This window comes from Microchirus variegatus, assembly GCF_963457635.1.
Source record: "Microchirus variegatus genome assembly, chromosome: 10".
Taxonomy (NCBI): domain Eukaryota; kingdom Metazoa; phylum Chordata; class Actinopteri; order Pleuronectiformes; family Soleidae; genus Microchirus; species Microchirus variegatus.
This window is the reverse complement of record NC_139811.1, coordinates 3,340,610-3,608,413: the sequence shown is the minus strand read 5'-3', so window position 1 is coordinate 3,608,413 and position 267,804 is coordinate 3,340,610. Positions and strand designations below refer to the sequence as shown.

Here is a 267,804-nt window from a genome sequence, read left to right as displayed (position 1 = left end):
TCATCATTAGATACACCTATATACCCACATATATATAAATAAATAGATTTGCATGGGTCTCTAGGCTCCTAAACTGTAGATTTTTGACATATAATGTATATTTAATATTAATATCAAAGTACGGCAAAAGCATTGGCTTTTATTCATGCATTTTTATTGTTTTTTTTTAATACATATGTAGACTATAGATAATTTGCCTTTGTCTGGTGCAATGTATGCGTGGATTATCTGCCTATAGCTCTTTGAAGTCCTTTGCAGCCTCTGATAAGCAGGGATGACACACACACACACACACACACACACCTGAACACAAAGTCCACTCTATATTTCAAAAGCCCTACTAGGGACAAGTGTTGTGAATTAGCTTTAGCTAAAAACACTATGATGCATGCATCAGATGACTGTTCAAAATTGTCTATGTTTTTGTATCTGTCCCTATCTAAATAAACCTTAATAATAATAATATTGTGGATAAATATGCTGTATTAACCTTTACCACACAGAGAAAAAAATACCGTATGTATATCTTTGTGAGGACCAACAACAACAGCATGAACCAACACACACACATACAGTAGCTTAGCATGTAGCACTGTACTGTATACTACAATCCAAGTGAAGAGATGACACTGTAGTGTCAGACTGTTTTGACTGGATTTCCAATGTTAGCGTTTAGCATTTATTTACCTGTATATAATCCGATTACAGGGCACCGGGCGGATCCCTGAGAAAAGGTCGACCATGTGATCGTCTGGCATCTCACGTGTGTGTGAACGGTAGTATAGACCGCACCATGTTTGTTACTGAAGACACTACTTCCTGTTGCCAGGAGGTGGCGCAATAACTTGCGTTTGCAGGTTATCATCGTGGACCAATTAGCCGGGGATTGAAGATGGAAAAAACCCCAACATACTTTAGGCCACTAGCATTGTTTGCTGTGGTAACAAAGTATCAAAGGAATGGGGCGAATATCGTGCTGTGTGGCTAGTGGGAACACGAAATGTGTAAATGGTTTCTTTTTCCACTCTTAAACTCATCGGATCGCCCTAAAACGTGGTAATGTCAATGCTAATGTTCATGTTAGCTAGGTGCAATACACTAGGAGCCTTTAGCATCTAAAGAGCCTGATATTTTCCTTGGTAAACATGGTGGAGGAACAAATCCAGAGCCAAAAAGAGAAAGGTGGATCCAAACACGGGGGGATTAAGTGAGATTAATCCACTTCTCCTCTGCTGCTGCCTCTATAATCTACTGTATGCAGTGTTTGGATTTACACCGTGATATTTTTGGGGGAGTTTGTGGCTCAGTACGGGCTCAACAAGACGCCAAGAATGGACTGCAGGCGTTTGCAGATCGTATAAGAGACTGTTGTGTGTGGTGTTGGTCTGACTGTACCATTTTACTCTGGTACCCTAAGGGAGGGGTGCTAAAGAATGGAACAGTTTGGGCCACTTATTTTGATACTATCCCTAATGGTAATGCAAAAAAAACAAAACATACTGTACTGTACGGTGGCCCTGAGGTGCAAAACACAAACGCAAAACACAACACAAATCAAAGACCCAAATCACAAAACACAAAACGCAAATCAAAAAACACAAACGCAAATCAAAAACACAACGCAAATCAAAAACACAAACGCAAATCAAAAAACGCAAAAACATTAACTCAAAATGGAAACGCAAATCACACAACACAAACACAAAAGCATAAAACATTAACTCACATCGCAAACACAAAAGTGAGTTAATGTTTTCGTGTTTTATGCTTTTGTGTTGTGTGATTTGTGTTTGCGTTGTGAGTTAATGTTTTGTGCTTTTGTGTTTGTGTTGTGAGTTAATGTTTTGTGCTTTTGTGTTTGTGTTGTGAGTTAATGTTTTGTGCTTTTGTGTTTGTGCTGTGAGTTAATGTTTTCGTGTTTTATGCTTTTGCGTTTCCGTTTTGAGTTAATGTTTTTGTGTTTTTTGATTTGCGTTTGTGTTTTTGATTTGTGTCTGTGTTTTGCGTTTGCGTTTTGCACCTCAGGGCCACCGTAGTACTGTACCCTCACTCAAAGATTATTAAAGGTTATTTATTTTAGGAATCTCATTGTACAGAAAGTGAAAGTAGGACTCCCCTATCATTTGAACCATGACTTTATGTTTAAGCTCTTCATGTCTTTGGAAGGTTCTTGGTTCCACAAAAGTCATACCTGCGTCTGAATGCTGTCGGTCTTCATTGCTGACTGCGTAAACAAGCAGACATGTGGGCTGTTTTTCAGGTTTCTCTGCCTTCAGTGAAAACCTCCAGGTCAAAGATATTCTGACGAGGAAACTGCAGCAAATACGATTCTCCAAATTCCAAACATTTCACAGACTCGTGGACTCCTGCACTGATGCTGAAGTGACTTTTACTGCTGATTTTGACCACTTTCAGTTTCACAGAGAGAGTAAAGTGTGTGTGTGTGTGTGTGTGTGTGGTGGTCGTCCTGCTGCTGCTGATGGACGTCAGCCGTGTGGATCTGTGTGCAGTCACATCACATTCCTGCAGCACAACCTCTTCACTCCTGAAACCTGACAGTGCAAGCGAGCCACACCTCATACTTGTATTTCCATCCAGCCAAGTGTGTGTGTGTGTGTGTGTGTGCATACTTAATACCTGCCTGTGTGAACCTGTTTGGCCAGATGTAGACATTTTTTTCAAACACTGTAGCCTTCTCAATACAATGATGCCTGTGTGTGTGTGTGAGTATAATGTCACCAGTAGAGGGCGCTGTGGAGCATATTATGAACCTGTGATGGAAGCCCTCCACCTCAGCAACTTGCATTATTGAGTTATTTCGTGTGTGGTTATCAAAGCTGAACATGTACTTGCACTATTATTTATTCATTTTCATCAGAAATGGTTGAACCGATCATATGAACCAGGAAGAGTCTTGGTCCTACTCCAGACAGATATTACCTGATTGTCCAGAGGAGGGCGCTACATCACCAGCTGACTGCACTCAGGCTCAGGACCATGGAAGCTCATCTACAGAAGAGGTTCTCCACCAAGAAACCCATTCAAGATGAGTTAAATAGTATATTTCTGGTGACTTCCTCGTGGATTTCCCTTGGACTTATTTGATGATAAATTGATCAATTACAAATTGTGTATTCAGTGGGTGTAAAAGAAGAGAAGAAAAGGGATAGGACGAGACGGAGAAGACACAGAAGAAGAAGATCAGGGTTTGACAGAACTTTCCCAACTACATTTTTCCTTTTCCATACATTTCATTTGTTTAGAAGCTCCGTACAATCATTTACAGGAGGATCTGTCGTGTTTTCTTTTCCCTCCATATAATTATTGTTAGATTAAAAAGCAGACTGCCTCCAGCTGTGCTTGTGCTAGCTTGTTTTGTTCTGAATTTGAAAATAACTTTGATGGCTGAAGGGATAAGGAGTCTGCTTCACTATAATAATAATAATAATAATTAAAGCTGCGAGCAGCGATGGGCGGGTCCTCGTTTCCGCCGGCGCGACCGCCAGGCCAAAAGCCACCAGCAGGCCGGGTAAGTCCTGGACTCTGCGCAGACATGTTCAGGACGGATCCCTGGTCTCACATGTCAAGTTTGGAGCTGATCGGTCAATGTACGGCGAAGTTACAGGGCACTTCCGGTTTCGGGTGACCCACTTCCTGTGTACAGATCATAGTTTGCAGACACCTATCAAGTTTCGAGGCAATCGGTCGATATACGGGTGAGTTACAGGGCACTTCCGGTTTCGGGTGACCCACTTCCTGTGTGCAGGTCATAGTTTGGAGACACCTATCAAGTTTTGAGGCAATCGGTCGATATACGGGTGAGTTACAGGAACTTCCGGTTTCAGGTGACCCACTTCCTGTGTACAGGTCATAGTTTGCAGACACCTATCAAGTTTCGAGGGAATCGGATGATATACGGGTGAATTACAGGGCACTTCCGGTTTCGGGTGACCCACTTCCTGTGTGCAGGTCATAGTTTGGAGACACCTATCAAGTTTCGAGGCAATCGGTCGATATACGGGTGAGTTACAGGGCACTTCCGGTTTCGGGTGACCCACTTCCTGTGTGCAGGTCATAGTTTGGAGACACCTATCAAGTTTTGAGGCAATCGGTCGATATACGGGTGAGTTACAGGAACTTCCGGTTTCAGGTGACCCACTTCCTGTGTACAGGTCATAGTTTGCAGACACCTATCAAGTTTCGAGGGAATCGGTTGATATACGGGTGAGTTACAGGGCACTTCCGGTTTCGGGTGACCCACTTCCTGTGTGCAGGTCATAGTTTGCAGACACCTATCAAGTTTCGAGGGAATCGGTTGATATACGGGTGAGTTACAGGGCACTTCCGGTTTCGGGTGACCCACTTCCTGTGTGCAGGTCATAGTTTGGAGACACCTATCAAGTTTTGAGGCAATCGGTCGATATACGGGTGAGTTACAGGAACTTCCGGTTTCAGGTGACCCACTTCCTGTGTACAGGTCATAGTTTGCAGACACCTATCAAGTTTCGAGGGAATCGGTTGATATACGGGTGAGTTACAGGGCACTTCCGGTTTCGGGTGACCCACTTCCTGTGTGCAGGTCATAGTTTGGAGACACCTATCAAGTTTCGAGGCAATTGGTCGATATACGGGTGAGTTACAGGGCACTTCCGGTTTCGGGTGACCCACTTTCTGTTTACAGGTCATAGTTTGCAGACACCTATCAAGTTTCGAGGCAATCGGTCGATATACGGGTGAGTTACAGGGCACTTCCGGTTTCGGATGACCCACTTCCTGTGTACAGGTCATAGTTTGCAGACACCTATCAAGTTTCGAGGCAATCGGTCGATATACGGGTGAGTTACAGGGCACTTCCGGTTTCGGGTGACCCACTTCCTGTGTGCAGGTCATAGTTTGCAGACACCTATCAAGTTTCGAGGCAATCGGTCGATATACGGTTGAGTTACAGGGCACTTCCGGTTTCGGGTGACCCACTTCCTGTGTGCAGGTCATAGTTTGCAGACACCTATCAAGTTTCGAGGCAATTTGTCATTATACGGGTGAGTGACAGGGCACTTCCGGTTTCGGGTGACCCACTTCCTGTGTGCAGGTCATAGTTTGCATACACCTATTGTAATAATATTATTCTAGTGATGCAGCCCTAACTCTAACCCGGTGGAATTATTATTTTATTTTATTTTTTTAAATATATATATATATATATTTATTCTGAAAAGTAAACCGGATGTTTCTTACTACTTCCTCCCCCGCTCATGCGGTGTCTTGAGAGTCACGGTCAGTGCGTATGTGTGGCACCTGTCCATTGCTCAGGACCAGGTAAACTCTGATTGGTCTGTAATTGCCGCATTTTGGGCGGTTCCCTGAATTCTTCAGAAAAAAATAAAATAAAAAAAGTGTCGCTCTGTGTATTTGTCTGTGACACCTGTCCATTGGTCAGGACCAGTGGTCTGTTTTTCCAGGTGAGCTCTGATTGGTCTGTGAATGCCGCATGTGGGGCAGGCAGTTCCCCCATGTCGGGGGCGGTTCCCCTAATCGTCAGACTGGCAGCTAATCTGGTGAGTGAAATACTTGTCTCTCTGTGCTCTGTGTATATGTCTGCTCGTTAACATGTATAAATAACTGCAGCTCAACTTTTTCATTATTAAACCATGTCCTTTTAATGTTAATTTGAATGTGATCATGTCAGAAAGTTGTTTTGTCGATATTAAACTAGTGTTTGTAGGCTGTTCGTGTTGCTCCTTAGCTCGTTAGCTTAGCTAGTTAGCTTAGCTCGTTAGCGTTAGCATGTGCTCCATGGCCTCTTGGTGCACTTGGTTTTTCAGGGAAGTTTTTTAGAGGAAAATATTTTACTGTGCACGGATGTGTAGATTGGTATATTTTTTATTCTTTTTGACGCAGTGTGGAAGCATTTTTCATGTGTTTGCGTTGCTTGGAGCTGTGTGTCTGTGTGCAGTGCGTGTGTGTCTATTTTTAGACTGTGTGTAAAGCGCGTCATCGGTACGCTGCTCGTTTCTTCGTCACTTTTAAACAATTATGGTTATTATATATTATATTAAACATTGTGTTAACGTGGCCGTTTTGTCTGAGAAGGCTTGAATAATGTGGGGAGATTGTGTCTTTTCGCTGTAAGGTGTGTTTTCTGGGATTATAATCCAAGTTTATCTTAAATTTGTTGTTTATTGAAGGAGGTCTGGTTCTTTTTTGTAAGGATTAATTTAAAGCCATGCTGTTGCTCGTTGGGCTGTGTGTGTGTGCGTGTCTGACGTTGTTAATGTCCTTGGTATGAAGCGGAACTGTTTAGAGAAAGTTATTTTACTGTACAGAACATGTGTAAATTGGTATATTTTTCATTCCTGTCTGTGACTGATATATTATATTATACGTAATGTTAACGTCGCCGATTTTTCTGAAAAGCTTCCAATAATGTGTTTTTACACGCTGAGGCCTGGGCTATATTTAGACTGAGACCGTGTGTCTCTCTGTGCTGCTCTGTGTATTTATCTGCTCATTAACATGTTTGAACAACTGCAGCTCAACCTTTTCATTATCAAACCATGTTATTTTACTGTTAATTTGAATGTGCTCATGTCAGAAAGTTGTTTCGTCGATATGAAACGTGTGTTTGTACGCTGTTCGTGTTGCTCCTTAGCCTTAGCTCCTTAGCTTGTTTCTCCATGGCCTCGTGGTGCACTATGTTTTTCAGTTTGTGTATCCATGGCCTCGTGGTGCACTATGTTTTTCAGTTTGTGTATCCATGGCCTCGTGGTGCACTTGGTTTTTCAGTTTGTGTATCCATGGCCTCGTGGTGCACTTGGTTTTTCAGTTTGTGTATCCATGGCCTCGTGGTGCACTTGGTTTTTCAGTTTGTGTATCCATGGCCTCGTGGTGCACTATGTTTTTCAGTTTGTGTATCCATGGCCTCGTGGTGCACTATGTTTTTCAGTTTGTGTATCCATGGCCTCGTGGTGCACTATGTTTTTCAGTTTGTGTATCCATGGCCTCGTGGTGCACTATGTTTTTCAGTTTGTGTATCCATGGCCTCGTGGTGCACTTGGTTTTTCAGTTTGTGTATCCATGGCCTCGTGGTGCACTTGGTTTTTCAGTTTGTGTATCCATGGCCTCGTGGTGCACTATGTTTTTAATTTCTGTGACGCAGTGTGGAAGCATTTTTCATGTGTTTGCATTGCTTGGAGCTCTGTGTGTGTGTGCGTCATTATCAAACCATGTTGTTTTACTGTTAATTTGAATGTGCTCATGTCAGAAAGTTGTTTCGTCGATAGTAAACGTGTGTTTGTACGCTGTTCGTGTTGCTCCTTAGCCTTAGCTCCTTAGCCCGTTAGCGTTAGCATGTGTCTCCATGGCCTCGTGGTGCACTTGGTTATTTCAGAGAAGCTTTTTAGAGGAAAATATTTTTACTGTGCACGGATGTGCAGATCTGTATATTTTTCATTCCTGTGACAGTGGGGAAGCATTTTTCATATGTTTGCGTTGCTTGGAGCTGTGTGTGTGTGTGTGTGTGAGAATTATTTCATCTGGAAATGTTTGCTTTGAGAAACATGTCTGTGCTGTTGTACATTGACCAAACAAGGTTTTTTTTGTAAGTATTAATTTAAAGGTATGAGTGAGTTTTTATGGTTTCTGTCCTCCATGCTGAGGGCCGGGCTATTTTTAGACTGTGTGTGTGTGAAGCGCGTGTCCATCGGTAGCTGCTCGTTTCTTCGTCACTTTTAAACAATTATGGTTATTATATATTATATTAAACGGTATGTTGACGTGGCCGTTTTATCTCAGAAGGTTCGAATAATGTGGGGAGATTGTGTCTTTTCACTGTAAGGCGTGTTTTCCGGGATTATAATCAAAGTTTGTCTTAAATGTGTTGTTCATAGAAGGAGGTCTGGTTCTTTTTTGTAAGGATTAATATAAAGCCATGATGTAGCTCGTTGAGCGTTAGGCCGTGCGTGTTTGGTGTTTGACGTTGTTAATGTCCTTGGTATGAAGCGGAACTGTATAGAGAATGTTATTTTACTGTACAGAAAATGTGTAAATTGGTATATTTTCATTCCTGTCTGTGACTGATTTTACAGGCTTCCCGTGTGTGTGTGTGTCTTGTGTGGTTAATTGTTAAAGAAAGTTGTTTAACTGTATAGAAATGTGTAAAGTGGTATATGCCTGTGTGTGTGTGTGAGGCTTAAATGTGTTGTTTTTTGAAGGAGAACTTCTGGTCTGGTACTTTTTGCTTAATGCGAAATATGTCTTGACTGTTCTATATTGACCAATCAAAAGTGTGTGGTTTTTTTTGTATTTTTTGTGAGGATTAATTTAAAGGCACACGCAAGTTTTTACGCTTTCGATCCTCATCTGAAGCCCGTGCTATGTTTAGACTGTGAGACTGTGTATACACTTTTGCGCTCTCTATTTCTCTGCTTGTTAAAACTTTTAAACAATTATGGCTATTATGTATTATATTATACGTGGCCGTTTTTTCTGAAAAGCTTCCAATTTGTTTTCACGCGCTTATGCCTGGGCTATATTTAGACTGAGACTGAGTGTCTCTCTGTGCTGCTCTGTGTATTTATCTGCTCATTAACATGTTTGAACAACTGTAGGTCAACTTTTTCATTATTAAACCATGCTGTTTTACTGTTAATTTGAATGTGCTCATGTCAGAAAGTTGTTCTGTCGATATTAAATGTGTTTGTACGCTGTTCGTGTTGCTCCTTAGCCTTAGCTTGTTAGCGTTAGCATGTGTGTCCATGGTCTCGTGGTGAACTTGGTTATTTCAGAGAAACTTTTTAGAGGAAAATATTTTACTTTGCACGGATGTGTAGATTTGTATATTTTTCATTCCTTTTGACGCAGTGTGGAAGCATTTTTCATCTGTTAGCGTTGCTTGGAGCTGTGTGTGTGTGTGTATGCGTGTGCGCGTTTGTGTGTGTGCGCTTGCGTTTGTGTGTGCGCGTGTGTGAGAATTATTTTATCTGGAAATGTTTGCTTTGAGAAACATGTCTGTGCTGTTGTACATTGACCAAACATGTTTTTTTTGTAAGGATTAATTTAAAGCTATGAGTGAGTTTTTATGGTTTCTGTCCTCCATGCTGAGGCCCCGGCTATTTTTAGACTGTGTGTGTGTGTGTGAAGCGCGTGTCATCGGTACGCTGCTCGTTTCTTCGTCACTTTTAAACAATTATGGTTATTATATATTATATTAAACGGTATGTTGACTTGGCTGTTTTATCTGAGAAGGTTCGAAAAATTTGGGGAGATTGTGTCTTATCACTGTAAGGCGTGTTTTCCAGGATTATAATCCAAGTTTATCTTAAATTTGTTGTTCATAGAAGGTCTGGTTCTTTTTTAGGCCGTGTGTGTGTGTGCGCTTGCGTTTGTGTGTGTGTGTGCGAATTATTTCATCTGGAAATGTTTGCTTTGAGAAACATGGCTGTGCTGTTGTACATTGACCAAACAAGGTTTTTTTGTAAGGATTAATTTAAAGCTATGAGTGAGTTTTTATGGTTTCTGTCCTCCATGCTGAGGGCCGGGCTATTTTTAGACTGTGTGTGTGTGAAGCGCGTGTCATCGGTACGCTGCTCGTTTCTTCGTCACTTTTAAACAATTATGGTTATTATATATTATATTAAACGGTATGTTGACGTGGCCGTTTTATCTGAGAAGGCTTGAATAATGTGGGGAGATTGTGTCTTTTCACTGTAAGGTGTGTTTTCCGGGATTATAATCCAAGTTTATCTTAAATGTGTTGTTCATAGAAGGAGGTCTGGTTCTTTTTTGTAAGGATTCATTTAAAGCCATGATGTAGCTCGTTGGACTGTGTGTGTGTGCGTGTTTGACGTTGTTAATGTCCTTGGTATGAAGCGGAACTGTTTAGAGAAAGTTATTTTACTGTACAGAAAATGTGTAAATTGGTATATTTTTCATTCCTGTCTGTGACTGATTTTGCAGGCTTCCCGTGTGTGAGTGTCTTGTGTGGTTTATTGTTGAAGAAAGTTGTTTAACTGTATAGAAATGTGTAGAGTGGTATATGCCTGTGTGTGTGTGAGAGGCTTAAATGTGTTGTTTATTGAAGGAGATCTGCTGGTCTGGTACTTTTTGCTTAATGCGAAATATGTCTTGACTGTTGTATATTGACCAAACAAAAGTGTGTGTTTTTTTGTATTTTTTGTGAGGATTAATTTAAAGGCACAAGCGAGTTTTTACGCTTTCGATCCTCATCTGAAGCCCGCGCTATGTTTAGACTGTGAGACTGTGTATACACTTTTGCGCTCTCTATTTCTCTGCTTGTTAAAACTTTTAAACAATTATGGCTATTATATATTATATTATACGTTATGTTAACGTGGCCGTTTTATCTGAGAAGGTTGGAATAATGTGGGGAGATGGTGTATTTTCACTGTAAAGCGTGTTTTATAATGGGGGATTATAATCCAAGTTTATCTGAAATTTGTTGTTCATAGAAGGAAATCTGGTAGTCTGGTTCTTTTTTGTAAGAATAATTGATATATTTTTCGTTCCTGAGATATGCGTGTCTGTGACTGATTTTGCAGGCTTCCGATGAAGTAATTTTACTGTACAGAAATGTAAAGTGCAGTGTAAAGTGGTATATTTCTGTGTGAGTGAGAGAGCGAGAGGCTTCCATGGGTTATTCACCTGCTTATTCAGCCTATAAGCAGGTGAATAACTCACCCTGCTTATTTTACTGTACAGAAAATGTGTAAATGGATATATTTTTCATTCCTGTGATATGCCTGTCTGTGAGTGATTTCGCAGGTTTCCCGTGTGTGTGTTATATGGTTAATTTTTAAAGAAAGCTATTTTACCGTACAGAATGTGTAAAGTGGTATATTTCTGTCTGTCTCTTTTTGTGTGTGTGTGAGAGAGATTGCACACACACGGTCTAAGCTACAGCTCATGAAGCACCTGCTCACTACTTTAGGAAATTATAAAAAAAAACAGAAAATTACAAAAGTGGAAATAGGTGTTTTTTGTGGAAAGTCCTGTTGAACCACTGTTACAAGCTGTAAAGTATTATATCTTTATTTTGTCTGTTTTTAAATGACGTGTTGATTGTATAATTGGTGGAGACCTTTTTTACGATGTGAAATTGAGTAAATGGCTAGAAACCTATAAGAAGAATTAAGGCCGTGTCATTACCTGTGACAGTGTGATGTGTCATCTTTCTGCTCTTTGTAAATGTTTGCTGTATCCACAACATAATCTTTCCTGCTTTTCCCTCTGTCTCTTTTTTTCATATGTTTGAAGACTTTCGGATTGCACCAGTTTACCGTTGGATCTTTTGGTTGGCTTGAGCTTCTGGCGAGAGACTGCATCAGAGACATCGATCATCTTCATCACCTTCATCACCTCACAGTGTTTGTTGAGCTTTTCTATTCTTACATTTTATTCATCAGTTAAGCAGTTAGATTAGTCCGTTTGTATTAGATTAGATTAGATTTGTTTAGTTTAGTCTAGTCTATTGTTTCCTTGGCTGCTTTTTTTTTCTTTTTTTTCCAGGATGCCGCGGAAGGGGAAGCGCTCCCAGGCCCAGAAGCTGCGCTGGACCAAACTGGACCCGGACGGACTCCAGGAAGGGACGCCACCAGCCAGGCCCGCGGCTCTTTTGGATGATGCACCTTCCCGTGCCTGTAAGTAACCTATTTCTGTGGAGGGTGTATGTGTGTGTTTGTGTGTTTTGCATTATTGTCTTTATATAAATAATGTTTACTAGTTGAACATCCCTTTTTTTTCCTCTTCCCCGTTTCTAAATAGGTCACGGGACTGGTCATCGTAGGCGAGTGCAACCATGGGCAGTTTCAGAGTTCACTGGGCTGCAACACAAAATGGTTGTACCAGCCGAGTCACCAAACAAAAAGGTATGTCTTTCTGTATGGTTTATGCTCAGAGCTCTTTATTCTATGAATTATTTGTGACACTTGTTCTAAAAACATTTCTTCTCATGTTGCAGTTTGTGTTGGTCATTGGTGACTCCCATCTACGAGGCTTCGTAGATGGATTCTCCAAAAAGGTTGAAGGAAAGTACTCCTTTGGCTTCATGTCAACACCGGGGGCCACTGCAGCGCAGTTGAGGACTGAGGTCAGGAACGTTGAACTGGATCGGATCCCTGACTTGGTCTGTCTTTTGGCTCCTGGCAACAACTTGACAGCCAAAAACACCACCATCACCCGATCAGGGGAAGACTTCAACAAGCTTCTGACTACTATCCGTAGTCGCTGGCCTCAGGTGAATTTCTTGTGTTTTAAAATGTACTTTTTTTTTTTTAAAGCGATATTTCTTTCATTTCAATGGCTATGATGTCTTGTACTGACTGACTTCTTATTTTCACAGCTGTCTGTCTTGGAGTTTGTTCCGAGACGGAACGTTGGGGTTGGCATGCAAGTACTCCTGACTCAGGAGTATCATCGTGTGGCAGCAAAAATGGGTATGTACACATGGATAGAATTTGAAGAGCAGATACCTGTCGAATGTCGTTGTTGGCAAACCTGATAAAATTAATCAGTCCTTCCTCAAATGCTGAAAGTTGCATTAATTGTTTGATCGATGAATGTTTGTTGGTTTGTTTGAAGGTGTCCCGTACTGGTCCGCCTTTGAGCACTTCGAGTTTTTTAAGACTTGGCTGTGGTGCAGAGACGATGTAAGTAGAATGTTGAGGCAAAGGGCACATGTAATGTTTAATATCAAGTTTGACCAGTTCTTGGACATAAATGAACTTTAAATGCACATTCTTGCAGGTGCACCTCAGTGAGAAGCAAGGGATGGACATCCTGGCGCAGCTGTTGTGGGGTGTTGCAATGAATCATTTTGAACCGCCAAATGCAGCTCCACTGCAACAGGTTTCGTCTCCACCACCATCCTCTCCGAGACGCTTTTCTCCAAAGCTGGTGGTGACCGGAGAAGCAACTGTCCCGCGCACAACCAACCCCTTTGCGTGGACAGTTGTTGAACCACACAGGAAGGTAATGGTTTCACACACTGTAACTTGATGACCCTGAAGCTGTGTAGAGTTTTGCCATTTTGACAAGGAAAGCAACCACACATTTACATTTTACATGTGTCTTTTACAGGGACAGCCAGCCGTGTCACAGGCTCGTCCCATTCCACTGAATCCTGTGGTCTTCTCCAGCGATGTCTTGGATGTGTTGGATCAGTTTGTTCCATCACAGCTCGACATCGCTGTCAGCCCGCCTACTCCAAAGGTACTGTACAGTTAAGACTTTGTGTGTCTTAACAGTTATTTAGGAAGTCATAGTTGTATTCATTGTTGTATAGAATTTATTCCTTCCCTATGCAATCTAAAATTTCCAATATTGTCCAAATGCATCACTGTTGTAAGTTGAAGGTAGACTTAAAGGTTTTGTCTCTGTTGTTGTTGTGTCTGCAGAAAACCCCAAGCAAGAGGACGCGAAGCAAGGTTTTTACATTAGATTACATTTCTTTACTTTTTTTTTCTTGCCTGTTTAAATTAGCTTACAGTTATCTGTTTGTTTAATATCAACTGAGTATATTGTGTCACTAAATGCCTTTTGATTTGTTGCGTTTGTAGGTGACTCGGACAGCTGCACCGACCAGAGTGACCAGAGCAACGGCAGCGTCGTGCTCACACTCACTTGTTGAGCAAGTATGTTCCTTCTGACAGTTTAGTCATTTAAAACACTTGCAGCATACTCGACACATTTTCCTTTGAACAAAACATAACGTATTAAAACAAAACACTAGGTGGTGAGCTTCATTTTACTGATATCTAACATCATGTGTTAACAGCAGCCTGGAAAACCGTCACCCACCAGGAGCACCAGGACTTTTGGACCCAGCCCCACACAGTCTCCACCTGCAAAGGTACGTTTTCCCACCTCCTGCTTATCAAGATCACTGTGTCACTTCAAGATTATTTAAACTTGCTGCTGTGTACTATCAGATGGTGAAAATTCAGAGGTCGGCGAAATCCACCATGATGCAGGACGATGCACCGATGGTACGTTTCCAGCACGCTCGCACACACACAATCACACACGTGTGCATTCACAAATCCCCTTTTCTTTTACGGAGAAATGAAAGTGCCAAAATTACAACAAGAAAAGCAATATTAAATAATTGCTTGAATGTGTCAATCATTCATCATTCAAATTGGAATGAAAAACAAAATTGTGTATATATGTGTACATACATTGTACTGTGTATATCACATACTGGGTAATCTGTTGTTTGTGGCCTTGTTTTGTTGTCTGTGCTTTTTCAGAAAATGTAATAAAAATATATATATATATATGTGTGTGAAGAACACCATGAAACATGCATTGCACCATGAAATGACGATAAGAATTATAATGTAATGATCTGTGAAGCAGTGTAGCCCACAAAATGTTATCTGTGCTCTAGTTCCGGCAAGCAAATACAGATGTGTGGTTTCTGTTTTTGGCCACAAGGTGGAGTATCTGCTATGGTCATGTATATTATAGTAATTAATGAAATGCATACATGTGTTGTTCATTATTTAAAACACACCATTAAGTGATTTCTTCTGTGTCTTTAATTCATAAAAGTTACAATTAAATGCATAAATGTGTCATTATCACAGCACAGTTGTAACACTGTAGCAGAATTGGATACAAATCCTCTTGCGGATGTTTTACAAGTCTGTGGTGGCCAGTGCTATTGTGTTTGCTCTTGTGTGCTGGGGCAGCAGACTGAGAGTAGCAGGTGCCAACAGACTCGACTGCTCAGAAAGGCCAGTGACGTTGTGGGGGTGAACCTGGACAGCAGTGTCAGACAGGAGGATGCTGTCGATGGTGCGGGCGATACTGCAGTATGGCTCTGGCTCTCACTCTCTCCACAATGATCTGGTCAAACAGAGGAGCACCTTCAGCCAGAGACCTAATTGCTCGTAAATGCGCCACTGAGCACCACAGGAAGTCATTCCTGCCTGTGTCCATTAACCTGTACAACTCCTCCCTCTGATCAGTCTGATCAGACTCTTTATACAAAATAAACGATAACTCGTTCTCATTTCACTTCTTTTTAACACCAACTTTAACTGTATATTGTGTATGTTTCCTGATTGTCCACTTTATTGTATTATTGAATTGTATATTTTATTTGATTTTATTGTATTGCCCATTTGACTGTTTTATTTCTATCTGTATATTTAGGTCTCGTTTCCTCATGCTGTATTTCTTACCTACTTTGCGTGGAGTGTGGAACAAATTATCATATCATATATTAATAAAGAATTCAGATCAATTGAAATGTAATGCATAAATGTGCCATTAAGTAAATACACCACTAAGGTATTACTTAAGTATGTTTTACAGTTGTTTATTTTTTTGTATATGTAATCCACTTTGTTGCAGTGTTATTTTTAATTGGAAAATTTTGTGTGTGCCTACGTGGGTGTGAACAATGTGCAGTGTTTGTTGCTATGACCTCAAACTTTGTATTCCTTATTCAACATGTACGTTTTAAAGGTGTCGAAGGGAATTAAGTGTGGAAAAACATACACCTCATACAAGCTTCTTGATTTGTTTTTTTGTTTTTCCAAGGTGGACCTGGAGGAGGAGTGGCCATTACCAACCAGGGCTATGGTGGTAAGGAAATTATGTTTTAAAACGTAATTTCATAGTGTTTTTGTTTTTGTAAATATCAGGTTAGAACTTGATATATTTTGCTGATAAATATATTATTATATCAGTCATTTCTGTCCATGATTAAGTTATTTGCTAAATACATATTTCTCTATTTATTTAGAGGGCAATAATTAAGAACGAAGACTGCAGAATTTTTTTAAAACTTTTTTTGTTTTTCTGTCATTAGAAGGTGGTGGAGCGACGCAGGAGAGCCTCCCGCAGGCAGAAGGTTTGTCATTTTATTGTCGACGTCCAACATTAGAGTTATTTAAAATTACTTGTCTTGAGTAGAAGAGCATTTTATTAGTACTAAGGTAAAGACATGGGTCTTTTTATATATATATATATATATATTATTAAAAACACTGCTTTTCAATTGTTTTTTCCTAGGTGGAGGCAGCACCGCGTGTGGACGAGGTGTCTGTGGAGCCATTTCCTGCCATGGATGGGGTGGAGGAGGAGAGTCATCACGCACCTAGATCCAGCAAAGGTGATGTTACTCTTTCTTACCCTTCCGTAGCGGTCGAGGATGTAGACGTACTTGAGGCCAGTACGTCTCTCGGGGTTCCGGTTGAGGCTCAGGTTGACCATGATGGTGCAACTGAGCCAGAGGATCTCGGTCCTCCCAGGGTGGATGGTCGTACGGTGCGAGGATCATTTCATCAGGGGGACGGTTCGCTATTTAAATATGCTGGAGTCCAGTGTATGGCTGTGGCTTTAATAAGCCTCGCCAAACACACAGACGACAGTGTGTTTTCCTGGCAAACCCAAGATGTGGACACTGTTATCCTTTTAGGTGACGAGTTGTACACATCATTGCGAGAAGGCAACGTGATCACTGAGGGGTTCGAGATTTTGTGTGTTTCAGAGCTGCCCAAACAGTCGGTGATTGATGGCCACCTCTGTTACTTTGAGTATCCTGAAGTGGTCAGTGGAGCTTTAGGTGCTGTGGATGTGTCCCTGATCGAGGGTGGTCATTGTCACACTCTCGAAAAGGGACTGGAAAAGGTGTTTGCTACGTATCACACATGTCTTCTGACGGTGTGTGGCGGTACGTATGCAATTATTTGTCAGAATGGCCACTTTGCGTTTGTCGATTCCCATTCGCGTGATGCTGGTGGAATGCCTGATATTTCTGGTTATGGACAAGGCGTTGTGTCATATTTCAGCAGTGTCAAAGGTGTTCAGGATCACATCTGTGCTTTGGCTGCAGCCCTAGGGGGAAGCAGCAGTGCATTTGAGATCGCCAGTGTTACGGTCAGTCACACAGCCCCAGTCAGAAGCAGTGATAGGTGTGTCACTGTGGATGATTCAGATGTTGAATGTGTTGGTGATGTGAATCCTAGGCAGCTGGAGTTCAACCCAATTGGCAAAGACCTTGCTCAGGCTGTATGTAGACAGCTGAATGTGGGGTATGTGAAACCCTTTCCACCAGTGTCTACATCAGTTGGTACATTGGGAAGTCCATGTAGTACTGAGAGCATTGTGGCTGATGGGAACTGTTTCTTCAGAGCAGTGTCCCAAGCTGTGAGTGGTTCACAGAAGAGCCACAAGAAGATCCGAAATGCTGCTGTGAAGCAGCTGCAATCGGCTTCGGAAGAATACAAGAAAATCTTAAGAGATGAGTATTCTTCAGTCTCTCAGTACGTTGAAGCCAGTAGGATGCACTATGTTGGAAGCTGGGCTACTGAGGTTGAGATTCAAGCCACGGCAGATTGTTTAGGTGTGAATATCTTCACATATTGTGATGGCCGGTGGCTTGAATATACTTGCAGTGGTTGCAGTTCTACAGAGGGCATCTACTTGGACAATAAAGGCGGCAATCATTATGACCTTGTTGTTTGTGTTTGTGTGCCTCAGCAGGATGGTTGCTATGGGCTCTGCAAAGACAATGTGTCTTTTTCTGAGGTGTACAACCTCAGACAGAGTACCAAAACATTTTCATGTCAGGTGGAGACAGAAAGTGTAGAAAATATTAGACTCTGCATTACAAAGCACATGAGCAGGAAATATATCACTGAAAAGACAAGCCAATATCATGAAAATGTTTTACATAGGATGACGGCAACTGACACGATTAAAAGGAAATATCGGGGAAATGAATATTACAGGCAGACTGCTAAATCCATGAGTCGACACAAATATAATGTAGATGAAAAGCACAGGCAGAATGTAAAATCCCTGAGCAAACTCAAATACTGTAAAGATGTAAAGCACAGGCAGAATGTAAAATCCCTGAGCATACTAAAATACTCAAAAGATGTAAAGCACAGGCAGAATCTAAAAGCCATTAGTAAACAAAAGTATCATGGGGATCCTGACCATAAGAGAAATGTTGCTGCACGTACCAAGTGTAGGATGCAACAAATTAAAGACAAATTGGAGCAATTTGATGTCGTACAGCAAAATTTTTCGGAAAAAGTCGAAAGCGGTCCAGAGTTTGCGTGTTGTTCCTGTCGTAGATCATTTTTTAAACATCAGGTTCGGGTTTGTTCCATAGATGACTACAGAGAGAGTAAAAAATCTGCTGCTATTGCTGAAAAATGCATAACAGAAGATTTTTTACATCGCTGTAGTGATGAGTGTGTGATGCCGTGTCAGTGGGTGGATACAGCTAGAGGGAAGATTTGGATTTGTTTCACATGTCATCGTAAGGTTAAGAGGGGTGACATGCCACCTGAATGTGCAATAAATAGGTTAGAGCTTCATCCTGTTCCACCCGTGTTGGCGTGTTTAAATAGTTTAGAGCAGCACTTGATTGCATTGCATATTCCCTTTATGAAAATGTTGGCGTTGCCAAAGGGCGGGCAAAACGGAGTACACGGTCCTGTTACGTGTGTTCCAGCCAACATTGTTCAGACTAGCAATGTGCTGCCCCGTTCCACTATGGAAGGGTCTTTGCTACCTGTAAAGCTCAAACGTAAGCTAACTTACAAAGGGCATTACAGGTATCAGTATGTTGATACGATGCGCATTAGAGAAGCCTTGCGCTACTTAAAACAGGCTAATGTGCATTATAAAGACATTGAGTTCAATGAGGAGTGGCTCAATGAGTTACAGAGACAACCAGATGAAGAGACTGTGGAAGTAGATGGTGATGCCAGAGTAGGGTCTGGTGAAGCATCTGCAGATGTTCAAGATCAACTTTCGCATGATGAACAGCAGGACTGTATGTTACAGGACACTTGTTCCATGGTTGTTGATGCCAGAGTAGGGTCTGGTGAAGCATCTGCAGATGTTCAAGATCAGCTTTTGTGTGATGGACAGCAGGACTGTGTGCTACAGGACATCCCTGTTGATGTTGGAGAGGAATCCTTGGATCGCTATTTCGATGATGTGCTGAGCCAGGAGGAAAGAGGAGGTGACACAGTGGATGGTGGTGAAGCAGATGCTGAGGATGAGCTCTTACATGATCGCCAGCGGCACTGTATGTTCCAGGACACCTGTCTCCTGCCTGTTGATGTGGGACAGGAAGTCTTGGATCACTACATCGACGACATACTGAATCTGGCTCCAGGAGAAGGGAACAATCCTGTGAGAATGCTGTCGGATCTCGCAAATGAAGCCAAATGCTACCCAGTGTTGTTTCCCCTCGGACGTAACACCTATCATGAGACTAGGCCATATCGTTTGACAATGTCACGATATCTCAATAACAGGATTCTACATGCTGATGGCAGGTTTGCGCAGAATGTAGAATACATCTTTTTTGGCCAGTATATGTCGGAGATCCAGCAGGTTGTATCCAGTGTGTCGATTGCCTTGCGAAAAGGGAAAGGAGGCGGTGCGACACAAAGGGTGAGCAAAAGCTTGTTGAAAGATCCAGAATCTTTGAAGAAACTTTTGCAGTTTGACGAAGGGTATCGTTTTCTGAAGCCGATCAGAGGTACCCCGGCTTTTTGGCAAGGAGTACAGCGCGACTTGATTGCTTGTGTTCGTCAGCTGGGTATTCCGACGTGGTTCTGCTCGTTTTCTTCTGCTGATCTACGGTGGACTAATCTTCTGAAAACTATTTTGAAGCAGGAAGGGAGAACTCAGACATTGGAAAGTTTGGAGTGGGCAGACAGATGTGACCTGCTCCGACGTAATCCTGTCACTGCAGCCAGGATGTTTGATTTCCGCTGGCACGTTTTTCTGAACGAGGTTCTCAAGTCTCCATCGCATCCAATCGGTAAAATTATCGACTTCTTTTACCGAGTGGAATTTCAGCAGCGAGGTTCGCCTCACGTTCATTGCTTGTTTTGGATCGAAAATGCCCCCAAGATTGACGAAAACACAGACGAAGAGGTAGTTCAATTCATCGACAGGTATGTAACTTGTGAACTGCCTTCACGAGACGAAGGGTTACTGGACATCGTGACATCTGTGCAGCAGCATTCAAAGAGGCATTCCAAAACTTGCAAGAAGAAGAAAACGGTTTGTCGGTTCAACTTTCCCAGACCGGTCTCCTCACGGACATTTGTATGCCGCAACGCCGACGATGAGGCAAACAAAAACGCGTGCCATTGTAAGGATGTTGATGTCGACACAAATGAGGTAAGATGCACCTGTGGGAAACGGGGTGAGGACAAGCCTCAGAGGATGCCTAGGGAGATTGCCTGTGAAATTTTGACGGCTATCAAGACGGCGGTGTCAAATGAGGACCTTACCTTTGATAGCACAGAACATTTGTTAGAATCTTTGGGTATCAGTCAAGCCCTTTTTGAGGCTGCATACAAACGCTGTGCCAAGAAAACGCACATTGTGTTGAAAAGGCAGCCTCAATCAGTTTGGATTAATCAGTATAGTCAGCCACTGCTAAAATGCTGGAATGCAAATTTGGACATCCAGTATGTGGTCGACGCATATGCCTGCATTGTGTACATCATTTCTTACATTTCCAAGGCAGAGCGGGAGATGGGATTGTTGTTGGCCAACGCGCAGAAAGAGGCTGCGAAAGGTAACGTTTGTGCGAAAGAAGCGCTGAAAAAGTTAGGCAGTGTTTATCTTCACAACAGAGATGTGTGTGCTCAGGAAGCAGTTTATAGACTGACAAACATGCATCTCAGGGAAAACTCTAGGAATGTCGTGTTTGTTCCGACAGGGGAAAATGTTGTGAAAATGAGCCTGCCTATAAGTCGGTTGAAGGAAAAGGCAACTGCAAATGAACTTACCACGTCAAACATGTGGATGACTAGTTTGGTTGAGCGCTACAAGAATCGTCCAAACGACAGCACATTTAACGACATGTGCATAGCAACGTTTGCTTCAGAATATCGGATTCTGAGCAAAAATCAAAAATCAAAGAACCCAATTAGATTGACCAACAATTGCGGTTTTATCGCTAAAAGGACACGAACACAACCGGCAGTTGTTCGTTACATGCGCGTTTCTGAGACCAAAAATCCTGAATTATTTCACAGGACTATTTTGCAGTTGTTTTTGCCCTATCGTCTCGACGTACAGTTGAAGCCTTCAGCTTTCGATTCCTTTCAGCAGTTTTACGAGGATGGTCACGTCGGGTTGAGTGATGGGTCGTTGCAGTCTGTCAAATCAGTGGTTGACCAAAACAGAGGCAGCTTTGAAAAGATCGACTCGGCAGTATTGACAAATATTCAGGAAAACGTAGACCTCGGCGATGAATTCGAAGATGCCTGGGCGCAATTGTGCCCAGAGCAAGAGATCGAGCGAGCTGAGACCAATGAGGAACGGATGGAGAGCAGACGGGATGTGGAAGAAAACGAAACGGAAAACATACCAGATTTGGCGGTCACTACTGAGCAGGTTGCACATTTGGAAAAGAAATCCAACATCCTGTGCAGAAGTGACGGATTGGCTTTGATTAGGTCTTTGAATGAAACCCAGCTGTCTGTTTTCTATCAGATTCGTCAATGGTGTTTGGCCAAGATCAACGGGCAAAACCCTGATCCGTTCCATTTGTTTGTCACAGGTGGTGCCGGGACAGGGAAGAGTCACTTGATCAAGGCCATTCAGTACGAGGCAACAAGGTTATTGTCGCAAGTGTGTCGTCAACCAGACAACATTTGTGTCTTGTTAACTGCTCCCACTGGGATCGCAGCATTCAATTTGCATGCGTCTACTATTCACACCACTTTTAGCATCGGAAAGGATGTGAGCTTGCCGTACACCCCTTTGGGTGAAGAGAAGCTCAATGCTTTGCGTGCTAAATATATTGATTTGCAATTAGTGATAATTGATGAAATATCAATGGTGGACCATAACCTCTTGTCTTATATTCACGGCAGATTGAGACAGATTAAACAGACCGGTGACTATTCCCCATTTGCGAATGTCAGCGTGATTGCCGTGGGAGATTTTTTCCAGCTGCCTCCGGTCAGAGGTAAACCCCTGTACGTTGACAGTGGTCCCGTAAACTTGTGGTCGAGCTTCACGGTTGTAGAACTCACTGAGATAGTGCGACAGAAGGACGGTGAGTTTGCACAGTTGTTGAACAGAGTTAGAACTCGTTCAAAGGGCGTCCCCATGCTGCAGAGTGACGTTGACGTGTTGAAAAACTGTGAAACCGGTGAAGTCAGCCCAGCTTTACACATTTACCCGACAAATTTGCAAGTAAATGGGCACAACATTCAGCAGCTAAAGGAGACCTGTCCCGATTATGTGGAGATAGCTGCTCAAGATTATGTCAACAGTAAAAAAACAGGAAAGCTTGAGCTGAAGGGGCGCCATCATATCAAAACGTCTCACACCTGTTTGGCTGAGACGTTGTTGCTCGGCAAGGATGCGCGGGTAATGTTGATTAAGAACATTGACGTGATGGATGGTCTTGTTAATGGAGTTTGTGGCACTGTAACAGAGATAGTTACATCGGAGACTAGTCGCTTTCCTCTTAAAATCTATGTGAAGTTTGATGAAGCGCATGTAGGTGTCCAGAGGAGGAAGCAGTCACCAAATCTTCCCATAGATTTGATTGGTTCCACAGCCATCGAACCAGAAGAGGAAAGGGCTACGAAACAGGGCGGAATGAGGCGGCAGTTTCCCCTTAAGCTGGCATGGGCTGTTACAGTGCACAAAGTTCAGGGGCTTACTGTTGACGACGCTGTGGTTTGTCTTAAGAAGGTCTTTTCAGCTGGGCAAGCCTACGTCGCATTAAGTCGTGTTCGAACTTTGTCAGGATTGATAATTGAAGATTTTAAAGAGAAGGCGATATATTGCAGGGACAACATTAAGGGTGCAATTGACAATATGCCCAAGTTCGTCATAGAAAGTTTGACTGAACCTTTATTCGAAGACAACGTATTCGTCACACACAGATTCACTGTGTTCTTGATGAATGTCCAAAACTTAACCCTTCACCTTGCAGATTTGGCGAAATGTACACAGCATTTGCAGCTTAACTGTATTGCTGTTACAGAGACATGGCTACCAGCTGGTCCACCAGCCCAAAACGTAAACATAGATGGCTATACATTCCATAGTTGTCCTCGCAGTTTATCCTACTCGAGCAACAATCAGGCCTTAATTGCTTTGCAAGGACAACAACATGGCGGAGTTGGCATGTACATTTCAAACAGTGTGGCATACGAAAGACTCCGAATGCCTGATTTAAATTTAGAATGTTTAATCTTTAAATTTACTAGTTATCAGATATTGGTAGCCGTGATTTACAGACCACCTTCATATCCCATGTCTTTGTTTAAAGAACATTTTGGCAAATTAATCGATTGGCTGGATACACAGTGCCAAACTGTCGCAATCATGGGGGATTTCAACGATGACATTTTGAAATCATCATCAATCTGCAAGTTTGTAACCGACCGAGGCTATGTTCAGGGCGTCTCGGGACCAACCACAGAGAGAGGCACTTTAATTGATCATGTCTATTTAAAGTCCTCACAGTATCTTGTTGGGTCTGTTGTTTGTCCCACTTACTTTAGTGATCATGAGGGGATTTTGTGTGCGTTGATGTCTGTTGATGGTTTTGATGAGGAAGAGGACTTGTAGATATGTGTTTGTCCTCATGGTTTGTTAGTGTTCTTGTTTGTGTGTAAATAAGGTCGTTTGGATTCACATCACTGTGCATTGTTACTCATTGCAGAGTCTAATAGACTTGTAATGCAGTGGGGCTTTTTTTAGGTGTGCTGGCTGTGTTTGGTTGTCTTTTTTTAGTATTGTGGCTGTGTTTGGTAGATTTTTTTTTAGTGTTGTGGCCGTGTTTGGTTGGTTTTTTTTTTAGTCTTGTGGCTGTGTTAGGTTGTGTTTTTTTTACTGTTGTGGCTGTGTTAGGTTGTTTTGTAGTGTTGTGGCTGTTAGGTTGTGTTTTTTCAGGGTTGAGGATGTGTTTGGTTGTGTTTTTGTAGTGTTGTGGCTGTGTTTGGTTGTTTTGTAGTGTTGTGGCTGTTAGGTTGTGTTTTTTCAGTGTTGAGGATGTGTTTGGTTGTGTTTTTGTAGTGTTTGGCTGTTTGGTTGTGTTTTTGTAGTGTTGTGGCTGTGTTAGGTTGTGTTTTTCTTTTGCTGTTTGTCCCTGTTCCTGTCCTGTTTCTCACAAGTCTTACAGGTACATCTGACCAGTCATGAGGTGGAACAGGTCCAGGGAAGCTCCATTAGGTGAGTCAAACAGTGTAAGTTGTTGTATGTGTTGTTGTTGTTGTGTGGATAGGTTTCTTTTTCCTGCCTTAACAGCAGAACATTTTTTCTATGACATAATAGCATTTTATGCAATTATGTCATAATATGCTGTTGTTAAGGCAGGTTTTGCTTTTCCTTCTGTGTAGTGTCAAAAAGCAAAAGGCACTGGTGTTGGACTCCTGGTTTACCAGGACAGGGTTCAATTCCCTGCGGTGCCCTGCTGATTGATTTTACATGAAAGCCATAGCAATTTGGTCATAGTTTTGTGTGAGTACTTGTTTTGTGGATAGGCTTCTATTGATTCACCTCAGTGTTTATTCTGAATATCTGCTGAGACTAATACACTTGTAATGTAGCAGGTTTTTTTTAGGTGTTATGGCTGTATTTGTTTTTGGTCTTTGTTGGTGTTTTGTCCCTGTTCCTGTCTGATTTCTCACAGGTCCTGTACATCTGATCATTCAATGCTGAGGCATTCCAGGGGCCTCATATAAAAGAGTGTGCAGCTTACATACTGAAAGAGGGCGTGCTCACAAAATGTTAAAAGTACGTACGCAAAGACATTCTCAGATTTATAAAACCTTGAGTATGCCGAGTCCTGCGCACCTTCTCTTTATACATCCCATCAAAAGTGAAACTGAGTAGAGGTGAATGAGTAACACACCACGCCCTCGTTCCACCCACACATTGATATACAAATGACTCTAAAACGCCCTCTCTGACGCCTTCTTCCTGAAGAAGGAATGCACCAGCAAAGGAGGAAACTAAAAGAAAAGGAAGGAACGTGTGTGATGAATGCATCAATGTATCAATTTTAATAGAAAAAAAAAATATATATTTTGTTTGTTTGTGTGTTTTGGAATTAGAGATAAACACAAAGTAACTAAATGTCAGGGTCACAGCAGCTGCTCTCATATTAATGTTGATGCTTTAAAAACTGGCTGTGCATTGATAGTTGATCGTGTGGGTGTTGTTTTTCTGATGTAACATGTTTGTTGAGACATGACTTATCCATGGGATCTGAATTTACAGATCATTTCAACATTCTATAAATGTGTCAGTGTCACACGTCATCATCCTGTTACACACATTACACACAGAATAAGCAGACAGCTCACCGAGTTACTCCATGTAACTTTCATTACTGTCACTGATTGTGTTGTGGAAGCTGGGGAGGGAGGAAGAGGGAGGAAGGAGATGCCAGTGTGCTGATGTCTCAGGTGTGCCTGTGTCTCCAGCAGCTGAAGAGCGCACATCTGCATCACCTGTGTCTTCTGATGAAAGGTGCAGAGTGGTGGCGGAAGAACTTTTTTGCAGTTATTTCGTTATCGTATGGATTAAGATGGGTGTTGTGGCAAAAGTTGTTGCAAGGTTTTTGATGAAGAAATAAAGTTCCAACAAAAGTTGATTGCTGAAGCATTGGTTTATTTCTTTGCAAAGAGAGAGTCAACAGGAGACAACAGCTCGGAAGCAAGTCCAAGATGGCTCTGAGAACATGAGAAAGTTTGTATAGTTTAAAGTTGGTGTGTGTGGTGCTCTAAGTGTTGTCTGTGCAGCTGGTGACCTTGGTTAACAGGATGTGAATCAGGTTTGTGTGGGTGTAATACAGCCTGCTAGATGTTTGGGTTAAGGGTGTAAATGTGTTAGGGAGGGAAGTTCCAGTGTGTTTAAGTCAAAATGTGTAATGTTGTGAAGAGCATGACAATGGGATAAGGAATTTTATTTTTAATTTGATAAAAAATTGTATGTAGGTGATTTATAGGTTACTTCCGGTTTCAGGTGACCTACTTCCTGTGTGCAGGTTATGTCTTGCAGACATGTTAAGGACAGGTCCCTGGACTCACATATCAAGTTTCAGGTCTCTACGTTAAAGTATGAAGACAATGTGATGTTCTAAAGTGGGCTGCGTTCTGTTTTCGACCGTTTCCCCATTCATGTGTATGTGAAACTCGTTAACAGTTTTAGCTGATTTTTGTCGCTACAGTTACTCGAAACGCTTAGAAAAGTCATAACCGGCTCTTCCCGATCAAATCGCACGTTTTGATATAGGATGTGTGGGGGTTTTCTCAAAACTGTGGGAGGAGTTGAGCATCAAAGTTTTTGGTGGAGAAGTACATTTACATAGAGAGAATGATTGACAAGCCCCCCCTCCCCCTCCCTCTCCTCCTTCTCTTACACACGCACACACACACACACACCTGTCGTTAACTGTTGAAAACCCAGAAGAAACAGGGAAACTAGCACCTTTTAAACTTGTCATAATTCATGAACGATAGATGATAGAGCTAAAATTTTCGGTTCGTGAGCGTCACAAGACGTTCAGCTGCGCCCACGTCGAAATTCGTGAGAAACGGGTGAGAATTGACCGAGTAACGACAGTTTTAAAATATTTGTCGTCGAGAAATTTCCAAACTCCAAATCACAGTTTTTAACATGGGCGTGGATGAGAGCGCTGACCAGAACTCTCTGCGCAATTAGGTGATTTGAAGAAAAACCGCAAGTCGTATGAAAATAAAAACAACACATAGGGGTAGACAACAACCATAGCAACGTTTTGATGTAAAAAATGTTTGTTTAAGTTGGAAATTGTGGGCAGGAGAGAAGTTTGTTTGGATATTTTTGTTAATACTTTTCTTACAGTGAGACCAGAGCACGCCCACTCAATTTCAGAGCTCAGAAAAAGGGCAAAACGTAAATTGCGATTGTGGAAAAATCGTGATATGTATGGAAACGTCGACTTAGATGGTAAAAGTCCCAAGTGTTGTGACCCGTTGAAAATTTCAATGACGTTTCTACGTCAAAGTATGACGACACTGCGAGGCTCCAAAGAGGGGTTGGTTTATCTCATTTTCCCATTCGTGTGTATGTGAAACTGAAAAGGCCAAATTTTTGTTGTTTTTTGCGATTTGTGTCGCCATGGTAACTCGAAACTCTTAGAAAAGTCATAGCCAGCATTTCACGAAGAAACCGCACGTTCTGATATAAGATATGTGAGGGTTTTCTCAAAACTGTAGGAGGAGATACATTTCAAAGTTTTGCGCCGGAGAAGAACGCATCCAAGTTGGCCGACATAGCTTTTGCGAGAAATTCGCGTTCGTGGACATGTTGGGGGACGTTGTCCCGTGTCACCTGTGAAGTTTCATGCCGATCGGGCAATGTATGGCAAAGTTATAGCGTGTTTCGTGTTTGGCGGCGAGCCCTCGAAATGCGCCAAAGTTCTGATGGCTGCCGTTTGCGCGCCCTTTCAAATCTGGGGAATATTCTCCAAAGGTTTGATCGTGGAAGGGTCTAGTACAGTTTGACGCGTTTTTCATCTTCCTAGGATAAACGGCCTCAGAGCGGCAAGCTCAGATACGAAACTTGCGAAAAGCCCAGGAAAACGCCAAATCCAAGATGGCGGACTTCCTGTTGAGTTGAGGTCATGGTGTCAAGAGGAATTTTTGTCCGTCTCGGGCCGGGCAATATATCCACTGATTTTCAAGTACTTCGGTGCAACTAAACTTTTTCCACCTCCATAGGGACCTGACCTGTGGGGGCGCTACTGAGCCATTTTGCCATGGTTTGTCACGAGTCCATTATCATATATAAGTTTTCGCCAGTTCTGATGTGCGTGCAAATTTTCGTTCGTTTTCACCCACGTTTAGGGGGTCAAATTCGCGTTCGAACACGGAAAATAATAATAATAAGAATTTGTACAATTTCAATAGGTTCCTCGTTCACGAGTGTAACGAGGACCCTAATAATAATGATGATAATTGCAGACATTAATCACAGCACACTGTTGTATTACAGATGTTCTCACAGCACAGGGAGGCTAATCATCACAGAAAATGACTGATGTTTCAAAGGATTTTGGGGGCAAAAGGGAAGTAAAAAGGGTCCATGATCCGTGTTTAATGAATTATTCTGCCACATAAGCAAAAATATTCATTATAATCCATTCATGTAGAGATTTAGACTGAGATTTGACTCAGTGTGTGATTATTTGGATTTATCCAAAACATGTCAATTTGCTGGATTATAGTCTGGCAGACAGGTTTTGAGAGCGCGACGTCGTGAATCTCGACTGGATTACCTGCTCTCCAGCTCCTACAATAGTCTGTGGACTCTGTCCCAGATCCACGAGACAGAGTCAGATCACTGACGCTGGGCCAGAGGCTCGTTAACCTCAGGGCTCTGCTCTGGGATTAATGTAAATGGAGACTTGGCACACACACACACACACACACACACACACACACACACACACACACACACACACACACACACACACACACACACACACACACACACACACACACACACACACACACACACGCACACACACACACACACACACACACACACACACTGATACAGTGGTACGGAAATTCAGAGATGCTACTATACCTATGATTTGACTTTCAAAGTAAATATTTTCAATATTTTTGAGTCAGTGAGTCATTAAACTGAGATAATGAGTCATTATTTTGAGTCATTGAGTCATTATTTTGAATCAGTGAGTCATTAAACTGAGATAATGCGTCATTATTTTGAGTCATTGAGTCATTATTTTGAATCAGTGAGTCATTAAACTGAGATAATAAGTCATTATTTTTAGTCAGTGAGCCATTAAACTGAGATAATACGATATTATTTTGAGTCAGTGAGTCATTAAACTGAGATGATGAGTCATTATTTTGAGTCAGTGAGTCATTAAACTGAGATAATTATTCATTATTTTGAGTCAGTGAGTCATTAAACTGAGATAATGAGTCATTAAACTGAGATAATGAGTCATTATTTTGAGTCATTCAGTCATTATTTTGAATCAGTGAGTCATTAAACTGAGATAATAAGTCATTATTTTTAGTCAGTGAGCCATTAAACTGAGATAATACGTCATTATTTTGAGTCAGTGAGTCATTAAACTGAGATGATGAGTCATTATTTTGAGTCAGTGAGTCATTAAACTGAGATAATTATTCATTATTTTGAGTTAGTGAGCCATTAAACTAGATAATGAGTCATTATTTTGAGTCAGTGAGTCATTAAACTGAGATAATAAGTCATTATTTTGAGTCCGTGAGTCATTAAACTGAGATAATGAGTCATTAAACTGAGATAATGAGTCATTATTTTGAGTCCGTGAGTCATTAAACTGAGATAATGAGTCATTAAACTGAGATAATGAGTCATTATTTTGAGTCAGTGATTCATTATTTTGAGTCAGTGAGTCATTATTTTGAGTCAGTGAGTCATTAAATTGAGATAATAAGTCATTATTTTGAGTCAGTGAGTCATTAAACTGAGATAATAAGTCATTATTTCGAGTCAGTGAGTCATTATTTTGAGTCAGTGAGTCATTATTTTGACTCAGTGTCATTATTTTGAGTCAGTGAGTCATTAAACTAGATAATAAGTCATTATTTTGAGTCAGTGATTCATTAAACTGAGATAATAAGTCATTATTTTGAGTCAGTGAGTCATTATTTTGACTCGGTGTCATTATTTTGAGTCAGTGAGTCATTAAATTGAGATAATAAGTCATTATTTTGAGTCAGTGAGTCATTAAACTGAGATAATAAGTCATTATTTCGAGTCAGTGAGTCATTATTTTGAGTCAGTGAGTCATTATTTTGACTCAGTGTCATTATTTTGAGTCAGTGAGTCATTAAACTAGATAATAAGTCATTATTTTGAGTCAGTGAGTCATTATTTTGAGTCAGTGATTCATTAAACTGAGATAATAAGTCATTATTTTGAGTCAGTGAGTCATTATTTTGACTCGGTGTCATTATTTTGAGTCAGTGAGTCATTATTTTGAGTCAGTGAGTCATTAAACTAGATAATAAGTCATTATTTTGAGTCAGTGAGTCATTAAACTGAGTTAATGAGTCATTATTTTGAGTCAGTGAGTCATTATTTTGAGTCAGTGAGTCATTAAACTGAGATAATGAGTCATTATTTTGAGTCAGTGAGTCATTATTTTGAGTCATTAAACTGAGATAATGAATCATTATTTTGAGTCAGTGAGCCATTAAACTGAGTTAATGAGTCATTATTTTGAGTCGCCAGCAAAAGCAGGAGACAAATCAGCAGTTACATACAAATGTTACATGATCTCAACCCAGTTTGCACACACACACACACACACACACACACACACACACACACACACACACACACACACACACACACACACACACACACACACACACACACACACACACACACACACACACACACACACATATAGTTTGCTAATATATGAGAGTTTCACACACACAGAAACAGTAAAGCTGATGTTGACCCTGCTGTGAACCTACAGCGTCTCTGATGGACTTCACACACAGTCAGAGCTGTGGTGCATGGAGACGTTGACATCTACAGATGCATGATGGTCCTTGAACATGGGCAAGACCCACATGTTCAAGGTCACACACACACACACACACACACACACACACACACACACCCCCACACACACACACACACACACAGTGTCCGTCACATTGATCTGAAGAGGAGGCATCAGTGCTGACACATCCACAGAGTCAGAGTCAGAGTCAGCGGAGGAAACAGCGGCTCACACAGTTTGAGGGACGGAGACACTCTGCTGTTCAGCAGCAGCAACAGCATCATCATCATCATCATCATCAGCAGCAGCAGCAGCAGCAGCAGCAGCAGCAGCAGCAGCAGCAGCTGGACAGACACCTGCAGACCATATCTGGAATAACATGTCTCTGCTGAAACAGCGAGGCAGAGAACTCGAGCGCTTCGACGGACTCTCGCTCATCTACTGGTGAGTGACGACGTGAACCTGCTTCAGGTTTTTGTTGATATATTCATGTTGATATTTCGCTGAATTTCAAAGTAAAAGTCCTTGTCTTTATATGAAAATGTTGTAACAGTTGTTTGTTATTGATTATATTCAGAGACGGTCACTTTTAGCCTCTCCTCTAACGAACTGGAGAACAACACAACTTTTGGTTTAAATTGTATTTATTTGAGTGTGTTGTGTGTTTTCTACAGTGAAGGGATTTACTGACAGGAAATGGTGGATTTATAACCTTTTTTTTTGATTGAGGGGGGGCCTCACCCCTCTCTCTTTCCCTGGTTGAGGGAGATTTCAATCCAAATTTCAACATGTTTTAAATAACGTGGATAAATGAAGTTTTAATACATTGACTAAAAATATCTTTAAAATGATAATTAGCTGTTACAGACACAATAGTGAGACATTATAACTGGTTATTGGTGAAGGTTAGGGATAAATAACGCTTTGTTTACGCTGTTTTTGATGAAGAGAAAGTTAATGCTGTGTGACATGAGGTCATCACATGGGCAGGGATTATTATTTGACAGTGACTCACTGAACCATTGTTTAATTTCATGAGGTGTTTCTTTTGTGTTATTGTTATTTTCAACAAAATATGGACAACTTTAAATCATAAATAGCCATTTAATAGGTTTGAAAAAGAAGCTTTAGATAGTCATAGTATCTATAATCAGTGAGCTGACTTTTTTCAAAAAAACCAAAAGTATCTTGGAATGACTTGAAATTCACCGTGATAATAGTCGGCATGGCCCTGAACAATGGTCAGTTGAAAATATTTGCATATCTCTTAAGGAATATTTTTAATGAATTTTTTAAAATTCAGGAAATGATCCATTTGCCCTGATGCACTTTGACAGTGAGCTGACTTTTTTGGCAAAAAACTAAAAGTTTCTCGGAATGACATGAAATTTACCATCATTATAGTCGGCATCACCCTGAACAAGGATCCGTTATAAATATTAGCAAATCTCCAAAGGAATAATTTTTAATGAATTTTTGAAAATCAGAAAATGATCCATTTGCCCTGATGCACATTGACAGTGAGCTGACTTTTTTCGAAAAAACAAAAAGTATCTCGGAATGACTTGAAATTTACCATCATAATAGTCGGCATCACCCTGAACAAGGAGCCGTTGAAAATATTTGCAAACCTCTTAAGGAGTATTTTTTACAAATTTTTGTAATTTATGAAATGATACATTTGCCCTGATGCACTTTGACATAGTGCTGACTTTCTTCAAAAAAACAAAAAGTATCTTGGAATGACTTGAAATTTACCATGATAATAGTCAGTATCCCCCTGAACAAGGATCCGTTGAAAATATTCGCATATCTCTTAAGAAATATTTTTAATGAATTTTTTAAAAATCAGGAAATGATCCACTTGCCCTGATGCACTTTGACAGTGAACTGACTTTTTTCAAAAAAACAAAAAGTATCTCTGAAGGACTTGTAATTTACCATCATAATAGTCGTTATCGCCCTGAACAAAGATGCGTTGAAAATATTTGCAAAGCTCTTAAGAAATAATTTTAGTGAATTTTTGACAATCAGGAAATGATCCATTTGCCCTGATGCACTTTGACAGTGAGCTGACTTTAAAAAAAAAAAAAAAAAAAAAAAAAAAGTATCTTGGAACGACTTGAAATTTACCATCATAATAGTCGGCATGGCCCTGAATAAGGATCCATTGAAAATATTCCTATTTCTCTTAAGAAATATTTTTAATGATTTTTTGAATATTCAGGAAATGATCCATTTGCCCTGATGCACTTTGACATAGTGCTGACTTTCTTCAAAAAAAGAAAAAGTATTTCGGAATGACTTGAAATTCACCGTAATAATAGTCGGTATCACCCTGAACAAGGATCCGTTGAAAATATTTGCATATCTCTTAAGGAATAATTTAAATGAATTTTTGTAATTTAGGAAATGATCCATTTCCTCTGATACACTTTGACAGTGAGCTGACTTTTTTTCAAAAAAACAAAAAGTATCTCGGAATGACTTGAAATTCACCATGATAATAGTCGGCATCGCCCTGAACAAGGATCAGTTGAAAATATATGCATATCTCTTAAGGAATAATTTTAATGAATTTTTGAATATCAAGAAATGATCCATTTGCCCTGATACACTGACTTTTTTCAAAAAAACAAAAAGTATCTCGGAATGACTTGAAATTTACCATCATAATAGTTGGTATCGCCCTGAACAAGGATCCGTTGAAAATATTCGCATATCTCTTAAGGAATAATTTTAATGAATTTTTGAAATTCAGGAAAAGATTCATTTGCCTTGATGCACTTTGAGAGTGAGCTGACTTTCTTCTCAAAAACAAAAAGTATCTTGGAATGACTTAAAATTTACCATCATGATGATGTTGTGACTGTCAGCCACGGCAGCCAACAAAATCGTGGCGCATGTGTATTTCAAATTACCGTAACTTCTCACTACTTCGTACAATTTTAATCTTTCGAACTGCCCCTGAAAGCACCCAGTCATTACCGTAATGCATGTAATAGCATCAGAAAGCCCCATTTCACAGCTTTCAGGTTCGAATGATTAAAATTGCACGAAGTAGCGAGGAGTTATGGTAATTTGAAATTTAAAAGGGTTAAACTTGATTCTAGCTGAATAAGTTATATTATTTAGTTCTTATTCAGAATATAGTGGTTTATAGTTTGTTTCTGATATGAATTTGGTTGGAAAAAGGGTGGTGAGGAAAAGGGAGATTGGAAGAACACACTCCATTTCTGCTTGTGTCGTCCATCCAGAGGGGGAGGAGTCAGTCAGCAAAATATAACAGGTGCTGAGTGGACACATGAGGTCAATTTAGATCTCTCAAAGGCCAGTTGGAAGGAGGCGGTTGCATGGTGCAGCAGCAGCAGAAGAAGAAGAAGAAGAACCTGAAGCCCTGAAGATCCTCTCATGATTCTCTCCTCACAAAAGTTACCAGAGCTCTGGGACTACTTTCTGATTTATGTGTCCGGAGCCCTGGAGTTTAACCCCGACAGCAAAGACGTGGACCTGGGACTCTTTCCTCTCAGGATGAACCCCAACATTAAGAGCAGGTAGGTGTCGGCGACACGGGGACGACAGAGATGCTGGGAGTCTGCTTTGGGAGAAAGTAAAACAGCTTCCTCAGGAAAAAAGTGGACGTGTGTTTTGTCAGATCGGACATAATAAGCACTGATTTGTTATAGTGAGTGAGTGAGTGATGTAAGTGCAATGGGTCGGATATCTTTGAATTCTGTTGAGCAAGGTTTTTTGGGAATAGGGATTGATGCTTTTTTTACACACCCTGTGTCACGAGGCACCAGTTATGCTAGTGTTTTTTGCTTGTGTAGTCAGTTTGTGTTAGTTGGTTTAGTCCAGGGCTATTCAACTAAAATTTCTAGAGGGCCAGCTTTTCGGAAGGTTGTCCAGCCAGTGCATGTACAGTAAATGGATACAAACAGATGCAAAATGTTTTCAATTATTTAGCACTTGTGTATTGAAATAGCTGCTAGTTTTGTGCTAAAAAGGTAAGTAACAAAACCAGCAACATTCAGGCGCAATACAATTAGTTTATAGTGCAAAAAGGTTACAGTTACAGTATCACCAACATCTGGGTACAACAGTCACAATTGGCTCTTACAAAATAAGAGGTAACAATATAAACAACATTAAAGGGATAGTTCGGAATTTTGGACATAAGACCTATTTTCCAACTCAGCCGGTGTGATGGAGACGTCTGGAGACGTTTTCAAGAAATTTCATTCAGTTCTTCTAGTTGCCGAGTTCACTGATGCTATGGCTAGCGCAAGTCAATGATACAAGTTAGCATGGCATTAGAAACACTCATACAGACTCCACAGTGCACCTGAGGCAAATCAATTGTAACGGCAGACTATGGATGTACATATCTGTGTTGATAGAATGTTTGAAATAAAACCAACCTTGCAATTTGAAGGATTTATGTCTCAGCAGCAGCAGCAGCGCGTCATACTTCCAGCAGCGGCGGACTGATTCCGCTGCCGGAAGTATAGTGCTGAGAAAGTAGTCCCTCAAAAATCCATGCGATGCAACGTTAGTTTTGTTTTTCAAATATCATTCTATCAACACAGATATGTACATCGATAGTCTGCCGTTACAATCGATTTGCCTCGGGTGCACTGTGGAGTCGGTATGAGTGTTTTTAATGCCATGCTAACTTGTATCATTGACTTGCGCTAGCCATAGCATCAGCGAACTCGGCAACTAGAAGAGCTGAATGAAATTTCTTGAAAACGTCTCCAGACGTCTCCATCACACCGGCTGAGTTGGAAAATAGGTCTTATGTCCAAAATTCCGAACTATCCCTTTAAGGTGCAATGGCCACAATAGGCTATTTTTGCAGAAATATAAGTAACAGTACCAATAATATTCAGGTACAATTACAACAGTTAGCCCATAGTATATATATAAAATATTCTGGTACATACATGGGCTGCGTCCAATTACAGCTGTACTAGTATTTGCTAAAAAGGGACGCAAAGTGTCAGAAAGTGTCAGAAATAGGCGAAGCTATGGGTTTATTGGCTTTTTAATAATACATTTATTATTTATGGGTTAATGGGCCGCGGGCCGGTCCAAATTGCTTGAAGGGCCTGATCTGGTCCCCGGGCCTTAAGTTGAATAGCCCTGGTTTAGAGTCACGTTAAGTTCATGTCACCTTTTTGGTGCTGAGTTTGATTTTCACTTCCTCTTTTATTTTGGTAACGTTCATGTCTTCCTGTTACGCTGTCACCTCGTCGTCGTCGTCCTTGACACATCTCCCCTAACTCCCTGATGCACTTCACCTGGTGATCCTTCAGTTATCGCTCACACCTGCCCTTGATAGTGTCCCCCAGTCCCTTTCTGCCAACCAAGTCCAAACCATTCCGTACATACCAAACCGGACCGTACCATGACGGAAACGCAGCTGTAGAGAAACCAAATGCAGTAACACGTGAAAGTAACTAAGATAAAACGGCAAAAACAAGCTAATGCAGGAGGGAAAAACAACAGACAACCAAGAAATAGCATTCAAACAAGTAACAAGAAACAAAACGAACACAACAGAGAGTAAACACACACAAAGGAGGCGGGGCTTATCAGACACAGGTGAAACACATCAGGGTGGGATTAACTCCAAAGTAAAACAGGAAACAGGTCCAGGAACAGATGACTCAGATGACTCAGAAGACTCCAGCCTCGCGTGGACGACGTCGACAGGTAAACGGCTTTTTTTGTAACGTTTTACGATGCTGTTTGTGCGACAACAATGAACAAAGTCGTGTTAGAAGAAGAAGAAGCCAAAACATTAAAATGGAAGAGTGACAAACAACGTGTTAGCAGATAGCAGGAAATATGCGTTTTTAGAAATAAGAAACCCTATTTTTGCACAATGGCGCGTCTGCTTTTTCCAGGTAGAAAATCCCAAAAAAGCCTCAAGTCCAAGAACACATGCACATAAGATATCATAGATATAATATCTTATATTATCATTAAAACATGACTTTCTCAGACTGTAGAAAACAACGGTTCTGACTTTGGGAGTTCCTTAGTGGGTAAAAACAATGACTGTGCTGTTTCTCTATAGCTTTGAGTTATTAAAGGCCTTAAATAACTGCCGGGGTTTTTGCAGCTGACTGAACATTGGGAGGAAGACGAGGTCAAGGAGTGCTTCTATTTCAGGCTCTTAGGTGTTCAAGGCCAATGATTTCCAAGAGTCCAACATCTCCGTCTCAGGCCGAGGACGATCGCGCGTCCAGATGCAGAGCGCGGACGCCGTCGTGCACGACCACGAGCTGTGTCGACACATTCACTCCTTTTAATTTGAGGGAATTGATCCTGGAAAGTCCTTGAAAAGTCCTTGAATTCGACGTCAACCCTGCACTCAGAGGTTAATTGGTCAATCTAAACTGACTGTGGGTGTGAATGGTTCTTAGTCTCGATGTGACGTGTTTGAAACGTGTCATTTATCTGACCTCACACAGGTCAGTGTGTGTGTGTGTGTGTGTGTGTTCTTGTACTTGTGGCATACTGAGGACCAGTGAGGGGTTTTTAACCAACAAAGTGAGGTCTTTTTTACGAAGTGAGGACATTTTGGCCAGTCCTTACTTTGTTTTCATTCAAATCACTTCCTCAGCCTGTAAACGTGCTATACTGTTAAACTATTAACAGAGGTCCTCAATTTGGAACAAAAACACTTTTTGCTCTGGGGCTCCACCTGCAGACATTGTATGGTACTGCACCCAGTAGTTCTTTATAGATGTCATTCGTGAAGTAGATATTTGCAATTGTGTCGATTTATAAAGTGAAAATGCTGGTCCTCACTTTGTCAGCACCTTGACCCGGTCCTCAATATGCAGCAAGTACAAGAATGTGTGTGTGTGTGTGTACACCTACATTACCTCCAGATGGTCTCATTAACAGCTTAACTTCTGACACTGGAGTTAAAACTGCTCTTTGACACCTCGTCAGCTCCTCTGTGATCATGTGACTTGCGTCACCGTAGCGTCACACTAACTCTTAATAATGACTGTTTTGCAAAGTTAAAAAAAAGTTTAAAAACAAATGGAGAAGAGTGTGGAAAAGCACCAAAAGAGGTGCGATCCTAACCCTCCACAGCTCAAAGTTCCCGATCACATTTTGAAGTCCTTCGAAGCTCATGTTCTACTTCTTCCTCTTGCATAAGGAACATATAATGAAGCTAATTTAAGCATAAATATTAGCATGCTTTGTCTGAGTCTCTGTCAGCTCACTGCTGCTTGTACCCAGCGTCTCAGACAGCTGTGGCAGATGTGAGTGGATGCACTCTGACAGGTTATTTACTCGCCTCTCTTGAACTCTGGTGGAAACTCACATCACATCACTCACTCACAGTTTTTTGCTGTGACAGAGGAAAACAAGCGCGCTCTTGTTCGCTCGCTTAGACTCAGCATCTCTCACCGTTTATCTGGGACACTGCTGTGATTAACGTTCAACATTTGCATCGTCATAGTTTCTTTTGAGGTCAGTATTCAATGAAGCTAATTATACGACGCGGGACAAGGTTTTTTCTGCATGGAGTTAGCATGTTCTCCCCGTGTGTGCGTGGGTTTACTCTGGGTTCTCCAGCTTCTTCCCACAGTCCAAAAACATGCAATATGGGGATTCAGTAAATTGGACATGCAAGTGACACCCTCTGTCCTTAGACCCTCTGTCCTTAGACCCTTTGTCCTTAGATCCTCTGTCCTTAGACTCTTTGTCCTTAGACCTTCTGTCCTTAAACCCTCTGTCATTAGACCCTCTGTCCTTCGACCCTCTGTCCTTAGACCATCTTTATTTAGATCCTCTGTCCTTAGACCCTCTGTCCTTCGACCCTCTGTTCTTAGACCTTCTGTCCTTAGACACTCTGTCCTTAGACCCTCTGTCCTTAGACCATCTTTATTTAGACCCTCTGTCCTTAGACCATCTTTATTTAGACCCTCTGTCCTTAGACCATCTTTATTTAGACCTTCTGTCCTTAGACAGTCTGTCCTTAGACCCTTTGTCCTTAGACCCTCTGTCCTTAGACCTTCTGTCCCTAGACACTCTGTCCTTAGACCATCTTTATTTAGATCCTCTGTCCTTAGACCATCTTTATTTAGACCCTCTGTCCTTAGACCTTTTGTCCTTAGACCATCTTTATTTAGACCTTCTGTCCTTAGACACTCTGCCCTTCGACCCTTTGTCCTTAGACTTTCTGTCCCTAGACACTCTGCCCTTAGACCATCTTTATTTAGATCCTCTGTCCTTCGACCTTCTGTCCTTAGACCATCTTTATTTAGACCCTCTGTCCTTAGACCCTCTCTCCTTAGACCATCTTTATTTAGACCTTCTGTCCTTAGACACTCTGTCCTTAGACCCTCTGTTCTTAGACCTTCTGTCCTTAGACACTCTGTCCTTGGACCCTCTGTCTTTAGACCCTCACATTCAGTGAGGAAAAACTCCATAAAACCTTGTTCAAGGGGAAAATTGGGAGAAACCTCAGAAAGAGCCATGCACATAAACAAGTTCAGTCAATTACAAACAACATATTTACAAAGAGAGGAAATAATAAAATACAGAAATGTAAAATGTAGAAAATAACGGAAAGTATTTAGTATTAAGTATAGTAAGTATTAGCTAATCTCAGAGGGATATTAAGTAATAATATATAATATTCTAACTGTGATAATAATGATGTTATTTATTCTGGACTTCCGGACTTGGGTATAATCCTGTAGCTGCTGTGCACACCTGGAAACACACACAGTCTTAATCCTCTTATCCTGTGTCACAGTGGATTAGGATCACTGGTGAACTTTAATCTTAAGGTCTCTCCAGATTGTCAGTGTGGTTCAAGTCTGGGTTTTGGCCGAAGCCACAGAGTGACATCCGGAGTCAAGCTGCTTGTTTGGGTGCGTCTGGGCTGAGGAGTATTTGCGGTGTCTTTAACGGTGTCTTTAACGGTGTCTTTAACAGTGTCTCTGCCTGGACGTCACTCAGAGTTTTGGCTTTAGGCTTTTTCACTTCAACAGAGATGCAAACGAATAGCAAAGGAGTAAAAGTAAAATCAATTATAAGACCAGATAAAACGACATCATGGTAGTTAGATGAACTAGTTCTTAGTCAGATCATTTACTTGGTTCAGGAGCCTGGACATTTGGACTTGACTTGAGAATGTTTGTTGGACAGTTAAAAGAATTAAGGAAGATTCCGTTGGTTTCAGTCTTGTCTTATTTGAATACAGTCGGAAATAAAACTGTGACAACTAATCTCGATGTTCCCCACGAAAATCTGTGGGATATATTTCACCCTTTTTAGAACCCACATTTCTTGTTTGTCAATGTTGAGTCAGTGATTCCACACATTCGCTGTGATTGTTATTGAAAATATAAAGTTAATTGATGACCATTTAGTTTTGAATCTACACTAAAAAGCTTAAATGATAAAGTGAATGTTGTACTTAATAGATAGACATGCAGTACTCACTAGGGCTTCAATTAGTGAACGTATGGTCTGGTCTGGTATGGAATGGTAAAGTCCTTGGTCAGGCTTGAGTTCTGGACCGACAACAGACAACAAAGGAGGACACCCAGCAGCTCTTTCTCTCCTGCTCAGTTTGTGGCCGTTTGTCTCAAAGTATTTCCGCTCGAATCCGCTGAAGTTGAGAAGAGATATGATTTTGCGACGTCGTCAGTTGGAAGATTCTTACCAGTTACTCCTTACGGTTACTCACAGGAGGACAAACTTACCCATAACCCCACAGGAGCTAACATCTAGCAACATCTAGCTTGTGTGAACGACTGATGCAAATGGTTGTGGCACTAATTTATTCATCTTGTAGGAATGCTTTCGGCCAGTTGTTTCTTCTTTATTTTCCACAATGATAGATACCAACCATGGGAACATTTACCCCTGGGATAAAGGCAACATATCTGCATCTGTCTCAAGGTCCAATGTCCCTTTGGATGTCATGTATGTTGGCGGTGTTTCATGACAACGAGGGATGAATATGTTGATATGTGAGATGAGTTAAGTTATAACAGTTGTAAATCTCGTGGTACTGTGATCCTTTTTCATGGCAGTATTTAATGGAAATACCCAGATAACTATCTACCTCATATACAGGAAACTAGATTATAATTAATAACTTGAACTTCTTGAGGTTTGCTAGAGATCGAACCAAACGGTGGGACCACGATATCGTACCAGAGAGACTCTCTGAGACAGCTGGAGGAAACTGTTTTTTTTTTACGACGCATCCTCTGACCTGGCGTCGTCCAAGCTCCTGCTCCTGTTATTATGTTTGTGATCGTCTCTTACGTTTAACAGACTCGCTGACAATCAGCTCCACCACCCCCCCTCATCAGGTCAAAATCAATGATCACTAATGGGATTTCAATTCACCCCCATCGTCGACCGCTCTGGTCACTATTCCCCCGTGGTGATGCTCCATCGATTTTGCTGGAAATGACTTCATTGGGTTTGATTTTCTCTGGGCGTAAGATGTGGAATCTGAGGCAGAATGCTGACTGGTTTCCCCCTCGGGGGATCGAGCTTGTTGCTGATTTTTCTTCTTCTTCCCTCCGTCTCAGACGATTGATCGTTCCGTTCCTATAGCTGACTGTTCAGGTGCAATAGTGGTGTCAAAAGGACGATACGAGCTAGAGTGCGCTTGTTGCATTAAGCTGAGACTGACTCGATTGTTTTCATGCATTTGAGAACTAATTAGGCGACTGAGGAATTCCTAGCTCGTGCATTTCACTTTCCACATTCCATTCCATCGTTCCATCCAATTCCACCCATGGAGAACCAGGGGTGAATTCCAATTCCTTACTTAACCCTCAATCTCAAAAATGCGCGCTCCCTCTAGTGCATTGGTTCTCAAAGTGCGGCCCGGGGGCCAATGACGGCCCGCAGAAACATTTCTGGCGACCCACAATGAATTTACAGTTGATAGTTTTAATCCAGGAGCTACTAAACTTGTTAAATGTTTATTGGACATTACTGGATACAGAACAATAAGTGTAAACAAAAATACTGGGTATTTACCTGATTTCTATATGGTGCATTTTAGTGTGTTATTGGGTTATAAGCTGGTAATAAGCAGGTAGCTACAGCCCCCAATTACTAGCTATTTACCCAGTAAATATATGGTAACAGAAATGTGTTACTTGGTATTAACCTGTAATTAGAAGGTAAGAACAATGACCAAAATACTGGGTAATGCTTAAATTACATTATATTAGCGCTTATATTACTTAACACTAAACTGTAGAACTGCAATCTGGTCGGTTGGGTTCCTAAATTGGCCCTCAGGTAACTTTGAGAACCCCTGTTCGAGTGCAAGTGCCCGATTCTCAGAAAAATTCAGTTGATGGCCAAGTTTAAGGGCTGTATCGCCCTCAATATTGAGATTTTCCGAGACCACCCTTGGGAGCAAGGGCTACCCAGAATGCATTGGGTGTTTTGACATAACAAAGATGGCGCCAAAAGCAGCGAAACAAGAGATAATAGGGATATAAAAATGATGAAAACCATTGTATTATCTTAGTTTAGGCCCATATTATGGATTACTGACGTCATTGTTGGGTAACATTTATTTTTATTTTACGATCTTTTGTCAATAGTCGGCCGGTGCGGACAAGCGATGGTTTGCTATGGTTTACTTTTCAATAAGTCGTGGTGTGTGGTAACTGTCAGCTGAATATTTGTATGAGTATCATCTTATAACTAACTGGAGTCAACAGACTGGACGTTATTCTGCCCCCTACAGTCTGAAGACGTATCTGCATTTAAGGGGTGTCCCATTTCTAAGTGACAAAATAACCCTCAACACTTGGTTTTGAGGGCCAGTTAAGATTAAGGGTTGAGCTTGAGGGTTAAGATAGGAATTGGAATTGGGCCCAGGAGTCAGGGGCCAGACCACCAATGGAGGAACAGGGCCAACCAAACAGGAGATCGTCTGGAGGATAACAGGCTGACGGTTGCCAGAACCAGGAGTTCAGACCAAGTATCTAAGCCACTGAGGTTATTGAGCTTCTAATCCATAGCTTACCATTAACCTCCTTTTACGCTACTTTGTCGGGCAGTCGGTCTCTTTCACCTCTGGACCTCTGGAGGGTTTCTTAAAGTCTCCTTAAATGCAAATTAAGGATTGTACTGAACTGTAACGTTGTCATTTGGCCAAACCAAAGTGTTAGGACGACGAATTTAATGAGTCCTTGAAAGGAAAAGAAAAGAAAAGGCATTCAAGCTAAAGGATCCAAAAAAAGGTCAGACTTTTCAGGCACAGGACTTTATTCAACGCGTTTTTACATTTTACACCAAAAAAACAACGTAAACATCAGATTTATTAAAAGAAACGGAGGGAGAATTTGATATATTTCCTGAAATTATGTCGTCTTTTGGCCTAAAATAACTGCTAAAAGATGCTGAAAAATGTTTTCGGTTCTAGTAATCGCTAATGTTACCTCAAAAAAGTCCAAGTTTCGCCCTTAGCGACAGCTGAAAAGCAGCTGTGGTCTATCGTTGTGGACGCTCTGTGCACATTTGAGTCAAATGAATATTCGTTAGAATTAAACGACACACTTGTCGTATTGTTTTAAGAGTTGTGAAGGTGGAATCCTCCACAGTGAATTAGCTCTGGAGTTTCCTCAGGATGGACACACACTCTGTTGGGGTCTCTTCCACACACACACACACACACACACACACACACACACATGCATGCGTCTTTGCGTTCGACTGCAGGCCTGTTTGATTTCTCCGCGTGGATTGGATAATCCCATAATCTGATAATGACATGCTGTGCAGATTTGCTGATTAAACTTGTGAGGCGGATGGTTGTTGCCATGGCTGCCGGATAGAAGAAGAAGAAGAAGAGAGTCAATCTTGGTGTGTGTGTGTGTGTGTGTGTGTGTGTGTTTGACTCTTGATGTACACACACAATGATGATGTAACCATTTTACTGGTTAGCACAGAGCTTATGTTCAGTCACAGTCGTCACCTGGTGATGGTGAGGAAACCGCTGCTTTTCAGACTCACAATAAAAACGCTAATATATAATAAATAAATATAATAAATACAACCTCATTCTTCTTAAAAAATAGAAAAACAACAGTTCGTTATGTTCCATGTCGTCACTGTCCCTGTCATTAAGCGGGAATTAACTAATACAATATACAGTATAATGAATATTCAGCTAACGACTGTAAGCTTTATTCATTACCACAATTTGTTCTGTGACCACTTCCTGTTAACGCTAACAGTCGTGGAATGACAATTTAAAATAACATTTAAAAAAAAAACATGAATTTAATTTCATAAAGTTAACGAGTAAAAGGAAAAATATCCTAAAAAAAATGTTTTTTGTTTTTTTTTTAAAGAAAAATGACTTATTTTGAAAACCTAGCTAGAAAGGAAGTGGTGCTATGCAGAAAGGATCCTCACAGCTACTGAGTGTATTTCATATCATATTTCATATCTTATAAAACACTAAATGTAATGGGTCTTTATTTTATAAAAACAATTACAACATAATTTAACAAATAATAATAATAATAATAATTTTGTCATTAATTGTTTTTGACAGGAAGTTGTCAATAAATCTTAAATCTGTGTTTTTAACATTGTCATATTCATTTTAAGCACAGAAAACCAACGTTACTGTATAAGTGATAAATATGACGAGTTGCAACTTTTGTAAATTTTGAATTTTAACCTAATTTCAGTAAATAAAACAAAGTATAAATACTGTAAAACAGGTGTCACATTACTGAATATATATATATATATATATATATATATATATATATAGTATATCTATGCCAATGCACTTGAGTTTTACTCAATGAAAACACAACAAACTAACTGCTGTTAATGAGCGAAAATATCAAATCATATAATCCTAATGAACGTTGTTGTGCATGGTTACAGAACCGCAGCATAATCTGTGCTAATTGAGTAGCCCTCTTACATCGAGGCCTATATTTAGCGCATTGGTGGTGCCATTATGGATTTGTGGGTATTATCCTTTTGACCATAAGCTCATCATCTCTTCATCGATTGGCACTCTTCATATCTGCCGTGGGCAGCGGTCGCAGTGGTGGCGCAGCATGACAGGAAACACGGCGGGCCGTCGTCGACCATGAGGGTCAGACAGAGACCGAGCTTCTCCACTCACAGAGAGAGAGACATGTTCCACAGGTTGAAAATCCCTCTCGGTTGCGCCAGGTACGTCTTCAGCTGCTTTGTGCTCATCATGGATGTGTGTGTGTGTGTGTGTGTGTGTGTGTGTGTGTGTGTGTGTGTGTGTGTGTGTGTGTGTGTGTCAGGGACCGCGAGGCTACGCTGAGTCCTTTGTTTGCAGTGGTGTGACAGACTTTTGTGATGATTTTGAAATAAGAGTGTGAGTGAGTTTTCTGGGATCGGTGGAGTCGTCTCTGATGAGCTGAAGTTGGACGCATGCATAAAAAGGGAGCTCCTTATTGAGCAGCACAGCTTGCAAAGTAGCGATGGGATCGGCGGTTCATTTGAGTGTACTGAATCCGAAGAATCCGTTCGTTAAAATGATTCGTTCAAAAGATCCGTTCACCGAATCGTTCAGTGCTTAGCAGGAGCCCAGTGAGCCCTGCTAAGTGACTCACGTCCTCCCTGAGTGCAGTTCACGTTCACGCCATGGGTCATTGAGTGAGTGACAGTGCGAACGAGATTCACGTCCTCAGCCACAGTTCACCAGTTCTCTGTGTCAGTTCGTTCGTGAGATTCACGTCCTCGGCCACAGTTCACCAGCTCTCTGTGTGTCAGTTCGTTCGCGAGATTCACGTCCTCAGCCACAGTTCACCAGCTCTCTGTGTGTCAGTTTGTTCGCGAGATTCACGTCCTCAGCCACAGTTCACCAGCTCTCTGTGTGTCAGTTCGTTCGCGAGACTCACGTCCTCAGCCACAGTTCACCAGCTCTCTGTGTGACAGTTCGTTCGCGAGATTCACGTCCTCAGCCACAGTTCACCAGCTCTCTGTGTGTCAGTTCGTTCGCGAGATTCACGTTCTCAGCCACAGTTCACCAGCTCTCTGTGTGTCAGTTCGTTCACGAGATTTACATCCTCAGCCACAGTTCTCCAGCTCTCTGTGTGTCAGTTCGTTCGCGAGATTCACGTCCTCGGCCACAGTTCACCAGTTCTCTGTGTGTCAGTTTCGTTCGCGAGATTCACGTCCTCGGCCACAGTTCAACAGTTCTGTGTGTCAGTTTGTTCGCGAGATTCACGTCCACAGCCACAGTTCACCAGTTCTCTGTGTCAGTTCGTTCACGAGATTTACATCCTCAGCCACAGTTCTCCAGCTCTCTGTGTGTCAGTTCGTTCGCGAGATTCACGTCCTCGGCCACAGTTCTCCAGTTCTGTGTGTCAGTTGTTCGCGAGATTCACGTCCTCGGCCACAGTTCACCAGCTCTCTGTGTGTCAGTTCGTTCGCGAGATTCACGTCCTCGGCCACAGATCACCAGCTCTCTGTGTGTCAGTTCGTTCGCGAGATTCACGTCCTCAGCCACAGTTCTCCAGCTCTCTGTGTGTTCATTCACGAGATTCACATCCTCAGCCACAGTTCACCAGCTCTCTGTGTGTCAGTTTCGTTCGCGAGATTCACGTCCTCAGTCACAGTTCACCAGTTCTGTGTCAGTTCGTTCGCGAGATTCACGTCCTCAGCCACAGTTCTCCAGCTCTCTGTTTGTCAGTTTCGTTCGCGAGATTCACGTCCTCTGCCACAGTTCTCCAGCTCTCTGTGTGTCAGTTTCGTTCGCGAGATTCACTTCCTCGGCCACAGTTCTCCAGCTCTCTGTGTGTTCATTCGCGAGATTCACATCCTCAGCCACAGTTCACCAGCTCTCTGTGTGTCAGTTTCGTTTGCGAGATTCACGTCCACAGCCACAGTTCTCCAGCTCTCTGTGTGTCAGTTTCGTTCGCGAGATTCACGTCCTCAGCCACAGATCACCAGTTCTGTGTCAGTTCGTTAGCGAGATTCACGTCCTCAGCCACAGATCACCAGTTCTGTGTCAGTTCGTTAGCGAGATTCACGTCCTCAGCCACAGTTCACCAGTTCTGTGTGTCAGTTCGTTCGCGAGATTCATGTCCTCAGCCACAGTTCACCAGTTCTGAGTGTCAGTTCGTTGGCGAGATTCACGTCCTCATCCACAGTTCACCAGCTCTCTGTGTCATTTCGTTCGCGAGATTCACGTCCTCAGCCACAGTTCACCAGCTCTCTGTGTGTCAGTTCGTTCGCGAGATTCACGTCCTCAGCCACAGTTCACCAGTTCTGTGTGTCAGATCGTTCGCGAGATTCACGTCCACAGCCACAGTTCACCAGTTTTCTTTGTCAGTTCGTTCGCGAGATTCACATCCTCAGCCACAGTTCACCAGTTCTGTGTGTCAGTTTGTTCGCGAGATTCACGTCCTCAGCCACAGTTCTCCAGCTCTCTGTGTGTCAGTTCGTTCCCGAGATTCACGTCCTCAGCCACAGTTCACCAGTTCTCTGTCAGTTCGTTCGCGAGATTCACGTCCTCAGCCACAGTTCACCAGTTCTGTGTGTCAGTTGTTCGCGAGATTCACGTCCTCAGCCACAGTTCACCAGTTCTCTGTGTCAGTTCGTTCGCGAGATTCACGTCCTCAGCCACAGTTCACCAGTTCTGTGTGTCAGTTCGTTCGCGAGATTGACTTTTTTTAACAATATCATTTTGACAATTCCAATTACAAATGTATTCACTATAATAATAATAACTATGATGATGATCATTGCAACAGCTTTTAAAAGCAGAAGTCTTCACAGATACCTCATCATATACCTTATTTATTTAGATATCCTAATACGTGGCTACTTTTGTGATTTTGCTGCCTTCTAATATAATAGAAAACATAGATGTTAAGTGTTGAATCAAGCACAGTTTAGGACCCATAAAGTCTTGAAAGATTAAAAATAAACAAACAAAAACAAAAACAAATCTATTTTTGGTTTCTTCTCCTTCCCTTTTTTTTTTGGTGAACATTTCGTGAGACGCTTATGTAAGAGTTTGAATATGTTACTGAAGGTGGAGGCGCGAGGAAGGAGCGCGCGCGCGCAGGCTGTTGCTGCCTGTAGAGACAGACAGACAGACAGACAGACAGACAGAGCGTTAGACAGGCGGTCAGAGAGCATCATGTGGCTCAGAGGCTGAAGGCTGAGAGCTGGAGCAGCAGCAGCGGCGCAGCAGCGAGTCAACGACGGCACAGCAGCGGCGGCTCCATGCGTCAACATGCCGACGTTCTCAGTCATGTATAAAGGAGCAGTGATCATCAGCAGGTAAAGGAGTTTATATCAGTGTGTGTGTGTGTGTGTGTGTGTGTGTGTGTGTGTGTGTGTGTGTGTGTGTGTGTGTGTGTGTGTGTGCGTGAGTGCGTGCGTGAGAGAGAGAGAGCAGGTGTCAGTCAAGTGTAAAACAACAAACTCTCACGGTTCACGGTTCATAAAGGTGAAGTTTAGATGATGTGCGGTTTTGTTTATATGTGTGTGTGTGTTTGATTGATGTGTTGCTCGTGCAGCGCTCGCGCCTTAAGCTGGAAAACGCGGAGCTGCAGCTGACGGTGTGTGTGTGTGTGTGTGTGTGTGTGTGTGTGTGTGTGTGTGTGTGTGTGTGTTCTTGTACTTGTAGCATACTGAGGACCAGTGAGGGGGTTTTGAACAACAAAGTGAGGTCATTTTTACAAAGTGAGGACATTTTAGCCGGTCCTCACTTTGTTTTCACTAAAATCACATATTACTAGGTTGTAAACATGCTATTCACAATTTTTTTTAATTTTTTTTTAAAAATATTTTTCTATGATTTGGACCCCCAGAAAGCATCTCGCGACCCCCAATTCGCCAAAATCATTTTCGAAAAATATATATAAAAAAAAAAAAAAAAACTTTTTTTTTTCCTATGATTTCTGGGGGTCGCTAAATCATTTTGGAAAAATATATATATATATATAAAAAAATGTTTTAAAAAAAATATATTTTTCTATGATTTGGACCCCCAGAAAGCATCTTGCTACCCCAAAAAACGAGAAAACTACTTTTTTTCGCCGTTTTTGGTTCAAAACGATAAAAATCTGAAAAAAATCACTTCCGTTGTGGCTTTTGCATTTGTGTTGTGGATTTTGTATTTGTGTTGTGCCTTTTGTATTCGTGTTGTGGCTTTTGTATTTGTCCTGACACCTCTGGGCCACTGTACAAGAGTGTGTGTGTGTGTGTGTGTGTGTGTGCGTTCTTGTATTTCTATGGTTGTGTGTGTGTTCCATCCATATCTGTTGGTATTTATGACATTTTCCAGTCATATTAAAATGACTAAACTTGTGTTAGTGAGTGTGAGTGTGAGAGGTTGTTTGTCTCTGTGACCCTGTGATGATGGACTGATGTGCAGGATGTGACCCGTGACTCATGTGGAGGATAAAGAGGTAGACGATGAATGAATGAATGAACTTGTATTACACATGTTGCTGAACTTGTTCACTTCCAACCGATGTTGTTCTTGTTAAACAATATAAACTAGAAACAAACGTTAGACTCTCTCAAGAATGGGTGAACGTCACGTTGTAAATACCAACGTCTCGTGAACTTGTGCACTTTGACCTCTTCCTCTCCCTCTGCTGGTACAAAAACCTCACTTCAGTCCAGTTGTATCAAATCCTGGTGTGGTTTTGTTTGGCTCTGTGTGAACTCTAGGCACGAGCATTTCCAGCAAAAAAAAAATCTACTATTATTATTATTATTATTATTCCTCAAATATTCCATTTAGTTTCTTTCTTTTTTTTTAAGACTCCAGCGCTTTGGAGCTAGTGAGAATAATGCAGGGCTCACAGTGTGTTGATCAAAGAGTCAGAGACGTGTCTGTGTGCAAACAGTGAATTTCATCTTTACATGTGTATGTGTATATATATATATATATATTGTCTTAAATTGTGGCATTGGAGTTATTTAGGTGCTTTTAAGTTTTACTGTTATATGTTCTTTTAAAGGGGACATATTATGCAAAATCAACTTTTTAATCATTTAAATCCTGGTCCTCCTCAGTCTAAGTACAGCAGATAAAAACACGAGATGTTGACTTCCGCGCTCACTGTGACGTCACAATGCGCTAAATTCTTGGCTCCACAGTGCAGCACAGAGTTCTACACAAACTTCCAGCCTCAGAGGATTTATCTGTCCAGTGGATACATGTTATATATGACGGCAATGCGCCGGCTAGAGCCTGCAAATGATCACTTTTCCAAATGCTAACTGCCGTTAGCTCCCAGTAGCCTCTGTGGCTGACGTCATTTCCTGTCCCTTAAGTTCCGTTTTACTTTTTTTAAGGTGGACCGTTAAGGTGGACCTAAAGAGTTATTACTAAATAGAGCATTCTGAACAGGGCTGTTTTGGCAGAGTGATCAAACTGCTGTGGTGCTTCATCCTTATGGTATTTTGACCAAAGCATGTCACAGACATGTTCATTAAGACACCAGGGAACTAGGTTAACTTGGAGAAATAGGGTATAATATGATTCCTTTAAGACTTTAGCTGCTGTATGCTTTGTTTTCATGTGCAGAAATCTAAATCACAATAAAAGAACCTTGACCTTTGAACTCTCAATATATCATATTACTACGCAGAGATTTCTTTTATTTGGGAATATGAATTGCGGTTGAATAAAGTTAATATATTGTGTTATATTACAGTATTTATTATATAATATCATTATAATAGAATGGAATATTGACACTGAGACAAAAACCATGAGCCTGAACCACAGGTTACTCACTGTGCCTTCACATAATAACCTCATTCATAATCAGAAATAGATGTTATCGTCTGAGTTCCACGATCACACACACGTGCACAGCTGCAAACGACAGAGAAAAGTCACCGTATCCTCTCTTGTTCTTCATGTCTCCTTCTCTAACAGGACTCTGATGGGTCCGTACGGAGTGGACCGAGCGGTTCATTCCATGGAGTTTACAGACTGTGAGAATGGCCTGGGTGAGTCTCATACTGACATGCTGTCCTTCATCAGATGTAAGGAGATGTTAGTGCGTGCAGAGTCTGCCTCTGCTGGATGTTGTCACAGTCACCAATACTATTTCATTCACAAATGTGGAAAAAATAAAAGTGGAAAAAACACACAAATAATAAAAGATCACACCTTTAAATAAGAAAAAAACAGGGACAAAAACATGCATACATATAATACCAATACTAATTGTAATGTAGACATTGTAATAGTACAAAAAAACAACAAAAACAATTGTTATATTGTTTTATAATTAATGAATAAGCTGTGCAGATGCTCCATGTAAATGTGTAACTTCACAAACCCAGGAAGAAATGACGTTGAACGTAGCTGCTGATGGTAGAATCTTTAAAAAGTGTCATATTTAATCTTGAAATAACATAGTGTTCAGGACATACAATAACCTTCTCTTACTCACCTTTCCTTGTAAAGAATGTTATTCTGGATATAAATAAAATTATTATTTAGTTTTTTCCGGACATTTCCCGTAGCAGCTAACAAAATGCGTTCAAGGACGCTAGTAAATTAACTTCTGTGGGATCTACAGTGTGTTGAGCACATAGAGGAGCAGCTTCAAGATGCATTCAAGGAACCCCTTAAATGTCAAGATTTCTGCAAACACACAAAATGCAGTCACTGATTTGTTTTGTATCATTTTCATATCGTTTACATTTGTTTTCATTTTCATATGCACCTTAAGCCAAATTTTCTTATCTGCACTACTTACACATACTGCACTACTTTTATATATATTTAAATATATTTATACACAAAAAACGTATATTTATATACTGTTGTTTTCAAACTCATTGCTGCCTCTTATTTCCTTTAGCGATTGCCAAGCAACAATGTTTCGTTGCCAGTTTTTCACTGTTGTGTTCTCTGTGCAATGACAATAAAAGGAAGTCTAAGTCTAAGTCTAATTTTAATATATTACGCGTCGTCACGGTAACCGATCAACGTTTTATAATTAAGCAAATAATCACATGCTCCCTGTTTGCTAACACGATGCACAACTAGCCTCATTATCCTCCATTATCTACTGCAGCTGTGGAGCCTGATTTTAAACAACTGTCATTCGCCGACGTCCCGACTTTTAAAGGGATTTTCTCCGCAGAGTCGTCAGAGCGCAGGCGTCCTTGTTGAGTATCAGTGTTTTTGCCTGGGAGGAGGGAAGTGGGTCACGCAGCAAAGCCCTAACCCACTTAACACAGCTGTGTTGAGAACGTCGGCGCTGCTGTTGTTTACGCCTGCCCACGCGAGCACAAGCGGCTTTTGTGCATGAGTTTATTTGCGTTCAGAGTGAAAACAACATCATGCCACAAACTGTGCATTTAACGTCACATATACTAGTCTGTTTGATGTAGTGTTTTTTTATTTATTTTTAGTATGTTTGGAGTTTTCAACCTCTCAGTCATCACAGATATTGTATCAGGGATTTGACTTTGTGCCGATATCCGAGATGGCGATATATATAGAGAGAGATTAATGATATATATATTCTCTTCATACATTTTCTTCATTTTGCAAAATAATAAAAAATGCAAGCTGGAGAGGGTGCAAGCCTCATATTGTGTTTGAGTGCTGTAATTCCTTGATAAACACGGGTACCAGGACGGCAGCGATCACGTGATTATTCGATCATTAATCGATGACTAAATTTAAAGTTACTAATTAATAACTGTTTTGATACTAGATAAATAAAAATAAAAACTTCTAAAATGTGAATATTTTGTTTTGTTGCCGGCCGATGGCCACATGGTGGTGAGATCGCAACAAACGACGACGTTGAACGCAACGCACCAGACTACAAAGGAGGACATCCAGCAGCTCGCTCTGTGGCTGTTTGTGTCAACGAGACGTCAAACTTTGTACGAGAACAGATTTCCACGGCACATTTACACCGATTGCAAGGCGGTGACGTTTTTCTGTTGCATCCAATCGGCTGACTGTTGTGGGAGGAGCCAGTCTAGCTCCGCCCCCACCGTATATACCATACCATTTTACTCTAGTGCCATACATGTTCTTCATGGTGACGGTCATTCCTTCATCTCTTCAGAGAACCACACGACGGAAGAAGAAGAAGAAGCGAGAATGCCTCTGTGTTCTTGTTTATTATGCTATCTTCAATTAGCATCATGTAATCCTTGAGTACGAGCTAATGTGTGTGAGAGCAGAGGCACGTCGTCAGCTACTTACGCATTAGAAAGATGTTTTTCTTCTTATCTGACGGCAGTGGGTGGAGAACGAGAAGCCAGAGGAAGGACTGAGATGAAGAAGAACGTTAAAAAAAACAATTTTCCCTGCACATGATCATTAGCATTAGCACCCACCAGCCCCCTCACTCCACTCCAGACCCAATTAGTGTTAGTTCGGTAGATACGTACATCCCAGCTTCAGCCTAAAGCTAATCAAGGCCTCGTCGATAGAGTCAAATAAGACTTTCCTCTTTGGAACGAACAGTATCTGGAAAAAAACATCTCAGAGATGACATTTTGAACGGGAACAGATGACAAGACGAGGATATGGAGGCGCACACGCTCACTGAAAACTTCTGCTGCTTCTGGGCATGAAAAGTAAAATAGATTTTAGCCGCTTGATAAAAGAGCAGTAACCGAGTGTGAGAAGTTAACGTTTTTTAAACGGCAGATTACACACGGACTGTACAACATGTAGAACATTTATTAAAATGTTCTATGTTTCTATGCGTTTATAATTTATTTTAGATAATTCCTATCTTCTTCTTCTTCTTCTTTATATGAGACTGGTGAGACTGGCCCTAGCGCCCTCTATGGACGAGCCTCCACTGCAAAAGTTCATACCCTTTAAAATTCATGAGATTACACATTTTGACCTGGTCGTTTGTGAAAGATCGAAAAAGTGGCAAAAGTGTGACGTCAAATAATTATTGAGCACTTGAGACGATATCTTTTACTCGTAACTGTATTTTATTTGTTTGTACATTGTAACGCTGTAACTTTTGCTGCCTCTTGGCCAGGACTCCCTCGAAAAAGAGGTTTTTAATCTCAATGGGACTTTCCTGGTAAAAATAAAGGTTAAATAAAAAAAATAAAAATCAAGCAACGTCCTCTGCTCTGAGGCAAGAAACCTTAACTCTGTGAAAACCTGAATGAAAACTCGTTCACACAGTTATTTGCTGCTCCCAAATCAAATGTGTGCAGTTTAACGATGACATGTTGACCACCTGAGTGAATTTGAACTAGATAGATGTATAAAAATTGTTATTTAAATGTCGTTAAAGGCACCAGAGTGTAAGATGACTGCAGGTTGTTTACTCTCACACCTCCTCTTCCTCCTCCTCCTCCTCTTCCTCCTCCTCCTCCTCCTCCTGAGTGTCCAGGGAACTTGGACCTCTAATGCCAGAGCAGTGAGAGTTGATTCATGAATGAACACATTCATTCTTGCCCCTGGAGACAGAGAGTGTCTGCAGAGTCCACTCTTATGACCCCTCCCAATCCTCTCCTGTCAGCAATACACTGATAAAATGGCAGCTCCTGATGAATGACCTTCCCCTTCCCATTCCCTCTGACCACAATATTTAAAATCCCATCTGTTCCAGGTGATTAATATTCATCTATGGGCTCTTATTAGCATTTGCTCTATTTGGACTCAAACAGTGACTCAGGGTTAGGGTTTGGAGTTAGATGATAACAATACAGGTAAAATAAACTAGTGGCAGCATTAAGTGATGCCTTCAAAGTGGATTTGCAAACTTGTTTTAATAACGACCACAATTGGTAAATGTGCAAGAATACCAGGTAACAGCAACATGGATGCAGGGTGTTAAAGTCTGACCTATAATACAGTCATCTGTATAAAAACTTTAAATAAAACTCTACTCCTGACAGGAATTAAAGTGATCGGTGGAGTGAAGGAGCTGACTGGAGAGGAGTTTGGAGTCTACGTCAAACGGATTTTACCAGGTGGCCTTGCTTCAAGTGACGGTAAATACGATTTCTGTTCATACGAGTTCTCGATGAACTACACATTCCATTAAAAAGCTGTGATGTCAGTGATTCCCATTCGTCTGACCTCTGACCTCTAACAGGGCACCTGCTGCCAGGCGACCAGATCTTGGAGGTTAATGGGGAAAGTCTGGTCGGAGTGACAAGTGAAAGGTAATCTCTCAGTAATGTCATTAAATGTCCTTCTGTTTGTTTGAAGACGGCAGGTGGTGCCAACTTAGCGACTTTGTCCACGATAGCGACAAATCTAGCGACTTTTTCTGGCGATATTAGAGACTTTTGGAGACCGTGACGTTGGCACCATCTCGCTGAAGCTCAATTACAACCCCCCTCCTCACGTCTCGTAATCGTTTTATAGTTTTGTTTATTAAAAAGTATAGCTACTTTCCTTACTGAGGAGTTGCTGAGTTACGACAGCGTTTTCTTGTACGCGTCTCTTTGTTTTCGCAGGGCCGTGGACGTCTTGAGAGCGGCCTCTGCGACCAATCACATGCGACTTCTCATAGCCAGAGACGAGGAGGCAAAGTAAGTACTATTGGTGCGCTCCATTCGTGGTCGGGAACTCCGAGGTCGACGTGGGTTTATCTGTAACTTTGTCCTTGTGTTTGCAACTTCCTTGTGTGGTTGATCACCAGAGTATGTTCCCATTCAATTTAGGTAAGAATCTACCAACTTAACAGAGATTTGATCGAAGTAGGGTTAGGGTTACGGTAACCCTTAAAGGTGCCATATGTAAGAATGTGGCCAAAAACGGTTACTACATTCAAATTCAAGTCTTTTAAGTTTTGTTTTCTGATGTAACTGGCAACCCGTGGTTGCTCGGCAGCTGAGACTCTACTCGACTGCAATGACTGGTAGACGGCGGTAGGTGGCGCCACATGCCAAAACATGATTTCAAAACATAAACATGATTTGCAGTCTGCAAAACATATTTTTTTAATGCAAATATTTTGTCTGTACTGTTGTTGTTGGTGAGTTCAGTTTGTTATATGAACATTATTCCTGAGTCTCTGTGACATATAAGGAGGATTTTATGGCCAGTTGCTTTAGATTTATTACATAATGCACCTTTAAACCTTGGTGGAGGTCTGTACTCTCTGGGTACTCTTGTTTCTGTCTGATTTTGTTATTTATAGATTCATTTTGCATCATTATTATGCTTTTTGATCGTATGTGGACCCTTTGAGGTTCATATTTGGGCTGACAATAATATGCCAAGCAGGTCTGTCTGTGGTTTCCATGATGGACCCACCTGTGTTTGTCCACGTCAAGCTCATGCCCTCTTAGAGTTCACTTCCCAGGCTAATGAGTACTAAGTGGGTACTAAGTGGGCTTGGGCTTGAAGTGGACAAATGATGCAGTTCCCATATGGTTTCAGGAACACGCCCCCCCCCCCCCCACATGGGAAGTCCATGTGGAACCAAAGACAACCTTACGGGCCACATATAGGGGGCGTGGTCACTCCCAGCGCCGCAGACCTCACCTCATCTTCCCTCCAAATCCACTTCAGACGACTTGATCCTCAAGTGTGAGCTAATGACTACAAAGATGGTGGATTTGCGTTTGGGTAGAAATGAAATGAGCGCCGCGAAATAATGTGATGTATTGTGATGTGATGTGTGTCACGTTAAATCCTCTGAGAGGAAACGGTGAAACAGGCAGGATTTACTGCACCTTCAGCTGTTCAGAGAAAACAGAGCAAATGGTGAAAAGTCAGCCGTTGCAGCACGGCGAGCGCACACGATTGAACCAGGTGTTTACATTAATGATGGCGCGGGGACGTGTGCTGTCATGTATGGTGTGATTACAAGGTGATTATGTCTCTTATGTTGTCATGGATTCTTCCTGAGGGAAGTGAGGGGAGCTACCACCACCACCACTCCACCCTCACCTCCTACCCCGTCACCCCGTCGTTGTCTTTGTGTTGCATGCTAAAGGAGAGTCAGCAGACCGAGGGAGGAAGAGAGCTTAACCCAGGGCAGAGCTCCTGACAGGATGAGCCGCATGTGCTAATCTGTGCTCTGTGCTTAAACTACCCTGCAGCCCACAGCAGAGGAGGCAGGGGGCTGCAGAGGGGAGAGGAATTATGCTTATGTCTGTCTATAAATACAAGTCAAACTAGCTTAGCACAGATATTATGTATAATGAGATGGAACCAATGCACTCTGCTGGTGCATCACACCAAGGAATGCATCGAACTGTGCATTGAAAGAGAAACAACTCTTAAAACAATGCATGTTTTGTTTGTTTGTTAGGCTGTATATTTACTATCTAATGTAATTGTAGGCCGTATATTAAATAACTAATGCACATCTAGGCTGTATATTAACAATCTAATGCACTTCTAGTCTGGATATTAACAATCTAACGCACTTCTAGGTTATATATTTACTATCTAATGCACTTCTAGCCTGTATATTAACAATAGAATGCACTTCTAGGCAGTATATTTACTATCTAATGCACTTCTAGTCTGTATATTAACAATCTAATGCACTTCTAGGCTGTATATTAACAATCTAATGCACTTTTAGGCTGTATATTAACAATCTAATGCACTTCTAGGCAGTATATTTACTATCTAATGCACTTCTAGGCTGTATATTTACTATCTAATGCACTTGTAGTTTGTATATTAACAATCTAATGCACTTCTAGGCTGTATATTTACTATAAAATGCACTTGTAGGCTGTATATTAACAATCTAATGCACTTGTAGGCTGTATAAATACAAGTCAAACTAGCTCAGCACAGATATTATGTATAATGAGATGGAACCAATGCATCGACGTGTGCACTGAAAGAGAAACAACTCTTAAAACAACGCGTGTTTTGTTTGTTTGTTAACGCCTCGTTATCCTCACTGCTGATGCCTCTCTGTTAATGAAGCTGTTAAATTAGGGTAAAGACTTCCCGCAGAGCTCCCCCATTAACAACATTGGAGCAGTCCACTTTGCTCTAATGCTCTAATAATCTTCAGAACTGAAGAATCGAAACATCTTGAAGAGAAACTTCAAGTCCAGACTACTTTGGATAACGACGACCTGGATCCACACACACACACACACACACACACACACACACTGACCACCTGCTTATCTTGCAGTTCCGCTGTTGTCAGTAGAATTTCTGTGGGTTATGAAAGCGAGAGAGACGTATTTCATGCCGAGTCTTTCTCACAAACACAACAGAACAGAGAAGACGTTGTAGGCAGGACATGATCGTGTTTTGTCAGGCGAGTTAAAGCGAGTGGAGCTAATAGGACATGAATAATGCATCTCATATTCTTATATAAATGAAAAGAGACGCAGCAGAGGAGCAGACTCTGCAGCAGCAGCAGCAGCCTGATGATGAAAAGAATGTCTGACGTGTGTCAGATTATGAAGACTTCTTCGTTCTTGGGATTATTTTCATTTCTGCCTGTGCCGGTGCTGTCTCTGCTGGTGACTGGCTGGTTTTTTTTGTGCTCTCCGTGAACAACGTTCGTCCTGCCTCCATGTTTGAAAACACTCACATGGAGGGAAGGTCAAAGGTCAACTATGTGTTCAGTGTCAGGTCATGATAATGGACATTTTCCTCTTTTTTATGAGATTCAACTAAACAAAATATCAGTAAACATATTAATCACAGAGGAAGATGAAATAATTAGTTCAAGTCTCTATTTGAACTATTCTGTCTCTTTATGCTGTTGCTTGACTATTTCATGGGACATTTAACAATGTTTAATAGTTATCTCTTCGTGTTTTTTTGAAGGAGAGAATTTGCAGAGCTGCTGGAGAAATATGGATCCAATGGCAGCACAGGGTCAACACGAAACTCTCCCATCCAGCAAGGTAGGAACATCTCTGCCCCTGGTTGGACTTGTAGGCTGTATATTAATTATCTAATGCACTTCTAGGCTGTATATTTACTGTCTAATGCACTTCTAGGCTGTATATTAATTATCTAATGTCTTGTAGGCTGTATATTAATTATCTAATGCACTTCTAGGCTGTATATTAATTATCTAATACACTTTTAGGTGGTATATTTAATATTTAATGTACTTGTATACTGTATATTAATTATCTAAAGCACTTCTAGGCTGTATATTAAATATCTAAAGCATTTGTAGACTGTATATTTACTATCTAATGCACTTGTAGGCTGTATATTAACAATCGAATGCACTTTTAGGCTGTATATTAACAATCTAATGCACTTCTAGGCTGTATATTTACTATCTAATGTACTTGTACACTGTATATTAACAATCTAATGCACTTCTAGGCTGTATATTTACTATCTAATGCACTTCTAGGCTGTATATTTACTATCTAATGCACTTCTAGGCTGTATATTTACTATCTAATGCACTTGTACACTGTATATTAACAATCTAATGCACTTCTAGGCTGTATATTAACAATCTAATGCACTTCTAGGCTGTATATTAACTATCTAATGTACTTGTACACTGTATATTTACCATCTAATGCACTCGTAGGTTGTATATTAACTATATAAGTGTCATGTGCAGGCCCTCATGTGGAGGGTAAAGTGGTAGAAAATGAATGAATGAATGTTTAAAGGAAAAACAAGCAGCTGCTGCTGCTGCAGGTGACCTTGCTATATTTGATGGAGGCTTTAGTCTGCAGGGTAGCTGGAGTAAGTCAACCTTTAAAAATAGCTCATGACAGTGCACTTGTCCATCACACGAGTGCCAACAACATCTGGTTCAGTCAGAAGGAGGCAGCAGACAGCTGGTGCAGATTAGTCAACACTGGGTTTGAGCAGCACGTGAGGTCTGTGTGGTGGAGGCTGTTAGAGTTACATCAGGAACGCTGGAGACTTCACCATCTTTCCACGACTCCATGGCTAACGTCTGGCTCTGCCCTCTGCTTCAGTGGTTTCTGCCTCTGCAGGATGTTTAGAAGACAAGAACACAGTGGTTCAAATGAACTGATGTACTGTGATGTTCATTTTCCCTATTCTGAGATCTATACAGAGGCGATTCTAGAGTCTGTAGGGGCCCTAAGCAAAAATTCCCAGTGGGCCCTTCCTTCCAACCAGTGTTCATCACCATTATGTTATAAATAATCTGACACCAACGCAAAAATGTATGAGTTCAAAAAAATTTTTTTTCGAAATGAATGAAATAACATGGAAAAACCTTGTAATTAAAAAGTATGTGAAGATATAAATGTAAAGAACAATAAAATACTGTAAATAGCTTTTAAAAAACTATATAAACTTAGTCAAAAAATACATTACACTGTAAATAACCCACATTATATAACAATATAAATATATAGAACAATAAAATACTGTAAATAACTGAAAAAAAACATATATAAACTGAGTAAAAAAGATATGCATTACACTGTAAATAATCCTCTTCATTTTCCAACTTGCAGAACGATTACTTCACACAGGTTAAAGTGAGGTGGGGCCCCTTTAGGGAGGTTTCCTACTGAGATGTCATTGTTGTTTAAGGGGGACGGGGAGGCGGCTGCTCACTGCAGATTTCAGTAAAAACAGCCCTCGGGCTCCGAGTGTCGGGGGCCCCCTATCAACTCTGGGCCCCATGCAGTTGCCTGAACTTGCCTGTTCACAAGCTGCGCCTCTGGATCTATAGTCATTAGCCCTTACAATGTCAAGACAACTTAAACAATAGGTATGTTTTGTTGAGTTGGTTTAAATTGAACAATGTACACATCAGCAACAGTGTGAGAAAGTCAGAAACTATTTTCGTTGAAATATCAGTGGCAAAAAACAGAGTGAATTTTCAATTCAATATTCACTCTCAAAGTAGAACCTTTTCATCTCATTCTGGTGAAGAATCCGTGGCATCAGAGTTTACTGCAGCAGCAGCAGCAGCAGCAGCAGCAGCAGCAGCAGCAGGGATAACCTCGTCGCTATGAGACGGTCGTACCTTTGATAGTGAGAACACGAAAGATCAGATGTCACGGCAGTGGATTAAAGTCTGGAGGATATTGTGGTCAGCAGAGAGGGAATTATTCCGTGCTTAGAGTCGCACGTACTTAAGAAATGTTGTTGTTTTTCTGTGGAGAGTCTCAGTGACTTTGGGGCCATCTGTGGCTGCAGGGAAACTGTTTATGTACGTCTGAGATGAGCGGGGTTTAGCATTCGCTTTTCTTTCACCTGAAGAAGAGGAATTTTACCTTTATTTTAAAGGTGCCATATGTAAGAATGTGGCCAAAAACGGTTACTACATTCAAATTCAAAATACCGAGGTCTTTTAGATTTCGTTTTCTGACGTAACTGGCGACCACTGGTTGCTCGGCAGCTGAGACTCTACTGACTGCAATGATTGGTAGACGCCGGTAGGTGGCGCCACATGCCAAAACATGATTTCAAAACATAAACATGATTTGCAGTCTGCAAAATGTTTTTTTTTATGCAAATATTTTGTCTGTACTGTTGTTGTTGGTGAGTTCAGTTTGTTATATGAACATTATTCCTGAGTCTCTGTGACATATTAGGAGGATTTTACGGCCAGTTGCTTTAGATTTATTACATAATGCACCTTTAAAAACTTTTCCAATATTTGATGGTATTGTTTGTGAAGTATTTAAATATTCTAAACTCCAGCACATGAAAGTAATGCAGGGTTCAGGATTCGTGTTGAGCCAAACTAAGGAGATGCATTCAACGACCAGGGTAAATGATGAGCAATGACATGAGGAAAGAGATGTTCTTAGTCGTCCAGGTCGTGCTAGTGCTTAACACAAAGGCATCTGGACTTCTGTTAGCTCCTTGAAGATCATCCACCCTTGTGAGCAAGGGCTACCCAGAATGCATTGCGTGTTTTGACATAACAAAGATGGCGCCGAAAGCAGCCAAACGAGTACGCTACAAATGAAGTATTTTCTTTGTTAATAGAGATATAAAAATGATGAAAACCATTGTATTATCTTAGTTTAGGCCCATATTATGGATTACTGACGTCATTGTTGCGTAACATTTATTTTTTATTTTTACGATCTTTTGTCAATAGTCGGCCGGTGCGGACAAGCGATGGTTTGCTATGGTTTACTTTTCAATAAGTCGTGGTGTGTGGTAACTGTCAGCTGAATATTTGTATGAGTATCATCTTATAACTAACTGACAACCTAATAACTTGACTGACAAACGGATCGTAATAAATAATCCTGACGTAAATGTGTTCTTCTTCTTCTTCTTTTTTGGAGTTGACAGACTGGACGCAGCTTTCGCGTTATTCTGCCCCCTACAGTCTGAAGATGTATCTGCATTTAAGGGGTGTCCCATTTCTAAGTGACAAAATAACCCTCAACACTTGGTTTTGAGGGACAGTTAAGATTAAGGGTTGAGTTTGAGGGTTAAGATAGGAATTGGAATTGGCCCCAAATCCTTGGTGGCACCTCACCATCATGTGATGTTAAGGTCACATGAGCAAGGGTTTAAAAAATGGTTATATATGGTTATATGTATTTAGACTGTTGGAGGAAACCTGAGAACCCTAACCCCAGGTCTTTGTCTCTTTGCCTTGTGTGTGTTTTCTGCTAATCGTAAGGCGGTCGTTACCTGGAGAGCACCTCCTCTGGCTCGTCGTCTCGCTCTCAGAGTCCTCTGGCGTTGAGCCCGGCAGGCTCTCAGAACATGTACAACAACGGCGGCCCCATGCTGCGCTCGCTCAGGTGAGTCAGAGAGTCTGAACACAGTGACTGATAAAAAAACCTCCAGGCTGAGAGTTTGACGTGGTCGGTTGTCGTCGTGTGTTTTCAGTCACCCGGGTGAAGGAGTCATCCAGCTGCTCACAGTGGCGCGAACCAGCAGTTTCGGCATCACCATCGGAGGAGGCTCCAACAGACCTGACGGCCCTGCTGTCTTCATCCAGGAGGTTCTGTCTGGTGGAGACTGTCACAGGGTGAGAACTGAAGGCAGCTGCTGCTTCTTGGTTCGTCGTATTGTCTGGCTTTACATCTCTTTGTGTGTTTGTGCGTTTGTTTGTTTTTTCCATGATAAGTGTTTAAAGCTTCCATAGACTGGAGGTTCCAATTAACACTATTTTTGGTGTGTATCTGCGCCATTACCTCATTTATGAAGCCCTAAAGTTTGGAAACAAACAGTTCAGCCACTGTTGAGATCACTGGGTTTTATTACATCTCGGGCTCTGCAAGCACTCTGAAAAAGCCTGGAATCGTGACGTAAGGATCCTGTCTCCTGAACAGCAGATCCTCCTGCTCCGGGCACTAGTCCGGGCACATCCGGTTGCGTACATTGAACCGCAGAAGAAGAAGAATAACGTCCGTTGTGGAGGTGTTTCACGAGCGACGGTGTCTTCTTACTCTGGGTCAAAGGTCGTCAAAGGGACTGCGGCGGGGAGTCGTGAAGAAGCTATTTTTAAACACTGTTAAAATAATGTTTTGATAATGAGTAGCAGTGCATCCACCGTTCCAGAGGGGGGAGCTGTGCTTCTGAGAGCTGACGTGCTGATTACATCACTTCCATGTACCTGGCCAATCCACAAGACAGTTGGGAAGGCTCTACGCTGGCAACACAGTTCTGAGATTTCGGTCTGAAACAGCGCGGCTGACGAGAGCTTCAGTGAGGAGAGATTTTGTTCGGCTCGTTTACAGCAACTTTAAAAGAACAAGTTAATGTATGTAAGTAGACCTCCATAACTCTGATATATGTGCGATAGGACCACTCTATGGGAGCTTTAAGTTCTGATTGGAGGAACTACCTGAGATTCTAACTCAGGTATTTCAGGATAAACGTTACAATGAACAGTCTTCACTTACAGTATGGAAACAACAGAATGACTCGTGTTCAAGTGAACCTCCTGAGCTTTTACTGAGGACAAAACCCTAAGTGAGATGGATGCAGTGTTTGCAGCGAGCGACTGCTTCTGAGGAAGTGAAACGGACGAGGAGGAAATGAAGAAGAAGAGGGTGCATGTGCAGCTTTGGCCTCAGATACATACATACAGTATATACTGCTGAGCATGAGTTTCTGTGAGCTGGACGCACACTGACAGTTACCTTCACCCACATCGTCTCACACACGTGTGACGACCATGACCTGACAGACAGATGTTCCAGGGTGGGTTGAAAGGTTCATAAGGTTCATAAAAGTCCTCAGCAGCAGATGCATGTGTCCACTGCATGGACCGTCTGTTTGTCTTTGGCTATAATTGGTGGAACCAACACTCGTCCTGGGTTAGGAAGCATCCGAGAAAACCATCTGGATCTGCTTCAAAATGAATGTGCCGCGTTCTCCTGCGACCTGGTGTTTTGAAGACCGAAACCTTCGTCGTGCCAATTGGATGAAGTGTGCCAAGTTTGGTTAAAATCGGAACAAACGTGCAAATTGGACACGATTGGAAAAGTCCAACATTTTGCATTTAACGCAATTTTGGCCACTTTCTCTTTTCTCTTTCTACAGAGCCCTGGGCCTACGAACGGGAGTTTTTATGCACGTTAACGGCCTCAAAAATGAGCGCAATGTCTGAGAAAAATAAGAACAATAGGTTCCTCAGGCCCTGATAAGTGACAACACTATGCCAAGTCTCTATTTCCCCTGAAACAATCTAATGCACTTGTAGGCTGTATATTTACTATCTAATGCACTTGTAGGCTGTATATTTACTATCTAATGCAATTGTAGGCTGTATATTTACTATCTAATGCACTTCTAGGCTGTATATTTACTATCTAATGCACTTCTAGGCTGTATATTTACTATCTACTACACTTCTAGGCTGTATATTTAATATCTACTACACTTATAGGCTGTATATTTAATATCTAATGTACTTGTAGGCTGTATATTAATTATCTAATGCACTTCTAGGCTGTATATTAGATATTAATACACTTTTAGGTGGTATATTTAATATCTACTACACTTCTAGGCTGTATATTTACTGTCTAATGCACTTCTAGGCTGTATATTAAATATCTAATGCACTTCCAGGCTGTATATTTACTATCTACTACACTTCTAGGCTGTATATTTACTATCTACTACACTTCTAGGCTGTATATTTACTATCTACTACACTTGTGGGCTGTATATTTAATATCTAATGTACTTGAATGCTGTATATTAAATATCTAATGCACTTCTAGGCTGTATATTTACTGTCTAATGTAACATTTTGCATTTAACGCAAAACGTGAGTAAGCTCGACAAACTGATCTGACGACTTTTGTCCGACCATGACTCGACTTCTGGGGGCGCTACAGAGCCCTGGGCCTACGAATGGGAGTTTTTATGCACGTTAACGCCCTCAAAAATCAGCGCAATGTCTGAGAAAAATAAGAACAATAGGTTCCTCGGGTCACTGATAAGTGACAACGTTATGCCAAACAAGTCTCTATTTCCCCTGAAACACTGAGTATATTTGGGATTCCTCTGTTCTCTGTCGCCTTCTTGACTTCCTGAAGGAAATTAGCATGGAGTCAGTTTATTCGTAATCCTGTTGAATATATTTAGGAATTCACGGTGGATCAGAGAAAACAACACAGTGTGGAGCTTTGGTGTCAGCACTGCTGCTCTAAAGAGAGAGTCCCAGAATGTCACAACAGACCATAGTAATGCACCGAGTGTGAAGGTCAACTGTCAAGGTACAGGACTCTGCCCAGGGCATCAGCTGCTGCTGCTGCTGCTGCTGCTGCTGATGCTGCTGCTGCTGATGCTGCTGCTGCTGATGCTGCTGCTGCTGATGCTGCTGCACTCACACTAGCATGCACATGGACTTTGCAGGCAATACTCTCTATCTTGAATATAACTACAGGTTGACTTTTACTAAAGACATAAAGCAACCACCAATGCTCTCGAGGCACTTTTACATAGTAACGCAGAGACCTTAACGATATTATAGAAATAAGAGAAGCCCAACAGTTCACACAATCAGCAAGCACTTTGAGTAAGGAGAGAAGAAAAATAGCTTTTAACAGGAAGAAGAAATCGCTGTGCATCATCTGCCTAGGCCGGTTGTGGTGAAAGGAAAATAAATGGGGGAAAACGGGAAAGAAAGGAGGGATAGTTCTTTCAGGATAGTTCTGTCATGTTTTTACTCCCTCCTCATGTTTTTACCTCTTCCTCATGTTTTACCTCTTCCTTGTGTTTTTTACTCATGTTTTTACCTCTTCCTCATGTTTTTACCTCTTCCTCATGTTTTTACCTCTTCCTCATGTTTTTACCTCTTCCTCATTTTTTACCTCTTCCTCATGTTTTTACCTCTTCCTCATGTTTTACCTCTTCCTCATGTTTTTACCTCTTCCTCATTTTTTACCTCTTCCTCATGTTTTTACCCCCCCCCCCATGTTTTTACCTCTTCCTCGTGTTTTTTCCTCATGTTTTTACCCCCTCCTTACGTTTTTACCTCTTCATCATGTTTTTCCTCATGTTTTTAACTCTTCCTCATGTTTTACCTCATGTTTTTACCTCTTAATTGTGTTTTCTCCTCATGTTTTTTTCCTTCTTCCTCATGTTTTGTTTACCCCATCCCCGTTTTTACCTCTTCCTCATGTTTTTACCACTTCCTCATGTTTCTTTTTACCTCTTATTCATGTTTTTTTTACCCCATCCCCATGTTTTTACCTCTTCCTCACATTTGTACCTCTTCCTCATGTTTCTACCTCTTACTCATGTCTTTACCTCTTCCTCATGTTTTTACCCCTTCCTCATGTCTTTACCTCATCCCCGTGTTTTTGCCTCTTCCTCGTGTTTTTTACCTCTTCCTCTTCCTCGGGAAAGGGTTTTTCAGAAGCAAATGGTTCCAGGTAGAACCTCAGCCCTTGTAGAAGGACCCTTTTGGAACCCTTATTTCTAAGAGTGTAGGTCGAGATGCGACAAAAGTATATGTACGGTTACAAATACAACATTATATACCGTTATATTGGAATGTGAGTGAGGACTATTCTTTCATCTTTGCTGTCAAACATTTGGGTTTGACAGCAAAAGATATTTCAGTTTTTATTTCCAGATATAGATCTTGGGTGTTTTTATACATTTGTGAACATTACGGTCAATACTGGTATAAAGCAGCTGTTTCTTGTCTCCCTCTTTGTGTAGGACGGACGTCTGAGGCCTGGAGATCAGCTCATTGCCATCAACAAAGAGTCCTTGATAGGTGTGACCCACGAGGAGGCCAAGAGCATGCTGAACAAAGTCAAACTCAGGTGCTTTGCTGATCTGGTCCTGGAGAGTGAGCACAGTGGGATCATCCTGTTACTCATTTGTCTTTATGTGTTGCATACCGTATGTCATTCTCTCTGCAGCCAAGACAATTCGGTGGAGATAGCGTTCATTCCAGGGAAAGGACTTTTTCCCAGCAGCACGTCTCTCCACAACGGCGTCCAGCGAGCGGCGGCGAACAGCGGCTACAACTCTGGACGATTAAAAGTTCACATCAGATCACCCGAGGTGAGATCCAGTGCATTTGTTGTTTTGTGACGACGCAGCAGTGAATAAATACGCTCTATATCTCATTCACATCGTTTGTGTATCATGTGTGTACATATCAGATATTTATATATATATACGTGTGTGTTTTGTGTGTGTTTTGTGTGCAGATTTGTGCAGAGGAGCCGGCCCCAGTGTCCTCACTGTCTCCTGACATCTGCCCACCAGATATTCATATATCAGGTAGAACGCCTCACCACACACCTTCTCTGTCTCTCTCTCTGTTTTTGTTTTTTTTCCCCTGAATCATTTGATTAATGATGGCTTAAAGGTCCATTATGTAATACCTGAGCACAGATGCACAGACCAAACCAAACGCTCCTGATAAAACAAATGTGTATCTGCGTCATTACCTTGTTTATGAAGCCTTGAAGGTTCAAAACAAACAGTTCAGCCATTGCAGAACGATGTGTTTTATTCAGTGAGATCTCTGAAAAAACCCGGTCCGGTTACGTAAACAGCGGTTCTCCTTATCAGCTGATCCTCCTGCTCCGGGCACTTGTCCGGGCACATTCGGTTGCGTACATTGAACCGCAGAAGAAGAATAACGTCCTTTGTGGAGGTGTTTCACGAGCGACTGTCTTCTGACTCTGGGACAAAGGTCGTCAAAGGGACGGCGGCGGTGAGTCGTGAAGAAGCTATTTTTTAAACATTGTTAAAACAATGTTTTGATAATGAGTAGCAGTGCATCCACCGTTCCAGAGGGGGGAGCTGTGCTTCTGAGAGCTGGTGTGCTGAATATGTCACTTCCGGGTACTGGCCAATCACAAGACACTCTGTCTTCTGGGGGTTAGGTTTATGTCTGAAATATCGCAGCTGGGGAACAGCTTCAGAAAAGGCAGATTTCTATCGGCTCGTTTACAGCAACTAGGAGGTTTTTGAGCATAAAAACAAATTAATGTATGTAAGTAGACCTCCATAACTAACATATATGTGCAACAGGACCACTCTATGTGAGCTTTAAGAGACCTGACCTTACTGAATACGTCTATCCGATCCTTATACTGCCCCTTAGTGTCTTTCTGATGAACTTTCTGTCATTCTGCTCCAGAGAATCTCAGTAAAAGATTGTAAATAGTCTGTAAGTGACTGAAGTTGACGTCCAGTGACGGTTATTGTAAGTCACATTTCCTTAAGTTTGAATTTGGGTGCAAACATCAACGTCGTGAATACCATCATCATCACTCTGAACGTGTTTAATAGCAGTGATCCGTCTCTGCTGTCCTCGGGATCTTTGATGATTTAGCATCATCCTGGCTCACAGCATCTATCACCAGCATCTTCACTTTTCTATGAAAACAGTCGGTGAAGTGATATTATTGCCTGGTACTGTGTAAACCAGGGCTCTCAAACTCAAATGACCTGGGGGCCAATGCGCATCTATTGTGGTCAAGAGGGGGCCCGGCCTAGAGAACAAAAAGTGGGGGAAAAAAAACAACCGTTCACAATATTGCATCATGATATCACACATATACTTAATAATACTACTTATGATGCAAAATTAATGTATTAATATCAAAAAACAGACGTTTTCGGCCACTGCCATTCGTGGCTCGAGCCCTAACAAGTGTATTTATATATGTAATTGAATGTTGTATATGATATATTTAATAATGGGATAATTATGACCAAATGTCTTACTATTACTGTTATAAAAAACAGACTGACGCAGGTTTGTAGTGTGTGTGTGTGTGCTCTGTGCCTTTGATTGAGGAATAACGTTGATATTCAACCGTATTTGCATCAAATATGAACGTTTTAGCCAAAGATGATGCTACAATATATTATCAACCAACTATATTTAAGTTTCCAATGCTTAGTTATTAAGTTTCCGACGCTCAGCTTTGTCCTGAAGGCTCACCACCTTTACGCTGCACCCTCAAAGCCACTGAACGTCCCAATCCTGTTGTCCTGGATTAGCTCAGCTCAGGTGCTGTGGCCACTTAACTCCCAGCAGTTCTTCTATTGATGAGTTAAGTCTGTTGAAGCTGTGACATATGTCAGCGTTTTACATCGAGGTCAGCAGACACATCATGGATGGATATACAGTACTTTACGTACACTAGTGTTCAAAGGTATAGGCTCACTGAGAAATGTCCTTATATTTGAAGGAAAAGCACTTTTATTCAATGAATATAACATTAAATGAATCAGAAATACACTCTATACATTTTTTATGTGGGAAACGACTATTCTAGCTGCACTATACTGCGTCTCTATACTGCCACTGTACTTGTTTTGTATTATTTTTTGTTCTCATTTCCTTTTGCTATTTCTATTGGTTTTAATCTATACATTAAATATAATATATATATATATTATTTCTATATATATATATATGTATATGTATATATAAGTATATATATATATATAAATATTTGCATTAAAAAAATATTTTGTTGTTTTGTTTTTCAAAACATAAACATGAATTGCAGTCTGCAAAATATTTTTTAATGCAAATATTTATATATATATACATATATGTATATATATATGTATATATGTAAACATATATGTATATATATACATATATATATATAAATATTTGCATTAAAAAATATTTTGCAGACTGCAAATCATGTTTATGTTTTGAAGTCATGTTTTGGCATGTGGCGCCACCTACCGCCGTCCACCAATCATTGCAGTCAGTAGAGTCTAAGCTGCCGAGCAACCACGGGTTGCCAGTTACGCCAGAAAACGAAACCTAAACGACCTAAAGGTATTTTGAATTTGAATGTAGTAACCGTTTTTGGCCACATTCTTACATATGGCACCTTTAATGTATACAGTTATATATATATATATTCTTTTTTTTTTGTATTTCCAGCTTGTTTTACTACTTTAATTGTCTAAATAGTGTGTTGCAAAGTTTAAATCTTGGTGAGATTAAAGCAGGAAGTGATGGTCAGATTTTGGTTTGCTGTGTGAATTTTGGCAATAGGACAGGACTGTACCACTTTGGTCATTTGAGCATCACATGGCAAACTGACTGAGTTGCTTTTTTAACTCTGTCACCGTTAATAAAAAATGTACTGTATGTATTTAAAAAAAAGTGGATTTCACATATAAGTCATTAATTAATTAATTTGTTAATTTGTTTTTATTACATAGGGAGTTATAAAACCACCAGCTCTGAACAAAGTGAACAACATACCACGGTGATCGCTCCTTCATGTTGTCTTTTTGTTTCTTTAATCCTCACTAAATAGAACACGCTGTTATTATTTACATCTTTGGCTGACATTTTATGGAATATTTATGCTTATCTTTAAATAAAAAATAAAAATAAATGAATAAATAAATGGATGAAGCCCGAGAGAGAGAGACTGGAGTCTCAGTGAGCGAACACACGATAGATCAGCGAGCGCTGTCAGAAAATGGAGCTATTTAACAATGTTTTGAAGTCCATCAGCTTTAAAGATGATCACATTAGTCACAGATGTGACTTCCCTTTACCTCCGATAGAAATGTGACTTTAAAGCACAGCTGTGTGGTGTTTGCTGGAGGTTAGAGACGTCACGCGGATGTGGGACAAACAAATTCATCAAGTTAATATCGAGCACTGTCTGTCTGTCTGTCTGTCTGTCTGTCTGTCTGACCTCTCTCATCTATTTAATCATCCACCTTTCCCCCACTCCTCTCTTTTTTAATCATCTGCTCGTCGTCACCACGGCGACAACATCCACCAAATCCATCTGTCTGTCCACTCTGATATTACAGATTATCTGTCATGATATTTCAGACGCACACAAATAAGTAATATGAGATTAAAGCAAAATATGTATTTAGAAAATGAAATATAAAATAATATATAGGCAGCCATAAGGGGCACCATCACCATCATCATCATCATCTTCTTCTTCTTCTTTCCTGTGTCCTCCAGGTTCAAGCAGCCAACGGTCGCCGACGGCAACCAAACCTAAGATCACTCTGGACCCACACATACGCCTCAAATCAGACAAGTTAGACTTGGTAAGATGCACAAAGTCACTTTAGCTGTTTTTCTACACACATTCTACACGTTTATTATTTAGAAATATTTATTAGTCATAGAACTTCAAGGTTATATTAGTTAACAAGTGCATACATAGGTCATGTATACGTTACTTTATCTGCTGCTGATTTTGTAGTTTGAAGTTTAATAATGAAGTAATCTGGGTCTGATGTGGATTAAGAGCTAAGATAGTAGTCGTTCATGTAGTGCTTTATAGACTTGATGACCACTCAGAGAACTTTACACTAGAGTTTGGCCATTCACTCATTCACCCTCATTCCCTCTCATTCACCCTCATTCATCCCCATTCACTCATTCACCCTCATTCACTCATTCACCCTCATTCACTCTCATTCACTCATTCGCCCTCATTCACTCATTCGCCCTCATTCACTCTCATTCGCCCTCATTCACCCTCATTCACTCTCATTCACTCATTCACCCCATTCACCCTCATTCACCCATTCACCCTCATTTACTCTCATTCACCCCTATTCACCCTCATCCACTCTTATTCACTCATTCGCCCTCATTCACCCTCATTCACTCTCATTCGCCCTCATTCACCCCCACTCACCCTCATTCACTCTCATTCACTCATTCACCCTCATTCACTCTCATTCACTCATTCACCCTAATTCACTCTCATTCGCCCTCATTCACCCTCATTCACCCTCATTCACTCATTCACTCATTCACTCTCATTCACTCATTCACACTCATACACTCTCATTCACTCATTCACTCTCATTCACTCATTCACACTCATACACTCTCATTCACTCATTCACCCTCATTCACTCTCATTTGCCTCATCTATGTGTCACACAGGCCTTGTCTTTCCTCGGGCTGGATGTCACTGAGGAGAAGAAGAAGAAGTTGAGACAGGAGCTGACCACAGACCCACAAGGCACTGTGGCCTATGGAGGTAACACACACAAACACACACACACACACACACACACACACACACACACACACACACACACACACACACACACACACACACACACACACACACACACACACAGACCAAGGTGTTTGGACAGCCTGAACAAAGCCTTATTCCTAACCATAACATAATCATCAATTCAGATGTGTGGTTTCACCATTACCTTGTCTTTTCTTCTTCTTGTGTAACTCCCCCTCAGACTTCGTGGAGGCCACTCGGATCATCTTCCAGGAGAACCTGGAGGAGCTGGCTTTAGGAGAAGCTCCCTTCATGTTCTCCTATCACGAAGCAGCCAGTCTGCTGGACACGTCGGCCTTTCATTCACCTGTAAGCACAGGCAGCTCAGGAAGGAATGGACTGGTTTAACGCAAACATAGAGACTCACCTGTCACTGTGTGTGTGTGTGTGTGTGTGTGTGTGTGTGTGTGTGTGTGTGTGTGTGTGTGTGTGTGTGTGTGTGTGTGTGTGTGTGTGTGTGTGTGTGCGCGTGTGCGTGTGCGTGTGCGTGCAGACGTATGAATCAGAGTGCAGCTACAGCAGTGAGGACATGGACCAGTTTCAGACAGAGGTGAAGCAGCTGCAGACCCAGATGAAGCAGCTCAAGGTGGAGTTCTGTTCTACTTTAATTTGTTTGTGTTGAGCTCCCCCTTGTGGTCATTACTGGCTAAGCTGGTGTGCTACTGTTCAAACACTGACAGTGACGTTCACCTGCTTTGGTCCTGGACCTTAATCAGACCTTCATTAGACCTTCATTAGACCTTCATCAGACCTTCATCAGACCTTCACTAGACCTTTATCAGACCTTCTTTAGACCTTCATTAGACCTTCTTTAGACCTTCTTTAGACCTTCATCAGACCTTTATCAGACCTTCATCAGACCTTTATCAGACCTTCATCAGACCTTCACTAGACCTTTATCAGACCTTCTTTAGACCTTCACTAGACCTTCACTAGACCTTCACTAGACCTTTATCAGACCTTCTTTAGAGCTTTATCAGACCTTCATTAGACCTTCATCAGACCTTTATCAGACCTTCATCAGACCTTTATCAGACCTTCATCAGACCTTTATCAGACCTTTATCAGACCTTCATCAGACCTTCACTAGACATTCATTAGACCTTCATCAGACCTTCATCAGACCTTCACTAGACATTCATCAGACCTTCATCAAACCTTCATCAGACCTTCATCAAACCTTCATCAGACCTTCACTAGACATTCATTAGACCTTCATTAGACCTTCATCAGACCTTCATTAGACCTTCATCAGACCTTCATCAGACCTTCATCAAACCTTCATCAGACCTTCATCAGACCTTCATCAGACCTTCACTAGACCTTCACTAGACCTTCATCAAACCTTCACTAGACCTTCATCAGACCTTCATCAAACCTTCATCAGACCTTCACGAGACCTTCATCAAACCTTCACCAGACCTTCATCAAACCTTCATCAGACCTTCACTGGACCTTCATCGGACCTTCATCAGACCTTTATCAGACCTTTATCAGACCTTTATCAGACCTTTATCAGACCTTCATCAAACCTTCACCAGACCTTCATCAAACCTTCATCAGACCTTCATTAGACCTTCACTGGACCTTCATCGGACCTTCATCAGACCTTCATCAGACCTTCACTAGACCTCAAATGTGAAGTTGGTGTCTCTGTTATAGCTACAGGTGGACTTCATCTGCTTCTCTTTCCAGGTGATGCTGAAGGACATGGAGCACAGCAAGAAAACCCTGGAGGAGGAGCTGCAGAAGACCACAGAGGTGAAGGACCAGCCAGGAGAGGAGTGGAAGTGACACAGAACTGGATCTTCTTCTTATCATCATTATTATTATTATTATTCACCTCCTCCACAGAAAGCGTGTCTGACGGTGGAGGAGAACCTGCTTCTGAAGAGTCGCCTGCAGGCAGCCGAGACCGACGCGGTGCAGAGGCCGACCAGCAGCGCCGAGCAGGACTACGAGGAGGTCATCCAGCTGCTGGAGGCTGAGATCAGAGACCTGAAGAGCCAGCTGGCCTCCACCAGGCAAGCAGACGACGGAGTGGACGCCACCAAGGTCAGGCCCAAACTGGTGATTCACTGCTTTTCTACTGGAGGTCGTCGTCGAGCTGTATTTACATTCATTTTCTGTGTGTGTGTGTGTGTGTGTGTGTGTGTGTGTCAGGGGGAGGTGCTGGAGTTGAACAGGAGGCTGATGACCACTGACTGCCAGCTGAAGAGGTCAGAGCTGAGCAGGACACAACTGGAGGTCACCAACAAGAAACTACTTGGCTTCGCTCAGGTACACACACACACACACACACACACACACACACACACATTGATGAGAAGTACAGACGAGGCTTTAACATCAGTGTACGTGTCATAAATCTTATCTGATGTTGAAGCTTCTTCAGAAAACGTCACGTCACTGTCGTGTTGTCTTTCTCTTTAGAACGTCCACAAAGTGCTGACCACGCCCAGCCTGTTTGGAGGAGAAGAAGGGTAAGAGACCCTCAACACAACATCACCATGATTAGCATCATGTCGTACGCCACTTTCTACATTATACCTTTGGGTAGAAACTGCGAAGAATAAATAAGAAATTTAAAGGTGCATTATGTAATAAACCTAAACTGGCCATAAAATCCTCCTAATATGTCACAGAGACTCAGGAATAATGTTCATATAACAAACTGAACTCACCAACAACAACAGTAAAGACAAAATATTTGCATTAATATTGCATCAAATATTTTGCAGACTGCATATCATGTTTATGTTTTGAAATTATGTTTTGGCATGTGGCGCCACCTACCGCCGTCTACCAATCATTGCAGTCAGTAGAGTCTCAGCTGCCGAGCAACCACGGGTTGCCAGTTAAAACGAAAAGCTAAAAGACCTCGGTATTTTGAATTTGAATGTAGTAACCGTTTTTGGCCACATTCTTACATATGGCACCTTTAAAGCTTTCAAAAAGTGCACGTTTAATGTCAAATTTGTCGGAGTAATTAAGAAAATCCTTTGATAACGTTGAATCACTAACTTGTCTGGAACATATGAAGCGAGTTTGATGCAGCTAGCTTAAACGTGCTAGGACTAGAGTTTGTTCAAATGCGTAGACGAGCCATTCTTGTTTTTCCAAAATGGCCGACTTCTGGGTGGGCGGAGCTAATGGAAGTACATGAGACATTTGTTTGGAATGATGAGATCAACGAGTGTACCAAGTTTGGTTAAAATCGGAACAACTATGTGCGACTTAGAGGCGCATGATTGAATCATTCTAATCTAATCTAATCTTAGTTGTGAGGGTTACGGTTAGGGTCTATGAGGCGTCCTCACTAAGCTGTAAAAACATGTGTGTGTGTGTGTGTGTGTGTGTGTGTCAGGAGCATCAGGTCGTCTCCAGGCGCCGACGGCCCCAACAGCCCGTCACCACTTCCTGATTCAGCCTTCCAGCTGGCTGTGGAGGCCAAGGTGCTGGTGGAGGGAGGAGCCACTGCTGACGGCAAAGGTTACAGAGAGAAAACTATTTTAAAATATCACAAATATTAGAAGCCACGCCCCCAGTGTACTGCTGGTGCTGGTCCCAAAATCCTGGATAAACAGATAGAGATGGGAGGGGTTGTGCCAGCGTGGTCCTGATGCACTCGTCTGCTGACAAAAGTCTGTCTCTGTTTGACTCTGCAGCATCAGAGCATGCGTCAGAGGCCACGGCGTTTTCAGACGTCAGTCCTCATCGTATGTGATCGACAGACCCAGGACAGGACAGGACAGTGTGGGAGCCTAAGGAAGACGAAGCTGAACCCACAGTGGACGAAAACAAACACAGTCAACATCCAGACACGAGCACAACTAATGCCGCTTTTCCATCACACAGTTCTAGCTACTACTCGACTCTACTCACCCCGGATTTCCACTGGACGCGTTCAGCGGCGCGGTTCTGCTTTGTCCTCTGCCCAGCGGCAATCACCCACCGGGCGCGTTACAGCAGCGGCGCGGGGCCTTGGGAGGCAGAGGTATTCACGGAAAATTGCGCCGTAATCTCGAACAGACGCGAGTTCGCGATCCCGCGGAAACAACAACACAGCTTCTCTCAACTGAATCATTAGAATCAGTTCATTCATCAAAGATTTGTTCACAGAATCGTTCAGTACTGAACTGAAATACCACTGAACGTGGTTGTGATTCAGCTCGTGATCGCCGGCCTTCAGCAGCGCTGTTGTTAATACACCAGACTTGAGATTTTAGACATTTCCTTTGCTAAATATCGGAGATTAACGCACGTTTTCAGGATTTTTAAGTTTTTTACTCATCTATAGTTCGGCATCTACGTCACACTCATGACTCTTCAGTGATGAAAACTCTCTGACCAACGTCACATTTTAGTACCGGCTCAGGTACCAGGTATCATCACTGATGGAAAAGCAAACAGTCGAGTGGAGTCCAGTCGTGCTGGAACTGTGTATTTGAAAAGTGGCCGAACCGTAAATGAATCAGAAACTCGGTCACTCGCTGAAACACATCGGACAGCCGGTGTTTTGATGCCAAAGCTTTGCTCGCAAATCTCAAAATGAGTGTTTTGGACGATTCAGCAGCAGCAACAAGACAGACGCACACACACACACACACACACTCTTTTACTTGCTGCATACTGAGGACCGGGTTGCTGACAAAGTGAGGACCAGCATTTCCACTCTGTAAATCAACACAATTACAAATATCTACTTCACGAATGACATCTATAAATAACTACTGGGTGCAGTACCATAAAATGTCTGCAGGTGGAGCCCCAGAGCAAAAAAGTGTGAAACTGGGAAACAGGTTTTTGTACCAAATTGAGGACTGCTGTTAAAAACAGAGTATAGCATGTTTACAACCAAAGGAAGTGATTTCAACGAAAACAAAGTGAGGACCGGTCAAAATGTCCTCATTTCGCAAAAATGACCTCACTTTGTTGGTTTAAAACCCCTCAGTGGTCCTCATTATGCCGCAAGTACAAGAACACACACACACACACACAGTCACGTTTCTATGACATGAGAAATGTGCTCTGCCAAATCTAAACAATCTGCTGGAATTCTCTTCAAACAGCAGGTGGCGCTGAATGGACTGGACTGCATGCACTGAGTCCATCTCTCACACACACACACACACACACACACACTGTTGTAAATACCCCCCCCCCCTTCTTTTCTAACCACACATACAGTGCATTGACTCCTCGGACTGCATGTAAAGGACAACATGATGATGCGTTTGCTTGGAAAAGGACGAAACATTCACCGAATAAAATCTCTCCATGTTTGCAGGGCCGGCCCAAGCCTTTACGGGGCTGAACGGTGATTTGGGGGCCCACAAATCACAAAAGTGTCCTAGTATTAATTTGCACTTTCATATTCACAGTGAGGCACTACAGTAAGTTGATGCTGACGCTGAACTCGAATTAAACCACTTTAATGACTTTAATGGTTTTTAAAACTTATCATCAAAATAAAACCAAAATAAGGTTTTATCTAAATATGTCAAAAGCTATATCTAGAATATTTTTAATATGTTCAATTGCCTTGGGCCAGGCTCTGCACGTTTGCCAATTTATTTATTTCGACAGCCTTTTTTCAGGTTTTCAAAATTTGACTTTTGTAAATCACTCAGTCTCCTGCACCAAAGTCTACAGAGAAAATCATTGATTTTTAGAGCAAATGTGAATGTGTTCATTCACTGCTGCCTCTGTTCAAAGGTTTAAATGTGTGTTTTTTTGGACTTGGACCTACTTATGTGACACAAACTTAAAGGTGCATTATGTAATAAATCTAAAGCAACTGGCCGTAAAATCCTCCTAATATGTCACAGAGACTCAGGAATAATGTTCATATAACAAACTGAACTCACCAACAACAACAGTACAGACAAAATTTTTGCATTAAAAAAATATTTTGCAGACTGCAAATCATGTTTGTGTTTTGAAATCATGTTTTGGCATGTGGCGCCACCTACCGCCGGCTACCAATCATTGCAGTCAGTAGAGTCTCAGTATTTTGAATTTGAATGTAGTAACTTTTTTTGGCCACATTCTTCTGTGTGCCCATCCGCCATCTTTTGTACTGCACCTCAAAAAAATAACGCAAATTATCCCTTCAATCTTCAAAAGGCTAACAGAGCGAGGCTGTGGCAGACGCGGCGTCATTTTCTCACTGCATGTTCATCGAGGAGGAGACTGTGAACGTCGCTGTAGCTGCACACACACACACACACGTGTGGACTTTGTGTTTAGAGGTCACAGAGTCAGTTGTGACCCGTGGTCGTAGGCTACGTGTGGGACTTTTTATTTTCTACAGACGGCTGAAAAATGCTTTTTTTTGTTTGTTTTTTAACATGTTGACATGTCTCGTAGTTGAAACCACGTTGCTTCTTTAGTGTGGCCTCATGTTCTTTCTGTTACTATTTTATAATTAAAGGAATAACTGACTGCACCGATTCCTCACACCGTATTTTATTTCACACACATAAAAAAAGCACATGCTACAGGTTGCTATGCTAGTTCGTTCCACTCTTGACACTTCCTCAAGCATCGACTCTCGCCCTGAGCTCACGCCCGTCCTTAGCCCACATGCTAGCTCCCCTCGTAGCCTCACGTTATTCTCTGTAAACTTCAATAAACATTGTTCATACTATTGCTACCGTCTCCTCTGCATTTTCGGGTCCAACTCTCCCTAAATCTGTTAAACCAGAACGCAACGCATACAAACACTTGAAGAAATGATCATTTTGTGTGTGTGACACGTTGTGTTGTCCCTGACCCTGACATGTTTGTCAACGCTGCACACACAATCACCATGTCATCCAGAAGGTCCACCTGTGTCGGTGGAATAACCGCTGTCAGAACCTTGAAAGTCTTCCATCGACCTACGACTCTTTCGACGTGTATTCTAACGTTAGACAAACGCCTGGATGTTTCCACGTCATGAGTGGGGAGCTGCTCTTTACCTTCGGTTAAGTGAGGGATTCTGAGAGTGGCGCCACGTACGGTAAGCTCGTCTCTGATGGTTAAACCACCATCTGCAAGAACCTCATCATTCGCCTCTAGAAGATCGTAAAATCCAGACTCTGCTGTAAGTTGCTTATCTGAAACACAGCCACCCGAACCTGCAGACAGAAAAGTTATTGCCCCGGCAGGTGACATGGCAACCAAATACTTCATCGTGTTGTGGCTTTTGTCATTTGAATAAGTTTGGGCTGTGGCTGTTAGAAGTTTAGGTTGCTGAAGAAGGATTTCTGTGCAGTCAATAATGCATCTACAACGCTGGTATTCCGGTCTGAAACACTTTGGCATGTTCTTTAATACCGCATGCTTACTCTGCCACTTGATAAGAGGTTTCAAAACCTGAGACATTATAGGGAGCCAACCTCTCAAAATGTTTGAGACGTCACATTCACCGATATTAAACCTGTGAGCAATATCCTTGTTGACGAGCCCTAATCTGAGTTTCATCAGAACAACCAACAGATGGTCCTCCAGGGTCAGAGAGCTGCGTACGACCTCCACACTGTCTTTCACTATATGGAGGACCCAGTTAAAGAGGACACTGGTCAGACCTGTGAAGAACAGAACCTGTGCTGCTTTGCACTTGATCGAGTCAAACGAGAACTGCATGTCCCTGAGTGCTGCTTTTAACTGTTCATTCTCGACTTTGAGTTGATCCATGTCCACGCGCAGGTCGTCGCACTCGGTGGTAAGTTGGCTGTACTTCTGTTTCAGGTCGTCGTGGATCGCCTTTGGGATCATGGCTTCTGAAAGAGAAATAAGACAAATAGCGTCATCAACAGCTTATTTTAATATCTGGTGAATGGTGGCTTAATGGTGATACATCTCGTAACACCATTTTATACATCTTTTGTTGAATCTATTTCACCTTTTGCTTTGATCTGCTGGTTTTTTATCCACTGTTAGGAGCAGGACTAACAACAGAGTCTACACCAACTCATTCAGAACGGGCTAGAGCAAGGGTGTCAACCTCGTTTTCACTAATGGCTACCCTCAAAGGGCCAGAAGTAACTGTCATACAGAATAAATGTAACTAAATGTGACCAAAGATAATGTAATATAAAGGTAACTACTCCGTAACATACCGCTAAATAACATTCTGTATTTATTACTCATTCAATTTCACTCTTCGCGTGATGCATATACAATGATACGCTGCGATCTAGCGGCGGGTGCCGTCGCTTTGCGGGTAACGCAATCGCCGTGCATTGTGGGAAATGTAGTTTATGGTCAACGCACGCCTTAAAGCAGCATAGACCTATTTTAACACAGATTTTTACACCAATTAATCACTCGCAGGCCACATAAAATGATGTGGCAGGCCACATCTGGCCCCCAGGCCTTGAGTTTGACACATGTGGGCTAGAACTACCTACAACTTGATATTCTGTAATGGGCATAAATATTGTATTGCCTGATATTTATCACTTGTCTGGTCTGTGCAATTAAATGTTTGTCATTCACACTGTGAAATTGAATCATAGGCAAATACTTCTTGACAACAGATATATAAATAGGACAACATGTGTAATCCTGCAATTAAATGTCCTACTGTCAAATAGTTAAGATGTTCTTAGTTTTTTTACCAGTGCAAGGATCAGCACCAGGCTCCATGTCACAATCATTTGGGGAGAGGGAAGCATGTGTGGATCCCAACACAGCCTCATCAACAACTGCTGTGTGCTGTGGCGGTCTGCAGGGCGTCTCATCTTTTCTTTTCTTCAATCTAAAAAGACAGAAGAGAGGAAGCGCAGTACAAATCAGTTACTTCACTTCGCCGATCACATGTGTATTCCAGTCAATGGAAATCAGTGAAAAACAACACACACGCGAAAGTGAGCATGTTATTTACCTCTCGTTTTTGGCACCATCTTTGGCTTTGGCGGCCTCGGTTGTGTTGGAGAAGATAGATGGGACGAAGTCAGGACTGTTGTAGTCCTCCAATGCCTCTCCTGTACACATAGTATATATATACATATCAGTGAATTGATGTAAAGTAATGTTTACACCTCATGACAAAGACCAGTTACTTTACAAAGTGAACGGTTACAGTATAGGGCTTGGGCGTCGTGGCGCTATTACTTGGCGTGGCCGCCATGTTGGAGACATTTATGTTGGAGACATTTATGTTGGATAAATGTGCATCAAATACAGCCATAGGTGTCTGTTGCGTCCTTTCTTCTTTTTTAAAAAAAATTGTAATTTGGTAGCAGGACAATGGTATGGGATGAGGGGAGTAGAAGGGAAAATAGGGTATCAGAATGAGGATACATAACATCAAAAGGTGCAGGAGAGGACAAATATAAATACAATTCCGGTTAGAGACACACAAAATTATATCAAAAACATGGAAACAAAGAAAATAACCCTAGTCTTAATGGCTTTTTTATTTTCCGACTGACTGATCATGTTGATGTATTGTTTGATTTCTTTTTTGAGACGGTGAGTACAAAAGTATTTTATTAGTGAATTTACGGTTATGGATATGAGCTTTGGCTAAAAATAACATTAAATTAATTATATAATATTGGTCTGAATGAGAAAAACGGGGATGAAAGGAAACCAAACAATACATTTTGATAGCCCATAACAAATGTATGTCAATGAGTTGACAGGTGAACGTAGTTAAATTTTTACAAAAAATCTGCAGGTAAGGACATGACCAGAAGAGGTGGTAAAGATCTTCTGGAGGCTGTTTACAGAAGGAGCAGAGTGTCTTTTTTTATATCTTTGCATAAATAGATTAGAGGGATAGATACGATTGATCCGTTTAAGGAATACTTATTTGATTTTATTTGTAATAAAATATTTGTAGGGGAGGGGCCATATGCTTTTCCAGATCAGGTTTGTGAATATATTATTCCAGTATGACATGACATTGGGGGTACTGACGTTTTCTTTTTGAAATAATGCACGTATCTGTTGCATCCTGTGAGATTCCTACTCACAGTTCGTTGTGGAAGGACGGTGTTGTTTGTGTAAATAGTCTGTTTATTGTCGGCGATAACGAAAACAGCTGTTTCTGTCACGTCTGCGCTCTGCTCCGCTTCTCTGTCGGTCTCGCCACACATCCATACCCACAATCTTATAAATTATTTCAACACTATAGATAAATAGGTATCTACAAAATATATAATATATGTATTATGCACATATGTAGTACTTGTGGGACTGTTACAGTGTTAGGAGATTTTACAGCCATAACTCTTGAGAGCTGCGGTGTGGAGGCATCTTGTGTTTAGTGGCAGCAAATAAGTTCAGGGATTGACGATTTTGTCCACATACCAGTCCCTGGCTTCCCTATTTAACGTATCCCGGTAAATTCCACATCATTTTCGGGATTTTAACATCTTTGTTCTTTCTTTCTACCAAATCTGCTTCTTCTCCTCACTCACTTGCTGTTTGTTTACATTCGCGAATCCATCAACATGGCTGCCACGTCCCAGAATGCAACGCGGTGTCCAACACAACTAGCAAAACAACCTGAGTACATTAGCTTCTAACTTACGGTAGTTTGACTTAAACTTGAGTTTAATAACGCTGTTGCTCTTAAACTTTGTTTTTTAACATTGTTATGTACAGTTATAATTACTTTGTTCGTGTTAGCTTTGTTACCTGAGGCCGTTAACGTTACCTGATATGAAGTGAGCGCTGCATAGTCTTGCTTCTTTTATGATTTGCTCGTTCCAGTCGCTCCTCTTGATGGCTTGCAACCAAAGTCGTCTCCGGTTAGCCTTGAAAGGGGTGCAACTTGACGGTATCCGGTAAAACTTGAGGCGTTTGTCGTGTTTGTTATAACGATTCGTGCAACCGACAGCACAACAAGACATGTTGTTGGATTATCTGTTGCTCACACTAATGGCGCTTTCTGCAACCGACGTGCGCACTCGAGAGAAGGTAACGTGTGCCTGACGTAGACTGCAAAGGGGGGTCTAATCCATGGAGCAGCCGAACACTCTCCAGCCAATCAGAGATCTGGTTTACACACAGGCGCACGCTGATTGGACGGAGCTGCTGGAAGGCGGGATCTTTCAACAAGAGTCACGGAGGAAGTCTCAACCTCCATTCGTCAAGTCTCCGCTTACACCAAAAACAAATACAAGTGTATTGCCAAAATAAAAGCGGGCAGCTGAGTGAAAATTAAGATGTTTTCAAGTATATTTTCAGTTTTTATGTGATTTACAGAGATGTGTGTTGAAAGGATTATGAAGGACGTGTTCGTCACACAAAGACTGCGCGGTATGTTCGAGTGACACCTGTAGATGTTTAATCAATCAAATTATTTCGAAAATACCAACCGGATGCACTTTATATACTTCTTGTGTCACTTTCCGCTTTTACTGTGTCCCGGCTTGCATACAGGCGCTGGGTGAGAAGAAGTACCGTGAAATGTGGGAAAGTTGTGAGGTGTAAAACGATAAGGAGCGGCCGTCGGTTCTGGGTTAACGCGGCTTGTCGATTAACCGAAGCTTAATTCGTGAGGATAGAGCGCCGAAAAATGCTAACCAGTTAGTCCGGTGTCGCCGCTAGCTGGCTAAGGAAGTTAGCCGGTTAGCTAGCAAGCCGCGTCAGCTTGCCGGAGGCTGAACTCTTGTTTCGCGCATTTCCAACCTGTTTTCTCTATGTCTATGTAATAATTAAACGGGCGCTTTAACAAAAAAAACAGAAAGACTGTAATTTGTAATGATCCAAGTCATAGAAAAGCGAAACGCCTGGAATTAGCTTTTAAAATGAGGAGTCAACAGTGTGTCTCGTGGGCGGCTGCTGTTCTTTTGTTTTGACAAAGGAAGAAGAACACAGATTTAAACAATAACGTCAGGTGGTGGTATAAGTTTTTGAAAACTCGTTTTTGGGGGGTTATTTAGTTTTTTTTTTATGTTGTGACGATACAATGGCTCCACATAAGCAGAGCTGCTCCGGTGGAAGTCACCACCCGGTGAGTTGTGTTCCTGGAGCAAAGATTAACGGGTTTCAACAGCAACAGCAGCAGTCCTCCTCGTCTTCCTCCTCCTCGTCTTCATCTGCGGTGGTTCCAGCCAAGAAGCCCAACATGCAGCTCATTCAAGCCGACCACGAGCTGTTCCTGCAGGCGTTCGAGAGTGAGTTAACACCGGCGTCTTTGGTGGTTTAGTATAAAGTCACGTGGAAAGTTCAGTTGTGGCTGGTTCAGAGAAGAGGCCCCTCTCAAGTCCTCAACCATCATCATGTTATTATCTAGTGTTTATCATGAGCACAATGGTAGTGAAAGACACTAAAAAAAGCTTCCAGACAAAGTGTATGAATAGGAAATAAGTGGTTTTTGTTTTTCTTGCAAATAATTTTTCTTCGATACTTTAGGGCTGCAACGGTAGTTTTCATTTTTCGATTAGTCGTTTGGTCAAGAAAAGTTATAATTTTTTAAAATCCCAACAATAGTTCCTCTTGACAATAAGATGGTTTCATATGTAGATGAAATTATCTTACAGGTTTTAAAAGTGTTGTTATTGAAATGCTGAAATGCAGTTACTGTACTGTAAAAAAAAAAAAAAGATGGGCCCAGTGTTGTGCCCAGAGGAACACCAGAAATGATTGTTTCCCCAAACCTGGAAATGATGATGTTCTGAAATATCAACGAACTTGTTTCGATTAGTTAAAGAAAAAAAAACTCTTAAACTGAAGAACTTGAAACCCAAATTAGCTATTTTTGAGTTCTTTTGTGTGTGTTATTTTATCTTCTTCTGTTACTTATGTTTGTGTTAAATTACAAGCTCTCCTTTTTTAAAAAAACTAAAAGTACTAAATGCATATATAAAAATATATATGTTGTTTTTACTCTTGTGTACAACTATAAAAGTAAAGCACTTAATCGATTATTGAATTCATCATGATGCTTTGACTATACTTTTTTTTGCAGAACCAACTCAAATCTACAGGTTTCTTCGTACGAGGAACTTAATCACCGTGAGTGCTTTCTTTTCTTACAATAGTCTGAGAGTCGAGGAAACGTTGCACATCAAAGCATTAACACTGTTGTGTTTTTTTATGCTGCCTTTCAGCCGATATTCTTGCACAGGACGCTCACCTACATGTCCCACAGAAACTCAAGGAATAACACCAAAAGGTAAAAGAAACCAAACTTTAAAAAAAAAAACATGTTTGTCCTTTCATGATATTTTTTTCATGATGTGTTGCTTCTTACTTTTTGTCTCTTGCTTGTGTTTTTTTTAAGTTTCAAAACTGCACATTGGGTGTAGAATGTGGTGCAAAAGCAGTTTGTGTCTCAGTCAGAAAGCAGCTCACATTGTTACCGCGAGTGAAAGTGCAGCGACATGTCGGCTGCTGTGGGGGGGGGGGTGTTAGGTGGGATCAGCTCAGATAGGAGACGCACTTTCGTTAGGCTGCTTTGCATACAGACACTTCAGAACAGAGAAAAGATCCACGCTGCTCGTGGGTCAGTGTGCACTGGAGGCTCGTCTTTAATTATTATGGTTTTATTTCCAATATTTACCCTCCGTTTTACACTGGAGCAGCGTTGTTGCCGTTTCCCGTCTAAGCCGCGCTCGAGGGCTGCAACGACGAATGGCTTTTTAATGGATTTAGTCGCTTCAGGTTCTTCGTTCTTCGCGCACAAATACACTGCAGCATTTCAAGAAAGTAAAATAAGCCCAAATTTTTCCAAGCAAGTTTTGCAGCGGAAAAAATTGTCTCATAAGAACTGAATGAATGATTGAATGTCTTATTACGAACATGTGCGTGTAACATAAGAGTAAACTTAAAACAAACAAAACCATTTGGATTAGTCAAACAATAATTATAGTCAAAACAATAATAATATGAACCCAACATGTCCGAAAAGGAGTAGGATGAAGCATAAGCTTATTTAAACCTACCCCTTCTCCACTTCTCTATTACCATCAAACCCAAATTTACATATTTACATAATACATATTTACAAAATAGAAAATAGATAAATAAAATGATCCAACTTCTTCCTCATAAGGAATTTCAGCTCACTTTAAGCTTTATTTACCAGTAACACGCTAAAACAATGGTTTACGTTAAATCCAAACTTCTCCTGGTTTGTCTCTATTAGGTGTGTGTAAATATAAGACAGTCTAATTAATCTAGTAAAGGAAAACTCTTTAAGTAAACGGAATTGATATAACTGTTACTGTTGTATCGTTTTACTGTTAAAATGTTTTATTTATGTCTTGTTTTTGGCCTGTTTTTCCTCATTTTTAAGGAACATTACAGTCACAAAGTGAATCTAGATTTACGAGGTAGTTTATGTATTCTAGCCGAGCAAAATTAGTGTAAAGTCTTCTTTCAGCAGATTATTTTTCTTAAAACTAAAAAAAATGTAATCAATTTTAAGACAGTTGGCTCATTTCTTAGGGCTGTTATTGCAGTGCATTTTATGGCTGCTTTGCTCCATGTAAGAAACTAAGAAATCATAATTCATTAATTCAGTAATCGGCTAGTAGAAAAATGTATCCTGTTAAACTCGGTAGAATTCATGTTACAAGGAAAGCCTACATTTAAAATAGGTTTTGTGTTAGTGCTGATCAGTGGTCAGTTTTCTTTGTGCAGCCTCTCACCTGTTTTTGCTTAGTTCCTTTGGCTCATTAGATGTTTCCTGAGTTTGACGCAGCACAGAACCTGGATTTATGTGAAGGCACTAGAACCTGTAATGTAGTAACAAATGCAACACGAGCCTCACGTTTGTGCTTTGAAGGGTGACTTCTTTCTTTTTCTTTCTTCTCCTAAGTATTTCTGCCAGGCTGCATTAGGGCCGTCACTTAAAATAAGAGAAGAAAAACAAGTTTTACTAATTTATAATTATTTAATTTAAATTTAAACACCCCTCGCTCTACCGCTTCCTAAATACACCACAATTACATAGTTTTCATGACTTTATTGTCGGGCTGCAACAATTATGTAATAATCAACCAGTCAATGATTAAAACAAGCCTTCTGATTTATCAGCTTCTTAAATGTGAATAAGTTCTGTTTTTTTGCTTTATTTAACAAAAAAATCATTAAAACTGAATTATTTTAGACATTTGAGAACATCCTCATTTCCAGGTTTGACAAACACTGATCAACATTTTCTGGAACAAACAAGTACTTTGCAGTTGCAGCCCGAGTTGACCATTTGAATTATTGTTATGTTATTAAAAGTGCTCATCGTGTTAATGTAGTTGTAATGGGAAATCACTGACAACAGGAGGAAGCTCTGACGGCTTAAATTTAAAGTTCTAAAGACTTGTCTTTAAAAAAAGAACCAAGTCTGTGATATCTTATGAATATTTTTGTCATTCGATCTTTTATAAGACACTGAGCTTGTTTTTCGTCTAAATTCAGAAATCCCAGTTTGCCTCCGTTAGTGTTTCTAACTGTAGATTTGGGAGTAATCCGTCATGCTTGAAGTGTTACTAGGTTGTGTTTAATGAGGCTGAGTATTTTTAACAGTCTGTGTGCTGCGCTGTCTTGTTTTGGGGGGAAATGTGACCATTAAAAGCTGAGTTATGGTCCGTTATGTTGACACGTGAGGCCACTGAATTGATCTCCTCTCGACTCTCAACCTTTGACCGGACCGTTTTGAAAGTCGTGAAAATCATGGAAACATATTTTTAGAGGCCCGGCTGCTTGGTGTCCTCAGTCTGGTTTATTGGAAACTAGGAAGTGACGCGTGCATATCGTCAACTGAGTCATGGAAGTTGGATTTAAATGTTGTGGCAATTACATTTTTTTATTGGTAAAAATGTGTGGGAACTCTGTTCTGTTTGTATCATGAGCTGTTAATGTGTACTTGGCTCAGTAGAGGGCGCCAGTGTTTGCTGTGTGAGTGAGCGTGTTTTTTTTTTTTTTACTAACTGCTGCTGTTTTTCTGCGCAGGAAAAGCTCCAAGGTCAACGATCTGCTGTTTAAAGTGGAAAAGACGAGGAGCGAGCAGGAGACGAACAGGTAAAAAAAAAAAACAGCATTTTACAATATTATGATAAAATTGTATTGCGGTGTTTCTGGTCCTCGCAGAGTGAAAGAAATGCTTACGAAATGATTTAATCTTGTACAGAGTGAATGTTTTCAAGGAAATCTTTTCATGTTCCAATTCAACTTTATTTATAAAGCACTTTTAAAAACAACAACAGCTGAAACAAAGTGCTCTACATCAGAGACAAGTTAATAAAACAAATAAAATATACAAACGTGTGACCTAATTCACCTAAGAACAAACAATAAGACCATATAAAAGATATATAAAAACAACACAATTGAACAGGTCATACAATAAAACTATAATATGTATAGTTTTTTATAATAATACAATAAAACTATAATATGTATAGTATATAATCATACAATTAAACTATCATATGTATAGTTTATTATAATACAATAAAACTATAATATGTATAGTATATAATATTACAATAAAACTATAATATGTATAGTTTTTTATAATAATACAATAAAACGATAATATGTATAGTATATAATCATACAATAAAACTATCATATGTATAGTTTATTATAATAATACAATAAAACTATAATATGTATAGTATATAATAATACAATAAAACTATAATTTATAAAAATAGAACTATAAAAAATATAAAAAACCAGTCTCATACTGGGTCAAACGCTGAAGAGTAAAAATGGGTTTTAAAATGCGTTGTTGTTCTAAATTAGTAAAGGAGAGACACTTTTTAAATAAATACCACACTATTTTATATTGTCTGACCAGATTGCAGCCATATTCCCGTGGAAAAGTCCCTCTGAATTCAAAATCTCAGGTTTTGCGTGTGTGACCTTCACTTGTACATGACGTTTTTCTTTTGTCCGTCTCGTCCCTCAGCTTGGCCTCCACTCTGCAGCTCACCTTTACCGGTTTCTTCCACAAAGCTGGTAAGTTTGTCCCTCTCAGCTGCCGTCCGCGCGGCTTCTTCGCTCGCCGGCCGTCTTTTCCTCCCCCTCCCCCGGCTTCAGTGCGACTGACAGCAGGTGTCGTGTTGCTGCGTTTTCAGGGAAGCCGTCTCAGGACTGTGAGAACGAGCAGAACTCTGTGTCTCTGGAGGTGCTGCTGGTCAAAGTGTGCCACAAGAAGAGGAAGGTGAGTGTTGATCATGTGGTTTTTTCAGTGGCAGCCATTTTCTTTTCCTCAATTACTAAATTAATGGGCTAATGATTAGATTTTAATTATCGGTTTGTGTGTTGATTTTAATAAATATAACCACATTCTGTGATTTTTCAGCTTCTTAAATGTGAATATTTTCTGGTTTCTTTGCGCCATGTAACAAAGAAATCATTAAATAGAATAATAATTGGTTAAATTTTATGGCCCAAACAAGTACTCAATCACTAAAGTTAGCGTTATTTGCATTTAAAGGTGCATTATGTAATAAATCTAAGGAAACTGGCCATAAAATCCTCCTAATATGTCACAGAGACTCAGGAATAATGTTCATATAACAAACTGAACTCACCAACAACAACAGTACAGACAAAATATTTGCATAAAAAAAAATATTTTGCAGACTTCAAATCATGTTTATGTTTTGAAATCATGTTTTGGCATGTGGCGCCACCTACCGCCGTCTACCAATCATTGCAGTCGGTAGAGTCTCAGCTGCAGAGCAACCACGGGTTGCCAGTTATGTCAGAAAACAAAACCTAAAAGACCTCGGTATTTTGAATTTGAATGTGGTAACTGTTTTTGGCCACATTCTTACACATGGCACCTTTAACAGAATGATCGTCGGTTACTTTTATATCGCTTGTCTTTCGTTTAGTGCTGGGCACTAGGTTAACGCATGCCGTGTTTCCATGACGACAGACTGGAAAAAGAGGCACGCGACTTCATGTTTACGCGCCGCGACACCAGAGTCCAGGCACCACTCAGTTAGCCCCTTTTAGCGCCAGTTAGCGTGCCAACAGTGGAACTAAAGCGGTCTGTTTATTAAATGAAAAGAGCAGCACTACAAATAACCAGCGTACCTGTGTAACTGCGTATGTGTGCCTCTGTTTTTAAAGTTTAGCGTTACTTTAGAGACTCATTTTAACAATTGTGAGTCACGTAAACATGACGTCACACGCGTCTTTTTCAGTCGTCATGGAAACGCATCATGCGTTAACGTACGCTACTTTCTCCCCCCCCCCCCCCCTCCCCTCGTATCCAGGATGTGAGTTGTCCCGTGAAGCAGATTCCCGCGGGGAAGAAGCAGGTTCCTCTGAATCCAGACTCCGGCGCGGGAGTCCAGGCCAAGCCGAGCTCCGCCCCCTCTCTGCTGATCCCCAGCGGCGAGTTCGAACCCAGCAACTCTCACACGGTCAAGTCTTACTCGCTGCTGTTCAGAGTGTCGCGGCCCGGATACCCGAGGGCACAAAGCAACGGCCTGGCCAACGGAGAGAATCACCTCCACAGAGGTCAGCGCACATTCAACATTGCTGCGGTCTTCTGACGAGCAAAGAGCGCACGGATGACTTTAAAATGTCTGTTGGCGATTGTAGGCTGGATATTAACCTAGAAGCAGTTCATCTAGAACAAACCTGGTGTGTGTGTGTGTGTGTGTGTGTGTGTTTCAGATTTCACGGAGGATGTGGTGAACAGGAAGAGGAGGAGCTCTTCTCTCAGGGAGGAGGAGGAGGAGGAGGAGGAGGAGGAAGAAGCCACATTTGTGGCTCAGATGACGGTCTTTGATAAAAACAGGTGAAAACACACACACGGAAAAAAACGTCCTCCGCAGATAATCTGTTATGGAACTATTACTAAATGAATTGCCTGCCAACAATTTTGTTATTGATTACTGTGTTTTGGATCTTTTAGCATCTGAAATTTTATCTGATTTTATTATTGTTATTTATCTTTTTTCCTTATTGTGTATCAAAAAAAACTGGGGATGACCTGATACAGTGCTGAGTATCCGTATCAGTCGCACACTGTTTGAAAATCACTTAAATCCGATATCGGAAATAATTCTTTTTATTAATTATTAATTATTAATTCCAGCGCAAATGTGTCGGTGACGGCTTTGTATCTTTTAAAAGTGTAAAATGACCTGATATTAGTGGCTATTAAGGCTAAGATTTTCATAATGGAGTCATCGGTTGAGTTATTTTCTCCTTTGGTCCATTAAATGTTTAATATTGTTTTACCAAACCTCAGAATTATGATATAATTATAACATTTACTGTAGCAAAAATAGGAATGGACTCCAGAACTGAGCCCAGAGGAACACCAGACCAGAAGTGATTATACAGTATTTGCACCTGCAAAAAAACAAGCAACTCATTAATTAATGGCGTCATGGTGAGAATTAGCTCTGGTCAGTAACGAGACAGTGTCGCCATGATGTTTTGTTTTTGTGCGCAGACGTCTGCAGCTGTTGGACGGAGAATACGAGGTTTCCATGCAAGAGACGGACGAGTGTCCCGTCAGCAAGAAGAGGGCGACCTGGGAAACCATCATGGACGGAAAGGTTTGTGCACGAGGGAATGAAACGAGGAAAACAGAACTGTTTATGCCGAGCGCTAACAACACAGCACTGTGCTCAGGAGGAGGAGGAGATATGGAAGTAAATCTGTGCCATCTGAGTTTGAATTCGAATTTCTAACACTGAATTTTTTTGTCAAAATTAGACACTGGTTTTTGTTTGCCATTGATTTTTTTTCAACATTGAAATAAATTCATTGTAAAAAAAAATCGATCGATTGCTTCTCTCTGGTGACCCGGATATTAACTGACATTTTTGCAAGTGAATTTTTTGAGACTGAATTTTTGTCAAATTTTTGTTACACTGAATTTTTTTCAACGTTGGAAAAAAAACGGTGCTTGAAATTTGAAGTTTTTAAAAATTCAAAGTCTAATTTCGATGCGAAAAAAATCAGTGTTAGAAATTCGAATTCAAACTCAGATGGCACAGATTTACTTCCATAAGGAGGTCACGGGCCAGTTTCACGATTCATCGATGACTAAATTCATTGATTTTAGAGCAGATTAGTTGGTTTGAATTTTGATGAATCACAGCCACGTGTTTTGCGTAGTTTGCCTGTGATTCACAGCCCTATTTTTCACTTTGGGACAGTGGATATGAACCGATATCTTTTGGGAACGCGTATGAAGAACCGTGTAATGTTTCTTCGCAGCGTCTTCCTCCGTTCGAGACCTTCTCCCAGGGTCCCACGCTGCAGTTCACCCTGCGCTGGACCAACGACTCCTGCGATCGCCCCACCGCGCCCGTGGCTAAACCTCTGGCCACGCGCAACTCCGAGACCGTCCACGACGCCAGGCCCAGCAGCCTGAGAGCCACGCAAACGCTGGGTGAGCATGCACGCCGCGACGCAAGGCTACGCGTTTCTGAACATGTTTGAGTGCCAATCTCAGCTGAAGATGGAGAGACGAGGATCTTAATGAAATGTGTTTTTTTTGTATTATTATTTCTTCACTCTGCAGCGCTTAAAGAAAGCATCAACGTTGACGTGCAAACCAGAAGAGAACTAATCTCAGCCGAGCCCAGACAGAAACTACGCATCTTCTACCAGGTCAGTCTCACCCCGATACCGACACAGTCATATGGGTCCAGATCCAGGTTTTTATACAGTCCCAGGTGTGTTTAACAAAACCGTAACGGATCCAAGAAGAAGACCTGACCCTGAGCCATCACTGTCTAACAGCCAGATAAAGCAGGCTAAAAGAGTCTGACAGTGTTATCTTCTTATCTTGCCGGAATCGATGTGTAAAAACAGAAATGTTACCAGAAGAAGAAAAGGTGAAATGTAACCTGTAGAGGCAACATGTGTCCATTCATGTTGTTTGAGCCTTTTTCACAGTCATCATTTGTTTTGTTTTGTGTTGTTTTTGGTGCAGTTCCAGTACAACAACAACTCCCGGCAGCAGACGGAGGCCAGAGACGACCTCCACTGTCCCTGGTGTACGCTGAACTGCAGGAAGCTCTACAGTCTGCTCAAACACCTCAAACTGTCGCACTCCAGATTCATCTTTAACTATGTGGTGAGTAATACATCCTACAATACCTTAAGATCAGGTTTGTGTCTTTATTTTGCAGTTGCAGACGAATTATACCGACTTGAAAATGATGTTTGTAAACCACTCACTCTCCCGCACCAAACCCCATAGAGAAAATCAGTGATTTTAGCTCGCGGGGACTCGGGAGCTGCTGGTCTACTATTGCCTCGTGTGGTCGCTTTGTGTCACTGAGGTAAATCTGAACAAAGGATTTCAAACACAGAAGTGACAAAATAACACATTGGACTTCACTGATGGAGGCAGCAGTGGATGAGCAATTCCTGCCTGTGTGCTGTGATGTTCAAATCACTGATTTTCTCTGTGGACTTCGGTGTGGGAGAGTGAGCGGTGTACCCACATCAGTCTAACGGTGACCTATGGATTCCATTCACCTTGCTTTGCCTGTGATCTTCGGCAGCCTCATCCCAAAGGCGCAAAGATCGAGGTGTCCATCAACGATTGCTACGACGGCTCGTACGCGGGAAACCCTCAGGACGTCCACAACCAGCCGGGCTTTGCCTTCAGCCGGAACGGACCGGTCAAGAGAACCGTGGTCACCCACATCCTCGTCTGCAGGTGCCCACCACTGAAATATTTACTCTCAACTTTACACATTTGGCTTTTCCTCACATTTCACAGCAGCACGTGTTCAAGGACCGACTGAAAAACATGTTTAATTTTGAACCAGGACCAATTTTACTCACATTTTTACCACCGTTAGACACATATGGGTTTTTGCAACCGATGTCCTATTGTTTTGGTCCATATATTTAGCAGATTTCTACTTTTTTTCCCCCTCCATCTGATGACGTATAACAAAAATAATCCATAAAATATTGCTTACCTTCAGTAACCCATTATTGGACAGTATTTTAAATACAAAATAATATCAAACTAAATATCAGAACAGAACCTTTTAATGAAAGAAATAATGTTGTAAAGACTTTATTACATTTCTGAGAATATAATAGGGTTTTTTTGTGTAATAGTTGGCTGATTAATAAGTAAGATTTAACCACTGTCCTGATTAATTAGCTCAGATTTTAACTATTTCTTTGAATCTGTTTCTGTATAGTAATGATAATAAATGAGATTTATTATTTTATTTTATTTCTACTTTTTTTCGACAAAACAACATTAAATAAGTCGTAATTTTACCATTTAAATCAGCTTTGGACCCAGTTATAGGACTAAATTGTCAACTAATTAAAGTTTGAGTGTTGTTTTTTTTATAATTAAAGTTTCTCAGTTTTAGTTTCTTAAATTCATCATGTCCAGGTTTGATGATCAATATTTTATGGACCAAACGATGAAACATGCTGGGGGAAGATGTGAGACTTTGTCCGTTTGTGTCCTCTGTTCAGACCGAAGAGGATGAAGCCGAGTCTGTCCGAGTTTCTGGAGCCGGAGGACAGCGAGCGCGAGCAGCAGAGGACGTGCATCAGCGGACACAACCGCCTATACTTCCGCAGCGACAGCTGCGTGCCGCTGCGGCCGCAGCAGATGGAGGTGGACAGCGAGGACGAGAAGGACCCCGACTGGCTGAAAGAGAAAACCATCAAGGTAAATCAGGGTTTGTGTGTCCGTGTCGGTCTTATAGACGCTCCCATAGATTCTTCCCATAGACCTTCTTCTTGAACGGGGAAGTAACTAAGGGTCTGACTCTCTGTTTTTGTCTGGTACTTCTGACATGTTCAATCATAATTGGCTGCGACGTCACCCTGGAAAACATAGACACTTCTTCTTAAGGTTTATTAAGTCAAATTTAAGACTTTTTTTTTAAGACCATAATGAATACAATTTAAGACCCATTTCAAAAAGAGCCAAAAATTGTTGAACTTGCAATTCAGCTTAGCTGTGGGCTTTCATTTAGTTTTCTCCGCTGCTATGCTAAGCTGTAACACACTGCGGCGCTCGCACAGCACACTAGCTAGTGGTGCACGATAAATTCTCACCTGGGCAGCACAGGTGACCTACTTTAGTTCCGTGTTGTAGTTCTGTTATCGCATCCTCAAAAATAGACGTTTATGCGCGTTTTAAATAAACGTAACGTTAATAGATTTTTAAGACCTTTTATGAGATTTTAGGAGAATTTAAGACATTTTAAGGCCTTAAATTCATATTATTGGATATTGGATAAGACCCCGCGGATACCCCGATTAAAAGAAACCTAAAACATTCCCAGTTCCATTAAAGTCTTTCACTTAAACCAACTGTTGTCTGTCAAAGCCACTCAAGTACTTAACGGAAAATGACAAAACCAGAAGTCGCTCGCAAAAATAACGTCTACGTAAGCGTCCGCGTGATTCAAAATCAGTTTTGAAATAAAATAATGTACCGTGAATGCGTCTGAAGTCTGGACTTCTCTCGCCCTGCAGCAAATCGAGGAGTTTACGGACGTCAACGAAGGCGAGAAGGAGATCATGAAGCTGTGGAACCTGCACGCCATGAAGCACGGGTGAGCGTACGAAATCTTACAGGATTTTGCTGTTGCCGGGTAAATGCCGTATCATATTTACGTATTTACGATATCTTAAAGTGCATCTAAACCACGATCTCTCAGCCCGCTTATTGGCATTTTTGAATATCAGGCATCAGGCAGAGTTGGTGTTTAGTTGAGGAACAGGTTCACGTCTTTATCTCACTGTGAGACGGACTTTTCCAACAGGAAACTCACGTTTGTAAACCACTCACTCTTTCCACACCAAAGTCCATAGAAAAAAATCAGTTGTTGATCCGCTGCTGCCTCCATTGGCAATTTCAAATGTGCTAATTTTGCCACTTCAGTGTATGACAGTGTTTGCCAGTGACACAAAGTGACCACACGAGGCAGCGGTAGACCAGCAGCTCCTGTGTCCCTGCGAGCTAAAATCACTGATTTTCTCTGTGGACTTTGGTGTGGGAGAGTGAGCGGTGGTTTACAAACTTCACTTTCCTGTTAGAACAGCGAAGATAAAGACGCGAACGCGTTCTGAAGCTATCGTAAGACTTGAGCTGCAGACGTCGTACTGACTCTTCCTCGTCCTCCGTGCAGCTTCATCGCCGACAACCAGATGAACGAGGCGTGTCTCCGGTTCGCCGAACACTACGGCGCTCACATCGTCAAGCACAACCTGTGCCGCAACTTCCTGCTGCACCTGGTCAGCATGCACGACTTCAACCTGGTCAGCACGCTGACCATCGACCAGGCCATGGCGCGACTCCGCCTCCTCCAGGACCAGGCGTCGCTGAAGGCCGCACACGGGGAGGAGCAGGAGGAAGAGGAGGAGGACGACGACTGGGAGACGGCTGTGGAGTCCCAGCCGGAGCTGGACCCTGATCCTGATCCGTGTGAGTACAAACCCTGCAGTGAGATGAGAAATGACCGCCCGGACAGCGGAGACGTCCGCCGCTGCCAGCAGCAGCAGCAGCAGCAGCAGGAGGAAGAGCAGGAGGAAGCAGAGGAGGAGGAGCTGTGACGGAATGGACGTTTCCGTCAGAGCTTTTGAGAAAGATCCCAAACAAACTGTATCAAAAACACACAACGGTCACTGCAGGGTCACAAACGAGACGAACTTTTCATCACAAAAGTCGTCCCCACGTCGAAACCGAAGAGAAGCTTCGGCTTCAAATGAGTCGTGAAAAGCGAGGACCTGAGGACGCGCGGCGTTCATTCACGATGAAACTGTGAAGCGGAGCTCGGGCCTCAGTCTGGATTGGGAATTTGTCTTCAAACGCCACGAAGAAACCAACACAACAAAGTTTTATTTTTTATTTTTTTCCCATCAAACAGGAGGAACTATTTTCTACAGGGGATTCATACACAGCCTTTGTTGCTGTCGTAATCATTTAAACCAGCAGGGCGGCGTGGCTGAGCACGTGTTGAATTTTCAATTCCGCCGCGTCGTGAAAGCCAATTCATTCACATCGTCGCTAGTGTGTGAGCGCGATCATGTGACCAACAAGAGGGCGGAGCAGGAAGTGAACGAGGAAGTTGGATACATCACTTAGTTCAAGCTGTTTTTCCCGCTCTTTTCCCACGTGACTCGGCTAAATTCCCCTGAATTCACCGGCTGCTCACGCTATCGCAAAGTGTTCACGAACATTTCGGTAAAACTGCGACTCAAGAGTTACCGAATTACATCTTTGTTTCTACGTTTGCGGTTAAATATAAATTAACAAAGGGCTGCAACGATTAATTGATAAATTAGTTTGTATTTGAATATTTTCAGTTTAACAAAAAAATCGTTAAAACTCAATAATTTCAGTTTGACATTTGAGAAACAACTTGGTCTAAAATGCAGTCACTGTTGCACCGAAGCTTTACCTAAAAATGAAAATTATGTCGCAAATCAAATAACATTTGCGAAATAGTTTGGCTCGGCAACGGTTACGACGTGGTTATCGGAATTGACTTCCCGTCAGCCATCGTGAAATGAATAAATCAGATTACTGCTGAGACGGAGATGAAAACACTTAATCGCACAAATAACGCGAGTAAAACCGATTCACACCTCAAGTTTTTTTTTTGTTTTTTTTTACATTGTTTGCGTTTTTTATCTTTTGGTTTGTTGGCGATACACAAATATCGCAGGATTTGTTTTTCAGTAAGAAGAAACAAAAACTTTAACAACTTGTTGAAGAACCAATTAGTGACTTTCCAGCTCCACCAAAGGTTTTCAGGTGTGTGTGTGTGCGTGCGCATCATCAGACATCAACTCCGGGTAACGTTCGCAGAAATGTAACGTTCCAAAAACGTCCCGTCACTGTCGCGGTTTTCCCGACCGCCAAATGCTCCACGTCCAGTCTGACGCGGTTTCAACTGTTCACTGTTTTGGTTCCGTGAGGAATCGTCCAAACAGTTCAAGGTTTTGCATTTAAAGGGACAGTTTGGGTGGTTTTTCTTTAGTGCTGTAAGAGACGCGAACGCAAGATGCTGATTTTAGCCAATTTGCATAAGATTCACCCGACAAAATCTACGTTGGCTGTTTTGTTTTGTCTCATGTTTGTTCAGGGCGGCGGCCACACTTCAAAAAAACAAACCAGAATTGTCCCTTTAAACCTTCAAACCAGGTGCTACTTTGTAAAACTGCTGCTTTTTGTAAACTGAACCTTTTTTCAAGTTCATCTGCTCATTTACATTTTCATCACCGATGTGTCTGAGGCCACACCTCCACTGGAGGCGGAGCCTGAAATGGCACCACTATAAACTGGAGCGGGTTTGGTTTATTTTTCATTGTCGCCTGTTGTTGTGTTTTTTGTATATAAATCATTGTGAAACTTTATGTTATAAATTAGCTTTAAAATGTGGTCGTTTTGGAAAACCTGAACAACATCCACAAGGATTTTTTTTTTTATTTTAAAGATGGAAGGAGACGGATTTGCTGCAGATTCAGTCGTTCCTCTGAAAAATATTTCTTCCTCGTTTTGCTTTGAGGCGAACATTCGTCCGTGTCGATTACACGGGAAACCGATTCACGATGTACGATATTATTGCAATAACTGATGCTTTTAACGTTATAGTCGTAAAACAAAAACTGAGTCCGAACTTTGGTTTGAATCTGAAACATCGCGAGCGTCCGGAGTGGCTAGAAAGAGTTGGGCGCCCCCTCTTGGCACTTAACATTTAAATTGTTCGGACTGTACGTCGGTGAGCTCGATTAATGATTGATTTATCCTGCCGATGGAATTTGACCACGTTCAAAGTTTTATTGCGACAAAACCGTACCGTTCTTCTACAGTTCCGGGAGTTGTGTCAAAAACTTTGTGTGCGACATCTCGTGTCACTGACTCTACGTCTGGTTTGGCTTCACGAGTGACACCGGTTTGCTTCGTACACTTTTTTTTTTTCCTTTTCGTTCACGAATGCTGTTGTTTGTTTTTGTTTTTAAGTTGTTGTGCGTTATTTTTGAGACCAGCAGTGTTTTTTTTGGTTTTTTTTGCACAAAACGAGAGGAGCCATGTTGGGGGAAAAACGCGACGACTTTTCGACATTGTAAAACCACCTGACCTGGTTTTCTAATAAAACAAACACTTTTGTATGATGTTCAAACGCGTCGACCGTTTCCTTCATGAGCGTCACACCACCAAGGTAGTAAATAAGAAACATGCATTTTCACATCTATCGATGTTCAATGTATAAAAATATTTACTTGTAACATAATAAAATATTGAAGTAGTGTAAAATAATAAGTATTATTCATGCTCAATTCATGGGAAACCTAAGAAATACTGCTTTTATGAAGATCATCTGTATTATATTGTATGAAATAAATAACCTGCCTAATTTCCTGCTAACATCCGGTCCAGTAGGTGGCAGTAATGCATCTTTAAACCGGTTGATACAAGTTGTATAAATTATTAATAATAGTGTAATAATTATTTTAATAGTAATAATAATAGTACTTTAGTATTGTTCACGCTCATTTCATAGAAAATCGGAGAACTACTTGTTTAATGAAGATCATTTTCGCTGACATCCAGTCCAGTAGGTGGCAGTAATGTGTCTTTAAACCGGTTGATGGAAGATATAAGTCATATAAATTAGAAATCATAGTGTAATCATTTATTTTAAAAGTAATAATAGTACTTTAGTATTGTTCACGCTCATTTCGTAGAAAACCGGAGAACTACTAGTTTAATTAAGAGAATTTTCTTGACATCCAGTCCAGTAAGTGGCAGTAATGCATATTTAACTGGTTGATAGAAGATTTAAGTCGTATAAATTAGTAATAATAGTGTAGTCATTTATTTTAATAGTAATAATAATAGTACTTTAGTATTGTTCACGCTAGTTTAGTAGAAAACCGGAGAACTACTAGTTTAATGAAGATAATTTCACCGACATCCAGTCCAGTAAGTGGCAGTAATGCATCTTTAAACCGGTTGATAGAAGATACAAGTTCTATAAATTAGTACTAATCGTGTAATAATTTATTTTAATAGTAACAATAATATTACGTTAGTAATGTTCAGGCTCATTTCATAGAAAACTGGAGAACTATTGGTTTAATGAAGAGAATTTCGCCGACATCCAGTCCAGTAGGTGGCAGTAAGGCGTCTTTAAGCTGGTTGCCAACCGCCAATAAACGCGACAGAAGAAGAGAAAGCGGAAGGAAGGAAGAAAAAGGAGGAAACGGTTGTTTGTGAGTGTTTACATTGCTCTCAGACCCTTTTCTAAACCCGTCTGTTTTCAAAATGGAGGACCACAACTACTACATGTTAGTGGAGAAGACGCCGTCGCCTGAACTCTTGTACGAGCGCAGGAAGAAGCGTCTGGAAGGGCAACGTGTGCGGGACAGCCGACGTCAGAGGGTGAACCTCGGCGCTGCTTTCCCCCGGTGGAGGTCCTTCATGAAGGAGGGAGGCTTCCAAAATGACGCCGAGGTGGCCTGTTTTCTGCTGGACAGGTGAGTTAACCTGTTCAGGCCAGTCCAGACCGGTTCAGACCAGTCCAGACCAATCGAACCAGGCTCCCTCACAGACAGAGAGGTCAGATGAGGCTGCTTTGATTCATGGGTTCATTCACTGTCAACTGCTCCCATAATGGATTCATTGCTTGAGTGTGTGTTATTTTCATAACTAGAGCAACTTTTGTCATTTTGTGAATATTTTCGCGTTTCTTTGCTCTATTTAACGGACAAACTGAAATTATTTCACCTTTCACCTTTATACTTAAAGGTGCCATATGTAAGAATGTGGCCAAAAACAGTTACTACATTCAAATTCAAAATACCGAGGTGTTTAAGGTTTTGTTTACTGAGGTAACTGGCAACCCGTGGTTGCTCGGCAGCTGAGACTGTACTGACTGCAATGACTGGTAGACGGCGGTAGGTGGCGCCACACGCCACAACATGATTTCAAAACATAAACATGATTTTATCAACATGACTGTTGTTGTTGGTGAGTTCAGTTTGTTATATGAACATTATTCCTGAGTCTCTGTGACATATTAGGAGGATTTTATGGCCAGTTGCTTTAGATTTATTACATAATGCACCTTTAACATTTATTCATTCAAAACAAATAAAAAGTTACTTACTGTACAACAAAATAATTTCCATGAATAAAAGCTCAGGTAGGCTGCCTTTTCTCCCAGAAGTTACAAAAATAAACTGTACACAAATAACACAAACGGGTCTTAAAAAAAAAAAAAAAAAACTAATTTTGAAGTTTATGAATCGTGGATGATTAGAATTGCCATTCATATATGAATCAATTTTTTTTTTCCCCCACCCCTACTGGCTACTGATAATATCGCGATATCTGGCCGAAGAATTCCAAGTAGATGTTTTCACAAATTTGTAAGGCTCTGCATTTATTTATATGATGGTATTAAAAAGGCAGCTGCCTCTGTTTGAAAACTATACGTCGGTTATTTTTAGGGATGCACCGATTGCCATTTTTGGGGCCAATTCTGATTTTCCAAGAAATTTGACCTGCCGATACCGATTTTAGCCGATTCTGATTTTAAAAAATTTAAACCACTTTACAGCATACAGAAAGATATATATTTTTGCAGAACTTTTTAACAGAAATACAAACGGATGAACGGTTTCACGGTATATGACGGTATTTTTTTTTCATGCATAATCAGGTGTTCACAGTATTTTCTACTGGTTGAGAACCTAATTACTGCAGTAGATAAACTTAGGATGGTCTATTTTACTGTCACGGATACTGTAGAATAACTCCACAGTAGTACAGTTTCACATGGCCCCAGAATAGTTTTCGTAATGTTTTAAAAAGTCAAGTAAAATAACGGGCCGCTGTTGCATTGCCACTGTTAGCAGCAGGACGCCATGTTTCTAAGGGAGCCTGTAAGGACAAACCCGAGAGAACCAATCAAGCGTCGCTTTACTTGTAGCGGAAGTCCCGCCTCCGCTGACGGAGCAGGAAGTCCGAGGTATAAACAGAGTGGAAAAGAGCGCTGAGACGAGGCTGAGAGCGGATCTTTTTTACACGTTTAGAATGGAGGACCACACGTATTTTACTGCGGATAAAGGAACACCAGAACCTGACCGTAGACCCGCAAAGAAAAAGAAACGCGACGCTGGAAAACGTGACCGCGACCATAGACGACAGAAAACACGAGTTAACATCGGTGATGCATTCCCGAAGTGGAGAGCGCTGATGAGAGACAGCGGGTTACGCACTGACGCCGAACTCGCGTGTTTACTCCTGGACAGGTAATTTCACACACTTATCTAAACGTTACTTTATGCGCGACACGGAGAAAGACGACGAGAACGACATTTGACCGGCTGAGGATAGTACCGTCTAATGGCGGGACAACAAGTAAAGCGACGCTTGATTTGTTCTCTCGGGTTTGTCCTTACAGGCTCCTGTAGAAACATGGCGTCTCGCTGCTTACAGTGGCTATGCAACAGCGGCCCGTGACCATGTTATTTTATGAGATATACGTTTGCGTCCATGTTTTTGGCCACAGGTGAAGTCACTCTGACGCAAATAGATATTATGCTCATCAGTATCACGCATCTGTTTGCGTTCCAAATCAACTTGTTTGTTTGTTGTTTGGTTTTAGCTTCTTCAGGAAACGATGTCACAACGAGTCGTGTCTCCGCCTGAGAAAAAACGCCATGAACCTTCAAAACACAGAGTGAGTATCGTCCGCTGTCACCAAAACAAGATGATTTTTTTCTGCAGAGGTTCTCAGTGTGACGACTTCCTGTTAGCGCTAATGACTACCGACACAAGAAGTTACATCAGAATAACATGCATTTTATATTCTTGAATTAGCAACGGCGAGCTGTTATTGTTATGGTAAAAGGTTTGCACAGGAAGTTGTAAAAAATATTAGGAAAGCCAGTTTTAAAGGAAGTGGTGCCATGAGGTGAATGGGTAAAAATAAAAGTATACATTATATATACATTAAAATGAAAGAAAACATGAAAATGTGTATTTTACTTTAAAATCTTTTGATTTGATTTTGAAATAATACTGAAATTCCATGTTGTGTATTTTATTTTGAAATAACAAAATTTATAGAATTTTGTTGAAATGTGCATTTTATTTTTGTGTATCTTATTTTGAAAGAACTAACTAAACTAAATTAAAGATAATGTTAAAATATATATATATGAAGTATATGAATACTGAAATGACATGTGCATTTTATTTTGAAATAATTAAAGTTGATGTTGAAATGTGCATTTTATTTTGAAAGAATGACAACAATAATGAAAGATAACGTTAAAATGTGCCTTTTATGTTGAAATAAAAATGTAATATAACGTTTTATTGAAGTCCCTGAACCTGTTCTTAACAGGAAGTCGTCATCAGTAATTTTTTTCCCGTACCTTCACTGACATCCTGTGTGTGTGTGTGTCTGTGTGTGTGTAGTCCTGAGTGCAGGGACATGTGGGAAACGGCCAGTGAAGACAGCAGCTCTGACGACGACTGCGTCGCGTCCATTTGTCTCAGGTTTGTCCCAATCAAGAGTTTATTTCACAGGTTAATTTCCACGTTACGACGACCTGAAGCGTGAGCTTTCAGACGCACCTGAGATAAAGAGAGAGTTCGGGGTTTGTTGTTGTTGTTGTCGTTTGATTGAAAATGTTAACAAAGAAACGTTAACTGTCTGGAAACTTGCAGCTGCTTTAATAAACCATCTGTCCACATCAACAGCTACATCTAGTAACTTTTATCTCGCTGTTAGACAAACTTAACTGACTGTAAACTGACGTTTGTAAACCACTCACTCTCCCACACCAAAGTCCATAGAGAGAATCGGTGATTTTAACATCACAGGAGTTGTTGATCCACTGCTGCCTCCACCACTAAGTTCAACTGTTATTTCGGCGTTTGAAGAACTTAGCTCAGATTGACCTCAGTGACACAAATTGACCACAAGAGGCAGCAGTCGACCAGCAGCTACTGTGTCCCCGCGAGCTAAAATCACTGAATTTCTCCATGGACTTTGGTGTGGGAGAGTGAGTGGTTTACAAACGAGATAAAGACGTGATAAAACATGTTCTTAAAGATATTGTAGACCCATACGGCGCAGTCACAGTGTCAGTAACTCTTGTACATCCACGTTTCAAAAAAGCCCAAACTACCCTTTCAGAGGCGAATTCTATTCATATTTATTATTATTTTAGGTGGAAAAAAGAAAATGGTGGATTGATTTTCACAGTGAGGTTTTTTTTTTTTGCGAAAAACAGAACTGAAACACAAAAACATACCAGTAGGTTCACCAGTTTAAACCCTTTAAAGACGAGCTAAATTCAACTGTATTTGCGGCAAAAAATGAAAACGATGCATAGATAAACATTTGAAACACACGCACAAACGGAACAGCTGTAAACAATGGCAAACCTTAAAAGAAGGTTCAGGATTCAGATTAAAGAACACAAAAGAAATCAGAGTCTGGGAAGAAAACGCCAGCGTGCAGCAGGAAAACTGTATTTTGTAACAGATGAATCGGTGATTCTGTGATTTTTCTGCTGCTTTTTAACGTGTAAACGTGTCGCGTGTAAACATGAGGACAACAAATCACCCATTTTTATGGCATTTTATCGGAGTAAATAGAAAAAAAAGGGTGTTTGTGTGTTTTGCTTTACTGACTTGAAAATGACGTTTGTTAAGCACTCACTCTCCCACACCAAAGTCCAAAAAAACTGATTTTCACTCACGGGGGACACAGTGAGCTGCTTGTCTACTGCTGCCCTCTTGTGGTCACTTTGTGTCACTGAGGTAAATCTGAATGAAGGGTTTCAAACTCCAAAAGTGACAAAATAAGACATTCGAACTATGAACTATCTACAGACTTTGGTGCGGGAGAGTGAGCGGTTTACAAACGTCAGTGTAACAGTGAGATAAAGACGTCAACATGTTCTTAAAGATATCGTAGACTTAAAGCTGATATTTCAGTGGCTAAATCGCATTCTCTCTGTGTTTTCACAGAGCGCAAGTCTCTGGTTCTTGACCTGTTTGAGGATTTTCACTTTTTTTTTTTTCTTTTTCAGACTCAGCAATCGTCCTGAAGAAGAAGAGGAAGACGACGAAGGAGGAAGAGGAGGAGGAGAAGAAGAAGTAGTAGTAGAAGGAGGAACGTTAGAAATATGACGAAGCTGAAGACAGCGGAGAAAAATAAAACAGAAAACGGGCGCCGATCGAAGGAGTGGACTCTTTAAAAGACGAGGACCTTCCAGCCCGAGTGGACGAAGGAGCAGCCAAAGAAGAGGCCGTCCACCGCCTGCTCCACCTGCCAATCGAACACCACCTCGCGGTTCCCGGAGCCGATGGTCACCCTCAGTTTGAAGCCGCAGCCGTCGCTCACGTTGTTGTTGTTGCCGGCAGGAAACAGGCTCACCACCTCCATGTCGAAGGTCACGGCCGAGCCCATGGTGATGGCGGGCAGCTGGTTGGTCATCTCTTTGCCGTTCACGAACACGGCGCCTGGAACGTGGACAACACGCAAACGTCAGCTCCACAAGTAGGAGGAGGAGGAGGAGGAGGTTTAAAACACAACGATCCTACGACCACATGCTAAGACGAGGAAAGAAATCACTGACGCTCCGAACTGCGCGAGACGATCGAGGAGTTTATGGGGAAGAAAAAGGCTGCGGTTTTCATTCGTTAATTAATGACTGAATTGATCGTGAACTGTTTCAAGGATGGAATAATTAGTCTAGGTGTTTTTGAAAAAACTGAAACAAGTTTTCAAAACAAGATTTTCTGGTTTCTTTGCTCCATAAACACAAAGAAATCATTAAAAACGGAATATGTTTGATTTGTGGACAGACGTTTGAGAAACGTCATCATTTCCAGGTTTGACAAAAGAAGATCTTTAGCTGCAGTCCCAGTTTAATTAAGGCTTTTATTTTGAAAAGTGGAAACAGTGAGGACGGCGAGGACAGACTCGTCTCGCGTCACTGAGACGGAGGTCTTAAAGTTTATTTTTTTTATTGTTATATTTAAATAATAAAAATGTCAACTGAAAACTCACATTTGTTTTGTTTATATTAATATATATGTTATGTTTTAAAGGGACAGTTCAGGGTTTTTCGTGTACGAAGATTAGACGCTCAATCCTAACTTCATCTGTCGTTCAACAACAAGACATCGTAGACTTAAAGCTCATTTATAGTTGTAAAATCTGTCTTGACTGGCGGCCATGTTTTTGGCCTCTGTGTCTGTCACAGCTCAGTAACTACACCTCAAAAAACCCAGAACTATCCCTTTAAGCCCTTTTTCCTGTAAACTAACAAACAAACATTTTTAAAACCACACGGTTTCAGGGCGTTTTTGTGACCCGGATTCAAGATCTCGGACGCCTTTTTTTTGTCGACTTACCTTTGGTGGAGATGCAGACGGCCTGGTCTCTCTGAAGAGACTCCGCCCCCTTCTCGTTGCCCACGCACACGCCCAGACTGTCTCTCCGATCCACCTGACCTGCTGCCGAGATCCTGTCCAGTTAAAGTCAAGGGTAAGCAATGATGTGTCCTCACGAACATATAGAAACGCGTGTGTGTGTGTGTGTGTGTATTTACACATACTTGAAGGTCAGTGTCTGGCCACAGAAGTACGTGGCTGCGTTGGAGTAAAGGACCTGACAGCGCGTTTGAGACGACTCGTTACGCAGAGCGATGTTTCTCCTGCTGCTCAGGACGTAGCCCTCAGTGCCCAAACACCACTCTGTTAGAAACACACACACACACAGTGTTTGTACAGAATATACACTGGTGAAAAAAAACGTCAAACTGTCCACAAACACAGAGCTGGTTCATCTACAGTCCTGCCCTCTGTCTCCCTCTGGTGGCACTACAGCCTCACAGCAGGAGTCTGCTTCATTTCCTCATCTTTATTTTTTTTCTGTTTTCACTCTCTACTCCATTTTTGTCCCCCCCCCCCCTCGTTTTCAGACAGTATCGACGTATCGCATGCGACGTACGTACCGTGCGGCGCTAGCGTGGTGTAGCCCGTCTGCGGGACGCTCCACGGGCTCCACTCGGTGCGGCCCTCGCCGCGGGCGCAGACTCTGAACAGATAGTCCGTGTGAGGATCCACGTGGAGAACCAGAAACTCGCAGTCCCGTCCGATGTAGGAGTCCTCGTAATGGCTCCCCCCGCTGCCAGAACGCCGGTGCTGCAGCCAATAATCTGCCGCCGTAAAGTCCTCGTCCACCTGACGCACACACACACACACACACACAAAGACGAGTTGTTTTTCCTGCAGTAAACACACAAGTGTGTGTAAGGTCGATTTATTTATTGATTCTTTTTTGGGGGAGTTATGCCGAGGTCAGTATTGTACGATCCGACCGACGCAGAGTTTAGGGACAATCATTTCAAATCAAAGACGGATCTGGACTTCACGACCCTCCCCACACAGAAAGTATGGCATCCAGACTAACCCCGCCCCCATGGAGTGACAAAGTTACGTTAAGGAGTAATAAAGTTACGTCAACTTCTATGGTTTCGTTAAGAGGAGTGGTAAAGTTATTGTATGTCACGTTCTCTTTTGCTAAGAGGAGTGATGAAGTTACGTCAAATTCTCTTACTTCGTTAAGGAGGAGTGATTAAGTTACGTGAAGTTCTCTGATTTAGTTAAGGAATGACGAAGTTACGTCAAGTTCTCTGTGATTACGTTAAGGAGTGATAAAGTTACGTCAAGTTCTCTGATTTCGTTAAGGAGTTATAAAGATACGTCAAGTTCTCTGATTTCGTTGAGGAGTGATAAAGTTACGTCAAGTTCGTCAAATTAGTGATGAAGCCCCGCCCTCATGGTCCGGCCCCTCTTCCTGATTGGTTGTCGCGATGTCATGACCAGTAACTGCACAAACGCACGGCTTCGTGATAGCGTCACGTCGCCGCAGACCGAGAAGATCGCGAATTTCTGACCTCGGCATCGGCGTCACCCTCACCGACCTTACACCAGCGGACCAGGATGCATCCTGGCCTCTCCTGCAGCTCGTCGATCTGGACCGGCGGACGGGACGAGACGCAGCCGTGGCGGGCGGAGCGGTCCCTGAGCAGGACCAGCAGAGAGTCGTCCAGCTGAGCTGAAACACACGGTACGTCCACCAACGCTGGTACCTCAGGTAGACTAGGAAGCACACATATGTACATATGTTAAGTGATGTTAGCACGTAGAAGATGAGCCGTAGTCCAGGTCCAGGTTCTGAGGGACAGGCCAGGTCTTTGTCCTACCTGTCTAGTTGGATGTGTATTGCCTTCTTGGTGAAGCTGCCCAGTTTGTCCTCCTTCTCCCCGAGACCACAGCGCAGAGCTGCTTCTCCTGTGAGACGGAGGACGACAAGAGAGCGGCGACTTATATTTCACAGAGCATAAAGTGCTGCATTAATCTGTTGTTGTTGTTGTTTTTTTTTGGGGGGGGGGGGGGTGGAGAGGTGCCCACCCTCTCTCAGCAGCTCGTCGGCCTGGCCCACCCCGTGCTCGATGAGGCTCTGACACTCGTCCAGCGGTTTGACGCTGTCGGCCTCGATGGAGTCCACCTCGGCCAGCAGGGCGTCCAGTCGCTCCGTCAGCAGCCGAGTCGCCGCCGCCTGCAGCTCTGCAAAGTGCCTCCGGAGGGCCTCGCGGGCCTGACCCGAGCTTCCCCGAACCTGTCGGAGGACAGAGAAGAAGAAGGTAGACGCACGTTTAGACACAACTAAACATCTTAGTCTTAGTAAAATCAAACTAGAGCTGAAACGATTAATCGAGGCATCGATTACTAATCGATTACTAAATTAATCGTCAACTATTTTGATAATCAGTTAATCGGTTTGATTATTTTTACATGATTCAAACTAGATTTCTGATTGTTTTAGCTTCTTAAATGTGAATATTTTCTTTGCTTCTTTGCTCCACATGACAAAGAAAACATTCAAACTGAATCATTTTGGTTTGTGGACAAAAACAAGACGTTCGAGAATTTTCTGAACTAAACGATTCATCTGGAAAATAATAGACAACCAAAATAATCTTTAGTTGCAGCTGTAAGTCAAACAATTCGTATGACACTTTTCCACCATACAGGCACGGCTCTACACGGTTTGGTTCATTCTCCATTACTGTAGTAGCTCCTCAAAGTGGGCGGAGTCATCATAGCAACGGCTGCGTGGAACGTGGTTTTCTACGCGACGCAAAACGCGCAAGCTAGCGACTTGTAAAGCAGTTGTTGTTCTGGGTGTAGTTAGTTTTCTAAATGATGGAGATTAATGTTAATGTTTTCAGGATTTTTAAATCTTTTTAACTTTAATCTACAGTTCAACATTGTTCACCGATTCATTGATTCTTGTGACATCGCGCTCGTGACTCTTCCAGTGACGACACTCTCTGACCAATCAGTGGCCGGTCGACGTCACATTTCAGTATCAGTTCAGAGGAGAAGGAATAAACCAATTTTGTCTTCTCGGACGCTGCCACAGCTCGACGTAGTGAGCGTCACCAATGTCTCGGCTCACTGTGAAAGCAGCTCTTCATCAGGAAGCGTGATTTGACGTCTGAGAAAGACGCTTCAGATTCAGTTCTCCAACACACACAGGATTGCACAGCTGTCCTTTTAAAGGCATGCATTTGGAGCCTTATCCTTAACCACATTAACCACAGTTATTAACTAGCCCTAACCTTAAAGCAAGGTCTTAACCCAAAAAAAAAGCAATTTTTAGGGGGCGTCAGAAAGCAGACACAGGAGGTTTTTACTCTGGCGACAGTGACTCACTTCCTGACGACTATCAGAACGGCAACAGGCGACAGAGGATCAATATTTTGGGATGGGTAAAATAACAGTGGAACTAAAAATATCAGAGTCTGTGGACGAAAAAAGTGTAAAGAGCGTTTGTTTCCTGATGTTTGATCGATGAATTGTCCAAGATTTCTATCACACAGAGAGAGCCGTGTGGACGGAACCACACACGAGCAGGGAAATCATCAGATCGGCGAGTGAAGAGCGAGCGATTCACGGGTTCTCTTCGCCTCTGCGTCTCCGCTCTTTAGATTTTCTGTCCGTCCACAGCGACAGGAAGCGGCAGCATTGTTTACCGAGAGCAGCTGGAACGAGTAAACGCAGACAGCAGGAGGAAGGAAGAGATAGCAGAGAGCGACGGGGAGAATATTCTCTCCTGGGACTTGGACCAGGGGTCGGGGGGGGTCGGCTGCTGCACTGCTGCGTTTTTGAGTTCATTAGAAACATATGAAGATGGTTTGGCAGGAACATCCAGTTCATCTCCAGAGGGAAAGTACAAAAAAAACATTGGCTTCAGGAATTAAAAGCTGTTTTCGCTTCACAAGAGAAAAACAAAACACGCCCGTGCTTTCTGATTCTAGTGTTAATCAGTGTCAATAAGGCAGTTTTTAATTTGTTTGTTCTGGTGTTTAATTATGGAATGAGATTTTTGTTGATATTTTCACACTTTTTAATACACTTGTTCTTCGCACTCCCTCATATATTCTTTGCGCTCCCTGATTTGTTCTTTGCGCTCCCTTTTATGTTCGTGCCGCCTGATTTGTTCTTTGCACTCCCTCACTCGTTTTCTGCGCTCCCTGATTTGTTCTTTGAGCTCCCTCAATTGTTTTTGGCGCTCCCTCACTTGTTCTTCGTGCTCCCTCAATTGTTTTCTGCGCTCCCACATATGTTCTTTGCGCTCCCTCAATTGTTTTCTGCGCTCCCACATATGTTCTTTGCGCTCCCCGATTCGTTCTTTGCGCTCCCTCACTTGTTCTTCGTGCTCCCTGATTCGTTTCTTTGTGCTCCCTCAATTGTTTTCTGTGCTCCGATTTGTTCTTCACGCTCCCAGATTTGTTCTTTGCACTCCCTCACTCGTTTTCTGCACTCTCTGATTTGTTCTTTGCGCTCCCTCAATTATTTTCTGCGCTCCCTCACTTGTTCTTCGTGCTCCCTCACTTGTTTTCTGCGCTCCTTCATATGTTCTTTGCGCTCCCTCACTTGTTTTCTGCACTCCCTCACTCGTTTTCTGCGCTCCCTGATTTGTTCTTTGTGCTCCCTCAATTGTTTTCAACACTCCCTGATTTGTTCTTTGCGCTCCCTGATTCGTTCTTTGTGCTCCCTCAATTGTTTTCTACACTTCCTGATTCATTCTTTGCACTCCCTGATTTGTTCTTTGCACTCCCTCACTCGTTTTCTGCGCTCTCTCACTTGTTCTTTGCGCGAGTTCCAGACGGACAGCGACTCCAAGCCTGTGACCACTTTCGGTCCATTGAGCCGTCACTCCAAAACTCAGTAGCCAATCAGCAGGCAGCTTCCTAAGGCCCGCCCACAAAAAAAAAAAAAACATGGCACAAAGAACAAATCAGGGAGCGCAAACAACAAGTGAGGGAGCGCAAAGAACAAGTGTTTCTCAAAAAAATATCGACACAGATCTAATTCCATACTTAGATACTTAAGCCCAATTTATACTCCTGCGTAAAGTGCTCTGCGTAGCTACGCAGAGTCCTCTGCGTCGACGCAGAACCTGTCGAAGAGCCTCTGCGTCGTCTCCGGGTGCACGGAATATTTTTTAAGTGTCCGTCACTCCGTCAAGGGACTACGGAGACGGCAAGAGCTGCGATTGGTCCTCAGGACAGGCCGAGCTAAGCTGCTCTGTGCCGGCTCTCAGTGCGCTCCGGGCGTCCTGACAGAGGCGGAGCTGATCCCCGCCGATAACGCCGCTGCCGAACTATAAATACGTCATATCTTAACACACACAGCACATGTTTAGACTCTAAATGGCCAATTTCTCGCCTCAAATTATCTTAAAACTGCGTTCCGTGACACAGAAAAGTGAGAAACGGCCACTTTTTCAACAACAACAGTCTTTCTCTCTCTTTCTTTCTCGGACGCCATTGCTCACTGTAGCCAGAAGCACAACAACCTTGCGCAGCGACCCCTACTGATCGGGCGGGAAATTGCAGCGAGTGTCCGTCACCACGACGCAGAAGTATAAATGCTCGAGGCGTCTCCGTGGTGACGCAGACGGATAACGCATACGCAGTCGGAGAAGTATAATGTGGCCTTTAGACCCCTCGTTACCTGTTTGCGCGCCTGGTTGAGGCCATGCAGACGCTGCTGGAGCTCACTGCGGTAGTTCTGGGCGGCCTCGATGCTTTCCTTGGCCTCCTGCAGCAGCGCGTCCACCTCCACAGACATTCTCCCACACCTCCACAGACAGACAGAACACACACACTTCAGTTACATGGGGTTCTTTATACCACACATGAATTTACAGCAGGGTTACGATGAATTGATAATTACCCCATTAATACATTTATCGTGACCAATTTTCAACATCAATGCGGTAGGGCGAGTTGTCTTTCGACTGGAAGGTTGTGGGTTCAATTCCTGGCCCTGCTCATCTACACGTGTCCTTGAGCACTTGACACTTAACCTCATGTGAATCTTCTTCGGATTTTATTTCGTAGTAACGAGTGACAAAGCCGGTAAGAGGAAACGTAGTGGGGGGAAAAGCTTCTTTAAGTCATTTTTGTTACGTCGCAACTTTATCGTGACCAGACGAAGCGGTGAATTCTCAGTTCAGCCGTGCACGCAGCACAAGAGTGAAGTGCACTTCCTTTCTGAACAAACCTCTTCCTGTTACACACACACACAAGTCTGTTCTGTGGCGAAACAACGAAGAGGACTCGAAACTCAAAACTGTTCATTTCTTTCTCCTTTTTTTTTTACACTTACGAAACAGATTGCGACGTCACAACGACAAATTCTCACCTTAAAACTTGTATTTATTTTGTGACTGAAGACTTACCTATGACTTCGTTAAAAGACACTGCTGCGATCCTAAGTGGCCGCGGCGACGACAGTTTTACTAAATAAATGGTAAAACAATGTGTGCGTGTATTCGTGTAAATCTTCGTCACTTTCTCCCGACGCGAGTCTTGAGTTCAGCAGAGACGCTCTGTGGTCTCCTGCTGCGGTCGACTGCGCTTCCTTTACAGCATCTAAAGAGGAAGTCGCTGAAAGGCCTCGTCTTTCTGCCACATACACTGTGTATATATCACCAGTGGCACCACCATCATTTTTACAGTCATTTTCATTCCTTTACTCGCTCTCATTTGACATTATTTTTGCAGTATTTTTACGTTTTTAATGTCCTGAATATGTGGCTTTACATTTGTTGCTGTACAATAATTGCATTGTCGTTATTATCTGCAGCACATAGTTGCTGATAGTATCATTGGATAGTATTCATCGGTAACGTCAGTTCCAACTCTAGTTCTCCCACACCAAAGTCCATAGAGAAAATTGGCTGCACGAGGCAGCTGCTGGTCCACTGCTGCCTCGTGTGGTCACTTTGTGTCACTAAGGTCAAAATAAGACATTTGAAGAGTGATGGAGGCAGCAGTGGATCAATGACTCCTGTGTGCAGTGACGTTATATCAATGATTTTCTCTATGGACTTTGGTGTGGGAGAGTGAGCGGTTTACAAACCTGCCGGGGAAGGTTGTTTATTTTTCTTGAGACTTCAGTGTTTGAATTAGCGCTGGATGCGTTAACGGCGTCAACGTTAACGCACGACGCGTTTCCGTGACGCGCGTGACGTCATGTTTGCGTGACTCTCCGATCGTTAAAACGAGTCTCCAAAGTAACGCTAAACTTTACAAAACAAAGGCACAGATGCGCAGTTACACAGGTACGCTGGTTATTTGTTAGCGCTGCTCTTTTCTTTGTTTCTTAATAAACAGAGCGCTCCAGTTCCACTGTAGGTGCGCCAACGGCGCTAAACGAGCTAATGCAGCTGACGGAGCTAACTGGTAAACGGCGCCTGGACTCCGGTGTCGCGGCACGTAGACGTGACGTCACGCGCGTCTTTTTTTTTCCTCCGGTCAGTTGTCACGGATACGCGTTTCCGTGCGTTAAGCTAGTGCCCAGCACTAGTTTGAATATACTTTGAACTCCAGAACTAACTAACTAACCCTTTATAAATCCTGCATCAGAGACGCTCAGACAAACAATACACACAGCGTAAGAAATGTACACACGCATGAATGAATATGTGGAGCTGCAGAATTATGCAGGCATGCTCTGACACACACACATTATGCTCTGTTTTTCATAAACTGAAACAGCTGCTGCTGTCTCTCCATCTGTTTCTCTGTCTCCGTCTCCAAAAACCTACTTGAGGACACTTCAGTGGACGTTCAGCGCTCAGTCGAGCAAACGCCGAGCAAGTTCTCAGGTGTGTGTGTTTGTATGATCCGGGTGTGGTAGTTTTTTTTCCAGCTTTTCATGTACGGTGACAATGAGCAGCAGTGTGTGTGTGTGTGTGTGTGTGTGTGTGTGTGTGTGTGTGTGTGTGTGTGTGTGTGAGTATTTAGGTCAACCTGTCCCGCTGTTGTCCAGCTTTCACTGAGACAGTTCGTATCTGGGACGACGGAGACACACAAACGCAACCTTTGTGTGACATAAGAAATGTTGTGTTTTGCTCAGTGCTAGTGAGTCATTTACAAGGACTGTGTCGTCCTCCGCATGACACGTGAGAACTAAATCTGACAGGATTATTTTTACACGGGTAAGTGGAGCAATCTGGTCTGTCATATTAATGACCGAGTTGTATGGGATAGGAAATCGCGGTTTAACGACCACAAGTGAGAAGAGGGAGGAAGTATACACCACCGTCACCTGTGTGTATTAAAGTCAGCCATTTTTTCCTTCTTCTTTTTATCGTTAACTTAAAGGTGCATTATGTAATAAATCTACAGCAATTGGCCATCAAATCCTCCTAATATGTCACAGAGACTCAGGAATAATGTTCATATAACAAACTGAACTCACCAACAACAACAGTGCAGACAAAATATTTGCATTAAAAAAACATTTTGCAGACTGCAAATCATGTTTATGTTTTGAAATCATGTTTTGGCATGTAGCGCCACCTACCGCCGTCTACCAATCATTGCAGTCAGTAGAGTCTCAGCTGCCGAGCAACCACGGGTTGACAGTTACGTCAGAAAACGAAACCTAAAAGACCTCGGTATTTTGAATTTGAATGTAGTAACTGTTATTGGCCACATTCTTACATATGGCAGGGTTTTTGAAACCCTGCCATATGCTCAGATTGACCTCAGTGACACAAAGTGACCACACGAGGCAGCAGTAGACCAGCAGCTCCCGTTAGAGTTTAGATTCTCTGCCCGAGCCCGATATTTCCCGGCACTATACTCGGGCCGGGCCGGATCGGGTCAGGCCCTTGATGAAGCATTTGTGTTTTTTCTCCCTCGTTGTGTTCTCGTGGTATTTTATAGCACGTCGTACGTTGTGTGAAGGTGTAAAAACCTGTGTCCGTGAACGTATCATTTAAAAACCAGGAAGTGTATCATCATTAGCAACATAAGCGTTCATGGAAGCGAATCTCAGCGGCTCTGTTGTGGTTGTAAATTAGACTGTGGCAGCAGGTACAACAAGCTCCCGCTGTGGGGAGGACGCGGACGTACTTATACGTACGTGTACATTTACGGCTCACGTATTTAAAAAAAAAAGTCGTTTAAATCAGGCTAGGGCTCATAACTACAGTTAATGTGTCGGGTCGGGATCGGACACAACGTGCATGGGCTCGAGTCGGGTCGGGCTTGATTTTTTGGGCCCGATCCTCTATCACTGAATTTCTCTATGGACGTTGGTGTGGGAGAGTGAGCGGTTTACAAAAAAAGTTTCCTGTCCAACAGTGAGATAAAGACGTGAACATGTTCTGTAGATATCATAGTCTTTTTGTTCAGTGGCAAAATGTTGTAATGCAAGAGTTTCTTGCATTGTCTTGAATCCAAAAATATTCAAGAATGTCACAGAATTTACTTTTTTTTTTTTTTTTTTTTTTTAACTGGCTCATAAAAACCAAACGCTGCCAAACGGATTTACTCGTCATTGCACACGTCCATCTGTTTATGATGCAACCTCAAAGTCTACAAGCTTCTTTTCACTGGACGACGTCACGAGCGGCTTCTCCACACGCTGCATGCACGCACACGTCTCACAGGGAAGTCATGACAGGAATTCAGCAGCAATGTCAATGGAAACTACTGTTGTTGTTGTTGTTGTTGTTGTTGTTGTTGTTGTTATCCGAGCAGCAACAATTACATTCAAATTCAAAATACCGAGGTCTTTTAGGTTTCGTTTTCTGACGTAACTGGCAACCAGTGGTTGCTCTGCAGCTGAGACTCTACCGACTGCAATGATTGGTAGACGGCGGTAGGTGGCGCCACATGCAAAAAACATGATTTCAAAACATAAACATGATTTGCAGTCTGCAAAATATTTTTTTTAATGCAAATATTTTGGCTGCACTGTTGTTGTTGGTGAGTTCAGTTTGTTATATGAACATTATTCCTGAGTCTCTGTGACATATTAGGAGGATTTTATGGCCAGTTGATTTAGATTTATTACATAATGCACCTTTAAATAAAATCAGTGTCATAACTCTCTCACAACTTCTGAATGTTTAATTTCATCATTAGATTAAACCACGTTTTATTCAGTAAAGTTACAAAAAATATCAATGCTTTAATCTGTTTTTTTTTGTGGGTTTTTTTGCTGGAACGGTCACGAGGATCCATGGATCCAATCCTGTCACTTCATACGTTCACGTGCGCAGAGCTGCTCCCGAACCACGTTGAGGAATCGCGTCATTTTTAAATTGAAGTGATTATAAGTGAACACGGGTCCATCACAGTCGCGCAAATAAACAATATCTTGAATAAGTTGTGTGTTACGGTGAATTCGGCGTGGAAACTATTCATGAAGCGGCAACTCTTTACGTACGAAAAGTCACATTTTGTGTGATGGATCGCGCTGCCGCTTACGGTTATGACAATACCAGGCGAACTAGCAAAAGGGAGGGGTGGAGGCTTGTTGGTGTAAACGACACTGAATGGAACGGACTACTAGTTTGGATTAAGAGTTTACTTAAAGCTTCTTGTTATAAAGTGAGAAGTCGCAAGCTAACGAAACGACTTTACGACATTTTTAACGTTAACTTTCCCGCTTGCGGCGAAATGACAATGAAACTCAGAGCGGAGTTTAACAGACTAGCGAAACACAATAATTGTCAATAAAACGTTGGTAAAATGGCGGAAAGTTTCCAAACGTACCTGTTTTCAGTGTTTTTAAAGCATTCTGTGGAGCATTCCGTCTGAAACTGTGCGTCAGCTCGAAGCCGCTGCAGTCACTTATGAAGAAGAAGAAGAAGAAGAAGTTTTGCCCAAATCCACAAATGACACTTCCGAGGCTTTAAAGGCAACAGCCAATCACAGGCGAGGTGATTTTGATGGACAGGTGCGGCAGCCAATGGCATCGAGGCACACTTTAATCTCACCCCCGCCCACTCAGATTAAAGTGGAACTGATGAAATAAAGCAGAAAAAGCCGCGTCAACAAATAAAAAACACTAATAATACAATTAACACAGTAATAAATACGAAATAAATTATTTTGTTTATTTTGTCACTGTGAATATTCATTAAAAATTAAGAGGGTTCGATTAAAATTAGAACAATAACCGGGTCAATATTGGAGCGATGGCGCCCTCTTGTGGTTAATTGGCTGCTTTACGTTGCAGCAGATCTAAGAAATAATTATAAGTTTAACATTTTAACAGAGGCGATTCTAGAGTCTGTAGGGGCACTAAGCCAAAATTCCCAGGGGGCCCTTCCTTCCAACCAGTGTTCATTATCATTATGTTATAAATAATCTGACACCAACGAAAAAATGAATGAATGAAGTATGTGAAAATATAAATGTAAAGAACAATAACATTTTGTAAATAGCCAGAGGCACAGCTTGTGAACACGCAAGGCAGGCAACTGCTTGGGGCCCCGAGCTGATGGGGGCCCCCGACACTCGGAGCCTGACGGCTGTTTTTACTGGAATGTGCAGTTATTTACAGTATTTTATTGTTCTATATATTTATATTGTTTTATAATGTGGGTTCTTTACAGTGTAATGTATTTTTTTCACTGAGTTTATATAGTTTTTTAAAAGCTATTTACAGTATTTTATTGTTCTTTACATTTATATTTTCACATACTTTTTAATGACAAGGTTTTTCCATGTTATTTCATTCATTTCGAAAAAAAATAATATTTTCAACTCATACATTTTTCGTTGGTGTCAGATTATTTATAACATAATGGTGATGAACACTGGTTGGAAGGAAGGGCCCCCTGGGAATTTTTGCTTAGGGCCCCTACAAACTCTAGAATCGCCTCTGCTAATACCTACCAGGACAAACTGAGTTGATATAGATGTTTATGTTGACAACATCACACTGCGCTGTGATCCTCGGAGAGGGACCTGAGCACACAATTTAACTTTATATTTTTGTTATTAAATATGATTTTCCAGTCAAATCTCATCTTTTTAAACTAAACTAAACTAAACTTGCTAAGTGTTCATTCTCCATTTGACAGTCCAACCTCGAGTGATCTCCTTCGGTTTCAGCGGCTTTATCGAGCTTTTGCTTCAACATAAAAGTCTTTACATCAAGGGTCTCAAACTGGCAGCTCGGGGGCCACATGCGGCCCCCCCACTTAATATCATGTTATAATGAAAACATGGCCCTCGACCTCCGCATCTTTTAAACACAGTGTGTAGCTGAGGCTCAGCTGCCACCGAGCTGATAGAATATAATATAATGTTTTTATAACAGTGATAATAAGACATTTGGTCATAATTATCCCATTATTAAATGTATCATATACAACATTTAATTTAATATATAAATACACTTGTTAGGGCCCGAGCCACGAATGGCAGTGGCCGAATCGGCTCCTGGTATGTAATAAATAAATGTCTGTTTTTGATATTAATACTACGTCATAAATAGTATTATTAAGTATATCATGATGCAATATTGTGAACAGTTGTTGTTTTTTCCCCCACGTTTTGTTCTCTAGGTCGGCCCCCTCTTGACCACAATAGATGCGCATTGGCCCCCAGGTCACTTGAGTGTCAGACTCCTGGTTTACATCAACCTGTAAAAGTGCCGCTGTTTCTCTATGACGTCACTCATTGCTGCACTTCAGACGTGCAGATTAGCGCTTGAGCCGCGGGATTAACCGCAGTGAAGTCTGTGGATCCAGAACAGACTCAGACCTGAAACCTGCTCCACATCAAAGCCTCTCTTTGTTCTGTTTTATTTATTTATTTATAATACATTTCTGTTTGTTTGTTTGTTTGTCCTAAAACCATCGCCGGGTGCGTTTTTACGCACAGGCTTCCAGGACGCGTAGAGGTCTTGGAGACGCCTCCATGGAGCCATGGCATCTTTTACGCAGAGAAAGACGTGGATCGTCGTGTTGGAGAACTTGTCATGTGACCGTGTTTCTTCGTCATGACTGTTGTTTTTGTTGTATTCTGCTTCCTGTGGGAATAACACCTTATCCCGCCACCGATTAGCGCGGCGCAGATGGCTCGCGTGGCGCCGGTCAGTCGGCTGACCTCCAGACCCACTGACTGCTGAATGACAGACATTTCCACGGCCAAGTTCAGGGTAAACGTGTGACGTCACCTCCGGCTCCTCCAGGATGACTCGCAGGGCCGCGTTCAGAGACGCCGCCAAACTCTTCCCGTGGCTGGCCAACGTCACCCTGTACGGCTGCCTGTTCGCCGGCGGTGACCTTGTCCACCAGCTCATGGCGCAGAAGGAGCGCGTGGACTGGAGACACACGCGCCACGTGGCCATCGTGGCGATCAGTTTCCATGGCAACTTCAATTACTTCTGGCTTCGCGCGCTGGAGCGCCGCTTCCCGGGAAAGTCCGCCGGGATGGTTCTGCGCAAACTGGTGCTGGACCAGAGCTTCGCGTCGCCTTTGGCCACGAGTGTCTTCTACACAGGTAAGAGAGGACCAGGGCCGGCCCAAGCCTCCATGGGGCCCTAAGCAAAATTTGATTTTGGGGCCCCTCTGTTACTGCCAATAATAATGATTATTGATCATTCACACAACTACTATACTAAAGGTATTCTACTTATTCTACTCTGTCACGAATACACTTGTAAAACTAAATGTGAGAACTGTTTGTTCTGACACCAGATTTGCAAACTTACAGTAAAGTCTTTCAATTAATATTTGGCAAACTCAGCAACTCCCCCTACTGGCGACACAGAGAATCAATACATAAAACCAAACGTTTTATAAATAAAATATTAAGATATCAAGGTCTGAAAATCTAAAAATGTGCACAATCTTTGGGGGGGGGGGGGAATCAAAATACACTCCTGTTATACAAAGATTTGACTTTTATAAGTGGCAACAGGTTGTTGGATTCACCCGTCAACGGCGTTTAACGGCGTCAACATTAACGCACGACGCGCTTCCATGACGACTGACCGGGAAAAGACACGCATGACGTCATGTTTACGTGACTCCCGATTGTTAAAATGTGTCTCCAAAGTAACGATAAACTTTAAAAACAGAGGCAGACATACGCAGTTACACAGGTACGCTGGTTATTTGTAGTGCTGTTCTTTTCCTTTAATAAACAGACCGCTCCAGTTCCACTGTAGGCGCGCTAACGACGCTAAACGAGCTAATGCAGCTAACGGAGCTAACTGGTTAACCGTGTCGCGGCACGTAGACGTGACGTCACGCGCGTCTTTTTTCCGGTCAGTCGTCATGGATACGCGCCGTGCGTTAACCTAGTTAATTGACAGACCACCAGTTCCACTGTAGGCGCGCTAAAAGGAGCTAATGCAGCTAACGGAGCTAACTGGTAAGCGGTGCCTGGACTCCGGTGTCGCGGCACGTACACATGACGTCATGCGCGTCTTTTTCCGGTCAGTCGTCATGGAAACATGTCATGCGTTAACGCATGCTAACCTTTTGCACATCGCTAGTTTTTTTTGCTCAACTTGAACGCAGTTTACCACGAGGCTACGTCGCCCCCCAGTTTCCAAATTCCCGTCAACTGATCGACACTATTGATACGTTTTTAGTGCTTTATTCAACTTTGTCATACTTGTGGTTCCTGGTCAAAACTCCACCATAGGAAATGAATGGGTAACGATCCATTATGATTGGTTTATTTGAGGTTTTGTCGTTAAAGTGCAGGAAAATATTGTGAAATCAACCGATCAGCGTTTGCCGAAACCTGAAAATGACAAAGTAAGAAGCTCACGTGTGCTCGCTCGTCGTTTTTTTGTGCGTCATGGCGACGGCGGTGGCGGTGTTTTCGAGCAGTTGGCGTCTGTGACGGCGCCCTCTGCTGGACATGGTCACGATATGACGTTGACTCTTTGCTCTTGTCTGCCGCAGGTGTTAGCTTCTTGGAGGGCAAAGAGGACGTCTTTGAAGACTGGAGGGAAAAGTTCTTCAACACCTGGAAGGTACCGAAGGCCGACACTTCAGTCAAACACATTAAAGGCAAAGTTCAGATAGTTTTATTCATACGATCCTCTTCTCACCATGTCCTGTGTCCTCTTTCAGACTGGACTCATGTACTGGCCTTTCATGCAGGTAAACATGAACACAGCTTGATTTGTTCACCATATGCTTCATGAACGTGAGTTTCTCGGAATCACTTGAAATTTACCATCATAATAGTCGGTATCGCCGTGGACAAGGGTCTGTTGAAAATATTCGCATATCTCTTAAGGAATAATTTTTATGAATTTTTGAAAATCATGAAATGATCCATTTGCCCTGATACACTTTGACAGTGAGCTGACTTTTTACAAAAAAACTAAAAGTTTCTCGGAATGACTTGAAATTTACCATCATAATAGTCGGTATCGCCCTGAACAAGGATCTTTTGAAAATATTTCCATATCTCTTAAGGAATAATTTAAATGATTTTTTGAAAATCAGGAAATGATCCATTTGCCCTGATGCACTTTGACAGTGAGCTAACTTTTTTCAAAAAAAGCAAAACATTTTATATCATGATTTGATCACTTGCTGCTCATCTATTGGTTAATCAGGGCATTCATTGTGAAATATTTCTATCAGAGCTTTTACCCTCTCTCATCTTTCTGCCTCCGCACAGTTCCTGAACTTTGTTCTGATGCCACCATACATGCGGACGGCCTTCATGGGCTGCTGCGCCTTCCTCTGGGCCTCCTTCCTCTGCTTCTCCCGGCAGGACGGCGACGGCACCGCCGCCGTGGCTCTGGCCTTCGTCATGGATCCGCGCAAAACTCTGGAGGAGATGCGCGAGGCTCGCCTGGCGCGACAAAAGCCAAAGACCCAGAGAGAAAACTGAACATACGAAGAGGTCTGGTCAGGTCAGATCTCAGGACAGAGGTCGTGTTTTTCACCTCGGACCTTTTTGGAGTGTCACATGAAAACAGTGGTTCCCAAATTCTGGGACGCAGGAGATTGTGCGAACAACTGTGCTTTTATTTATTTTACGTGTGTGTCTATGTACAGGAGTGTGCTGCTGCCACATCAACAGAATAAAAACACACCAGTATCACGTTATGACATGATTATTAGTTTATTTTTAAAACAGTGGTATCATCTTCATCTGATCCACTGATTTGTGTGTCTGTGCTACACACACACACACACACACACCTTTATGCTCTGATGATGCTGCGCTGCCTGGATTAAGCCTGGATTAGATATACCCGGTTAATCCCTCTGAAAAAGGGATGGAGGTGATCCAGTGTGACCTCTGACCCCAATCAGCAGGAAGTGAAATTATCCAATCGGAGCTGAGGGATGAGTCAGGTGACGTGTAACTGACCCTCCCTCCTGGCTGTACAACCAAGAGGCTAAACGCTGCCCTCTACAGTTCAAAATCCTGAAGTACAGTTCTCCTGACTGTTGATTTAAGCTCTTAATCAGCCAAAACATCCCATAAATCTGTTATATTTACACATTATCTGATGTAAAATAAACATATATAAAATGTATCTTACGTTTAAACACAGTTGTACAAGTAATGATAGTATAATGTAGTGATTTTTGTGTTGTGTACCAGTTTTTTTTAGTTTTGTCCAATCCAACTTTATTTATAAAGCACTTTAAAAACAACAACAGCGACAAATACAACAAATACAACAAATAAAACAAACCAAAGTAGACCCAAGTACAAACAACAAAACATACAATGAAAAAATAAAATGCTGTACAACGTATAAAAACAACACAAAAAGTGTTTAAATGTTCCCGCAGCACCTGAACGCAGCACCGGCCTCTGCCGGGTGGGTCATCCATCAAAATGTCCAGAGTTGACTGAGAACACGCCCCCTACACAGACACACTCTCCCCTGATTGGACAAAAAAAGTAAATCCCGCCTCCGTACGTTTAATTGACAGGTAGTTGACTAATGGCAGCAGGGGACGGGCTGCCGTCCCTCTCCTGATTGGTGGATGGATCCGGACAATATGAACAGGCAGCAAGTATTGTTCGGCAGGAGAAACTTTAGTGGACTTTAACTCCGGTAAGTCCCGAAATATTTCGACTCTCATAATAATTAACCGACAAACGGTGTCGGGAGTTTAATTATCGCGGGAAGAGGATTCAAAATAGGGGGAAAAAAGAGTTGGTTTACGTGCAGTCGAGCGAAGCTAACGACCGCTGAACGTAAGTTCCAGCTGGTTCTGTGTTTATTTAACCGGTTAACGCTACAAACCCGTTAGCCAAACTAGCTAACTTGTTTTATTTACAAGCTAACTTTCTTAAGCGTGTTTAATAGTAAAAACCCAAACATCCACAGTGTATTTTAAAAGCAGCTGTTTCCGCTGGTAATGGGGATATGAGGTATCCGTTATCTTTATTTTATTCACTGATATATATATATACATAACCAGAATTCATGTAAATATTTCATCTAATTTACCTCAGACATGAATTTGGCTAGAATTAGTCTAATTTAACGAATGTTTGGTACATTTTATGAATCTTCAGACAAAAATCATAAACTCGGCCTACATTAGATCTCCAAAGAAGCGCTGTTGACAACACTTTTACTTGTGAATCTGATTTTTCTCGTTAGATTTGCTTACTGAGCACGCTGTGACGTGAAGTCTGTGGTAATGTGTAATGAGAGTTTTATGTGAAATACAAAACAACTGTGTGTTTCATTTATTTGCCGAATTAACCAACATGTTCAGATGAATCGTCATCAATCATGTCCTGTTATAAATAATGTTTTCTTGGTACAAAGCGGTGCGGCTTTAACCGCAAATTGCCTCTTTTCTAAAGGGAATTCCTCATCGCCTTGTTTAACTGGAACTGCAGATCGGTTTAACACAGCTGTTACTGTTGGAAAACCCCCATGATATTTCACTCATGCATATGTGTTTTCTCATTATGTATGTTAAAGGTGCATTATGTAATAAATCTAAAGCAACTGGCCATAAAATTCTCCTAATATGTCACAGAGACTCAGGAATAATGTTCATATAACAAACTGAACTCACCAACAACAACAGTACAGACAAAATATTTGCATTAAAAAAAATATTTTGCAGACTTCAAATCAGGTTTATGTTTTGAAATCATGTTTTGTCATGTGGCGCCACCTACTGCCCTCTACCAATCATTGCAGTCAGTAGAGTCTCAGCTACCAAGCAACCACGGGTTGCCAGTTACGTTAGAAAACGAAACCTAAAAGACCTCGGTATTTTGAATTTGAATGTAGTAACCGTTTTTGGCCACATTCTCACATATGGCACCTTTAACTGTGATATAACGTATGAGTTGATCACCAAAATAATAGGTTTTATGTGAAATACTGAGTGTTCACTCATTTGCATTGCATTCATATGAATTGTCTGAAAATATGTGTTTCTGCCTGGTTTTTAAATGGAATTCATCACTGCCTTGTTGCAGTGGAAGCAGGAGACCAGAGTTGGTGTTTGACTGGAGGTTGAACTCTTCACCTGGGCTGGAGATGGGGGATCCAGAGCCTCCAGAGTTCGAGTCCCTGGAGGAGGAGCTGATGTTCTGGAAGGCGCAGGCTGCGAGGCATCAACAGAGGTGTGTGCACTATTATTATCATTCACTATTATTCACAGTTCACCTCACAGTGACAATTTGGCATTTAATCCATAAAAGGCTGAGCTTCCTGGTGTTTTGGTCGGTCAGATCATGTAGTTTCTCCAAACAGGTCTGGGTCTGCGTATTCCTCCCAGAACACGAGTGAGAGAGGCTTTTAAAAACCAGGCTTTGCTTACAAGTAAATGGAAAAAAAAAATGCAACCTTTTCTCTGTTTACATGTGTTTAGTGCAGAGGAATCCCAAGAGGAGCTGCAAGAGTTTCAGCAGATGAGTCGCGACTACGAGGGGGAGCTGGAGATGGAGCTGAAACAGTGCGAAGGACGGAACCGCGAGCTTCTCGCTGCCAACGACCGCCTCCGCATGGAACTGGATAACTACAAGGTGCGTTATCAGGACGGGCACAACCTTTGCATATACTGGCAGAAATGTCAGTGTCTCACATTGTGACAAGTGTGACGGCTTCCTGCCGCCACTGATAGTATTACGGCAGTTGTGGAAGGACTACTAGAGCTAAAAATAACATAAAAACACGCATTTGGTGGTTTACAAACCAGTTTCCTGTTGAAAAAGTGAAACAAAGATGTGAACATATTCTTAAGATATTATAGACATAGATTTTATTAGCTTAGTATCACTTGTGTGTGAGCCTTTGTGACTCAGGCTGGTTCCCTGTGGACATTGTGTCAGTACCTCATGCGACCACACGACAAAAAAACATTTGAGCTGTCCCTTTAAGCAGCTGTTCATTTTGTTCATGGGTGCAAATAGTTTCTACAGTCGACTGACGAGCTGGATTTGACTGGGAATTTCCATGTTTATCACATGATTTGATGGCTCTTTTTTGCCTGCGGTGAAAAGACACACAGAGGATCGATTGATGCTTGTTCTGTGTCTGCGGGCGATGAAAGTTCTTCCATTCACCCCTTTTCATCTTTTTTTTAAAGAGAATCTTTATCCTGCCTTCAGAGAAACAAACAATCGCGCTCACAGCAGTTATTTCATGGCGAGGGAGAGAGGTTTTACTAAAATTAAAAGTGTGTGTGAGGGTGAAATACGATTTAACGGCTTGTAAAAAGATTGTTTCTTCTTTTAGCTGAGCCTTTTTATGTGGATACAAGGGGTGGCGTTCACAAAAATAAAAAAGTACATCATGTCACCACACTCGCAAAGACCCTGTAAACAAATACAGAGATTCTCCTTCTTTTTTTTTTGCACCTTATATATGTTAGACGCATGGTTCTCAAACTGTGGCATCAACGGTGCACCAGCTTCCTCTTGAGTCATAGTTAACCTGACAATATCACCAGCTGAGATGACTTTGCCTTGAAAACTGTCTTATCTTCATTAAAAAATTGCTAAAGATGAGGAAATGCTGTGAGGCTGCAGTACCACTGAAAGAGAAAGAGGGCAACAGAGAGGCCTGGGGCTCAGGTGGTGACTCGCGCATTGTTTCTGTGGGAAGTCAGGAAGTTGTGCTATTATATCAACAGTAAAGGCAGGACCAGATTGGTGCTACTGTGCAAGGTTCTGATGGAACTTCTGAAGACTTGTTTTCTTCTAGCTGAAGATGACCTCACAGATTCTATCTTTGCCGTCTCTTCTTCTGGCAGGAGAAGTACGAGGCGCAGCACTCTGAGGCCTGTCGGCACATCTCCAGCCTGGAGGGAGACCTGGCCGAGACCACGTCCATCAGAGACCATCTTCACAAATACATCAGAGAGCTGGAGCAGGCCAACGACGACCTGGAGAGAGCCAAGAGGTCAGGGCGCTCGCTGAACTGCACCAAAAAGACGTTCACTTGCTCATACAGCGAAGAGAAACCTTCACTATTTGATTAAACAGAGTTATTTCACCTCATTCGCTACAGAGAATTAAGTGTTTGTGTGTAAAGCGTAAAAACAAAGATCTGCAGCTCAGGACCCTGGTGCTTTTCATGTCGCCGTTTTCGTCGTCCGCTGATGTTTGTCGCCGTTTGCCTTGTGTGTGTTTTCAGAGCGACCATCATGTCACTGGAGGACTTTGAGCAGAGGATGAACCACGTCATAGAGAGGAACGCTTTCCTGGAGGGCGAGCTGGACGAGAAGGAGAATCTGCTGGAGTCTGTGCAGAGACTGAAGGACGAAGCCAGAGGTAAAACGGCTCTGTGATGTTGAGAAAAGTCTACACTATCTTAAGATCAGTGTATCTTTATAGGACGGCCTTTTCCAACCTAAAATGAAACCGCTCTCTCCCTGCTGCAAAGTGCCTCCATAACTATGTTCAAATGTGTCCCTGCAAGCTAAAAAAAATTATGTTTGACGTCCGTCTAACCATGAGATAAAGAGGTGAAGATGTTCTTAACATATAGACCTAAGATGCTAAAGATTGAATGTTAAAATGTAGCTAAAATGTAGCTTTTTCCTTGTTTCCAAACCTCTACCTCTCAATTCTCACAAACTCTGACTGACTTCATGTTACCACACCTAAACTATCCCTTTAAAGGTGAAGTAAGTAGTTTATAGTGCCATCTAGAGGAGAGGCTGAAATTTACAACAAAGAACTGCTCCTCTGCTCACCCCCTCCCTTCCCTGAGCGATAAGGTGTCCTCAGCCGGTCAAATGTCGTCCTCGTCGTCTTTCTCCGTGTCAGCAGATGAGGTTCGTGAGGCGTGTTCTCTCGCGTTTGTCCTTACAGGCTCCGGTAGAAACATGGCGTCTCGCTGCTAACAGTGGCTATGCAACCGCGGCCCGCGACCATGTTATTTTACATGACTTTTTGAAACACTACGAAAATGAAACAAAAACTATTATACAGCGACTAGACAATGCAGGAGCACATAATATGTATAAAAAAAGGGGATTTTGGGTTATATAAACCCATAAATACTACGCAGTGTCCCCTCAAATCCTGTGCTAATCAGATCATTGACGATGAGAGGGAGAGCTAACATGTTAGCATGTCTCTGTTTCTGTGTGTGTGTGTGTGTGTGTGTGTGTGTGTGTTAGACCTGAGGCAGGAGCTGGCAGTGCAGCAGAAGCAGCAGGTGCAGGACTGGAAGCCGTGTGTCAGTGTTGTGGTCAAAGAGCCTCCATCCTCCTCCTCCTCGTCTTCAGCTGGGCCCCCCACACCACCCCTCACCCCTCCAGACAAAACCATGCCTTCGTCCTCCACCCAGGCCGTCCCCTCTTCCACCGCGACACCGTCCAGACCTCCAGAGTCCTTCACCACCCCGCCGCCCTCCGTCAGCAGAGGTTAGTCCACCATGACTGATCCAGTTCCTTCTCGTTGTTCTGTGGTGACTCAGATTTGTTTAGAACTAAAATTAATATTTCTGTTTTTTGTCATCGGAAAAAAACTGAAAGTCTTTGCTTTGTTGATGGATCTCCAGGTGAAAGCCTCTCGGCGACTCTTCTCACCACCTCGGCGAGAATCTCGGCTCTGAACATCGTCGGGGAGCTGCTGAGGAAAGTCGGGGTGAGAACGAATCAGCCGGTTCATACTCTGTGTTTTTATCTGTTTTTATGACTTCACGTCAGGTCTCAACCCACTGTCAGTGAGAACATCAGCTGCCAACGGGGGGAGACACTCAAAGAAAAACAAATTTTACCAATTTATTTAAAATAGTTTGTAAAACCACTCACTCTCCCACACCAAAGTCCATAGAGAAAATCAATGATTTTAACATCACAGCACACAGGAGTTGTTGATCCACTGCTGCCTCCATCACTAAGTTCAAATGTTACTTCAGTGTTTGAAATCCTTTGTTCAGATTGACCTCAGTGACACAAAGTGACCACACGAGGCAGCAGTAGACCAGCAGCTCCTCTGTCCCCGCAAGCTAAAATCACTGATTTTCCTCTATGGGCTTTGGTGTGGGAGAGTGAGTGGTTTACAAACTTCAGTCTCCTGTTCTTAAAGTCTGTCTCACACTGAGATAAAGACGTGAACGTGTTCTGAAGATATCTTACACCTAAATATTTACCATTTTCCCGAATCGGCATCACAAATAGCCATTTATTACTCGTTTATGTATGTTTACAAATGTAGTTTAAAAAAACCCTGTAAATTTTTTGATAATGTGTATTTAATATTTCGTTTATACATGGTATTTGTTTAAAATATAAACAAAACTACAAGTTGCAGAGTGTTATTCAGTCAATGTTCATATGAGTTAAACCATTTTATGTCATTTCTTTTAATGAAACATTGTTAACAGTGTAAAATAATCTGTCCGGATCAGCTGACCTCTATCTCATACAACCATTTACAGAAGATTATGAATATTTTATCACCTCGTTGCTCATAGAACCTCGAGTCCAAGCTGGCATCGTGTCGAGAGTACGTCCAGGAGCAGACGGGGAGCCGCCGAGGACACCCAGGAGGACCGGGGACGCCAGCGGGCCAGAACAACTCCACCGAGCAACATCCCAGCAATGGCCTCTACAACAAGGGGTGAGGTGCTGCGTCCTGCAGCGTGGTGCAGCAGCAGAAGCAGTAGCAGCAGCAGGCTAATGATGAGTGTCGTCGTGCAGAAAAAGGCTCAGAGTGTGTTTTGTGTGCTTGTAAACAGGCTGGTGAAGAGGTTGGACTTCAGCGCGGGACACCAGAGAAAAGACATTGTCCTCTGACTGAGCTGCTCGGCCCGTCGTTTCCGTCCGTCCAGCACTTGAACGGCACCGTGAGTCGCACATGACACCGGGGTTTTCCCGCTTCTTTCGGACACAGGAAGCTGATACGATGGTGCGGGGACTCTGTTTCCTGCTCACTTGCACTTCACATTGTGACATTGTGGACTCCTTCTGCACCTCACCGTCTCACCTTTTGTTTGGATTTGGATTTTGTTTTTGTGTGTGCGTGCAAACACTTTGGGGGGGAAAAAATAACGCACAAATTCCTCTGCAGAGCTTTCCGTCTGTCTTTCCAGGGGTGAATCTGGAAAACTCCTCGTGTTACAGAGGTGATATGAATACTTCAGTGAAGGTGACCCGTGTTTTATGTTAAAAAGAGACAAATATGTTAAGGATTTGTAGCGTTGTAGACATGTGTAGCTCAGAGTCTGTAGACAGGTTTGCTCAGGGTGGGTTTTTACTTTTGTTTTTATGACTCTTCTCACAAAAAAAATGCTTTGTTTTTGCTGTGTTTACCTTCGCTGCTGCTCAAAAACCAATAAAACCAGAAATGGGTCGGGGGGCGGGGCTCACGTTAGAAGAACTGAAGCGGCACGTGTTGTTTACGAACAGTTTTATTTTGCACTGGTTTCACAAAAAGCACAGTGAGTTTAAATCTGCTTCCTGTTTCCAAACTAAAAAGTCAAATTAAAACCCTTTTGATAAAATGCATAAGTTTGTGTCTCATCAACGTCCACAGACCAGGCGGCCATTTTGTTTTCAGAAAAAATAAATGTGACGGTCAGAAATAAACTGAATTCTTATACTTTCATGACACGTAAATGCGTCTGCGTGCATTTAAAGGTGCCATATGTAAGAATGTGGACAAAAACGGTTACTACATTCAAATTCAATTCTTTTAGGTTTATTTTTCTGACTTAACTGGCAACCCGTGGTTGCTCGGCAGCTGAGACTCTACTGACTGTAATGATTGGTAGACGGCGGTAGGTGGCGCCACATGCCAAAATATGATTTCAAAACATAAACATGATTTGCAGTCTGCAAAATACTTTTTTTAAGGCAAATATTTTGTCTGTACTGTTGTTGTTGGTGAGTTCAGTTTGTTATATGAACATTATTCCTGAGTCTCTGTGACATATTAGGAGGATTTTATGGCCAGTTGTTTTGCATTTATTACATAATGCACCTTTAAATTGCAAATGTTGAAACGTGATGGTGACAATTCTCTGTTTTCTTCACATTATTACAGTCAAACTTGTGTGAAACACGACAGAAAAGAAGGTTAAAGTAGGCCGTACGGCAACGTCACAGAGGACTGCAGGCAGAAGATGGACAAGGAGGGAATGAAAAGGAAAGAACGGGAGGAAGGAGTTCAGAAAAGGTGCAGTGACGCAACCATGAAAACATCAAATTAAAACAACATTCGCTAAAGAAAAGAGAAATAAAAGGTTGATTAATGGTCGTCGAATTTCCAAGTAAGCAGTAAATCACCAACATGTAAACAAACACTGCCGCCTTTGCAGTTAATGGCACTTGTGTCTTTTTATTGATTCAGAGTAAATCACATCGTGACATGTTCAATGCAGCGTTGCCGCACCTCCACCAATAAACCATGAATAAATTATAAATATGTTGTTTCTTTGCTGAGGAGCATTTAAATATTCAGTGTATAAATGTCGTCATTCGGGCTTCTGGTCCCTTTTTTACTCGTCGGGTGAGCAGGTGTCCAGCAGGGGGCAGCCGGCGGGAGAAGACTCGACCTCATGCAGTTCCACTGACTTCTCCTTGGTGGCGCTCCTGCAGCTCATCCTCCTGATGATTCCACCACCACCACCTCCTCCACTGCTGCTGCGAGGACCAGAGCTGCTGAACTTGGCCTCTCCGCCGCTGCTACGTCTGAAAAAGGAGGGAGAGACGAAAGAGGAGGAAGGAGAGATGGAGGTGAGGGACAGAGCAGCGAGGACTTGTTGCAAAGCAAAGTTGTTGTTTTTTAAATTCCGCAGATGTAAAAAGTATTAAGAAAATGTACGAAAGAAGTAAAAAGCCAATTAAGGAAGAAGAGAATATTTCCGGGAAGCTTTGCAGGACAGTTTCCAGATCAGTGTCTGAGGACAGATGTGAAACAACAGAGGAACATTGAGAGAACTTAACATGATTTTTTAGGGACAGTTCAGTGTGTCAGCGCCCCCTGCTTTTCCGACAGGAAACTCGTTTGTAAACCCCCCAACACCAGAGTCCATAGAGAAAATCAGTGATTTTAGCTTGCGGGGGGGACACAGGAGCTGCTGGTCTACTGCTGCCTCGTGTGGACAGTTTGTGTCATTCAGGTCGTTCCAAACCAGACATTTAAAAGAAATATAGGAAATTTGAATTTCCTATATTTCTATTTTCAATATCTCATTCACTGATATGAAAAACATATTTAGTTTAATGATAGACAGGGTATCCGCGGGGTCTTAAAAAGTCTTTAAAGCCAATAATTTGAATTTAAGGCCTTAAAATGTCTTAAATTCTCCTAAAATCTCATAAAAGGTCTTAAATACAGTTTTGAAAGGTCTTAAAAATCTATTAACGTGACTTTTATTCAAAACGTGCATAAACTTCAGTCTCACTTTGAAATGTTTCTGTTTTTGAGGATGTGATAACATAACTACAACACGGAACTAAAGTAGGCCACCTGTGCTGCCCGGTGACAATTTATCCAGCACCACTAGCTAGTGTGCTGTGCGCGCGCTGCGGTCTGTTACAGCTTAGCATAGCAGCTTAATGAAAGCCCACAGTGAAGCCAAATTGCAAGTTCAACGATTTGTGGGCTCCAATTTTCCTTCATTTCTTTTATACTTTTTTGCCAGTATGGCAGCCGTTTCTTGCTATATGCGGACTATGCAGCTGCATAGGGCCCCACAGCCACCAGGGGGCCCCCAAACTGCAAGTCCAGACTCATATTTTATTATATTTTTGAGAATTAAAAGTACCTGTCTTTATTTGCATGTATTGGATGCATTCATTTGCAAAGCATGTAAGTGTTTGTGGGGTAATCAGAAAAAGTTAGGAATCTCTAACTCGAGTCTGAAAAAAAAATAGGGACCCCCAAATAGTATCTCGCATAGGGCCCCCAAACAGCTAGAAACTGCCCTGTGGATTTGAAATCGGTCTTAAATAATTTGTATTCATTATGGTCTTCAAAAAAGTCTTGAATTTGACTTGTTGAAACCTGCAGAGACCCTGGATAGAGCTGTATTTTTTGGGGGGGGCGGGGCTTCAGGTCAATGTTGTGACGTCGTTACCTCAGTTTGCTCCTGAGTGACGCCGCCTCTCTGCCCAGGGCGTCGTTGGCCTCGCTCGCCTCGTCCAGCTCCCACTGCAGCTTCCTGCGAGCCGCCGCCGCGCGCTGCCCCTCCTCCTCCGCCTCCTCCAGCTGATGCTTCAGCTGCTTCACGCGCAGGTTTCCCTTCTCCACCTGGAGAACCCGACCCGGGGACACGCGGTTACATTCAACAGGTGGGTTTACTGAAGGCGTCAGGCGGACCGACCGTACTCTCAGAGCTCACCTGGTCCCTGTACAGCTGCGTCTGCTTCCTCTCGTCCTCCATCTGAACGGTGACGTCCTTCAGCTTCTTCTCCCTCTGACGCAGACTCTTGGCGCTGGCCTGACGCTCTCTTTGAACATCAAGTCAAAGGTTTTAAGAAAACGTCAAGGTGATTTATGGTTCGTTAAAGCTGCTTTATTTGGGCACCCTTACCTGCTCTCGATCTCCAGCTGCTCCTCCATCTCTCTCAGCTTGGCCTCAAGGGCGGCGATAGAGGACTTGAGTTTGGAGCGGCCCTGGCCCTCACTCTCCTGCAGCTTGGCCTGCAGCGCTCTGTGTTGTCTCTCCAGCTGCTGCCCGTTTGCCTCCCTGCTCTGAGAGGTCAGTCTCTCTGCTGTCAGCTCCGCCCCCAACTGCTCCACCTGCACGGCGGCGGTCAGAGTGAACGCCGTCGAGGAGCGTTTTAAAGGGGGAATGGTCTAAGATGGAACCGCACGCGAACTATCACGCTTCAACTGTCTGCTCTCTCTGAGCCTCCGTGAACCTACCAGCTGCTGGCTCCTCCTCAGTCGCTCGCTGAGGTTCTCCACGTTGGCCTGCTCCTCCTCCAGCTCCTCCTCCATCTGGCCGATCTTCGTCTCCAGGCGACGCTTTTCATCAGTGTGCAGATATCTGTGTGAGAGGAAGACGAGGACATGAAACTAGATGTTGGAAGGCTGTTAGGTTAACGAGTAAAACAGCACCCGTACCCGTTCTCTTACAGGGTGTCCGCGGGGTCTTAAAAAGTCTTAAATCCAATAATTTGAATTTAAGGCCTTAAAACTTCTAAAATTCTCCTTAAATCTCATAAAAGGTCTTAAATACAGTTCTGAAAGGTCTTAAAAATCTATTAACGTTACTTTTATTTAAAACTTGCATAAACTTCAGTCAGGTGATAATTGATCGAGCACCACTAGCTAGTGTGCTGTGCGCGCGCCGCAGTGTGTTACAGCTTAGCTTAGCATAGCAGCGGAGAAAACTTAATGAAAGCCCACAGCTAAGCCGAATTGCAAGTTCAACGATTTGTGGCTCCAATTTTCCTTCATGTCTTCTGTACTTTTTTGCCAGTATGGATTTGAAATGGGTCTTAAATTCTATCCATTATGGTCTTAAAAAAGTCTTAAAAAGTCTTACATTTGACTTGTTGAAACCTGCAGAGACCCTGTCTTAGCATCTCCTGTCCAAACAATGTCAAAGTTGGCACTAATGACTGTAAAATCACAAATTTTCTCTATAGACTTTGGTGTGGGAGAGTAATCTGTTTTAAAAACTTCAGATTTTTCCCTTCTGAACTTACATTTTTCCCTATAATTGAAAATAAATGGAAGTGTCTTTTGAAAATGCAGTAAAGACTCTTACTTTCCAGAGGAGTTACTGGCCAGATCTTCATGTAGTCCATCTCTTTCCGCCTCCGCCTGCTTACGAGCTCTGTCGGCTGCTGCCAACATCTGGACGTGAGGGATGACGTTTAAACACAAGGATATCGGCCCATTTAGACAATGAAATAAAAGTTTGCACACATGCAATAAACTCTGTCGTGAATCACAATCACTGCGGGCGTTTTCCGTGACCTCACCTCGTGCAGCTGGACGGCGTCGGCCTCCGTGACCTTGGCTCTGCGCTCGGCCTCTCGGGCTAAACCGAGCGTCTCTTTCTGGGCGACGTGAGAGTCGTCCGCCTCCCTCTGGAGATCCTTCACCTGGCCCTGCGAGGAGCAGAGGAGCAGAGAGGAGGCCCATCTTGGGTTTTAACTGTTCAGCAGTTCTTAGGACGACACTCTTTTGAAGCCATTTGAAGGTGCTATAATTGCTGACCTGGATCTTGCGAAGCTGCTTGACGGCCTCGTCCCGCCCCCTGCTGGTGGCCTCCAGCTGGTCCTCCATGTCCTTGAGCTCCCCCTCGAGCTTCTTCTTCCCAGCAGACGCCTGACCTCGTTGCTTCCTCTCCTCCTCCAGCTCCGCCTCCAGCTCACGCACCTGAAGTAGTAGAAGATGGAGAAGGTGAGTCGATCATTTCATAATCACACAACATCCATGAAAAGATTTGTCTGGAGGCTTCTCCACCTGTTTTAGGAGCTGCTTCCTCTTCTCCTCGCCCATCTCATTGCGGGCCTGCACCTCCCTCTCATGCTGAGCTCTGAGGGCCTGAGTGTTGACGTCCAGACGCAGCTTGGCGTCCTCTGCGACCTGCAGCTCGTCCTCCAGCTCCTCCATCTGCATCCTCAGCTCCTCCACAAAGGCCTCCAATCCACGCTTCGCCTTCTCCAGGTCGTGGACCTGGAAACGTGAGCGGAGAGATTAGATCGGAAGTAGTGTGGACCATTCAATTCTAGGAAGAACAAAATTCACGGTCATTCAGATAGTTACACTCTTTCCCGCGTCGTCCTTGGAGCTGATGAGATCCTCCATCTCAGCTCGTAGAGCCTTCATGATCTTCTCCGCCTCTTCCAGAGCGTCCTGGTTCTCCTCCAGAGCTCTGGCCAAAGACAACAGCCGAGTGTCCTTCTCCCTCGCCTCGGCTTCAGCTCGATCCCGCTCCTCTTCAAACTTGGCTGACACGGCTCGCTCTTCTGCAAACATCTGAGCAAGGAGAGGAGATCCTTTTTAAGTTTGACTGGGGATTCTTTGTGCAAAGGAAGAAGAAGAAGAAGAAATCGTCTATCATCTGCCAGACCTGATCAAACTTCTTCTGCTTCTTCTCCAGGTTGGAGACCAGTTGTCGCTGGTTGTCCAGGTCCACGAGGACGTCCTCCAGCTCCTGCTGCAGGCGGCTCCGGCTCTTCTCCAGCTTGTCGAAGGCCGAGGCCTTCTCTTCATACTCGGCCTTGGTCGCCTCCAGTTCCCTCTGCAGACGCTTCTTTGCCTCCTCCAGCATCTCCACCGCCGCTGACGTCTCATCCTGCTTCTTCTTACAGTCGGACAGCTGACAACGAGAGAGCTTCAGTGAGTCGTACATGTCTAAAGTAAGATGAAAGGATTGATGTTCTGGTACCACATGTGTCTCATACTGACCTGCATGTTGAGGCTGGAGACCTGCCTCTCCACGCCACGTTTGGCCTCCGTCTCCTCGTCCAGCTGCTCCATCAGACCGTCCCTGTCGTCCTCCGTCTGACGGAGACGCGAGGACAGATTCTGCCTCTGACGAGTTTCCTCTGAGAGCAGCTCCTGGTGTCGATGTGGAGGGAAAGAGCAGTGGGTCAGTCAGTCAGCTTTTGTGCACAAAGTTCATGAATTAAGATCAAATCGAGGAACTGGATAAACGGTCCGTCTCACCTGGGCGTCCTGAAGCTGAGACGACAGACTGGAGACGTCTTTACTCAGCTTGATGCTCTTTCCCTCCGCCTCGTTCACCAGACCCGTCACAGAGTCCAGCTCCAGCTAAGAGATTGACAGATGAAAGAAATAGAGATATCTGAAGATGGAGATTTTTCTTCTTCACCTAAATGTTAGATTTAGGTGTTTTGATGTTTCCTCCTCACCGTCATCTTGGAGACCCTCTCTCCGAGCTCAGTCCTCTGACGCTCGCTCTCGTTAAAGCGGGAGTGCAGCTCGTTCAGCTGACCCTCCGCCTTCTTCTTCTTGTGCTCCACATCCTGTTTGGCGCTGGCGAGGGATCGCAGGTCAGCGCAAAGATCGGCCGACTCCTTCTCCAGGGCCTGCTTGGCCTTTTCCAGACTGGCCCTCACCTGGAAGTGTGAGAGAGAGATAATGAATAATACAGTAGATAGAAGTAGATAATCAAAGGCTATGTAAAATGGTGGTTTACCCTCTTGGCCTGCTCCAGCTGCTCACTGAGCTCCTCCATCGCCTGACCGTGTCTCTGTCTCAGATCGTGGATTTGAGCCTCGTGGCTCCGCCCCTCCTCCTCCATGGCTTTCTTCAACGCGGCCACTTCCTGCTCACGCTTGGCGCTGCCAACCATACACATCGCAAATGACCACGGTGCATCACAAAGTCAGATTTCTTTGGTAAAAGCTTGTGAGAAACTTTCCCTCTACGCAGATGATGCCGTTATTTACTTTTTAACTTGGTATGGTCTGCCTTTTTAATATATTTGAACAAAGAATAAGTTGTTTGAGACCGTAGCTCCTGGTGGGCGGCGGTGGTGTCCAGACTGTCCTCGAGTTCACTGCGCAGAGCGTTCAGCTCCTCCCCAAGTTCCTGTCGCGCCGCCTCAGTCTTTGCCCTGGCGGCTCGCTCGGCCTCAAAGTCCTCCTGCATCTCTAAGAACAGAACCTCCAACTCTCGAATCCGCTTGACCGCTGCCCCGAGGTGAACGCTTTCCTCCTCCAAGCTGTGGACACAGACTGTGTTAAACCAAAATAACCAAAAACATGACATATCCAATGAGGCAACACAACGGGTGTCGCGATGTGGTGAAATTGCCTCTTACCAGGCCTGTGTGACCTGGAGCTCCTCTTCCTTGGCGGCCAGCTGGGTTCTGAGCTCGGCTAGCTGGGCCTGCAGGTCGGCAAGCTGCTCCCGGAGGTCGGCTAGCTCCGCCTCCACCTTCCTCTTGGCCTTCTCCACGTCCTGACGACCCTTCTCCTCTTTCTTCATTCGTACTGCACACATAGGGATAAACAAGGTGGTAACCGAGCCCTCTTTTTTAAAGAGGTGTCAGGGAATTATGAAATGACTCATTTACCACGATCCACTTTTAAAACTCAGTAAATATAAAGATAAACGTATACAATATTTATAAACTTAAAGGGATAGTTCGTAATTTTGGACATAAGACCTATTTTCCAACTCAGCCGGTGTGATGGAGACGTCTGGAGACGTTTTCAAGAAATTTCGTTCAGTTCTTCTAGTTGCCGAGTTTGCTGGTGCTAGCAGCAAAATTCCGAACTATCCCTTTAACTTGTATAGGGTTTTTCCTTATTCATAAATCTGAATGATAGTTTTAAGAAAGCCGGACTTTGGTGTACATTTTGTTAGATGTATTTCAACAACGACGACAGACAGGTGCTCTTTTAGTGATATATCTGTAGCCTTCATACAGATATCTGTTGCATTTCTTATCCAAACGCCACCAAAATCATCACTGCACACACTGGTGATCCCATTTTGAAGACCGATACGTAAACTGTTAGACAGTTATGTGATTGACAGAGAGACTGACAGACAGACGTTCCCTGCACTTATCGGTGGAGGAGTGATTAAAGTGATCGGAGGCCGACTGACCTTCCAGGTCAGAGATCATGGACTCATGCTTGCTCTTGAGTTTACTCAGGTTCTTGGACTTTTCCTCCTCCTCGGCCAGGTTGGCGCTCATGTCGCTCAACCTCTCGTCCAGAAGCTCCCGCTCCTGAAAACGGTCACACGCTCTTGAGAGTAAGAGAGAGTTTCATAGCATGTGTGGTAAATAATACAAAAAATAATAAAAAACCCTGCTGATGCCGTGCCTTCTGCAGTTTGTGATTCTGCTCCTCCATCAGAAGGAGGCCCTCCTCCATGTTCTTGACTTTCCCCTCCACGGCCGCTTTCTCCAGCTGCAGCTTCTGCCGAGCGTCTTCTTCCTCTGCGATGTGGGCCTCCGCCAGCTGCCGGAAATCGGACAAAATTTGTGACCATTCAAAAAAAAAAAATGGATATTTTGTAACTAGCCATGTAGGTAACGCTTTCTTTTACAGTCCCCTAATTACCTGGTATTTAGCTGGTAAATTCATGGTAACACTAAAGTGTTGCTAGGTAATTACCAAGGGTAATAAGATAAGTAAATACAGTGAAACCGTTGCCAAAATACTGGGTAATGCACGGTAATGTACTCGGTAAGTAAAGTAAAACTGTACTGTAAAAGAAAGCCAAGCTTGTTTCCATGTAATTACACACATTTTTAGGGTTAGGTTTGTTAGATTACCCCTTGGGTAAATAGCTAGTAATTAGGGGACTGTAGGTACCTGCTTATTACCAGTTTATAACCCAATAATACACTTACATTTACCATAGTTTTGCCATAGTTTAGCTGTACATACCTTCTTATTAACAGCAGTAATAACACGCTATAATTAACTATATAGTTACCAGGTAAATGCCCAGTATTTTGGCAACAGTTTCACTGTATTTACTTTCTTATTACCATTGGTAATTACCTAGTAACACTTTGGTGTTACCATGAATTTACCAGGTAAATACCTGGTAATTAGGGGACTGTAAAAGAAAGCGTTACCGAAATGGGTATTGATGTAATATTAGGATGATTTTTATATTTGATTTCCCACCTGTAGCTGCTCCTCCACGTGCTTCTTCTCCTGCTGCAGGCAGCTGCTTCGCTCCTCCTCCTCCTCCAGCCGAGCCTCCAGCTCCTGCAGCACCTCCTCCAGCTCCTGCTTCTTGGCCTCCAGTCTCACCCTCATGTCCTCGGCCTCGGTGTAAAGCTCCGTCTCTGCCTGTAACTTCATCTCCAGCTGGGTTCGTTCCTCCCTCAGCTACACACACACACACACACGCACACACACACTCGTGTAATTGTGATATAATTGTAATGTTCAGGAACGTACAGGACGTAAACCCGTCTCACCTGCGTGTGTTTCTGTGCGATGTCCTTCAGTTCGGCCTCAGTCTTGGCTGCCACCTCCTTCGCCGCCTTTAGCTCCTCCTCCTTCTGGCCTATTTCCTCATCTTGTCTGGTCACCTGCAACAGGGGCTTCACCTGATCCATAGAAACATACGCGCATCAAACATTAAAATTTACTCTCACCTTAAAGGTGCATTATGTAATAAATCTAAAGCAACTGGCCATAAAATCCTCCTAATATGTCACAGAGACTCAGGAATAATGTTCATATAACAAACTGAACACACCAACAACAACAGTACAGACAAAATATTTGCATTAAAAAATAATATATTTTGCAGACTGCAAATCATGTTTATGTTTTGAAATCATGTTTTGGCGTCATGTGGCGCCACCTACCGCCGTCTACCAGTCATTGCAGTCAGTAGAGTCTCAGCTGCCGAACAACCACGGGTTGCCAGTTACGCCAGGAAAATTAAACCTAAAAGACCTCGGTATTTTGAATTTGGATGTAGTAACAGTTTTTAGCCACATTCTTACATATGGCACCTTTAACCATACCTACTGCTGGCCCTAACCCCAACCCTAACCCTAACCCTGACCTTATTAACCTTAACCTAACCCCGCTCTTTGCTGCACAGAGCTCTGCCTGGGTATCGCACCCTGGTCCCGTCCACTGGCCCTGGACTGGACCACCACCACCAACCGGATCAGTAGGCCAGTGCTACTTAAGTTTTATTGTTAACTCCTAACCCTAACCCCAACCCTAACCCCAACCCTAACCCTGACCTTATTAACCTTAACCTAACCCCATACTAACTAAAAAACATTGTCTTCACCCTCAAAACCCTAAAAGGCTTTCTTTTTGTCCCCATACCTTAGTAAAAAGTCTCCACCACTGCCAGTTCCTGAGTTTCAGGTAACAGGCACAGTTTCTCTGGATGACCTTCATGGCAGTGAGTTGCTGCTGACGTTTACTGAAAGCCCTGAAAATACACAGAAGAAGACTTGTGTGTGTGTGTGTGTGTGTGATCTTCATCTTGGATGTCACAGACATACGAAATACAAGAATGACGGTCTCTCTCTCTCTCTCTCTGACCTGCGGGCCAAGAAGCCTCTTGCCTGTGCCTGGAAGTCGATGATGACGACAGTGAGTTTCAGGTCTCGCTCCTCCTCCAGCTGAGCCAGAACTCCTGTCCTGAAAAACATCTTACTCTGGCCAATGCGGTACAGGTTAGGGTCCAGGTCCAGGTGTTCCACCTGAAAAGGAAAGGCAGGTGGGAGCAGAGAGAACATGAAGGTTCATGTCAGGAAACTGAAGTTTGTAAACCACTCACTCTCCCACACCGTAGTCCATCGAGAAAATCAATGATTTTAGCTCATGGTGTCTACTCACCGATGGAGGCAGCAGTGGATAAAAACACAGACATTTTGGAAACTATGAAACATTCCTGTGAGTATTTTGTGACACAGCTCGTGTCCAAACATCGCTAGCAACACATGGCGAACTGTGGCGGTGAACAGATTTGTGCCGCTCACCATCAGACAACACGCTTGTTTGCCGTCCATGAAGCCTTTAGGGATGATGTTGGCAGCCAGAATCTCGTACCTGCAGACAAACAAACACGTTTATGTCAATATGTTGAGTTGAGTTATACGGTGAGGACAAAAAGAGCGTCCTGTTGTGAACCCTAAAGTCTCCTATTCTACCAAACGGACATGACAAACAAACAATCGGATTTTTCAAATATCCGTCAACTTTGGTTGACTGCTGCTAACATACAAACAAAGATTAAGAACATTCTGGTTTTCCATCATGGTACTGTTCGGTTTGGAATGGTAAAGCCCTGGGTCAGGCTTGTCCGTTTCACCAGACAACAAAGGAGGACATCCAGCAGCTCTGGCTGGTTATTTTGATACTATTCTTAATAGAAAAGCAAAAACAAATACGTACCGTGCTGTACCAAACCAAACCGTTCCACTCTGTGGAATGATGGCTTCATTGATACACGTTTAATAAAGCCTCAGATGGCTCCTCACCTCTGCCTGAACTCCTGGAACACGATGCGGTTTGGGAAACCCTGTCTGCAGATGCGGATTCCCTCCAGCACGCCGTTACACCTCAGCTGCTCTAGCACCAGGTGAGCATCCATCCTCCCAGCCTGCAGCACAGTGACAAACCAATGAGCTCTGGGCATACTGTTGACTCTAGCTTAGTTTGTCACATTTAATAGGACTGCAGGAACTGAAAGTATTACAAAAATTATGCATATGTGCCATTTCCACAAATGAAGAAAAAGGACATCCTTTCTGGTTTGTGAAGGCCACCATAATCCCCTGACATGCTTAACAATGCGAAGGGTAAATCCTGAATCTTTTGATTTGTAGTCTCACCATTAGATGCCACCACTTCTTACACACTGGACCTTTTAAAGGTAAAACAGCATACCCTCTTCTCGTGGTTGGGGATGATGCAACGAACAAAGTTGGGCTGAGTGTTGTGCAGCGTGGTCATCAGTTTGCCCAGAGACTCTTTGTACAGCTGGCCCACCGTGCGGAACATGCCCTTCTTGGATTTAGTGGAGGTGCGCACCGAGCTCTCTGACATCTTGGTCATGGTCTCCAGACCCACCACTCGATCCACTGATGGTGGACAAAACTGTCGTCAAAAAATAATCTCTTCACTTTTCTCTACTACCTTCTAGTTAAGCTTAGGGACCTTGGCATAATCAATCAGCCGTACCCTCTATTTGTCCTGATTCTGGTTGAGGTGTAGTGAAGTGCAAGACCTGTGCTAAACTACAGATCTGCTATGGTCCTTTGTCAGCGGTGGATGCCGTGGACCATATACCAGCAGTGATGCACAAGTCAGGGATTTGAATGACCCACAACTTTCCAAACTGTTATGAAAGCCGGACCTAACCCACTGACCTGATCCCAAGCAAACTTGTTCCTGGACCATCTGAGATCTCTGTCCAGAAGAGCACTTTACTAGGAACAACTAAGATACTGCGCAGAACCCTCAGTCTCCTAGGCCTCGGGTAGAGGACACAATCTTTGGGGAGAATGACTGTCTAGTACCAAAACGGACACTGACCGTCCTTCCAAAGGTCCTGGATGAAGTTGCTGGAGGAGTTGTTGAGCAGTGCCGTCACATTGTCGTTCAGAGGATCCATGTTCTTCGTTAGCCAGTTGGCTGCGTTATAGTCGACCTGAAACATCAATGATGTCAAGATCATCGTCACTTAATGCTGTGTGAAACATTTCCAGGACGTGGCTGACAAAATTGTCATCAACAGTGGCCCAAAGTACAAGAACCATATGTATGACAAAGACATTTGTTCCTAACGGGAGTGTAAGAGTCATTTAAGAGAACTGGTATTTATCCCAACCTTTCCGGCGTAGTGCAGGATAGTGAACATCAGTTTATCTTTGTGTTGTTTGGGTTTTGAGAACTTGACATGGCCGGTGTGGGTGTTCAGCAGCTTGTCCACAAAGGAAACATCTGTAGCTTTGGGGAACCAGCACTCCTCATCCAGCAGGGCCAAGACACCTGGAGGGTTGTTCTGTAGGGACAAACCAGGGACTGCATCAGAATCAGGCCTATTTTTGCTTTGCCATGGGAATGGTGTTTTTTTTTGCTCCATCTGTCTTGTCTGCAAGCACCATAACTATCAACGTCAGATTTGGACATCGTTTTGACCCAAGGAAAAAACACTGAATATTCTTAACCTTGCAAGATAGCGGGAAACCGAGCAGCTTTGGCTGTCTTTGACGTTGTTTGGATGACAACCCTTGAGAGATTATCCGTTCATTTTGTGCAGGGTTAGGTCAGTGAATCTGTGATGGTTACTCACTTTACTTTAGTGAAAGTGTTTAACGTGCTAGCGGGTGCAATTTAGCCTGTTCGTTAATGTGCATTCAACAGCACGTTCAAGCTTAGGTGACGCTCAGTCCAAGTTAGTCATTGGATTATGTTATCTGTTAATGTGACCTCATTATAGACACAAAAACGGCACTATATGATACGATATGAGCGCAGGTTAAGTCATGTCAGGTGATGCTCGTGTGGTCCGGACCGGCCTCTCGATGAGCTCGATGCACGGCTGCAAGTCCAGGCCGAAGTCGATGAAGCTCCACTCGATGCCCTCCCTCTTGTACTCCTCCTGCTCCAGGACGAACATGGTGTGGTTGAAGAGCTGCTGCAGACGCTCGTTGGTGTAGTTGATGCAGAGCTGTTCAAAGGAGTTGTCCTGAGGGGGAGAAAAAAGTGGCAAATCAGCAATTCAAGATTTGTTAAGATTGTTTGAATGTTCTGTCTTCACCGAGCGAGCGCTCACCTCAAAAATCTCGAAGCCAGCAATGTCCAGGATGCCCAGGAAGGAGGACGACTGTCTCTTACTCTTGTCCAGGGTCTTGTTGACTCTTGCCAGGATCCAGCGAAACAGACGCTCATACATGGCTTTAGCCAGAGCCTCCACGGCAAAATCTGCCTGAGAGGTGAAGAGATGGACAGAGGTACAGACGAAGCTATTTTTAAACATTGTTAAAACAATGTTTTGATAATGAGTAGCAGTGCATCCTCCGTTCCAGAGGGGGGAGCTGCGCTTCAGAGAGCGGATGTGCTGAATATGTCACTTCCGGGTATTGGCCAATCACAAGACAGTTGGGAAGCCTCTACGCTGGCTGGCCAATCACAACACACTCTGTCTTCTGGGGGTGAGATTTATGTCTGAAATATCTCGGCTGAGGACAGCATTAGAAAAGACAGATTTCTATCGGCTCGTTTACACCAACTAGGACGTTTTTGACCACAAAAACAAGTTAATGTATGTAAGTAGACCTCCATAACTAACATATATGTGCAACAGGACCACTCTATGTGAGCTTTAATAATCGATAAGTTGGGTCTCTAGAGGTGGACACAGATGTACGACCCAAGTCGTCAAAAGTATGGGAGAGGAAGCAAAGTTGGAGCCAAGGAGATTCACGCTAAGTTCGTAGTAAGTTAGTTTATTTATCCTTGATTATTCTCCTTCTCTTGTTTTTTTTTGTCTACATTATCTTTGTGAGGTTTGTTTGGCTCTCACCTGCTGCTTGGTCTGAGCCTTCTGCACCACCTCCCTGCCCACTTTGATGCGAGGGGTGAGGATGGCGCGGGTGAAGTCGGTCACATGGATGCCCTGCAGGTGACACACCTTCTGGGCAGCTAGGTCGATAAAACAGGACAGAGAAGAGGTCAAGTATTCGGGAGTAATTTCTAATTACTTCCTTTTTTTAAAAAAAAACCTATGTTACCCGTGTTGTCGGGCATTGTCGCCTGCTCACTGTTCCTCTCCTTCTCAAACTTGATGTTGCCAAGCTGCAGCACAGTGGACACCACCTTCAACATCCCTGCAGAGGACACAGAGAAAGTAAGAATGAAGACGTGGATCTCGTGTCAATGCCCCGCGACGTCTCCTCTCATGGTTTGGGAGCTACCATTTTGAGGCCTCAGATTTCATGTGAACTGAAACCACTGACAGTGTCTTTTTCCTGCCAACATGGCGGTGTAAACAATCTCTTGTGACGTCTGGAGCTCTACGTGGACAATCATGGTGTGTTTCCAGTTGGAAGTTGAGTTCCTTCAACAGGAACTGTTTCTTTTACTGTTCATTTTATCCGTGGACATCGTGTTGCTTCGCTATTTCATGTGTGCAAAAGATTTGTATGTGTACCGATTCGCTCCTCCTCAGTGAAGCCCATGATCTCCATGGCCTCCAGAGTCTCCATGAACATCTCGTCGTCCTCCTGACCAGGGATTTCTATGTGACCCGCCATCAGGAAGTGGTAGCTGCTGAAGTCCTCCAGCAGCAGATCCTCTACACACAGAGAGGTGACAGTTGTCTATTTCTTGTGTGGATGAAGACATTTCCTGAAACGACTTCTGGGAAACCTTTTCAAAATGACAAAGAAGAAGAAGAAGGAGCAGATGTTTTTTTCGTCCAGAGCCTAAAACTCACCCCTCATCTTGTCTTTGGCTCCGGCCACCATGTAGTAGAAGATGTGAAACGCTCTCTCCGTGTTCCCCTGGCGAATACAGCGAGACTTCTCCAGGAGATCTGAGCAGGTCGGGCGGACGTTTAGAGAGCGATAACCGAGTTTTATTGCACATTCAAAACAGTCACCGTTGACATTTGGCCTCGGAAAAGGATACAAGTGTCGACGTTTGCTCCGACCAGGTAACCCGTCACGTCAAAGTTGAGCTTGATGAACTTGCCCTGTGGACATAAGCGACGACAACATCTGCACGTCAACAACAGTTTGTGGGGGGAGTGTCCCGACGCTAGAGGGCGATTCAAACGCTTACAAATCGCGAGGAATTGTCGTTCTTGATGGTTTTGGCGTTCCCAAACGCCTCCAGGATCGGATTCGCCTGCAGCAGCTGCTTCTCCAACTCCCCCTACAGTAACACGACAAGATTACACATCATCACTCAGTTCAACTATCGCTCAACAGCAGTGAAATGTTAAACAACGGACACTCAGACCAAAGCAGAACTTGAGGTTTCATACTCACGTAGGCCAGAGATCCGGGCTGCTGCTGCAGAAGGAAACACAGAAACAGAAACAGAAAAAGTTTATTTTTTAACCAATACATTATTATATTATTGTATTATTATGTATGACAAAAACTCTATTCGTAAGAATGTGGCCAAAAACAGTTACTACATTTAAATTCATAATACCGAGGTCTTTTAGGTTTCGTTTTCTGACGTAACTGGCAACCCGTGGTTGCTCGGCAGCTGAGACTCTACTGACTGCAATGATTGGTAGACGGCAGTAGGTGGCGCCACATGCCAAAACATGATTTCCAAACGTAAACATGATTTGCAGTCTGCAAAATATTTTTTTAATGCAAATATTTTGTCTGTACTGTTGTTGTTGGTGAGTTCAGTTTGTTATATGAACATTATTCCTGAGTCTCTGTGACATATTAGGAGGATTTTATGGCCAGTTGCTGTAGATTTATTACATAATGCACCTTTAAAGGACACTATATTGCATGTTCTTATAGCTGCTGTATGCACATTTTAACATAAGAATGGAACAAAAATCAACCTAAATGCTTTTAATTCTAAGGATTAACGTCTGCGAACGACGGACGAAGGTCAAATTGCGCCTGTACACAAGTGGATAGACCTAACACTAATCAGACCGAGAACTTTTACTCATGAGAAGCTCTTCTACTCACAGGGTTGGCGTCTTTTTTGCCTTTGTGCGAGGAGGCGACGACGGCCAGGTACTGGATGACCTTCTTGGTGTTTTCTGTCTTTCCTGCCCCGGATTCACCTCTGCTTTCATCCACAGGAGAAGAGAAGAGAAGAGAAGAGAAGAGAAGAGAAGAGAAGAGAAGAGAAGAGAAGAGAAGAGAAGAGAAGAGAAGAGAAGAGAAGAGAAGAGAAGAGAAGAGAAGAGAAGAGAAGAGAAGAGAAGAGAAGAGAAGAGAAGAGAAGGGAGGCCGAGCAAGAACAACAGTCAAAGCACAAACTGTGACCATTAAACAGAGGTGTGGATGTACGAGGTACTGACACACACTGCCTGATCCAGGCTGCCACCACTCAAGGTAAACTCGATTTTTGCCACTTAACAAAGGACTCACCTGATAAAATCTACATCAGTTTAAGTCTTCAATATCCTAGAGAACGCGTTTGCCAGAGTTTTCTGTCTGGTCTGTGTCTTGAACCACTCATTCTCCCACACCAAAGTCCATAGAGAAAATCAGTGATTTCAACATCACAGTGTCGGGGGGCCCCCTATCAGCTCGGGGCCCCAAGCAGTTGGGGCAGGCTAAAATCACTGATTTTCTCTATGGACTTTGGTGTGGCAGAGTGAGCGGTTTACAAACTTGAAAAAGTCTGCGTAACACTGAGATAAAGACGAAAGAACGTCTTCTCACGATGGAGCAATGTTTTCAGTGTTCGTGTCTCAGGCCGGTTCTCAGCAGCAGGGGGCGCTCAAGTCTCAGTACCTCGAAACAAAACGGGACGGTTTGAACTCACGTGCAGAGAATGGACTGATCCTCACGGTCTGAGGAGAGAGAGAGAGGGAGGGAGATGTTAGGAAACGAGTGAGTGATGTGAACTCGGAGCTGGACGGACATGAAACCACAGAGATTAGTCTCCATCAGCAATATCACGTTATCTAAAAATAGCAGGTGATGCTCTCTCTCTCTCTGCTCCATGTAAGGTCAGTTCTGGAGCGGAGGAGAGAGTGTAGAGCGAGAGGTCAAAGGTCACGAACGGAGAAACATCCGGAGGCCAGACGACCTACAACCTCAAAATGTGTGTTTGCTGTTTCAAACAGCTTAGAAGTGATTTTTTTATTGATTTATTTGTACATTTTGAATGAGTTTTGTATTTTTTTTTGATTCACCGTTTAAAAGTGCATTATGTAATAAATCTAAAGCAACTGGCCGTAAAATCCTCCTAATATGTCACAGAGACTCAGGAATAATGTTCATATAACAAACTGAACTCACCAACAACAACAGTACAGACAAAATATTTGCATTAAACTTTTTTTTTTGCAGACTGCAAATCATGTTTATGTTTTGAAATCATGTTTTGGCGTCATGTGGCGCCACCTACCGCCATCTACCAATCATTGCAGTCAGTAGAGTCTCAGCTGCCGAGCAACCACGGGTTGCCAGTTACGTCAGAAAACGACACCTAAGCGACCTCGGTATTTTGAATTTGAATGTAGAAATGTTTTTGGCCACATTCTTACATATGGCACCTTTAACACTAAATCAATGTGACTTGTTCTGAATGTTGTAGTTTATGAATTATGCAAACCAGGTTTATTATGAACAGACATCACAACCGTTTGGTAGAGGCCTGTATCTGAAATACTGTAGGGTCTAATTTAAAAAAAAAAAAAAATCTATATAAATATAATATATATTGATTGTCGTTATTGTTATTGTAAGTAAATAAAATAATAAAAAAGGCAAAGAAATAATTTTTCTTTGCTTTTTTGTTGGTGCGTACCTAAAATGAAAAAAGTGTTTATCTCGGAACTGGTAACACGCACGCACGCACACACACACACACACACACATACACGCACACGCACACACACCTTGCATCATGTTCCTGTAAGCGTTGTCAGTGACAGAGTAGATGTGAGGCGGGACCTCGTGGCGTTTCTTGCCCTTGTACATCTCCATGATCTTCTCGGAGTAAATGGGCAGCATCTTGTACGGATTCACCACCACACAGAACAGACCAGAGTACGTCTGTGAAGACAGAGAGGACACATTAGAACAAATGTAAACCACTCACTCTCCCACACCAAAGTCCATAGAGAAAATCAGTGATTTTAACGTACACATGTAGCACACAGGTGTTCTAATGATCCACTGCTGACTCCATCAGTAAGTTCAAATTATTTATATTGTCACTTCAGTGTTTGAAATCTTCTGATCAGATTTTAATCAGTGACTCAAAGTGACCACACGAGGCAGCAGTCGACGAGCAGCTCCTCTAGATTTTCCATAGATTTTCTCTAGGAACTTTGGTGCGGGAGAGTGAGTGGTTTACAAACTTCAGTTTCATGTTAAAAAAAAAGTATTAACTTTAGTGCTGGGAGCGATAGCGGCGGTTAGCGGTGTCAACGTTAACGCACGACTCGTTTCCATGACGACTGACCGGAAAAAGACGCACGTGACGTCATGTTTACGTGACTCTCGATTGTTAAAACGAGTCTCTAAAGTAACGCTAAACTTTAAAAACAGAGGCACACATACGCAGTTACACAGGTATGCTAACGTTATTTGTAGCACTGCTCTTTCCTTTAATAAACAGACAGCTCCACTTCCGCTGTAGGCGCGCTAACGGCGCTAAAGGAGCTAAAGGAGCTAACGGAGCTAACTGGTAAACGGCGCCTGGACTCCGGTGTCGCCACACGTAAACATGACGTCACGCGCGTCTTTTTTCCTGGTAGTCGGTCGTCATGGAAACGTGTCATGCATTAACGTGCGTTATGCTAGTGCCCAGCACTAATGAACTTTTTCGTTCATCTGTTCGTGTGTGTGTGTGTGTGTGTGTGTCGCTCACATAGATGAGGCTGGAGAAGTATCGGTCTCGCAGGTTGTGGAGGACGGACGCTTCGTTGAGGAAGGTCAGGGCGGCCATGTCCTCCACTTTGCTGAACTTGGGCGGGTTCATCTTCTGGACGTCGTCTTTGCTCACCTTCACCCGCTGTCCGTTAGCGAGCTCCACCAGCACCTGCGTACGCGACAAACTCGACTCAATAAAGCAACTTCAAACCCATTGCTGTAAAGTAATATAATCAATCTATGTGTTTTATTTAAAGGGCCCTCTCTGATTACCTCATCGCCCTTCGCCTCCTTGACGCTGGCGGCCTCGAAGCCCTCCCTGTCCGACGGCACCCACGCCATCCTCTTGGCCGCCCAGTCGGCCTGTGCCACGGCGGCGTTCTGAAGATCGCCTTCCAGGAACAGGTACGTGCTGTCGTCGGCGGTCGCGTCAGCCATGTGGGCGGAGTCAAAAAAGGCTGTTGGCGTTTCAGGATCCTCACCCGGTGTCACCGGTTCAGCCTCTGGAGAAGTGACCTTTGACCTTTGACCTTTGACACGTATCGAGTCTGCTGACTCACATGACGTGAAACATTCAAATGTTAATTGTTAAAATAAAAAAGCAATAAACTTAAAAACAAATGATTCTAAGACACATATAGTATATATATATATATATATATATATATATACATGTGTATATATGTGTGTACATATGTACAGTATATATATATATATATACACACGTATGTATGTGTATATATACGTACAGTATATATATATATACACACATATATGTATGTGTGTATATATACATACAGTGTATATATATATACATACATACTATGTATGTATACATATATATGTATACATACATATACATACGTATATATGGATACGTATACATATATATATGTATGCACGCATGTGTACGTATACGTATACACGTATGTGTACGTATACACGTATGTATACGTATACATATATATGTATGTACGTATGTATATGTATACATACGTATATATGTACACATACGTATATATGTATACATATGTATGTATGTATACGTATATATGTATACATACGTATGTATGTATACATACGTATGTATACGTATATATGTATGTATACATATGTATGTATGCATATGTATGTATGTATATCTATATATATGTATACACGTATGTATACATACGTATGTATATGTATATATGTATGTATACATGTGCATGTATGTATATCTATATATATGTATACATACATATGTATACGTATATATGTATGTATACATATGTATGTATGTATATCTATATATATGTAAACACGTATGTATACATACACATACCACAGACCATAATACCAACTCTTCTTCTGATGTTATTTGTAGTGACAAAGAGAGTTAAAGGAAGTACAGTGGAGTAAAAGTACTCAAGTTTCTAGAAATACAAGTAACAAAGTAAAGTACAGATACGTGAGTTTTGCCATCTCGTCATTTACATTCATAAACTGTGATAAAGACATCATTTTGCGTGGCTTTGCATGGAGAAGCTCACTCACTGATCCTTGTCTCGTCGTCGTCGTTGTCGTGGTGGTTGTGGTTGTGCAGGTCACAGAGCTTCTTTGACCTCTCCATGAAAAGCAGGTAGTGAATCATGAAAAGCAGGACACAGATAAAAGCCCGTCATAAAACAGCTGAGCTGCCCATGTTTGGCTCGGGGTTAAAGCCCAAAGAACCACCTTATAAGGTGCCGCTGGTCCTGTGTGTCCAGCCAAGCTCACCGTTTACACCGACACGGTGACACGGTGTCACAGAGGTGTGTGCATCCATGCATGATGTGAACGTACGTGTGTGTGTGTGTGTGAGAGAGAGAGTGAGACAAAATAATACGTCTTATCTTCTCTCTCTGACACTTCTGTCATTAATATTTTAAAAAATGGCAAGAAAATCTGGAAATTATTTTTAGTTTTTCTGAGTATTTTTTTTTTCTGTTTTTCTGAGTATTTTTTTCTGTTTTTCAGAGTAATATTTTTTATTCTGTTTTTCAGAGTAATTTTTTTTCCTGTTTTTCAGAGTAATATTTTTTCTGTTTTTCAGAGTATTTTTTTATTTTGTTTTTCAGAGTAATTTTTTTCCTGTTTTTCAGAGTAATATTTTTTTTCTGTTTTTCTGAGTATTTTTTTTCTCTTTTTCTGAGTATTTTTTTCTGTTTTTCGAGTAATTTTTTTTCAGTTTTTTTTCAACAAACTCATGGTAAAACCATCTGTGTGACTCCAGCGTCTTAAACCCAGATTAAAGTAAAACTTAAATTGATTAAACTCAACAATTCATCCCTGTTAAATCCATTAAATCCATCTCTCGATAAAGGAACGAATGCGTTTATTCTTTCAAATTCTCTCTAAACTCAGGAGAAGGAAAAAAGTCAGTAAATCAGGTAAATAATTACTCAGAAAAACAAACCAATTTTTTTTTTTAAGTGAATGCAATGCGCTGCCATTTTAAGAAAAGGCTCAAACCTGATTATTTGACTATGAAGTTGTTCAAAGGTCGATAATTTAATTTGTCCAACAGTAATGGATTAATAATGGCTTCATTGCTGCAGATGTTGTTTTTTGCTTTAAAAGAGCTTCGTTCAGTGTTAGAAATGTGGCTTTAAACCTTTAAACAGACGTTTAAAATAACATTAAACAGACTAATTATCGTTGAGATGACAAATGAAACCTCTGTACTCACTGTGCACGGCTGCTGTCCTCAGATCAGTCTGGAGATGACTGACTGATGTCAGGTAAGTGATGATGATGATGGTGAGGATGATCCTCTCCACATCACTTGAACACCTGGGGGCGGAGCATCATCATCATCATCATCATCATCTGCCTTCAAATTAAAAGCCTTGAATGGCACAGAGCAGAGAATGTAGAGTGATTAGAAATGAAGGGGTAAATGAATGAAGTGTTTTAGTGCAACCAGCAGGGGGCGCCACAGCCACAGTAACAGTGGTGCAGAAGCAGAATAAAAGAAGGTGTTGCACTGTGTGTGTGTGTGAGAATTTAAAAGTTTGAAGAACTGTCTCTTTATTTTTCTTCTGATTCTTGACACTTTAACCTGAGAATTGTATTATTATTCATCTATAATTCACATTTATAAGTAGTGACAATAAGAGAATTGTTCCTTTGAATTGTTGTTACGTCGCTAACTGCATTTTCTTTCTTCTCTGTATTTGCTTTGCATGAAAAATGAATCAATCTCATCCTATATCTTAATTTTTGCTTTAAGACTTTAATCTTTCTACTCCTTTATAATCATTTAACCAAAGTGAGAATACTGATGTTACTGATGATACTTCATTGTCTTAACCACTGATAAATTAATATTTATCAGACCCTCTGTCTTTAGACTCTCCATTCTTAGACCCCCTGTCCTTAGACCCTTTGTCCTTAGACACTTTGTCCTTAGATCCTTTGTCATTAGACCCTCTGTCCTTAGACCCTCCATTCTTAGACCCTCCATTCTTAGACCCCTGTCCTTAGACCCTCTGTCCTTAGACCCTCCATCCTTAGACCTTTTGTCCTTTGACCCCCAGACTCAGACTCTCTGTTCTTAGAACCTCTGTCCTTAGATCCTCTATCCTTAGACCCTTTGTCCTTAGACCCTCAGACTCTCTGTTCTTAGATCCTCTGTCCTTAGACCCTCCATCAGACCCTCTGTCCTTAGACCCTCAGACACTCTGTCTTTAATTCCTCTGTCCTTAGATCCTCCGTCATTAGACCCTCTGTCTTTAGACCCTCCATCCTTAGACCCTTTGTCCTTAGACCCTCAGACTCTGTCTTTAGATCCTTTGTCCTTAGAGCCTCCATCCTTAGATCCTCCTTCAGACCCTCTGTCTTTAGACCCTCCATCCTTAGAACCTCCATCAGACCCTCTGTCCTTAGACCCTCAGACCCTCTGTCTTTAGATCCTCTGTCCTTAGACCCTCAATCCTTAGACCCTCTGTCTTTAGATCCTCCTTCCTTAGACCCTCTGTCCTTAGACCCTCAGACCCTCTGTCTTTAGATCCTTTGTCCTTAGACCCTCCATCCTTAGACCCTCTGTCCTGAGACCCTTTGTCCTTAGACTCTCAGACCCTCTGTCCTTGGACCCTCTATCCTTAGATCCTCACATATTATTATTATTATTATATACATTTATTATGATTTCTTGTGTCCATGTAAACAAAGTTTACAGCTGCTTTAGATCTGTAGAAGTTGTGTTGCGAGATACTGAACTCTCTCTCTCTCCCTCCTTCCCTCTCTCTCTCTCTCCCTCTCTCTCTCCCTCCCTCCCTCTCCCTCTCTCTCTCTCCCTCCCTCTCCCTCCCTCTCTCTCCCTCTCTCTCTCTCTCTCTCTCTCTCTACTATCTCATGAGCACAGACTCAGCACATCACGATCCTCTGCTGAGCGTCACAATCCACATTATCAGTGCTATTAATAGCAATAATCTATGTTTCATTATATTCACACATTATGATCATGAGCTTCTACATCCATGGATTTATAGACAGATATATATACAACTTTAACAGGGAAGCAGATACACTTCAAGCTAAGTCACGGGAGAGTAAGAAGTGGGTCACCATGTAAAAAGTTTTATGATTGTATTAAATGTCGATTCCAACATTCGCTCCATGTTTTAAAAAGTTTATTTATTCATCTAGGAATAAATGTTCTCATGATCTGAAGTAGTAAACTATGTGGATCCACCTTTTTACACTCACACGTTTAGTAAATTATCCACAGCTTCATCACGTACACATTATTTAAAATATACACGTGAATCATAACTTACATTTTTTGGAGAAATTCAGAAAATTTGTTTTTATTTGAGACCCCGCGAAAAAATCTCCTGCGACCCATGTGTGGGTCTCAAACCAGTGTTTGGGAACCGCTGCTCTAAAAGACATCCATCCATCATATTTAAACATTTAAAAGACATTTACATAAAAACACTGGATCATTTCTCCATCCGCGACAACGCGCATATTTTATGCTGAAGCCGCGCGCGACGTCACGGTGAGTGGGCGTGTCCGCGCGTGTGCGTCAGTCGCGCTTGTTTCGTGCAGCTCTGGGATGTACTGAGCTCGCGCACTAATAACATTTTACTAACAGCTGTTTAGCCGCGCGCGCGCACACGTACGCACGCAGATACGTCGCTGCGGCAAAACGCGCCTCGCGCGCTCTCTCTCTCTCTCTCTCTCTCTCTCTCTCTCTCTCTCTCTCTCTCTCTCTCTCTCTCTCTCTCTCTCTCTCTCTCTCGGGAGGCTGCGCGTGAGTGCGTGGATTATTACGCTTGTGCGGCGTGACAAGAGATGAGCGTGTAAGTGACACGCGGATTAAAGTCCAGGCGTCAGAGCTGCTCTGACCCACATCCACACGTCCGTGCTCTGTGTCTGTGTCGCGCGTCCTAGCGCGCGGTAACCCGGTTCGGTTCGGCGGTGACGCACTGTAATGCTCGGCTGTGGACCTGACTGTGGACCTGACTGTGGACCAGCAGCACCGAACACCGGCTCTCTCTCCTGCACATGGGCGAAGACGAGCAGCGGTTCTGCGCCCGGACAAACCGCGAAGGAGACGAGGGAGCGGCAGAGGACGCGGCGGCGGCGGCGGAGGCGGCAGCGGCGGCAGCGGCGGACAGAGAGAGGAGATATGAGGAGCTGTTCCAGCAGCTGGACCTCAATAAAGATGGCAGGGTGGACATCAGCGAACTGAGGAGCGGACTGCGAGCCCGGGGTTTACACCGAGGAGAGGCGGAGGAGGTAAGGAGAGGAGATGAGGAGGAGGTGAGGAGAGGTGCATCATCTGAGGATGTCAACTAATAACCCACATTGTTGAAATGAAATAACTATGTTCTAAAGCAAGGGTGTCAAACTCATTTTCACTGAGGGCCACATCAGCATAATGGTTACGCTCAAAGGGCCAAGATGTAACTGTCACACAGAATAAATGTAACTAAATGTAACCAAATATAATGTAAAATAAAGGTCACTACTCCGTAACATGTACTAAAGAACGTAAATAACTTTCTGTATTTATTGCTTATTCAATTTCACTCATCCCATGATGCATATACTACGGTGGCTCTGAGGTGCAAACACAAACGCAAATCACAAAACACAAACGCAAATCAAAAACACAAAAACATTAACTCAAAACGGAAACACAAATCACACAACGCAAACACAAAAGCAGAAAACACGTAAACATTAACTCACAACGCAAACACAAATCACACAACGCAAACACAAAAGCAGAAAACACGAAAACATTAACTCACGTAAAAAAACGTATTTGCGTTGTGTGATTTGTGTTTGCGTTGTGAGTTAATGTTTCCGTGTTTTTGATTTGCGTTTGTGTTTTTTGATTTGCGTTTGTGTTTTGCAACTCAGGGCCACCGTAATATACAATGATACACTCCATGCATCGCCATGCATTGTGGGAAATGTAGTTTATGGTCAACGCATATGCCTTAAAGCAGCGCATACCTATTTTAACACAGATTTTTAAGACCAATTAATCACTCGCGGGCCATATAAAATGACGTGGCAGGGCCACATCTGGTCCCCGGGCCTTGAGTTTAGCAGCTGTGGGCGGAGCTAAAACTACCGTATACTGAACTTTGCGTCACGCTCTCGCACCAAAGTCCGTGAACGGAAACAGCGATCGATTCTGTGCTGCGTTTCGTTTTCATTTCCTTACTCTCAGCTGGAACTCTGGGGCCACATCGCTCCTAAAGTTCCAAGTTTCCGTTGGAAAATGGAACGGCGGCGTCTTGTCACAGTTAGGATACCAAGATGGCCGCCGCCTTTACAAACACGGCTACTTTTACAGTGTGTTGTTTCACAGTGGTAGCACACACAGCACTGTTTCATTGTTTTAATGATAGATACGTTGCTACATGTTGCTACGTGTTGCTACGTGTTGCTACGTGTTGCTACGTGTTGCTACGTGGTTTGTGTGTGCGTTTATCAAATGTCGAGCGCTGTTATTGACTGTTATTGCTAGCAATGACTAGCCCGAGAAACATTTGCGTCCACGTTCTTCTCAACTTAGGAGTGACTTCCAAGTTTCCGATGTAAATGGAACGAGGGCTGCGACTAACTCACGATTGTTTTCATAAACGAAGCTGATTTATAGACATCAGCCAGTTCTCACCATGGCTTATTACCACAGTTTATTACAGTACCATTCTGTTTGTATGTGAATAAAATCACAGCAACATTAATGGCTCTGTTCCATTCAGGTGTCACATGTGAACCACATCTGCTGCTTAAAGCTGAAGCTGCTGATTTTACTCATGTAAAAATGACAAATTACATGACATAATGTAGTCAGTATGTAATTCATAATATGATCATTATTATCGTTAAGAGAGACAAAGCTACTGCAGGTTATTTTAAGGCTTATTCCCTCAGCACCGGTGCAGTCAGACTCCCCTCGGTGAAGCTGCCTCATCGTGTCGTTAATCAGCCTCTGGTTATAAACGTCAACCTGTTCCACTTTACAGAGGAATTCAAGCCCTCTGTGGATGCATTTTTAAACAATCTGTAACACACACCTGACTCACTCACTCACTCCTGATGTCTCCTCACTTACGTCTCATTGGTCAGACGCTGGGGTTAGCGCTAAAGCTGCAAATGTTAGCATACGTTTGCCGCTAAAGACCACAGTCGTTAGCTCAACCGTTCAGTCTCACACCTACAGTCAATTTAGAGCGTCCAATTAACCGGGATTCAAACAGGCGACCTTCTGTCTGTGAGGCAACAATGCTAGCCAGTCATGTTACGTAAAAATTGCTAAAGCTAGTTAGCTAAGGATGTTGTAGACTAATTTTTCCTTCTATGTTTTGGTCACATGACAGCCGTCTTATAGTGAAGAAAGAACTGAAACAAAAAAGTCGGAAAAACTGACACAAAAAAACGTCGGAAAATCTGAAACAAAAAAGTCGGAAAATCTGAAACAAAAAAGTCAGAAAAACTGAAACAAAAACGTTGGAAAAACTGAAACAAAAACTTCGGAAAAACTGAAACAAAAAAGTCGGAAAAACTGAAACAAAAACGTTGGAAAAACTGAAACAAAATAGTCGGAAAAACTGACACAAAAACGTTGGAAAAACTGAAACAAAATAGTCGGAAAAACTGACACAAAAAAGTCGGAAAAACTGATACAAAAACGTCGGAAAATCTGAAACAAAAAAGTCGGAAAATCTGAAACAAAAAAGTCGGAAAATCTGAAACAAAAACGTTGGAAAAACTGATACAAAAACGTCGTAAAAGCTGAAACAAAAACTTCGTAACATCTTTTTCCTTCCATGTTTTGGTCACATGACAGCCATTTTATAGAGTGTGTGTGTGTGTGTGTCCTCCTGATACTGTTTTTGAAGGTGTCTGTGGCCCTGATCTTGAAAGGGTGCTTTCCCACTAACAGACAGTAGGGGGAGTAGTCGAGAACTACCCTCAAATCTCCCTGCAACAACACATTTAACCATCACAGTGACTGTGAAGCTGCCGTTAAATTAGCGTTAAACTCCTGTGTAAGAACTCAGTGTGAGCGTTGACTGAGCCTCAGGGAAGAAACTGCAGCTCAGCCCTCGACTGGTCTGTGATCAGCACATTAGTCACGTGACAGAGTTATGAAGCACTCACAGAAATAATGGCCTGATTAAAAACAACCACCATGGATGGATGATGGATGGATTTGGATGAAGACCAACCGAATCCATTCACTTCACACAGACGTTTAAAAACTCTGTGTCTGGTTCTCACACTCTCACAAAGTCATGGACCTAAAGCAGCCGCTCTGACTCTTTTAAAGACTCTAATGAGAGTCAAAACAAACCAAAGTGGCTCCGTCTTCAAGATCGTTTCGTTCTTTTCACGTTGAGAGGCTCAACATTCCAGGGAATAAAAAAAAAAAGTCAACGTGCAGCTACTGAACTCAGAGGGTAACTTCAGCTATAAATGTTATCAATGCTTAATTCTTTAATTTAACCGTCATTAATCGAGATGAAGCCCCCGACAGTGCATGTAGGGGGCGTGGCCTCAATAGCCCTGCAGTTAGTGATTGAGGAAATAGCATTTCTATATAATTCAACATAATCAAATGTTGATTGTTTTATGCTACAATATTATTATTGACCTATGATATTTAAGTTCCTAATCGTCAACTTTGAAAATCTCCAGTTAATACCCGGTAAATTGCCATTAATTCCTGTCAATTTTCCATGGAAAGTTTTACAATTTTGAAATTCCGTAGAGCTCCGAGTTTCCACACACACACATTGTGTCAATGCAAATTCTCTACAACCCCTGAAGTACTTTTCCCCCCTGGTTCACTGAAAGTTATTTGTTGATCCAGGTGCAAATCTTCATAGTTTAGTGTCAAAAGTATTGAAACGACACGTTTTGATATAAATGGGCACTGACACAAAAACGTTGGAAAAACTGAAACAAAAACGTTGGAAAACTCAAACAAAAACGTCGGAAAAACTGAAACAAAAATGTCGAGAAAACTGAAACAAAAACTTCAAAAGACTGAAACAAAATGTTGTAAAAACTGAAACAAAAACATTGGAAAAACGGAAACAAAAATGTCGGAAAGACTGAAAACAAAATGTCGTAAAAACTGAAACAAAATGTCGTAAAAACTGAAAACAAAAACGTTGGTAAAACTGAAACAAAATGTCGTAAAAACTGAAACAAAAACGTCGGAAAAACTGAAACAAAAACGTTGGAAAATCAGCTGCCTCTCTGGTCAAACACCTGCTACTGCATTCAACTGTCTTTGGTGACTTTTATGGACCAAACGATTCATCGATTCATCACTGCTCCACTCTCTGGTCGCCCTCTTCTAAACACCAGTTCTTCATCTTCACTACCATCCTCTGCTCCCTGCACTGAATGACTCACTCACTCCCTCTCTTCACTCCCTCTCCTCACTCCTTCTCTTCACTCCCTCTCTTCACTCCCTCTCTTCACTCCCTCTCTTCACTCCCTCTCTTCACTCCCAGATCGTCCTCCAGAGCGACACTAACCATGATGGCCTGCTGGACTTCCAGGAGTTCTCGGAGTACTTGCACGCTCACGAGAAGAGACTGCGGCTCATGTTCCACAGCCTCGACCGCAACAACGACGGTGTGTTTACGCGCAGAAACACCCACAGAAAACACTCGTCCTCTCCCTCCTCCACCTGCTCCCACTGTGCTTTAGCAGTAAAACACATGAAATCACGTGACTGTGATCTTGACAGAGTCTGACGCTGGTGTTTAACCCTCTCTGCTCTGTAGGTCAAATCGATGTGGGGGAGATCCAGCACTCGCTGCACAAGCTCGGTCTGGATGTCACGCTGGAGCAGGCCTCCAGAATACTGCAGAGGTAGGAAACAAAACACACGTTCACAATTATTCATCAGTGTGTTTGTCAAACCTGGAAATGACGATGTCATTAATCCATGATGATTAATCCATTAATCCATTCTCAAAATAGTTGACGATTAGTAATCAATTAATAATCGATTAATCGCATAATTGTTTCAGCTCTACTTCATACGAAACAGTCCTACTTCCTTTCATCCTGGCTTTCAAAATAAGAGCTTCTTGTTTAAACCTTTTACCGTAAAGCTTGACAGACTAAACTAAAATATGTTTTTTTAATGTTCCTTCTATTAGTTAAATCATGTTTTTATGTTAGTTTTAGTTCTAGTAGTCAAAAAAAACTCAAACAAAAATGTCAGAAAAGCTGAAACAAAAAAGTCAGAAAAGCTGAAACAAAAACGTTAGAAAAACTGAAACAAAAACGTTGTAAAAGCTGAAACAAAAACGTTGGAAAAACTGAAACAAAAAAGTCAGAAAAGGTGAAACAAAAATGTCGGAAAAACTGAAACAAAAAAGTCAGAAAAGCTGAAACAAAAATGTCAGAAAAGCTGAAACAAAAATGTTATGAAATATTTCATAATTCAGATTGTTTTAATATCCCCTTCAGGAGACCAGCTCCTCCTCTTCCTCAGCCTCAGTGATTTCCTCATAAAACCCCTGCTGATGTCACTGTTGTACAGTATATTATATATATATATATATTATATATAATCTCTCTCTCTCTCTTTCTCTCTCTCTCTCTCTCTCTCTCTCTCTCAGTATGGACAGAGACGGTAATCTGACCATCGACTGGAGCGAGTGGCGCGATCACTTCCTGTTCAACCCCTTCCACAACATGGAGGAGATCGTCCATCACTGGAAACACTCTCACGTGAGTCACCAGCTCCCGCTGACCTGATCTGCTTCAACAACATGTGGTTTCACCATCTACTGCAGACATAAGCAGTAGATGGTTCATGAACATGTTCTAGCTTCTGGTTCTCGACTCCTTCTTCTTCTTCCTCTCTGATGTGGTTGCAGATGTTGGACATCGGGGAGCAGCTGACGGTGCCAGACGAGTTCTCTGAGAAGGAGCGACGCTCAGGTGTGGTGTGGAGGCAGCTGGTGGCTGGAGCCATGGCAGGAGCTGTGTCTCGCACAGGAACTGCTCCTCTGGACCGTCTGAAAGTCTTCCTGCAGGTGGACGAGGTTTCACTGCTGCAGAGAAAAGCTGATCTCTAATGATGAAGGCCTGTTTAATGAAATCCCTGGTCCTCAGGGAACACCGCCCTGCCATGTTTTACATGTTGCCCTGCTCCAACACACCTGATTACATTTTTGAAAAAAAATATGGACAAAAATTGAAACATTACATTTTTGAAAAAAAATTCAAAAAATTCAAACATTACATTTTTGAAAAAAAATTACAAAAATTCAAACATTACATTTTTGATTAAAAATTGACAAAAATTGAAACATTAGATTTTTGAAAAATAATTGACAAAAATTGAAACATTTGATTTTTTTTTTAAAAATGGACAAAAATTTAAACACTAGATTTTTGAATTTTTTTTTAAACAAAAGTTGAAACATTACATTTTTGAAAAAAAATTTTTTTTAAACATTACATTTTTGATAAAAAAAAAAAAAAAAGTTGAAACATTACATTTTTGAAAAATATTGACAAAAATTGAAACATTAAATTTTTGAAAAAAAAAATTGAAACATTACATTTTTGATAAAAAACAAAAGTTGAAACATTACATTTTTGAAAAATAATTGACAAAAATTGAAATATTACATTTTTGAAAAAAAACTAAACAAAAGTTTAACCATTACGACGAGCTGACCATTTATTTGAATTCGGTGTTTTTGGAGCAGGGCAACATGTAAAACATGGCAGGACAGAGTTCCCTGAGGACCAGGGTTGGGAAACACTGCTCTAAACTCCCACAGTGGAGTGAAACAGAGTGGAGTGGTTTGTGTGGGTGATGGAGCTTCACTCTGTTCGTGTTAAAACGAGCCTAAAATATAACAAACATACGGCTCCTGGTTAAACAAAGAGAAAAATAACCCACAGCAGTTTTCTTTTAATAAACCTTAAATATCTGTAAATCTGTATTTTCTTGTCATTTCTGTAAAAATCCTGTTCATTGACACCCGTGAACGTGTGTTTGTGTGTCGCGATGAATCACAGGTCCACGGCTCTGCGTCCCGAGGGATTAACCTGTGGTCCGGACTGAGGGGGATGGTCCAGGAGGGAGGCGTGTCCTCGCTGTGGAGAGGAAACGCCATCAACGTCCTCAAGATCGCTCCCGAATCGGCCATTAAGTTCATGGCCTACGAGCAGGTCAGAGCTGAAGAACAACTGCGTGGTAATAACATACAGTGCATGCTCTCTCGTATCTCACATCGTCATCACATCTGATCTCTCTCTCCAGATCAAGTGGGTGATCCGAGGAAATAAAGATGGCGGCAGTTTGAGGGTTCAAGAGCGCTTCATCGCCGGCTCTCTGGCAGGAGCCACTGCCCAGACCATCATCTACCCCATGGAGGTAAGTGTTTGGACGTTTTGTCTCCATCGTCTGCTGATTTGCCCTCAGCAAACATCTCGAGATGAAGGACCTAAAGCGAAAAAACTCACCCTCGTTGGATGCTGTGTGAACTCTCTCACTCACCTGCACCAAAATCCACTGATAAAATCGGCGATTTTGCATCACAGCGTTCACGAGCTGTTGATCCACTTCTCCCTCCGTCAGTCGACTCAAATGTGTTCTTTAATGACCTCTGTGTTTGAAACTCATCATTCTGATTAACCTCAGTGACGCAAAGTGACCACACGAGGCAGCAGCAGACCAGCGGCTCCTGTGTCCGCTGTGTGCTAAAACTGACGACTTTCTCTATGGGCTTTGGTGTGTGAAAACGAGTGCTTTACTATTCCCGATTCCCGATTCATACGATTCCCGATGCATACGATTCGCGATTCATACCATTCGCGATTCATACGATTCTCGATTCAAACGATTCTCGATTCAAACGATTCTCGATTCAAACGATTCTCGATTCAAACGATTCTCGATTCAAACGATTCTCGATTCAAACGATTCTCGATTCAAACGATTATCGATTCATACGATTCCCGATGCATACGATTCGCGATTCATACGATTCTCGATTCATACGATTCTCGATTCAAACGATTCTCGATTCAAACGATTCTCGATTCATACGATTCTTGATTCAAACGATTCCCGATTCATACGATTCCCGATGCATACGATTCGCGATTCATACCATTCGCGCTTCATACAATTCTCGATTTAAACAATTCTCGATTCAAACGATTCTCGATTCAAACGATTCTCGATTCAAACGATTATCGATTCATACGATTCGCGATTCATACGATTCGCGATTCATACGATTCCCGATTCATACGATTCTCGATTCAAACGATTCTCGATTCAAACGATTCTCGATTCAAACGATTCTTGATTCATACGATTCTCGATTCAAACGATTATCGATTCAAACGATTCCCGATTCATACGATTCCCGATTCAAACGATTCCCGATTCATACGATTCCCGATTCATACGATTCTCGATTCAAACGAAAAATAAACTGTACACAAATAACACAAACTGGTGTTTTGTGTGTGTTTTTTTAATCGTTTTTTGAAGTTAATGAATCGATTCAGAATTGATTTTTTTCCCCACCCCTACAGAAAAGGCTGTATCTAGAGGCTGCGGCTAAAATCCGTTGCTGCTAGCGACCGTGTTTTCAGTGGGAGTCTCTTTTTTTTTTCACTAGTTCTTGCTGTAAAATCTGATTACAAATAAAACGCAGCTTTAGAACCTCAAAAACTTCATCATCTGTGTCCATTAAGGACTCCACTGTCTGTCCTCACTCGTCCTAACTCATGTTCTAATGGGATTACTCACTCGTCCCTCTGTCCTTCTGTCCCTCTGTTTCTCTGTCCCTCTGTCCCTCTGTCTCTCTCTCCTTCTGTCCTTCTGTCCCTCTGTCCTTCTGTCCTTCTGTCTCTCTGTCCTTCTGTCCCTCTGTCCTTCTGTCCCTCTGTCCTTCTGTCCCTCTGTCTCTCTGTCCTTCTGTCCTTCTGTCCCTCTGTCCTTCTGTCCTTCTGTCCCTCTGTCCTTCTGTCCCTCTGTCCTTCTGTCCCTCTGTCCCTCTGTCCTTCTGTCCCTCTGTCCCTCTATCCCTCTATCCCTCTGTCCCTCTGTCCCTCTGTCCTTCTGTCTCTCTGTCCTTCTGTCCTTCTGTCTCTCTGTCCTTCTGTCCTTCTGTCCCTCTGTCCTTCTGTCCCTCTGTCCCTCTGTCCTTCTGTCCCTCTGTCCCTCTATCCCTCTATCCCTCTGTCCCTCTGTCCCTCTGTCCTTCTGTCTCTCTGTCCTTCTGTCCCTCTATCCCTCTATCCCTCTGTCCTTCTGTCCCTCTGTCCTTCTGTCCTTCTGTCTCTCTGTCCTTCTGTCCTTCTGTCTCTCTGTCCCTCTGTCCCTCTGTCCTTCTGTCCCTCTGTCCCTCTGTCCCTCTGTCCTTCTGTCTCTCTGTCCTTCTGTCCTTCTGTCTCTCTGTCCTTCTGTCCTTCTGTCCCTCTGTCCTTCTGTCCTTCTGTCTCTCTGTCCCTCTGTCCCTCTGTCCTTCTGTCCCTCTGTCCCTCTGTCCCTCTGTCCTTCTGTCTCTCTGTCCTTCTGTCCTTCTGTCTCTCTGTCCTTCTGTCCTTCTGTCCCTCTGTCCTTCTGTCCTTCTGTCTCTCTGTCCCTCTGTCCCTCTCAGGTGTTGAAGACCCGTCTCACCCTGAGGAAGACAGGTCAGTACTCAGGTGCAGCCGACTGTGCCAGACAGATCCTGAGGAGAGAGGGAGTGAGAGCGTTTTACAGAGGCTACCTCCCAAACACGCTGGGCATCATCCCCTACGCTGGCATCGACCTGGCTGTTTACGAGGTGTGTGCGTGCGTGCGTGCGTGCGTTGTGAAAAAAACAGGCTTATTACACGTCTAGAAATGTCGGCTACAGACGTACACCACCGGTCACCTATACTATTTATATACTATACAATTTTTGTTGTGTTTTCCATTAAAAGTCAGACTTTTATTCATCAAAAGAGTTATAAAATGAATAGAAAATATAGTCAAGACATTGACAAGTTTAGAAATAATGATTTTTATTCAAAATAAAACTGTTTTCAGCTGTGCTAACATCACTGCACAAGGGTTTTCTAATCATCCAATAGTCTTCTAACACCATTAGCAAACACAATGTACCATTAGAACACTGGAAATAGGCCTCTATACACCTATGTACATATAACATTAAAAACTAGAATAGTCGTTTACCACATTAACAATGTATAGAGTGTGTTTCTGATTCATTTAATGTTAAATTAATTGGAAAAAAGTGCTTTTCCTTAAAAAATAAGGACATTTCAACGGTAGTGCATGAACTGCAGTGGTTTAGAGTCGTTTTTGGTGAAGATATTTGTTGAATCGGTGCCGTGTTTTAAGGAAACTTTTTTTTTAAATGACAAAGATAAAACATTGTATGGAGTAAAATTCTGTGTCCTCCTCTAACCCTCGCTGTCAGACTCTGAAGAACGCCTGGCTGCAGAGATACTGCGTGGATTCAGCAGATCCTGGAGTTCTGGTGCTGCTCGGCTGTGGCACGGCCTCCAGCACCTGTGGTCAGCTGGCGTCCTATCCTCTCGCTCTCATCCGCACGCGCATGCAGGCCCAAGGTAACAAGATAACGTAGTCCGACATATTAGTTAGAGGTGTGCCAAAATAAAATTGCGATTCTCATTTACTACGATTCAGAATCGATATATAATAGTTTTTTATTTTTTATAAAGAATAGTGTTTTCATGACGATTGACTGGAAAAAGACGCGTGTGACGTCATGTTTACGTGCCGCGGCACCAGAGTCCAAGCTCTGTTTACAAGTTAGCTCTGTTAGCTGCGTTAGCTCCTTTAGCACCGTTAGCGCGCCTACAGTGGAACTGGAGCGGTCTGTTTATTAAAGGAAAAGAGCAGCGCTACAAATAACGTTAGCGTACCTGTGTAACTGCATATGTGTGCCTCTGTTTTTAAAGTTTAGTGTTACTTTAGAGACAATTTTAACACTCAGGGAGTCACGTAAACATGACGTCACGCGCGCTTTTTTTTCGGTCAGTCGTCATGGAAACGCGTCATGTGCTAACCTGACACATTAACGTGCCCATCGCTAATAAAGAGGCACTTTTATTTTTGTTACTCATGCAATAAATAACTTAAAGGCGCCATATGTGAGAATGTGGCCAAAAACGGTTGCGACATTCAAATTCAAAAATACAGAGGTCTTTTAGTTTTCGTTTTCTGACGCAACTGGCAACCCGTGGTTGCTCGGCAGCTGAGACTCTTCTAACTTCAATGATAGGTAGACGGCGGTAGGTGGCGCCACATGACGCCAAAACATGATTTCAAAACATAAACATGATTTGCAGTCTGCAAAAGATTTTTTTTAATGCAAATACTTTGTCTGTACTGTTGTTGTTGGTGAGTTCAGTTTGTTATATGAACATTATTCCTGAGTCTCTGTGACATATTAGGAGGATTTTATGGCCAGTTGCTTTAGATTTATTACATAATGCACCTTTAATAAGACACCTTAATGTCTCCATTTGTCATTATACCTATAGATTGAAGCAGAAATGGTTTCGTATTGAAAATCAAATCGTAGCTCCAAAAATTGGAATCCAATCGACTCGTGAGATAGTAAAAGATTCCCACCCCTGATATGAGTGATACGACTGTGTTCTTATCGTGAGCCTTTGAAACCTCAGTGGCTCCTCCTTCTTTCAGCCTCCATCGAGGGCAAACCCAAGCTGACCATGGTCGGCCAGTTCAAGTACATCATATCTCACGAAGGCGTCCCGGGCCTCTACCGCGGCATCACCCCCAACTTCCTCAAAGTCATTCCTGCCGTCAGCATGTCCTACGTGGTGTACGAGCACATGAAGAAAGTCCTCGGGGTGGGTTACTGAACACAGACGCTGGGACGAACCGGGAGAAATGACACGGAGGTGGCGCCGGTGAGCAGCAGCAGCAGCAGGTGATGATACTGCAGCCTCTCAGAGTGAAGAAGACACTGATGGAGATGCACACTGCACTTTCTGGTCCATACATTCAGGTTCCTGCGGGTGTAACTTGCAGGTATTCTCACCAGTGTATCAGTGTGTGTGTGTGTGTGTGTGTGTGAATCGCTTTAAAGGGATAGTTCGGGGTTTCTGTAGTGCGCTTGTATGAGGTACAGGTTCCCTGTGCTGAGAAGCAGCCTGAAACTAAAGTAAAAAAAATATATATTCTTGTAAACTCTATAGTGCATGAGAGCTAGTGGAAGTAATGCAGGGTCCACAGCATTTTGAGCTACGAAGAGCAGCGAATGAGATGCATTCAATGAGCCTTGTAAATCCCAACATTTGTGGTGCAGCTCTTGAAAGTAATTGTCTAAATAATTAGTGGTTGATCTCAACCACACCTCAAAAAAATCCATACTATCCCTTTAACTGGTGTATTTTTATATATATACGTATACATATATGTATATATTTTTTATATATGTATATATATATATATGCAGTAAATATATATACATACATGTATACAAATGTATACATGAGCGCACACAGCTGAACAATCACAACATTTGAACCATTCAGCCTGGGCTCTATTTTAGGGGCAGGGGTCAAATAATGTCCCTGAAATAACGCGGACGACGACGACGACGACTGCGACGACGACGACCACTGTGACACTTCTGAAATAGCAGGGTTCATTTCTGAGTAGGTGTTGTTGACGGTGATGACGTCACCGTGTGTGTGAAGGCTGCGCTGGGATTACAGGTGCATCACAAAGGTTACCTCACTGTCTGATAATAGCGATGTTGTGACAGGGAACGGTAAACAGTGGTGATGTTTTCCCACCTGAATCAGCCAACGTAGTGGTCGAATGTGAGGCAAGTAAGTTTATTAAGTATTAAGTTTATTAAGTATTATTTTTTTCCACACTCTGCACCTGAACCGAGGTTATTTAATCACTTAATTAAGGGCCCGAGCACGAACTACACATGTGGACACCACAAGACTAGATTATGTAGCGTGTGGACACAATATTATTATTATCATTATAATAATTTTGACACAGGGTCACCTTTAAAATGGAGATTGCACTCAAATAACTGACCGTACGTATGTTATTGGTGTGAAATCTACTTATTAGTGTGATCATGTATAGCCTAATTAATCATTCGTATAAAGATATGGTAACACTTTATATTAAGGAACACATATTCACCATTAACTTGGTGCTTACGAACATGCGTATAAGTAGCATACTAGTCCTTTGTTAGTAAACATGAAGCACGTATTAATACCTTATTTAGGAAAATGTTTATTTCTTGTCATAATAGAGGTAGAATAAGGTGTTAATACGTGCTTTTTCTAATAAAGGGCTAGTATGCTACTTATATACGTTAGTAAGCACCTAGTTAATGATGCATATGTGTTCCTTAATATAACGTGTTACCAAAGATATATATTTGACGCCAAGATATATATATTTGATGCAGTATTTTGACAGAGAGCGTGTGTGGTGTCTGGTGTGACACAGTTCTGTGCGCTCTGTGTCTAAAACAGTCCTGACCACAGCGTTAGACCAGCGACGCTCTGGTGTTTGGTGTCACTGCCTTTGTCACGTGACTGAGATGATAGAAATGTTTGAGGTCGCAGAGGCGTGTGTTTTACGTGCTGCTGTCCAAATAGACTCAGGGGGGAAAGAGGATCACTGTTACACAGGACGTGATATGAGCTCTGAGAAAGTGTAATACGTCAGGACTCGGCTCCCCTTAACTCAACTCTACTCTGTGTTTTTTTTTTATGTTTGTTTAGCTTTTCCATCAGTGATAGAGAGGTCCTGGTACCTGCTCTGGCCTGGTTCAAATGAGCTCTAACTCGCGTGTGGCCCGACAAACAATATCATGGTATAATTACTCATTTCTGTATGTTTTTTTTAAATGAATTATTCATTTTGCATCGTAAATACCTTGTTAGATACGTATTGTTGCATGTTAGCAAAACACTTTTATTTTGAAATTCTCCAATCCAAAACAACCACAGCAGACCAAAGGTGCTGTAAAATAATAGATAAAACAACATAAAAGCTCACATATTATTGTTAATCCACTGAAAACTACATTTTTGCGTCGTCAACACAAACAATTTTATTTACAGGAAATATATTAGACATTTATAATGTGGCCCGGCTTTCAAAATAAAAGCTTGGCTCTAACATAGAATCACTCTCTGCTCAGTCCACTGTAATTAATTTAATATCAAATTAAAGTTAATGTTCACATGTTACCTTTGGTCTTAATTAACATGACCGTGTTTTGTCGTCTTAAACAGTTGGGATCCAACTTTATCCTCCATTGTGGAAACAGTAGATTAGATTAAATAATCCCAGTCCCTCTACGCCCATGTGTTTCCCATGAAATGGCAAAACTATCGCAGAATTAGTGACTAATTACTAATAACTTCATATCGTTTTGAATTAGTAAGCAAATCATTTCTAAGAAATGTTTAGTGCATGAATTCAAACCTTTTTTTTTTGTCCTTCCTATCAGCTTTTATATCTATTTAATTTATTTCTATCGTAATCATTTTCAAACTTACCAGTTTGTATGTTGTTGTGAATATAAGTTTTATTCATTTTGACTGCACTAGATGTTACATTACTAAGAGAAAAGATATGCGTTGACCACGTGGAAGAGCCTTGTTACCTGTGAAGTGGTAGGGGAACTTGGCTTGTAAGGGTTGCTGGTTCAAATCTATCTATAAAGCAAGTTGCGTCTGTGTGTCTGTCTGTCTGTCACAGACAGTTACTACTACTACTTTGCAGCTAACTTGACGAACCTGTTTCCAAAGGTACGCTAGCGAGGCTGCGATTAGCATAGGGCCAGCTAAATACAAACACTGTGCAACCTCATTAGGCACAAAGCAAATGTTTCCATTTTCAATTAGCATTAGCATAGCTAGATGTTGTGACTGTCAGCCACGCTGATGAATCATAGAAATGATCCATTTGCCCTGATGCACTTTGACAGTGAGCTGACTTTCTTCAAAAAAACCAAAAAGTTTCTCGGAATGACTTGAAATTTATAATCATAATAGTCAACATCACCCTGAACAAGGATCAGTTGAAAATATTTGTAAACCTCTTAATGAATAATTGTAACGAATTTTTGAAAATTCAGAAAATTATCCTACACTTTGACAGTGAGCTGACTTTCTTCTCAAAAACGAAAAGTGTCTCGGAATGACTTGAAATTTACCATCATAATAGTCGACATCACCCTGAACAAGGATCCATTGAAAATATTTGCAAACCTCTTATGGAATAATTTAAATGAATTTTTGAAAATTCAGAAAATTATCCTACACTTTGACATAGTGCTGACTTTCTTCTCAAAAACAAAAAGTGTCTCGGAATGACTTGAAATTTACCATCATAATAGTCGACATCACCCTGAACAAGGATCCATTGAAAATATTTGCAAACCTCTTATGGAATAATTTAAATGAATTTTTGAAAATTCAGAAAATTATCCTACACTTTGACATAGTGCTGACTTTCTTCTCAAAAACAAAAAGTGTCTCGGAATGACTTGAAATTTACCATCATAATAGTCGACATCATCCTGAACAAGGATCCATTGAAAATATTTGCAAACCTCTTATGGAATAATTTAAATGAATTTTCGAAAATTTAGGAAATGATCCATTTGCCCTGATGCACTTTGACATAGTGCTGACTTTCTTCAAAAGAACAAAAAGTATCTCGGAATGACTTGAAATTTACCATCATAATAGTCGGCATCGCCCTGAACAAGGATGTGTTGAAAATATTTGGAAAAATCATAAGGAATAATTTTAATGAATTTTTGAAATTCAGGAAATGATCCATTTGCCCTGATACACTTTGACAGTGAGCTGACTTTCTCCTCAAAAACAAAAAGTATCTCGGAATGACTTGAAATTTACCATCATAATAGTCGGCATCGCCCTGAACAAGGATCCGTTGAAAATATTTGCAAACCTCTTAAGGAATAATTTTAATGAATTTTTGAAATTCAGGAAATCATCCATTTGCCCTGATGCACTTTGACAGTGAACTGACTTTCTTCAAAAATACATTAGGCACATTTGCGTTGTGCCTAATGAGGTTGCACAGTGTTTGTATTATGTTAGCCTTTAAGTTCCTTATCATGCATTACCATAACTGAAAAATCTTCTTCAGCTCCCATAGGAATACATACTTCCTACGGGCACTGCACTAGTCTTGTGCAAAGCAACTAACCAAGAATCGAGGAAGGTTTCTAGTTGAGGATGAGTTAACAAATACACAATAAAAACCATTTAGGACACAGAGGTCAGTGTGTTACTAATGCTGTGAGAGGGTGAAATCTGTCTCCATCACTATCAACACACCTGAAACCAGACGGGAGATTAAAGCCTTCAAAAATGGAGGCCAGTGTGTTTTTGCAGAGCTGAAACTACAGGATATATTTTATCAACTTATTTTATTGAGCTATTTTCTATTACCGCGTTTGTTTGAGCTTCAGCCAAAAACCTTGACCTTGGCATCAAGTGTCAGAATGTGAGAGCGGGTGATGGAGTGAGTGTGCATGACTTTTCTAATAATACGGTAACATATTATTATTATTATTATTTAAATATGCAACACAATATGAAACACTGCTCCAGTCTCTGAATGTCATAGTAAGAGTTTCTTTCTTCTGTTATTCTGCTTATATGATGCTATGTTTCCTTCTTGCAAGTGTACGTGGAATGATGAATACTTGAAATGCCTTGAAAAGCAGGACATGTTGTGGCTTTTTTTCCTCTAAAAAGCATGAGCGCATGCTTCTAGGCCCTTTTTGTAAACGTGTAAAAAAAAACATTTTAAAAAACAGCTGACATCAGTGTGACGGCAGCCGCATCTGGACAAAAAGATCAATCGTTGTTGTGTGAGTTTGATAAAAACGGAACAAAAAAGGAATAAGAGCTTTGTATCTGTAGTTCTGGTTTTGAAAAAAATGTCAATGTCGGCTGAATGTGGACGTGTGATGAACGACAGTACGTGTCCGGATGATGGAATAAATCTGCGACATTGAACAACAAATGTTTGTGCGTCGTCATTAAAGGGTGTTTTAATTATCAATCATCAAAATAGGTGACAATTTAGTAATTTATTAATAATCAATTAATTCTTTCAGCCCTAATTTTGTTTAATACTGTTACATGTTGGCCACTTATACCTCTAGTGTGGGGGCGGGGCTTAACTCTAATTCCAAATAGTGGGCTGAGAGCAGAGTGAGACCACACCCCCCGAGCATAAGATATGTCCTTTGAAGATAGTCAGAATGGAGTCGTACATATCTATCTTTGAATTGTGACGTACATACAATTCATTTGCAGCTCCCCATATATACACGTATATATTCATAAAGATCTAAGTAATATTGTTCAAAGACACCACAGGTGCTTCTTCTGGTGTGGAAATAACATTTTAAAGTGAACTTTTTGAAGGTTTATATCAGTTAAAGGTGAACTTTATTATCAATTTACAGTAGAGTTGAGTTCATGTACCTGTGTTTGCTTATCACATACAGAACAGCCGTATAAAGTGGATCCTTGACTGACTTTGTTTATTCAGAGTCACGTGTTGGGCTGGGACTTTAACAATGAAAACGCAGTCACGAGTTTGTGTCTTTGTTTAATCCAGCTCTACACACACAGGTGGAATAGATTAGATTAGATTAGAACTTTGTCGTGCTGCTTCAACTGGACAAGGAAGTTCTACGATTTGACCGACGGCTCTGGAGCCACAGGCAGCTTCTCCAGCTCCTCTGCAGAGGCTCCTTCTAGAATATATTCTGTAATTTAATATGACTAAAATATATCCTACAAAGTGGACAGGCTTCTCTGCCTCTTCTTGCTCGTCTTGAAAATAAACCTGCCGTCCGAGTTCTTTGCCCGGGAGCACAAATTGAGCGATTGTTGAAAACCTGACAAACTCGTGTTTGAAACACGAAATGCCATTCCTGACATTTATAAAAACATGTATAATGCAGTGAAATATTGTGATATTCTGTGTGGCGATATTCGAGACGTCGGGTATCGATTTATTTATTTCTTTCACTTCTGTTAAAATTTTTTATTTTTTTGTGTATTAGCATGAATTTTTATATATTTATTGACGTTTCAGTCCACTAGATGGAGCCAGGTGCTCACTCTGACTAGAGACGTTGTGTGAATACATCGCGACATAAAACTCCGTATATCGTAATAGCATATCATAATATCGTATGGTGACGTCACGAGTAGTAATATAATATATTATATTATATAGTATGTATCAAATATTATCAGTAATGATAGTTGTACATTTATATATACATAATAATAATCATTATTTATTTATTTATTTATTATTATTTGAATTTAAAAATGAATAAATAAATAAATAAATGGTCGTAATCGGGTTTGACCTGATTGGGCAGTTCTGTGACGTCACGTTACGTCAGCGCTGCCAGCGTGGAACGCACGTCGTGCGCCAAACCAGGAAGTAAACTGTCCGGCTCGGTGTGTGTGTGTGTGTGTTGTCAGTCACAGAAGTGTAAAGAGAGAGCTGTGAAGACAGACAGAGACGCGTCAGAGTGTCCGCGTCTTCCTGAAGTCTTCCCACGGGAGAACACGGCTCCTTGCTCCGTTTATCCGTCGTCTCCGCTGAGGCTGAGGCTGTGAGCAGAGACGGTAAGAGAGAGGGAGGAAGGTAGCTGTCAGCTCCGTCAGCTGTTTGCCTGTGTGTGTGTATGTGTGCGTGTGTGTAGCTAGCTTTAGCCTCTATATCCTGTTCACTGCGGATGTGTCAAAACGTCTATTTTACTCTGCCGGTGCTATCGGCTCATCGTATGGAAAGCCAAACAGGACACGCTTATGTGTTTCCATTTTTATTCACAATGGTTTATATTTAAATATAATATATTTTCAAAACAATACACTGGAAAAACACTAAGCACTACGCACACACACACACACCGAGCATATCAAAGTTTTCATGGTGCATTCCATTTGTAGTCGGAACAAGGAATTTTCCGAGGTCGTGGGAGTTTGTATTAGTTTCACAGTAAATCAGTCGTACACATATTTGATTTTTAATTGTTGACATGTTGCTACGCTGTTTGTGCGCAAACAGTTTATCGATAATTGTTATCGATATGGTGTAGCTAACAGTCGCTAAAAACAGCTAGCTCGATATATGTGTTTGCGTCCATGTTTTTCTTTCCAACCTTACAAATGGAAAGCTGTGGAACGCACCATTACTTCAGAACTCGGATGATGTCACCCCCCGAGTTCTGAAGTAATGGTGCGTTCCAGAGTCCATCCATACAAATGGGATGTGGGACTTATCCTACCTGAATTGTACCAGCTCCTACTTCAAAGCGTTCCAGCCAATTGAAGTCGAATGTTAGAAAACATGGACGATCGCGGCGCTTTCGCTTTATGTTTGAAGAGGCATTTTCACTGTCAGCAATTCAGTCTACTACAAGCGAGCCGCATATGTAAAAGCAATATGTAACGTCATGAGTGTACGTTTACCGTAGCCCTACATATCTTCATGCCAACAGATAACAACAACAATGACGACATAATTTCACGCCATAGCATGAAAAACAAGTTGTGATAAAATTGCTGTGTCTGAAACAACTCTACACCCAAGTAAAAGAAAAAGTAAAGTTTATAGCCTATTCATGTGACTCCGTGGGCGCCGCCACTAGTCGGGGGGGGTAGGTCGATCAGCCCCGACTTCGCTAGTAGGAGGAGGTCCCACTTCGACAGGCATTCCAGTGCACTTTTTCTAGTTGGAGGTCGGATAAGTCCCACGTCCAACTGGTTTGGATGGGCTCTGGAACGCAGCATAAATGGTGGACTAATTTTTCCAACTTGGAAAGTCGTAGCAACCTTGAGATTCCAAGATGGTTGCCAAGTTCCAAAGTAAATGGAATGCAGTAGGGAGCCTGCTCCCTCACTCCCCCCCCCTCAATAATAATTAATTTAAAGGGATATTAATATTGTAACGTTAATTGTGACGTTATTGAAGTAGCTGAACGGTTACTGTCGGCCGCAACCACGTCACTGCATCACAGCTAACACTCGGAACATTACAGAACAGGTACACTTTATAAACAACCATTACTGCAGGTCGCTGCAATACACTTAATCCATAAATGCCTGTTGATATCCAATGTTTACATTTTAAGTATCGTACTCTTGTGGCTTTGCTAAGAGTAGTTTTATACACATTTTTATTTGGAAGATCCAGTATCAATTCCTAAAAACCTTAGATTGATCTTTTAATATATGCCATGTTCTGTATCCTCTGCATAAATCTCGCTAGACACTTGAATAGCGATTAGCTCCCATTAAGCTAACAGTTCATTTTCTTTGCCGTCTATGGTGTAGAATCAGAAACACGTACAGTTGCAGCTATGGTTAATTGTTTCCCAGGAGTAGAGTTTACTTTGTCTGTTTCCTCGTTTGACTTTATGTGCAGTCACTTCCTGGTTTTCAGTCTTCAGCCAGCCTGACGAGTTTCCGGCAAATCTTGATAAATGATAAATCATTTGTCCGAAACCTGAAGTGTAAAGGTCCAGTGGTTAAAAACTAAGAAAACTCACTGTAGATTTATATTGATTCTGTTTTATTTCACATATTCCAGGGATCATACGGGTGCTTGAAATCCTTGAAAATTCTTGACTTTGAATGTTGCGTTTTCTAAGATGTTTGAATAGTGTTTGAATTTTTAAAAATGCTTGAAACACTGAGCAGTCATTGAAAATGAAGTACGAGGGGCGTTAATGTTTTTTTGCGTGGCAGCCGCCCAAAGTCAACGATACACCTGTTGGCAAAAGTTTTCTCTTTACACCGTCTCTAATGTTGAACACTGTATTCTCCACTGGAAGCCTCACATTTCACTGTGTCAACACAAGACACACAAGGATTACGTTGGGTTGCCAGGCCTGTGTGTGTGTGTGTGTGGCAGCATTGCTCAACTTAACACTCTAAATTGAGCCCAAATACATGGAGTCAACAAAATTAGAGTTTGTTTTGAATGAACTCTTGCTTTGCTGCCAGCGTGTGAATGAAAGACGGAAAAAAATATAGATGTTCTGTATGAATATATTTTTAATAAATGTACATATGTTGATATTATTTTGTTATATCACAGGTAATATAATGTGTTATTTGCCTGTCAGTGACGAATGTATTTATTGTATTTCAATAAGATTTTTCTTGATTAATCGAGCACAAAATGTCAGAAAATATTGAATTTTAAATTATGATGTTCTCACCTTTCCATATACCCAAATTATTAATTTATATATATGTATTGTTTATTTTATAATTTCAAATGAACAGATACTACAGCATGACATAATGTAATGTGTACAGCAACATAAATAAGATTTTCCCAAAATAAACCCCCCAATATCCACATTTAAGAACATATTAGCAATCACTTAATAGTCGCAGTCCTACATTTTTTTTTTTTTTTTTTTTTTTTTAGTATATTTTTTGGGCCTTTATTGCCTTTAATGGACAGTATAGTGGAGAGAGACAGGAAACAGGAGGCAGAGAGGGGGGGAATGACATGCAGGAAAGACTGCGTGTTGTGGGATTCAAACCAGGGTCGCCTGGGGCGAAGACTATAGCCTCAGCATATGGGGCATGTCAGGTGCTCTACCATCTGAGCTAAACACGGCCCCCAGTCCTACTTTTTAAGTATAGTAAGTATTAAGTCTTCATGACATGTGATCGTGCATTGCTGCTCCCTCCTACAAACAACAAATGGTCCAGTCCTGAGGGTGAAATCTCTCATGTCACCGGAGTAATGTGATAGACAAAGACTTACAGCTAAGTCTTGGGTTTGGCTCTGCACAGATAACTAACAGCTACACTTTGGCCTTTTTATGGCTCCAGTTTCTCTCTTACCTTATGCTGCAAAAGTGTAATTAAACTCCCAAACTACTTTGTTTTTCCAGGTGTAAACAAAGTGTATATGGGTATCTAGTAATGTTCAGATCCTCGCTCATGAGTGTAAAGTGTAAACCACTGCTTGATTTCACGAGCAGACCACGCCCCCTTCCTCCTTCTCTCCCTCCCTCCCTCAGCTCTCAGCCCACTTTCCTGGCATTTTTCAAAATCAGCCTCAGAAGAGCGGGTTTAGTAACCCTTTAAACAACACTTCAACTGTGGGGAAGCGTTACTGTGAAACACACATATGCTAGGTTTCTACATGTGGATAAATTCTGTAACTGTCTGTGTGAGTGTGTTCAATTTTCAAACGCTCTCTTTTTCCAACACAAACACTAGATGATGGTGGACTCTGCGTTGGCTCAAGTGGGCAAGAACCTGAATGAAGCCATGAGAATCCTGGGGGACGGACAAAGGAGGTAAGATTCCGCCCATTGTTCTGACAGAAGACAAATATATTTAAAACTGTGCAAAGCTGTGTTTGGTACAGTACAGTACGGTATGGTTTGGAATGGTGAAACCCTGCGCGAGGCTTGAGTTTTTCAACTGAGAACAGCACGTTTTGGCCATTTTTCCAGAGTAACTTTCAGTATCTGGCAGTTATTTACAATTTGCTGCGTGTTAAAGTAGTGTATTCATGTGAACAACTGTAAAACACTACACTTTGGCTTTTACGTGCAACTTCTCAGCTTTCAGAAACCGCTGGAATATTGATCTGATAGCACAAACAGTTGTGTATTTATTATTATTGGTATGCAAACGTTGAAACGTTAGCGATACGCTTGCTGTTAACGTACCAGAATGGAGCATTTTTTTTACATCTTTGTGTATATATTGGCTTCCTTTTGTCTAGAGAGTCTGAGCCGGGAGCAGAAAGACAGCGTTTGAGCAGAACCAGCATCCCTGGACCCCTGCAGGGAGAGTAAGACACACACACACACACACACACACACATTCACTATAACACAAATTAATTCTGTGTATTTTCAATCATTATATAACATTTAATTTATAATATTTTGCGTATTTCACAAATGTATTCAATGTACTAAATATGATGGTTATCAATGCAACAACCTTTAAGACCATGGTACAGTAAGTCGCTGATCTTTGTGTCTCCTGTCTTTGTGTATCTCCTGTCTTTGTGTGTCTCCTGTCTTTGTGTGTCTCCTGTCTTTGTGTGTCTCCTGTCTTTGTGTCTCATGTCTTTGTGTGTCTCCTGTCTTTGTGTATCTCCTGTCTTTGTGTGTCTCCTGTCTTTGTGTGTCTCCTGTCTTTGTGTGTCTCCCTGCACAGTGGACAGGATGTTGCCTCCATTCTGCACTTAGTCCACAACCTCATTCACGGAGAGAGCGAGGAGAGCGAGGACAAGCCCAACCAACAGTGAGTAAGAAATATGATTCCACTCTGAGGGATGGAATCAACACAATAAACATCACAACATCACAGCGAGTCTGACCTTTGACCTTTTATAGGTGTACAGTTTCAATATTAGAGATGCACGATATTGGACTTTTTTGCCAATATCTGCTGTCTGATTTGTTTGTAAAGCTGTGCTTTATAAATAAAGTCGTATTGGATTAGATAATAAGTGTATGACAGCGCTGTTGTGTGTCTCCAGTAGGTTGCAGAGTGTGTGTGAACAGGGTCACATGGCTCTGCTGGGTCACAGCCTGGCAGCCTACATCTCTGTGCTGGACAGAGAGCGACTGCGTAAGCTGACCACCCGCATCCTGTCTGACACCACGCTGTGGCTCTGCAGGCTCTTCAGGTACAGAACGTCTGGGGGAAAGAAAGAGGGGGAACATAATGGCTGCAACACACAGGAAGTCGCAGTGCATCACAGCTGACGGCAGCAGACACGTGGTACAAATGTTAGAGTGAGACTTTAGTGCCGTTCAAACTCTTTCAGGTACGAGAACGCTTCAGCCTGCTTCCACGAAGACGACAGAGACGGTCTGGTCAAAGTGTGTCGGCTGGTCATCAACGCGCGTTATGAAGAATACGCCTCTGAGGGATATGCAGTCCTCAGCTCCAGACAGCCCGTCATCTACCAGAGCGCCTCCTGCAGGCCTGGACTGGGACAGCACGTGTGTGGACAGGTAGGAATTCTATTTAGGTTATATTAGGTTTTGCATTATGGAGATGACATTTTTACAGTAGAGTATAATCTCTTTCTTTTTTTTTTACATAAACACAGGCCAACTATAATATAAGTAGATTCACACAAGTAATTCAGACACATTGCCAAATAGTAAATATAAGTTTGTATTTTGAATCAAAAGTAGATTTTTTCCATGTCTAAACAATTAGAGAGGCCTATATATGTATATATATACACACACATATATATACATATAGATATTTATATCTATATATATATATATATATTGGGCTTGGCGCGTTAACATGATATCAGCGGTTAACGGCGTCAACGTTAGCACACGTTAACGCATGGTGCGTTTCCATGACGACTGACTGGAAAAAGACGCGCGTGACGTCATGTTTGCGTGACTCCCGATTGTTAAAATTTGTCTCTAAAGTAACGCTAAACTTAAAAAAAAGAGGCACACATACGCAGTAGACCACTCCAGTTCAACTGTAGGCTCGCTAACGGCGCTAAGGAGCTAATGCAGGTAACGGAGCTAACTGGTAAACGTTGCCTGGACTCCGGTGTCTCGGCACGTAATCATGACGTCACACTCGTCTTTTTCCGGGTCAGTCGTCTTCCATTAGCGTGCGTTAACCTAGTGCCTATCACTAATATATATACACATAATCCATGTGAAGTATATCAACTTAAATCTTGTGTAGATTGCCTTGGCAGAGTATTTTCCAGCCGTCTTCAGAAATATTGATATTGAGGTCGTCAAAGACCACGCCACTTGCTTTTCTGTCGGAGGATTCTTTAGCGTTATTATCTACATTTCTAGACACAGGAAGTAGGTCTGGAGATGCAGCTCCTGATCTGCCAATCTTCCAAAACGACACAGTAACTCATTGTCGTGATAAACCTAAAACACGCCCATGAATAACTTCGCCAAATCTTCTCTGCCAGTGCCAAACGGGTTATTCTTCTATATTATTGGCACGCCCCGTCTACTGCTCTCCACCCTCCCTCCCTCCCCACACTCAGCTCTCAGCCCACTTCTTGGCATTTTTCATAATCAAAGAGCAGCTAATCAGACATTGGGCAGCGACATTAACACATTCTCTTGTGTTTTAATCCGATTCTCGATTATTATTGGTATTGTTGTTGACGTGTCCCTCTCTATCTCTGTGTCTGTGTGTCCACAGCTCGGCCTGCCTCTCTCCAGCCTCTGCACCGTCCCGTGCAACACACTCTTTGGATCCCAACACCAAATGGTAGGAGAATAAAGATGAAAATGACACAGTGAACTGTCACAGATTAGAAACTGTCTCACATGAACAAGTTTGTCTCTCTCAGGACGTCGCCCTGTTGGACAAACTCATCAAAGAAGACGTAGACGCTGGGAAGCTTCCGTTGCTGCTCATCGCTAATGCAGGTGAACGAATGACGGTCACGGTGTCTGCAGTTTAAATATGTACATATGTAATAATATTAACGTAATTGATTTATCTGTTGTTTAATCACAGGCACCCCCGGGGCAGGACATACGGACAAGCTGGGTCGCCTCAAGGACCTCTGTGACCAGTACAAAATGTGGCTTCATGTGGAGGGGTGGGTAGTTTGACACCTCATGAAATGAATTTATTTTTTAAATCAAATCTGATTTGATGTTTTTCTTCTTTTCCTGATATTCATCATCATATTAGCTCACCCCCAACTCACAGTGTATGTTTTTCTCTTCTTTTTCAGGGTCAACCTGGCAACCCTGGCACTGGGTCAGGTCACCTCTGCTGTCTTGGTAATACTCTTATATTTTATTTGAATACTGTATTCAGTATTTTTTTTTTTACTTTAAAATAAACACACCCAAAAAAAAGATAAAACTTATCACAGATTATTAATTCCTTGTTGTCTCATTAAAGCAATGATGGAGCTTAGCACGGGGCAATATATTGATTTTATTTGGTCTTAGATTTTGGATATCATCATATCGTGATAAGGTTCCTTAAAAAGGCCGCTGCATTGATCATCTGCATATTTATTATTTGAATAAATCTGTGAAATAAACAAAATATCATAAATCCAATATTATACATATTGGTTAAAGAAAAATATGGAATTGACAAAATGATATTGGAAAAAGTGCCTTTAATTTTATCCTAATCGTTTGTGTTCTATCAGAATTTGACCATATTTATTGTCAGTGTCATTGTTTCTAACACATGGAAATAATCCTTTGTTTTAACATTAAAAAGCTAAAGAAATAAAGAAGCTATTATCTGAAATGAAAGGTAATTAAAAGTATATTAAGATACAGGTCATAAACAGTCGATATTTGATTTTACTCTCCTTTGAGAAGCACAAACAAGCCTGTCTGCAGATGTAGATCCCAAAATATATTGTATATCGAGTCATAGCCTAAAAATATCCAGATATTATTCATGTCGCTCAGCCATAAATGTGGCATTTACGTGACGAGGAAGCCAATAAAAGAAAAGTCTTGGCGGCCATCGTCTAGTCTCCACCTCCACGTGTCCCACCTTCTCTAACAGTCTCATCTGATAAGAACCAAACAGGAAACAGGAAGTGTTCTCCTAATATGGACTCTCTCTCTCTCCGCCTCCAGGCAGCCATCAGAAGTGACAGCATGACACTGACGCCAGGTCAGTGGCTCGGACTGCCCGCGGTCACTGCCGTCACGCTCTACAGACATGAAGACCCTGCACTGGTACGATCACGTAGACTCGATCTGTCGGTCTGAACCTTTTCACTTGTCACTGCTCTGCCTCCATTGTGTCATGATTGTCATTATTATTTTTTAAAGATGTGTGATGTTGTTTGTTATTCATTATGTAGAATTACAGTGGCTAGATTTTTTCAGGCCTTTGTTTTGTTAACAGCTGTGTCCAGAGAAATTGTGTTTTTGGGTCAAGTTACAAAACAAATGTTAAATCAAGTGATGCAATTTACAAGGTTTCTTGAATGCATCTTGAAGCTGCTCTTCTAAGGTCAACACTCGGTTGATTCTACATAAGTTAGAAGATTTACCAGCATCTATGAATGCATCACGTTATCTTCTCCTTGTTAAGGCCACATTATACTTTTAAAACTGCGTAATGCAACTGAGTAACCACGGAGACCCCTCGAGCCCTCATATTTCTCTGTCGTGGTGCCTGATACACACTGCAATATCCCACCCGATCAGTAGGGGGGCGCTACGCAAGGTTGTTTTGCTTCTGGCTGCAGTGAGCAATGGCGTCCGAGAGAGAAAGACTGTTATTTTTGTTGCAGCTGAGTAACATTGAAACAGTGGCCGTTATTTCACGTGTATAAATTGGGCTTTAGCTCAACACGCAGTGAACCCTGCATTACTTTCACTAACTCTCATGCACTAGATTTTACAATACTCAAATATTACCAGTAAATATTCAAATAGCATTTTTGCTCGGAATAGGTAAGTTGGACCTTATCCTAAGTGACAGTGAAGTTTTCTTCTATAATAACTTCAGCTATTCACCAGTCAATGCACCTGTTGTTTGTCCCTCAGTCTTTGGCAGCAGGTTTGACCTCCAGTCAGCCCGTGGAGAAGCTGCGAGCGCTGCCTCTCTGGCTCTCACTGCAGCACCTCGGTCACAACGGGATTGTCCAGAAAATCAAGCACGCCACTGCCCTGGTGAGCGTCGCATAACCTCCCTCCTTCCTTCTTGTTTGTTAAGTTTTCTTGCACGAGGAGGTCATCATCATCATCATTTCTCTCCCCTCTAGAGCCAGCACCTGCTGCAGAAGCTCAACACTCTGTCCTCTATCAAAACATCGGTATGTGGATTTAAAACATTTCGGTCATTCATATCTGAAAAGCGGGGAAGTCATGTAAAGATGTAAAGATGCCCGGTATTCATTACAAACTGTACTTCTGAAAGACGGTCTTTAGTAAATCATGATTATTTACTGTAGGAGATAATATACATGCTGCTCACATTCATGCTAATCTCACACTGGGCTCTATCGTCGTGGTGGTTGCCAGGTGTAATGGTGGTGATTATAGTAAATAAACTCAGTGTTTACTCAGGGTGTGACGGTACGCACAAGAGTCACGGTGCGGTACATTTTCGGTACGGAAAGAAATTTGGCCAAAAAAGGATGTTGTTTTTCATTTATGAACACGTTTAAATGACTAAAGAGACTCAACTGTAAAAATAACGGTTGGCCCGTCATTTCCTTAATAATGTAAATGCCAGTGGTTTCTGCATTTGTACAGATTTTGCGATCGTTGCACTGGTGCTACCAGCAGAACATTGACACTGTCACTTATGCTACTGTAGGTTTTCGGGGAAACTAACGGTATGCTAGCCTATGCTAAATAAAATCAGTTGATTTAACGGATCGACGACAAATAGTATGTGAGACGCTGCGATTGTGTCACGTCTTGCCGGGAGAAACGAGGAAATGCGATTAAATGTCCGCTCTGCTACTGCCGAACATACACATTAAAATCTTATATATAAAAAACTGAAACTCTACCTCTAGTAGCAGGATGCTACGTCTGCAGTGAATCTAAAGGCCCATTTGTGGTCCGTTTTCTGTCTGTCTGAAATCCGCTACATCACTAGCCCTACGTATTCCCGCGTGCATCTTTTGCATTGGAATGGGCGTTACTTACGCAATACTTCCTCTAGAGGGCAGTGTCAGGTTGCAGGCATCAACAAACCACTGGTGACGACTAAAGAAGTTATTTATTGTGCTTGACCTGAAATAGACAGAAACGCAAGTGGGATTAGCGGCGGTGGAATGTTAGTGGGGAATATTACTCATTGGTATATTTACTCTCTACTGCCCCCTTGTGGTCTCCAGTGGTAATGCTCTCCTATAATGTTCTCCGTCTTCTGTGTAGTACATAAATGTGCCTTGAAGCAGTTATTGCAGAAGTGACAAATGTTGCCCCTAAAGGTCACAGATGTCGCCCTTCAGGTCACAAATGTTGCCCTTAAGGACACAAATGTTGCCATTAAGGACACAAATGTTGCCCTTAAGGTCACAAATGTTGCCCTTAAGGTCACAGATGTTGCCCTTAAGGACACAGATGTAAGGTCACAGATGTTGCCCTTAAGGTCACAGATGTTGGACACAGATGTTGCCTTCAAGGTCACAGATGTTGCCCTTAAGGTCACAGATGTTGCCCTTAAGGTCACAGATGTTGTCCTTAAGGGCACAGATGTTGTCCTTAAGGTCACAGATGTTGTCCTTAAGGTCACAGATGTTGTCCTTAAGGACACAGATGTTGCCCTTAAGGACACAAATGTTGCCCAGATGTGTCCTCTTATGTTGATGAAGGGGAAAACGTACACGGCCACAAATGATTGATTAAAACCTTGAAACCTTTGGTGTTTATTTGTAGGATGTGCTTGAGACAGATATCTCTCTCGTCGAGGCTTTGACCATGGTAAAAAACAACAAGACATTCCTTACTGATACTATCACAGTCTTAAAAGCCTAAAGCTTGTTCATTGGCATCCACTAAAGGCTAAATTCAAACAATATAAAGATTTCCTAATTAAAACTTCATGTAAATGGGATGCAGTGAACAAACCGAGTGGTGGGATCCCAATCATGGCACAGTGGTGTTATCTATTCAGTCTCACTGCTGCTTGGTGGAGAAGGTTGTTTTCTGTGTGTGTGTGTGTGTGTGGAGTCATAGTCAGTGTGGGTGTGCCTTGTTTCCAGGGGCGTGGTTTCGCTGATCCCGCCCCCCTCTCTGCCACTTCACTGCGGGATGTTCTGGGCTCTGTCTTGCTCTCTATTGTAGGTGGGACCAATCCTTTCACCCCAATCCTCCCCCTGCCCACCACCACTCCGCCTTTGCCGCGTTCCAATTTGGAATTTCCAAGCTCCGAGTGACCCCTGCTCACTCACGTAGTGTGAACATGCTCTGATTTGACGCCACTCGAGGCCCAAATTTGCATACAGCGCAAGGGAAGTGAGACACGGGAGAGACGGATGCTAATACAGCTTCGATAGAGATTATAGATTTACTCACCAAGTATAGACTTATTTTTACACGACTGTATCTTCATAATGGAGCAGTTAAAGTACCTGTGTACTGTACATGAATGAGCGTCAGATGCCTGATTTGTTTGTTTGTTATGTTCCACAGGTGGAGGATGAACTGGCTTCTCCTGTGGTTCTGTTCAAGTTCTCCCAGGATACGAGTGCTGGTATGTGTCTCACTCACCGGACCTGACAGACATGTTCACTGTTATAAATGTGTTGTAAAGCTAAAAATGTCCTCGTTTAAACGTCTACTTCAATTCAATTCAGTTTTATTTGTCTAGCGCCAAATCATAAACATACATGATTATTTTTAGAATCGAGTAATCTGTTGATTATTTTCTCAATTAATCGAGTATTCTTTGGTCCGTAAAAGGTTGAAAAATGCCCATCAGTGTTTAACAAACCTGGAAATCACATTCAGAGATTAGAAAATATTCACATTCAGAGATTAGAAAATATTCACATTCAGAGATTAGAAAATATTCACATTCAGAGATTAGAAAATATTCACATTCAGAGATTAGAGAACATTCACATTCTGAGATAAGAAAATATTTAAATTCTGAGATTAGAAAATATTCACATTCAGAGATTAGAAAACATTTAAATTCTGAGATTAGAAAATATTCACATTCAGAGATTAGAAAATATTCACATTCAGAGATTAGAAAACATTTAAATTCTGAGATTAGAAAAAATTCACATCCTGAGATTAGAAAATATTCACATCCTGAGATTAGAAAATATTCACATCCTGAGATTAGAAAATATTCACATCCTGAGATTAGAAAACATTCACATTCAGAGATTAGAAAATATTCACATTCTGAGATTAGAAAATATTCACATTCTGAGATTAGAAAATATTCACAAAAACCTCTAAAACCGATGAATCAATTATCAAAATAGTTGATGATTAATTTAGTCACCGATTAACAATGGATTAATCGAATTATCGCTGTATGATGATGATTTATTAATGACGTTGTACACAGTTTATACTAAACTATACTTGTGCGTTGATTTCAGCATCCAATGGGAGTTCAGGAGAGAGTTACTGCGCAGGAGAGAGGGAGGTCCTCGATACTTTCAACAGATGGGTCAGTGGTTCTAACCGTTTTATTTCACATGTACTTTAACTTAAAGACATGACCTTAATTATACCATAATTATGTCATGTGATCTGAGCTCTGGGCTAATCTCGCATATGAGTTGTTGTTTTTAAATCTTTGTCGCTGTAACAAATGTTCCCGTGTGCAGCTGGGTGAACAACTGGCTCTGTCCGTCCCCACCTGTGGAGTGGAGGTAGTCGAGGTGGAAGACGAGGGCACCTGTGTTCGCTTCAGCCCCCTGCTGACTGCTGCAGGTAACACACACACACACACACACACACACGACATCTGCCCTCAGTGATGCATTTGGTTATTGTCAGAAATACTTAAAGGCGCCATCTGTAACAATGCGGCCGAAAACGGTTACTACACTTAAAATCAGCAGCCTCCAAAGCCGAGGGAACAGTTCAAAACAGAACTCGACAGTCGAGCTATGATGCTAACTTAGTTAGCCGAGCTGAACTTACCTGTCTAGGAGAAGAGTAGCCCATTCTGCATCTGTTTTGAAATTCCTCTCAGCTTTAAACTCTCTCCACCGTTCAAAAGCATGTCCTTTATAGACCCTCGCTTTGCTGCAAACTTTATCTTGGCGTTTTTGACATTCATACCGAGGTCTTTTAGGTTTCCTTTCATTTCAATTGTAGCTACGTAACTGGCAACATATGGTTGCTCAACAGCTGAGACTCTACTGACTGCTATGATTGGTAGTCGGCGGTAGATGACGCGTCATGCCAAAACATAATTTCAAAACACAACAAACTTTGCGGTGCAAAAAATATATTTTATAATGCAAATATTTTTGTAGTACTATTTTTGTTGGTGAGTTCAGTTTGTTATATGAACATTATTCCTGGTCCTCTGTGACATATTAGGAGGATTTTATGGCCAGTTGCTTTAGATTTATTACATAATGCACCTTTAATAATGTCACCAGAGAATGGTCGTGACTGTGTCCTCTCTCCCCACACACACGCGCACACACACACAGTGCTCGGGACTCAGCAGGAGGAGGTGGACGAGCTGGTGGAGAAGCTGACGGAGCTGCTTCCTGTGATGAACTCCACACTGTGTCTCAGACAGGAGTTCAGAGAGGAGAGCCGCCGACACACGGCCTCGCTCACATATGTGGAGGACTTGAGTTGGCCTGGTCTGGGAGTGCTCAGGTAAAAAAAAAACCTGAATGACTTTAAGATGTAGCTTCTCTAAGTACGCTTGACTCACAGTAAGTCAGTAAAACATTGCACTGTTCACTGATAGAAATCAACAACATAAAATACCAGATACAGTCACACAAAAGCATGGTCTTCAGCTGCTTTTTAAAACAATCAGCACAGTTTTAGCAGCGTAATATAAAAAGCTAAGGTCCCCTCATGTTTTAAACTTCTTTGAACAGCACTGCCTGAACTGTGAGTGCCCCCTGCTGGCCTCCTCTGCCCATAACCACCATAACAGTTCAAGGTGCTGCTAACCTGTTGCAGGGTCAGCGCTAAAAAACATCGGTTTTGCCTTTGAAAATCATAAAAATATACATTTATTATTATTACAACCTGTTTACAAAGTGCTTTTACATTACATAACAATACATACACACATATAAACAGTATAAATGAAACAAATATTAAATTGGTTAAGGTGCTTACAGAGAAAGAGAAATTAGATAAAAAGATAAGAAAAACAAGACATCTATATAATCTAACTGCGACGCAAATATTTTAGGATAAAAATTTTGTTGAAAACAAATTTAATGGATTCAGGGAACTGAAACTTTTATTTTGAAATAGGAATAATCTGTAAATTGAACTTCCTGACAGAAAATCTGTGATTTTACATCAAATGTTCAAATGTGGATTTTTTTTGTTCAGATTTACCTCAATGACACAAACTTAGTAGAAGATTTATCAAAAATCAAAAAGCTAAAAACGCTGATTTTCTCTGTGGACTTTGGTGTGGGAGAGTGAGCTGTTTCAATGTTGAACCAATGAGATCAGTGCAGTGGTCAAACTGGAATAGGATCTGTATGTATGTATCTGTATGTATCTGAATGGTTAGAGATTCACCAGCACAATAAATGTAAGCTGTAAATAAATGCGTGGACACGCGTGTTGACGTCCAGGTTCGAGCCACAGACCGACGGCATGGACGAGAGCAGGAGGAAGCAAGAGCTGGAGAAAATTAACACCGAGCTGCTGAAGAAACTCCAAGAGCTGGACACGGACATCGTCTTCTCTACTGGTGAGTCAAAGCTTCACTCTGTCAGACCGCTCGTCTGAACGTCTCTGAGTCTCTGCGTCTGTCCTCTCAGGTCCCGAGTTTGGACAGGAGGACGACTGCATCTTTGTGGGAATGGTGACGGACGACGTCGACGTCCCACAGCTGGTGGACACGATGGCTGCTCTGGGGAGGGACATAGAGGAGAGTGGGAAGGTAATCATGTCGTGTTCTTTTATATGGTACATGAAGGTCCTGCGTCATCATAAATAAAAGTCTTTTAAAGGTCCAGTGTGTGATATTTGGCAGTGTTTATTGACAGACCTTTAAGTATGTATGTAGAAGTGTGTAATTTGCTATAGAATAAGAATAGTTTGTTTTTCCTTATCATTAAAATAAGCCTTTAAGTGAAGATTGCACACTGCGTGTTATACTTATGTATTTGTGACTGTTTCCTGAGCAGCTTTTGGAGAACATGACGGAGGTGGTGAGGAAGGGCATCATGGAGGCTGAACTGCAGCTACAGAAGGCCAACGAGGAGAAACTCATGGAGGAGGTGCGTGTGTTTGTGTGTTCCAGTTATTACAGTGTTGTGGGGACACAGTCACATTATAGGGACAAACGTGTATTAAATATTATGTTTTAAGGTGCAGACATGTTGTATGGTTAGGTTAAGGTTATAGTGAAAGTCTCCAGGAAACAAGTGTAAGTCAATATAATGTCATATACACTACCGTTCAAAAGTTTGGGGTCACTTAGAAATGTCCTTAATTTTGAATTTTTTTCAATTAATATAACATTAAAGGTCCCATATTATACCCTATTTCTCCAAGTTAAACTAGTTCCCTGGTGTCCTAATGAACTAATACCATATGGATCAAGCATCACAGCAGTTCAATCACCCTGCCAAAACAGCCCTGTTCAGAACGCTCTGTTGAGTAGTATCTCTTAAAAAAAAAAAAGGCTCTAGCAGGCACATTGCCGTCATATGTAACATGTATCCACTGGACAGATAAATCCTCTGAGGCTGGAAGTTTGTGAAGAACTCTGTGCTGCACTGTGGAGCCAAGAATAGAACTTTTCACGGACCTCCGGTTTTCGGATACCGTTGCCCTCGCCAGCACTCTCGCGAGACAACACTTACCGCAATTTGGCGTCTTGTGACGTCCCAGTGAGCGCAGAAATCAACATTGCGTGTTTTATCTCCTGTACTTAGACTGAGGAGGACCAGAAATACATGAGTGAGCCATCTTTGTTCACACTTTGCTGACTGGTAGGTCCTCCAGAGTCCCAAATATAATTATTAAAATGATTAAAAAAAGTGGATTTTGCATAATATGGGACCTTTATATAAATTACACACTAGAAATACACTTTGTGGTGCAGTTTTAAAATCGTCCAAGGAAAGATGATCTCAATTTAAGGCAGATTTGGATCCAAACTGTGACCAACTTAAGCAAACCCCAGTAGATGTTTTCCTTTGTAAAAGGATAAAAAAGTTAACTTTAAGCATTAAGTGGTTATGGTTATGGTTAAGGTTAAGGTTAGGGATAAGGACAAGGACAAGGCTTTGGTTGGCTGTCACCGCAAAGTCCTTAAAGAAGGATAGCATTGTGAACCTGTGTGTGTGTGGGTATATACACATACAATGAAATGTTTAACTTTCTCACTCTGTGTGTGTGTGTCCATGTGTGTGTGTGTGTGTGTTACAGGGCTTAATGAGACAACTTCCTCTAGTCGGTTCCGTCTTAAACTGGTTCTCTCCAGTTCAGAGCTCCATGAAGGGACAGACCTTTAACCTGGCTGCAGGTACAGTGTGTGTGTGTGTGTGTGTGTGTGTGTGTGTGTGTGTGTGTGTGTGTGTGTGTGTGTGTGTGTGTGTGTGTGTGTGTGTGTGTGTGTGTGTGTGTGTGTGTGTGTGTGTGTGTGTGTGTGTGTGTGTGTGTGTGTGTGTGTGTGTGTGTGTGTGTGTGTGTGTGTGTGTGTGTGTGTGTGTGTGTGTGTGTGTGTGAACATGTTAGTTGGCAGTAAATTAATGTGTCAAAGTCATGAGAGAATAAAAATGTGTTTCAGTTTGTTAAGCTGTCGACTATATAATAGCTACCTTAGCTTATCATATTGTTTTTAGTGGCTCTGTGTGTGCTTCCACATTTGCACTTGCCAATATGACCAACAGAGGCCGCCAGAGGCTTATTGTGTGACTGGGGTGAAGTCTGTCATCTATGATTGCCTTGTTTTATTTAAAATCCCAGAACCTGCTGTAGTGGTTCTCCTGAATATGTGTGTATGTGTGTCCTCAGGTTCTCTGGACAGCACAGAGACAACATACTCCACCAAAGCACAGGCAGGAAGGCCGTCCATGCAGGACACGCCCACCTCCTCTTCAAAGAGACCACCAGGTACGACTAACGTGGATGGCGACACAATCTGCCATGAAATAAATCAGAATCAGAATCAGAATCAGAATACTTTATTAATCCCCGTGGGGAAATTGTTTCGTCAAAGGAGCCAAAAACACACATGACATCACACTCACCTTTATCTCTCTCTCTCTCTCTGTCTGTCTTTACAGGTCAAAGATTATTCCAGCGCTCGGGAGCAAACTCCGACTCGTACAGCGAGACCAGTTCCATCGAACAGGTGGAGAGTTTCACTGTGAACGGCGGCAGCAGCAGCAGCATCATGGCACTCCCTCCATTCTCAGCGCTCGCCGCAGAGGACGTCGGAGACCAGAGTCACGAGGAGTCGGCGGAAACACTTCAGGTATCACTCGAGCAGACGCAGAACACGCAGACGGCAGCTGAGGACGCCTCGCTGGAGAGGCAGCCTGAAGGAGCAGAGGAGGAGGTGACGCACAGCGGGAGATAGGAGCGTCTTTGGTGTCCACAAACCGTCCTGTCCAGAAAAAAAGAAAAAAGAATGAAAGGCTTTATTATATTGTGAATCTTACTGTTCTAGAATTGAAGGGAAAATCTCTGGAGCTAAATTGACCTGTGTTTGTTTATTTTTCATGGTTGAGGAATGTTAAGTTAACGAGAAGAAAATATATCCTATATCCGCGATATGTGCTGCGTTTCCATCACGGTACGGTTCGGTTTGGTACGACGAATACGCCGATAGTGGTTTTACTCCACCAAACCGAAGTGTTCCACTCAATGGAAACGCAGCTATAGTGTTTTAATATACCATCATCGACCACTTCTTTAGGTTTAATATGTACCTAATAAAGTGGCCTCTGTAGCTCAATGGGACTTTTGCTCTGCGTTCAGAGAAGGTCTTCTTCTGACCTTGTAGCAAGTGAATATTTGAGTTGTTGTTGCCCAGTCTGGTCGTTCTCCTCTGACCTCTGGTATATAAATAAGGCATTTTCTGATGATAAATAACAATTAGACCAACGGCCATGTTCCATCCAGGTCACTCGTCCAAAAGTCAATGAATCAGGTAGCATCGAGAGCATCCAAGAGGCATCTTCAGGTCTGAAAGTCTCTGGTTAAAACCCAGGAAATGTAACCTCTATGAAATTCTGACCAGTCTGACTTACTCTGAGTGGCAGCTTCTTAAAGAAGCCCCGACGACTGTAGTTATGGTGCGTTCCATTCCATTCCATTTGAACTCGGATTTCGAACTTGGAGCGACCTCACCAATCCCACATGGGATTCCAAGATGGCCGACCGCCGTTTCACAGTAGATCAGTCGTACACGTAGTACGTAAAAATGCGTGAAAATTACTTACCTAGAGCAGGGGTGTCAAACTCATCAGCATAACAGTTGCCCCTCAAAGGGCCAGATGCAACTGTCATACAGAATAAATGTAACTAAATGTAACCAAATATACTGTAAAATAAAGGTAACTACTCCGTAACATATTGATAAATAACTTTCTGTATTTATTACTTATTCAAGTTACAAATATGATGCATTATAGATGTAACCCGGTCCGCGAAGGTGTATCAGTGATACACTGCGATGTGTATCATTGTGGCAGGATGCCGTCACTTTGCGGCTAACGCAATCGCCATGCATTGTGGGAAATTTAGTTTATGGTCAACGCACGCCTTAAAGCAGCATATACCTATTTTAACACAGATTTTTAAGACCAATTAATCACTCGCGGGCCACATAAAATGACGTGGCGGGCCACATCTGGCCCCCGGGCCTTGAGTTTGACACGTGACGTAGAGCGTTGCGATCAACTGGTATTGCTAGCAGTGGCTAGCAATAGCACGAGGTGCGCTTGCGTCTCCCGCGATTTCCGAGTTCCGAAATGAACGGAACGCAGCGTCGCCGTGAACGCCGCTCACGTTTCACAGAGGTTCATTTCCTCGGGGGCTAAACGTTGCATGTTGCTACCAGCTAACTACCTTTTGCACTCAAACATGGCCGACTCCATGGAAACACTCCTGCTGTAATGTAAAGGGCTGATTCTAAGGTAACAATAACCAACGGTTCCTATTTTTTTTTAGACGTTAATACATTAATTAAAACATAATTATATATAAAAGTATTTCTATACACTGGAGCTTTTAATATGTGCCCATGTTTACTGTCCTCGATGTAAATTACTCAGTTATATAATTAACGATTAAATAAATCTATATTGGAGGATGATATCATCTGTTTATTCAAAATGGCTTCGACTAATAATAATAAGCAGTTAGCTGCTTCACTTCATCAGAGTCACTGCTGAGAGAAGAAGAAAAACTGAAGAGATGTCAAAATTTTAGTCACAATTACATTCCCTTTGCTGTTTGTTTGTTTTTTCTTTCTGGTTAAATGTTTTATTTACTTTTACCGTAGCTATTTCCTGTTCACACGTTTTATATAAGTGCCATAACAGAGGGCTGTTTCTGTGGCTGCACCTTTAACACTGACACTCACTCTGGTCAGTGATAGCTGTCCGAATATCTATTTAACACGGATTGGAACTAAAGGATTTCACTGACGGCAACGTTAATGCATCACTAGAACCTTATTTACTATGGAAAAGGAAAAACGGGAAAATGAAGGTGTATTGTGTATGCGCACTCAGTGTCATAGGAACCTGTGATTGAAGCTTGCGTACCATTTAAACTTCCGTCAACAGGGCTAACGGCAGCTCCTCATCAGAGGAGAGTGGATTCTTGTTTAGGATCTGAATGAGAATGAATGAATGAGCATCTATAGAACTCTGGTAGCCGATGTCACACAACCATGATAAGGCCCTCTGACCTACTAGAAGACGATAGGATCAAACACAAGAAACAGATGTTGTGGTACTTGATGCCAGTAAATCATGGACTCAGACTGGATTTACCAAGCGCTAGTCTGCGCAGCAACGTTAACACACTGCCCATTGCTAATGCTAACTTTATGCTAACGTGACACTTCCACTGACAACAACACTATCTTTAAGCGTGACGTCAAGAGCTCTATAGCTGTGATAGGACCGGCTAAGATGGTGGTGGTCAAAATGTCTGAACTCAGATCTACTCCAAATTGTTCCTTTAGTACTTTGAGCCAGTTCCAGGTGGAACCGCTGACTGTAGAGTTATTCAAATGGTTTTCAGAAGTGTGGACACTGAAGATGACTTGACTGGATACGAGCTTTATTGCACTTGTTTTGTAGATAACTATTGCTGTACTTTATTTAAATTCTTACAAAGGTGTAAATGAAGCAGAATTTTCTAAATGATTGTTTTTGTCATGTGATTTAATGCAAAAGCTAAATCAATAATATCCCTTGTTTGTTTTGATTTGATATAAAAATGTCTGTCTCTGTCTGAATGATTACATTTCCTTTCTCTCCAGTGGTTCTCACTCTTAAGTTTCCCAGTTCAGAAACATGTTTTGTGTCAATTCTGTCGGCTGATTAAATTTTAAGATTTTTAGTCTCAATCAGTGGTGTTGTGTAGTTTTTCATGAATGAACGAATATCTGCGCACAAATGAGTTGTTAAATAGCTAGTTCAGTCTTTTTGAAGTGAGACTGTATGAGGAACTCATCTTCTCCACATACAGGTTTAGACTGCAGCCCAAATCGGATTTGTAAACATATTCTGACCAACTGTTCACATTATATTATGGCAAGTGATCAGATCTGATTATTATCGACTGGTATTGCTAACAATGGCTAGCCCAAAAATTTTCCTCCAAGTTGCTACGTATTTGGAAAACAATGGAACGCTATATATTCCAAAATGTTGAAAGTGAAATCCACCAACAAATAGAATGCAAAGGGGAAATGGCTTCAGACAATTAGCAGTTAGCATTGATCCATCTTCTACTGCTTTAGCATGAATGTGTTACAAAAACAAATTTTTTTATTATTATTATTATTTTTTTTAATCATTAACTGGCAAGTGCTCATAAAGTACTAAAGTAGTAATAAAACTTTCTTACCTTTTATTTTAGCTGAATTTGAAAGAAAAAAAAAGAAAAGATCCCAAAGTAAGATAACTTTAAAAAGTAAAACCAACAATATATTAGTTGGTGAACAAAGTTAAGTAAAGCATATAAAAGTATTTGTCACTTGCTTCAACATATGTGAATGAAAGTAGCGGTTCCTGTAAAGGTCATAAACTGCTGACGTAAACCGGCTGCCACCCGGATGTGGGTAATGTCGTTTTCTTGCCAGTTTAACCCCACTCAAAGTGAACGGCGTCTGTTTTTGCCTGAGACTTCATATCCCAGAGGCCACTGCGGCTAGCACGTCGACTGACGGGACACACGAGCTCACGCGGACAGAGTCTGGGAGTGCTGAGTCGAACATCCTCTCTGGCGTCCGTGGCGATAGAAGCCGGTGGCTTCATTTCACCAGAGTCCGACTCGGAACAGCGCACTTGAGAGTTTGGGGGAACTTAAACATTCACAGGGACGAGCGACGCGGCGGCTTTTTTTGGGTGGACGCCTTTCGGAGACCGAGAACTGCGTAGCGCAAATCTCTCAAGTTAGTGCTAAAAAAAATCCAAGACCCACGATGGACCCGAGAGACACTGCCCCTGATTCCTGGGAACAAGAGGACGATGTGGAGGCCACGATCGACAGGCAACTTGACCCGGCGCTCGCGGCTCTAAATGTGAACGCGAAACCGTTTGTGCCCAACATTAACGCCGCCGAGTTTGTTCCGTGTTTTACCATGAAACCTCACACGGAAAACCTCGAGCCCGCTGGTAAGTTCTCAGTCACGTTGGGGGGAATGCTACGCTAGCTAGCACCTAGCTAGCCGCTATGACTAGCCTGGGCTGGGTGGTTGCTAACTCACTAGCCACTTAAACTCACACGCGTTCCTCGGGAGCGCGACAAACTAGCTGCTAGCTCGCGTTTGGCGTAGCAGTCGACGACACGGTTCGCCCGGCGCTGTTTAACTTTCCCAGTTAATCAAACTCATTGTTTGTGGTACACACTGTTGCGATGTGGCGTGTTGAGGAATGTAATACGTGTAAAACACAGCTAGCCGACCGGCATTAGCTTGCTGAAGCAGCCGGCGGTAGCCACCTAGCATGTGTGATAGTGGTGTGCTTTAACTGCCGGATACCGTGCGTCAGATACGACCCCTGTCAATATTGTTATATTCTTTTTAAAGAATGGCCGTGGCTAAATAAAAGTTTACATCCTTGTTGTTATTGCTAACACCCATACACAACGTGGTAGTTAAGAGTTGACCTATGTCGGGGAAGGCTATTGGAGGGGGCCTTAAGTGTGTGTGTGTGTTGGTGTGACGTGGATTTCCTGACGCATTTGCTGGTCAAGAGTAGGAAGAAATGTGTCACCGAGAATCGCGTGGAGCAGACTTGGACACCTGAGCGGCGTTTAGTGCAGTGGAACCCGGCAGTTATGTCAGGACGCCATGGTGTCTTTGCAGCAGTGAGTGTGTGTGTGTGTCCTGTATTCAGTGAAATAACTGACACCGTGTTGCTTTTGTTTAGCAGGTGATTATTGCTTTTCCGAGTCTGTCGTTGTTGTCCCGCACACGCACAATGCGTGGACAGCAATAAAACCTGTGCCTGACATTGGACTGTGTTGGTTGTTAGTATCATGTGTCAGAGGCTGTGGTATATTCTCCAGACTTGACTTAAAGGGACAGTTTGTTTTATGAAGTGTGTTTGTATTAAGTTGTGTTAATAGTCTGGCTTTTCGCCCTGTGCAGTGAACCAGCTTCATACACAGATGCTCCCTCTCACTGAAAACATAGCTGACAGCAGGTACACAAGTGAAGAAACACATTACAGTATTTTGTGATTGGTCATGTGATCTGTTATTTAGTTCAGCTGTGCACACTTGTCCAACCTGACGAAGCCACCGTCCTCTTTATTGTCACATCACAGTATGTTTGTAACTTTATCTCGCAGTTGGACTTCCTTTTCTGACAAAAAGTGAAGTTTGGGTGAATTCCAATTCCTCGCTTAACCCTCAATCTCAAAAATGCTCTCCCTCTAGTCCAAGTGCTGTCCCGATTCTCAGAAAAATTAAAGTTGAGGGCCAAGTTTAAGGGCTGTATAGCCCTCAATATTGAGATTTTACGAGACCACCCTTGGAGCAAGGGCTACCCAGAATGCATTGCGTGTTTTGACATAAAGAGGGCGCCGAAAGCAGCGAAACAAGAGATAATAGGGATATAAAAATGATGAAAACCATTGTATTATCTTAGTTTATGCCCATATTATGGATTACTGACGTCATTGTTGCGTAACATTTATTTTTATTTTACCATCTTTTGTCAATAGTCGGCCGGTGCGGACAAGAGATCGTTTGCTATCGTTTACTTTTCAATAAGCCGTGGTGTGTGGTAACTGTCAGCTGAATATGTCCGTGGTTGTGGTATTTGTATGAGTATCATCTTTTAACTAACTGACAACCTAATAACTTGACTGACAAACGGATTTTAATAAATAATCATAACGTAAATGTGTTCTTCTTTTTTGGAGTTGACAGACTGGACGCAGCTTTCGCTTTATTCTGCCCCCTACAGTCTGAAGACGTATCTGCATTCAAGGGGTGTCCCATTTCTAAGTGACAAAATAACCCTCAACACTTGGTTTTGAGGCCCAGTTAAGATTAAGGGTTGAGATTGAGGGTTAAGATAGGATTTGGAATTGGCCCCAAGTCTCCCTTTACTAACTACCCAGTCTCCTAAACTAAGGTCCAATGAGGAGAAATGCAGTTGAACATCACAATACACCGTCTCCCTCACTGTACAGAGGATTAACAAAGCTCAAAGCGACGCTCTCATCATGTTATCCTGCTCCAGCTCCAGATGTTAAGTTTGCCCATGAACTCCCTCTTTGTTATCGAGTATGTTTTATTTTTTATTTTATCTTGCAGTCCTTGGTGTATGAACAAACAACAGACAGACTGAGTGGTTAATTTGTTTGTAGATCAGCGTCAGTCCTTTTTCAGTTTAGTCTCAAGTTGTGAGACATGTTTACCATGATAGTGGCTCATTATCACTTTAAACAGACATGGCCTTATTTCAGCGGGAGTGAGCGCGACAGTCAATCCACCATTCAGCTCGCTCGTAAATGTGATTATTATTCCGTGCTTAGGTTTCCTGCACTAAGGCGTCTGTTGTGCAGCTACATTAGATAACATTAGTGTGGAATGGTAAAATGTTTCGTAACACTTTACCCGAGGACTTGCCATACACGAGAGTAGAAAAGTAAGCACAGAAGTGTTTCGATTACAGCTGATAAGCGTGGAGACATGGCCATTTTGTTTGGGTCGTGGAGTTTGTTGCTGTGCACACACACCCGGCAGGTTCCTGTGGTTTACACTCTGTTGACAGAGAGTTAGTGAAACAGAAATCTCCATCAGAAACCCGTTGAAGTGGTCAAACTGGACCCTGAACAATATATAATTCAAGCGTCATCATCATCCCTGCAATGTGTGCATGTTTAGATGTCATATATAGAGGGCATGCAATATTATCTCGGGTCAGATGGGCTGCAGCTAGTGGTTATTTTCACAATTGATGTCGGAAAAGGTGGAATATGTGGATCATACCACACCATGCAGTTTCTCAATCACTTTATAGGAACATATCCACAAAATACAGGATACATGTATGCAGTGTTTACAGGTTAAACTGTCAAGTATTTGGTGTAACACAGTCCTGACTCTTTAAATCTAGTGTGGATCCTAATTAATGTTATTGGTAAAACTAAAAAGAAAACAAATATCTGTTGTGAAAAAGGTCTTCTGCTTAAACCCAGAAATTTTGTTCATATATTAAGACCCAACTTTCAGTCAAACCATTCGAATCCAAACAACACTGATCACAGAATTAGATGGACATAAACAAGCATCTACATCTCATGTAACATCATTAAGGTTCTTTCTGTGTTGCATGAGTTTGTTGCTGTGAGTGATGGGTAAACGTAAGTGTGATGAACCACCAGTCACTTCCTTTTTGATCAGTTTGGCTTTCACAATAAGAGCAGCTCCCAACAGCATCCATCAGATGATCACAACTTGGAAATTGAACAAGGTATGGGGAGGAAAAGAGCGAAACCTCTGCAAGTGTTAAATGTGTGGTCACTCATGTTAGTTCTCTCATGTGATAATGAGAATGCTTATTCAAGAAGGGATGGTTGTTATTTCACTTATTTTAATCGTAGACTGATTTAGGGTTCCAAAATAAGAGATTCAAGTCACGACTCCTGTACTTTATCCTAATTAACACTTTTTTTCCCAGTTTTATCTGTAATAATTAGATAATATTCTGATATATTCTGATACAGGGGGGCGTAGATTTATAATGCCATGTATTTGGAAAACCGTAAAGCACGTGTTTATTTTCCTACTCTAATCTTTTGTCTATTTTAAGTATACGTAACAGTGGTGTATGTTTAAAGACACCGGGTGTCAAACTTTCATATGTTAACATGTGTAGGGCAGGTCAAATATTACATTTCTGTAAGGCGGGGCTAAATAATATCTTGATATATCTTTTATGAGACTTATGTACAGTAAATGTTAAACACCCTTATTCCACATCTTAAAAAGAGTGGGATATTGTTGATTGCGTAGTTTTATGTCAAATTGGAGGTAAAAAACGATGGCGAATAAGAGAAGCCGACCGTGTCACTATGTCACCTTGCAGCTCCAGTGGAGAACGGCGACACGGAGATGATCACAGAGGAGCCGTGGGACCAGAAAGAGGCGGAGCCAAACGAGGAGGAGCCAGGAGGCGGGTCCTGCGGCGACCGGGGGCCGGAAGTGACACCGGTGACGACGGAGGACGCGGCTCCCGAGACGACGACGCCGCCAGCGGAGGAGGAGGAGGAAACGTCTGCGCCCAAGGTTCCACCGACGCAGCCGGACGCCCCCAAGAAGGAGCACATCAATGTTGTATTCATCGGACACGTAGGTCTGTGCAAACACCTCCCTCATTCACTTCATTAGAGGACCATGGTTATTATAAGAGGCATTTGAAAGAGATAACCGCAAAGCACATAAGTCAAATTTTTACTTGCCGGTTGTATTGGAGCTAAGAAAAATAAACGTAGAGGAACTGTTCCTGGTGCGTTTTCTAGAGCTGCAACTAACGGTTATGTTCGTGATCGCTTATTTTCTCGATAATCGTTTTGTCTATAAAATTTCGGGAAATGTCCAAAAAAACTTTAATCGGTGTTTGTCAAACCTGGAAATGACGATGTTCTTCAATGTCTTTGTTTTGTCTACAAACAAATGATTGTTTTAATGATTTCTTTGTTATGTGGAGCAAATAAACAAAGACAATATTCACATTTAAGAAGCTAAAACAATCAGAAATCTTGTTTTTAATAAAGAAAAAAGCTTCTTATCGATTATCAAAATAGTAGACGATTAATTTAGTTATGGATTAATTGTTACAGCTCTACGGGAATTAAACCTGTCTTTTGTTTTATCATGGCCAGTACTTTAAATAATACCTTTTTATATATATATATATATTTATTTATTTATTTATTTATATGTATATATATATATATATGTATATATGTATATGTGTGTGTGTTCAAAAATGTGGTGTATATGTGTGACTGGGATGAAGGAAGCGGGTCAGGGGAGACAAATATCTTGCTATATATATGTTGCTGTGTTGTGACTGTGTTCATGTATTTTAAAAGTTGACTAAATATGTATTTTTCTGTACAGCAGTTGAGAAATGATGGCTTAAATAAGGATAATGAGTGTTATTACAAGTTCTTCAAAGAAGTGTGATGGTCAGGAGTTTTCCTGGCTACTTCTAACATTCAGGAACTAATCAAATTCATCTGTGCTTCTTCTTCTTCTTCTCCAGATGCTGGCAAATCCACTATTGGTGGACAAATCATGTGAGTCCCCCCTGTTTTCCTCTCCCCCCATAGTCTCCTCATAGTAAAAGAGTGTTCACCCACATCACGACTGTATGTATTTCTTATCCGTTTGTCTTCCTCTGCCTCAGGTATCTCACAGGCATGGTCGACAAGAGAACCTTAGAAAAGTACGAGAGGGAAGCGAAGGAAAAGAACCGAGAAACCTGGTGAGTGAACGCCGCACTTTGAACACACAGGAACGTGCTGATCACATTTTCCTTTTCTTATCTTAACTTTGTACATTTTGTACAGAGTGTAAATGATCATGGTGGAATCGTGGTGCGTTTGTGCACACGTGCATATCGGGAATCAAACCCACAACCTACAAATACTTTTACATATTTGTATATAGATTTTTTGAAATACTTAAAATGCCATGAATTGCACAAGTTGTTTGAACCTTTGAAACTCCACACTCAGACCATATAAGGCTGCGCTTCCTCCCCTATATTTCACAAATGTTTCTATGAAAATGGCATAAAATAGTAGAAGTAACTTGTTGTTTTTAAATAAGATTATTCCTGACACAAAAGGAAAATTTTCCTCAGCATTGGCAGTGAAAAACTGTTTTTTTTAAGGTTTCTCGCCTGATAATAAACTTGTTACTTTCGCTTTGTGAGTAACGCCTAATTGGCTCAAGATCGGCAGTCGCTAAGTGTGAAATATGAAAAGTCTCGGCCGGCAGAGACCTCATAAAAGCCTCCCAGATGTATCACAGACCCTGGATCTGATTTCATTCAAGTCTGCAGCAATAAAAGCCAAACGAGGCAGCGTCGCAGTTCATTGTCAGTTTAATCGCCAGAAATCTATTTTTTTTTTTTTTCACATTTTCAGTTTGGCATCAAAAGCACCAACCAAAGTCCTGTTGTCATGAAATTTAGGGTAAAATGTTTGCAAGATTAGGTTGTTTTTCTATTTGGAAAAGAGCAACATAAACACAAGCAAATCCAAGATATCAGTTTCCATTTATTTGAGCTAAGTATCATGGGTATCGGGTATCGTACGACCTGACCATACCTCGGCTCACTTGTAATCATCAAACTCATGGAGTTTTTTTCCTGGTTAAATAACGGTTTTATTTTTTTTATCATCCCAGGTATCTGTCTTGGGCTTTGGACACCAACCAAGAAGAGAGGGACAAAGGCAAGACGGTGGAGGTGGGCCGAGCGTACTTTGAGACAGAAAAGAAGCACTTTACCATCCTCGACGCTCCCGGCCACAAAAGCTTTGTGCCCAACATGATCGGCGGTGCGTCGCAAGCAGACCTGGCCGTTCTGGTGAGTCCTGAACCCATAGCCCTGTTCCTTTTCTGTCCGGTCACCATGGAAACTAAATAAAGACGCGTTGAAAGCAAGTCTTTGATTTTAAAATTAAAGCACCGATCTTCCCAGGCTGTTTGTTATTAAATCACCTCAAACCTCTGTTGAGATTAAGGAACGTAATCAGACACACCTGAAACCACCGACTGAAGGACTGACTGAACGAATGTGCTCTTCCTCAGGTCATCTCTGCCAGGAAAGGAGAGTTTGAAACTGGTTTTGAGAAGGGTGGACAGACGCGGGAACACGCCATGTTGGCCAAAACGGCCGGCGTCAAGCACCTGATAGTCCTGGTCAACAAAATGGACGACCCCACAGTCAACTGGAGCCTCGAAAGGTGAGAAGATGAACAAAAGAATCATGATTATCTAACAGCTGTGAGTGTGAATCCCTGACCACAGAGTGTGGGCAGTGGTTAGTCTGTATTTTCTGGCCTTGATGACCATTCAAAGCACAGATTTGTGTCATTTGGAGCGAAACTTGTGCACACCAAAGCGATAACTAGTGCCGTGTCATATTTACATTATATACATGTGAATATGAAACTAAATACTTTTTCAGATGTCACTCTGTCACACTGTTTTTTGAGGTTTGGGAAAACCGATTCATCATTGACGAAACAACTAATAAGTTTAATTGAGGAAATTGTCCTTCAAAACTAGTGCATTCACGACTGTTTTCTTCAAAGTAATGTACATTAGAGTCCCTGTTGGATGGTTTAAGAGCTAGTACTGGGAACTAGGTTCACGCACATGACGCGTTTCCATGACGACTGACCGGAAAAAGACGCGCGTGACGTCATGTTTACGTGCCGCGACACCAGAGTCCAGGCACCGTTTACCAGTTAGCCCCGTTAGCTGCATTAGCTCGTTTACTGCCGTTAGCGCACCTACAGACGAAAAGTGCAGCGCTGCAAATAACCAGCGTACCTGTGTACTGCGTATGTGTGCCTCTGTTTTTGAAGTTTAGCGTTACTTTAGAGACTCGTTTTAACAATCAGGAGTCGTGGAAACGCGTCATGCGTAAACGTTGACGCCGCTATCGCGTTAATGCGCCCAGCACTATTAAGACCACAAATGTTAGTAACTACAAAGATGACGCTGAGATCCCCTCCTGTGCTGTGAATCCTCAGGTATGAAGAGTGTAAGGAGAAACTGGTGCCATTTTTAAAGAAGGTGGGCTTCAACCCGAGGAAAGACATCCACTTCATGCCGTGCTCTGGGCTGACGGGAGCTAATCTGAAGGAGCCCACTGACATGTGCCCCTGGTATACGTAAGTCTCTCTCTGTGCTTCTGCTATGTGAATGATGTCAGACAGGAGCCCCACCACCACCACCACCTTATTCTAACCGCTGTCCATATTTGATGTCATTGCAGAGGTTTACCATTCATTCCACACTTGGATAATTTGCCAGGTTTCAACAGATCCACTGACGGCCCCGTCAGATTGCCCATTGTAGACAAGTACAAGGTGTGTATTTCAAAGTGTTTTTGTGGGGCTGTAGCTTTGAGTAAGATTAGCTTCTAAAATGCTAAAGGTTAGAAAAGATTCGATTTGCTTGGTTAATGCACGGATCCACAGATGTGAATCTCTGAGATGGTGCTTTTCCACGACCCAGTTTCAGCACGGTGCGACTCGGCACGTTTTTTTTTGTTGCTTTTCCATCTGCGATATTACTCGGAGGTTCTAAGCGAGCTGAGCCGATACCGTGTGTGACGTCGACAGACTGTCGGCCGCTGATTGGTCAGAATGTGTCGTCACTGGAAGAGTCACGAGCGTGACGTCCGACACAAATGCCGTAGAAAACTGTAAATCAGTTAAAAAGACTTAAAGATCCTGAAGATCCAACATTCAGCACTGCAGAAAGTGACTGTGTCAGACCGAGTCTGTGCTCCATTCATGCAGGAAGTACTGAACGATTCTGTCAACAAATCTATTTAATTAACTGAGTCTAATGGTTCAGTTGCACCGAAAAAGAACTGCTTTCAAGTCACTAGTTTGTGTGTTTGTGTCGCTTATAAAACGATGTCGCGGCAGTTTCATGCTTTCATGAGTCGTGCTGTAACTGTGAAGTGGAAAAGTGCCACTTAGCTGCGTTTACATGTGCAAACATTCCCGAAAAGATTTGTTCTCATTGGTATTTACGATTCCATTGTTTACATGGACGCAAGAAAATCGAATTCTCCTCAACTTCCACGTCTGTAACTTCTGTGTCTGTTCATTATTCTTTCTTTTTAAATGGAAATACGACAAACAAAACAGAAATACGTCATGTTCACGTGGCTCAGACGAGTGATGACACCAAACCAGGAAGTCATGATCAGACTGACTGTTTACGAATGACCTATATCTGAATATGAGTTCTCAGATTGTCATGTTTACATGATGTATTTTCATTTCCATTACTTGTGTTCGTGTAAACATCGCTGCTGTTAGAAGTGCGCCATATATTTCTGAGTATCGGTACGCAGCATCTAAAATTAGCCCCGTTACTCAGAAGGTTAAAGATTGACTCACTTGGTTTATGACTGTCCGTTTGAACGCTGTTCAGAGTTGAAGGAGTGTATAATTTACCTGAAACAATGTGCTATTTAAACATTTTCACATCATACGAAACCTACGATCATCAGCCTTCTCACCTGCTTTGTGTCCGTCTGTCTCTCACCAGGACATGGGAACAGTGATCCTGGGTAAACTAGAGTCGGGCTGCATCAGTAAAGCACAGCAGCTGGTCATGATGCCAAACAGGGTAAGAGATCTCTCTTTTCACCTCAGCTGTGAAACATCACAGTCACAATGACTCATACCTGAGTATATATCATATTTGCAGTATATTTACTCCTCACGGTGATTGATTTAAACACAGTCCCTGTGTGTAATTGTTATTCATCGCCAACTATTTTTGATTATCCATTTATCTGATTGTGTTTTTAAAACATCAAATAAGTTCAGCTTCGTTAGTTACAGTTCCTACTGGGATGATCCACTTATTTCGATATCTCCCACCCCTTCTCTTCTCTTCTCTGTGATCTTTGATTATTATTTCACTCACTGTTGTTATCGCTGTTCTCTCGTGCAGCATGTGGTGGAGGTGTTGAGTCTGCTCTCCGACGACGTGGAAACGGACGATGCCGATCCAGGCGAGAACCTCAAGTTGCGGCTGAAGGGCATCGAGGAGGAGGAGATCCTGCCGGGCTTTATCCTGTGTAACGCTGAGAACCTCTGCCACTCAGGGCGCACATTTGACGCCCAGGTATGTCCACACTGCACTGCATCAGATTGTATTGTGTGTATATGTCTGTGTGTATATATGTGTGTGTGTGTGTGTGTGTATGTATATATATACATGTGTAAATGTATATATATACATGTGTAAATGTATATGTGTGTATGTGTATGTATATATATGTGTATATATATATACATATACATATACATACACATTCACGCATATACATTTACACATATATGTGTATATATATATACACGTGTGTGTATATACGCGTGTGTGTACGCGCGTGTAGATACACATGTGTATATATACACGTGTATATATACACGTGTGTATATATACGCGTGTGTATATATACGCGTGTGTGTGTACGCGCGCTTGTGTACGCGCGTGTAGATATACGTGTGTGTAGATGTATGTATGTGTGTATATGTATATTTGTATATATATGTATATTTGTGTGTATGTATGTATATATATATATATATATATATATATATATATATATATATATATATATATATATATATATACACACTGATTCCAAGTAGAAGGCTTCAGTACAGTGCAGTATCTGGTGGATCACACTCATGTCTTTTTCCTTTCCAGATCGTCATCATCGAACACAAATCCATCATCTGTCCAGGTTACAACGCGGTCCTTCACATTCACACCTGCATTGAAGAAGTGCAAATCACGGTAAGACCGGAGTAAACAAACAAACAAGCAGATGACGTTTAAACTGAAGTCATTACAAACGCTTTGTCGGTTCAGTGTGTGACGATAATCACTCTCTCTGTCCCCTCTCTGTCAGGCCTTAATCTGTCTAGTGGACAAGAAATCAGGAGAGAAGAGTAAGACACGACCACGATTTGTCAAACAGGACCAGGTCTGCATCGCTCGTCTGCGCACTGCAGGAACCATTTGCCTTGAGACCTTCAAAGACTTTCCTCAGATGGGTCGGTTTACCTTACGGGATGAAGGTACGTGGGCACTGAGACAAAGGGTGGAGGGTCTGAGTCAATGAGAGTTAAACATTGATAATGATTTCTGCAGGTATTTTTGATTAGGAGTAGGTTTGCCTTTGACGAGGTGTAGTATCGCAGGTTACTACGTAAGGCATTCAATGAACTCCGTAACAGCCCTTTAACATTCGCTCTTTTGTCCTCGTTTAGTGATGGATTTATACTACCGTAAATTAGAAGTTCTTAAAAGTGATGCTAACGGTGTCATCAGTAAGTCAGTAAAGTGGAGTTTTTCCCAGATGCTTATTGGGAAAGGTTGTTTACCTGTGGTTCAGTTAGCATCAGAAATGTCAAACACACTGCACTGCATCAGTCTTTTCTCTTCTTTTTCCTGTTATTAGCATTTCTGTCCAAATATGCCTCAACGCGACGTCAAGTTTACGCACTGCGACACCGGAGTTTACCAGTTAGCTCCGTTAGCTGCTTTAGCTCGTTTAGCGCTGTTGGCGTGTCTACAGTTGAACTGGCGCGGTCTGTTTATTCAAGGAAAAGAGCAGCGCTACAAATAACCAGCGTACCTGTGTACTGCGTATGTGTGCCTCTGTTTTTAAAGTTTAGCGTTACTTTAGAGACTCATTTTAACAATCGGTGAGTCACGTAAACATGACGTCACACGTGTCTTTTTCCGGTCAGTCGTCACGGAAACGCGTCGCGCGTTGACGCCGTTAACCGCGCACCCAGTGCTACCAAATATTCAATGGTATTGGTCATCGAATATTTGATTGTTCTAAACTCCAGTGCACGGGGTTCACAGTGTTTTAAGCTAAGAATAAGCAGCTAACGAGATGCATTCAAAGACCCTGGTAAATTTAGTCACCGGTCTTCAAACACACACAAAGTCCACGAGCTGCTGCTGCCACCTTGTGGTAATAGATGCTCCACAAATTAGGTAGCATTAATAACCCATTTGTTTTGTATCTTTGTAATAGATTATGGATAGCCACAGATGCTTTTTACACACGATATACGTGTTTGAAATGTGTTGACTGTTGTGTTTTGTGTTGCAGGTAAAACCATCGCCATAGGTAAGGTGCTGAAGCTGGTGGCTGAGCGGGACTGAAGAGGGACGCAGCCGTCCTGAGAGTCCTGGTGAGAAGGGAAAACAAAACAGTCGGAGCTCGGTCAACAACCACGGCGCCACACTGTTGTCAGCGGCGACGGCACCCCCCCACTGTCACGCCCCCCCCCCTTCCTCCTTTTCTGCGTGCCGAAGATCAGCTTCAGAAAAATAACAACGACAAAAGAACTCGTGAAAAAGAAAAACCTGTTTTTAAACGCAAATGACAAACCAAGATGTCCACACGAGTCGGCTTTCTCATATTGAGAGCTCAGCTATGCCATTTCTGGGTTAGCCCCGCCCTCCACCTCTCCCACCTCCCTCCTCTGGTCTACACATCATGACATCATGTTTTTCTTTTTTCTTCTTTTTCTTTTGTCTTTCATAAATGACAAACGGCAGAGGTTGTATCTGTGTTGAACAGGTGTGGACCATGATTTTTTTTTTTTTTTTTTTTTTTTTTTGCTTGGAGTATAATAACAATGATTTTTCAGAAGTAAACTGCAAAAGAAATTGTTTGAGAGAACCAACCCCAGTTGAGACCAAATGTTTATCTCGGTTGTACCGCCGTCTCCCTTTGCTTTGACCCAGTTTTTGGTTTTCTTGTGGCGTTCTGGCTCTGTGCTTGAGCGCGTTCAAATGATATTAAAGCATACAACCATGAAAATAAAATACGACATTGGGAAAATGAGTGTATTGATTTTCACAGTGCGTTACAGGACGAACAACAGGATTTTCTCAGTGAAATAACTGACAAATGGTCACTTTTTAAAGGCACTTTTCACTTCAAACTCTTGTTTTCACTCGGAATAAGTCCCACTCACTGTAGCTTAGCCATGCTATCAGTAGCACCGTGTATATGTTAGTATTATTTATAAAATAGAGATGTTCTTTCAGATTTCTTTCATTTAAAAATTGCAGAAAATAAGAAACTTTTTAAAGCCGAATAGCGCAAAGAAATGAAATGAGGGCATAAAAATGTAATTTCACTTTTTACTGCAGAGAAAAATCTCAGATCAGATCCATGGTGAATATTGAACAATATTGAACAATTTCCCCCCCGGGATTAATGATAAAGTATTCTGATTCTGAGTTTGTGATTTAATTGCATTTATCCATGTGTGGTAGATGCAGGTTAATAACACATGAAATCACACAGAAAATAACTAGACTCTGTTTTATAAGAAGACTATACATAAAGGCTTTATTATGGCAGAGTAGCTCGTCCTCTAACCGGAAATCTGGGAGTCTATAAAATCGATGTCGATTCCGCAATAAAGTCAGAAACCACCAGCAGATGGCGTCATTTCACTGCTACAGTGATAATGATTCTTTTTGTATAGTAAACACATTTGCAGTGCACAAACGTCACAGTACAATAATGACCAACCACTGATCTGAAATATCAATAAACATGGAGTTTATTCCTTTCCGTAAGCCTTTTAAAAAACAATCAATTAAAGGAAAAACTTTTCGGTAATAAGCATTAAAAAAAACGTGTGTGTATTTTTGTACTTGAGACATACTGAGGACCAGTGAGGGTTTTAAACCAACAAAAGGAGGTCATTTTTACGAAGTGAGGACATTTTGGCCCCGTCCTCACTTTGTTTTCATTGAAATCACTTCCTTAGATTGGAAAAATGCTATACCCTGTTTTTTTGTTTGTTTTTTTCTCAATTTGGTACAAAAACCTGGTTCCACCTGCGTTGACGTTATTGTGTTGATTTATAAAGTGGAAATGCTGGTCCTCAGTATGCGGCAAGTACAAGAATGTGTGTGTGTGCGCAACATTTGTGACCACGTCATCATCTTATTTTGTGGGTTTTAGTTTTAGTGCACTTGTGTTTTCATTAGGAAACAATGGTTTATTAATATGCACTGTTTTTCCACTGTAGAATGAGCGATGAAGTGCATTCACTGGAATCTGTTCTTTCTTTTTCATAAAATCATTATTTTATATATGTATATATATATATATATATATATATATACTTATATATATATATACTGTATATATATATACAATTTTAACTGCCAAGCAAACTATTGAGCAAAAAATATTGTCCATTAACTGTTATTAATGGACACATTCAGAAAAAAAAGTATTATATTTGATTAATTTCTCATGTTTTATAATCATCATACTTTACCTGTGTGTGTGTGTGTGTAAGGCAGGGGATGTTTAAGCCCCTCCCCCCCCCTGAGCAGAGCCACGCCCCCTCCCGTGTGTGACCCTCCGCTCCTCACCTGTCTCACCTTACATCCGCCTGACGCAGGTGTTGTACAGCGGGGCCGCTGCCGCCATGGAGGAGCCGGTGTACCGGGGCCTGGGTCGGTGTGTGTGCTGCTTCTGGCTCGCGGTCGCCTTTGACGTCGTGGGTCTGCTCGTGCTGCTCGTGGGAGTTTTCGCCAGCGTCTTTTTCTACGACCTGCTCATCTACGCGGGCGCCATCGTCATCTTCCTCAGCCTGATCTGGTGGGTGTTCTGGTACTCGGGCAACATCGAGGTTCCGCCGGCGGAGCTGGAGGATGATGTGGGTCTGCTGAAGGAGAAGAAGAAGGATGACCCGGGGCCGCTGAGGGGCATCAGCGGCGCGGTGAGGCGGCTCTCCAGCCGCGTGTCCAGCGGCATCAGGAGCTCGCTCCGCCGGAACGGCTCCGTCGGTGGTGGCGGTGGTGGAGGAGGTACAGGTGGAGGTGGAGGTACGCGGACTCGCGCGCAAAAGTCAGCCGCCGCCGAGGCTCCGAACCCGCAACAGGTGAACGTTGCTATGACAACGAGGCTCCCGCAGGAGAGCGGAGACCCTGACCCCGACCCCGCGGTACCGTCGGTGGAGAGCTGCGAGGTGGAGATGCCGCACACAACCACGGAGAGCTCACCTGCGTAACGGTGCGACAGGTGAGGCGGCGCGCGCACACACACGCACGCACACACACACACACACACACACACACACACACACGCACACAGGTTTTGGTATCTTCAAATTAATGCAAATATGGTCAGAATAAGGCTTTAAAACCAGTGTGTTTTTAACAGTGGTTCCCAAAGTGTGGGTTGGGACCCACAAATGGGTCGCAGGTGATTTTTTTGGGGGGTACGCAAACAAACTTTTCCCCAACCCCTTATTTAGTGCTGTGCAAAAGGTGTTATCATATTATATTTAGCCATGCAAGAATATTGAGATATATGATTTTGCAAATACTCAGTATTTTGCAGTATGGTTACAAAAATATTTGGATAATATTGTATCATGACTTCAATATCGTGATAATATCGTATCGCGACTTGAATATTGTGATAATATCATGTCACGACTCGAATATCATGATCATATCACAACTTATATATGGTGATAATATATCGTCACTTGAATATCGTGATAATGTATCACGACTTGAATATCATGATCATATCATGTCACGACTTGAATATCATGATCATATCACAACTTATATATCGTGATAATTTATCGTCACTTGAATATCATGATAATATCATGTCACGACTTCAATATCGTGATCATATCATATCGCGACTTGAATATCGTGATAATATCGTATCACGACTAAATGGGTACAAATGGGTCGCAGGTGATTTTTTTTGGGGTCCCCAAACAAACTTTTCCCCAACTTTTTTAGTACAGATTTACGTGTATAATACATTAAACTAATGTACACAACATTGAGTTGTGAGTAATTGACCAAAATATGGTTAAAGAAATGTGTGTTTGAAGTGTTTCTAATGTTGTCTTATTTAGTGCTGTGAAAAAGGTTAACGCACAAGACGCGTTTCCGTGACGACTGACCGGAAATAGACGCGCGTGACGTCGTGTTTACGTGCCGCGACACCCGGAGTCCAGTCACCGTTTTAACTGTTGGCTCCGTTAGCTGCATTAGCTCCTTTTAGCTCCGTTTAGCGTTAGCCTACAGTGGAACTGGAGCCGTCTGTTTATTAAAGGAAAAGAGAAGCGCTGACAAATAACGTTAGCGTACCTGAGTAACTGCGTATGTGTGCCTCTGTTTTTAAAGTTTAGCGTTACTTTAGAGACTCATTTGAACAAAAACGCGCGTCTTTTTCTTCCGGTCAGTCGTCATGGAAACGCGTCTTGCGCTAACGCGCGTTAGCGTTGACGCCGTTAACCGCCGTTGATGCGTTAACGCTCGACAGCGCTAGTCTTATTCAGTTTTAATAATGTCTTTGTTTTGTTTATTTACTCAAACTGATGAATCTATTATCAAAGTAGTTGGTGATTAATCTCATGTGATGACGTGTTTGCTGGGTCACTGTGAATCACGGACACTAAAAGACTCATATTTATTTATTTATAGGTAATTGTGTCTTTTGTCAAATCGACCTAATGTCATTAGTTTGTATGCGAGCGTCGTCCTCTAACGTCTGTCAGTTCACTTTAAACGAGGAACTAAATGAACAATCTAAGGCAGTAAAGAACTTCTTATCACTGATAATCATTAACCAGACTTTTCACGGCTCACTGACACACAAACCCTTTCTTTAAGCACAGTAGCTCACATGTGTCAAACCTGAGGCCCGCAGGCCACATCTGGCCCGCCATACAGTTGTGTTCAGGCCCGTGATATAATATCTGTCCTGCTTCAATTATATTACACACATGCTGTAGTTACCATTTAATATTTGAAAAAGTCGTCCAGTGTTGATATTTAGCCACTTCGGAGTCTATTCCATGGATAAACAATCAGCATCTATTTTTACTGATGTTACAAACTATGTGGGAATTTAGCATTTAAAAAAAAAAGGACCTTTCAGTCCACTAGATGGTCGTGCTAGAATATCGCGATATATGATATATGACTCAGTATTTTGCAGTATCGTTACTAGATATTTGGATAATATCGTATCATGGCTTCAATATCGTGATAATATCATATCGTGATAACATCATATCTTGATAAAACCTTATCAAGTCTACGACTAGCATATCGTGATTATATCATATTGTGATAATATCATATCATGACTTGAGTATCGTGATAATATTGTATCGTCCCTTGAATATTGTGATAATATTGTATCGTCACTTGAATATCGAGATAATATTTCACAACTTGAATATCGAGATAATATCATATCGCGACTTGAATATCATGATAATTTTGTATCACAACTTGAATATCGTGATAATATATCACAACTTGGAATGATATCATATCGTCACTTGAATATCATGATAATATCGTACCGGGACTTGAGTATCGTGATAATATCATATCGCAACTTGAATGATAATATATCGCGACTTGAATATCATGACAATTTTGTATCGTCACTTGAATATCGAGATATCATATCGCGACTTGAATATCGTGATAATGTATCGCAACTTGAATTATAATATATCGTGACTTGAATATCGTGATGATATTGTATCGCGACTTGAATAACATGATATCGTACCGTGACTTGAATATCGCAATAATATCGTATCACGACTTGAATATCGTGATATGGTATCGTTGCCTCCTGCACTAGCTGGTTAACCTGAAGCCTGAAAGCGTAGCGTCCACAAAATCCTTTTTAACGTTATCTGATTTAACACCTACAGATAACTTCCTGTTTTGTACGTCAACAAGTTTCATTAACAATGCTTCAACTCGTTTCCTCCCCACAGAGACTTTATTTTAGGTTTCCTCGCAGCTCTGAACAGAGAAGACCTCGCCTTCTGTCCGTGTAGCTGTGTCTGCTGATGACGCTCAACTTTTATTTTGTTATTTTTTTGTGAATCGTATTTGTTCAAGATATCAGAGTTAAAGACGACATCCTGTAAATGTCGTATTTGAATCCATAGGCCTGACGTCCTGTATATGAACTCAGAAAATCATCTTTATATCACTGTTTGTCTTTTAGCTGTACATGTCCAGACCTTGTACTTGTATGTGTATTACTGTAAAAAAAAAAGAGAGTAGTTTTTCAGTGTATTATGTACATTCTAAAGACATGAATGGCAAAAGTAACTGAATTTAAAAAGATTTGTTATAGACTTTTCTTACAGACTTTCATAGAGACTGTTTTTACTTTTTATTTTAAATATAATCATATTTGTGATTGTTTAATCTGACTTTTTTATGACCATATGCACTCATACATGCTGTGTACGTACGTTATCCAAAGACTGGGTCGTGACCCACAGATGGGTCGCAGCAGGTTTTTTTGGGTCCCCCCCAAAAAAAAAAAGTTTACAGAATGTTCTACCCCTATTTTGTCAGGACTTTTTGTGCATAAATGAAGTAATTGACCAATCATCGCTTGGAAATGTTTTCATTTACCAACTCAGATATGGCTTAAAATGAGTCGCTAACATTATGCACAGATTTGCTGTTGTCACGATTTATACTGTGATTTAGTCGCGTTGTGTCTACGTTGAGACGCCCGTCCGTCATACCCTTGTTTTTCTGAACTTGTCCGGAAAGCAGCATCTTCTTGATGCTCCCCTAAAAGTGTGCGGCACAACAGACAACAAAGGAGGACGTCCAGCAGCTCGGTCTGTGGCTGTTTGTGTCAACAAGACGTCACACTTTGTATGAGAATAGAGTGTGGACGTTTGACTGCACTTCCATCGGACCTGACTCTACCGTACCATTTTACTCTGGTACCCCAGGGACGGGTGCCAAAGAATGGAACTGGTACTACTGGAAACAAAGCAAAAAACACCCACCGCACTGGACCGTACCAAACTGAACCGTTCCACTTCCGGCCGTAACTGTAAAAAACGCTTTCTAAATGAGTCATGTGAATGGAAACCAGGAAACAGCTCATCAATGTGGATTCAGAGTCATGTCCTGACCTTTTACCGGACACTGTGATCATGTTAGCTTAGAGGATATTGGTTAGTGAAGATGTGTTTATAAGAGAATCTAAATATGTCGTGTGTGAGGTGGTGGATAAATGTGAGCTGGTGACTGTTGTGATCAAAGGTGCAGCAGCAGCCGGCCTCCTTGTCCACACCCATGGTGATAACAAGCCGAGTCTGACCTTTGGAACCAGAGCCTTTATCACAAACCCTTCCCTCTGACTGAGCGCTGTGCGCGGAAGGAACACCTTTAAAAAAAAAAAAAAAAAAAAAGTCAGGATATCATCTTCAAAAATAAGTTTTTACTAAATGAAATAAAATTGTTTTGGGTATAACATGATCTGTTCAAATTCACAATACAGGCTATATGAAGGAGGAACATGTACAATCCGATATGATCCAAAAACAATCACTTTTTTTTCACTATGCACAAAAAGCTGAGTCATGTTGTCAGCTGTTAATGTCGTTGTTGTGGGAGAAGAATATCTGTGACGCAACTGGAGAATTATGCTTTTGAAATGTATGACTGTATGGGATTGATATCACTATTTGACATGAAAAAGGGATATTGGTCCATCCCTAATAATAATAATAATAATAATAATATCATGTGATGATGGTATACATGTCTGCATAACGTTGATCAGATTAAAGGTAAATCACTGCCTTTCATTGATCTTCTCCACAAAATCAACTGTGGCATTATGAGTATTTTATTTTTTATTTGATTCAAGGAAGCAACTCACAACCAAGCGGAAAGGGAACACCCAAAGTATCAAATGATATACAAAAACATCTCATAAACGAAATTATATGGCAGTTATTATTTTTTATTAATTTTATATTATGTTTTCCTTTTTGGGGGGTTATTTTTAATACGTGTTTAATAAATATATCAGTTCCAAAAATGTAGAATGTTCTGTTGTTTTTTTATTATTCTTTTTATAAGGACAACCGGAACCCTCTGTAAGTCCCTGTGGGGAACAATTTCAACGCGACACAGTAGACAGTGGTATTTACATCCGTTAATACGTGCGCGTGTGCGGTTCACTACTAAAAAAGAGAAAAACAGTGTTCAAATCAAGTCTTTTTTTTACCATCGTCAACATTTAACGGTCACGTTCGTACACAAATACAATGAAACGAGCTCGTAGTTTGTTCCTCTATCGTGTCTTTTAGCGTAAAGGGCAGCTAATGTTAGCTTAGCATAAGAACGCTAAATTCGCTCAGTATGGAGGTGGACGGCGTGGACTTTCTGAACAGTCCTGCTCTGAAGACGGTCAGGTTTGGAGGAAGTGTCGCAGAAACCCTGAATAAATACAAACGGGTGAGTGTTGTCAGTCTGTTTTTTTACATGTTTACACTCATAGTCGATATTTTTGTGTTGCCGGCATTTGACAAAAACACGGTCGTTATAAAATGTATGTTTACTTCTCGATCTGCTGGTTCGGTGTTTGCCTTTTAATAGAGCTGAAACGATTAATCGATGAATCGATTACCAAATTAACCGTCAACTATTTTGATAATCTGTTTGAAGCATTTTTCATTATTAAAACAAGATTTCTGATTGTTTTAGCTTCTTAAATGTGAATATGTTCTTGGTTTCTTTGCTCCACATAACAAATAAATCATTAAAACTGAATCTTTTTGGTTTGTGACCAAAACAAGCCATTCGAGAATAACACTGATCAACGGACATTTTATGGACCAAACGATTTATCGATTCATCGAGAAAATAATCAACAGATTAATTGATTACAAAAAATAATTGTTAGTTGCAGCTCTACCGTTTAATTTTTAAAGTGCATATAAACTCATAAGTGGTAACCACACTTTCAAACTTCCCTCCTCGCCTACTTAGAGGGAAGTTTTTATATTATCCATCCATCCACGATCTACCGCTTCATCCTCGCGGGGAGTCAGGACTCTACACTATGATGTGTGTAAAAGGATGAACACTATTGTGTGTTGTGTTGTGTGTTGTGTTGTGTTGTGTGGTGTTTTTTACCATGCCCTCATCACTGTTTCTTCTCATTTGAAGGGAGACATAAGTGATTATGAACTGCTGAAGCATCAGCTGGCTGATCCTGAGATAAAGGTACAACAAAACCTGTGTGTGCGTGCTTGCGTTTCCTTCCCTGGTCTAGCTAGCTCCATGTAAGATATCTTTTCGATAGGTTTATTTTGCATCTTAAATGCATGTTATTAGTAAGCACTGTGATGTAACTGTAAAGCCCAATTTATACTCCTGCGTAAAGTGATCTACGTCAGTTACGCAGAGCCTCTGCGTCGTCTCCGACTGCGTGAAATATTTTCTAAGTGTCCGTCACTCCGTCAAGGGACAACGGAGACGGCAAGGGCTGCGATTGGTCCTCGGCCGGTCTCTGGGCGGCATCAACGGGCATGTGTTGGGTGCCCTGACGATTATTATGCGGTAGCACACGGCGTAGAAGTTCATCAAATTTGCCAGCCCACATTTTGGAAGTACCTGAAGTGGGAAGTGTCCCTCGTCGGTCCAATAAGACTGTTAAATTCGCCTGCCATCAGTCTCGGTACATTTAGTGTACGTACGTACCACCTCTGGACACGTCTCCTCAGTCTGTATCTGTGTTTCAATGTTATTCAGCTGCAACAACAACAACAGTCGTTCTCTCTCGGACACCATCGCTCACTGTAGCCAGAAGCACAATAACGTTGCTTACCCTACTGATCGGGTGGGAAATTGCAGTTTATATCCGACACTACAACGGAGAACTATGATGGGTCTCCGTGGTTACGCTATTGGATAACGCATTACGCAGTTGTAGGGTTATAATGTGGGTTTAAGCATGTAAGGACAGTAAGTACTGACAGTCTCTCTCCCTCTCTCTCTCTCAGGACGCTCAGATCATCAGCTGGCTGCAGGAGTTTCGTGGTTGTGTGACTCAGCTCACCAAAGACCACGAGCAGCTCATCTACACCGTCCTGGTGAGTGTCCGTCATAAGACTTTTGTGCACCACGTTTAGAGCTGAAGCAATTAGACTATGCTAGCTCCAATTCAATAAAACTTTATTTGTAGAGCTGTATGTTGTACTGTGTCGCTTGGCAATATATTGATATTATGTTATATTAGATTTTTATGTAAGATCATGTAATGCAGATCATAAAGAGTAGATGTGTATTAACATTGTATGGTAAAGAAAACATTTCCTGAGTTATAAGGAACGACCTGTGTGCAGCTTTATTTCTGCATATATCTTATATTTCCTTGTGTCTGTGTATGTGTGTGTGTGTGTGTAGAGACTTCCATGGGTGGGCCGCAGCCAGGCTGTGGTGGAGGAGTACATGACCTTCCTCAGTAACCTGGTCTCAGCGCAGACAGTGTACCTGTGCGCTTGCCTCAAGATGGTGGTCTCCCATTTCACTCCCAGTACGTCTCTCAGATTAATATCTTTAGATAATCTTATCCGTCATCGACGGATTTCTGAAGTTAGAGCCTCAGCGTTTGTGTTTCTGTTGACTTTTCCCACATTGTCATCATTGTGCGTTTTCATGTTTGTGTGTGTGTGTGTGTATTCCGTCACTGTTGTACCGTTCGTACCTGTGGGTTAATTCATATCATAGTACTTTAGATTACTAAATCAATCGTCAACTATTTTCAATAAATAGGTCTTATAGAGATTTTTCAGCTTCTTTAAATGTGAATATTTTCCGTTCGATAGTTCATGGACAAAAACAATGACTCGATTAATCGACACATATTATGAAAATAACTGTTAGTTGTGTTCACAAACATGATTTCTTTGTTATTTGGAGCAAAGAAACCAGAAAATACTCTCAGAGAACATGTTTTAATTATAAAAAACTGCTCATTTTCTTATTAACATAGTTGCAGATTTATTTAGTAGTGAATATGTATATATATTATATATAAAACTGTTGATCACAGCCTTTGTTCCAGCCTCATAAAGTGAGTTTTCTTTGTCGTTTCAGAGAGAGTGAGCATCTGTGAAGGAGGAGTGGATATCTCTGATTCAGATGATGAAGATGAAAGTGAGTTCCTCTTTTATAATACAATGTGTGTGTGTGTGTGCACAGGTTTTTTTTGACAGTTTTCAGTGTATTCAGTATTCAGTCGTCCAGGTCACAGTATATTCAGTGTACACCGACAGGATTGTTTCATTTGACCCCTCTTCCACGACGGTCCCAGCTCGCCTCAGCTCGGCACGGTTTAGGTTGGTTTTCCACTAGAGAAAAAGAGTCCTCGCTGCACGGCTGCGTGAAACTGCGGTGACTTCGTTTTTACAGGCGACACACACACACACACACACACACACACACACACACAAGTTTACAGTGTAACTGAATCAGTTCTAATACTGTTTATATTCTGTGTGTTTATATGAGGTTTTGTATATTTGACACTGAGTATATATATACATTTACTACAGGAAAAGTACACAAATTAACCTTTTAAAGTTCGTCCTTGAATGTGACCGTGGGAAAAATGTGTATATGAGTTACAGGTGTTCCATGTTCCGGCATGTGACATCCCATAATGTTAAATATATATATATGTATATGAATTTACACTGCACCGTTTTTGTTTTGTTCTATTTTTAAAGACCTGCCTCGAAACTTTGATCAGTGTCACCAGGCGTTACAGCTCATCACCAGATATGTTCCAGCGTGAGTCCACTCATATACGATTCTCACACTTTTGTCCTATATGTGTGTGTACATATATATATATATATATATATATATATATATATATTCAATTCTTTTTCCTTCTTCTTCCAGCACGAGTCGCTTTCTGATGCCCATAGTACAGGAGAAGTTCCCGTTCATAACAAAGTCCTCCAGAACCCTGGTGAGAGGCTCAGAGTCAAATATACTGTTTTACAAGAAATATTGTTGCATTGTTGTAAACACAGTATTTCCCTGTGTGAACGTGTGTGTCTGTGTGTACAGGAGTGTTACGTCCACAACCTCCTCAGGATGACCGTGTACATACCGTCGGTTCGACGAGACGTGCTGGAGGTGATCATCGAAAAGATGCTCAAGCTGGACGTGAGTTTGTTTCAGCCGCTCATTAACTTCGCGTTTAATATCGGCAAAAAACTAGTCTGTGAAGTTCTGTTCAGCTACCATGATGACTCTGTGTGTGTGTGTGTGTGTGTTTCAGGTGAGTGCATCCCGGTCAGACATCGATGAGGCCGAGGAGAACGCAGAGCAGAGACTCAGAGCAGAGGAGCAGAGTGAGGAGGGCCTCTTTGACATGGTAACAAACAAACAAACAAACAAATACCATTCACACCTGAGACAGCAGCAAATTGTATTTTAAGGGCAAATAAACCCCCTCTTTTCTGAGGTTAACTCCGCCCCAATGGCAAGAAGTTGGCTGAGAGCTGAATGAGGAAGATTGAGGAGCACTATTCGAAATATACACTACCGTTCAAAAGTTTGGGGTCACCTAGAAATGTCCTTATTTTTGAAGGAAAAACACTTTTTTTCAATGAATATAACATCAAATGAATCATAAATACACTCTATACATTGTTAATGTGGTAAACGACTATTCTAGCTGCAAATGTCTAGTTTTTAATGGAATATGTACATAGGTGTATAGAGGCCCATTTCCAGTGTTCTAATGGTACATTGTGTTTGCTAATGGTGTTAGAAGACTATTGGATGATTAGAAAACCCTTGTGCGATGATGTTAGCACAGCTGAAAACAGTTTTGATGGTTCTCCGACGAAAGGGCAAAATTATTATTTTGAATAAAAATCATTATTTCTAATCTTGTCAATGTCTTGACTATATTTTCTATTCATTTTGCATCTACTGCCACAAGGTGGCAGCAGAACCAAGCATTCAGACTTCACGTGTGTTTGCAGGATGGGTTTTGGTACTCTAAGCTCAACATGCTGTAAATCCTGCAAAAAAAAAAAGTGATGCCATTTACCAGGGTCTTTGAATGCATCTTGTTAGCTGGAGTTTAAAATGTTAATTAAGTCATTACGGGCAGGTTATGTGGACGCTGTCCACTGTCTTTCTGTCTCTCCCCGTTGTTTTTGACGTGAGATTCCGCGCACGTTAAATCAAGAGGGAGCAAAGGACGACGTGAAGAAAATGACAAAGACTGACTTTGACTTATATGATCGTTAAAAATGAACCCTGATGGCCTTTCCCTCTCTCTCTCTGTGTCAGGATGAAGATGTGGCTGCAGCTCAACCTTCCAGCTCGACCGCCATGGCCCATCCTGTGGCAGAGAGGCTGGACACTCTGATGGCTGTGATGATGGCTTACATCAAAGATGTCTGTCACCACAACGGTAAATGAGTTTATATCCACTTTAAAATGCTCTTAGTTGACTGTCAGTGTGTCGTCAGTGTGTCGCTCACCACGTGTGTGTGTTGTCCGTCTCAGGCTCTCTTCACGTGGACAGGACTAAGGATCTGTACAGGGATTTGCTGAGCGTGTTTGACAAACTCATCCTGCCGACGCACGCGTCCGCTCACGTGCAGTACATCCTCTTTTACCTCTGCAGCTTCAGAACGGTCAGTGCTGTCATCACCACATTAGCACGTAGCATTTAGCATTGAGCTTTGGTGCGGACCCGAGTGCGATTGATGCTTTCACACACCAACGAAAACGAAACGAACTAGTGTTTTTGGTTCCAATGGATCGTTTGGTGCGCACCAACTGCTGTTGGTGTGAAAGCGCCCTAATATAGTAATTGATGACGCTCATCCTCTCACATGGTTGTACTTCCTTGTCGTCGTGTCTGTGTTTCCAGGCCCTGACAGAAGCCTTCCTGGATCACCTGTGGAAGATCCTGCAGAGCCCGTCCCAGCCTGCTGTCCTGCGTCAGGCTGCAGCTGGATACCTGGGGAGCTTTCTGGCCCGAGCCAAGTTCGTCCCCGTGCTGTAAGTTCACGCGTAGTTTCCTTCTTACTCCTTTCTTCCTCCTAAGGTGCCCACTGATTGTCACACGGTTGTGTCACTTCCTCACCAGCACCGTGCGAGCGTGTCTGGACCTGCTGCTCGCCTGGATCCATCGCTACATCGACGGCCAGGACGGCAGCGGCAAACAGGCGTTCTGTGACATCAGCCTGCACGGACCCTTTTACTCTGCCTGTCAGGCTGCGTTTTACACGCTCATCTTCAGACACAGAGGCATGCTGGAGAGCAACATGAAGAAAGGTACGAGACGCTGTCAAAGAGTCCTGTTCTCTCTCTGCAGCAGTGATTTGATTTGTGATTAATAACGAATTACAGGTCTTTATGAATGGCTCCGAACTTCATTTATGGGAAAAACTGATGGTCCTAATGTATTTTACTGGAAGTTTTATATTTGTTTATACTTTTCTCAGTATATAATAATACTTAAAGGTGCATTATGTAATAAATCTAAAGCAACTGGCCATAAAATCCTCCTAATATGTCACAGAGACTCAGGAATAATGTTCATATAACAAACTGAACTCACCAACAACAACAGTACAGACTAAATATTTGCATAAAATTTTTTTTTTTGCAGACTGCAAATCATGTTTATGTTTTGAAATCATGTTTTGGCATGTGGCGCCACCTACCGCCGTCTACCAATCATTGCAGTCAGTAGAGTCTCAGCTGCCGAGCAACCACGCGTTGCCAGTTACGTCAGAAAACGAAACCTAAAAGACCTCGGTGTTTTGAATTTGAATGTAGTAACCGTTTTTGGCCACATTCTTACATATGGCGCCTTTAACATTAAAAGAGAGTCCTTACTGATATCATCTGTAGGCAACAATTACTGAGTTCTAACTCAGACGATTAAAATCACCTTTTTAAAACAATACACCTGAAATAAGTGGTTCAGGTTTGGTTTAGTTTAAACTTAAATTGACCTCAACGTCATTATACTGAGTTTTCTGTACTATGACATCATAATGTAGCATGTACTATGTCTGTGTGATGATGTCATAATGATGTGATGCTAATGCTACGTAGCAGACAAACTATGCTCTGTTAAAGGTGCAGTAAGCAGGCAGTTTTGTTGGCAGTATTCAATAATTGTGTGTGTGTGTGTGTGTGTGTCAGGTCTGGAGTACCTGCAGAGTCTGAACCTGGAGCGTGTGGTCATGTGTCAGCTGAACCCTCTCAAAGTCTGCCTGCCTGCAGTCACCAGCACGTTTGCAGCCGTCACCAGGTGAACTCACTCATGCCGTCGGTGTCGATTGTTTAGCTGAACTTGCGGGACGTTTAAATATGATCGTTTTTGTCCTGAGCTCCTCCCATCACACGAGCTTCAACCAACATTCATGTTTCATATGCGCAAAAGGGATCATCTCCATATTAAAGTCCTGTATATGTCTTTGAATACTTCATTACATAATGATGATGAAGGACTTTGATAAATGATGTCCACCTCCTGGTTCTTGTGTTGCAGGAAGTATCAGGTGGTTTTCTGCTACACCATCATAGAGAGGAACAACCGCCAAATGCTGTCTGTGGTGCGCAGCTCTGCGGGAGGAGACTGTGTGACCACCAACACCAACCCTCTGGACAGCTTCTTCCCCTTTGACCCTTACCTTCTCAAGAGGTTCACTCACTCAAACATCGCTGTTATTGTCGCTCATACACACAGCGTAGCAAACACGACTACAGTTCTCTGTATATGACTGATCATAGAAGTAGCTGTGTTTGTGTGGCGAGGTTTACTAAAGACACTTAAAGTGAGATAACTTTTACTTCATTAATCTAGTGTTCCATATAGACCACAGTTTTTGGTTTCATGCTGGTAATTAAAGCTTGTGAGCTGTAATCTCTTTTTAATCTCTCTCTAATCTATTTTTCTTTTTAGTCCAAAAAACTTACTAACTAAAATAACTGTTTTTGCAGTGTGGTGACCTGTGTGTGTGTTTGTGTGTGAATACCCAGGTCTGGTCAGCTGGTGGAGCCGCTCTACCAGGTGTGGGAGGAGCTTGCAGACATGGGCGTGGCTCCTGCGAAGACCGACGCACAGGTGAGGGGACACGTGACGACTGTGTGACACACACAGTTGAACCCGTCACTAATAATTATTCACATTTTCGTGTCCACTTCCTGTCCCGATTTGTTCTGCGCACGTCGGAAGTACGACGACTTCCTGTTAAAAAGATGTGTGCCTGGTTTGGGAATTTTAAACCAAATGATGATTTATTTATATTATTATATTATATATAAGTTTTTAGTAGTTGTATAATAAAATACTTTTTTGTGCGTGTGCTGGACACTAGTTAAGCGCACGTTAACGCACGGTGCGCGTGACGTCATGTTTACGTGCCGCGACAACGGAGTCCAGGCACCGTTTACCAGTTAGCTCCGTTAGCTCCTTTAGCGCCGTTAGCGCGCCTACAGTCAAACTGGAGCGGTGTGTACCCGTGTACTGCGTACGTGTGCCTCTGTTTTTAAAGTTTAGCGTTACTTTAGAGACTTATTTTAACAATCGGGAGTCACGTAAACATGTCGTCACGCGCATCTTTTTCCAGTCAGTCGTCATGGAAACGCGTCGTGTTATCGTTGACGCCGTTAACCGTCGCTATCGGGTTAGCGAGCCCAGCACTAATTTTTTACATTTTATTTATTATTCCTATCAAATAAAAAACACTATATTTTACAGACCCGGACTTTATTCTCTTCATACACTCAGCTGATCTTACATCACTTCCTTTTAAATCGTTAAACCTCCACAAAGAGGAGCTGCAGTCCTGCCTCCTGATTGGATAAGACGGTGATCTCTGACCGTGGTCTGTTGTCCCTCTCTGTGTCCGTCAGAGCGTCAAAGAGGACGAAGACGACTTCCTGTCTGGTGAGACGCTGCAGGGCGACGGCATCGTGGGAATGACTCCGAGCTCCTACGACTCCAACCTGCGCAGCCCGAGCAGCGTGGGTTCGCCGCCCTTCGTCTTCCAGAGAACTCTGTAGTCGTCGCACGCCGACGCAGTACGATGACTTTACTTAAAAAAACAAAAACTCCCTGCTCTTTTTTTATCTGACAATCTCTCAAAAAATCATGTGATGTTTTGTAAAAAAACAGAGAAAAAGAAGAGCTCTACAAATATGTCAGATAAAGGTTGTGTTAATCTGACAGTGTAGCAAGCAGTTCACTTTTTATTATTATTATTATTATTCTATTTAGATATACTGTATGTTTGTAAATATAAAAGTTATTTTACAGTAGCCTTTGGCCCACTACACTTTACTTACTGTATATATTCTGAGAATAAAGTCATGGAACTGCACCGTCAACATGAGTTCATCATCATCATCATGTGTCTCTGTTAAAGGTAATAAACGCACACAGACAAGAACATAAATATGTTTCATTCCATAAATAAATACCAAAAAAAAGTCAGATTTATGTATATTTTATGTATTTAGTTATGTAATAGTTATATTTATTTCTTTTAGGGGTATATTTATTTATTTATGTTTTTTTTTTATGTTTTTTTTATTTCATAGCTATATTTATTTGTTTCAGGGGTATGTTTATTTATTTATGTTTTTATCTATTTATTAATTTATTTCAGTTTTTATTTATTTATTTCATAGCTATATTTATTTCAGGGTTGCATTATTCATTTCAGTTTTTATTTATTTATTTATGTTTTTATTTATCAATTTTGACTGAGTTGACTCTCCATAATTGGAAATGAGTGAATTCCCTGGATACAGTGTATGTGTCATATATATACTGTGCATATTCCACGACAAACATCACAGTCATCGTCACCATAAAACAGTTTTTATTGAAGAGAATTACAGTGATATCCTTTCTTAAAGGGACAGTTCAGAGTTTGTTTTTTTCTACTCTCCCAAACTGAAGATAACGTCAAAGCTGTGAAAGCTCACAAAACCTCAGAGACTCGAACATCACAGTTCAAATGTCAAATGTCTACAGCTCACGTGGAATGACGTTGACCTCTCCTTTAACCTTGAGTTCTACAGTTTCCCAGTCGAAAACGTTGCCCCTGGGCGCCCTCTTCCCTGAGCACATGTCCTGGATGGTGGTCGCCGGCAGCACGGAGTCCCACATGTTTACGTCGGAGATCTCGCCGAGGAAACTCTGATTGGCGTCAAAATCGCCCATGTACGAGTCCGGGTCCTGCCCCACGATGACTTTGCCCCCAGAGCGGATGCTGTGACCTTTCTTGTAGATCTTGGTCACGCTTTTCCTGCCGTCCATGAAGACGGAGGCCGCGCCGGAGCTGGAGTCCCAGGTGATGCACAGGTGAGTCTCCAGAGCCCCGAGCTGAGGCACGTCGAAGAAAACGCCTTCTCCGCTCAGGTAGAAGGACAATCTGAAGGTCACACACACACACACAGAGTCAGGTCATCATGGTACACTACAACTGTGTACTTGTACTCGTTCACAGTATTGTGTCTCAAAGTAGTAATGGTTGTACTAGTAGTTGAGTGTGAGTGTTGTAGTATTTTTGCAGTATTATTGGTAGAAGTCGTAGGACTAGTAGTAATGTAAGTATAGGCATTGTCAGTTCTGATGTATCTGTAGTCGTGGTGTACAGGAGTATTTTAAGTAGTGTTGGCAGTAGTCGTAGTAGTATTGTCAGTAGTAGTAGTAATAGTATTAGTAGTGTCAGAAATAGTCGTAATTTTGTAGTAGTAGTAGTATTGTCAGTTGTAGTAGTAATAGTATTAGTATTGTCAGTAGTAGTAGTGTCAGTAATAGTCATGATTTTGTAGTAGTAGTATTGTCAGTTGTAGTAGTAATATTGTCAGTAGTAATAGTAGTATTGTCAGTAGTAGTAGTAATATTGTCAGTAGTAGTAGTAATATTGTCAGTAGTAGTAATATTGTCAGTAGTACTAGTAGTAGTGTCAGTAGTAGTATTAGTATTGTCAGTAGTAGTGGTAGTAGTGATTTTGTCAGTAGTGGTAATAATTTTGTCTGTAGTAGTAGTAATTGTGTCAGTAGTAGTAGTAGTAATAGTAGTATTGTCAGTAGTAGTAGTAGTGTTAGTATTGTCAATAATAGTATTAGTATTGTCAGTAGTAGTATTGTCTTGAGTAGTAGTATTGTCAGTAGTAATAGTATTAGTATTGTCAGTAGTAGTAGTAGTATTGTCAGTTGTAGTAGTAGTATTGTTAGTAGTAGTAGTAATTTTGTCAGTAATAGTAGTCATTTTATCAGTATTAGTATTGTCAGTAGTAGTAGTATAAGTATTGTCAGTAGTAGTAGTATTGTCTGTAGTAGTAGTATTGTCAGTAGTAGTAGTATTGTCAGTAGTAATAGTATAAGTATTGTCAGTAGTAGTAGTAGTAGTGTTAGTATTATCAGTAGTAGTAGTAGTATTGTATTGTCAGTAGTAGTAGTATTGTCCGTAGTAATAGTAGTAGTAGTAGTAGTGTCAGTAGTTTTAGTAGTGTCAGTAGTAGTAGTGTGAGAACTGTCAGTAGTAGTAGTAGTATTGCGAGTACCTTCCGTCCAGCTCCCTCCACACGTTGAGCTCGTCAAAGTTTCCTGTGCGGTAGGCGAACAGAATGACCTCACGCTCTCCTTTGAGCTCAGTGGAGACTCTCATGCACAGAGTGAAGGCTCTGAGGTTCAGAGGCTTCAGAGGAACCATCTCCACGTAGCTTCTGTCCGTCTCCACCTGGAACACCATGGTCTTTATGACCACGCCCCCTGACACACAGTCAACAACAACAACAACAACATGTAAAACAAGCTTCAGCAGTTCTAGTCTCCGCCCGCCACTGCTCTGCTGCTGCATACACACAAACGCTCCCTCAGTCAGGTCTGATAGCAACAAGCGACAAAAGTTACGTACTGCAGCTTTAAGTCATGTCGACGTACGAGGACAAAACACCACACGCTGTCAGGGAATCTGCTGGAAATGTATTGATTTTAATTGTATGGCCCTACGGAAGACCAACACTGTCAAAATTCATTAACTAAAAATAATTCAATAAATGAATTAATAAATTATGAACTAAACAAACTAAAGTGATTTAAAAAAAAAGAAGCTATTTTCACTTTTATTTATTCAGCATTTTTAATTTCTGTTGTTGTTAAAATATATTAATATAAAACTGACCGATAAAGGACGCAGCAAACACATTCTGTTACGTACTGGAGCTTTATTGCAAAACACCGCACGCTATCTGAGTATCTGCACGTCAGTCTTGGATTTTATTGATATCTCTACGGAAGACCAACACTGCCAAAATTAATTAATTAAAAATAATTAAATAAATTATGAAAGAAAAACTGCAATAATACTGCAATAAATAAATATGTTTTGACATGGAAAGTCTAATTTGGTAATAAATGATGAACTAAATAAACAAACGGACGTCAGTCTTGGATTTTATTGATGTCTCTACGGAAGACCAACAAAATGATTATTAAAATCATTATTATTAAAAATAAATTAATAATATATTCAGATGTGGAAAATCAAATATGGAAGCTAATAGAGGAAGCTTTTTCACATTCATCTAGTCTGTATATTTAAATAAATTTGACTAAAATGACTTTTTTCATAATAAAGTCACAAACGTACCGGTTAGCACCGCGGCGATGGCCACGAGGAAGACGACGACGACTGGAAACCGCATGTTGTCAGACCTGCAGACAGCGAGACAATATTGTTATAATTATTATATTTATAATATCTATAATAACTACATGAGAATAACGAGGTTATTTACCTGCTGTGAAAGCTCTGTGACTGAAGGTCTGAACATCAGAACACTTTTATATCATGACACCGCCCTCCGACCTGTTATCCTCACATGAAATAGTTGTTTACTCTGGATTGTGTCACACCGGCGTCTATAGGACAGACTTAATGATCCAAAGGATCCAGTTTAAACCTGGTAAAAGTAAAGTTTAGTGAACGAGCAAAGCTCACGGTTCAACGTTCAGACTTTTTTTTTTTCCCAGTAACATGATTTTATTTTACCTTAAAGGTGCATTATGTAATAAATCTAAAGCAACTGGACATAAAATCCTCCTAATATGTCACAGAGACTCAGGAATAATGTTCATATAACAAACTGAACTCACCAACAACAACAACCAGACAAAATATTTGCATTAAAAAAATATATTTTGCAGACTGCAAATCATGTTTATGTTTTGCAATCATGTTTTGGCGTTATGTGGCGCCACCTACCGCCGTCTACCAATCATTGCAGTCAGTAGAGTCTCAGCTGCCGAGCAACCACGGGTTGCCAGTTACGTCAGGAAACGAAACCTAAAAGACCTTGGTGTTTTGAATTTGAATGTAGTAACCGTTTTTGGCCACATTCTTACATATGGCACCTTTAAAATCCCTCACACCAAACCCCATAGAGTTCATATGTTATTTTGTCACTTCAGTGTTTGAAATCTTTGGTTCGGATTGACCTCAGTGACACAAAGTGACCACACGAGGCAGCAGTAGACCAGCAGCTCCTGTGTCCCCCGTGAGCTAAAATCAATGATTTTCTCTATGGACTTTGGTGTGGGAGAGTGAGTGGTTTACAAACTTCAGTTTCCTGTTGGAATAAAGGTGTTACATTTTATACATAACATAAGATATTGTAGAATTCAGCCGACATCGATTTTTTATCAAATACAAGTTTGCTAATCACTCACTCTCCCACACCAAAATCCATAGTTTCCTGTTTCCTGGCGGCGCCGCGATAGAAATCAAGCAAACCCTCAGTGTTTTGGGAAAACGGGCACGCGCGCGGGATGTGCGCCTGCTTCGCTGTATCTTCACGTGCCGCAGGCCCGGGCGGGGACACGACAGCTCAGGCAGGAAAACATGGGAGAAGTTCGTCAAAGTCCGACTTGGCTTTTCGCGATTTGGCGATTGTGTAACGTTTTAATGTCGATATTCTTCGCCCTCGCCACGTACGTACAGGTGAGTTAGCTCCCGAGTTAGCTACTGAGTCCTGAGCTAGCGGTTTGTTTTTAACTGTTTGATCCTTGATCAATTATGATCGATAACCTGACATCGCTGTGTGTTTTCGGCCTCAGATCAATGATCCAGACGCGGGTATGTGGATGGTAAGTTCACAACACTCAGTCGCTCAGACTCTTTGTAATATTAGTTTTTTTTTTTTAAATAGCCGTGTTTTATCGCCCAGCTGTTCAAGCTGTTCAACTCTTATTTTGAAGGCCAGGGTGAAAGGAAGTGACGTGATTGTGTGTGTGTGTGTGAAAAAGCAACAAGTCTCGTTTCAATGAATCTCTTACCTATCACTTCCGTTCACCGTGGCCTTCAAAATAAGAGCCACTGGCTTGGGCGACAACAACTTTGTGTATAAACTAGTTTCACTTGATATTTACTGCGATGTGTTTGTGTTTTTATGTGTTTTCTGTGTTTTTCTGTGTTTTCATCAGGTGGGTTATGGAGTTCCTTCACTCCTCTGTGCTTTGATCAGCTGGAAACCTCGTGCTTCAGGTACAAACTCACCTGAACTTTACTTGGGTTAGGGTTAGTTTTTACGTTTTTACCTGAGCTAGAAAATTCAATAGTAAATCACTCACAAAATAAACGACAAATCGATAAAAATGTTCATGTTCATTTTTTTGTCAGTTTGCACTATTCTCTAGTTTCATAACAAGCTCGGGGTTAAAGTGCAGTTTCCCTGTGCTGCAAGCGCCATCTAGTGGCTGTATCGTGTCTGTGCAGCTCAGAGAACAGATAAGATAAAACAAATCTTTTACGTTTATTTTAAAATGTATATTTTCATATTGACGTGTTATTCAAGTATATTTTTTAAATATTACATTTTATTTTTATGTGATTATTATAATTTTTTTATTATTATTCTATTTAAAAAAAAAAAATTCTGAATTAACAAGATTTTATTAGATATTATTAATATATATAATTCTGTTTTCCTGAATGAATGAGACTTTATTTGTAAAAAAAAAAACCCAAAACAACAACAACCAAATAACACATGTTCATTTTTTCTGGTCTGATTCCATTGTTGGTGCTTTCTGTGCATAAAGTGTCTTTAATCATTTTAATGACGTGCAGTGATTTCTCTGCAGAATGGTTAGTGTGGCGACGCGTGGCCGATCTCCACGTCATGATCTGCAGCGGCGTCGTGGTCATGTTGGGTTGGAGAATCCACAAAGAGCAGATCACGCAGATCCTCCATGAGGAGGAGGGCAGGTAAAAAAACAACAACACCACAGCTCACTTTCTATAAAACACATTTTTTTCCTGAATTAACAAAAAATGTTCTTCTTTTCTGTTTATATATAAAATAAGTGCCCCCCTTTTTCTCATTTAAAAATAAAAAAATAATTAAAACACATTTCTGACTATTTCATTTTGTTCTATTTCTAAATATATATTCAATTGTGTGAGTCTCAGTGACTTAATTAAATCGCATTTTAAAAATGATTTAAATCCATATTTTTTTCCACCTCATAGAGAATTCTTTGGTCTGTTGTTGACGTCCGTGTGGCTTCTGCTGTGTCGACACTCTGGAAGGTAAATACATCGATAAATCAATACATACATTCCTGAACCGACAGCACGTTTACCTTTAAAATAAGTGTCTTCTGTTTTTCTGGATTAAGTTTTTGCCATTAAAAAAACCCCCCAAAACAATTAAAAATAATGTCTAATGACACATGTGGTTCCTCTCTCCTCTGTCAGAAGTGAAGTGGGAAAAGTGCGAGTCTTCACGGCCGTGGCCATCACCGCGTTCCCCTTCATCACGTGGCTTTATTACCACGTCAACAAAGAGCTGAGGTCCGCGTGGCCGTCGCACTGTAAAACAGCCATTTAGACGCCGTCAGGGACCAATTTATGACTGAAATCCTCTGTGGACCAAACTTTGCTGCTTAAATAAAAGTGTTTTTGTTGTTGTATCATCACATACAAACATTATATGGTGCAATGAAACGTTATCATTGTGTATTTCTCTGAAGTTTACAAATAATAAATAATTAAAGAAATCATGGGATGTTTTTCTTTTTTTTTAACCAAAATATTTGAATAATTTGGTCAAAACTATAAATATATAGGAAACTACGAGATATAGAAACCATTATGGGGTGAAAAATGTAACCATGCGTCTCATTTGTTTGTGAAAAGACAATAAATGTATCTTTATTATTATTTATTTTAAAAAGTATTATGGGTCTTCATGGTCGCCACTTCTCATTTTAGCCTTTATGGGGCAGCAGAGCGTAGTATGACTTGGGAGGATCGTAGAAGAAGACGTCCTTCCTCACTCTGATTTGGGATCAGACTTTAACATTTGTAATAATCTACTACGACTCTGAATCACTGACCTGAGAACAGCAGAGCGAGTGTGTGTGACGTACTTCCTGTCACTTTTCGCGATTCGTTAACGGGACACCGGCTTCCTTCCTTGTGCGAGTGAAAGTGCAGCAGGTTCAAACATGGCTCAGTGCGGTGTGTTGTGTCACAGACTGTTTCACACTTATGTTAAAAACGTACACAAATGCAGCGCCAGATTCACACACACCGCAGTGCGATGGGAAACCCGACCGAAGAACGCGCTGTTGTCACCGCGGAGAGAAGCCCACTGCTGCCTGGTAGGTCAAAGCTAAAAGTTAGCCACCGCTGTCATTCACCAAACACCAAACCTCATTGAGAAATGTGACAACTTGGCGTAAGCTTTAGTGGCGACGTGTTTAGCCACGACATTTAGTCTTTAATTCGATAATCAATTGGTTGAGTACTTTAGAGGATAATGTTCGTCTAATTTATCCGCGAGTAACTCGGGTGCTGTTGCCGGGCAGGTCAAAGCTAGCCTGTATAGTATAGATATCACTTTACACCTAAGCCCATTCGCATAATTGCACATTTAGCGTAGGCTTCGTTAGCTACGAAGTTTTAGCTTTCACGCGACAACGGATCTGTTGAATTATTTAGTAGAAACAGTTCGGCTAACAACAACTTAGAACTACTGCTACACGGCAGGTTAAAGCTAGCCACCAAACCCCATTCTGATTACTGACAATTTAGCGTACGCGTTAGTAGCAAGGCGCTATCCACGACCTTTAAGTTAAAGTACTTAAACAGGACTGTTGGGTTTATTAGAAGAAACAATTCGGCTAGTCTTTCAGCTACTAAAATAATTAAAAAACCCTGCAGTGCATGCTAATATTCTGTGGCAACTTTTAACACCAAACTCCATTCGGATCACTTATAACACCAAATGTATTTTGTATGTTTTTAACTGTAATGTTGCTGAGCTGTTATCTGTTTTTTGATAATTGTCTGTAATGTCTAGTATGTTTTATTGTGCTCTGAACATCCTGCACAGGGATCACAGGTGCAAATTAGCTGTTTAGCTAACCCTGGTATAGAACCTGTTCTATACATGGTCCCTGTTAACAAAAACCAATAAACTAAACTAAACTTGCCATATGTATTAGTTGCGGGACATTACCAATGGGTTTTAAAATAAAATACGACGACAAACCTGCTTATATTTAGGTATTAGGTATTAGGTATATAAGGTATAGGTATATATCGGCTATAAGCCATTCAAACCACTGCTCCTTGACGGGTTAAAGGTGCCATATGTAAGAATGTGGCCAAAAACGGTTACTACATTCAAATTCAAAATACCGAGGTCTTTTAGGTTTCATTTTCTGACATAACTGGCAACCCGTGGCTGCTCGGCAGCTGAGACTCAACTGACTGCAATGATTGATAGGCGGCTGTAGGTGGCGCCACATGCCAAAACATGATTTCAAAACATAAACATGATTTGCAGTCTGCAAAATATTTTTTTGAATGCAAATATTTTGGCTCTACTGTTGTTGTTGGTGAGTTCAGTTTGTTATATGAACATTATTCCTGAGTCTCTGTGACATATTAGGAGGATTTTATGGCCAGTTGCTTTAGATTTGTTACATAATGCACCTTTAAAACTCACTGATATCCTAAAGCGAACAATTTGGCAATTAAACGTACGCATTAGCAGCCAGGCGTTAAAATAAGCTTCTCAGGGGGAACTGTTGAAATTGTTAAAAGGAACAGTTCGTCTAAGGTTATCGGCCGACGATTAACTGAACACCGCTGTCTGACAGGACAAAGCTGGTTAATGTGCTGTGCAGTGGCTGTCATTTCATACCAAAGTCCATTAAAATAAATGACAGTTTCACAAAGCATTAGTCTAGCTGCACTCAAATTTCATGGCAGAAAAATGTAATGGATCATTTACAGCCGCTTTTTAATGTGTTTAATAATTCAGAATCAGAGATCTCCAGTTTCTCTCCGTGAAACTACCTTGTTCGATGGAGTTTGGCTTCAAGCCTTGTTACTGAAATGGCACAGCCTTAATAAATGTGGACGTGAGTCCTTAAATGTAACCCGATCTCTTTTCTTCCTGTGTTTAATCATTGACAGGTAAACGTGAGTCAGTGGCACACCTGCAGACCAACACGCAGAGCTTTTTCCTCCACGCTTCCACCACCGCCATCAGGGGGTGAGCCCAAGAAGTCCGGGGTCAGTGACCAGAGTTTTACAAAAAAGTCAGTTAAAGACAGAGTCGAGGGTTTCGGCCCCTATTATATTATTACTTTATTATTACTATTATTACTATTATATTAATATTGTGAGACATGTTTGTGTGTGTCACCAACTAAAATCTATGTCGGGCTAAGTTGGACAGACTTTTCAGGAAACAGGAAACTGAAAAAACGTAAAACAGTCACTCTCCCACACCAAACCTCATAGAGAAAATCAGTGAGGAGGGACACAGGAGCTGCTGCCACTGCTGCCTCGTGTGGTCACTTTGTGTCACTGATGTGAATCTGAACAGAGGATTTCAAACATTGAAGAGACAAAATAAGACATTAGAACTTAGTGATGGAGGCAGCAGTGGATCAACAACTCCTGTGTGCTGTGATGTTAAATCAGTGATTTTCTCTATGGGGTTTGGTGTAGGGAGAGTGAGCGGTTTGCGTCAGTTTCTCATCAACTGAAGGAAGAGTGTACACTTAAAGACGGGGCCTTGCAAAATTAAAAGCTTAATTATTCAATCAAATTCAATGTCATAATGTTATATATTGTTAATGTTTAATATGTGAGCCACTTAACTATGGTGTTGCAGTTGTCAGGGTGGCCGTGGGTCCTTAAAAAGTCTTGAAAAGTCGTAAATCCATTTCCCTAAAAAAATAAGGCCTGAAAAAGTATTAAATTGTCTTAAATTCAGATTGCATGGGTCTTAAATATTTGTGTCATGTCACCGCGAAAATGCAGTCAATCTGTTCTGCTTGTTCTTAAAAAAAAATTTATTCTGGTAGCCGCTGCGTTGTCTCTGGGCTGGTTCAGAGGCTGTAACGGTACGCACTACGCACCGTTGGGTGACGAGTGAAAGATGAGACGCAGGGACAAAAGCGTCATTAAACCATGTCCACAGAAAGGTCAGAAACTCAGCTAAAAGCTCATATAAACCATTCTCATGTTCACCAAACACAGTTAAAACACCGATGGATCAAACCCGCAGGGGCGGAAAAAACCCGTTATACTGCACACGTTGAAAAGCGGCACCGGAGCGTCAGCGTGATTTTGTAAACCGCGGATAATTCACAGATTTTTATCACTCTACGAACAAGATTGACGGATCCAGCCCCAAAATAAGAGCAAAACAACAACTGACTTTCAAGAAGTACAAGCAGAAATGTTGTCTTACCTTTGCTGTTTATCAAAACAAGCACTTCTAATGAAGAACTACACTTCCCAGCATGCTTTGGGGACAAATCCCAGTCTGATTGATCATTTACTTATTATTTTGTTACAGAAAAGAGAGAAATCTTTGGTTATTTATTTATTTATGTTAAAATCTGTTCCAAAATATTTGTTATTAAATGTTACATTAATTTGCTTTATAAGTAAATGTTTAAATAAAAGGTTTTAAAAAAAAATTAAAAAAAATCATGGAATGTATCGAATCGTGGGTCAAAAATCGTGATACAAATCGAATCGTGAGTTTGTGTATCGTTACAGCCCTAGTGGACACCCTGAGTTTTGCACATAAGTTGCTCAGTAAATGTTTGATTTGTTCTCTTGATAATTCTTTTCTGTAGATTTAAGATAAAATGACTATGATTAAACCCTAAAAATATCCCTCTGTGTGTGTTTGTCACCTCTGTGAAGCCTGTGACGTGGAAATCTTTAGCGATAACCTTTGCTATCGGAGGTGTTGCGTTGGCAGCGATGAAGTATTTCAAAAAAGAAAAGGAAGAAAGTAAGAATTTTTTTTTTACAAACTCAAACTGACTCATTTAAGTCATGATGACTGTTAACGAGAGAGAGAAAGAAACTGTGATTCTCCTTGATGCCGCAGTGCTGGAGAAAGAGAGGAACAAGTCGATCGGTCGGCCGGCGCTCGGAGGTCCGTTCTCGCTCGTCGATCACAACAACAAACCGGCGAAGAGCGAGGACTTCCTGGGTCAGTGGGTCCTCCTCTACTTCGGCTTCACGCACTGTCCCGACATCTGCCCGGACGAAATAGAGAAGATGATCGAAGTCGTGGATGAAATCGGTAAAAATGGATCATCTTCTTTTTGTTGTTGTTGTTGTTGTTGTCAAACGACGACTTTTTAACACACTCGCAGTCTCAAACGTCACGTCTGTGTTTGTCTGACAGATGCGATAAAGTCTCTTCCGAACCTGACGCCTCTCCTCATCACCATCGACCCCGTCAGAGACACACCAGAGGCCATGGCCGCTTACGTCAAAGGTACGAAAACAACGTAACCTCACACCTGTTTTTATATATATATATATATATACTGTATCTGTGTAGTTATTATAATAACAGGAGTTTTCTGCTTGAACTTTAGTCTGAGTGTTTACATAGTGAAAGGTGTGTGTGTTCAAATAAAGAGAATCTAACCTCATAGCGTAGTAGAAGCTCATATTAAAGGCACAGTGTGTAACGTGGAGGAGGGTTTAACATCAGACAAGTGTGTAGTTATATTCAAATCAATACCGTTGGGTTTTTGTAGCATTAGAACACTGGGAAACACTGGGATTGCACTTTCTCGAGTTATTGTTTTACGTTTTGAACGACCGATTAATCCACAATTGTCCTTGTTAATGAATGAATACATCTTCAGTGCTTCTTTGAACCTACAGTTTCCTATGTAATAATATAGACTGGTCTAGACCCAGATGACTCCCATCATCCTCTTTTGTCAGTGAATTTCCACCAGAGATTTAAAGCTCCCATAGAACGGAAGTACCAATTAACGCTAATGTTTTTTTTGGTGCGTATCTGCACCCATTACCTCGTTTAAGAAGCCCTGAAGGTTCTAAACAAACAGTTCAGCCACTGCTGAGAACGCTATGTTTTATTGTAATCTCGATCTCGCGAGATCTCTGGAAAAATAAAAACCTGGTCTGGTTACGTAAACGGCATTTATCCTGAACTGCAGATCCTCCTGCTCCGGGAAAATCCGGGAAAATCCGGTTGCGTACATTGAACCGCAGAAGAAGAATAACGTCCTTTGTGATGGTGTTTCACGAGCGACAGTGTCTTCTGTCGTAAAAGTGACTGTGGCGTGGAGTCGTGACAAAGCCATTTTTAAACATAGTTAAAACAATGTTTTGATAACGAGTTGCAGTACATCCACTGTTCCAGAGGGGGGAGCTGCACCTCTGAGAGCTGGTGTGTCACTTCCAGGTATTGGCCAATCACAACACAGTTCTGTCTTCTGGGGGTGAGATTTCAGTCTGACGAGAGCTTCAGTGAGGAGAGATTTCTATCGGCTCGTTTACAGCAACTAGGAGGTTTTTGAGCATAAAAACAAGTTAACGTATGTAAGTAGACCTCCATAACTAACATATATGTGCAACAGGACCACTCTGTGAGCCTTAAAGTCCTGAGGTCTAAGACTCTGTGTGATAGAAACAGGTTCATTCCTGCTCCTGTTACTCTTTAGAATAAGTCTTATTAATTTATGTTTTACCTTGTCTTATTTTTTGGATGACTGACTTATTTGTTCATGTGTTGTGCTGTTTTAAGCCATTTCAATCGCATTGTTGTACAGTTTGCGTTTAGTCCGTGTACAGTACCTTTGTTTGGTGGGCGGGGTGGAGTGGCACGGTTCGTAGTGGCACGGTCCGGTTTGGTACGGTCCCTGTTTTTATGTGTGTTTTCTTTAGGAACGGGCCCAAAATAACCAGCTCTGACTGTTCCATTCTTTGGCACCCTTCCCTTGATTACAATGGTACAGTCAGGGTGGAGCTAGACGAGCGTACTATTGTTTTTGGGGCTGGTTATTTTGTTATTTCTCCTAATGGAAATGCGAAACGTTGCGTGCCATACTGAGCCGCTCCACTCCTAATACCTTCCTCCGAAACAAATCCATCTATGGGTTTGAAATAAAGTCACCCGAAACCTGATGATAACGTTCTTTTCAGAGTTTTCTCCGAAGCTGATTGGCCTGACGGGAACAACAGCGGCGGTGGAGCAGGTCTCCAGAGCCTACAGAGTTTATTACAGTCAGGGACCAAAGGATGAAGACAACGACTACATTGTGAGTTATAAAAGTGGCTCCGTTGCTGCTTTCACCACATTTAAAAAAAAATTTTTTTTAAAAATCATTTTACGTCATGGATTTGGTCCCCTCCAGAGGAGAAACTGTGTGAATTTCGTCCTCTCGTTGACTGCAGGTTGACCACACCATCATCATGTACCTCGTGGGTCCAGACGGAGACTTTGTGGAGTATTTTGGACAGAACAAACGGAACGTGGAGATCAGCAACTCCATAGCAGCGCACATGAGGAAGTACAAGAAGGAGAAGTGAGACGGACGGTCCTCGGGTGTCTCTGGTCCACTTTGTTCATCACTGCAGCTCTGTTTTATAATGGCACTTGTTATTTATTTTGGAGCAATTATTATATCAAAACTTCAGGGAAACACATCTTAAGCCCTTTGATCTCGAGCTCCATGACTGTTGTTGTCGGTCGGTTTGGAAAAGACTGAAAGTCCTTCGCGCTCGAAACACCGGTGTCTCCGATGTCCGGGGTCAAAGGAGACAGAAATACCCGTAGATTAATGTACATCGAGAGACATTTACTGTATTTTATTGGTTTTATGTGTGCTCGACAGGCTGTGTATGTGGTTTTACATGAAGCAAAACCTGCATTTTTCAAAAATACCTGACATTAATATGAGGGAGAACAGACGTGGATGTGCTGCTGAATCAAGAAGAAATCTTAATTCCCGATTGACCTTATTGTGCAGCTTTTACGCCGCAGCAGAACTTTGACAGAGAAACGGGTGTCGTGTGTGTCAGTCGGCTGACGGTTGATTTAAGTGAAAGACTTTAACGGAACGGGAATGTTTTTGATCATCGGCCGCAAATAAGACGAGAATGTGGAGGTAAATCACTTTTCCCTCTGTCTGTAAATAAACCTTAATGCTGCGTTCCATTAACATCGGAACTGGAGTGACTTAAAAAAAAAAAAAAAGTGTTTGTTTTGTCTTTTTTAAATTTGCCCTGAAGCAGGTCCACGTCTCTGCAGATGAGCCTCTAATCCTGATGCACCGACCGTCCTCAGATCTATTTTTCCACCGGCGTTGACCCATCAGCCTCTTTCCCAGCGGAACCAGCTGATGAGGATTTGCTCTTTCTTGTTCCGTGACCCTGTGTGACCTCTTCATCCCGCAGCCTCCTCGCGGTCAAACGTCCACATTTGCTGCCGCGTTGGAGACGCGTCCACACTGTAAGTCCTCGTCAGCTGTTGCCAGCTGTTACCTTCAAATGACTTTAAGAAGCTGTTAAATCAGCGATTAGCCTGGGAGGAAAATGCAGCTCTATTCCCTCTTTATTAGAAAACTAAGGAAGATGATTAGGGCCACATGTGAGAAAGTCTTTGGAAACCAAATTAAAGGTCAGAATGTAACTTTAATCTCAGAATTCAGGCTCTTTTTATTATTGTTTCCCAAAAATGTTTAAGAAGAAAAAATCTAAACAAACGAATGGCTAGCCACAATTACCTACTGGCTAACTCACTGTTGGCTTATTGTACAGCTAGCATGTTTTTGTTTGAATAAAAAGTAGAAATTCTTGCTAGCTAGCCACATAAACCTACTTTTACAAGTCACTGTTAGCTTATTGTACAGCTAGCTTGTACTTGTTTGGGTAAAAAGTAGAAATTATTGCTAGCAAGCCACATTAACTACTTTAACAAATCAATGTTAGCTTATTGTCAAGCTAGCTTGTTCTCGTTTGAATATAAATGACAAATTCTTGTTAGCTAACCACATTAACCTACTTTCTAACATGCTCTTAGCTCATTGTCCAGCTAACTTGTTCTTGTTTGAATAAAAATACAAATAAAATAAAAACACAAATTCTTGCTAGCTAACCACAACTGACTTTTTAAAACGTGTTGTTAGCTTATTGTCCGGCTAGCTTATTCTTGTTTGGGTCAAAAAGTGGAGATGTAAATAAAAATACAAACTAAAATGTTAAAGATGACATGGACAGCTATAAAAAGAAGATGGGAATATCAGAATCTAGTGTGTAATATTATAATAAAGTAAAAGTATAAAAAACATAAAAGATGACGTAGTGATAGATTAAAAAAATATATATTATTCCATGTCATACTCCGTCATCGTGTATGAAGAAGTCTTTAATTTTCTCAGGACGTTCCAAAAATATACGGACTCTGTGCAGACATTTGTCTTGACTTTAATCCAGTCAATCCAGTTAATCCAGACGAAGGTTCTCTCAGAGGTGAACAGTCGGTGCTGGGATGGAGAACATGAAGGTCACGATGTTGACATAATTATGTTGTTATATGTAAAGACACTTTTCCATCACTAAATCATTATCACTGTGGACGACGATCATAATTAAGAACTAGCTTGAGTACACTTCACCGTGTCAAATATTAAAAACTCATCAATAAATCAAGGTGTGATTGATAATAAGGATAAACAGTGATTTAAAGGGAGCTGGTGACATTCGTCAACGGCACAGAAGTCAAAATGTAAAAATAGTTCTTTGCGGATCATCGCCTGTTTGTCGCTGTCGACACGTGACGACGTGCTATCACACGAGGATTGTGTGGATTATTTCTGTGTCCGGTGGACGTGGATCATGCCACTGCCAAGTTTGGGGGGGGGGGGGGACGTCCGTTTGTCTCCGTCCTGATAAAAGGGAGCGTCGGCCTCCTGCTGAGAGAAACCTCTGCACATCACCGAGCATCCATAACAGACGAGCTCCAAGGAAAAGAAGAAGAAGAAGTTCTTCAACCTGGGAGCTGATTAACATCCGGTACGTTTGACAGCGGACTCACTTTAAAGACACCGTACGCGATATCTGCTGACGCTTGTTGTCGTATCGCGTATTGTCTTAACGTTGCGATTGTTTTCCTCATAATCTCGGAGCATTATTCTCATAATATTCTGTATTTTTTTCTCACAATGTTTCATGTTTTTACTTCTAATATTGTGACTTTTTCCCTCAATATTGCTGCTTTATTCTCTTAATATTATGGAAATGTATACTTTTAATATTCAGGGTATCTGCGGGGTCTTAAAAAGTCTTAAATCCAATAATTTGAATCTAAGGCCTAAAAATGTCTTAAATTTTAAAAAGGTCTTAAAAATCTATTAACATGACTTATTTAAAACATGCATAAACTTCAGTCTCGCTTTGAAATGTTTCTATTTTTGATGATGCGTTAGCATAACTACAACACGGAACTTAAGTAGTCCACCTGTGCTGCCCGGTGACAATTTATCGAGCACCACTAGCTAGCGTGCTGTGCGCGCGCCACGGTGAGTTACAGCTTAGCATAGCAGCAGATAAAACTTAATTAAAGCCCACAGCTAAGCAGAATTGCAAGTTCAACAATTGGTGGCTCCAATTTTACTTCATGTCTTTTGTACTTTTTTGCCAGTATGGATTTGAAATGGGTCTTAAATTGTATTCATTATGGTCTTAAAAAAGTCTTAAATTTGACTTGTTGAAACCTGCAGAGACCCTGAATATTGCAGCTTTATTCTGATAAGATTGCAATGTTTTTACTCATAATATTATAAATATATAATTTTTTTTTCCGTCAGAATGGGCTAGATACACAAAAAAAACACAGACTGCGTTTGTTTTCTGTAAATGTACGCGCAAGTGTATCGATGAGGTATTGAAAAGTCAAATTTGTTCCAGTTACAGACATTGACCTGGATTTAGTTTGGTTTAACGCATTGGTTCTCAAAGTGCGGCCCGCAGAAGCATTTCTGGCGGCCCGCAATGAATTACAGTTGATAGTTTTAATCCAGGAGCTACTAAGCTTGTTAAATGTTTATTGGACATTAATGGATACAGACCAATAAGTGTAAACTGTAGAACTGCAATCTGGTCATTAAAACTATTACAAATGGGATTTCTTTCTGTTTTTTTTTTCCTTTGGCGGCCCTCAGTCCAATGTTGGGTTCCTAAATTGTCCCTCAGGTATCAACACTTTGAGAACCGCTGGTTTAACGGAAACAAACGTCCTTATCTGAAGTGTTGCTTTCCTTTTGTGTGTCGAGGCACCGACATGAGCACGGACGCTGAGATGGCCCAGTACGGGCCGGCCGCCGTCTTCCTGCGCAAACCCGAGAAGGAGAGAGTCGAGGCTCAGAACCGACCGTTCGATGCCAGAACCGCCTGCTTCGTTCCGGACGCTAAGGAGTTGTACATCAGAGGAGTCGTCCAGAAGCGAGAAGGAAGCGCAGTCACTGTGAAGACTGCGGCTGATGAGGTCAATGTGAACACGTGATATTATATATATAAGCCGAGGATAGTTTTATTTTTTTTTAAGGTTTGGTTGTATAGTTGACTTTTTCAATACTCAATTCCCCGGAACTGCCACCAGGTGGAGCACTGTTTTCCTTAACTCTGGGAGGGATTCATAACTGAAGGCTAACCCAAAAAAGTCTATCCCTGCTTAAACAAAAACACAAACTGTAACTATTCTACGTTATACACAAATTTGGGATTTGGGTCAAGCAAACACTGTTTGTCGTACAGGACGGTCAACGGCATGTACGATAAAGTGTCCGTCATAAAACCTCTGTTTCCGTTCCATTTTTCCCAGACGGTCACAGTGAGGGAGGAGGACTGTCATCCCATGAACCCTCCAAAGTACGACAAGATGGAGGACATGGCCATGATGACCCACCTCAACGAACCCTCCGTGCTCTTTAACCTCAAAGACCGTTACGCAGCGTGGATGATTTATGTAGGTTTTCTTCTATTCGTTTCTCTCTGTTATTTTACAAACCTTCTTATCGCGCACGTCATCATTTTTATGTACGATTCACAAAATATCATCGGTATCGTCTATCGTTAATAACGGTAAACGATGTGTGTATCTTTAATCTGCCTTTATTTAAAGGGATACTTCACCGATTTGCATGTGGCACATGCAAAATTGCTAGATTATGTATTGTATTTTAAAAATGTTGCTTCCCTTCGGTTTTTCACTGAGTTGTAAAAAAATCTGTTTTGCATTTTCAAAATTTGCCCTACTGTGATGTGAAACCCGTCATATGACTCACAGTAGGGCAAATTTGGATGAAGGAAAACAGATTTTTTTACAAGTCAGGGAAAAACTGAGGGAGGGAAGGACATTTTCTATAAAATACTACTGCTATTCTAGCAATACAAAGCCACATTCCATTTCGATGAAGTAGCCCTTTAACTTGTGTTATATTATGTATTATTATTATTATTATTGATGACATAATTCATCATGAACCATTTTTTGATAATCGGTTAATCAGTTTAAGTGTTTTTTAAAAGTATTTTTCAGAATCTTAAATGCGAACATTCTCTGGTCTGACCAAACAACCTTTGTTCGTGGAATGTTAAAAGTACTCGATGAGTTGAAAAAGTGATCAACCAGATTAATCAAAATTGTGAAAATAACGCCAGCTAGAACACAAGTTGTCGTAGCTGATGGCGCGTTACCAAAGGTGTACCACAAGGATCTATTCTTGGACCGCTTTTGTTCACAAATTGTTGCAATTAATCAGGAGTAAATGTCAGTTATATACAGTATATAGATGTCTGCTGATGTGACCATCGTCTAAACAACAGTGCCCCCTGCTGTCCAAGGGTCTCAGCAGCAGTCTGATTCTTGCATATTTTTCAAAAGACTACTTGCTTTTGAAATTTTGCGAAGCCCCCTGTGTGGAAATGATAGTATTATTATGACTAATATTAACATTATAACATATCCAAATATTTTCTTATCCAAATAAACTGTATTTTTCTTCATCCGCAGACTTACTCCGGACTCTTCTGCGTCACCGTTAACCCGTACAAGTGGCTGCCGGTGTACGAGCCACAGGTGGTGGCGGCCTACAGAGGCAAGAAGCGCATGGAGGCGCCGCCACACATCTTCTCTGTGTCTGACAATGCGTATCAAAATATGCTCACAGGTAAGAATGAGTCAGCAGTTATTTATTGACATTCACAATACAATTATGTTTAAAAAAAGAGTTCATATTCCTTTGACAGATCGTGAGAACCAGTCTGTTCTGATTACGTGAGTCAACGTCAAATAATCCTAATAATATCTTTCTTATGAATAATATTATATATAAATTCAGCGTATTTTTTTAAATGTTTTTTATTCTTTGCTCAAAGTGGAGAATCCGGTGCAGGAAAGACTGTCAACACCAAACGTGTCATCCAGTATTTTGCCACAATCGCGGTGGCTGGTGGCGACAAGAAAGAACACGCGTCCGGAAAAATGCAGGTGGTGTAAACGTCTATCACAGCTTTAAACAGAATGACCTTTAAACTCTGTCTTTATTTATAAAAAATAAATATATATATATATACATGTGTGTATATATATGTATATGTGTGTATATATATGCATATATATGTCTATATATGTATATGTATATATGTATATGCATGTATATGTATGTATATATATGTATATGTATGTATATATATGTATATGCATGTATGTATGTATATGTATGTATATGCATGTATGTATGTATATATATATGTATATGCATATATGTATATATGTATATGTATACATGTATATATGTATATGTATACATGTATACATACATATATGTATGTATATGTATATGCATATACATATACATTTACATATATGCATATACATATATATATATACATACATTTATGCATATGTAATGAATAATAATAATATATATATAAACATATATACGCATATGTAGATATATATATATATATATATATATATTGTGTATATGTATACATATATATCGCCTATATTTCAGGATGTTTTTCAATCCGATAACAGAATGAACTCAGTAGAAGTAAAATAGTGTAAATATTTATGATGATTTCTGGTAAAGGAGGAAAAGAAGAAATCCAACAATATTCGATACTGAAACAAAAACAACAACAACAACAACCATGTCGTTGTTTTCCAGGGAACTCTGGAAGATCAAATCATTTCAGCGAACCCTCTGCTGGAGGCTTTTGGGAATGCCAAGACTGTGCGGAACGACAATTCCTCAAGATTTGTATGCGTCGACTCAAAAAGTGCTTTGTTTGTGTCCAAGAAAATGTTTTATCATTCACGTTTTATTTAAATTTCCCCTTTGTCTTATTTGTCTAATTCCCGTAGGGTAAATTCATCAGAATCCACTTTGGAACGTCAGGGAAACTGGCTTCTGCTGATATTGAAACCTGTAAGTCTGTCTTTGCAAATGCTGTAATGTTCATTATCAGAGAGTACGCTGCGGTGTTCCTCAGGGCTCAGTGACGGGACCGTTGCTGTTTTAACTGTTTCAGGTTCAAACTATTTAAATATATTTTCCATTTTCTTTCTTGATCTGGTGTTTCGTTCGTAGACTTGCTGGAGAAGTCCAGAGTGTCGTTCCAGTTGTCTGAAGAGAGGAGCTACCACATCTTCTATCAGATACTGACCGGGCACAAACCAGAGCTCATAGGTTCAGTCCGGCCGTTATATTATCCTGCATTATCAGATGTACGTGTACATTTATTTTAATAGTTATTTTTGTTTGATTGTCGCCACAGAAATGCTCCTCATCACAAGAAACCCGTACGACTTCCCCATGATAAGTCAGGGTCAGATCTCCGTGGCCAGCATCGACGACAAAGACGAGCTGGTGGCCACAGATGTGAGCCGTCTGCCGCGTGTTTTTTTTTCAGGCATTTCATTGGCTTCTACCAATAATGATTGATTTTTAACTTCGACAGACGGCTACTGATGTCTTGGGCTTCACCAACGAAGAGAAAATCTCCATCTACAAGCTCACAGGCTCTGTGATGCATTATGGGAACATGAAGTTCAAGCAGAAGCAGCGGGAGGAGCAGGCGGAGCCCGACGGCACCGAGGGTGAGGCCTTTTCTGTTCATGAGCCTTTGTTGTTGTTGTTGTTGTTGTTGTTGTTGTTGGTGAAGAATAAAAAAAAATAATGCTAATAACTAAAAATGGTTTGTTTTTGTGTGGCAGTTGCAGACAAAGTGGCTTTCCTCATGGGACTGAACTCTGCCGACTTGTTGAAAGGCCTTTGTTACCCGAGAGTGAAAGTGGGGAATGAATATGTCACCAAAGGTCAGACGGTTCCTCAGGTACAGCAGCTTTTTCCAGTGTACGGAATAAAACTCAAATAAAGTTTAAAGCAGCCCTCAGGGATAGCGAGCTAAAATCCTTTAAAAATATCTTAAAGGTTATTGTATAAGAAACCCTTCCCTAGGGAGACCAGAGTTTAATTGTGTGGTACAGTCCGGGTAAAGCTCGACCGGCTCCACTCACGACAGTCAACTAACGTCTTGTTGGATGTCCTTCATTGTTGTCCGTTGTGTTGTGTTCAATGTCGTTGTTTATTGTGGTCAGACCTGTGTGACGTCGCGTATCTTTCGGGCAAGAGCCCACACCCCGCCTACCAAGTACAGGACCTTTACCATTCCATTCCAAACCAAACCGAACTGTACCATGTTGTTGTTGTAGCTTTTTGAAGCACTTTGGTCAAGCCTGGTTGTTTTCAAACGTGCTACAGAAATAAAGTTGACTTGATTAGATCATTGAAAAATACCGATCGCACTTACTAAACTCTCAAACAGAGGCGTTTCTAGAGTCTGTAGGGGCCCTAAGCAAAAATTCCCAGGGGGCCCTTCCTTCCAACCAGTGTTCATCACCATCACCACACCGTTACAAATAATCTGACACCAAAGAAAAATGTATGAGTTAAAAATATATATATATTTTTTTCAAATGAATGAAATAACATGGAAAAACCTTGTAATTAAAAAGTATGTGAAAATATAAATGTAAAGAACAATAAAATACTGTAAATAGCTTTGAAAAAAACTATATAAACTTAGTAAAAAAATACATTACACTGTAAAGAACCCACATTATAAAACAATATAAATATATAGAACAATAAAATACTGTAAATAACTGAAAAAACTTGCTGGTCACTGCACATTTCGGTAAAAACAGCCCTCAGGCTCTGAGTGTTGGGGGGCCCCCTATCAGCTCGGGGCCCCAAGCAGTAGCCTGCCTTGCCTGTTCACAAACTGCACCTCTGCTCTCAAATACTTAGATCAAGTGCTCCTGATGATATAAGATGGATTTGTTGGGACATAAATCCAGGAAACCTGAGCGACTGTTTGTCTGTTGACCGTTTCGTGCACTTTCAAAATGTCCTGAGCAGGTCACCAACGCAGTTGGAGCTCTGGCAAAGTCCGTCTATGAGAAGATGTTCCTGTGGATGGTCGTACGAATCAATGAGATGCTGGACACGAAGCAGCCCAGACAGTTCTTCATCGGGGTGTTGGACATCGCCGGGTTTGAGATATTTGACGTGAGTTTGGACTCTTCTGTTGATCGATCCTGCTGTTGGTTCTTAGGAGAACGTGTCACAAGTTAACGCTTCATTCTCGCCCGCAGTTCAACAGCATGGAGCAACTCTGCATTAATTTCACGAACGAGAAGCTGCAGCAGTACTTCAACCACCACATGTTTGTACTGGAGCAAGAAGAATACAAAAAGGAAGGGATTGACTGGGAGTTCATTGACTTTGGTATGGACCTCGCTGCTTGTATTGAGCTCATTGAAAAGGTAGGATTGGTCTATATTTAGTGTTTTCACTTGGTTTGAACACATTTGAGACCTCACATTGGTGCATGTGATTCATTCATTCCACAGCCCATGGGCATCCTCTCCATCCTTGAAGAGGAGTGCATGTTCCCCAAGGCCTCGGACACTTCCTTTAAAAATAAACTCTACGATCAGCATCTGGGAAAGACCAACGCTTTCCAAAAGCCGAAGGTTGTCAAAGGCAAGCCGGAGGCTCACTTCTCGCTGCTGCACTACGCCGGATCTGTGGACTACAACATCAGCGGCTGGCTGGAGAAGAACAAAGACCCTCTGAACGAGTCCGTGGTGCAGCTTTACCAGAAGTCCTCAATGAAACTGCTGGCCTTCTTGTATGCATCGTTTTCCGGCACTGAAGCAGGTGTGTAAGCAAGGACTACCGGAAGTCCACTCACATGAGTTGTACTTCATTGTCTATTTTCCTCAGAATGTTAAAGCTCACATAGAGTGGTCCTGTTGCACATATATGTTAGTTATGGAGGTCTACTTACATACATTAACTTGTTTTTATGGTCAATAACCTCCTAGTTGCTGTAAACGAGCCGATAGAAATCTCTCCTTACTGACGCTGTTCCCCAGCCGTGATATTTCAGACTCAACTCTCACACCCAGAAGACAGAGTGTGTTGTGATTGGCCAGTACCCGGAAGTGACATATTCAGCACACCCGCTCTCAGAAGCGCAGCTCCCCCCTCTGGAACGGTGGATGCACTACTACTCATTATCAAAACATTGTTTTAACAGTGTTTAAAAATAGCTTCTTCACGACTCCCCGCGCAGTCCCTTTTATGACTTTGACCCAGAGTCAGAAGACACTGTCGCTCGTGAAACACCTCCACAACGGACGTTATTCTTCTTCTGCGGTTCAATGTATGCAACCGGATGTGCCCGGACTAGTGCACAGAGCAGGACAATCTGCTGTTCCGGAGAACCGCTGTTTACGTAACTGGACCGGGTTTTTTCAGAGATCTCGCTGAGCCCGAGATTACAATAAAACACATCGTTCTCAGCAGTGGCTGAACTGTTTGTTTAGAACCTTCAGGGCTTCTTAAACCAGGTAATGACGCAGATACACACTAAAAAACAGCGTTAATTGGAACTTCCGGTCTAGGCCCACTTTAACATAATTTACTAAACTTATTGTTCTGTCAAAGAAGATCTAAAACTAGAGATTGAGACCCGTCAGGAAAACGTTTACTGACGTTGTAGCGACTGACAACTGCTCCCAACATGAAAGAACTAACATTTGTTTGCTTTGTAGAATCGGGTGGTGATGCCGGTGGTGGAAAAACTGCAAAGAAAGGTGGAAAGAAGAAAGGCGGCTCCTTTCAGACCGTGTCTGCCGTTTTCAGGGTACAGAACCGACTCGATCCATGCGATCCATTGTAGTCTCTCGTTAAAAGCTTAGCTGACACGACGTGATTTTGCTAACTTCAGCCAACTCAGCCTTTAACTGGCACGTGATTAGCAGTCATTAAGTGTGCAATATGCCAAAACCCCATCCATGGAGCTACACAAATTGAAAATGTATGGAAGAAGACAGTTTAGTTTGGGATGTAGAGCAATCGTACGACTCGTACGAAATGTTTGAAATTGAGCCTTCAACCAAAATAAACAGCTGAGAAGTGCGTTAGATCGTCTGAGGTAATTACTGTGTTGTCCAGTAGAGGCCACTGTGACCTAAAGTCAAGTGTGGTGAAAATCAGCTGATTCACCTGTTAGTTTAGCTGTTGGCTTTACTCGAGTGAGACCATGCAGGAGGCAGCACAGATGAGTGATAGTAGTCAAATGCTAATGTTTGGTTAGAGTCTTGAATTTTAGGAGAAACACATATAATTCTTCCACTGTAGTACATTTATACAACTTTTTTTTTTTTTTTTACAAATATGATGTTGTTGCTTGGCAGGAAAATCTGGGAAAACTCATGACGAACTTGAGGAGCACCCACCCTCACTTTGTGCGCTGCCTGATTCCGAACGAGGTGAAAACACCAGGTACAGGTTTATATGGATACTGTCGTTCTCCACATACAGAAGCTGCTCTGTTATGTTTGTAGAGTCAAGTTCCCAATCGATCCTTGTTGACCCGTCTGCAGGAATCATGGACAATCACCTGGTCATCCACCAGCTGCGCTGTAACGGTGTGCTGGAGGGTATCAGGATCTGCCGGAAGGGATTCCCGAGCAGGATCCTTTACGCTGACTTCAAGCAGAGGTAAACAAATACATAACTGGAAATTACGTAGTATTGTGATTTTATGTACACATTTTACAGATTTCCAAATCTGAACAGGTATAGAATTCTAAATGCCAGTGCCATTCCTGAGGGACAGTTCATCGACGGAAAGAAAGCTTCCGAGAAGCTCCTCGGTTCGATCGACATTGACCACACGCAGTACCGATTTGGGTCGACAAAGGTACGGTGTTTTGTGCCTCATGTGGTTGAGTTCTAACAGCGTTTGTTACCAATGAGAATAAGTAATGAAATCGTTACAGTGCAGTAAATGCTGCATTTGCACACCTTGTTGCTGTAGGTCTTCTTCAAAGCCGGTCTACTCGGCACTCTGGAGGAGCTGCGAGATGAAAAACTAGCTTCTCTGGTGACGCAGACCCAAGCACTGTGTCGTGGTTATCTGATGAGAAAAGAGTTCTCCAAACTAATCGCACAAAAGTAAAATAACAACCAAAATTGGGCTACAACCATTTACGAAGCACATGAACGCATCGCTAACACCCCTCTTTTCATATAGAGATTGCGTCTGGATTCTGCAATATAACCTGCGCTCATTCATGAATGTGAAACACTGGCCGTGGATGAAGCTCTTCTTTAAAATAAAGCCACTGCTAAAGAGTGCAGAGACCGAAAAGGAGATGGCCACCATGAAGGAGGATTTCGTCAAATGTAAGGAAGATCTGGCAAAGTCGGACTCGAAAAGGAAGGAGCTTGAAGAGAAAATGGTTTCTCTGCTGCAGGAGAAAAACAATCTGCTCCTGCAAGTCCAGGCTGTGAGTATGTCTGGAAAATACAAAGGTCACCGATCTTTGTCCAATGATCAGACATCAGCTTCGGTCTCTTTGTTGTTGTTGTTGTTGTTCTTAGGACTCAGAAAATCTCTGCGATGCCGAGGAGAGATGTGAAGGCTTGATCAAAAGCAAAATCCAGCTCGAGGCCAAACTCAAAGAGGTGACGGAGAGACTGGAGGATGAGGAGGACATAAACGCAGAGTTGACCGGCAAGAAGCGGAAGCTGGAAGACGAATGCTCTGAACTTAAAAAAGACATCGATGACCTGGAAATGACTTTGGCTAAAGTGGAGAAGGAGAAACACGCCACTGAAAACAAGGTCTGTGACTCTCACTGCTTTACTTTTATGAGACTTAACTTAACCAGGTATATTATTTACCATGGTCACCCTCTTAGTTTAATGTGCTAGCATGCTAACACTTGCACATCTGTTACAATATGTAATAAATCTAAATTAGCTGGCCATAAAATCCAACTAATATGTCACAGAGACTCAGGAATAATGTTCATATAACAAACTGAACTCACCAACAACAAAAGTACGGACAAAATATTTACATTTTGCAGACTGCAAATCATGTTTATGTTTTGAAATCATGTTTTGGCGTCATGTGGCGCCACCTACCGCCGTCTACCAATCATTGCAGTCAGTAGAGTCTCAGCTGCCGAGCAACCACGGGTTGCCAGTTACGTCAGAAAACGTAACTGGCACGGAAATATTTGCATTAAAAAAATTTTTTTGCAGACTGCAAATCGTGTTTATGTTTTGAAATCATGTTTTGGCATGTGGCGCCACCTACCACCGTCTACCAATCATTGCAGTCAGTTGAGTCTCAGCTGCCGAGCAATGACGGGTTGCCAGTTACGTCAAAAAACGAAACCTAAAAGACCTCGGTATTTTGAATTTGAATGTAGTAACCGTATTTGGCCACATTCTTATGACAACAAATGTCCACTTTAAAGTGGTAGAACATCACCAACCATAGGGGTTTATCGTCTGAAGATCACGGATATTTGAAGCAAATTTCACGAAAGTCCCTCTAACACTTGTTGAACAGAAGCAGTGGACCAACCAACATTAGCATCCCTCAATGCTAGCCTCTCAATCATGTCTAAGTACAGTTAATCTCTGCATGTTTTTGGACCGTGGATGAAACCAGAGAACATACAAGGCTACATAGAAAAGCCCTTGGTTGAACCAGGATTCATGGGCCTGATCTTTTGCAGGTGAAAAACTTAATGGAAGAGCTGACCGCTCAGGAAGAAAACATCCACAAACTGACCAAGGAGAAGAAAGCCCTCCAAGAGGCTCATCAACAGGCACTGGATGATCTTCAGGCAGAGGAAGACAAAGTCAACTCTCTGACCAAAGCCAAGACGAAGCTCGAGCAGCAAGTGGACGACGTGAGACATCGCAGACATAAGCAGGCGCTAACGCGACGAAAACCGCGTCATTAACTTTTTCTCAACTTGCTTTCACAGCTCGAGGGTTCACTGGAGCAAGAGAAGAAGATCCGCATGGACCTGGAAAGAGCCAAGAGGAGGCTGGAGGGAGATCTGAAGCTCACGCAGGAGTCCACGATGGATCTTGAGAACGACAAGCAGCAATCTGAGGAGAGATTCAAGAAGTGAGATGAGTCCCTTAGCTGTGTGTGTGTGTGAGGGAAATATGGTTTTAAACGAGAAATGTTTTGTCTTCGCAGAAAAGAATTTGAAAACGACCAGCTGCTTAGCAACATTGCCGACGAGCAAGCGATCAACAACCAGCTCCAGAAGAAGATGAAGGAACTTCATGTATTAAAGCTCCGATCTTATGATCACTGTTTCTTTGGATTATTTCCCTCATAATCATCCAAAAATGTTTTCTGATTTAAGGCTCGTATTGAAGAACTGGAGGAGGAAGTGGAGGCAGAGCGAGCGGTGCGCGCCAAGATCGAGAAGCAGAGGTCCGACCTCACCAGGGAGCTGGAGGAGATCAGCGAGAGGCTGGACGAGGCGGGCGGAGCCACGGCCGCGCAGGTCGAGGTGAACAAGAAGCGCGAATCGGAGTTCGTGAAACTGCGGCGTGACCTGGAGGAGTCCACGCTGCATCACGAGGCCACGACCGCCGCGCTGCGCAAGAAGCAGGCGGACAGCATGGCCGAGCTGGGGGAGCAGAACGACAACCTCCAGAGAATCAAGCAGAAACTGGAGAAGGAGAAGAGCGAACTGAAGATGGAGATCGACGACTTGAGCAGCGGCGTGGAAACGGTTGCGAAAGCGAAGGCAGGTTTTTTTTGTAAAAATGTGACTCTCTGTAATGCTGTACATCAGGGTATCCGCAGGGTCTTAAAGAGTCTTAAATCCAATCATTTGAATTTAAGGCCTTAAAATGTCTTAAATTCTCATAAAAGGTCTTAAATACAGTTTTGAAAGGGCTTAAAAATGTATTAACGTTACTTTTATTTGAAACATGCATAAACTTCAACATGCTACTGCTAAAGAGCAATTAGCTTAGCTTAGCTCAGGCCCAGTGCTAAAAGGCGGGTCGTAAAGGGAATTATGCTTAACAATGGACATCAGTAAGCCAACTAACTCGTCTAATTCCTGGTCAACTGTCAGCCAACGATGATGTTGCAGAAGTTACGTATTTAAGTGTATTTAACGAGGAATTATAGAATTTAGCTTTTTCATTTTAAGCCATGTTGAATCCCTTGAGGCTAACGACTTAAACAACAACTAAAAGACAATGTAAACATTCTCCTACAAAGTCCCAACGTACCCTTAGCGACAACTGGCCGTAAGTTAAAGGTGCCATATGTAAGAATGTGGCCAAAAACGGTTACTACGTTCAAATTCAAAACACCGAGGTCTTTTAGGTTTCGTTTTCTGACGTAACTGGCAACCCGTGGTTGCTCGGCAGCTGAGACTCTACTGACTGCAATGATTGGTAGACGGCGGCAGGTGGCGCCACATGCCAAAACATGATTTCAAATCATAAACATGATTTACAGTCTGCAAATAATGCAAATATTTTGTCTGTACTGTTGTTGTTGGTGAGGTCAGTTTGTTATATCTATGTCTCTGTGACATATGAGGAGGATTTTATGGCCAGTTGCTTTAGATTAATCACATAATGCACCTTGAAATTGTATTCATTATGGTCTTAAAAAGTCTTAAAAAGTCTTAAATTTGACTTGTTGAAACCTGCAGAGACCCTGCTCATGCTCTTTGGGGTCTAATTGGTGTCCTCACAGGTCGGCCTGGAGAAGACGAATCGCTCACTTGAAGATCAGCTCGTGGAGCTGAAGACCAAGAACGATGAAAACATGCGACAGATTTGCGACCTCACGACTCATCGGGCTCGTTTACAGACTGAGAATGGTAATCGCGTCGCACCTTTACTTCATTCTGTTCTTCTGACGCTTTTAACTAAGACGAGATCGTTTTTGTTTGTCGCAGCTGAATTTTCGCGTCAAACGGAGGAGAGAGAAAGCCTCGTTTCCCAACTGACGCGAGGAAAGCAGGGATTCACGACTCAGATTGACGAGCTGAAAAGACTGATCGAGGAAGAAACCAAGGTGCTCGAGGCTCTCGCTTGTAAGCCTTACGTTTACTGGCTTCTTTCTCGCTGATCTTTCGTGCTGACGTGTTTTTTCCTCGTAGGCTAAAAACGCCCTGGCTCACAGTCTGCAGTCGTCCCGTCACGACTGCGATCTCCTCCGAGAACAGTACGAGGAAGAGCAGGAGGCCAAAGCCGAGCTGCAGCGGAGTTTGTCGAAGGCGAACACCGAGGTGGCGCTGTGGAGGAACAAGTACGAGACTGACGCCATCCAACGCACCGAGGAGCTCGAGGAGGCAAAGTAATCGCACGCTTAAGAGTTTTTACGCTGTAAATGAGGCCGTAATTCATTCATTTTCTACCCAACAAGACCTGAAACCAGCAGTTGAGGCTAGAAACTCCTCAGGTCAATGGTTGCTGATGTTATAAATCATATGAAAAGCAGTCAAATCAGCGATGTTGCCCCGTGATGGTCCATTCAAAAGAATCAGTAATATGCTTCTGATTAAGATATCAATTATTTATACACTACCGTTCAAAAGTTTGGGGTCAACTATACAATTATTTTGTGTTTTCCATTAAAAGTCACACTGTTATTCATCAAAAGAGTTGCAAAATTAGTAGAAAATATAGTCGAGACATTCAAAATAATAATTTTGCCCTTGCTAACATCATTGCACAAGGGTTTTCAAGGGTTTTCTAATCATCCAATAGTCTTCTAACACAATGTACCATTAGAACACTGGAAATGGGCCTCTATACACTATGTATATATTCCATTAAAAACCAGACGTCTGCTGTTATATTCATTGAAATATAAAAAAATAAGGACATTTTGTAGTGACCCTATACTTTTGAACGGTAGTGTATACTGTCTAAAGCAGGGGTTCTCAAAGTTTTGATACCTGAGGGCCAATTTAGGAACCCAACATTGGACTGAGGGCTGCCAAAGGAAAAAAAAAGGGAAAAAACCCCAAAAAGAAATTCCATTTGTAATCATTTTAATGACCAGATTGCAGTTCTACACTTTACACTTATTGGTCTGTATCCAGTAATGTCCAATAAACATTTAATAAGCTTAGTAGCTCCTGGATTAAAACTAACAACTGTAATTCATTGCGGGCCGCCAGAAATGTTTTTGCGAGCCACCATTGGCCCCCGGGCCGCACTTTGAGAACCAATGGTCTAAAGCATTGGTTGGCGGGCCAATGTTGGGTTCCTAGATCGGCCCTTGGGTATCAAAACTCTTAGAACCCCTGGTCTAAAGCGTCTAGAGATTCTGAATTGCATGAGTTTTTAGTAGTTTTTCTCCCTCCTCGTTTTTTGATTCTAATGCCATCGTCTGGTTTTTGCTGAATTTTCGCCACCGTTTTTCTTCTCAAAGGAAAAAGCTTGCCCAGCGCCTCCAAGAGGCTGAAGAACAAATCGAAGCAGGGAATTCAAAGTGCGCCTCGCTGGAGAAAACCAAACAGAGACTTCAGAATGAAATGGATGATCTGATGGTGGATGTGGAACGGTCCAACAGCTTGGCCGCTACCCTCGACAAGAAGCAGAGAAACTTTGACAAGGTATTTTTCTTGTTTTTTCTTTAATACCGCAGCAGTTTTCCAGTCCACTATCTCACTCATCGAGTGGCAAATTTGACAAACAGATTCTTGCCGAGTGGAAGCAGAAGTACGAGGAGTCTCAGGCAGAGCTCGACGCAGCGCAGAAAGAATCTCGCTCTCTGAGCACGGAGCTCTTCAAGCTGAAGAACTCGTATGAAGAAGCTCTGGATCATCTGGAGACGATGAAAAGGGAGAATAAAAACCTGCAACGTGAGTCACAACCAAAGAAAAGACTTGTTTGCATGTTTGAAATGTTCTCCTAAAGCAATTTGTGCCGTCTTTCAAAAATGCAGAGGAAATCTCCGACCTGACCGAGCAACTCGGAGAGAGTGGGAAGACGATTCACGAGCTGGAGAAATTCAAGAAGCAGGTGGAGACGGAGAAATACGACATGCAGACGTCTCTGGAGGAAGCTGAGGTACTTGAAAACAGTCTATGAAATACGAAATGTGAAAGGAAGCACGAATATTTACAGGTGCAACTGTTTCTAAGGCCTCGCTGGAGCAGGAGGAGTCGAAGATCCTGCGCATGCAGATGGACCTGAACCAGACGAAGGCCGAGGTGGACAGGAAATTGGCGGAGAAGGACGAGGAGATCGACCAGTTGAAGAGGAACGGCCACAGAGTGATGGAGTCCATGCAGGGCACCCTGGACGCCGAGATCCGGAGCAGGAACGACGTCCTGAGGGTGAAGAAGAAGATGGAGGGAGACCTGAACGAGATGGAGATCCAGTTGAGTCACGCTAACAGGCAGGCGGCTGAGGCCCAGAAGCAACTGAGGACCATTCAGGGGCAACTGAAGGTACAACCACAACAGGGCTTCATACATCCAGTAAAGCGGACCTAGACCGGAAGTTCTAATTAACGCTGTTTTTTAGTGTGTATCTGCGTCATTACCTCGTTTACGAAGCCCTGAAGGTTCTAAACAAACAGTTCAGCCACTGCTGAGAACGCTGTGTTTTATTGTAATCTCGGGCTCAGCGAGATCTCTGAAAAAAACCTGGTCCGGTTACGTAAACACTGGTTCTCCTGAACATCAGATCGTCCTGCTCCGGGCACTAGTCCGGGCACATCCGGTTGCGTACATTGAACCGCAGAAGAAGAATAACGTCCGTTGTGGAGGTGTTTCACGAGCGACAGTGTCTTCTGACTCTGGGTCTGACTCTGACGGAAACTATTTTTAAACACTGTTAAAACAATGTTTTGATAATGAGTAGCAGTGCATCCACTGTTCCAGAGGGGGGAGCTGCGCTTCTGAGAGCGGGTGTGTTGAATATGTCACTTCCGGGTATTGACCAATCACGACACAGTTCTGTCTTCTGGGGGTGAGAGTTGAGTCTGAAATATCGCGGCTGGGGAACAGCGTCAGAAAAGAGGATTTCTATCGGCTCGTTTACAGCAACTAGGAGGTTTTTGACCATAAAAACAAGTTAATGTATGTAAGTAGACCTCCATAACTAACATAAGCTAATTAAGTTTCTTAAGCAAATTTCTGGTTTTTAATGGAATATGTACATTAGTGTATAGAGGCCCATTTCCAGTGTTCTAATGGTACTTTGTGTTTGCTAATGGCGTTAGAAGACTATTGGATGATTAGAAAACCCTTGTGCAATGATGTTAGCATGGGCAAAATCCTGATTTTGAATTATTTTTGAATGTCTTGACGATATTTTCTACTCATTTTGCAACTCTTTTGATGAATAAAAGTCCGACTTTTAATGGAAAACACAACAAAAATCGTATCGTTGACCCCAAACTTTTGAACGGTAGTGTATAAATAATTGATACCTTAATCAGAAGCATATTACTGATTCTTTTGAATGGCCATCACGGGGCAACATCACTGATTTGACTGTAATTTTGCTTTTCATATGATTTATAACATCAGCACATGATGTTAGCACAGCTGAAAACAGTTTTGCTGGTTATTATTTTGAATGAAAATCCTTATTTCCAATCTTGTCAATGTCCTGACTCTTTTGATGAACAAAAGTCTGACTTTTAATGGAAAACACAACAAACATTGTACAGGTGACCCTTAACTTTTGAACAGTAGTGTAAAGTAAAAGATTTGCAGTATTTGTTGAGATATTTCGTTCGTCAGCTCAGAAAAACACCAAACTCTGCCAGCTTTATTGAGCTCATTTGCATTTTCAGGACGCTCAAATCCACCTGGACGACTCGGTCCGAGCACAGGATGATATGAAGGAGCAGGTGGCCGTGATGGAGCGCAGGAGCGGCCTGATGCAGGCCGAGATAGAGGAGCTTCGAGTGGTGGTGGAGCAGACGGAGAGGAGCCGCAAAGTGGCTGAACAGGAGCTGCTGGACGCCAGTGAGCGTGCAGGACTTCTTCACTCTCAGGTAGTTTATCGTTCCTTCGCCGTTACAATCTACGGGCGTGCTGCGTTTGACGGCTGTGTCTCTTTGGCAGAACACCAGCCTCCTGAACACCAAGAAGAAACTGGACGCAGATGTGACTCGGCTTCACGGCGAGATCGAGGAAGCCGTTCAGGAGGCCAGGAACGCCGAGGAGAAGGCCAAGAAAGCCATCACTGACGTGAGAGTCTCTCGTTCGCCCCCGCTTCTTATTCGACTTTCAGTCAGTTGAACAAAAAAAAAAAACGAATCGGTGCTACGTTCACTTCTAGGCTGCCATGATGGCCGAAGAGCTGAGGAAAGAGCAGGACACCAGCGCTCACCTGGAGAGGATGAAGAAGAACCTGGAGGTGACGGTGAAAGACCTGCAGCATCGACTGGACGAGGCCGAGAACTTGGCCATGAAGGGCGGGAAGAAGCAGCTCCAGAAACTGGAGGCTCGAGTACGTGCTGTGTTCACACGTGGTTTATTAACCAACACACACACACACACATTCTTGTACTTGCTGCATACTGAGAACCGGGTATAAGTGCTGACAAAGTGAGGACCAGCATTTCCACTTTATAAATCAACACAATTACAAATATCTACTTCATGAATGACATCTACAAAGAACCACTGGGTGCAGTACCATAACATGTCTGCAGGTGGAGCCCCAGAGCAAAAAGTGTGTGATACACCAGGGCTGGAAAACGGATTTTTGTACCAAATTGAGGAACTAAAATCAGAGTATAGCATGTTTAAATCCTAAGGAAGTGATTTCAGTGAAAACAAAGTGAGGACCGGCCAAAAATGTCCTCAAATTCTTCATTTGTAGCGTACTCGTTTCGCTGCTTTCGGCGCCATCTTTGTTATGTGAAAACATGCAATGCATTCTGGGTAGCCCTTGCTCCCAAGGGTGGTCTCAGAAAATCTCAATATTGAGGGCGATACAGACCTTAAACTTGACCCTCAACTTAATTTTAAAACCGATCCTGTTTACGAAATTAAAACGACTGACCACTGGCCCGAGTTGCAAAATGAAATGTTAATGGCTAACAGCTAACGCCAACGTTCGGAAGTATTCGTATCGCTGCAAAAAGCTGAGGAAAATGAAGAAGAAATTCCCACCAATGCCAGTAAAAACCATTTGACCAGAGAGATAATTCAGATTATAAATGTATTACAGTTAAAATCAAAACCTGGCCTTGATTCCAGGTCCGTGAGCTGGAGAGTGAACTCGACGCCGAGCAGAACCGCTCGACCGAGGCCGTCAAAGGAGTCAGAAAATACGAAAGGAAGGTGAAAGAGCTGAGCTACCAGGTAAAAATCCTGGTGTGTCTTCACCTTTTATGCTGCGAAAGACTCCTGAGGGACAGAGTCCTTCATGGTCTTCTTCTTCTTTCAGTCTGAAGAAGACAAGAAGAACAACGTTCGCCTGCAGGACCTGGTGGACAAGCTCCAGGTCAAGATGAAAGCCTACAAACGACACGCCGAGGAAGCCGTGAGTCCACCTCCGTCGCTCTGTGATGACAGTAACGCGTCAGTAGTGACCGGGTGTGTTTGACCTGACGACGGACGCTTGCTTGTTTCCCAGGAGGAGCAGTGTAACGTGCACATGGCGAGGTTCAGGAAAGCTCAGCACGAGCTGGAGGAAGCCGAGGAGAGAGCCGACGTGGCCGATTCTCTGGCCAACAAGATGAGAGCCAAGAGCCGCGAGGTCGGAGCAAAGGTAACCAGCGGTTTGTGTTCCATAGGAACTGTGAAAATACTGAAATGTTAAAGGGATGGTTCGGAATTTTGGACATAAGACCTATTTTCCAACTCAGCCGGTGTGATGGAGACTTCTGGAGACGTTTTCAAGAAATTTCATTCAGTTCTTCTAGTTGCCGAGTTCGCTGGTGCTATGGCTAGCGCAAGTCAATGGTACCAGCTAGCATGGCATTAGAAACACTCATACCGACTCCACAGTGCACCTGAGGCAAATCGACTGTAACGGCAAACTATCGATGTACATATCTGTGTTGATAGACTGTTTGAAATAAAACCAACCTTGCAATTTGAAGGATTTATGTCTCAGCAGCAGCAGCGTGTCATACTTCCTGTTAGGCTACGGCAGCGGCGGACTGATTCCGCTGCTGCTGAGAAAGTAGTCCCTCAAAAATTCATGCGACGCGAGGTTAGTTTTGTTTCAAATATCATTCTATCAACACAGATATGTACATCGATAGTCTGCCGTTACAATCGATTTGCCTCGGGTGCACTGTGGAGTCGCTATGAGTGTTTCTAATGCCATGCTAACTTGTATCATTGACTTGCGCTAGCCATAGCACCAGCGAACTCGGCAACTAGAAGAACTGAATGAAATTTCTTGAAAACCTCCCCACACGTCTCCATCACACCGGCTGAGTTGGAAAATAGGTCTTATGTCCAAAATTCCAAACTATCCCTTTAAGGTGAGATAAAGGATGAGAAGAGAGGGATCAAAAAAATAGACCAACTCGTATAATAAACATGGAAAAATATGAAATATTCACACAGATTATAATCAGAATATAACGTAATACTAATCAAGTACATCTTTGAACCCTTCGATGATTCATTTGATCTAAGAAATTAACTTTATTTGTCCATTTAAAGTGTTTTTTTGTTTTCCAGACACAGGAGGGACAGGGCGAGTAACTGAACGTGGGACAAGATTTAAAACACCAGTGTGTGTGTGTGATACTAACGAGAATAAATACATAATAAAAAAACACTTATATTCAATTAATACGACTACTAATAAGTGAATCTTACCAATATAAATTAAAGCTGCAGTGTGTAAATCTGGCAGATTTTTGTTGTTGTGCCTCTTTTTTGTGCTGTGACCATGTATCACCAGTAGGAGGTGCCAAAAACATTAGACTGGTGCCTTGAACCTCAGTGTATTTCCTGAACACGTATGCCTGCTTTGTGCTTTTGAAACTTGACAAACCAATCGTTCAAAAGTGTCGCACAGACGAGTTCGTTCGTTTACGGAGCGTGAGGCCAAGACGGAAGCCAAATTCAAAATGGCCGACTTCCTGTTGAGTTGAGGCCGTGGTCCCAATTGACTTTTTTGTTCGTCTTGGGCTGTTACAAGTTCCCGCCAAGTTTTGTGAAATTCAGTGCAACTTAATCTTGGCTCGTTCTATCCACGTCAGCATAGACTCAAACAGTTCAATGTAACAGAGGCATGAAGTTCAGATTATAATTTGTTCCACGCGTTAGCTGCTGAAAATCATATTAATATACGATATAAAGATATAAAAAGACCGGAATGTGAAACTGAAACAAAGTGATGAGGTGATAAAACGAGAGGATATGAGATAAGAGAAAGAAAAGAAATGCTGAGAAACGATAAAATTAAATGAGATGAGATGAAAATGTGGAATAAACAAGGAGGAGAAGAGACGAGATAATACGAGATTACGTGAAATAAGATAACGTGAGTATGAGATGAGATAAAATGAGAAATTATGAGATTATATGAGATGAAATAACATGAGTATGAGATAAAATGAGAAATTATGAGATTACATGAGATACAATAACATGAGTATGAGATGAGATAAAATGAGAAATTATAAGATTATATGAGATAAAATAACATGAGTATGAGACGTGATAAAATGAGAAATTATAAGATTATATGAGATAAAATAACATGAGTATGAGACGAGATAAAATGAGAAATTATGAGATTATATGAGATGAAATAACATGAGTATGAGATAAAATTAGAAATTATGAGATTACATGAGATACAATAACATGAGTATGAGATGAGATAAAATGAGAAATTATAAGATTATATGAGATAAAATAACATGAGTATGAGACGAGATAAAATGAGAAATTATGAGATTACATGAGATAAAATAACATGAGTATGAGACGAGATAAAATGAGAAATTATGAGATTACATGAGATAAAATAACATGAGTATGAGATAAAATGAGAAATTATGAGATTATATGAGATAAAATAACATGAGTATGAGATGAGATAAAATGAGAAGTTATAAGATTATATGAGATAAAATAACATGAGTATGAGACGAGATAAAATGAGAAATTATAAGATTATATGAGATAAAATAACATGAGTATGAGATAAAATTAGAAATTATGAGATTACATGAGATACAATAACATGAGTATGAGATGAGATAAAATGAGAAATTATAAGATTATATGAGATAAAATAACATGAGTATGAGACGAGATAAAATGAGAAATTATAAGATTATATGAGATAAAATAACATGAGTATGAGACGAGATAAAATGAGAAATTATGAGATTATATGAGATGAAATAACATGAGTATGAGATAAAATTAGAAATTATGAGATTACATGAGATACAATAACATGAGTATGAGATGAGATAAAATGAGAAATTATAAGATTATATGAGATAAAATAACATGAGTATGAGACGAGATAAAATGAGAAATTATGAGATTACATGAGATAAAATAACATGAGTATGAGACGAGATAAAATGAGAAATTATGAGATTACATGAGATAAAATAACATGAGTATGAGATAAAATGAGAAATTATGAGATTATATGAGATAAAATAACATGAGTATGAGATGAGATAAAATGAGAAATTATAAGATTATATGAGATAAAATAACATGAGTATGAGACGAGATAAAATGAGAAATTATAAGATTATATGAGATAAAATAACATGAGTATGAGACGAGATAAAATGAGAAATTATAAGATTATATGAGATAAAATAACATGAGTATGAGACGAGATAAAATGAGAAATTATAAGATTATATGAGATAAAATAACATGAGTATGAGACGAGATAAAATGAGAAATTATAAGATTATATGAGATAAAATAACATGAGTATGAGACGAGATAAAATGAGAAATTATGAGATTACATGAGATACAATAACATGAGTATGAGATGAGATAAAATGAGAAATTATGAGATTACATGAGATAAAATAACATGAGTATGAGATAAAATGAGAAATTATGAGATTATATGAGATAAAATAACATGAGTATGAGATGAGATAAAATGAGAAATTATGAGATTATATGAGATAAAATAACACCAGTATGAGACGAGATAAAATGAGAAATTATGATATATCAGATGAAATAACATGAGTATGAGATGAGATCAAATGAGAAATTATGAGATTATATGAGATAAAATAACATGAGTATGAGATAAAATGAGAAATTATAAGATTATGTGAGATAAAATAACATGAGTATGAGACGAGATAAAATGAGAAATTATGAGATTAAATGAGATGAAATAACATGAGTATGAGATGAGATAAAATGAGAAATTGTAAGATTATATGAGATAAAATAACATGAGTATGAGACGAGATAAAATGAGAAATTATGAGATTAAATGAGATAAAATAACATGAGTATGAGATGAGATAAAATGAGAAATTGTAAGAGTATATGAGATAAGGGTTTGAGAAAAGACAACAAACGCTAAGAAGAGATAAAATGAGATTAGAAAGAATGAAAATAGGTGAGACGAGATGATATGAAATTAAATAAGATGGGAAATGATGAATATGAGATGAGTGTTTGAGATTAGAAAGGATGAGAAGAGGTGAGATGAGATAATATGAGATTAGTTGACATTGACGTTTGACAGTCCGATGATTGGACGACAGAAAAACAGCGTCATCTTTGCGTCCAGCTCACGGTCCCAGACGTGTCTTTGTTCTCCCGAGAGACAAACTGCATGTGTTCAGATTAAGAGCTGGACTCTTGGACTTCACAGACGTGGACGTGACACAGGGACGTCCTTGTCTTGGTCTCACACTGTGCTCTTTTGTGTTTGCAGACACTGAGTCCAGAACCACTGCATGTTTCCACTCAACAAAGACTCATAGAAAGTGTCTCTCGCTGCTCCAAACCCAAGCTTGTCTCCTCGTTTGTCCTTTATAAAGAGAGGAGACTCGGCGTGAAAGACACTCAGTGTCTTCGCTGATCTCCTCTGCGTCGTTCGCTGTGACCCCTCAGTTTTGGACGCACACTTCGTCCAGTTTCCTCGCCGGTGTCTCCAGACGCTGATGGACTTCTCCTCAGCGCATCAGCAGAGCGGCATGGTCAGAACTCTGAACTTAAAAATACAAGAATCAGATTAGTGTCGATATTTCCAAAACGACTGCTTCGTGCTTTGTTTGTTTGTTTGTTTTTCGACGGCAGGACTCGACGCTCGCCAGCTCCAGAGAAGACGCGACTGAGAGTCGGCCTCTTCCTCCGGGATGGACGAGCTACACGTCACCTGACGGACTGACGTATTACGTCAACGGCTGCAGTAAAGGTGAGGGGAATAAATAATGCTGCTAATGTTTCCAGAGCTCATCCAAACAAGTTGGACAGGGGCGCAGCTCGTGAAAAAAAGGCAAGGCGGGCAACTGCTTGGGGCCCCGAGCCGATAGGGGGCCCCCCGACACTCGGAGCCCGAGGGCTGTTTTTACTGAAATGTGCAGTGAGCAGCCTCCTCCCCGTCCCCCTTAAACAACAATGGGCGATTTGCAATGACATGATGTAATGCATATCTGTTTGACTCAGTTTATATATGTTTTTTTTCAGTTATTTACAGTATTTTATTGTTCTATATAGAAAAATAAAATACTGTAAATAACTGACATAACATTACACTGTAAAGAACCCACATTATAAAACAATATAAATATTGTTTTATAATGTGGGTTCTTTACAGTGTAATGTATCTTTAAAAAAAGTTTATATAGTTTTTTAAAAGCTAGTTACAGTATTTTATTGTTCTTTACATTTATATTTTCACATACTTTTTAATTACAAGGTTTTTCCTTGTAATGTTATCTCATTCATTTCATTTATTTAACTTTGTATTTTAGTATTAGTATTTGTTTGTTTATTTTATTTAATGCTGTGTTTTTTTACATATAAAAGTCAAATCTTTGTATTACAGGAGTGTATTTTGAACCCCCTCCCCCCAAAGATTGTGCACATTTTTAGATTTTCAGACCTTAATATCTTAATATTTTATTTATAAACCGTTGGTTTTATGTGTTGATTCTCTGTGTCGCCAGTAGGGGGAGTTGCTGATTTTGCCAAATATTAATTGAACGATTTTTCTGTAAGTTTGCAAATCTGGTGTCAAACTAAAAGTTCTCACATTTAGTTCATATTTGTGACAGAGAAGAATGAGTAGAATAGCTTTAGTATAATAGGTGTGTGAATGATCAATAATCATTATTATTGGCAGTAACAGAGGGGCCCAAAATCTAATTTTGCTTAGGGCCCCATGGAGGCTTGGGCCGGCCCTGCGGCTTTTAGCCTAAGGTCCTCAATTTGGTACAAAAACCCCTAAAGTGGAAATGCTGGTCCTCACTTTGTCAGCAACTCGGTCCTCAGTATGCAGCAAGTACAAGAGTGTGTGTGTGTGTGTGTGTGTGTGTGTGTGTGTGTGTGTGTGTGTGTGTGTGTGTGTGGGTGTGTGTGTGTGTGTGTGTGTGTGTGTGTGTGTGTGTTACACCGCCTCATTTGGGAAGGAATCCAGAGGGAAAATGCAAAGATTCACCAACAACACCCCTGGCAATGATTGCACTTTGGCTCACAGAACACACACAACAACACACACACAACTAGTCGAGTTTCCAGAGGACGTTACACTGACTTACATTCGTTATTCACACTCATGACCCTAACTTCATCCTCACCTTAAAACCTGACCTTCATCTTAAAATGAAATAATTAACAAAAAAGATTTGTGTCCTCACACTGTGAGTAGACGTCATAATTATGACATTTTGACCCATTTAATCCTGCTCTGATGAATAATTCTAGCTCGTCGTGCATGTGCTGTAACGCTGAAACGCCAGCTGTCCTTTCCTGCATTTTCTCCTCCGTCGTTCCAGAAACAACATGGCGGCGTCCGTCCTGGTCGGCCGAGGCCCCGCAGAGACCGCTGGCACGGCACAACGCCGCAACATATGGTAAAAACCACGTTTTTTCACACTGTCCCTGAAGACAGCGTCACGTAACACACACACACACACACACACACACACAGAAACCTCACATGAGCACATACAACGTGGGCTGAAGCAAAAAAGTAGGTTTGTAGACAGCAGATCAGGGAGAGTTTGAGGCCCCCAGGAGCCCAAAGCCTTGATAATGGCAGATTAATGTAGAACTAACTAAATCAATATGGTTATAAGAATGTCGGTCCTTAAAAACTGCTTTTAAGAAGTGATTTAAAGGACTAACGTCTTCCCCCGCTGGTGTTTCCCTCCTCTCTCTCTCTCTGCCGTCTCCACTCCTGAAACCTCAGGTCGCTTCGCTGGAGGAAATCCTACGTTTTTCCTAATGAGCGACTTCTTATCACGTTTAGCGGCTGCCAACATCCTTCGCTGTAACAGCATCTTAGCAGATAATGACAGATGGTTCTCTTCCTGCTGCTGGCACGTAGCCCAATACAGACACACACACACACACACACACACACACACACACACACACACACACACACACACACACACACACACACACACACACACACACACACACACACACACACACACACACTGCAGAGGAAGCAGTCAGCTGCATTCCACCAGACAAATGTGAGATGTAGAAGTTTCATGAAGATCAGATTTAGATCAGATTTAGACCAGATTTAGACCTGGTTTGGACTAGGTTTAGACCAGATTTAGACCAGATTTAGACCAGGTTTAGACCAGGTTTAGACCTGGTTTGGACTAGGTTTATTAATGGCACTCACTGTGGTTATATATGGAACTTTGAAGAGGACCACGCAAATAACAACAGGACTGGAACACATAAACATATTAGTCTGACTAACACTGGACTTTTTAAAGTACACGTTAGTCTGACTAAAACTGTACTTTCTAAAGTATGTGTTCGTCTGACTAAAACTGGACTTTTTAAAGTATGTTAGTTGGACTAAAACTGGACTTTTTAAAGTACACGTTAGTCTGACTAACATTGGATTTTTCAAAGGACATGTAAACACGTTAGTCTGACTAAAACGGGACTTTTTAAAGTACGTTCGTCTGACTAAAATTGGACTATTTAAAGAATGTTAGTTGGACTAAAACTGGACTTTTTAAAGTACACGTTAGTCTGACTAACATTGGATTTTTCAAAGGACATGTAAACACGTTAGTCTGACTAAAACTGGACTTTTTAAAGTACGTTCGTCTGACTAAAATTGGACTATTTAAAGAATGTTAGTTGGACTAAAACTGGACTTTTTAAAGTACACGTCAGTCTGACTAAAACTGGACTTTTTAAAGTACGTTCGTCTGACTAAAATTGGACTATTTAAAGAATGTTAGTTGGACTAAAACTGGACTTTTTAAAGTAAGTGTTAGTCTGACTAAAATTTGACTTTTTAAAGTACATTAGTTGGACTAAATTTTAACGTTTTAAAGTACGTTAGTTGGACTAAAACTGGACTTTTTAAAGTATGTGTTAGTCTGACTAAAACTGGACTTTTTAAAGTACGTTCGTCTGACTAAAATTGGACTATTTAAAAGGTTAGTTGGACTAAAACTGGACTTTTAAAAGTACGTTAGATGGACTAAAACGGGACTTTTTCAAGTACGTTAGTTGGACTAAAACTGGA

General features: G+C 41.7%; 16 protein-coding genes across 17 annotated transcripts; 12 read left to right on the top strand and 4 right to left on the bottom strand.

The window, feature by feature from the left end:
* Positions 1-33,982: 33,982 nt before the first annotated feature.
* On the top strand, positions 33,983-76,161 carry LOC310933330 (syntaxin-binding protein 4; the record flags this gene model as incomplete). Its single annotated transcript, XM_083896796.1, has 21 exons — positions 33,983-34,125; positions 50,514-50,587; positions 54,488-54,583; positions 54,688-54,757; positions 55,055-55,129; positions 58,359-58,438; positions 62,143-62,266; positions 62,355-62,496; positions 66,654-66,760; positions 66,860-67,004; positions 67,154-67,226; positions 70,927-71,015; positions 71,869-71,965; positions 72,189-72,316; positions 72,501-72,593; positions 73,703-73,768; positions 73,862-74,062; positions 74,171-74,287; positions 74,441-74,490; positions 75,375-75,499; positions 75,676-76,161. 21 exons carry the CDS (start codon positions 33,983-33,985, stop codon positions 75,732-75,734), a joined length of 2,154 nt encoding a protein of 717 aa, XP_083752922.1. The 3' UTR covers positions 75,735-76,161.
* Positions 76,162-79,337: 3,176 nt separating this feature from the next.
* LOC310933068 (uncharacterized protein) lies at positions 79,338-82,860 on the bottom strand (the record flags this gene model as incomplete). The annotated part of the gene is made up of 5 exons (XM_083896490.1): positions 79,338-79,369; positions 79,423-79,776; positions 80,617-80,756; positions 80,883-80,982; positions 82,665-82,860. The coding sequence occupies 5 exons, from the start codon at positions 82,858-82,860 to the stop codon at positions 79,338-79,340; spliced, it is 822 nt and encodes a 273-aa protein (XP_083752616.1).
* Positions 82,861-83,921: 1,061 nt separating this feature from the next.
* On the top strand, positions 83,922-105,133 carry LOC310933067 (polycomb protein suz12-B-like; the record flags this gene model as incomplete). The annotated part of the gene is made up of 20 exons (XM_083896489.1): positions 83,922-84,129; positions 84,924-84,970; positions 85,066-85,130; positions 87,908-87,976; positions 88,872-88,921; positions 89,041-89,126; positions 90,193-90,439; positions 90,599-90,722; positions 91,386-91,491; positions 92,159-92,333; positions 92,466-92,554; positions 92,880-93,023; positions 93,457-93,614; positions 94,403-94,601; positions 95,417-95,496; positions 96,073-96,386; positions 100,186-100,426; positions 102,562-102,636; positions 103,380-103,460; positions 105,005-105,133. The coding sequence occupies 20 exons, from the start codon at positions 83,922-83,924 to the stop codon at positions 105,102-105,104; spliced, it is 2,658 nt and encodes an 885-aa protein (XP_083752615.1). The 3' UTR covers positions 105,105-105,133.
* On the bottom strand, positions 103,570-117,187 carry crlf3 (cytokine receptor-like factor 3). The gene is made up of 9 exons (XM_083896797.1): positions 117,080-117,187; positions 112,014-112,140; positions 108,399-108,606; positions 108,191-108,278; positions 107,909-108,086; positions 106,937-107,165; positions 106,538-106,676; positions 106,335-106,447; positions 103,570-105,437 (listed from the first exon to the last, which is right to left on the bottom strand). The coding sequence occupies exons 2-9, from the start codon at positions 112,128-112,130 to the stop codon at positions 105,169-105,171; spliced, it is 1,341 nt and encodes a 446-aa protein (XP_083752923.1). The 5' UTR covers positions 112,131-112,140; positions 117,080-117,187; the 3' UTR covers positions 103,570-105,168.
* A 2,324-nt stretch (positions 117,188-119,511) lies between these two features.
* On the top strand, positions 119,512-122,185 carry mpv17l (MPV17 mitochondrial membrane protein like; the record flags this gene model as incomplete). The annotated part of the gene is made up of 4 exons (XM_083896488.1): positions 119,512-119,821; positions 121,240-121,310; positions 121,411-121,440; positions 121,970-122,185. The coding sequence occupies 4 exons, from the start codon at positions 119,512-119,514 to the stop codon at positions 122,183-122,185; spliced, it is 627 nt and encodes a 208-aa protein (XP_083752614.1).
* Positions 122,186-123,301: 1,116 nt separating this feature from the next.
* On the top strand, positions 123,302-130,943 carry nde1 (nudE neurodevelopment protein 1). 2 transcript variants are annotated; one of them, XR_014592952.1, is made up of 10 exons: positions 123,302-123,371; positions 124,766-124,912; positions 125,161-125,314; positions 126,544-126,692; positions 126,927-127,063; positions 127,918-128,163; positions 128,301-128,386; positions 129,219-129,364; positions 129,483-129,590; positions 130,790-130,943. XR_014592952.1 is itself a non-coding variant. In XM_083896798.1 (9 exons), exons 2-9 carry the CDS (start codon positions 124,827-124,829, stop codon positions 129,538-129,540), a joined length of 1,062 nt encoding a protein of 353 aa, XP_083752924.1. In that variant the 5' UTR covers positions 123,302-123,371; positions 124,766-124,826; the 3' UTR covers positions 129,541-129,944. The 2 variants fall into 2 exon arrangements, 1 of the variants encoding a protein (XP_083752924.1); XM_083896798.1 differs by lacking the exon at positions 130,790-130,943 and having other exon boundaries at positions 129,483-129,944.
* Positions 130,944-132,823: 1,880 nt separating this feature from the next.
* myh11b (myosin, heavy chain 11b, smooth muscle) lies at positions 132,824-150,167 on the bottom strand (the record flags this gene model as incomplete). The annotated part of the gene is made up of 41 exons (XM_083896795.1): positions 132,824-133,000; positions 133,092-133,200; positions 133,284-133,492; positions 133,619-133,742; positions 134,469-134,557; positions 134,686-134,814; positions 134,924-135,085; positions 135,173-135,385; positions 135,476-135,688; positions 135,783-136,031; positions 136,121-136,273; positions 136,382-136,486; positions 136,588-136,794; positions 136,875-137,019; positions 137,190-137,402; positions 137,502-137,673; positions 138,296-138,419; positions 138,517-138,654; positions 139,333-139,539; positions 139,632-139,763; positions 140,506-140,614; positions 140,728-140,888; positions 141,168-141,237; positions 141,669-141,790; positions 142,078-142,271; positions 142,726-142,840; positions 143,021-143,194; positions 143,708-143,881; positions 143,969-144,121; positions 144,719-144,837; positions 144,927-145,022; positions 145,346-145,489; positions 145,631-145,729; positions 145,825-145,888; positions 145,978-146,070; positions 146,187-146,210; positions 146,862-146,961; positions 147,670-147,697; positions 148,751-148,907; positions 149,728-149,898; positions 150,003-150,167. 41 exons carry the CDS (start codon positions 150,165-150,167, stop codon positions 132,824-132,826), a joined length of 5,802 nt encoding a protein of 1,933 aa, XP_083752921.1.
* Positions 150,168-155,372: 5,205 nt separating this feature from the next.
* On the top strand, positions 155,373-167,157 carry LOC310932671 (mitochondrial adenyl nucleotide antiporter SLC25A23-like). Its single transcript, XM_083895999.1, has 8 exons — positions 155,373-155,498; positions 159,749-159,872; positions 160,025-160,112; positions 160,871-160,982; positions 161,132-161,290; positions 164,888-165,055; positions 165,695-165,845; positions 166,948-167,157. Exons 2-8 carry the CDS (start codon positions 159,842-159,844, stop codon positions 167,127-167,129), a joined length of 891 nt encoding a protein of 296 aa, XP_083752125.1. The 5' UTR covers positions 155,373-155,498; positions 159,749-159,841; the 3' UTR covers positions 167,130-167,157.
* A 6,670-nt stretch (positions 167,158-173,827) lies between these two features.
* pdxdc1 (pyridoxal-dependent decarboxylase domain containing 1) lies at positions 173,828-194,535 on the top strand. Its single transcript, XM_083896419.1, has 23 exons — positions 173,828-173,957; positions 177,579-177,658; positions 178,093-178,161; positions 178,536-178,622; positions 178,861-179,010; positions 179,152-179,341; positions 180,537-180,605; positions 180,688-180,766; positions 180,858-180,942; positions 181,081-181,129; positions 181,958-182,059; positions 182,879-183,004; positions 183,097-183,147; positions 185,483-185,543; positions 186,409-186,479; positions 186,640-186,745; positions 187,480-187,654; positions 188,605-188,723; positions 188,794-188,915; positions 189,163-189,255; positions 190,412-190,508; positions 191,000-191,098; positions 191,272-194,535. Exons 2-23 carry the CDS (start codon positions 177,579-177,581, stop codon positions 191,565-191,567), a joined length of 2,376 nt encoding a protein of 791 aa, XP_083752545.1. The 5' UTR covers positions 173,828-173,957; the 3' UTR covers positions 191,568-194,535.
* A 917-nt stretch (positions 194,536-195,452) lies between these two features.
* Positions 195,453-208,250, top strand: gspt1l (G1 to S phase transition 1, like). The gene is made up of 13 exons (XM_083896107.1): positions 195,453-195,846; positions 199,776-200,042; positions 200,958-200,991; positions 201,102-201,179; positions 202,109-202,289; positions 202,514-202,668; positions 203,464-203,604; positions 203,709-203,802; positions 205,001-205,081; positions 205,412-205,585; positions 206,174-206,263; positions 206,379-206,547; positions 207,597-208,250. Exons 1-13 carry the CDS (start codon positions 195,654-195,656, stop codon positions 207,647-207,649), a joined length of 1,710 nt encoding a protein of 569 aa, XP_083752233.1. The 5' UTR covers positions 195,453-195,653; the 3' UTR covers positions 207,650-208,250.
* Positions 208,251-209,949: 1,699 nt separating this feature from the next.
* LOC310933065 (transmembrane protein 238) lies at positions 209,950-210,534 on the top strand (the record flags this gene model as incomplete). The annotated part of the gene is made up of 1 exon (XM_083896487.1): positions 209,950-210,534. The coding sequence occupies one exon, from the start codon at positions 209,950-209,952 to the stop codon at positions 210,532-210,534; it is 585 nt and encodes a 194-aa protein (XP_083752613.1).
* A 4,980-nt stretch (positions 210,535-215,514) lies between these two features.
* On the top strand, positions 215,515-224,458 carry rrn3 (RRN3 homolog, RNA polymerase I transcription factor). The gene is made up of 17 exons (XM_083896359.1): positions 215,515-215,803; positions 216,518-216,574; positions 217,354-217,443; positions 217,757-217,886; positions 218,450-218,509; positions 219,082-219,145; positions 219,260-219,329; positions 219,431-219,529; positions 219,645-219,740; positions 220,670-220,793; positions 220,889-221,019; positions 221,259-221,389; positions 221,478-221,665; positions 222,545-222,653; positions 222,894-223,046; positions 223,385-223,469; positions 224,261-224,458. The coding sequence occupies exons 1-17, from the start codon at positions 215,708-215,710 to the stop codon at positions 224,408-224,410; spliced, it is 1,833 nt and encodes a 610-aa protein (XP_083752485.1). The 5' UTR covers positions 215,515-215,707; the 3' UTR covers positions 224,411-224,458.
* A 922-nt stretch (positions 224,459-225,380) lies between these two features.
* Positions 225,381-228,066, bottom strand: LOC310933064 (C-reactive protein-like; the record flags this gene model as incomplete). The annotated part of the gene is made up of 3 exons (XM_083896486.1): positions 225,381-225,786; positions 226,924-227,131; positions 228,012-228,066. The coding sequence occupies 3 exons, from the start codon at positions 228,064-228,066 to the stop codon at positions 225,381-225,383; spliced, it is 669 nt and encodes a 222-aa protein (XP_083752612.1).
* A 1,196-nt stretch (positions 228,067-229,262) lies between these two features.
* Positions 229,263-231,252, top strand: tmem220 (transmembrane protein 220; the record flags this gene model as incomplete). Its single annotated transcript, XM_083896484.1, has 6 exons — positions 229,263-229,361; positions 229,478-229,507; positions 229,844-229,904; positions 230,504-230,627; positions 230,892-230,951; positions 231,120-231,252. 6 exons carry the CDS (start codon positions 229,263-229,265, stop codon positions 231,250-231,252), a joined length of 507 nt encoding a protein of 168 aa, XP_083752610.1.
* A 607-nt stretch (positions 231,253-231,859) lies between these two features.
* On the top strand, positions 231,860-238,484 carry sco1 (synthesis of cytochrome C oxidase 1). The gene is made up of 7 exons (XM_083896225.1): positions 231,860-232,027; positions 233,853-233,951; positions 235,605-235,695; positions 235,795-235,992; positions 236,098-236,190; positions 237,876-237,991; positions 238,128-238,484. Exons 1-7 carry the CDS (start codon positions 231,872-231,874, stop codon positions 238,260-238,262), a joined length of 888 nt encoding a protein of 295 aa, XP_083752351.1. The 5' UTR covers positions 231,860-231,871; the 3' UTR covers positions 238,263-238,484.
* Positions 238,485-242,013: 3,529 nt separating this feature from the next.
* LOC310933061 (myosin-4-like) lies at positions 242,014-260,811 on the top strand (the record flags this gene model as incomplete). The annotated part of the gene is made up of 39 exons (XM_083896483.1): positions 242,014-242,217; positions 242,554-242,697; positions 243,745-243,901; positions 243,981-244,008; positions 244,110-244,221; positions 244,907-244,999; positions 245,104-245,167; positions 245,330-245,428; positions 245,517-245,620; positions 245,700-245,838; positions 245,956-246,074; positions 247,163-247,312; positions 247,399-247,569; positions 247,657-247,966; positions 248,866-248,957; positions 249,511-249,598; positions 249,700-249,817; positions 249,896-250,019; positions 250,137-250,273; positions 250,353-250,608; positions 250,703-250,945; positions 251,854-252,030; positions 252,109-252,254; positions 252,330-252,420; positions 252,502-252,891; positions 253,863-253,989; positions 254,068-254,186; positions 254,272-254,468; positions 255,552-255,735; positions 255,819-255,984; positions 256,068-256,192; positions 256,267-256,575; positions 257,931-258,134; positions 258,205-258,330; positions 258,422-258,592; positions 259,348-259,452; positions 259,538-259,633; positions 259,727-259,861; positions 260,788-260,811. 39 exons carry the CDS (start codon positions 242,014-242,016, stop codon positions 260,809-260,811), a joined length of 5,844 nt encoding a protein of 1,947 aa, XP_083752609.1.
* Positions 260,812-267,804: the final 6,993 nt, after the last annotated feature.

Coding starts and splice junctions, on each gene's coding strand:
- gspt1l (XM_083896107.1), top strand. CDS start 195,654: ATGGACCCGAGAGACACTGCCCCTGATTCCTGGGAACAAGAGGACGAT. Junction 200,043..200,957: donor TGTATTCATCGGACACGTAG/GTCTGTGCAAAC, acceptor CTTCTTCTCCAG/ATGCTGGCAAATCCACTATT. Junction 202,290..202,513: donor AAGCAGACCTGGCCGTTCTG/GTGAGTCCTGAA, acceptor GCTCTTCCTCAG/GTCATCTCTGCCAGGAAAGG.
- sco1 (XM_083896225.1), top strand. CDS start 231,872: ATGGCTCAGTGCGGTGTGTTGTGTCACAGACTGTTTCACACTTATGTT. Junction 232,028..233,852: donor GAGAAGCCCACTGCTGCCTG/GTAGGTCAAAGC, acceptor AATCATTGACAG/GTAAACGTGAGTCAGTGGCA. Junction 235,696..235,794: donor CAAAAAAGAAAAGGAAGAAA/GTAAGAATTTTT, acceptor TTGATGCCGCAG/TGCTGGAGAAAGAGAGGAAC.
- rrn3 (XM_083896359.1), top strand. CDS start 215,708: ATGGAGGTGGACGGCGTGGACTTTCTGAACAGTCCTGCTCTGAAGACG. Junction 219,146..219,259: donor ATCACCAGATATGTTCCAGC/GTGAGTCCACTC, acceptor TTCTTCTTCCAG/CACGAGTCGCTTTCTGATGC. Junction 221,020..221,258: donor ACCTCTGCAGCTTCAGAACG/GTCAGTGCTGTC, acceptor CTGTGTTTCCAG/GCCCTGACAGAAGCCTTCCT.
- pdxdc1 (XM_083896419.1), top strand. CDS start 177,579: ATGATGGTGGACTCTGCGTTGGCTCAAGTGGGCAAGAACCTGAATGAA. Junction 183,005..183,096: donor TCAAGCACGCCACTGCCCTG/GTGAGCGTCGCA, acceptor TCTCCCCTCTAG/AGCCAGCACCTGCTGCAGAA. Junction 185,544..186,408: donor CTCCCAGGATACGAGTGCTG/GTATGTGTCTCA, acceptor CGTTGATTTCAG/CATCCAATGGGAGTTCAGGA.
- crlf3 (XM_083896797.1), bottom strand. CDS start 112,130: ATGTCTGTGGAGGTGGACGCGCTGCTGCAGGAGGCCAAGGAAAGCATC. Junction 108,607..112,013: donor TCAACCAGGCGCGCAAACAG/GTAACGAGGGGT, acceptor GTCCTCCGACAG/GTTCGGGGAAGCTCGGGTCA. Junction 105,438..106,334: donor CGTCTGCATCTCCACCAAAG/GTAAGTCGACAA, acceptor TCCACGTTCCAG/GCGCCGTGTTCGTGAACGGC.
- nde1 (XM_083896798.1), top strand. CDS start 124,827: ATGGGGGATCCAGAGCCTCCAGAGTTCGAGTCCCTGGAGGAGGAGCTG. Junction 126,693..126,926: donor GACCTGGAGAGAGCCAAGAG/GTCAGGGCGCTC, acceptor GTGTGTTTTCAG/AGCGACCATCATGTCACTGG. Junction 128,164..128,300: donor GCCGCCCTCCGTCAGCAGAG/GTTAGTCCACCA, acceptor ATGGATCTCCAG/GTGAAAGCCTCTCGGCGACT.
- LOC310932671 (XM_083895999.1), top strand. CDS start 159,842: ATGTTCCACAGCCTCGACCGCAACAACGACG. Junction 165,056..165,694: donor TCGACCTGGCTGTTTACGAG/GTGTGTGCGTGC, acceptor CCTCGCTGTCAG/ACTCTGAAGAACGCCTGGCT. Junction 165,846..166,947: donor CACGCGCATGCAGGCCCAAG/GTAACAAGATAA, acceptor TCCTTCTTTCAG/CCTCCATCGAGGGCAAACCC.